This window comes from Thermobia domestica, chromosome 12 (assembly GCF_964235325.1).
Source record: "Thermobia domestica chromosome 12, izTheDome1.hap1.1, whole genome shotgun sequence".
Taxonomy (NCBI): Eukaryota; Metazoa; Arthropoda; class Insecta; order Zygentoma; family Lepismatidae; genus Thermobia; species Thermobia domestica.
Window position 1 is genome coordinate 56,099,979 of NC_137465.1, and position 288,358 is coordinate 56,388,336.

Here is a 288,358-nt window from a genome sequence, read left to right on the forward strand (position 1 = left end):
CGTCTTTGACCGCTTATTTAGGTCCTATAACAGGGATTTAAGCCATCTTTTTTATTAGTCAAGTCAAGGATGGACCAAAGAACACCCAGAGCGTTTTGGAACCGGATGGTCAACTTGGCGGCGAATGGGGGCGAAGGGGCGTGACTTTTTTTATCTTTTCTTAAGGCAAATTTGAAAATTTTTTCACGCTTTTAGTTTTCAAGATATCAGATTGGAAATCTGCATACAAATTGTATGCACCTTCGGATATTTCTCATTTTTTTCTGAGATCCCAATGTGGACCCGGGCCAGAGCGGTACAAAAAATTCGAAACATCTCCGTTTTTTTTCAATTTTCTTGTTTCTGGTGTATAATGCGGACAAAAGGGTAGTACCGTTTCAAACTATGATCTATCCTAAAAACAACAAGGTATGAATAATGATCTTATAATAAATAGTAAGGGAACAATAGCTGGTTAAGTGAAAGTCTAAAATTTACCTCAAAAAGTGGAACTCCTAAAAGAGATAATGATGATATAGACGCACAATGCAACACAAATGAACAATATTAATGCAGATATCGTGTACAGGGTGTCCAGAAAGTTCAGAACCACGATACAACATCTGGTCCTCATGGTACATATTAAATGGTTTATCAAATCTTGAGGAAAATAAAGTCACTTCTAAGAGGGTTTGCCGCAGTTCTGGAATTGTTCGTGATTGTGGATGCGCTGAGCTATTTTTCGCCTAATAGCATGCAAAACATGCTCTATTGGATTAAGGTTCGACAAGTATGCAGAACATTCAATATGGGTAATGTATTCTGTCTTTAGATAATCGGACGCAATATGTACACATTGTAGAGGTGCATGGTCATCCATAAAAGAAAAATCCGGAGCAAATATTCCAAGAAAATTGTGAATATTTTTTGGAAAATTCCATTCCAACAATGTTGTGTCTTCAAGTTCCAATATTCCATAATATGGAGTTCGTTTTCCCATTCAGTATTACATCACCCACATCACGATAAAACCACCTCCAATGACGACCTTTCAGCAATGAAATTAATGTGATATCGTGTTTCCGACATCTCCACACGAATATCAGACCGTAATCAGACAATAGACTGGCTGTACCGAGACTCATCAGAGAGCGTTACTTGTGCCTATTGGTTTTCTCCCTACTCAACATGTTCCTGACACCACGTTGTTTGTGTTTCTATTTTGCGCATGTTTTGCTTCTATTTCAATGACACACAAAACAGAATCCTGGCATAAAATTCTGGTTTAATAAACCGCATATGAACATGTTCACAACTAAAACGTTGTTCCATAGCATGATACATATGATGTGCCAGTTGAGAGCATGATGTTGCCAGTTGAGATTTGGACAGTTACGTCTGGCAGTGATTGTGAGAAAGCAATCGTCAGCCGCTGTTATCGTCCTCGGAGCGCCCCTCCTCATTACTTCTATTGATTGCAGGGCCTTTTTGGAAGCAAAGCCACAATCATGACACGACACTTCTATTCACATTGAATTTATGTGCCATTTCGACTTGTTACCGATCCATTTCCAGTCATACAGTTATTCGACCTTGGTAAACGTCACTCAAGTGCTGTCTACGATTCACTTCGAGATCTCTACAATTGATATCCAACGCACGAATCACCACTTCACTGCTTGCAGACTGGGTCAATTCTACGCTGTGGTTTGCGTTGGAAGGCACAGCTCTTGCCTTGGTTGCTAAGGTGAAGCTATATAGAGGTCACTCGCAATGCTTGTGCTTCTTTCTGTTCATACATGTCTTATACAAGTGTTAGATGGTCATTACACCTCATCTATATCACACTTTCCCGAGCTTCTTGAGTTATGTGAGCAATGTGTATTATAAAAATGTATAGATATACAAGAGAGAATTTAAATACAAAACTGTGTTACGAAGATATTATTACCTGGTACAAGTTTTCCCTACAACAAAATTATAGTTGCTGTAATGAAACTCCTGCAATTTGAACAAAGTCCAAAAATATGTATTTGCTCTTGTATGGAAGGTGTGGAGCTAAATGTGTGAAACTTTCTTAATAATTGTGTCCGTGTCTTAAGAATTTTTGTTTCGAGGCACAAGAGTTTCAAGCATGATGTCTGAGATGAGTAAAAGTATCGAACTGTGCTCTCCTCTTTTCAGAAACGGCAACGAGTTTATTGTACGTCTGAAATGTTGTCCCTCTACGTAACCAATGAAAATGAATTTTACGATCATCGTGTGATCATAGACGAATGTTGGGTCTTTACCATAATCCAGAAACAAAGGTTATGAATAAACAGTTACTAAAATATTTTCTCCACTCATAAAGACCGGTCTGCAACTTTCTACCAAGAGAGTTTTCAGTTTTCTAGGAGTAATCCTCACTGACCACCTAATCTATGGTCATTACAAGGATCCGCCCACATAAGTGTTGTAATGTTGTAAAGTTAAAGCGCCGTGGCACATCCAATAAGAACATTCGTCTGCTAGCTGAAAATGGTTCTGCTCACAAAGTCCAGGAAACATTAAATATTATGCAGAGCCAAGGTTACCAGTTAATTTCTCACCCGCCATATTCTATGACGTCCCTCCGTTAGACTTCTTTCCGCAAATTAAGAATGTGTTTTTTATGCTGCAGCAGTGAGGTCAGGTCAGGTGTTTTTAATGTTGATCAGTGGGGTGCAGTGAGATCATCTCCACTACTATGCAGTGGTTTCTAGTCAATGAGATACTTTTTACAAACCATATCACTAGAATTTAAAAAAAAAAGACCGTTTCAGAAGTATACCATATATAATTTCGCTCGATGACCTTGTGAAAAAGGACAAATAATATGGGTTGTAAACTTCTAACTTCACTCTTTTTATGCAAAGGCAAAAACTTATTTATAACCCTTGAATATGTGCAAATATTGACTTAGTGCTACTGTAACATCATAGTTTTCCACCTTCTATAATGCAACCAAAGATAAAAAGAGGTAATATGTATGATATTACTAATTACGTACATTTAAAAAAAACAGGCTAAGGTGCCCACACAGGCAAGAGGTACGGTGTTGTTGAACAGGGATGGTGAAAGTGTTGAATGGAGAACAAACAAGCGTGAATGATTTTCCTTTACGAGTTTAAAGTGGGACACCTTTTGCCCATCTAGACCCAAAACATATAAAGAGTGTGTTTGAGTCAAAAGTACTGAATGAACATACAGTACATTACGTTGGCTTATCAAATTTCATGCCGATTTCTCTGTAAAATTAAGGGGTCCCACTCAGACGCAGAAGGTAAATATATGAGGGTATTAAGACAAATTGCATTCAAATTATGCCAAATATTGTATATTCATTCATTCATTCATTCATTTATTTCGTCTTTTTAGTCATACATATTGCACGATTACGTGCGTATGAATAAGACTCGTCAAGGGTACAAATATATAAAACACGTAGTAATGACAAATACATACCTATTGAAATAAACTACTATGCTACATCTACGATATAAAAGCATTACATAACAATATATTTCCAAAACTATCAATAGACAATTGAATTAAACTACTATGCTACCCAAAACTATCAATAGACAAATTCACTTACATATCTAAAAATTCGTTTACAGAATAAAAACAGTGCTGCAACAGATAGGTTTTCATTAACCTCTTGAACTCTCCTTTTTGTTCTGTCCTTCGAATATTCTGAGGTAGTTTATTGTACAATATAGAACCCATAAACATTGGATTCCTTTCATATAACTTAGTGAAGTGCTGTTTGCTGGGGATTTTATCCTTGCGCCTGGTATCATATTTATGTGTTGATGGTGTGTTAAATAAGTCAATGTTTTTTTTGACGAAGAGCAGCAGTCGAAACATGTAAAGAGAGGGTAACGGCAAAATTTTAAATTCCTTATATATTGGCCTACATGGGTCGTTTATTTTGGCCCCTGCTATAGTTCTTAAAAGCCTTTTTTGTATTACAAACAACATATTACTTTTTCGAGAATTTCCCCAGAAGATTATGCCATATGTAAGTAAAGACTGAAAGAGACCGAAATATAAGTTACGAATCGTGTCAAATTGTAAAACATGTTTAATTGATTTTAATGCATAGAGCATTTTATTGAGTTTTTGGGCCAGTGAAAATAAGTGAGTTTCCCAGGAGAGGTTGTGATTTAGCCAGAGTCCCAAAAATTTGGTTGACTTTGAGTACATGATTTTATGATTATTTAGCATTATATCAATTTCTACGCACTGCTTATTTTGAATGTGATGGAAATTTAGAGCTGTAGATTTGTCTGTGTTTAATTTTAGTTTGTTTCGGGCAAACCAGTTTTCTAAACTACGAGTTGTCTCGTCAATTTTATCGCAGACAATATCATAGTTTGTACCTGTTATTGTTAGGCTTGTGTCATCTGCGTACATAGTTGTATTTGCTAATGATACGTCATGTGGCAAATCATTTACGTATAACAAAAATAATATGGGTCCTAGTATCGAACCCTGAGGGACGCCGGTAGAGATGCTTCTAAATTGAGATTTATAAGTTGCTGATTCAGCTGTGTCTGACGAAAAAGATATTTCAACAGCTTGAGTGCGATTTTGCAAATATGATTTAATCCATGAGTTAACGACTCCTCTTAGACCGTAACTGTTAAGTTTTTGGATAAGAATGTTATGAGGGACAGAATCAAAAGCTTTGGATAAATCTAGAAACAATCCTACGCATTTTTTGCCTTTGTCCAGGGCCTCCGTAACCTCATTGATATAATTATAGATAGCAATTTCAGTTGATTTGCATTTTTGAAACCCGAACTGTGAAGGTGAAATTACATTATGCTTAGATAGGAATGGTATAATTTGGTTGAGAAATGCTTTCTCTATAATTTTTGAAAAAGAAGACAACAAGGAAATTGGTCTGTAATTTTCGATTTTTGTATTGTCCCCCTTCTTATATAGCGGTTTAACTTTGGCATATTTTAATTTGTCAGGAAAGGTACCTGTCTGAAAGGACATATTTATGAGGTAGGACAATGGTTCCGAGATGTGAATGCTGCATTTTTTGATGATGGCAATTGGTATTTCATCCAGACCAGAAGACCACTTTGACTTCAGTGACATTATTATGTTATGTACCTCTCTTGCTGAGGTGGGGCGTAAAAACATGGTACCGATAGTTGTGTTTATCTTGCGAATGTTTGGGTGCGATTTATCATTAGGACCGTGCTGGTTATGTAAACCTGTGTAATAATTATTGAAGGCGTTTACAATATGGTCTGGGTATGTAACTTTGCTCCCGTTAACATCCAACTCAGTAATTTCATTTTTCGTTTTGATGCTATGTTTTAACTCTATATTTACTACCTTCCACATAGCTGCCTGTTTGTTTTTACAATTGTCTATATAATTTGAGTAATGTGATTTCTTGGCAAATTTAAGCAACTTTTTATAAACGGTTTTGTAGCGTTGATAATATTCCTGCATTTCTGGAGATAAATTCCCTTTTTTATACGCCATATTAAGAGACCTTAGTGTTTTGCTTGACGTTTTAATACCGGTGGTTACCCATGTTTTTTTATTACATGTCGATGTAGGAACAGAGTATATTTTTTTGGGACACGCTTCGTTGAAGTAATTTGCAAAGATATTGTGAAAGCTATCCCACGCTTGATTCATGTTATTAGCCCCATATACCTGCTCCCAAGTTTCGTTGAATAAACGACAGTTTAGATGTTGTATGCTCGAGTCATTAAAGTTTCTTTTCGTTAATAATCTAGTACCGCGTTTATGAACTGTACTGTTAGTAATCTCGTTACCTTTTAGCATTACTGTAAAAATCTGCGCCTCATGGTCTGAGAACCCACTGTTTAGTACTTGAACATTACAGGCAAGACGATCGGTATTGTGTAAAATTTGATCTATTGCACTGTTTTTGTTTTTAGATAACCTGGTTGGCACTCTGACTGCTGCAGTTAAGTTATATGCTTGCAACAGAATCTCGAGCTGGCCATTTATTTTGGGTTCCAAAAAGTCAATATTAATGTCACCTACTATGACAACTTGCTTACCCGTTTTAATATAAGATTCAAGGATAATTTCTAATTTTTTCAAGAAAATATTAATGTCGCTGTCTGGGGTTCTATATACACACAAAATAATTAACTTCATATACGGTATTTCTACTACACATGATTCAAAATCCTTTTCTATATTTAGATAATTAAATTTAGTTATGACCTTATTTCTAAACCTGTTTTGACATAAATACAAGACCCCCCTCTATTCCTAAATACAATAGGAGGGCCCACATGAGCTTTGGAGGCGGACCCTCCGCCCCCCCAGGATCGGCGCCTTTGGATGTCCCTCACGGCCACTGACCAGGATCATGGTCTGTTGATATACTCACAGTCAGAACATCGTGGATGTGAACCCTCGAAAAAAATTTTTGTCCAAATACATACGCCATGCGTCTGTCGTTCGCTGCACCGAGGAACAAGGGTTGTTTGTAGTTCGCTTACTTAACTCCTAAGGTTGATGAGTCGTTGTTGTCCTGTTAAGTTTCTGAGGTATTTTTTCTGATCTTTATTTTGATAAAATTATTTTCCTTGTCTTATAGTGAAAATAAATATCTGCCCAGTTTTGCGCTTCCTCCAAGCTCCATTTGCTGCCCCTTAGTTACGTCACTGCCCAGTTTCAGGGATACGCGTAGTGGATTCAGTGTTCTTTGAGTCAATAGTGGATAGTGATATTTATCGTGGCTTCCCAGAACACTTTTACGACGAACTGGCACCACAAGAAAGTCTATGCTCCTATTTTCTACTAGATGGCGTCACATCCACACTCCAACGAATCCCTGTCGTTGGTGCATGAAATGTTTACAGAAGAGTGCACAGTAAGCAAGGGGTTATGTCCCTACGTTCCCCGGATTTATGTTTTTAATGATTTTTATCTCCTAAATTAGGATGCCTATAGCAGAAGTTGTATGCCGATAAACTATATGTCCCAACTTAACTTCAGCCAAACTTTACCCACACCATCTGGAGTATCACTCGTGAAGAGCTATAGGCAGTGTTAGCCAAAGTGCTGCAAAGTGGACCGAAGTTTCTGGTAGTACTTTCAATATTTCTTGCATCACGTAGGTCAGACACGTAGCCAGGATTTCGTACTGGGGATCCATGACATGAAATACTATGGTTAATACACCAAGGGTTTGATCATTTTAAACTATTTTATTGGCAACATATATTAGTTCGTTTAGCCAGGATTTCGTAATAGGGAGGGGCGTGATATGAAATACTGTGGTTATCATACCAGAGGCTTGATCAATCTAAACTATTTTACTGGCAACATTATTGCTTTGTTAGAACAATAATATGAGGATATGTTAGTAAGTATTTCAATAAACAAACTATGAAGAAATCTCGAGTAAAAGAATATAAAAAGTATTGAAAAGTATTTTACAATATCTACATTCCTTCCTCTGTTAATTCAAATATAACAACTTTCCTTTCATTGTGTCTTCAACTATTATAAAAAGTACGTATCCACTATTATAAAAAGAAGTACATATCCAATAATGTATTTAAAACGTTCTACAATGTCTGCGTTCATTTCTTTGTTGAATCAAATGTTAACAGAACTTTCGTTCCACATAAATTTTTGCTTTTATTATTCCGTCAACTACTGTCTGTTCCAAATGATAGGTTAAAGGCGCAGTAGAAAACTGTTTCTGAAATAACATGTTTGATACTGCAGAGAAACGATGGCAAAAAAATATGATAAAAAATGTCTACACTATTACAGAACGGCACTATGTTATCGAAAGCTTGAAGTTTCCCTGGCTAGTAGCAGAATTTCTGAGAATTCCTTAACTTTCTAGAAATTTCAAATTCCCTTACTTTTCCAGGATATCCTGCTCATTCTCCAACCATGTATTGCAAGAAATTCGGCTAATGCATTCCTCGTAAGGCTGGAGTGGAGAGAAAACAATAAGAAGGGCACATGCCGACAACGCTTTGCGTATCATTGACTACTGCTTATTTAACTTGTCATTTGGAACAGACGAGTAAATGACCTGCTCATTTCTGAAAGCTTTTGGAGACTTGGAATTGCAGCAGCAGTTCTTTTGTCACAGTCATTCGAATTTGGCTCTTCTTGTCTTCTTTCTTCTTCTTTTTCTTATTTTCGTTTAATGCAGTAAAAGGATAATAACGAGATCTCTTTCGGCAGTAAAGATATCCTATAAAATGGATGAGTTTTTACGCGAAATTGAAACTTTCTTAACAAGCGTAACTGGAACGTACGTTGCCAGGCTCATGTTACTGGTCAGGGATAAAAATGGATCCGAAAAGGTAGGAGGACGCGTGAAGTCACGCCGTCTCTCGTGCATATTTTTGCCCATTGGAATTCTTAGAGAAAGTGGGGGAACGATACAGATATTTTCTGGAAGTGGGTGGACGACATTCTTCCGAGTTCCCCTCACTTTTACCACTAATTGTGGGCACTTCTTAAGTTCTACCTGAGAGTCTATCTTATAGAACCGGTTTATCGATAGTCATTTGTAGTCCATAGGATTAGCATGGAGCTAGATAGAATTCGGAATGCTCTGTTACAATAATAACACCGTTACAATAATATCCACTTTTAACTTGACGCCCCCCCTAGCGTTTCCTCCACACAATGCTCTTCTTCATAAGAAAAAGTAACCAAACGCTTGTTGTAGCGTTTTAACTCTGATTCTTCTTTCCTCCTTTCTTTTTTCATTCTTTCTTAATTTATTTTCATTTCTGATTTCGAAGGGGGTCCGGACCTCCCGGAACTCCCCTTGGTACGTGCCTGCATAGGTAAGCCAATATTTACATTTTCCTACTCTTTCGGTAGGTAGGAGGGGGCGCGGTGGCTCAGTGGTAGAGCGTTCACCTCTGGTGCTTGGGGTCCCGGGTTAGATCCCAGCCCCCGCCAAGTGAACTTTGTGGTGGACAAACACCGTGCTCGTGGGTTTTCTCGGGGTACTCCCGTTTCCTCCCACATTCTTCATTCCACCATTTCACTCATCTCTCATCATCACCGTCTCCTTTAGCCTAGCCGGATAACCGTGGGGGGTAAAACTATAGATTTCATTTTATTTCATTTTTTCTTTCGGTAGGTATCAGATACCACAAAGCTGTACTATTTTCATGTGGACCATCTTGTATTAATATAAACCAATATAGCTGTAATGCATTCTTAAGCAAAGGACTACATTGCCCCAACAAGGTGTCTATCTTTCACTTTCACTTTCCTAATTAAACAGAAATCTCGACTATAAAATTAAGAATAAGAATAAGAGAAACTTTGTTATGGGAAAAAAAGGCATTTTATTTTAAATTATTTTTCCATATTTAAAGAAAACCATTCGTTATTTTACATTTGTATCCATCGACTATCCTTGGATACCATTCATAAATAAGCCCTGACGTAAAGGCAATGCCAAGTGATATCGAAGAATAGGTATAGAAATATCAAGTCTTCGGTTCTCCGGCATCTTAAAACAAAAAAATCGCAGCATTATTTTACTTTGTCCTTACATTACTAAAGTTGTTTTAAACTATTATATAATTGTTAGTTACTATTACTTGGTAATAAAAATATTACAGTAATTATTCAGTATATAAAATAATACTAATTATAAATGTATTAATGTAAAACCATTATTTATATTTGAAAAACTACACAAGTTTTGAAATCAGCCTCTCTTTAATATTATTATACAGTGGTAATTGAAACAAGTACAACAGTCAAGAGTTTTAGCAAAGGTGTAGCATTGAAACGAATATAAGTCGGAAGCGGTACTCATTTTAACCCTTATCATACCAAGCGGGTTCTCTAGGGACCCCAGAGGGTGATATTTGGTGATAATGCTGCAACTATAAGAAGAAATTTCTTCTCGATTTTTATATGTGGCTGCATCCTTTTGGAATATCTGCTAATGATGAGAGCAAAAGTCTTGGTCTTGCAGTTTTTGCAAGAGTCTTGCATGCAAGACCAAGACCAAGACCAAGACTAGGCATCCCGATGTAAGACCAAGACCAAGGGGTGCAAGACCAAGACCAAGACCAAGACCAAGACTCTTGCGTAAGAGTCTTGCACAGGTACCGGCACTACTTGAATTCTTTAATAGAATGTAAAAAAGGGGTAAAGTCATTACATCTTTCACTTGAATTTCTTGGTGTCAGTAAAAATGCCATTGGAGTGAATGTGTTCCCAATAGTTATGCAATCCGTGTGAATCGAGCTGCTTCTGTACCATATTGCTGCAGTGTATCGTTTTCTGAATCGGTTGTTCGCGTTTTCTGTAGTTATTACTAGTTTTCAAGCCACACAGGTGTCATTCTAATCAAAGCATGTTACATACGAAGAAATGTGTCATTAGTGCTGGATTACGATGCATTTCTGCGTTTTTAAGCAATAAGGATTACTTACCGGGAAATCAGACACTATTCTACAGGTGCGTTATCTGGAGTCAACTTAAACCTTCGACCTTCGAGCTGATAAAGTTTGTCGGCTCGTCCCTGGATAAATATAGTAAAAGAAGGATGTGTTTTTCACCCTTCAATTTCTTTGCCTCAGGCAGTCTACTGACGAAACGCCACTGCAAAATTTAAAAAAACGCAAGTAGCGAGCTCAAAAAGGAAATTTCATGCGTACTTCGAAGTTGTTATGGGAAGTGGAGAGTATCCCTATGGGTTATGCAAACATGCAAAAATCAAAGAATAAAGTGGCAATAGAAATGAAAAACAGAAACCTTTCAGGACTGAAAACATCTTTTATGCGTAAGAACGAAACGCAGAAACTATTTCCATTAAAGCAGCAAAATACTTGAAATATTGCAGATTTCTTTAAACCTATTTAGCTTATAATCAATATTATTTTAATTCTTCTCTCCTTTCTTGGCCAATATTGCTAAACATATCACCATCATCATTATCATAGCTATTCTTCCATTATTGGTAGGTCACTTGCTGCATCTGAGAATCTTCGATGTACGGTGGCCCACAGCTATTCTCTTCGTCTTGAAAAAGCAATTTTCTGTTTTAATACCTTCCTTCAACTAGTCTTCTTCGCCTCTCCCTGTCTTTCCTTCCACAATAAATTCTAGCACGTCCCCTAATGCAGTTCCTCCTCAGGCAATGTCCCAATCAGTTCCTCTTCCTCCTTTTTAATTATATCTAAAATTCTATTTTTTCTCCCGTACTGCTACTATTTCTATGACTTCTCATTCGTTTTCCGTTCAATCCAGCTAATTCTCTCATTTTTTCTCCATACCCATGTTTCCAAAACCTCATTTTTCATTTTTTTTTAAAATTGCTTTCGCGTAATGTTCTTGTTTCTGTCCCATAGAGTACATATTGGAATCAATTAAACAAAATCTTAATGTTTAATTCGAACTTTGTTCAATACAAAGATTAGGTTTTAAAAATCTGACGCCTTTAGAGTGTAAAAATAATATTGGAATTTATGATATTTTAGTAATCTGTGCCGTCTTGATTTTCTTTTATGTGTCTCAGGGGTAGCCTTTCCCGTCTGGAAACAAGTGGAATATTGGATCTGTTTAAAAAAAATATATATAAAAGGATTACGAAGATTGTGATTTATCTTATAAGTAGTGAAGCGTTGGCACCCATTGAAAAAAATAATAAAGGTCATCGCCTATGTTGTGCACTACCATCATACTTACACGAAGGTAAACTATGTTACATTTAGAAACATACATTGTATTTACGTTCCCTTATATCCAGAGTAAAATTTACCTATGAAAAGCATAAGATTTCTTAAAAGCAAGACTTGCAAGACTCTTGCATGCAAGACCAAGACCATGGGTTCCAGTGCAAGACAAAGACCAAGATTGGATGTGCAAGACCAAGACCAAGATCAAGACCAAGACCACCCAGATCTTGGTCTTGGTCTTGCATTTGCTTATCACTAATATTTGCTACATAATTAGATCAATGATACGTTCGTTAAAAAAGTGCAAAAAAATAAGTTGAGAAATTAAAATAATACTTAGGGTCCCTAGTAGACCCCAGCTTGGTAAACAACGTTGACGATTTAGGTTTGGTGTGTTAAGGGTTAAACTGTTCTTTTTTTAAAGAGTTTTGTATTTATTACAATGCCGAAGTGGAATTTGCTGTTATGTGGAAGATTGATCGTTTTATATTAAACGGAATTGGAAAGTATTCACCTTAGAAGAAAGCTCGTTCCCACTACCGACGATATTCTCTTCGACAAACAATACTATCAATTATTGTCTGATATCGATGTTTACGTTGCAGAAAATTCCGGTGGTTCACGGACAATTGTATTTAATTCCCATTTCTATCTGCAAGCTTTTCAGAGGTCACGAGGGTGCGCGGACGCCGATGTTGAAGACGTATTTTTAGCACACCACAGCCAAAGAAATCTGTTGCACTGGAATCAGGGATTTTTTTAAGGGAAAGTATTGCAGCTGAATGACACGAATTCCTCATTTCCGTTCCATTTCCCGATAAAATGCAGATGTTCAGACAGCACGATTTCAAGACTGATATATATGGATCCGATACGTACAATTGTGGGATCCTGGAAGTATATTCCACTTACTTTCACGTTTTCCAATCTTAGTTATTAGCAACTTATCTATATAGTTGAATTCCAATAACCTAGGCAGAAATACTTCCTATCATTGGCGAACAAGTTGTATTGATCTATTATCGTCACGGTATACCTACATTTGAATCTGACAGTCGGCAACGAAATGAATGTAGTGTCTGCTATTTGGATTCTGCCTTGCACTTTTCAGTCTTTTGCAACGAATTTTTTGTTCTCCAGTGTGACACGGAAGCAGATATAGTCAGTGACACGCCGCGGGTGACACTATGTTCAGCCTGCTTCCGTAACTGCCGGAGACATGTACTTTAATATAGGTGAAGTAGTATGAAACTATATTTTTAGTATACGTAAAAACAGCTGACATTCTAATAAAAAGGCTCTACTCCTCCGCTTTCTCCCTTCACACAACATTTATACTGGTTTCGTCACTGGGTGTTGTATGTGCAACTTACAGACGTATCTCGGCCGGTGCTTACGGATAACTGTGTTCAGAATTGAAAATGCCATTGAATTGCTGATGTCCAGTGCACGTCAGGTTGGTGTATTTTTGGGTACGTCAATCGGTGTATCCTCTGTAGTACTGTGGGCATCACTTTCTTTAGAGCCTTTTTTCTGGTGATTTTCGTTGCTGAGTGTTTCACCACGGGCTTCTGCCTTGTGTAAAGAGCCTTAACAGCTTTCATCACACTCGCACGGGGTGTGAAATTCTGTCGATACTGTCCACTAGGTAAAACAAACATAGAAAACACCCATGACATAACCTTCCACGTAACGGTTTAATTTAAACACAATTTGACGACAATCACCCAGTTAACTTGAGATATACAACTGCTCACACCTTCTTTCCCCATTTTCGGTATTTTACAAATAAGCAAATGAATGGTATTTATTATAGTGTACATTAAAAATGGTAAAGTGATATAAGTAAACATAATAATATACAGTATATAAATATTACTATTATTTAAAATATTAGTGAAATAGTGATTTGAATTTCGGTGCGAGGGAATCACCTCGAATACAGATTTCTTTTAAATTTGAATTCAAAGTTTCATATTAGATATCGCTCCTTTGCTTTTGTGCTACTTAACATTCAAATTAATATTTTGAAGTGTATTTTTTTAAAAGTAGAATACTAAAAAAATATTGAAATAACTTTTATGACATTGCATTATTTTAAGAGTGAAACAAAGTTCTAAACTTCAATTCACATGTGGAATAATAAGTCTTCCTGCAGAATTCTCAATGTTACTTCTCTACTAAAACGATTTACTGAAGTTATCCATGCTCTCTTAATTCCTAATCTATATACTTTTTGAGACGGTTTCCGGCGGGAAACCTTAAACTATATTAAACCTAAAATCGGTGGGAAAACTTTAAACTATACGTATTAAATCTAAGATACTTTTAACTAGTAATTGAAAACATTACCCAACGGACAGATTTTTCACTCTATTGATGAGATAATCTTGAAAATTTTAAAGATATTCCGTGTTGATTTACACTAATGAATCCAATAGAAATCCACTGAACGTACTGTGCCTTTTTTCACAAAGTAAATTCTGAGTACTTTCAACAATGATTTTTGATAGCAACGATGTGTATAATGATCCAGGTCTACTTTAAGAGAACATAACCATGACAGATATAACTACCGTGTTTTCTTGACAAAATTCCATGAAAATCGCCTAAAATGCTATTATCCATCTTAAAAACACGCAACAATCTTTGATATGTGAAAAAACCAAATCCGTGCCATGTATTGATATAATTATAAATATAAATACCATATATTTTATCTCTTTAATGTTATGAACGCATTCTCAAAACAAAAACTGTACCTGGTCAAGAATTGGCTTTTTTTTTATCTTGTGGACGTTGGACATTTGACACATTGTAACTACGGCCTTACTAATTCTCACTGGAGTTGCAACATAAATTTGGTGTATTTGTAAAATAAAGTGTACATTTTTTTTAATTGGCGTGATTTTTTCTTGTGTGGCTACATTAAGGAAGAGATGTAAGTGCAAACCTCGCACACTGGAGGAGTTGGAGGTACAAATTTAAGAGGTTACTGCCAACCTCCAAATTGACTTCCTTTAGCAACAAATTGTTTGAAGAAGATGGTTAGCAACCCAGGTACCTCCATTGCAATTTAACATATCCTTTTGTTATCTTATTTAACGAAGGACTTGTACATGATTTTAGAATAAACAAGAATCAATATTACAGAATTGATAACACTTTTAAAAACGTAGTTATATTTCACCTATACTATATTAATGATGCATCTAGATTAATACGAGAAGATAAATATTTTTTTCTTTGAAATGAATTGAAATGTTTTTTGTTTGGTTTCACTGGTCTCTTCTCCCACTTCTATTAAAGGTTGCTGAGTTACATCGTTAATTTGACCCATGAATACTGCATTAATTATCAGAAAAAATTAAAGTTCGCGAAATGCGCGAAGACTGTGCTACTGATCATGAATGCTAGTTAAATTGAGTTTTAAAGAATAGCTTTGGTGCCGGATAGGAAATTTCTCTCATAGAGGAAAGATATATTCCTCACTTTGGAACAGGTAAATTCGAATGAGTAACACTAATATGCTTATAGGACCTCAATTTCTGTTATTAAAGAGTGAAATCCATCACAAAGTATCCAGCAGATAGTATACGTCGCCTACCTTCCAAGGATTCGAACCTAAAACATAGGATTCGATACTCAATCTCCCTACAGTTGACTTCACTACAAACCACACTTTAAATATCCTCGAAAAACACAAGAAAATCCAATATCGATAACAGGAGTAGGATTCAAATATATAATATCAAATTCTCTAAGTCGAAGAAAACCTCATCGGATATACCTACCAATGCCTATCCTAAAAGAAGTACAGGGTCCAATTTAGAGCACTGAAACACATAACATAGAATCACTCATCTGAGTTCGATCCATTCGTATACAGACTATAGGTAATCGGCCCAAGGGACGCTTTTATCCTCCCTGACAAAAATTATATAGCTAAAACCAAAGGAGAAAACCTTCCTGAACGGAAAGAGAGAAACTATCTACTCTCTCTATTCAAAAACTGGATGGCTATACACTGTAAAAAATAAAACACAATTGAAACCCTTTTAGTACAGATGTTGAGGGGAAAATTGATAAAGTAGTGTTTATAAAGTGTGCTTCGTGTGTCCAAAAGCTTTACTTCTCTAAAATGAGTATCTAGTATGACATATTTAAAACACTTCTCGGCAAACGGTTCGAAAACAAAATGATGACATACAGTTTGCACATTTTGTACATACATCTGGGACATACTTGGACAACACAGTATCTGCCAGTGTCCTACTGTGCCTAAAAGTAGTCTCTGTTTTGCATGGTATTTGAAAAATAAATTAGTTTACATAAAATAGCTAGAAGAAGGAGAGAAAGACTTTTTCGTTAACATGATCAGATGCACTAAATAAAAAAATGCATAGAATATACAGAATTATACACACAATAATAATAATGAACTTAACATACGAATACAAATTAATACTATAAAATAAATTTTACCCAGCCCTAGAGTTGATCCTAATTAGCTTATAATAATATATATTTGTATCTACATTTATTTTAATATAATACAAACACTTGGCACTTGCACCAGGTATCTCTATCATTCATTCTTTGTGACTAACTGATAAGCAATCTCATTTGGGAATCGAACTAACCTGATAACCCAATTTACCTCCTTTTCAGCTCTGATATACCTGATAAACAAGTTGCGTCGAGAAGGTGTTGTTGTCGATGGAGTAACGAATTGGGACGGCGACAGAATACGTGTGTGGACGAGGCCAATTAAGATTACACAATATGCTTTCACTCCTAATACCCAGGAACAAAACCACCCTGCGAAATACTGTGTTCAGAATCTGATCAAAAAACGGCATCAAATCAGGTAGCGAATGCGAGTGGGCGAAAACCAAATTCTGTCCGAACACCGAAAATTGTTTATGCAACCCACAAAAGTCTACCCAGAAATTATCTCAATAGGTCGGTATGTCACGAACATGTCACCCAATGCTGATGCCTTTTTAAAACTATGCAGAGAGACACATGTACAGCAACTGTAGGAAACGGACACAGGGGAACGGGTTGCGTACTGCAATTGGTATTGACGGATAGTTTATGTCTGACGAAGCGTTGTTCCATTTCTCAGGATACGCTAATATCCAAAATATGCAGCACTGATCTGCTGAGAATCCACACATCTTGGACAAAAGACCCCTTTATTATCAAAAAGTTCGTGTTTGGTACGGAGTTTCAGGGATATATACGTGTAGTGAGTCCAGTGTTCTTTCACTCAAAAGTGAACAGTGAAGTTTATCATGATTTCTTGGAACACTTTTGTCACGAACTGGCATCAAAGAAAGAATACAGTAACATTTACTACTAGATAAAGGCACATGCCACACTTTGAAAGAATCCTTGGCGTTGGTGCATCAACTGTTTGCAGAAAAGCGTACAGTAAGCAAGAGGTCATGGCCCCTTTGCTCCCCGGATTTATCTTTCTATGATTTTTATCTTTTGAATCGGGATGCTTAAAGCAAGAGGTGTATGCTAATAAACAGCACAATTTGACTGCAAAGCAGCAAAATATTACCTACACCGTCCAAAATAACACCCGTGAGAGTCACAGGCAGTGTCAACTAATATGTTGCGACTTGAGCTTAAGTTATTTGACCTTAATGGAGACTGCTCTCAGCGTCTCTTGTAACACACAAGCAAGCCGAAGTTTACATTTTCCTACTCTTTCGGTCCGTATCCGGTACTACCACGATGAGTTACCTTCTACTAACATAACCCAGTACAGCTGTAAGATATCATTAACTAAGGGACTATATTGTCCCACCAGTTCGCCAAGGTCTCTATTGTGGGCGCCCGCTCATTTAATTAAAAGAATCATGAAGTAATACTCGAAATTAAATGATCCGCGGACCAACAAACCCTCACAACCCCATTGTCGGCCAAGGTAGCTAACAGCAGGAATACGCTTCCTCATTACTCACTCAAAAACGTAGATAAAACCAATGCAAGGAAAGCTAATAGCTAATGGCATGTGACTATTAACCAGGTAGATGATCGAAAACAACTGAATTGAAATCATAATATTTATTAGGCTGAGGCCTAAATATTTAAATATACAATTAAAGTATTTTATAGTGCAAGAACAGATAAGTAAATAGTTGTTCAAAATATTCGTCCACTGTTCCTACAAACTGTGATACTTATAATTGTTTGTCGTGCAGCACGTGCTTTCCACTTCTTTCTTCACTTGGAGCTAGTGTTGTAAATAGAAAAAAAAAAACGTTCGTATTTTTTCAGAAATGTACGTTTTTTTTAGAAAAAAAACATTGCCTCTCGTTTTTTTTCTAAATTTCGTTTTTTTTCAAATAGTCATTTCTAATGCATCTTACGTCTATTTAAGTATTAAATATTTTTATGTAGGTATAATCACCGTAAAATGCAACATAAATTAAACGCTAGATACTGATACGCTACAAATATTTTACAATTTACATGAATGCCATACCTATTAACAATTCGGGTTTCAGCAGTTTTCATCAATATCAACTAAGAAATAAAAGTAGAAATGAAATTTTGTTTTTTCGTGAAAGCAGGCCTTTAATAAGTACGAAAATAATGTCACGAACAGTATAAAATTCAAATAACTTGTCTAAAGGTAAAAACTAATACTAATTTGCCTAATAGTATTTTTCTAAATGTCATGTATAAATAATTTGTCGACTAGATATATATGATATGCAGAGCCGGCTCTACAATATATGCAACACGTGCATTTGCGTGGAGCGGCAAGTTTGGATGGTCCGGTAAAATCTGTCATAAGTATATTATTTAAATTAAATATTTCTTGTTGGAAACAGACTTCATGATGATGGTAGTTACATTTACTAAGCTGACCTTCTATTTGAATACTACATTCATAAATTATGTTTAGTTTGCATTTGGTCAAGGCCACATGGAAAATGCTAAAGCAAATGGTTAAATAAATCCCAGCATAAATTGCTTGATTGTTGCCAAATGCAAAAATTCAGTTTTCGAATAGTAGTGAATATCTGTTCCAGTTAGTAAGTTATCACAGTTTTGATATGACAACTAGTTTGTTTTTGTCAGAAACAAGTTCCTTATCATTGAATATAGAAACAAGTTTTTTTTAAAAAAAATGTTAACAGATATTGAAGGGAAATTAAGAAATAAAGATAAAAGAGCTAGTTGCACTGGAATTGCAAACTGATACATTGAGATTGAAGCTCGATAGTGAATTCTAGAAAAAGAATTACCATCTTTCCTCTGCAGGTGTGTTTGCTTTATCATTCACTAACGTAATAGATTAATATTAAAAAAAAAGACACAACGGGATTGCATTTTTAGTAAGTATTTAAGCCTTTCTGAGTGCAACTGCACTTACCCTCACCTTTGTTGTTCATGCTGGAGTAGCATACTTAAAATCATTACTTTTAAGATTTGTTCTTTCTGGAGAATGGGGGAGGCGGCAAATTATGCCATTGCATGGGGCGACAAATTGACTAGGACCGGCCCTGATGACATGTATATAAAAGACATGAATATAGGATGACACAATTTGAAGTAATGCAGGGTGTTTCAAAATTAATATTTGGGTTTTGAAACTTTGTAGTATCTATTACAATTAACTTACAATTATAAATATTATATCAAATGAAAGAGCAACTCAAACAGTTTTGTACGCACGCATGTACATACATTGTTTCTTCGTCTGCCGTTAGAAAGAGCAAGCAGAAAAGATGTAGACTAGAGAGCAGAAAGTTTTTTTGTGTTTTAATACAGACTGAATCTGTACAGTGCAACGGTCTGTGTGAAGAATATTAAGGAGACGCTTGCAACTATGTCCTTATCGTTTGCAGTTGCTACAGGTCTAAAGCCTACAGACTACGGGTTACGTGCCAATTTCGCAAGTGAAATATTGCTGCATAACAATGAAGATTTTCTGGATCGTGTAGTCTTTAGTGATAAATAGACATTTCACCTAAGACATAATGTGAACACTCATAATGTTTGTATCTGGCCGTCAGCAAATCCTCAGGAGATGGTACACTTGAAATGAGACCCCTAAATTGAATGTGTTTTGTGCCATATGGCGGAAAGTTTATGGGCCTTTCTCGCCTATCGACTAGATGTGTACCGTGTGACAAATGAATCTCACATTGAACACTTGTAGCAAAGACTGTTTGAGGTGCTCTTTTACTTGATGCATTGCTTATAATTGTACGTAAAATGTAATAAGTACTACGAAGACTTAAAACCCCAAAATTCATTTTGAAACACCCTGCATTTCTCACCAACAGTGTTGGAACTAAGATGTAAAAATGAGAGATAATTTTCCTTATAAAGTTATTGTTTACAACGATATTATTATTAGTCGAGACTATAAAAACTACAACAACACGAGTTAGTAGTCCAAAAAAATTAATCAAATGTATACTCGGTCGCCCAGGTGGCCAAAGTGGCACACACAGGTGTGTCACTTGTTTAATCCGCTCCTGTGTGGACACTAATTAAGATATCCGGATATTATTCTTGCAAAACATGGTTGGACTATAGTTTATCATATTATTTTTTTTTTTCTTCTGGTGTCGAATTTCCTTCTCAAATTTCACCCGTCAAAAATTCGAGAATTTTCTAATTTCGAATTTCCTTTACTTCTTTTTTCCCTGTAGCTTCCTTCGTTGTAGAAAGACATCCTTAAGACTTGCCAGGTAGATACCTCGGATGGATACCTAACTGTTGACATCAATTAGACGGGCCTGCGCGCAGTGTTGCCAATTAGGGAAATTAAAATTTTCCTAAATTTGGAGAAAAAATTAGAAACTTTGTTTATAAATCCGTACCTATACGTCTGAGTGCAAGTCAACTTACGCCAATCGAACATTTGTCCTTACTTAACAAACGCAAGTACAGATCGTTACAATGGAATAATTAGGGAACGCACGAAAAATTCGTATTTAGGTTCTAACCCTTGATTTTTCTAGTTTTTCCCTACTTTTCTGTTTACAGTAATATATTTTTGGTAATTAGAAGTTTTGTTCCTTAAATATCGACGTGTACCAATATTTAATTTAAGATAGTTTGCGTCTGTCTGGTAGCAGTATTACCAGCTACAGAAATTTTTAATTCCAGATTTTAGGGGGAAATTTTGGAAAAAAATATATGTTTTGTCCCTATTATTTCCCTCTTGTTGGCTATATCGGACCAAACGTACCAGTATCTGGAAGTCTCGTCTTTGCTCTACACAACGCATTATAGAAAGTTTCAATAGGATAATTAGGGGAAGTACAGTAGACCTTGTTCTCTAATTGGGAAGATAACTGTGATTTTTTTAAAGGTAGAATGAGATATTTTTTATTGACATGCTTACTTTATTAGATATCGTCACAATACTTGTAGGATATATTAGAGGGATACCAAAGCTTATTTTAAGATAGTTTGTGTGTGTCTGATAGTAGTGTTGCCAGCTACAGAAAATTTTAATTCCAGATTTTAGGGCAAATTTTGGAAAAAAATCCCTTTTTTATTTCTATTATTTTCTTCTTGTTGGCTACATTCGAACAAACGTACCAGTGTCTAACAGCCTCATCCTTAGCCAACACGGCGCACTATAAAAAGTTTCACTAGAATAATTAGGGGAAAGTACAGTTGAGGTTTATAATAAACCATGTTCTGTAAGTGGTAAGAAAATGGTGAATTTCTGAGGTAAAATGAGATTTTTTAAAAAAATTCATGCTTACTTTGTTATATATCGCCATGATACTTGTAGGATATATTCTTGTAGTACTAAGGGCTATTTTCAGATAGTTTTCGTCTGTCTGATGGCAGTGTTTCCAGCCAAAACAATTAATTCCCGGTTTTAGGTTTAAAATTCGGAAAATTTCCCTTTTCCCCTCTATTATTACCCTCTTACTGACTACATTGAAACAAACGTACCACTACCTGAAAGCTTCATCTTTTCCCTACAGAACGCAACATAAAAAGTTTCAATAGGATAATTACAGAAGCTGTAGCACCGGCATATTTGATTTTTGCTTGTGAGGCGTCAAAATTTCATGTGTATGACAGATTTTTTTCTTTCCCTCTTTGGATGGAAGCAAGCGACTTCAGGATTTCACTTTACTTTGTCAACACACCAAAGATTTTTTTAGGCGACTTGAACCCATATAGCAGCAGTGGTACTAGATACAAAAAATTTTGAAATTCGGTTAGGGAATTTTTTGTAAATTTTCACCCCTACATTTCCCTCAATAATTTCCCACCCATTTGCAACACTGCAATGCAACTTACACCAAAAGATAGCCACATTCATTTTCTAAAAAACAAGGCCTTAACCACATCAATCGAATGAACAGTTTTTGAGCAATAAGTCACTAACTGGAAATGTAGGAAAACGCCAAAAATGACCTGGGGCCGAAAGGAATAATCACACAATTTTGCTAGTATATAGGTGCAAATAAACAAAAGATTTGTAAGTTACGAGGGCTTCGACTCAAGTTCTGTTGATTATTTCAATAATCTGCGACGTAAATCAATAAATAATAGTTACCAGAAAAAAAACAGACATTTGAAAAAAAAACATGAAAAAGAACGGTTTTTTATTGAAAAAAAACTTCACAGAAAAAAAACCGTTTTTTTACAACACTACTTGGAGCTCACTACTTGCTCCTCCAACAATGAATTCCCAGTTCCCACCTGCTCCTGCGGCCGTCGAGTACGAAGTGAACGAGTCTCTCCCACTGCTTGCCGAGAATAGCCGCTACGTAGGCTCGCCAACTGGACAGCAATGTTGCCAACCTCTAGAGTGACGTCACCTGGAGAGTTCTGTGGGAGGGGAGTACCATACTATCTTTCACTTTCACTTTCCCAATTAAAACGAAATCTCAATTATAAAATTAAGAATAAAAATAAGAGAGACCTTGTTACAAAAAAGTTGTTTTCCGTCCGTTGGACTTGACACTAAAACGTTCCATTTTAAGTTATTTTTTTCGTATTTAAAAGGAAACATTAATTAATTATTTACCTTAATACCCATCGTCACTCCTTGGATAAGTCATAAGTAAGGTCTGACATAAAGGCAATACCAACTGATCCGGTTAGATGATTGGAAGAATCCAGTTAGAAATGTCAAGTATTCAGTTCCTCTGCAATCTTAAAAAGAAAAAAAAAAAACTCACAGCATATGAGCAAATTATTTTACTTTTTGCTTCTACTAATAAAGTTGTTTAACACTACGATAAAATTGTTTATTATTACTACTTGGTGATGAAAACATTATACGGTCAATCTATGCAAAGTAATCGAGGAAAAAGAAAAAATTACCGCTCGAACTTTTAAAAAAAATATATTTTTTTCATGAATGTTTAACCTATATCAGGGTACTTCAAATCACAAATAATTATTTTTTACATCCCATGGCGACACAACGGCTGTAGTTCGGGACCTCAAGTTAGTACACGAAAATTTACAGACCTGTAGCTGCTCCCAAAGGCCTGAAAAAATCGTAAAGTTGGGGAATTATGCCAATTTGGCATATTTCACTGTTCATTATCTCCAATGGGCCTGGATGAAAAAATCTGAAATTTTGGGAATAGTTAGTATTTTAGTATACAATAACACACAACAAATTTATTTTTGTGTTTTTGAGCAGAAGGGGTTCAAAGTATTAGCTAATGACGTCATACTCTAGGAGGTGTTTTGTTCATAAATTCAACTGAAAGTTTGTTGTGAATAAAATAAAGTAGAATGAATGGTTAGTCTAGTCAAGGCTCTCAAGCTCGTTTCTTTCCTCTAGTTATAACACTTTCTTATCACACCCACAGCAGCACTGGTAAAGAAGCCGCTATTAACAGAAGGCGAGGAAAATCAAAATGCACACTTAACAAAAAGAAAGAAAAAAAAAAACAAAGTCCTTAAGTACTCCTTGCCCTTGCTGCTTGCTATATCAATGATATTCAATCATGTTTATTTTTGTATTAACTGTCAACTTATGCAGGAGACAGTTGTCCTTTCGTTTGATCTACTTTCCGAAGTCAGTGTTCAAAGCGAGTAAGTGTTCACTGTCTTGGGAATGTAGATCAAACGAAAGGACAATTGTACCCATAAAAATACACAATACCCATAAATTTAAAAAAAAAATACATATTACTACCTTTAATTATTATTATTATTATTATTATTATTATTATTATTATTATTATTATTATTATTATTATTATTATTATTATTATTATTGATGTTATCTAAAATATCAGTAATACGAACTTCTACCTCGATTTTAAAAATTAGAGTCTAATTTTAAATACAAAGTTTCATATTAGATGTCACTCTTTACTGTTTGTGCTGGTTACCATTCTAATTGATATTATGAATTAGATGTTTTTAAAGTACCATACCAGAAAATTGCAGCGAAATAACATTTTCTAAAATTTTTATTCTCTCACAGAGAAACAAATCTCTCATTTCAATTCTAATATGTAATAATAAGTCTTCCTGGATTATTCCAAAAGTCAGCTCTCTACTAAATTTATTCGTACAAACTTCAGATTAACACGCACCAATCCAATGCCTTCATTTAATATTTGAGAAGGTTTCTGGGCCGAAACCTTAAACTATATTTAACCTACGATCAGCTAAACACCTTTACGTATTCCATAAAGATTTAAACTGGTGAATTCATTAGAAATTCAGTACGCATTATGCCATTATTCACGAAATAATTTTTGAGTATTATAAACCATGTTTTTTGATAGCTGATGATACATACTATGACCCTGATTTACTTTGCGAGGGCTTTACCATTACCCTGCTTTACAACTACCATGTTTCCTTGAAATAATTCGATGAATATCACCTGGTAAGGTAATATCCATCTTGAACAAGTAACAATCTATAGTAACAATCTTTAGTAACTGGAACCAGCTGGCTGTACTATGCATTATTATAATTATAGAAATGAATAACATTTAATCTCTTTAATGTTATGAACGGTTTCTCAAAACAAAATCGCGTCCAGTCAAGGATTGGCCTCTGTATCTTGGTGTTGAACATTTGGCAGTCCAGCCACCCTGTACTTACGTCCTAACCCAGAATCACGAAATGCATTTGATGAAAATAAAAATAATTTTCCTAATAGATATCAGTCTCAAAATAAAGTTAAAAATCAGTAGCACTGTCAGTGAGTGGGTTTCGACCGTGGGCAGCGATATGCTACAACGCTGATGATAACGCGAATGTATACTGCATTTTGAATTAAAATTTAAGTCACTGTGAGCAGGAACAGCCTGAATATCGCTATTCCATTTCATAAGTATAGTCATAACAAACCACATAGGTATTTCCAATACTCTATAACAATTGTAACATTATTGATTTCATGTTGAAAGTAGTGCGATAGTACAATATAAGTATTTACTACACTTTTCAGAACCCACTTCACTTACCTCAAACGTTGACCGCTGGAAGCAGCACACGCAATATAAACAAACATGGTCGATTCCCGATGGGATCACTCGGTCGAAAAAGTGTAATCACTTTTTTAGGCTAGCCACCCTGAATGAGGTATTCCTGGGTTTTCCTCATTCACACCAGGCAAATGCCGGGGTGGTACCTAACTTATAGGTCCCAGGCCGCTTCCTTCCTCCTCCAATCCTTTCTTCCTTCCCTTTCTCCGGAGTGTGTGCTCGTCGAGGGACGTCCTCCCTCAAAAGTGAAGGACTAAATGGAATTAAATGCCGAAAGCCCAGAAATCTAAATCCTAAAATCCTAAAATCCTAAAAAAAAAAATAAACAAACATGCTGGATCGTCTAACTGTTTAAGAACGGACATATGTTGCGATTTAACTTATTATTATGTTTTCCTATTTAACGAAGGACATGTACACTCCTGTCGAAAATTATTGTCACATGTCTATAAATATGTTGTTGTAGGAATATAATTTGATAACGAATTTGCCCGGTATTTCTTATAATGTTAGTATCTATACAATCGGCAAAGACATGTATGTGAAAAATTTCGTGTCAAAAGAATAGTAAACAAGAACAATAAAACTAAAATAAAATTTTCTTGTCCATTTAGCAACATTTTGTTTTACTCTGTCCAGTTTTCGTATTTATAATTTTTTCCTATGAAATTTACCACAAATATATATTTCCCGTTATACACGTAGTATCAGTATTAAAAGTACCCTGCAAAATCTTACAAGAAGATAGTTATAGATATGCGACAATCATTTTGGACATGCGTGTACATGCTTTTCTAATAAACAAGAATCAATATTGCACAATTTATAACACTTTTTAGTACATAGTTATTTTTCAGCAACCGTATATCAAGGACATCTCTGGATTAATAGGCTACGAGAAGGTAATGTTTTCTTTTCTTTCAAGTGAACTGGAATTTTTATTGATTTCTTCTCCCACCTCTATTAAATGTTGTTTGCTTTGCCGATACTCATTTGCATTATGTCGTTGTTAATAATACTTCAATAAAATTTGACTAATGAATACTGTATTAATTATGATAAAAATAATTTTCACAAAGTTCGGACATTGAAATACCAGGTACAATATTGAAGAAGAAACCGGTTTACTGGAACTATTAATATTACATCTTATAATAGAAAAAAATATTTCGTACTAACAAAATGTATTTGTCCCTTTGATATTCTCCCGTTATAGATTGATGTGAGTGGTTAGCAAGGGTAACAACGGTGCTTCAAATCCAATTTTAAAGTTGTAAACTATGCCTTAGGAATACGGTTATTAATTCTATAATACTGGAGATAACATTTCAATTAATTTTATAATATTGTCAAATTGTATAAAAGTAATTGCGTTAAAATAAATATCGAGTTCCAGATTTAAATGCAATCAGAAAAACCACTTAATTAATATGTCTCAAATAATGTAAAATGAAATGCATCTCACATTTTTTAAGTTGTACATCGAATAGGTAGGCCTATATATATCATAATAAAATATCAATCATTATACGGCTGTGGATTCGATTCCCGGTGGGGGCACTCGGTAGAAGAAGTGTAAAACGCTTTTTCAGGTCAGCCACCCTGAATGAGGTCTTCTTGGGTTTTCCTCATTCACACCAGACAAATGCCGAACTTATAGGTCCCAGGGCGTTTCTTTCCTTTCCCTGGATAGTGTGCTGGGCGAGGGACGTCATCCCTCAAAACGTGATGGGCTAAATGGCCTTAGACGCCAAGAGCCCAGAAATCTAAAGTTCAAAAATCCTAAATCAATCATTATCTTGGCAATAAATTTAAAAAGAAACAAAGCAAAATAATTTGCTCCTGACTCTGTGGTAAGTATAAAATTACTTACTTTGTGAAATATTAAGCTTCCACCAGACGCAACACCTTCTTTGCTTCCAAATCTTTCGTTGTGAGTATCTGAAAAATATCATATTTAGAAATTTCCAAAATATATAGTGATGCTTGTACGCGTATTATAAAAATGTGTAAACATACTATAGAGAATTTAAATATAGAGTAGTGAATGAAATATTCGTACTAAATATATTCACATCTTCAGTTACAAATTTGAATGTTTTATGTTTCTTGATACAAGAGGTTTGAAGATATGTCTGAGATGAGTGAAAGTGTAAAACTTTTCTTATATCTTTTCAGAAACAGCAAAGAGTCGGTAGTGCGTCTGAATTATTGCCCCTCTGCGTAACCGATGAGAATGAATTTTGTGATTGTCTTCTGATCATCGATGAATATTGGCTACTTCAACATCACTCGCAGACTAAAGTTATGAATAAACAATTGAAACATTACACCCATCCATAAACGCATGTGCGCAGCGTTCTATCAAGAGGGTAATGTTTTCAGTTTTGTGGGAGTAATCCGCACTGATCATAAGATCAAAGCGCGACTAGGCTCTATTACAGGGGTTTGCTCATATAAACATCGTGATGCGATGAAGGTAAAGCATGGTGACATATCCAATAAAGTATCAGTTTGTTTCGTTTACAATGACATCACTCTTCTTCTTTCCAAATGTTCAGATTTCAATGAAAAGTAGGCATTTTATTCGGATGCTTACGACATTTACACTACCAAGCAATGGTTTTTCTAGTCAATGTGACACTTTCACCTAATAATGACTGTGAAATTTGAAAGACAACTTCAAAAGTAAGTTTGTGTAACTTTACACGATGACCGTGTGGAAAAGGGCAAATAATGTATCAAACTCCCAATTTCAGTCTTTTAATGTGAAGGCAAAAACTTATTGATAATTTTTCGAATATGTGCAAATATTGATTTCTACAGGGTGTCCAATATACAATGCAACCCTGAGTTTGGGATAGTATAACTTTTGAACCTGAAGTGATACACGAATAATGGTTATACCAAAATGAACCCTTGTTCATTCATATATTTTAAAATTAGAGAGCAACGATTGAAGTACGGTAGGAACCGCACAGTGTTGCCAGTTGCAACCGAAGGTGTAAATCATCTTTTTTTTTTTTTTTTTGCAAAACATGTAAATAGACTCATAACTCATTCGTATGGTGTTCTGTTGTTAATTTTCAGTTTGTTTAGTTGGAGTGGCTTGGAAACTATGGAGCAGAAAAAAGAATTTTTCATATCAACCAATAACTAATCGGATGAGGCCTCTGTAAGGGGAACTAGGGAAATCGCAGTTTTCATAAATTAATACTCTGAATTGGCAACTTTGTTGATGTTTCAGTGCATCAAAAGGTGTGTTAAGGATCTGTCTACATTATGCAATTCCTATAAACAACGAAAAAGAAACTTTGAAATTATCATGATAAAACATTTACTTACATGCACCCGGTAACACTGCTACTATCAGAAATGAGTTACCAGATCTACAGCGGATGCTGGGAGTGTCCCCTGTTTTGATTTAAACACTGGTTCACACGTTTCCTCAGGTTGGCAGTAGCTTCACGAAGATTAGAAGTGTTAATGTTCTCAATGGCACTTACTATTATTATTATTATTATTATTATTAGCATCTATTGGTCGCTTAACTAGGCTAAATTGAGAAAAAATAATAATATGCTCCGTTATTCAGTCACTTTTTAAAATTACTAAAGCGCTCTTTGATATTCGTCATTTTCGATGAGTTTTATATATCCCCTCCCTTTCCCATGTTGCGGAGCACGGCATCTTCAGTGTCATTGTCCATCTCAGCCATCCAGAAAACTATGAATTAGACAATGATATTGGTTATTTTGATCTCCATGTTGCGGGCTGAATTTCGATTTAAACGGTATTAGATGTGTCACTGTTCATCTCAGCGATTCAAAAAATTATAGATTCGATACTAATATCGGTCATTTTTCGTTCTCCTTTAAATGTTGCTATCCTTCACCCTTCCTTTAGTTACACCATCGAAATGATATGAAGAAAACCATCTCGGGTTCGAATTTGATATAGGTTGAAAATTTTATCGAGATTAATACGGTGCTTCAAGATATTAATTTTTATTTATGATTTTGGGGCCGCGGCGGCACGGTGTGAGAGCGTTAAACTCTGGTGCTTGGAGTCCCGGGTTCGATCCCAGTCCCCGCCAAGTAAACTTTGTGGTGGACAAACACCGTGTGCGTGGGTTTTCTTGGGGTTCTCCCGTTTTCTCCCACTTTCTTCATTCCACCATTTCATTCGTTACTCATTATCACTGTCTCCTTTAACCTAACCGTAAACGTGGGACGTAAAACTCAAAGATTTCATTTCATTTTTTATTTATGTTTATATACATCCTTTTCACATTCCCCTTCTCTAAGTTCTAGCATCAAAGTGAAATAATAAAAACCATATCAGACTCGAACCTCATCTATATTAAAAATGTGATCGAGATAGGTCGCGTGGTTCAAGAGTTTTTAAGTTCTATTTATTTTTATATATATTTCCCCTCCCCTCCACTTTCCTAAGTTTTACCGTCAAAGTGATATGATGAAAACCACTCCAGGCTCGAACTTCATCCATATTGAAGAATTGATGCAGATCTGTCCGATGGTTTAAGACTTATTAACTCATTAACAGAGTCACTTCTATTTTTGTTTACATTGATTTTTGTGTATCTCCCCGTCCTCCCCCTTCTGCACATTCCACCATCAAAGTGAAATGATTGAAAGCATTCCATACACAAACGTAATCTATGTTGAAAATTTAATCCAGATTGATCGTTTGATCCAAGACATATTAATTTTTTTATATATATATATTTTTTCCAGCCTCCCCCTCCCCTATGTAACACCATCAAAACGTATAGATAAAAGTACTCCCAGGTCCGAACATTATCAATGTTGAATATTTGATCGAGATCGGTCGGGTGGTCCAAGAGACCATAAATCACAATCACTTTCAATTTTATAATAAAGGTTATTATTATTATTCGCGTTCTTTTGAATTTGCACGGCGAAAATAACTGCATAATATGTTTTATTTCTGCATTTTTTCCTGGATGGAATGTGGTTTTCTTTATTTCTGGGTGTAACAGACTAATTTCTGATAAAACAATGAAAAACTGAATATTCAGTATTCTGGCTGATCTAAGCCAACTTTGTACTACACCTTTCTCTCATTACAAAAAGAAGAAAGAAAATTTAATCAATCCTAGCTGGTGTGGCCAATTTTGTAAGGTTCTTGCCCAGGAATGAGGAAAAAATCCCGAAATAAATCTAAATCCTGAATTGCATTGAAAAAAATATCAACGTATTTTAAAGATTCAGTAGCTTGGCTAACTTAACCCTATTTTGTATATTAAGTACTGATTTCTAATTTACACGCACAACGGAATTTTAAAAGCAATAGCAGATTCTTGCTCAAGCGGTAGACCAATAATGAGACTTTAGTCAGTGTGCCATCTAGCACATGTTCGACACAAACTTACAATGTACGTTACTATTAGCAGATAATCTAGATATTCAATTTGAATTTCTGGAATGGAATCATAGATTCAAAATTGAAATTATTATTTATTGGTTCAGTTAAAAAAAAACAAATTACAAATCAAAAAGATTGTTATAAAGCTTTTGAATTATCGTTTCAAAATAAATTTGATTTTAAATATCTTAACTTTGCACTGTTTCAGTTTTACCTTTGGTCATTACATAGATTCCAATAAATACATTATTATTGTAACAAGATTTACATATTCATAGTTTCCCGGTACAAAGAAGAAAAGGTGATCATATAAATGATTCATTACTAATCGTTTCTTTGGCAGGTCAAACAGGTCAATATAGGTTACTACTTTTTAATGAAACAATACTCATCAAAGTGCGATGTTTGTCTACTAATACTTCCTATAATTATACATTGATCCATTTATCCTTCATTTAAGACTCAGCAACGTACAAGAATAGATTAAAGGAAAAATGATGAAGAAAATGTTCCGTGCACTTCCGTCACATATTACATATGTGCCCATATTCATATACTACATTATTATTCCACTTTGGGAATCATTTCATAAATTTACATATATCTGTAGCATTTTAACAAAAGAGACACTGACCAAAGCTTAAAACTTTACTTTATTTTAAATTATAATTTGTAACTGTTTCGGATATCTAGCATATCCTTCTTCAGACACGATCGAAATTAATGAAAATAATTTAAAATAAAGTAAAGTTTTAAGCTTTGGTCAGTGTCTCTTTTGTTAAAACAATTAATCCAAAGCCATGAATAGTCTTACTATCTGTAGCATATTCTAAATTGGCTTATATGCCATGGAATCACATTTTACAACATACAACATCATGGATGATCAGTATAAATGAGCATGCAATATATACAAATGAATATGAATAAAAAAAAAAGAAAATCTACAATGTTTAACACTTTCCTGATTATACTATAAACATAATATTTTATTTCATGGATCAATACATCGCACTAATTAAAGGAAAAGCGACAAGTTGACCGCAGCTGATTTAACCTAACCTTTCAAGTTACATAAGGACATCAAGTCATTAAAAATCTGTACCGGAAACTAACGGAATTATAAAAGCATATGGATACTAAAATTTTATATTAATATTAACAGAAGTATCACGATGATTCTGTGAGATGCGAAGAATTTTACTGTTATCATGGTAATACAAACACATAATAGACTTTACGTAGAAAATTTAGAATGATTTGATATGATGTCAAAAATCATTTGTAATTGATATTAGTTATATGTGAATATAGTGTGCAGTTATAGAATAACCTCGCCATCTCGACTTGTATTAATAAGAAAGAAAACATTTCAATAATTAACATCAATAACTAACACGCAAAAACAAATCAAACGCATATTTGAACTCATCGCATGACTACAACAAACTGGGGCCACTTAAACAGCACACCGGAAACAACAACAACAATGTAAGGTACCGTAAAAGGGTACGATCATCCGACTGACACTATGTTCCGTTTGAGCTCTAGCGTGTTCATTCTATCTGTGCAAATTACAACGTTATATCCGCAAGAGATTAAAGTGATTTTGGATGTTCAGAACGGATAAATCTTCGGAAAAGACTAGAAAATGACAACCTCTTTGATTATTTGAAAACAAAATTTTATTTATACTAATTCGACACAAATTTGTTTCAATCTTATAATTCAATGTGATTTATTCACGTTGAAATTTGAAACATGCAAGGTCTGCTACATCTATAAGGAACATCCAAATATCCATTTGAACATTTGTAACTTTTCATTACGATACGGTTTGGACCTTTAATATAGGATATTTCTGATAAAAAATTACCAGTAAAATAGCACTCATTCAATTTTATCTTTCTTTCTTTCGCCCTTTTCCTTTTCGTTTTTTCTTTTTTCGTTCACATTGCATTGGCAGTTTGAAATGGAAGATATTACCTACGCTACCTACTGGGTTTATTATAATGTAGTTTGCATCAGTACGTCCAATGAACACTACCGAATTTACAAACGAAACACGCGGAAACAAAGCATGTGTTAAACTGTTGACAGTATCTCAGATGTGTCTGTGAGATCTACAGTTCTACTGGAAATTGAGTATGCTATCCTTTTTGAAAGTGACAATGTATGTTTCAAGCATCCTCTATATATTCGAAGAGTTCTGAAAACCAACGTTATTTCTATATTACTGTTGGATTTCTGGTAACGTAACTTTATAATGTTGGGTTCTTTTCTTACTAAGTTTAAAATTCCACATTTTTATCTGTTCTCTCTTTTCTTTTAGTTCTTCTCTCGCCTTCTCTCTCTCTGCCTCATTTCTGAACCTCTGTGTAATAGACATCTATCCGGTTTCTATTTTTCATTGTGTGTGTTTCAGTTTCTCCGTAAATTAACTTATGAATCTTATTTCGTCTCGGTTTTGTTATTTCATTTTATCGATACTAATACATGTGTAGTTTGAAATTAGAATTGCGAGGGGGTCCCTTTACCAGACACGATTATGGGATAAGAAGGTATATATTGAGTTGCCTACTTGCATGGCGTTAGCTGTTTTTTTTTTTTTTTTTTTTTTTTAAGATGCAGAGTGTACTAGGGTCACTATGAAAGTTTTGAGATGTAAAATAACTTACATACTTAAAATCAATTTTACACTTACATTTTCTCAAAGTATTCACCATTACACTGTACACATTTTTGCATCCCCGAAATCCACTTTTGGAAGCAGTGTTGCCAGTCTTTTTCTTCAAGTGTTGAAGTTCATTCTCGTAAGCCACTACAGCTTCTTCAGGGCTGCAAAATCTCTTCCCACGCATGCGATCTTTGATCCTGGGGAACAGAAAATAATCACACGGGGCCAGGTGAGGGCTATACGGCGGATGAATCATAAGTTTGACCTCCGTAGATTTTAAAAACTGAATTGTGATGTTGGCCGTCTGTGCGGACGCGTTGTCATGATGAAGCAGGATCCCACGGAATCCAGTTCTTGGACGCCGTTTCCGAAGCTTCTGGAACACTTTTGTTAGGCAAACAGTGGTGTATCACTGAGCAGTGACAGTCCTTTGTTCTCCAAGTGGAACAGTTGCAACATAGCCAGATTTGGAGAAGAAAGTTGCGACCATTTTTTCCTCACACTTCGCGGTCGCTTCACTTTCGTGGGTGGATTTTTGTCTGGAAAGATCCAAACTGTAGACTGGCGTTTATTTTCAGGGTCAAATTGATAGATCCAAGTCTCATCACCAGTATCAATGTCAGAGACGCGTCAAGAATTGCCTCCATCGAATCTTGCATGCATTTCTTCACACCATTCCACACGCATGCGCTTCTGCTGTTCAGTCAAAGTGTGAGGCACCCAACGAGACGAAACCTTCCTGAGCCAAGATGATCATGAAGAATTTTTGTTACTGCTGACGATCCAATGTTCACTGTAGATTCAATGTCTTCGAAAGTTGTTCGACGATTTTCTCGAATCATTTGTTCCACAGAGGCAATGTTTTCATCTGATACAGCTGTTGTCGGACGTCCAACTCTCTCTTCATCTTTAAGGATGTCCGGCCTCTTCTGATTTTCACCAAACCACCGAAAAATTGTAGCACGGGAAGGAGCAAGGTCCCCAAATGCCCTCTGCAAACAGTCAAGGCTTTGTGTCTCGTTCAAACCACTGTTGAAATCGTAAAGGATCATTACCCGAAAATGTTCCCTTTCGAGCTCCATTCTAGACAGCCGAATACTGCTCACATTAACAAACAAGTGAAGGCGATACGGCCACGCCGATAAGCGAGGCGATTTGAAACTTGGTTCGCTTCTTCGCCCTGGATACCATTACCGAACGCAATTGTTGGAATTCAAATACTATGCCACAACAATGCGTATCTCAAAACTTTCGTAGTGACCCTCGTACCAGAAGCATGTTATACTTTTGAATGATAATTGACACGAGACATTTTAAGAAAGAGGTTCTGCTGAAGCTGAAGAGACTGTTTAGAGAAGAACCTAATCCAACAATGTTCTGTTCAAAGTAAAGAGGTACCCTGAAATAGAAAAAAAACTACTTTTAACCATAAGATAGTCTACTCACCTTGTCTTTTTGGCTACATTTTGTTTCCAGTTTTTCATGCGTCTCGTACGTTCTCTAGACAATCTTGGTGTTGTCTGATAACAAAGTTATGATCATCGCTGCCTAGAGTATCGTTTTCTTTCGATTTTGCGTGCATTTGTCTAGTAATCATTAAAGAAAAGCAAGTAAGCACATAAAAGTTTTACGAATAGTTAGGTTAAGACGTATTGAGTCTCCATTTTCAGTCCAGGGTGCGCGGTGGCTCAGTAGTAGAGCGTTCACCTCCGGTGCTTGGAGTTCCTGGTTCGATCCCAGCTCGTGCCGTGTGGACTTTGTGGTGGACAAACACCGTGCTCGTGTGTTTTCTCGGGGTTCTCCCGTTTCCTACCAGTTTCTTCATTCCACCATTTCATTCATTTCTCATCATCACCGTCTCCTTTAGCCTAACCGGCGTATCCGTGGGACGTAAAATTAAAGATTTCGTTTTCGTTTCTTTTCAATTTTCAGTCCAAAAATAAAACAATAATGAAACCACACACTTCAAGTTCTACCAAATAAAATTTCGAATGATTTACGAAGAGTTGCAATAAATATTCAGATTACAAAACTAATCCTATATAAAATTGTTTGAAATATGGAATTAATCGGGTTTGATTCTGCTTTTCTCATGAAGTTATTTGCAGGTTTGGGATTTAACAGTTTATGAAACTGAATATGGTAGAGAGATTTAACTGGTTTTGCACCTGTTGCCATGATGGATTTAACAAGTTTTGGTAATTAGCACATATTTCAATCTCAATTTTTAACTAGTTAAAATGGCTTTTTCTACTGAATACTATTTGGAAATAAGTAATTTTTCCACAGCAGCCACTATCTCATTTTTTTTTAAAGTGAATTTAACGGGTTTTGCCATTGGCCCACTCATATATCATATATATATCGACACGTTCTCCAACGATCCAAACGATTTATGGTATGGATACCAAATCTTAAGAATAGATTTCATCTCAGCTTGAGTCTTCTATTAAAGTAAGAACTAGTACAACTTTCGGTTTCAATATTGATTCCTAAATATTAAAAATCGTAAGAGATAATGAGAAATCGTTTTTGATGTGAATTCAGCTTCCGATAAACAGGTTGCATGTCTCACACTATCACTCTGTTCCTGCCGTAAGTTATAGATATATTTCCGGTTTCAATATTGAATCTGCATAATTTGGAAATCTAGAGTAATTTAACAATGTAAAAAGCAACTCACATGTAAGAGAACAAGGTATAAATGTTTTCATAACTTTGCTTACTGCACCGAACACCAGTAAACCTCAGCCAAGACGGACACCCAACTGAATAAGGGGTTCAGCCGGGTAGTTAGTAGACAACGTTCGCTTCATCGTATGGACTTCAGAAGACCCACGAGGTTACTACTTGTCATTATATGTCACTACGGTTAATGTTTTACACTGGCAACAGAATGCCGTGACTGGACCATAAAAACGAGTAGCATGGTGCGATGCAGAATTTGCAAAAACCATGTTTAAAAAAAATAACAATAGACCCGTTTATTGTTTAAATCCGGTATTTTTTGGGTTTAAACCAGGTTTTTGTTTAAAAAAATTGCTTTATGTATTTATATCACATATGGAGAGAAATAAGTTTGTTTCATCTTGGTGTTATTATGCAACAACCGGGTTATGCTGGAAGATGTCACATAAGCTTAAATGGAATCAAACCGCTTCTCGGCTTACATCCGAGAGAATTGTCCTCCATTTGAACTCGAAACCGGGACTAATTGACCACAAATGCGATATGTCTGCCGATTCACTAATGAAGGACTCCTGGTAAAAATACGTTGTGCTGATCTTTAGGTACTTGTTAATGTAACTGTCAAGAGTCATTTTCAGAAGGACAAAAAGATAACCAGTTGCACAAGTGAAACCATTATACAGAATTACATATGGACAATTTCAAAATGCTGCAGAATACAGATGTACTAATTTAGTTCAAGTTAGTTCATTACGACTTTTATTAGTCCAAGTTAAAGAAATACATAGATAAGAAGAAATAGACTTAATTTGCATATGAGTAAGAAAAGTGAATAAAGATACGAATTATTTGAGTCCACTTTGGCTTTGACCCATTTATACATAAAAAAAAATACCAAAGATACTTCTGATTTCAATAAATGCCTCTCATGGGATTTGTATGAACCCTCCCCCCCAAAAAAACTACAGCATTTCGATGTATTTTATCAATAGTAAACATTATTAAAACGAAACAATATTTAGAGTTTTTCTTTGATTAAAATTTGATAACAGTAATAACAAACTATGAAAAAAATTACAAAAGAAGCATTCGTAAACTTATAAAAAAAAATACAAAAGTTGCTTTTGTAGTATAATCTTTTTGAGTAATGAATGGGAAATTTAGGTCTGAATATAATACGAATAATATACGGGAGTGAAACATGATAACCCATAAATGTGTGTTCATCAAGATTTTACGAACACTTACACTTTTACGAACATTTTCCGTGGTGCGATGAGTCTCAATGTCAATCTCTTCACGCCGATAATGATCTCTAATTTGGTGCCAGCCCAACGAAATCATGCAGTTGGAATTGTACAAGATAACGGAGAGCATGTTGATTTATAGAGTGTTTTTCTGTAAGCAATGCTTTGGACCTTTGGTACCTATTATTCACCCGTATTGTATCGAAGTAGGAAGATCACCAGAGTCAAATATATATTTATTTTTGTCATACGAGTGGAAATGGATTGTACCAGCAGGACAACCACCCTCGTAACAGATCCCGGTTGGCCACCATCTGTTTGGAGGAGCATTCAACTTCTTCCTGCTGAAACAACCACCGAGAAGCCCGGATTTCAATCTCATTGTGCATCTCAGAGATTTACGCTATGGACATTCCCGGTAGTATGTAAAACGAGTGGAAATTCAACTCAAAAGTTGTAGTTTCAAAAGTAATAATAAGAAATGAATAATACTTATCTTCTTTCTTTGTCAGTAACACATTGAGATGTTTGAATTATGGAATTATCCAAAGAGCAACTTGTCAGCGGAGCGATTTGTCACAAATCGCTCATTTCGATCACAGTTGTCCATTGTTAAGTTATGTGCAAATTCAGAGATCTTTTGACAGATCTAGCTCGAAATAGTTACAAATTTCATACGAATTGTATTTACAATAGAATCACAATATGATCCCCTATAATGCATTAACAGTTTCAAAAAAGCGTTGAAACTGGAATGAAATCGTCTGAAAGGTCAGCAAAGCCTACAATAAAATACCTTTTGCACCTAGATAAGAAGAAACACACAAACTATATTTTCTTTAACATACCGATTAGCAGTACCATTTGACAATATCAGATATTTGGAAACAAACTGCAAACTAAAATTTACTTTTGAACGGCACTCACCTTTAAACAAAATTAATAACAGGTGTAACTTTTTGTGTTTCTCTCATCTCAAATATAGTCACTATACACCCTGTGGGGGCATTAATATTCACAAATAACTGTACAATTATCAAAACATTTTTCCGAAAGCAAATAGTCCTATTACAAATTAGTTATGGGAAAACTAATTTGTATTTCTCAGTTCTTCACATAGTAGGGAATATTTTCTTTTTCGAAAAATATCCCTCCAGTTTTATCTCCACGATTTTTTATAGTCCACCATTTTAGGCAAAACGAGGATTAGGCCAAACGAGTATTCTTATTTCGCCTAAAATGGCGGACATAAAGCTTATCTTTTATCTGTCATAAAAGTGTCAGATAATTAGTTAGGCGAAACGAGTATTAGGCCAAACGATGCAAGATCGTTGGACTCGACACTAAAACGTTTTTATTTTAAGTTATTTTTTTCATATTTAAAGGAAAACATTAATTAATTATTTACCTTAATACCCATCGACACTCCTTGGATAAGTCATAAGTAAGGTCTGACATAAAGGCAATACCAACTGATCCGGTTAGATGATTGGAAGAATCCAGTTAGAGATATCAAGTATTCAGTTCCTCTGCAATCTTAAAAAGAAAAAAAAAAAAAACTCACAGCATATGAGCAAATTATTTTACTTTTTGCTTCTACTAATAAAGTTGTTTAACACTACGATAAAATTGTTTATATTACTACTTGGTGATGAAAACATTATACGGTCAATCCATGCAAAGTAATCGAGGAAAAAGAAAAAAATTACCGCTCGACCTTTTTAAAAAAATCTATTTTTTTCATGAATGTTTAACCTATATCAGGGTACTTCAAATCACAACTAATTATTTTTTACAACAACCCACGGCGACACAACGGCTGCCACCATATTCTTAATGTAGTTCGGGGTCTCAAGTTAATACACGAAAATTTACAGACCTGTAGCTGCTCCCAAAGGCCTGAAAAAATCGTAAAGTTGGGGAATTATGCCAATTTGGCATATTTCACTGTTCAATATCTCCAATGGGCCTGGATGAAAAAAATCTGAAATTTTGAGAATAGTTAGTCCTTTAGTATACAATAACACACAACAAAATTCGTTATGTGTTTTTGAGCAGAAGGGGTTCAAAGTATTAGGTAATGATATATTCTAGGAGGTGTTTTGTTCATAAATTCAACTGGAAATTTGTTGTTGTAAAGTAAAATAAAGTAGAATGAATGGTTAGTCCGAAGTCAGTGTTCATAGCAAGTAAGTGTTCACTGACTTGGAAATGTATATCAAACGAAAAGACAATTGTCTCCGGCATGAGTTGACAGTTAAAACAAAAATTAACATGATTGAATATCAGTCATGTAGCAAGCAGCAAGGGCAAGGAGTACTTATGGACTTCTTTTTTTGTTGTTAAGTGTGCATTTTGACTTTCCTCGCCTTCTGTTGAGAGTGGCTTCTTCACCAGTACTACTGTGGGTGTGTTAAAGCAGTGTTATAACTAGAGGAAAGAAACGAGCTTGAGAGCCTTGACTGGACTTACCATTCATTCTGCTTTATTTTACTTCAAAACAACAAATTCCCAGTTGAATTTATGAACAAAACACCTCTTAGAATATGACGTTATTACTTAATACTTTGAACCCCTTCTGCTCAAAAGCACGAAACCAACTTTCTTGTGTGTTATGGTATACTAAAGGACGAACTATTCCCAAAATTTCAGATTTTTTCATCCAGGCCCATTGGAGATATTGAACAGTGAAATATGCCAAATTGGCGTAATTACCCAACTTTATGATTTTTCAGGCCTACAGGTCTGTAAATTTTTGTGTATTAACTTGAGACCCCGAACTACATGCACACACTATTCAGACCTCTACATCAAGTGTCTCCTCTTCCCAAACATGTATTCAATGTCCAAGGATGTTGCTACTGAAGGCCCAGATCACCCCTTTCAAGTGGTTTTAGGCAAAATTGTTAAAAGATCAAAGTTTTAGCTCTGCATGAGTTGGAGACATCCAGCATTTTTCAATTTGTTAGGACAAATACATGCTGAGATATTCAAAACAGCATAAACGCCTAAAATCGAAAAAAAATTGGCGCCAGCCCCTGTGTCGCCATGGGATGTTGTAAAAATATAATTAATTGTGGTTTTGAAGTACCCTGACAAAGGATAAACATTCATGAAAGAATTAGATTTTTTGGATATGGTCGAACGGCTCATGCTTGATCACTTAGAATGGATTGACTCTATAGGAGTTATTATAAATTGTAATAAAATAATATTAATTATAAGTTTCTAAATGCTCAAGCATTACTAATATTTGAAAAACTACAAATTTTGAAACTAGCATTAATTTATTTTTATTATTCTACAGTTGTAATTGAAACTGAAGTATAACAGTCAAGTGTTTTAACGAAGCTGTGCTCTTGTGGCATTACAACAAATTTAATTCGGAAAGAAGCTATTTATTTCAAATTGTTTAAGTTTTGTGTTTCTTGAAATGCCGAAGCACAATGTGCTGTTATGCAGAAGGTTGTTTTCTTTATATTGAACGGAATTTGAATAGTATTAACTTTTCCAGGAACCTCATTGTCAGTACCGACGATATTCTCTTCGACCCACAATAATATCGACTGTCGCCCGCCATCGAAGTTTACGGTGGAGAAAATCTCCGGTGGTGCACGGGTAAGAGTATTTAGTTTCCATTTCTCTCTTAAAGTTTCTAAGAGGCCACGGGGGTGCACGCACGCAAATCATAAAGATGTATTTTCGGCAGACCAAAGAGGACTAGCTCAGGAGAGTAATGCTCCCGGAAGTAGGAACGAAAAACGGAGTTCTGATTGGTTGGCGTTATCTATGTCTTGCCACGTTGCCTTCAAATAGCAGAATTCAGACGATTGTTGTTGTCGGCTCTCGTGGCCGAGTGGCCTAGCGCTATATACTAATTACGAAAATCTCTTTTGGCGTGAGTTCAAACCCGGCCCGAGGAAAGTTTTTTTAACATTTTTATAACACTTTTTAAATTAAAATAATACTGAAAAATGTGATTTTCTTACTTTTGTGCAGATAAGTAGTAGTAGTAGTAGGAGCGGATTAGAAGCCCCGCAGGGCTCGTTTTGTTGTCCTTGTACTCCATGATATAAGGCTCGTTTTGTTCCCCTTGTACTAAATGATATAATTTTGTGACCAACTTAAAACAACTGACCAGGATAGTGCGTAAAACAGCTGGCTAGAGTAGCGCGCGAAAAAATGTACTTCCGGGAGTATTACTCTCCCGAGCGGGTCGTGACCAAAGCCACAGAAATCTGTTGCACTTGAATCATGAATTTTTACAGGAATCTCAAGTAGCAGAATGACCTAAGTTTAGATTTCCTGTTCCATTTGCTGATAAGGGCTCAAATGTTCTGACAGCATGACCTGAAATCTGATTTATATAGATTCGTAGCGCATAACTGAGGACGTTTTTTAGTCTTATATATTAGCAACTTTCCCACATAGCTGAATCCCGTTATAACATATGCGGAATTCTATTCTGGCATTGTCGAACAAAGCTGTATCGGCCTTTCGTATCGCTGTCACGATGTATCTGCGCCTGAATGTATAACCAGCAATGAGATATTTCTACGCTTCATCCATCGTGACAACTGTCTGCTATTTGGATCACGACATTTGCTCTTCAGCAGTAGTGGATCTAGGCGAGGGCCGGAGGGAGCCTAGCCCCCTTACTTTTTTCACTGACAACATAATTTAAGCTATTATTCATATATTTTTGAAAGTTTCTAGATACCTATTATAGTCTGGGTACTGGCTGCCCCTCCCCGTTTTTACCTTCTAGATCCGCCACTGGTCTTCAGAGAGTTTTCTGAAATTCGTACTTGTTCTACAGTGTGGCACGGAATATGTGTTATCAATGACGATGCTAGAAAAAGGAGAGCGGGCGGGTGGTGCCCAGAGGCGTACCCTGTCCCCAGAGCCAGATTGATATTTGAACTAGCCCTAGGCAATTGAAAATAACTGGGTATTTTGTACGTCCAGCTGTCCATTGTGAACTGAAATCTTACGGAGGAGGCTAGCACGAGGAGACCCATTATTTACATCATTGAAGCACATTATTGCCACATGTAATTTTATTATATTTCTTTACCTTATTTTTGGAAATGCATGAACATCCAGGTTTTTCCCTTAAATTTCTTAAAGGCCCTCAACAAAGGTGAGCCATTAGCTATACTTTTCTTAAGTTAGACTGAAATCTGACATTGCTTTACGCCCCTGTCTCCACCCCGGACATGTACTTTATTCTAGATGAAGTAATATAAAACTATGCTTTTTGGTACTAAAAAATAGATACCCCTCTGTTTCCTCCCTAATCCTAAACTTTAAGGTGGCATCGTAACTCAATATTTTACGTGAGACTTACGAACGCACCTCAGCCAGAGTGTTTACAAATAGCTGTGTTCATAGTTGAAGTTAGATTTCTTTTTATCATGTTCAGTATAATACAAATAAGCAAGCGAATGGTATTTATTATTACGTACAGTAAAAATGGTAAAGTGGAGATACATGTAGAAGATAAGAAATACACACATTTAAATGTATTATTATTATTATTATTATTATTATTATTATTATTATTATTATTATTATTATTATTATTATTATTATTATTATTATTATTATTATCTAAAATATCAGTGATACGAACTTCCACGTTGATTTTAAAAATTAGAGTCTAATTTTAAATACAATATTTCATATTAGATGTCACTCTTTTGCGCTTGGGCTGGTTACCATTCTAATTGATACTATGAATTAGATGTTTTTAAAGTACCATACCAGAAAATTGCAGTGAAATAACTTTTTCTAAAATTTTCATCCTCTCAGAGAGAAACAAAGCTCTAATTTCAATTGTCATATCCAATAATAAGTCTTTCTGCATTATTCCAAAAGTCAATTCTCTACTAAAATTATTCGTACAATCTTTAACACAACGCACCCATCTGATGAAACTAATAAATTTTTGAGAAGGTTTCCGTCCCCGAAAACTTAAATTATATTTAACCTACAATCGGCTCAAAACCTTTACTTATTCCATACGGATTTACACTGGTGAATCCATTAGAAATACAGTACGCATTATCGCATTATTCATGAAATAAATTCTGAGTACTATAAACAATGGTTTTTGATAGGAGATGATGCATACTATAATCCTGATTTACTTTAGGAGAGCTTTACAATTACCACGGCTTTACAACTACCATGTTTTCTTGAAATAATTCGATGAAAATCATTTTAAAAGGTAATATCCATCTTGAAGAGGTAACAGTTTTTATTAAGTGCAACAAGCTGGCTGTACCATGCATTACTATAATTATAAAAATAAATAACATATATTTAATCTCTTTAATGTTATGAACGGTTTCTCAAAACAAAATCGCGTCCAGTCAAGCATTGGCCTCTTTATCTTGTTAGTGCTGAAAATTTGGCAGTCAAGCTACCCTGTACTTACGCCCTTACCCAGAATCACGAAATAAATTTGATGAAAATAAAAATATTTTTCCTAATTGGTATCAGTCTCGAAATAAAGTTAAAAACAACTAGCACTGTCAGTGAGTGGTTTTCGACCGTGGGCAGCGATATGCTAGAACGCTGATGATAACACTCGTATATAGAGCATTTTGAATTAAATTTTAAGTCACTGTGAGCAGGAAAATCCTGAAAATCGCTATTCCATTTCATAAGAGTACTCATAACAAACCACATGGGTAGGTATTTCCAATACTCTATAACAATTGTAACATTACTGATTTCATGTTGAAAGTACTGCGATAGTACAGTATAAGTATTTACTAAACTTCTCAGAACCCACTTCACTTACCTCAAACGTTGACCGCTGAAAGCAGCACACGCAATATAAACAAACGTTCGATTCCCGGTGTGGGCACTCGGTCGAAAAAGAGTAAAACGCTTTTTCAGGCCAGCCACCCTGAATCAGGTTTTCCTCATTCACACCAGGCAAATGCCGGGGTGGTACCTAACTTATAGGTCCCAGGCCGTTTCCTTCCTCCCCCAATCTTTTCTTCCTAACTTTTCCCAGGATTGTCTGCTCGCCAAGGGACGTCATCCCTCAAAGGTGAACGGCTAAATGACCTTAGATACCGAAAGCCCAGAAATCTAAATCCTAAAATCCTAAAAAACAAACAAACATGGTGGATCGTCTATCTGTTTATGAACGATTCAAATCGCCGCGCTGGACCTCATAAACGGTCTGCAAGGAGTATAGATCTCAGTAGGTGTTACCATTTCTTCTGGCGCTATACTAAGAAGGAGGTGTACTACCATGAGCAAAATAAATGACGCGTCTCTTTATTTTGAAGTTTTTTGAAAATATCTCCGTTTTCTTTATATGTTCGAAATTTCGGAAGGTTTCCCCAGCAGGACAGGTTAATAACAAACCCGTTTTTAATATTTGTGTTAGATATTAGCTTAAAATAAAGAAATTAGAAGCAAAAAACATTAAATCGACAGAAATCTCGAGAATTGCCAACTCTGCTAAAGTGGGAAATTTTCAAGAACACGAGGGAATTCTGCATTTCAACACGAAGCAGCGACATCTATGTCATTGAGAGAAATGTGGATTAAATCTACAAACTAAACTTTTAACGAATATTTCTAGTATGTCTTATTATATGCATCATCTGCAAACTCCAAATATATGAATATATGCTAAGTATTAACATAAAGATAGAGCAAATAGTGGAAATTATCTATGTAAAAGGACGAATTGGTAGGACGATCGTAATGAAATATCGTCTTTACCGGAACAGGCTCAGTTCACGTAAAAAAATAAATAGCTCAGTTAGTTAAAGCAATGAGTCTGTATGCTGAAGGTAGCGGGTTCGATCCCATGGAAATGCCGTTGTCATTTTTATCTCTACACTACGGTTATTTTATTTATTTATTTATGTGGGAAAGAATTAAATTGTAACGTATGTGTAAAACTCATGACGATACCAAAAAAAGAAAAAATGCTGTTGTCGCACTTGCATTAGCGTCCCTAATTTTGTTTGCAAACAGTTTCGTAATTATTTCCCCTGTGCTCACTGCTCACCATATGCTCGCTGGCGCATAACGAATGTTTCCCAGTAAATGTTAATTCTAATTTGGAGAATTTTATAAAGTTTCACAATATTTCTCACTAGATACTCTTCTATCTACGTGTTTGGATATTTTGATAACAGATGTCCCTATTAAATGTTTAATTTTCCCTAGATGTTTAATTACGGAAAAGTTTTACAATGTATTTGTATTGAATTGAAATTGTTTTGAATTTACTACATAAGGTAAGTAGACCGAAGGAGGAGAACTCAAGTAATTGATATTCTACGTAAAAGCAACCTATTGTAGAATGATGATGCTTCTTACCTTCAGCACATAATCTTTACGTTAGAGTCAGACAGAGAAAAATCCTGGTTTTTCCTCCTCTATGACCACCCATCTTAAACCTCTACATATCATTGTTCGTCTCACAAAATTTCGGTGCTCCAAAAACATTCAAATAATAATAATAATAATAATAATAATAATAATAATAATAATAATAATCCTGAATATGCCATCCTTACATAATGTAAGGATATCTTAGTTTCCTAGTTTAAATCTTAAATATCTTAGTTTAAAATGCTTTCTTTAGTACTTATTTGAGCAACCATGTAGGAGGGGGTACGACTTTTTATTTTGCCCCTCTCATTTCAGTACCCTTCCAACAGAAAGTAATTTTTGATAAGCAGGACAGACAAAATGAATAAGAAATATATTTACAGCATCCTCTCCCCTTTCATGATTGGAATATCACGTAATATTTTTTATTCTACGAAAGATGGCCCTGTGCGGTTAGGGGTAGGTAACTAAAAAAATACCTAATATATAGCGCCCCTTGATTGTTATATTACCGTTTCTTTATTTGTACGAGGGAGCCCCTACACAATCAAGGGTGACAAAAAGAATAGGAAGAGTGTCTATTGATTCCAGTGGTGGATCCAGCACGAACTCCTGGGGGAGGGGAGTTGAAGTGAAACATTCTTTTGATGATGTGAAGCTGTCAGAAATTACCACTTAACTAAACTAAACAATAGTGGGGTAACCGGAACCCAGTCAGTTTAAATTGATGTAAAAGTTTAATTTTTGGCTTCATATTAAAAGTTGTGGTTTCAAATGAGAATTTCAGTCCAAGTGGTCAATCATCAAATCTCGTGGGGCTCTTCAGTATAGGCTAATACGGCCTCCTTATGAGAAAAGGCAAAATTATTAACATGTTTATAACTTTCGAATTTTTCGTCTATTTTAAAGAAATATTTTGCTTCGTTTTAAAGTGTTGGTTCCAAATGACAAATTCAGTCCGAGTGGACAATGATCAAATCTCCGGGGGGGCTCTTCAGTATAGGGGGCTACGGCTCCCTTATAAGAAAAGGCAAAAATATGAAAATGCTTATAACTTCCGAATTTTCCGTCTATTTTAAAGAAATTATTGGCTTCATATTAAAGCCTTGGCTTCAAATGACAATTTCAGTCCGTGTGGACAATGATCAAATCTCGGAGGGCTCTTCGGTGTAGGGGTTTCGGCTTCTTTATGGGACAAGATTCACGTAGTTGATATTGCAAAATTGTTTTGTATATATAAGTGGAAATTTGCACCATTTGGTTAATTTTACCTCTTATGTTTTGCAGATTCATATTCCAAGCAATAGTTACTTCGCAGAGCTAAAAGAAGGCACTTACTAGTTTCATTAAAATGAAATGTCTTTTATGAGAAGTTCTCATGGAGCCGACGAACGAATAGGCACCCAAACCAGGGGCGTCATTTAGGGGGGGCAGGGAGGGGCATTTGCCCCCCTCTGAGTTTGAGATGTATATAGATTTTATCAATAGAATAGTAGTAAATCAGAGAAAAATGCAGAATTTTACTTATATCAAGGGGTCTTGCCCCCCCAAGCAAAATCTGAAATGACGCTCCTGACCCAAACGTTGGTTAAGTCGAACGGTTGAAACCCGTTGAGCTCGCTACAATTATTATTATTATTATTATTATTATTAATAATAATAATAATAATAATAATAATAATAATAATAATAATAATAATAGAGCATTCACCTTTGGTGCATGGGGTCCGTGGCTCGATTCCACTTCGCGCCAAGTGAAATTTGAGGTGGACAAATACCGTGTGCATGGGTATGTGTTTTCTTGAGATTTTCCATTTTCCTCCCACTTTCTTCATTTCACCATTTCATTCATCATCATTCTCCCTTAGCGTAGGTGCACAATCGACCAACGTTAAACTAGATATTGCAATTTCAATAATAATAATAATAAAAATTAATTCAACTGAAAGGACTGTAATTTATGTGGACAGCAATTATCATAAATATGCAACCATTATAAAAACAATGCTTTGAGTAGAAAGATAATCCTTTCCAAGTGTTAACGAATGCGCACGAGATAAGACATGTCTCGAGAAAGAGACAAGACGCGCTTTGTGACATCCAAGATAATACGAAGCAAATGTTTTGGACACGAGATAGCTTGTAAAATGTCTCGTCTTGTCTGGAATGTCTCGAAAACAAAAGTCTAAGTTTTAATATTATCTTTCAAGATCTATTCTCTCAGAAGTAGTTCTCTGCCTTAAAATTAATAACGACATTTGTGATTTAAAAAAAGATAAACAATGCCTAAAGTTAATAGTTAACTTTTCGAAAAGAAGCTTCATTAAGGGTGAACCTGAAAGATGTCCACAAACTTCGGGAGGTGATTCGTGATATCAAAAGGAGACAAATGGTCCTCTTGCAGTTTTCGAATTCAGCTTCGTTGTCGAGATACAGGGTTGCCAACTTGTCGTGTTTGAGAAACTCACTGAGAATAAATTCAAGTCCAAGAATAAACTACTACTCATATATTTTTCAGGTCAATTGACTTATACCATGTTGTAAGGTCAAATATTTATTTATGAAGTGTGTACAAAATTCGCCAGGGTCTTTTCTGAGAAAATCGTCGAGAAAAAGTCACCTCCAAGAATAAACTACCCCTTGTAAATTTTTCTAAGAGAAATATCTGATACTGCAATATAGGGTTGTTAATTAAATATTGATTAATGAAAAATAAACAAAATTGTTAAAACCATTTTTGAGAAAATAGCGTTTTTCGATTTTCGGCTGTTTGTAAACCACACTTATTTTAGGTGGTAGGAAAAAATGGAAAAGCTCCTGTAAGAATACTAAGTAAACCCTAAGTTTAAAATTTGGTGTAGATAAGTTGAACGGTATGGCCTGTAGGCGAGTGCATATAAAAGTGTGCCGAACGGACGGACCGGAAGGACGGGTGTCGAAAAGTCACATTTTCGGTATGTAGACGCCATGAAACATGTAAATCCGTTGAAATCTGAATTTGATATTATTTTCACAATCACTATATTTTCTTCTCTCTTTTGTCGCTCGAAAAAGAAAAGCCTAAGTTTACCACAAAAAGCTAGGGAGTTTCTCAAAAAATATTCAATTACAGGGCCACCGGACTAAACTTTTTCAATTCAATTTCTTAACTGTGTTAGGAAGTAGTTGTTACTGAAGTGTGTATTTGGATAATACGAATAAAATTATCGTATTATTCAAATACATCGAATGTCAGATTATCGAATAAAAAACTTCGATTGAAGAAAATCCACACTACAAAACTAACTCACACTTTGAGCACATTTTCATTAGACATATAATAGACCAATTAATGCAATCATTGTTTATGAAATATGAAAAAAATCAAATGAGTCACTTTGGGAAAGTCGTTCAAAAAGAACACGTGAAGAGTAACCTACCTCTTGTGAATTGTTTCGAACAATGCGTTAAGATATACTTTTGGTTATTAATGAAATATTTATTTGCGAAATTTGAACAAAATCGCCTGTCGTTCGAGAAAATTGTCGGGGAAATAACCTTGACCCCAAAAATAAACTATCCGTTGTAATTGTTTTTCATAGAAATGACTTATACTAAAATATAGGGTTATTAATGAAATAGTTATTTATGAATTATCAATAAAATTGTCCGAGTAATTTTTTAGAAAATCGTGAGGGAAAAATAACTCCCCGAATAAACTATCTCTTGAGGATTCTTTCAGGGTAAGCGAGTTATTCCATATTACTAGGTTTTTAATGAAATATTTATTTCTGAGTACGAACAAAATTGCTTGACTCATTTTTGAGAAAACCGTGGAGGAAAAACACCCCCAAGAGTAAACTACCCCTCGCATATTTTTTCAGGACAAACGAGTTTTGCCATATTGTTCGGTTATTAACGAAATATTTATTTTTGAAATATGAATAAACTCTTTTGAGTCGTTTTTGAGAAAATCGCCCAGACAACACTCCACCAAGAATAAACTACCCCTCGCATTTTTTTAGGACAAACGAGTTATGCCATATTGATAAGTTATTAATGAAATCTTTATTTATGAAATATGAACGAAAACATTTGAGACCATTTTGAGAAAATCACTGAGAAAAAACTCACCCCCTTAGTATAAACTACCCCTTGTAGATTTTTCTCAGATAAATGCCTTATACCACAAAATAGGGTTGCTAATTAAATATTGATTTATAAAAAAAAGAAAGAAAACAAGATCGTTAGAGCCAGTTATGAGAAAATATCTTTTTTTTTATTTTCATCGTACAGGAAACTACCCTTGTTTTGGGAGTAGGAGGGAAATAAAAAAACTATAGGAAATACTATGAAAATCTTAAACTAAAATTTGGTGCAGATAAGTTGAACGGTATGGCCTCTAGGCGAGTGCACAGAAAAGTGTAGCGAACGGATGGACGAACAGATAGACATGTATCGAAAAATAACTTTTTCGGTGTTAGGGGCTATAATACGTGTAAATTCGTTGAAATCTCAAATTTGATTTTTTTTTCGAACACCATACTTTCTTCTCTCATTTGTCACTTCAAAGTAAAAGAAACTCAGAACTACAGATAAAAGACACCTACTTTTACACATAGACATAATTTATTGATTTAAAACTGTTTTAGTTTGTGTCATTTCACTTCCAATTGAAAGGTTTTACAATGATTAACGGTATACCAATGACGAGACGGAAGTTTTCAGGAAGTAAATGCATTCAGAAGTCTAGATTGCATTACAGCTATCAGCCTGTTTTTATTTCTGCAATTGTTAACAGCTGTAATTTCGTCCAAACGCTACATGAAATAATTTTTGGTTGACGTCATTGTGTTACTATTTTGTATTGTTCTCTTCAGACTTGGTTGAAGTTTTGTCTTAACGGTTATACATTTTTTTCTTATTTCATCGTTACATATAAGAATAAAATGTTGTGGTGACTGGATAGATTCGAACCTACGAACATTGAGTTTTTATTCTTCAAACAATTTACCAATGGACCAAGCTTTGTCCTCACGTTAACGTACGGTTACAGGGTTTATTACGATTTAAATAAAATGGCTGGCTGTTAGAGTTTCCTGCCCAAATATTTCGATAAAAAATTTTCATTGCTTCGTACATTGTTTAGATACACATTTTAGGAGAGTGAATTTTGGTGTATATAATAATTTCATGCCAGATAAAAGCTGGATAAGTTTTAATAACATGTTTCATATGTAGTTCTCAATAATAGACTTGTTGTTCGGGATGACGTTCCAAGGTTTAGCATTGACTAGCAGTTTTTGCTATTAATATCCCTTCTAGCAATATTGGCAGTAGACAAAAGTTAGCCCGTGTTAAAGCTTTTTGCTCCTAATTTAGTTATTTTACTTTATTATTTAACGAATATATTGAAAATTGTCAGAGACACGTATGCAGTAATTTATTTCGGGAGGGGTCCGACTTCAATATTAGGATAAATTATAATAAAATTTTAAAAGATAATCCCCAAAATTAGGCTAAATTTACAGAAAAGTTGGGGTTTCAGAGGGGGTCCGGACCCCCTAGACCCACCCCTAAATGCGTTCTTGTTTGTCAGTAACATTTCCTCATTTTGAAACCCTCAAAAACTTCGGATAGACTATATAAAGGAAAACGAGTTATTTTCGATGAAATATCACTTCAAGGAGACGCGTCAGTTTTATTGCACAGTGTGGAATCCCACGTTCACAATGGCAAGAGTTTCTTTCCTCTGATTCTCTGTCATTGTGCTCTATCGAAAGGTTAGGTTTGTAACATATTACTCCTACGAACAAGCATGACTGGCAGATAGGAATACTGAACACAACTCCAGAGAAATGCATGCTGGAACTTACGTTTATAGCTACGCTTTGGTGATTTGCCCTCAAGGTCAATCGAGTGGTAATTCAGTTCCGTCTCTGTTCTTAAGCCATGTTCGTATTACTTCGAACAGTTTTGATAATGAAAAGCATGCCTCTTAATATAACAGACTTCTTTTGCGTAAGAAATCGAAACTCAGTTGGTCAGAGCAACTAGTCTGTAAGAATTAGGTTGTTAGTTAGTTAGGAGCCCAGTACGAGTAAGGGTTTTTATTACTATTGTTTTTATCTTTTTTATGTGAGGAAAAATCAAATTGTGACATCGCGATATCAAATGTATTTGATTAGGTAGCTTTGTCTTACCTAAACTTTAAACATCAGTAACCGTCGAAATTATTTCACTAACCGATCACTTACTGAACATTTCAAACACGTCAAACCAGCGGCATAACATGAAGGTTAACCTCTCCTCCGCAGTCCTTAGTTATGCGTCCGTACTTTCAAGGGCGGACTAAGGGCCGGGCGACTGCCCGGGGTGCCAGAGAAAGAGGGGCACCAAAACGAGCCTCAAAAAGTAAATTTTACAATGTGCTTTCTACTGACGTTTTTGGTTTATATTCTTGTAAAGTAGTGGCAATTATATGATCTTTTTACTCACTATGGAAGAAGAGAGTTTCATAGTACTAAGGGGGCTGTATCGAAAAATTGAGAGATGGCATGTAGAATAAAGAGTGCCGGGAATTAAGTATTGTTTGTTTGTTTGCTTGAGTTTAGCGTTCCACGGTTATGCCTTAATGTGCAAGGGAGATGTGGATACTAATTATAGTGGAATCCGAACCACTTTTATCGTTCAACAGTAATCCACCGGGAATTGGACCCGGTACCACAGAGGGCAGGCGTGCTAGCCACTAGACCAGAGGGGGTGGAGTTGGTATTGTTTATAGCGGGCCATATTCTTTGTGAAGTTTTTCTAGGTAATGGATTTCTTTTTGAAAATGGGTTTAAAACAGGGGCGTCATTTAGGGAGGGCAGGGAGGGGCATTTGCCCCCCTGAGTTTGAGATGTATATAGATTTTATCATTAGAATAGTAGTAAATCAGTGAAAAACGCGAAATTTTACTTATATCAAGAGGTCTTGCCCCCCCCCCCCAAAGCAAAATCTGAAATGACGCTCCTGGTTTAAACTATTAAAAACACTATGATAAAATGTAAAATATAGGCTACTACTAGGGGAAGGGCGCCAAAAAGTCACTTTGCCCGTGTGAAAATTTGGCCTGCTCTGCCCCGGCGTACTTTCTGTATGTTTTTTGGCCTTGCAGCTTGTGCGGTCCCCACGCCACATTGTTGCGGGGGCGCTATTTACGCCTACCTTTCGAACGTAATTCAATAACTGTTTAAGAAATTCTACCATCAGCGTGGAAACAGGAATATATTTTTCTAATAGTCCCATAGAACTTTCACTCAGAACGCCAGATGCAATTTTTCAGAGTGGGCTCTGGCTCATATTCAGGAATAATAATAATAATAATAATAATAATAATAATAATAATAATAATAATAATAATAATAATAATAATAATAATAATAATAATAATAATAGTAATAATAATAATAATAATAATAATAATAATAATAGTAATAATAATAATAATAATAATAATAATAATAATAATAATAATAATAATAATAATAATAATAATAAATATGAATGTCTTTGGAGAGCCGAAATTATGTGACGCGAATCATTATAGATAGAGCTTTAAGATGAGTGGTCATAGGGGAGGAAAAACAGGATTTTTCTCTCTCTGACTCTCTAACGTTAAGATTATGTGCTGAAGGTAAGAAGCATCATCATTCTACAATAGGTTGCTTTTACGTAGAATATCTATTATTTGAGCTCTCCTCCTTCGGGCAACTTTGCTTATGTAGTAAATTCAAAACAATTTCAATTTAAGACAAATATTTATAGAGAAAATTAAACATTTAATAGGGAAATCTGTTATCAAAATATCCAAACTTTTTTTTTTTTTTGGTATCGTCATGAGTTTTACACATATGTTACATTTTGATTCTTTCCCAAATAAAAAATAAATAAAATAACCTTAGTGATAAAAATGACAACAGTACTTCCACGGGATTCGAACCGTCTACCTTCGGTATACAAACTCGTTGTTTTATCTAACTGAGCTATTTTTTTATTTTTTTTAAAAGATCAACCGATCATACCTCAGTTTCCTGAGCAACCCGGGTTTCCCCGTATACAAGGCCTCTTCGACCTTTACCATATGCGACAGGGACACGAACACATACATATCCAGGACAGTTAAAATTCCGACCTTGCTCTTCAGAGGGATTCGAACCCCCAGTGGATTGCGCCTCATGATCCGAAGCCGAACGCCCGAGACCACTCGGCTATTGCCACCGGCAGCTATTTGCTTTCTTACGTAAGCTGAACCTGTTCTACAGTAAAGACGATTTTTCATTACGATTGGGCTAACAATTCGTCTTTTTCCATAGGTAATTTCCACTATTTGCACTATCTATACGTTAATACTTAGCATAGATTCATATATTTGGAGTTCGCTGATAATGCATATAATAAGACATACTAGAAATATTTCGTTAAAATTTTCGTTTGTAGATCTAATCCACGCTTCTCTCAATGACATAGATGTCGCTGCTTCGTGTTGAACTGCAGAATTCCCTCGCGTTCTTGAAAATTTCCCACTTTAGCAGAGTTGATAATTCTCGAGATTTCTGTCGATTTAATGTTTTTTGCTTCTAATTTCTTTATTTTAAGCTAATATCTAACACAAATATTAAAAACGGGTTTGTTATTAACCTGCCCTGCTGGGGAAACCTTCCGAAATTTCGAACATATAAAGAAAACGGAGATATTTTCAAAAAACTTCAAAATAAAGAGACGCGTCATTTATTTTGCTCATAGTAGTACATATAGAAACCTCGCACAGTGGAGAAAGTGGGCGTATATGGATTTAATAGGTAACTGCCAACATGGAAATTGTCTTCCTTTAGAATAGTATTAACCCTTAACTAGTCGCGTGAAAAAAGTTACTTAATTAGTCGCGTGCGGACTTTTGTTCCGCATAATAACTACATAGTAAAACTCGTGTAATTTTTTTTAAATATTTAATTTTAGGTTAAAATATTTGTTTTAATAGGCGTCTTAATTTATTTTATGCTATGAAGACCTAAACTAATATAAAAATACGTTAGACATAAATACCTAAACAATGAAGGAACTATTCCGTTTTTTCTCAAATAACAAGAATAATAACATGTATAATTAGACCTGATAAGAAATATAGTTTTTTATGTATTTTGAAACGTTCATATAAACTATGGTTTTGCCTCTCGGTTTACATGTCCATACTACTTACATATCCTCGTCTTCAGGTTTTTTCACTCTATCTTGATGATTACATTGTTTGCAATATGTGACAGTTTCTTTATGCACACCGCACACAAATTTTTGACACTTGACACAACAATATTTGGTTTTCCTGTTGGTCTTCGCTTAATTGTTGTCGGCTAAAAACAATAAACTGAAAGAAAGCGTAAAATTTGTAGGAGAAAAAAAGGGTAACTTATTTAGTCGCGCGCGGAACTTTGCTCCGCAAAATGCATCACTCCAAAATAAATAACAAAATATTCACTAGTGGCTTGGGCAACAATTCAAATATGTATTGTTGTTTAATCATGAAACTTTAAAAGACAGCTAGACAAAAGTTCAAAAGCATACGATCGAAAGTAAGGAAAACAAAAACAAAAATGTAAAAGTGCGGAACAAAATTCCGCACGCGACTAATTAAGGGTTAACTTTTCTGGCAGTTTGATGAAACTAGTTAACAACCCAGGACATATGTTGCGATTTAACTTATTATTTTGTTTTCCTATTTAAGGAAGGACATGTATATACATGCTTTTCTAATAAACAAGAATCAATGTTGCACAATTTATAGCACTTTTTAGTACATAGTTATTTTTCAACAACAGTGTATCAAGGACATCTCTGGATTAATAGGCTACGAGAAGGTAATGTTTTCTTTTCTTTCAAGTGAACTGGAATTTTTATTGATTTCATTGATTTCTTCTCCCATTTCTATTAAATGTTGTTTACTTTGTCGAAACTCATTTGCATGATATAGTTGTTAATAATACTTGAGTAAAATTTGACTAATGAATAATATTATCATAAAAAATATTGTTCACAAAGTTCGGACATTGAAATAGAATTGAAGAAGAAACCGGTTTATTGGAACTATTAATATTATATCTTATAATAGAAAAAAAACTATTTCGTACTAGCGAAATAAATTTGTCCCTTTGCTATTCTCCAGTTATAGATAGATGTGAGTGGTTAGCAAGGGTAACAACGGTGCTTCAAATCCAATTTTAAAGTTGTAAACTATGCCTTGGGAATACGATTATTAATTCTATAATACTGGAGATAATATTTCAATTAACGTTATAATATTGTCAAATTGTATAAAAGTAATTGCGTTAAAATAAATATCGATTTGCAGCTTTAAATGCAATCAGAAAATTCACTTAATTAATATGTGTCAAATAATGTTTAATGAAATACATCTCACATTAAGTTGTACATCAAATAGGTGTATATCGAATAGGTAGGCCTAGATATATAATAAAATATCAATCATTATACGGTCCTGGATTCGATTCCCGGTGGGAGCGCTTTTTTTGGCCAGCCACCCAGAGTGAGATTTTCCTCATTTAAACGAGGCAAATGCCGAGGTGGTAACTAACTTATAGGTCCCAGACCACTTCCTTCCCTTTCCCCCATATAGTGTGCTCGCCGAAGGACGTCATCCCTCAAAACATGACGGGCTAAATGGCCTTAGATGCCGAGAGTCCAGAAATCTAAAGTGCTAAAATCCTAAATCAATCATTATATTGGCAATAAATTTAAAAAAGTAACAAAGCAAAATAATTTACTCCTGACTCTGTGGTAAGTATAAAATTACTTACTTTGTGAAATATTCAGCTTCCAACAGACGCAACATCATCTTTGCTTCCAAATCTTTCGTTGTGAGTATCTGAAAAATATCATACTTAGAAATTTCCAAAATATACCATAATGCTGCTTGTATGTGTATAATAAAAATGTATAAACATACTATATGAATTTAAATATAGAACTTCTGTTACAAATATAGTACAGTATTTTGCCCAATACAAGTTTTTGGTAAAATGAGTTTTTACTGTAATGAAATACCTGCAGTATATACAAAGGTTTAAAAATAAGCTTTTTCCTTCGTATGGAGAGTAGGGCGTTAAATGAATGAAATATTCGTACAAAATATGTTCACAACTTCAGTTACAAATTTGAACGTTTTATGTTTCTTAATACAAGAGGTGTGAAGATACAGGGGTTGGACAAAAAAAATCTAAAAGTTTCGTAAAAGTGTGAAATTCATACCTAGTATGGTGTGGGGCCTCCTTTTGCGTCCAAAAGAGCTTTGATCCGATAAGGAATAGACGTATACAGCTCCTGAATCGTGGTGTGTGGAATTTTGTACCATTGTTCCTCCAAAACATGCTCCAGTTCCTTAAGGGATGCTGGTGGAGGTAATGAGACCGAACACGCCTTTATAACTCACACCACAATGACTCAATGATGTTCAGATCTGGTAACTGTGGGACCCAGGGAAGGTGTGATAAATCCTGGTCATGTTCCCAAAACCATGATTTCACCGTTTTTGTAGCGTAACAGGGTACTAAATCATCTTGGTAGATGCCATCACCATCAAGGAACAATATTTGGGCCATGGGTAAAATTTGGTCCCCCAAAATGGCCTCATACGCCTTGTGATCCTTGCACCACTGGACACGCCTCTTCGCATTTACTGCTGTGATCAGGGGTTTTGCGATAGCGGCCCTGCCATGAATTTTCATTTTATGAAGTTCCCGTCGCACTGTTTTCGATGAAACCGGGTTCCATAGGCCGGAATTGAGTTCAGACGTAATTTTCATTGTAGTGGTCTTCGTTTTAGCTGCCACAATCCGTTTTAATGCCCTCCGGTCTCTATCTGACAGGATTGTCTTTCGACCACTGTTGTTTTTTGCAGACGTCGTTTGCCCATGAATTGTGTATGCCCTCGTGACATTGGACACAGTGCCTTTCGATACCCTCACAATGTTCGCCACTGATGCCATTGAAGCTCCAACCAAACGGGCACAAACGATCATATCATGCCTCTTTGCAAGTCTGTCAGGTCGCCCATTTTACCGCACCACTTTCATACCACGATACTCACAGGTGAAGTTGTTACTGCTGATGGAAGAGGAAGATCCACACGACACATTGAAAACAAAAAACTATCAGCAACCGCAACACGTGTTGTACAGTGGAGGGCCAAACTTACGTGTCTTGAACGAAGTGGTTTTTAGATTTTTTGTCTATCCCCGGTATGTCTGAGATGAGTGAAAGTGTAAAACTGTTCTTATCTCTTTTCAGAAACAGCAAAGAGTCAGTAGTGCGTCTGAAGTATTGCCCCTCTGCGTAACCGATGAGAATGAATTTTATGATCGTCTTCTGACCATCGATGAATACTGGCTACTTCAACATCACTCACAGACTAAAGTTATGAATAAACAGTTGAAACATTACACCCATCCATAAACGTATGTGCTCAGCGTTCTACCAAGACGGTAATGTTTTCAGTTTTTGTGCGAGTAATCCGCACTGATTATATGGTCAAAGCGCGACTAGGCTCTATTACAGGGGTTTGCTCATATAAACATCGTGATGCGATGAAGGTAAACATGGTGGCATATCCAATAAAAGTATCAGTTTGTTTAGTTTGCAATGTCATCAGTCTTCTTCTTTCCAAATGTTAAAATTTCCATGAAAAGTAGGCACTTTTATTCGGATGCTTACGACATTTACACTACCAAGCAATGGTTTTTCTAGTCAATGTGACCCTTCACCAAGTAATGACGGTGAAATTTGAAAGACAATTTCAAGAGTAACTTTGTGTAACTTTGCACGATGACCGTGTGGAAAAGAGCAAGTAATGTGAGTAGCAAACTTCCAACTTCACTCTTTTTACGCGAAAGCAAAAACTTATTGATAATTTTTCGAATATGTGCAAATATTGACTTCTATAACGCAATGAAAGAATAGTCGTAGGTCACGTGTATAATATTACAAATTACATAAATTTTCTAAACATAGGCTAAGGTGTTTAATCGGTCAAGAAGCAATGTGTTGTTGAAAAGGGTTTGGTGAAAGTACACCATGGAAAATAACCATGATTTCTTTTGAGTGATTTCCATTACGAGTTCCAACTGAGACATTTCGCACACATAACCCTAAAACGCATCAACAGTGCACTTGGGCTAGGAGCAGTGAAAGAACACACATTCTGTTTGTTTGGGAAATTTCATACCGATGACCCACGCAGCCACTGACTGAGATTATGTTCTGATGATATACTCAAAACATTGTGGATGCATACCATCGGAAAAGTGTTCGTGTAAATCTATACACCATAGATATGTCGCTCGCGGCACCGAGCAAGAAAGATCGTTGTCTGGATGTATGTACAGTAGTTCAGTTAGAGTAAGGAGTAACTTAGGTTTCCTGCCAAAAGTTGTGTCTTCTGATGAAAAGCACATCTCCTGCAACAATCGTAAGCGATCAGATAGGATCATGGTCAACCAAGGGATTGCAAAACTAATCCTACACCCGCAAAATCTAGTGTTCCTCATGATGCCTGTGATCTATGGTGTTGGTATTCCATCTTGTCTTGCTTCGTTTAGACCAGTGTTTTCCAATCTGTAGTCCATAAACTCTTGGAGGCCGCGAAAAATTGAAACTAAATCCGCAGACATTTTATTTTCATTAAACTTTCATAGCTTGTTGCTTACACCTGGGATATTCATAATGTTCAATGATTCAACTTAAGAATGTAGAAAGAGAAAATGGGTCCAAATTATATTTCGTTAAATTACTTCAATCTTAGATTGGTTTTGCAAGTAATATTTTCTTGGCTAGAAGACGGACTATTTAATACAGAAAGAAAATAAAAAAAGAAACTTGCATCGTGCTTTCTGGAAATAAAAGCAAGCTTTACTAGCAATAAGACATGCTGAAACTTGTTTTACTGCGTAATCGGGCAACAGCTATATTGTAAAAATTAGAAAAGCTTCGTTTAGTTTTCCTTTTGCACAATTACATTTTTAGGCAAGAGAAAGACTTTAAATGAAACAATTCTTGGATCAATTATAAAAGCGCGAGGAAATATTGGATCCCATTTTTTGGGAGTTTAACTTCCTTTAAAGCCTGTTTGTATAGTTGCTTCCTCCCTCATTTTCATGTTACTGAAGTGTCTGAGCAGTAAGAAATTTTGCGAATTGAAATTGGAAAATCTTGTTAATAATAATTTGCTCAATTAAGGAGGGATTTTCGAAACTTAAAGTTGGTTACTAATTGGATACAGTTAACCTTCGAAATTTTCATGTTTGCCGTTGTTGGTATAATCCTATTTTGTTGCTTTGTTAATAGTTGTTTATGTTCTATATGCTATATTTCAAATTTGTTACAACAAATTTATACCTGTTGTCTGTTATACCTGTTTATTTCCTTTGTCTTCACACGTAGCTTCAGAAAATTTCCTAGTATAGTTAGTAGAGGTGTATTTATATTTTGGAAATATATTTGTCCAGAGTTAAGCCTATTCCAGATACCTATGTATCATCTCACTGCGTCGTCAGTGACATTGATGATATAGAGTTTGCACATTTTGTACATACATCCCGGACATACTTGGACAACACAGTATCTGACAGTGTTCTACTGTGTCTAAAAGTAGTCTCTGTATCTTTTGCAGTGTACTTGAAAAATAAATTAGTTTACATAAAATAGCTAGAAGAAGGAGAGACAGACTTTTTCGTTAACATGATCAGATGCACTAAATAAAAAAATACATAGAATATACAGAATTATACACACAATAATAATAATGAACTTAACATAGGAATACAAATAAATACTATAAAATAAATTTTACCCAGCCCTGGAGATAATCCTAATTAACTTATAATAATTAATATATATTTGTATATACATTTATATTAATATAATACAAGCACGTGGCATTTGCACCAGGTATCTCTTTCATTCATTCTTTGTGACTAACTGGTAAGCATTCTCGCTTTGGGAATCAAATTCCCCTGAAAACCCAATTTACCGCCTTTACAGCTCTGATATACCTGATAAACAAGTTGCATCGAGAAGGTGATGTTGTCCATGGAGAAACGAATTGGGACGGCGACAGAATACGTGTGTGCACGATTCCAATTAAGATTATACAATATGCTTTCACTTCTAATACCCAGGAAAAAAACCACCTGCGAAATACTGTGTTCAGACTCTGGTCAAAAAATGGCGTCAAATCAGGTAGCGAATGCGAGTGGGCGAAAACCAAAGTCTGTCCGAACACCGAAAATTGTTCGTCATATTCTGCACCAGATAACAAGAAACCCACAAAAGTCTACTCAGAAATTATCTCAGTAGGTCGGTATGTCACGAAGAACATGTCAGCCAATGCTGATGCTTTTTTTAAAAACTATACCGAGAGACACATGTACAGGAACTGAAGGAAACAAACACAGAAGAACGGGTTACGTACTGTAATTGGTTATTGACGGATATTTGGAGCCTCTCCTATAGTTTATGTCCCACTAAGCGTTGTTCCGTTTCTCAGGATACGCTAATATCCCAAATACGCAGCACTAATCTGCTGAGAATCCACACATCTTGGACAAAAAAAAAAAACTTTATTATCAAAAAGTTCGTGTTTGGTACGGAGTTTCAGGGATATATACGTGTAGTGAGTCCAGTGTTCTTTCACTCAAAAGTGAACAGTGAAGTTTATCATGATTTCTTGGAACACTTTTGTCACGAACTGGCATCACAAGAAAGAATACAGTAACATTTACTACTAGATAAAGGCACATGCCACACTTTGAAAGAATCCTTGGCGTTGGTGCATCAACTGTTTGCAGAAAAGCGTAAAGTAAGCAAGAGGTCATGACCCTTTGCTCCCCGAATTTATCTTGCTATGATTTTTATCTTTTGAATCGGGATGCTTAAAGCAATAGGTGTATGCTAATAAACAGCACAATTTGACTGCAAAGCAGCAAAATATTACCTACACCATCCAGAATAACACCCGTGAGAGTCACAGGCAGTGTCAACTAATATGCTGTGACGTGAGCTGAAGTTCTTTGACCTTAATGGAGACTGCTCTCAGCGTCTCTTATAACACACAAGTAAGCCGAAGTTTACATTTTCCTACTCTTTCGGTCCGTATCGGGTACTACCACGATGAGTTATCTTCTACTAACATAACCCAGTACAACTGTACGATATAATTAAGTAAGGGCCTATATTGCCCCAGCAGTTCGCCAAGGTATTTATTGTGGGCGCTTGCCCACATTTAATTAAAAGAATCATGAAGTAATACTCGAAATTAAATGATCCGCGGACCAACAAACCCTCACAACCCCATTGTCGGCCAAGGTAGCTAACAGCAGGAATACGCTTCCTCGTTAATCACTCTGAAACGTAGATAGAACCCATGCAAGGAAAGCTAATAGCTAATGGCATGTGACTATTAACCAGGTAGATGATCGAAAACAACTGAATTGAAATCACAATATTTATTAGGCTGAGCACTAAATATTTAAATATACAATTAAAGTATTTTATAGTGCAAGAATAGATAAGTAAATAGTTGTTCAAAATATTCGTCCACTGTTCCTACAAACTGTGATATTTATAATTGTTTGCCGTGCAGCACGTGTTTTCTACTTCTTTCTTCACTTGGAGCTCACTACTTGCTCCTCCAACACTGAATTCCCAGTTCCCACCTGCTCCTGCGGCCGTAGAGTACGAAGTGAACAAGTCTCTCTCGCTACTTGCCGAGAATAGCCGCTACGTAGGCTCGCCAACTGGACAGCAATGTTGCCAACCTGTAGGGTGACGTCACCTGGAAAGTTCTGTGCAAGGAGAGTACCATACTATCTTTCACTTTCACTTTCCTAATTAAACCGAAATCTCAATTATAAAATTAAGAATAAAAATAAGATGGACCTTGTTACAAAAAAGTTGTTTTCCGTCCGTTGGACTCGACACTAAAACGTTCCATTTTAAGTTAAGAAAACATTAATTAATTATTTACCTTAATACTCATCGACACTCCTTGGATAACAGTCATAAGTAAGGTCTGACATAAAAGCAATACCAACTGATCCGGTCAGATGATTGGAAGAATCCAGTTAAAAATATCAAGTATTCAGTTCCTCTGGAATCTTAAAAAAAAAAAAAAAAAAAAAAAAAACTCACAGCATATTAACAAATTATTTTACTTTTTGCTTATACTAATAAAGTTGTCTCACACTACGACAGAATAATTTATTATTATTACTTGGTGATGAAAACATTATACGGTCAATCCATGCAAAGTCATCGAGAAAAAAAATGCCGCTCGACCTTTTCAAGATAAAATTAATTCTTTCATGAATATATAACTTTAGCATGTATTTGTCCTACCAAATTGAAAGTTGCCGGATGTCTCCAATTCGTGCACAGCTAAAACTTTGATCTTTTAACAATTTTGCCTAAAACCACTTGAAAGGGGTGAAGTAACATCTTTGGACATTGAAGACATGTTTGGGAAGAGGAAAAACTGCTGTGGAGGTCTGAATTAGTTTGTGCATGTAGTTCGGGGTCATAAGTTAATACACAAAAATTTAGACCTGTAGCTGCTCCCAAAGGCCTAAAAAGATCGTAAAGTTGGGGAATTATGCCAATTTGGCATGTTTCACTGTCCAATATCTCCAATGGTCTTGGACGAAAAAATCTGAAATTTTGGTATACCATAACACACAACAAAGCTCGTTTTATGTTTTTGAGCAGAAGGGGTTCAAAGTATTAAGTAATGACATCATACTCTAGGAGGTGTTTTGTTAATAAATTCAACTGGAAATTTGTTGTTGTGAAGTAAAACAAAGTGGAATGAATGGTTAGTCTAAACAAAGGATCTCAAGCTCGTTTTTTTCCTCTAGTTATAACACTGCCTTATCACACCCACCGCAGCACTGTTGAAGAAGCCGCTATGAACAGAAGGCGAGGAAAGTCACAATGCACACTTAACAAAAAAAAAAGTCCGTAAGTACTCCTTGCTCTTGCTGCTTGCTATATCAATGATATTCAATCATGTTTATTTTTGTATTAACTGTCAACTTATACAGGAGACAGTTGTCCTTTCGTTTGATAAGCATTCCGAAATCAGTGTTCACAGCGAGTAAGTGTTCACTGACGGGAATGTCGATCAAACGAAAGGACAATTGTACACATAAAAATACACAGTACACATATATTTAAAAAAATACACATTACTACATTTAATTATTATTATTATTATTATTATTATTATTATTATTATTATTATTATTATTATTATTATTATTATTATTATCTAAAATATCAGTGAAACGAACTTCGGTGCTAGCGTTCCACCTCCATTTTAAAAATTAGTCTAATTTTAAACACCAAGTTTCATATTAGATGTCACTCTTTTCCGTTTGTGCTGGCTACCATTCTACTTGATACTACGATTTAGATGCTTTTAAAGTACCATACCAGAAAATTGCAGTGATATAACTTTTTCTAAAATTCTTATTCTCTCAGAGAGGAACAAAGCTCTAATTTTAATCCACATATGGAAAAATAAGTCCATGCATTATTCCAAAAATCAGTTCTCTACTAAAATTATTCGTACAACCTTTAACTCAACGCACTCATCTGATGCCACTCTTTAATTTTTGAGAAGGTTTCCGTCCCCGAAACCTTAAACTATATTAAATCTACGATCCCCTGAAGACCTTTACGTATTCCGTAAGGATTTACACTGGTGAATCTATTAGAAATTCAGTACGCATTATCCCATTATTCATGAAATAAATTGTGAGTACTATAAGCAATGGTTTTTGATAGGAGATGATGCATACTATGATCCTGACTTACTTTGGGAGGGCTTTACCATTACCACTGCTTTACAACTAGGATGTTTTCTTGAAATAATTCGATGAAAATCATCTGAAAAGGTAATATCCATCTTGAAGCATAAAAATATTTTTCCGAAGGCCTATATATACAGGGTGTCCGAGAAGTCCTTCCCTGATTACAGAAATTGATCACAAACTGGTGTTGAATTGTTTACAAACTATAAAAGTTTTTGTCTGTGTTAGGTTTGTTCTGTTTTACCAAGTCTCAATTTTGTTTGTTTTAGGTTTGTAGTACGTAAGTAAGAAGCCATAGGACATTTCCTGGGCGATGGATTGGTCGTGATGGACCAACAGCTTGGCCTCCATGCTCTCCTGACATAACCCCATTAGACTTCTTTTTATGGGGTTATGTCAAGGATGAGGTCTACCGAACACGTGTACCAGATCTTAAAACCCTTCAGCAACGAATAACCACAGTCGTAGCATCGATCCCTCCAGTGATGTTGGCTAATGTGTGGATGGAAATTGAATATCACCTAGATGTGCTACGTGCTACCAAGGGTGCTCATGTGGAAGTGTACTGATGTGACCAAAACTTTTATAGTTTGTAAACAATTCAACACCAGTTTCATATTTCTATCTTATTTCTAGCCTGAGTTATCAATTTCTGTAATCAGGGAAGGACTTCTCGGACACCCTGTATAATAATAAAATATCAATAATTATACAGTTCTGGATGGTACCTAACTTATAGGTCCCAGGGGTGGTACCTAACTTATAGGTCCCAGGGCGTTCCTTTCCTTTCCCCGGATAGTGTGTCGTCGAGGGACGGCATCCCTCAAAACGTGATAGGCTAAATAGCCTTAGATGCCGAGAACCCAGAAATCTAAAGTGCTAAAATCCTAAATCAATCATTATATTGGTAATAAATTAAAGAAAGAAACAAAGCAAAATAATTTGTTCCTGACTCTGTGGTAAGTATAAAATTACTTACTTTATGAAATATTAAGCTTCCACCAGACGCAACAACTTCTTTGTTTCCAAATCTTTCGTTGTGAGTATCTGGAAAATATCATAGTTAGAAATTTCCAAAATATATAATGCTGCTAGTAGACGTTTTATAAAAATGTGTAAGTATACTTTAGAGAATTTAAATATAACTTCCGTTACAAATATAGTACAGTATTTTGCCCAATACAAGTTTTTGGTAAAATGAGTTTTTACTGTAATGAAATATCTGCAGTATATGCAAAGGCTTAACAATAAGCGTTTTCCTTCGTATCGAGAGTAGTGCGTTAGATGAATGAAATTTTCGTACAAAATAATGTTCACATCTTAAATTACAAATTTGAATGTTTTATGTTTCTTGATACAAGAGGTTTGAAGATATGTCTGAGATGAGTGAAAGTGTAAAACTGTTCTTATCTCTTTTCAGAAACAGCAAAGAGTCGGTAGTGCTGTTTTCAGTTTTGTGGGAGTAATCCGCACTGATTATATGGTCAAAGCGCGACTACGCTCTATTACAGAGGTTTCTCATATAAACATCGTGATGCGATGAAGATAAAGCATGGTGACATATCCAATAAAAGTATCAGTTTGTTTAGTTTGCAATGTCATCAGTCATCTTCTTTCCAAATATTAAGATTTCAATGAAAAGTAGGCACTTTTATTCGGATGCTTACGACATTTACACTACCAAGCAATAGTTTTTCTATTCAATGTGACACTTTCACCAACTAATGACTGTGAAATTTGAAAGACAACTTCAAAAGTAATTTTGTGTTACTTTACACGATGACCGTGTGTAAAAGAGCAAATAAGGTGAGTATCAAACTCCCAATTTCACTCTTTTAATGTCAAGGCAAAAATTTATTGATAATTGTTCCAATATGTGCAAATATTGACTTCTACAGGGTGCCCAATATACAATGGAACACAGAGTTTGGGATAGTAGAATTTTTGAACCTGAAGTGATACACGAATAATGGTTATACCAAAATGAAGACTTGTTCATTCATATATTTTTTAAACTAAGAAGCAACGATTGAAGTACACTAGGAACCGCACAGTGTTGCCAGATGCAACCGAAGGTATAAATATTTTTTTTTGCAAAACATGTAAATGGACTCATAACTCACACGTATAGTGTTCTGTCGTTAATTTTCAGTTTGTTTATTTGGAGTGGCTTGGAAACTATGGAACAGAAAAAAGAATTTTTCATATCTACCATTAACTAATCGGATGAGGCTTCTGTAAGGGGGAACTAGGGAAATCGTAGTTTTCATAAATTAATACACTGAATTGGCAACTTTGCTGATGTTTCAGTGCATCAAAAGATGTGTTAAGGATCTGTCTACATTATGTGTAAACAATGAAAAACAAACTTTAAAATTATCATGATAACACGTTTACTTCCATGCACCCGACAACACTGCTACTATCAGAAATGAGTTACCAGATCTACAGCGGAAGCTGGGAGTGTCCCCTGATTTGATTCAAACGCTGGTTCACACGTTTCATCAGGTTGACAGCAGCTTTACGAAGATTCGAATTGTTAATGTTCTCAATGGCACTTATTATTATTATTATTATTATTATTATTATTATTATTATTATTATTATTATTAGCATCTATTGGTCGCTTTGCTGGGCTAAATTGAGAAAAAATAATAATATGCTCCGTTATTCAGTCACTTTTTACTATTACTAAAGCACTCTTTGATATCGGTCATTTTCGATGAGTTTTATATATCCCCTCCCCTTCCCATGTTGCGGAGCACGGCATCTTCCGTGTCATTGTTCATCTCAGCCATCCGGAAAACTATGAATTAGACAATGATATTGGTCATTTTGATCTCCATGTTGCGGGCTGAATTTCGATTTAAACGGCATTAAATGTGTCACTGTTCATGTCAGCGATTCAAAAAATTATAGAGTCGATACTAATATCGGTCATTTTTCGTTCTCCTCTAAATGTTGCTATCCTTCACCCTTCCTTTAGTTAAACCATTAAAATGATATGAAGAAAACCATCTCGGGTTCGAACTTCATCTAGGTTGAAAATTTTATCGAGATTAGTACGGTGCTTCAAGATATTAAATTTTATTTATGTTTTGGGGGCCGCGGCGGCACGGTGTGAGAGCGTTAACCTCTGGTGCTTGGGGTCCCGGGTTTGATCCCAGTCCTCCCCAAGTGAACTTTGTGGTGGACAAACACCGTGTGCGTGGGTTTTCTCGAGGTTCTCCCGTTTTCTCCCACTTTCTTCATTCCACCATTTCATTCATTACTCATTATCACTGTCTCCTTTAGCCTAACCCGCATAAACGTGGGACGTAAAACTCAAAGATTTCATTTCATTTTTTTTATTTATGTTTATATATATCGCTTTCCCATTCCCCTTCTCTAAGTTCTAGCATCAAAGTGAAATAATAAAAACCATATCAGACCCGAACCTCATCTATATTAAAAATTTGATCGAGATAGGTCGCGTGGTTCAAGAGTTTTTAAGTTTTATTTATTTTTATATATCTTTCCCCTCCCCTCCACTCCCCTAAGTTTTACCGTCAAAGTGATATGATGAAAACCACTCCAGGCTCGAACTTCATCCATGTTCAAAAATTGATGCAGATCTGTCCGGTGGTTCAAGACTTATTAACTCATTAACATAGTCACTTTTATTTTTATTTACATTGATTTTAATATATATTCCCGTCCTCCTCCTTCCCTACATTCCAATATCAAAGTGAAATGAGTAAAAGCATTCCATGCACAAACGTAATCTATGTTGAAAATTTAATCCAGATTGGTCGTTTGATCCAAGACTTATTAAGTTTTCTTCTTTTATATATATTTTTCCACCCTCTCCCTCCCCTAAGTAACAACATCCAAACGAATAGATAAAAGTACTCCCAGGTCCAAACATTATCAATGTTGAATATTTGATCGAGATCGGTCGGGTGGTTCAAGAGACCATAAATCACAATCACTTTCAATTTTATAATAAAGGTTATTATTATTATTATTATTATTATTATTATTATTATTATTATTATTATTATTATTATTATTATTATTATTATTATTATTATTATTCGCGTAATTTTGAATTTGCACGGCGAAAATAACTGCATAATATGTTTTTATTTCTGCATTTTTTCCTGGATGGAATGTGGTTTTCTTTATTAGTGGGCACTAATTTCTCTCCAGGTCGCTGAATAAATGAAATTTGATGTTCACTTAAGTTCAAATAACCTTACAGAAAGAAGCTTGAGCGTTCCAATGATCAAGGCTAAAGTAAGTAATATTTCGGTTCTAGTTTCAGGTGGCATGATAGTGTAGCGGTAACGTAATGGATTTACGACTAATATAGCTGTCCAGCATAGGTTCAAATCCTGTTCACGCCAAAATTGCATTCTTCACAAAGTGATAATGAAGAATCGATTTCTCATATTAGACGTGCAATGCTTAATAATGTGCAAGCAAACACCTTTATCATGATAGAGACGATTTACGAATGTTGGTTGGGAAAGTGAAAGGGATTTACCAGGACATCCGAAACACTTCATTGATATGCAGTAAACACTTCGTATTATCGTATTCAGAAAGAAATATTACAGCATTTGTTGAACAAAGTTTGGGCAAAGCAATCTGTGGTGTAGTGGTTAAGTACCAGATTTCCAACCGCAAATCTCGGTTCGATTCCCCGTCAGGTAGTATAACTTTTTCGCGTAAAATAATGACTCCAAACAGATCTTTATCTTCTGTTGGGGAACTTACAAAGCATCACTGGTGAGAATTCGAATAAACAATGTGTGCGTTCTTCATCATACACTGTAATGGAAAGTATGTTTCATATTTATATTCGTCCTTCTCTCTCTCTCTCTCTTCTCTTTCTTCACGTTTCCCTATCCTGTCGTTGCATCTTTCACTTCTCCCCCCTCTCTCTCACGTAAACACGCACTTCATGTGCGTGTGTGTGTGCGTGTTCCAAAGTTAAAGCGGAGCAAGAGACCGATAAAGCTGGTCTGGAAAATGTAGTTAACTGGGAATTTCAGCGTCAAGTTTTTCGTGCTCTAGGCATAACATCTCCAGTCTTGGTCATCTCTGAAAGAAATACTGTTTAAACGCAACGGAATTTGCAAAATATATATTTTTTGTCATCTGGGTTACCGAGTCTCAGTCGAATTACCGGGACACTAGAGGTTTGAATCCTCGACCCGGTGGTGGTCCATAAGCTAACCAACATCATCCGATTGACACTATGATCCGTTTGAGCTCTAGCGTATTCATTCTATCTGTGCAAATTACGTTATATCAGCAAGAGATGAAAGTGATGCTGGATGTTCGGGACGGATAAATCTTCGGAAAAGACTAAAAAATGGTAACCTCTTTGATTATTTGAAAACAAAATTTTATTTATGCTAATTCGACACAAATTTGTTTCCATCTTATAATTCAATGTGATTTATTCACGTTGAAATTTGAAACATGCAAGGTCTGTTACATCTATAAGGAACATCCAATTTTCCATTTGAACATTTGTAACTTTTCATTATGATACGGTATGGACTTTTAATATAGAATATTTCTGATAAAAATTTACCAGTAAAATAGCACTCATTCAATTTTATCTTTCTTTCTTTCGTCCTTTTCCTTTTTGTTTTTTTCTTTTTTCGTTCACTTTGCATTAGCAGTCTGAAATGGAAGATATTACCTACGCTATCTACTGGGTTTATTAGAATGTAGTTTGCATCAGTGCGTCCAATGAACACTATCGAATTTACAACCGAACCACGCGGAAACAAAGCATGTGTTAAACTGTTGACATTATCTCAGATGTGTCTGTGAGATCTACAGTTCTACTGGAAATTGAGTATGCTATCCTTTTTAAAAGTGACTTAATGTATGTTTCAAGCATCCTCTATATATTTGAAGAGTCCTGAAAAACAAACGTTATTTCTATATTACTGTTGGATTTCTGGTAACGTAACTTTATAATGTCTGGCTCTTTTCTTACTAAGTTTAAAATTTCACATTTTTATCTGTTCTCTCTTTTCTTTTAGTTCTTCTCTCGCCTTCTCTCCCTCTGCCTCATTTCTGAACCTCTGTGTAATAGACATCCATTGGTTTCAATTTTTTATTGTGTGTGTTTCAGTTTCTCCGTAAATTAACTTATGAATCTTGTTTCGTCCCGGTTTTGTTATTTTATTTTATTGATATTAATACATGTGTCGTTTGAAATTAGAATTGCGTTCATGTTGTTAGCTAATTTTAGTATGGGAGAGAAGAAAGGAGGAGAGCGAGGGGGTCACACGACACGATTATGGGATAAGAAGGTGTTTATTGGGTTGCCTACTTGCACGGCGTTAGCTGTCGCTTTTTTTATGCGGAGTGTACCAGAAGCATGTATTGTCTGATAACAAAGTTATGATCATCGCTGCCTAGAGTATGGCTTTCTTTCGATTTTGCGTGCATTTGCCTAGTAATCATTAAAGAAAAGCAAATAAGCATATAAAAGTTTTACGAACAGTTAGGTTAAGACGTATAGTGTCTCCATTTTCAGTCCAGGGTGCGCGGTAGCTCAGTATTAGAGCGTTCACCTCCAGCACTTGGGGTCCCTGGTTCGATCCAAGCTCGCGCCGTGTGGACTTTGTGGTGGACCAACACCGTGCTCGTGTGTTTTCTCGCGGTTCTCCCGTTTCCTCCCACTTTCTTCATTCCACTATTTCATTCATTTCTCATCATCACCGTCTCCTTTAGCCTAACCGGCGTAACCGTGGGACGTAAAATTAAAGATTTCATTTTCATTTCTTTTCAATTTTCAGTCCAAAAATAAAAAATAATGAAAGCACACACTTCAAATTCTGTCAAATAAAATTTCGAATGATTTACGAAGAGTTGTAATAAATATTCAGATTACTAAACTAATCCTATACAGTACGAAACCTCAAATTGTTTGAAATATGGAATTAATCGGGTTTGATTCTGCTTTTCTCATGAGGTTATTTGCAGGTTTAATAGTTTATGAAACTGAATATGGTAGAGGGATTTAACTGGTTTTAGATCTGTTGCCATGATGGATTTAACAAGTTTTGATAATTGGCACATATTTCAATCTGAATTTTTAACTAGTTAAAATGGTTTTTCTACTGAATACTATTTGGAAATAAGTAATTTTTCCAGAGCAGCCACTATCTCATTTTTTTTTTTAAAAAAAGGTTAATTTAACGGGTTTTCCCATTGATCCACTCATATATCATATATATATCGACATGTTCTCCAACGATCCAAACGATTTATGGTATGGATACCAAATCTTAAGAATAGATTTCATCTCAGCTTGAGTCTTCTATTAAAGTAAGAACTAGTACAACTTTCGGTTTCAATATTGATTCCTAAATATTAAAAATCGTAAGAGATAATGAGAAATCGTTTTTGATGTGAATTCAGCTTCCGATAAGCAGGTTGCATGTCTCACACTATCACTCTGTTCCTGCCGTAAGTTATAGATATATTTCCCGTTTCAATATTGAATCTGCATACTTTGGAAATCTACAGTAATTTAACAATGTAAAAAGAAACTCACATGTAAGAGAACAAGGTATACATGTTTTCATAACTTTGCTTACTGCACCGAACACCAGTAAACCTCAGGCAAGACGGACACCCAACTGAATAAGGGGTTCAGCCGGATAGTTAGTAGACAACGTTCGCTTCATCGTATGGACTTCAGAAGCTGATAACCCACGAGGTTACTACTTGTCATTATATGTCACTACGGCTAATGTTTTACACTGGCAGCAGAATGCCGTGACTGGCCCATAAAAACGAGTAGCATGGTGTGATGCAGGGTTTGCAAACACCATGTTTTTTTTTTAAAAAAAAAACAATAAACCCGTCTTTTTTGTTTAAACTCGGTATTTTTTGGGTTTAAACCAGGTTTTTTAAAAATAATTTGCTGTATGAATTTATATCACATATGGAGAGAAATAAGTTTGTTTCATCTTGGTGTTATTAAGTAACAACTGGGTTATGCTGGAAAAGGTCACATAAGCTTAAAGCGGAATCAGATCCCTTGTCGGCTTGCATCCGACAGAAACTGTCCTCCATTTGAACTCGAAACCGGGACTATTTATAATTGACCACAAATGCGATATGTCTGCCGACTCACTCATGAAGGACTCCTGGTAAAAAAAATACGTTGTGCTGATCTTTAGGTACTTGTTAATGTAAGTGTCAAGAGTCATTTCAGAAGGACAAAAAGATAACCAGTTGCACAAGTGAAACCGTAATACAGAATTACATATGGACAATTTCAAAATGCTGCAGAATACAGAAGTACTAATTTAGTCCAAGTTAGTTCATTACGGCTTTTTTTAGTCCAAGTTAAAGAAATACGAGAAGAAGAAATAGACTTAATTTGCTTATCATTAAGAAAAGTAAATGAAGATACGAATTATTTGAGTCCACTTTGGCTCTTACCCATTTATACACAAATAAATACCAAAGATACTTCTGATTTCGATAAATGCCTCTCGTGAGATTTGTATGAACCCTCCTCCCCCCCCCAAAAAACTACAATATTTCGATGTATTTTATCGATAGTAAACATTATTAAGGCGAAACAATATTTATAATTTTTCTTTGATTGAAATTGCATAACAGTAATAACCAACTATAAAAAAATCACAAAAGAAGCATTCATAAACTTATAAAAATATGCAAAAGTTGTTTTTGTAGTATATTTTTTTCAGTAATGGATGGGAAATTTAGGTTTGAATATAATACGAATAATATACGGGAGTGAAACGTGATAACCCATAAATATGTTCATCAAGATTTTACGAACACTTACACTTTTACGAACATTTTTCGTGGTGCGATGAGTCTCGATTTCAATCTCTTCACGCCGATAATGATCTATAATTTGGTGCCAGCCCAACGAAATCATGCCAGGTTGGAATTGTACAAGATAACGGAGATCATGTTGATTTATAGAAGTTTTTCCGTAAGCAATGTTTTGGACCGTTGGTACCTACTATTCACCCGTATTGTATCGAAGTACAAAGATCACCAGAGTCAACTATATCTTTATTTCTGTCATACGAGTGAAAGTGGAGTGTACCAGCAGGACAACCACCCTCGTAACAGATCCCGGTTGGCCACCATCAGTTTGGAGGAGAATTCAATTTCTTCCTGCTGAAACAACCACCGAGAAGCCCGGATTTCAATCTCATTGTGCATCTCAGAGACTTACGCTATGGACATTCCCGGTAGTGTGTGAAACGAGTGGAAATTCAACTCAAAAGTTGTAATTTCAAAAGTAATAATAAGAAATGAATTATACTTTTCTTCTTTCTTTGTTAGTAACACATTCAGATGTTTGAATTGTGGAATTATCCAAAGAGCAATTTGTCAGCGGAGCAATTTGTCAGAAATCGCTCATTTCGATCAATGTTGTCCATTGTTAAGTTATGAGCAAATTTAGGGATCTTTTGGAAGATCTAGATCGAAATATTTACAAATTTTATACGGATTGTAATTACAATAGAATTACAATATGATCGCTTATAATGCATTAACTCTTTCAAAAAAGCGTTGAAACTGGAATGAAATCGTCTGAAAGATCAGCAAATCCTGCAATAAAATAAGTTTTACACCTACATAAGAAGAAACACACAAACTATATTTCCTTTAACATACCGATTAGCAATACCATTTGACACTATCAGATATTTGGAAACAAACTGCAAACTTAAAGCTACCTTTGAATAGTACTCACCTTTAAACAAAATTAATAACAGATGTAACTTTTTTTGTGTTTCTCTCATCTCAAATATAGTCACTATACACCCTGTGGGGGCATTAATATTCTCAAAATGGATCGGAAAAGTAACTATACAATTGTCGAAACATTTTTCTGAAAGGAAATAGTCCTATTACAAATTAGTTATGGGAAAACTAAATTGTATTTCTCAGTTCTTCACATAGTAGTGAATTTCCTTTTTCGAAAAATTTCCCTCCAGTTTTATCTCCACGATTCTTTTATAGTCCACCATTTTAGGCAAAACGAGGATTAGGCCAAACGAGTATCCTTATTTCGCCTAAAATGGCGGAATAAAGCTTATCTTTTATCTGTCATAAAAGTGTCAGATAATTGGTTAGTCGAAACGAGGATTAGGCCAAACGATGCAAGATCGTTGGACTGGACACTAAAATGTTTCAAGTTATTTTTTCATATTTAAAGGAAAACATTAATTAATTATTTACCTTAATACCCATCCACACTCCTTGGATAAGTCAGAAGTAAGGTCTGACATAAAGGCAATACCAACTGATCCGGTTAGATGATTGGAAGAATCCACTTAGAAATATCAAGTATTTAGTACTTCTGCAATCTTAAAAAGAAAAAAAAAACTCACAGCATATGAGCAAATTATTTTACTTTTTGCTAATACTAATAAAGTTGTTTAACACTACGATAAAATTGATTATTATTATTACTTGGTGATGAAAACATTATACAGTCAATTCATGCAAAGTAATCGAGAGAAAAGAAAAAATACCGCTCGATCTTTTTTAAAAAATCTAATTTTTTCATGAATGTTTAACCTATATCAGGGTACTTCAAATCACAAATAATTACTTTTTACAACATCCCATGGCGACACAACGGCTGTCGTCATTTTGTTTTTGTTTTTTTTTTTTTCAAATTTTAGGCGTTTACGTTGATTTTAATATCTCAGCATGTATTTGTCCTACCAAATTGAAAATTGCTGGACGTCTCCAATTTGTGCAGGGCTAAAACTTTGATCTTTTAACAATTTTGCCTAAAACCACTTTGAAAGGAATTAAATCAGGGCCTTCAGTAGCAACATCTTTGGACATTGAATACATGCTTGGGAAGAGGAGACAATTGATGTAGAGGTCTGAATTAGTGTGTGCATGTAGTTCGGGGTCTCAAGTTAATACACAAAAATTCACAGACCTGTAGCTGCTCCCAAAGGCATGAAAAAATCGTAAAGTTGGGGAATTATGCCAATTTGGCATATTTCACTGTTAAATATCTCCAATGGGCCTGGATGAAAAAATCTGAAATTTTGAGAATAGTTACTCCTTTAGTATACCATAACACACAACAAAGCTCGTTTTGTGTTTTTGAGCAGAAGGGGTAATGACGTCATATTCTAGGAGGTGTTTTGTTCATAAATTCAAAGTAAGTTGGAAATTTGGGTTGTAAAGTAAAATAAAGTAGAATGAATGATAAGTCCAGTCAAGGCTCTGAAGCTCGTTTCTTTCCTCTAGTTATAACACTGCCTTATCATACCCACAGCAGCACTGGCGAAGAAGCCGCTATGAACAGAAGGCGAGGAAAGTCAAAATGCACACTTAACAAAAAAAGTCCGTAAGTACTCATTGCCCTTGCTGCATGCTATATCACCGATATTCAATCATGTTAATTTTTGTTTTAACTGTCAACTCATGCAGGAGACAATTGTCCTTTCGTTTGATCTACATTCCCAAGTCAGTGAACACTTACTCGCTGTGAACACTGACTTCGGACTAACCATTCATTCTACTTTATTTTACTTCACAACAACAAATTTCCAGTTGAATTCATGAACAAAATACCTCCTAGAATATGACGTCATTACCCCTTCTGCTCAAAAACACAAAACGAACTTTGTTGTGTGTTATTGTATACTAAAGAACTAACGATTCCCAAAATTTCAGATTTTTTCATCCGGGCCCATTGGAGATATTGAACAGTGAAATATGCCAAATTGGCGTAATTACCCAACTTTACAATTTTTTCAGGCTTTTGGGAGCAGCTACAGGTCTGTAAATTTTTGTGTATTAACTTGAGACTCCGAACTACATGCACACACTAATTCAGACCTCTACATCAATTGTTTCCTCTTCCCAAACATGTATTCAATGACCAAAGATGTTGTTACTATAGGCCCTGATTTAACCCCTTTCATGTGGTTTTAGGCAAAATTGTTTAAAAAATCAAAGTTTTAGCTCTGGACAAATTGTGGTTTTGAAGTACCCAGACAAAGGATAAACATTTATGAAAAAATTAGATTTTTTGGATATGGTCGACCGGCTCATGCTTGATCACTTAGAATGGATTGACTCTATAGGAATTATTATAAATTGTAATAAAATAATATTAATTATAAGTTTCTAAATGCTCAAGCATTACTTATATTTGAAAAACTACAAATTTTGAAACTAGCATTAATTTATTTTTATTATTCTACAGTTATAATTGAAACTGAAATATAACAGTCAAGTGTTTTAACGAAGCTGCTCTCTTGTGGCATTACAACAAATTTAATTCGGAAAGAAGCTATTTATTTCAAATTGTTTTTTTTTTTAAGTTTTGTTTTTATTGCAATGCCGAAGCACAATGTGCTGTTATGCAGAAGGTTGTTTTCTTTATATTGAACGGAATTTGAATAGTATTAACTTTTCCAGGAATCTCATTGTCAGTACCGACGATATTCTCTTCGACCCACAATAATATCGACTGTCGCCCGCCATCGAAGTTTACGGTGGAGAAAATCTCCGGTGGTGAACGGGTAAGAGTATTTAGTTTTCATTTCTCTCTTCAATCTTCTAAGAGGCCACGGCGGTGCACGCACGCAAATCATAAAGATGTATTTTCGGCAGACCAAAGCCACAGAAACCTGTTGCACTTGAATCATGAATTTTTACAGGAATCCCAAGTAGCAGAATGACATCAGTTCAGATTTCCTGTTCCATTTGCTGATAAGGACTCAAATGCTCTGACAGCATGACCTGAAATCTGATTTATATAGATTCGTAGCGCATAATTGTGGATCTTGGAAGTATGATGCATTCACTTTCACGTTTTTCAGTCTTATGCATTAGCAACCTTCCCACATAGCTGAATCCCGTTATAACATATGCGGAAATCTATTCTGGCATTGTCGAACAAAGCTGTATCGGCCCTTCGTATCGCTGTCACGATGTATCTGCGCCTGAATGTATAACCAGCAATGAGATATTTCTATGCTTCATCCATCGTGACAACTATCTGCTATTTGGATCCCGACATTTGCTCTTCAGCAGTAGTGGATCTAGGCGAGGGCCGGAGGGGGCCTAGCCCCCCTTACTTTTTTCACTGACAACATAATTTAAGCTATTATTTATATATTTTTGAAAGTTTCTATATACCTATTATAGTCTCGGTACTGGCTGCCGCCCCCTTTTTACCTTCTAGATCCGCCACTGCTCTTCAGAGAGTTTTCTGGAATTCGTATTTGTTCTACAGTGTGGCACGGGATATATGTTATCAATGACGATGCTAGAAAAAGGAGAGCGGGCGGGTGGTGCCCAGAGGCGTACCCTGTCCCTAGAGCCAGATTGATGTTTGAACTAGCCCTAGGCAATTGAAAATAACTGGGTATTTTGTACGTCCAGCTGTCCATTGTGAACTAAAATCTTACGGAGCAGGCTAGCACGAGGAGACCCATTATTTACATCATTGAAGCACATTATTGCCACATGTAATTTTATTATATTTTTTATTTTATTTTTAAAAATGTATGAACATCCAGGTTTTTCCTTTAAATTTCTTAAAGGCCCTCAACAAAGTTGAGCCATTAGCTATACTTTTCTTAAGTTAGACTGAAATCTGACATTGCTTTACGCCCCTGTCTCCACCCCGGACATGTACTTTATTCTAGATGAAGTAATATAAAACTATGCTTTTTGGTACTAAAAAATAGATGCCCCTCTGTTTCCTCCCTACTCCTAAAATTTAAGGTGGCATCGTCACTCAATATTTTACGTGAGACTTACGAACGCACCTCACCCAGAGTGTTTACAAATAACTGTGTTCATAGTTGATGTTGGATTTCTTTTTATCACTTTCTGTATAATACAAATAAGCAGGCGAATGGTATTTATTATTACGTACAGTAAAAATGGTAAAGTGAAGATACATGTAGAAGATAAGAAATACACACATTTAAATGTATTATTATTATTATTATTATTATTATTATTATTATTATTATTATTATTATTATTATCTAAAATATCAGTGATACGAACTTCCACCTCGATTTTAAAAATTAGAGTCTAATTTTAAACACCAAGTTTCATATTAGATGTCACTCTTTTGCGTTTGTGCTGGTTACCATTCTAATTGATACTATGAATTAGATGTTTTTAAAGTACCATACCAGAAAATTGCAGTGAAATACCTTTTTCTAAAATTCCCAATCTCTCAGAGAGAAGCAAAGCTCTAATTTCAATCCTCATATGCAAAAATAAGTCTTTCTGCATTATTCCAAAAGTCAGTTCTCTACTAAAATTATTCGTACAATCTTTAACACAACGCACCCATCTGATGAAACTAATAAATTTTTGAGAAGGTTTCCGTCCCCGAAAACTTAAATTATATTTAACCTACAATCGGCTCAAAACCTTTACTTATTCCATACGGATTTACACTGGTGAATTCATTAGAAATACAGTACGCATTATCCCATTATTCATGAAATAAATTCTGAGTACTATAAACAATGGTTTTTGATAGGAGATGATGCATACTATAATCCTGATTTACTTTGCGAGGGCTTTACCATTACCGCTGCTTTACAACTACCATGTTTTCTTGAAATAGTTCGATGAAAATCATCTGAAAAGGTAATATCCATCTTGAAGAGGTAACAGTTTTTATTAAGTGCAACAAGCTGGCTGTACTATGCTTTACTATAATTAAAAAAATGAATAACATATATTTAATCTCTCTAATGTTATGAACGGTTTCTCAAAACAAAATCGCGTCCAGTCAGGGATTGGCCTCTTTATCTTGTTGGTGCTGAAAATTTGGCAGTCAAGCTACCCTGTACTTATGCCCTTACCCAGAAATGAATTTGATGAAAATAAAAATATTTTTCCTAATTGGTATCAGTCTTGAAATAAAGTTAAAAATCACTAGTACTGTCAGTGAGTGGTTTTCGATCGTGGGCAGCGATATGCTAGAACGCTGATGATAACACGAGTGTATAGAGCATTTTGAGTTAAATTTTAAGTCCCTGTGAGCTCGAAAAGCTTGAAAATCACTATTCCATTTTATAAGAATAGTCACAACAAACCACATGCTCCAATTAGTATTTCCAATTCTCTATAGCAATTGTAACATTACTGATTTCATGTTTAAAGTAGTGCGATAGTACAGTATAAGTATTTACTAAACTTCTCAGAACCCACTTCACTTACCTCAAAGGTTGACCGCTGGAAGCAGCACACGCAATATAAACAAACGTTCGATTCCTGGTGGGGGCACTCGGTCGAAAAAGAGTAAAACGCTTTTTCAGGCCAGCCACCTTGAATGAGGTTTTCCTGGGGTTTCCTCACTCACATCAGGCAAATGCTAGGGTGGTACCTAACTTATAGGTCCCAGGCCGTTACCTTCCTCCCCCAATCCTTTCTTCCTTACTTTTCCCCGGATTGTGTGCTCGCCGAAGGACGTCATTCCTCAAAGGTGAACGGCTAAATGACCTTAGATACCGAAAGCACAGAAACATAAATCCTAAAAAAAAATAATAAAAAAAAAATTAAAATGGTGGATCGTCAATCTGTTTGTGAACGAGATCAGATCGCCGCGCTTGACCTCATGAACGGTCAGTAATAAGTATAGATCTCAATAGGTGTTACCATTTCTTGTGGCTCTATACTAAGAAGGAGATGTACGTATCCAAACCTCGCACAGTGGAAGATGTGGGCGTAGGGATTTAATAGATAACTGCCAACATCCAAATTGACTACCTTTAGAATAGTATTAACTGTTTCTGGCAGTTTGATAAAACTGGTTACCAACACAGGACCTATGTTGCGATTTAACTTATTTTGTTTTCCTATTTAACTAAGGACATGCATGCTTTTCTAATAAACAAGAATCAATATTGCACAATTTATAACAATTTTTAATAGATGGTTATTTTTCAGCAACGGTGTATCAAGGACATCTCTGGATTAATAGGTTACGAGAAGATAATGTTTTATTTTCTTTCAAGTGAACTGGAATTTTTATTGATTTCACTGATTTCTTCTCCCATTTCTATTAAATGTTGCTTACTTTGTCGAAACTCATTTCCATTATGCCGTTGCTAATAATACTTGAGTAAAATTTGACTAAAGAATACTGTATTACTTATCATAAAAATAATGTTCACAAAGTTCGGACAGTGAGATAGAATTGAACAAGAAACCGGTTTACTGGAACTATTAATATTATATCTTATAATAGAAAAAACTATTTCGTACTAGGGAAATGTATTTGTCCCATTGCTATTCTCCAGTTACAGATTGATGTGAGTGGTTAGCAAAGGTAACAACGGGGCTTCAAATCCAATTTTAAATTTGTAAAGTATGCCTTAGGAATACGATTATTAATTCTATAGCACTGGAGGTAACATTTCAATTAATTTTATAATATTGTCAAATTGTATAAAAGTAATTGCGTTAAAATAAATATCGAGTTGCAGATTTAAAGGCAATCAGAAAAACCACTTAATTAATATCTTTCAAATAATGTTAAATAAAATTCATCTCAAATTTTTAAGTTGTACATCGAATAGGTAGGCCTATATATATAATAATAAAATATCAATAATTATACAGTTCTGGATTCGATTCCCGGTGGGGGCACTCGGTCGTAAAAGTGTAAAACGCGTTTTCAGGGCAGCCACCCTGAATGAGGTTTTCCTCATTCACACCAGGCAAATGCCAGGGTGGTACCTAACTTATAGGTCCCATGGCGTTCCTTTCCTTTCCCCGGATAGTGTGCTCGCCGAAGGACGGCATCCCTCAAAACATGATGGGCTAAATGGCCTTAGATGCCGAGAGCCCAGAAATCTAAACAGCTAAAATCCTAAATCAATCATTATATTGGCATTAAATTAAAGAAAGAAACAAAGCAAAATAATTTGTTCCTGACTCTGTGGTAAGTATAAAATTACTTACTTTGTGAAATATTAAGCTTCCACCAGACGCAACACCTTCTTTGCTTCCAAATCTTTCGTTGTGAGTATCTGAAAAATATCATAGTTAGAAATTTCCAAAATATATAATGCTGCTAGTAGGCGTATTATAAAAATGTGTAAACATACTTTAGAGAATTTAAATATAACTTCCGTTACAAATATAGTACAGTATTTTGCCAAATACAAGTTTTTGGTAAAATGAGTTTTTACTGTAATGAAATATCTGCAGTATATGCAAAGGCTTAACAATAAGCTTTTTCCTTCGTATGGAGAGTAGTGCGTTAGATGAATGAAATTTTCGTACAAAATAATGTTCACATCTTAAATTACAAATTTGAATGTTTTATGTTTCTTGATACAAGAGGTTTGAAGATATGTCTGAGATGAGTGAAAGTGTAAAACTGTTCTTACCTCTTTTTAGAAACAGCAAAGAGTCGGTAGTGCGTCTGAAGTACCGGTATTGCCCCTCTGCGTAACCGATGAGAATGAATTTTATGAACATCTTCTGACAATCGATGAATATTGGCTGCTTAAACATCACTCACAGACTAAAGTTATGAATAAGCAGTTGAAACATTAAACCCATCCATAAACGTATGTGCGCAGCGTTCTACCAAGACGGTAATGTTTTCAGTTTTGTGGGAGTAATCCGCACTGATTATATGGTCAAATCGCGACTACGCTCTATTACAGAGGTTTCTTATATAAACATCGTGATGCGATGAAGATAAAGCATGCTGACATATCCAATAAAAGTATCAGTTTGTTTAGTTTACAATGTCATCAGTCTTCTTCTTTACAAATGTTAAGATTTCAATGAAAAGTAGGCACTTTTATTCGATGCTGACGACATTTACACTACCAAGAAATGGTTTTTCTAGTCAATGTGACACTTTCACCAAATAATGGCTGTGAAATTTGAAAGACAACTTCAAAAGTAAGTTTGTGTAACTTTACACTATGACCATGTGGAAAAGAGCAAATAATGTATCAAACTCCCAATTTCACTCTTTTAATGTGAAGGCAAAAACTTATTGATAATTGTTCGAATATGTGCAAATATTGACTTCTACTGGGTGTCCAATACAATGGAACACAGAGTTTGGGATAGTAGAATTTTTGAACCTGAAGTGATACACGGATAATGGTTATACCAAAATGAAGCCTTGTTCATTCATATATTTTTAAACTAGGAAGCAACGATTGGAGTACACTAGGAACCGCACAATGTTGCCAGATGCAACCGAAGGTATAAATCAATTTTTTTGCAAAATATGTAAATGGACTCATAACTCACACGTATAGTGTTCTGTCGTTAATTTTCAGTTTGTTTATTTGGAGTGGCTTGGAAACTATGGAACAGAAAAAAGAATTTTTCATATCTACCATTAACTAATCGGATGAGGCTTCTGTAAGGGGGAACTAGGGAAATCGTAGTTTTCATAAATTAATACTCTGAATTGGCAACTTTGCTGATGTTTCAGTGCATCAACAGCTGTGTTTAGGATGTGTCTACATTATGTGTAAACAATGAAAAACAAACTTTAAAATTATCATGATAACACGTTTACTTGCATGCACCCGACAACACTGCTACTATCAGAAATGAGTTACCAGATCTACAGCGGAAGCTGGGAGTGTCCCTTATTTTGATTCAAACACTGGTTCACACGTTTCATTAGATTGGCAGCAACTTTATGAAGATTAGAAGTGTTAATGTTCTCAATGGCACTTATTATTATTATTATTATTATTATTATTATTATTATTATTATTATTATTATTATTATTATTATTATTATTATTATTATTATTAGCATCTATTGGCCGCTTAGCTGGACTAAATTGAGAAAAAATAATAATATGCTCCGTTATTCAGTCACTTTTTACTATTACTAAAGCGCTCTTTGATAGCGATCATTTTCGATGAGTTTTATATATCCCCTTCCCTTCCCATGTTGCGGAGCACGGCATCTTCAGTGTTATTGTTCATCTCAGTCACCTGGAAAACTACGAATTGGACAATGATATTAGTCATTTTGACTTCCATGTTGCGGACTGAATTTGGATTTAAACGGCATTAGATGTGTCACTGTTCATGTCAGCGATTCAAAAAATTATAGATTCAATACTAATATCGGTCGTTTTTCGTTCCTCTTTAAATGTTGCTATCCTTCACCCTTCCTTTAGTAACATCATCAAAATGATATGAAGAAAACCATCTTAGGTTCGAACTTTATCTAGGTTCAAAATTTTATCGAGATTAGTAAGGTGCTTCAAGATATTAAATTTTATTTATGTTTTTATATATCCCTTTCCCATTCCCCTTCTCTAAGTTCTAGCATCAAAGTGAAATAATAAAACCATATCAAACCCTAACATCATCTATATTAAAAATTTGATCGAGATAGGAAGCGTGGTTCAATAGTTTTTAAGTTTTATTTATTTTTATATAACTTTCCCCTACCCTCCACTCCCATAAGTTTTACCGTCAAAGTGATATGATGAAAACCACTCCAGACTCGAACTTCATCCATGTTTAAAAATTGATGCAGATCTGTCCGGTGGTTCAAGACTTATTAACTCATTAACATAGTCACTTTTATTTTTATTTACATTGATTTTAATATATCTTCCCGTCCTCCTCCTTCCCTACATTCCACCATCAAAGTGAAATGAGTAAAAACATTCCATACACAAACGTAATCTGTGTTGAAAATTTCATCCAGATTGGTCGTTTGATCCAAGACTTATTAAGTTTTCTTTTTTTCATATTTTTCCATCCTCCCCCTCCCCTAAGTAACACCATCAAAACAAATAGATAAAAATACTCCCAGGTCCGAACATTATCAATGTTGAATATTTGATCGAGATCGGTCGGGTGGTTCAAGAGACCATAAATCACAACCACGTTCAATTTTATAATATAGGTTATTATTATTATTATTATTATTATTATTATTATTATTATTATTATTATTATTATTATTATTATTCGCGTACTTTCAAATTTGCACGGCGAAAATAACTGCATAATATGTTTTATTTCTGTATTTTTTCCTGGATGGAATGTGGTTTCCTTTATTAGTGGGCGCTAATTTCTCTCTAGGTCGTCCGTACTCGCCTTTGGCGTGGGAGACCCGGGTTCGATTCCCGGCGGGAGCTCATGTGGTTCGGATTCCACGTTAATCAGTAGGTCCACGTCTCATATAGCCTCGCTGCTGAACGGGACGCTAAACTAAAATCAACTCAACTCAACTCTCTAGGTCGTCGAATAAATGAATTTCGTTGTGCACTTAGGTGCAAATAACCTTACAGAAAGAAGCTTGATCGTTCCAATGATCAAAGTTAAAGTAAGTAATACTTGGGTTCTACTTTCAGATGGCATGATAGTTGGCCGTAACTCCCCTGGGATTGACGGTCTGAGCTTTGCTTTTTATAAGCGTTACTGGTCCTTTCTTAGTCGTACACTGGTTTCCCTGTTTAACGCATGGTTATCTGGGGAGCCCTTTTTTCACAACGTAGCTATTGTGGTTCTCCTACCAAAGTCCTCCAACGCGCGAGTCGTGACCGATTATAGGCCGCTGTCCTTATTACCAGTGGATCTTAAATTATTTACAAAAGTTCTCGCTGCCAGACTTCGTCCCATTATTCGGAAATACATTAGCCCGTTTCAAGCTGCGCTGCATGACTCGCATAACATCCAATACACGCTCCGCTCCCTGCGGGACCTATTTGCGTATTATCACCTTCGTCATGTTCCTGCTGGCGCACTCGCAGTGGATTTAGCCAAAGCTTATGATTCAGTAGACCATCAGTTTCTCCATCAGACGCTTGAATCTTGGGGTTTTCCCACTGTTTTTCGCCGGGTGATTCATAATCTATATGCTAAAGCTCAGTTCCGCTTACAAATAAATGGACATCTATCCCCAACCATCCCTTTACAACGCGGACTACGCCAAGGGTGCTGTCTTAGCACCGTTCTTTTTGCTATGGTTTTAGACCCACTTCTCCATCGTTTGGCCATGTTGTCTTCGAATGGACCCTCCCTGTTCCGCAGTCAAAACATTTTTGGGTATGCTGACGATTTGACCATAACAGGAGTTGATCCTGTCTCACTACAGGGCGTGTTTCCTGTCCTGACCCGTTTTTCCCGATGCTCGGGTTTGCAGTATAACGACAACAAAACACAGGTATTGTCCTTTAACGGTTTTCAGCTCCCAGAGGACCCTTCAGTTTCTCCTGCCTTACCGCATGTCACCTCACTCACTATTTTAGGCATCCCCTTCACGTCTAACCCAACTCCCAACTATGATGAAGTATGGGCTCCCCTTTTAACGCAAATTCGTCAGTTGTTCTATTCACAGCACTTCCGTAGGCTTAATTTACTTCACCGTATTCATTTTATCAATATTTTTGTTGTGTCTAAACTGTGGTACAGAGCGCGTGTGTTTCCGTTCCCAGAAATTTATGCCAAACGATTTGAATCCTTATTCCTATGGCATATTTGGCGAGGTTTTTATTTTCGCATTCCCCGTCAAGCCCTTTATCTGCCTCGTTCCGCTGGTGGGCTGGGCTTAGTCAATATTCGTATCAAATGTCAAACGTTGTTTATGGCTGACACTTATGCAGCGCTCTCATCACACAGTTCTATCACTAACCATTGGGTAAGTTGTTTCTGGAAGGATTATAGTCAACCGCAAAACCCTCCTTATATTCAATTCGTTGATCAGTGCCCGGGCTATATCAAAACGTTTATCCGATATTGGAATTATTCCGGGATGGTTCTCCACCCTCAACAACACAATGCGCGCTCGTTATATAGGACACTCAACGCGCACTCTTTCTCTCACACTACTTTACGCGTACCTCAAAAGTATCCACACGTAGATTGGCCGCAGGTGTGGTCTAATATCTCAAACCCTGTCATACCTGAGTACATGCAGGTTTTGTGGTTTCAGGTAGTACATCAACTTTTCCCGACACGGGCGCGTCTTAATGAGATTCAACGAGCCCCAGATGCTTTGTGTGAGCACTGCCAGCAAGAGGACACATTAGCCCATCGATATACACAATGTGTCGGCTCGCCATTGATTTGGCACACCATGCAGGAGGTGTTGGGCCGCATTACCCGTCGCCCGCCTTCATATTTCACGGTGCAATTTATGTTATTCCCAGATTTTCACTTTTATCCCCCCACTAAACATCGAGCGGTGCTGTTTCTTGTTGCCAGCACTCTCCTATATTTTCAGCGCTTCACAACCTTGTTAGATGCACGCACGTATTTTGAATTTTTGAAACGTACACCCCAGACAGGGACCGGCAACTTTTTAGCCGGTTTTTGGAAGTGGTTTTGCAATAACGCACATCAGCCTCTTTCGGAATAGTTTGTTTTTTTTAATATCATAAGATATTTTATTGTAATGTTTAGTACAAGTATTATTATGTAATACAGTAAACAGGCTTCCGTCTCCTTTAGTACAATTTTCCCCTTTTTTTCTTTTATTATTATTATTATTATTATTATTTTTTCTTTTGTGATGAATAGTATATGTGTTATGATGTAATATAGTAAACAGGCTACAGCCTCCTTTTGTACTTAATCATGTTTGGCTCCTGTGGTTGTGTGCTTAGCTTGTAATTTCTGTACGGAAATAATAAAACTCATAGTGTAGCGGTAACGTAATTGAGTTACGACTAATATAGCTGTCCAGCATAGGTTCAAATCCTGTTCACGACAAAGTTGCATTTTTTACAGAGTGATAGTGAAGAATCGATTTCTCATATTAGACATGGAATGCTTAAGAATGTGGAAGCAAACACCTTTATCACGATAGAGGCCATTTACGAATGTTGGTTGGGAAAGGGAAAGGCATTTACCAGGTCATCCGAAACACTTCATTGATATGCAGTAAACACTTTTCGTGTTATCGTTCTCAGAAAGCAATATTACAGCATTTGTTGAACAAAGTTTGGGCAAAGCAATCTGTGGAGTAGTGGATAAGTACCAGACTTCCAACCGAAAAATCCCGGTTCAATTCCCTGTCAGGTAGTATAACTTTTTAGCGTAAAATAATGACTCCAAACACAGATTTATTTTCTGTTGGAGAACTTACGAAGCATCATTGGTGAGAATTCGAATAAACAATGTGTGCGTTCTTCATCATACACTGTAATGGTATGTATGTTTCATATTTATATTCGTCCTTCTCTCTCTTGCTTCACGTTTCCCTATCCTGTCGTTGCATCTTTCACTTCTCCCCACTCTTTCTCACGTAAACACGCACTTCATGTGCGTGTGCCTGTTCCAAAGTTAAAGCGGAGCAAGGGACCGATATAGCTGGTCTGGAAAATGTAATTAACTGGCAACTTCAGCGTTGAGTTTTTCGTGCTCTAGGCATAACATCTCCTGTCTTGATCATCTCTGAAAGAAATACTGTTTCAACGCAACGGAATATGAAAAATATCTTTTTTTGTCATCTGGGTTACCAAGTCTCAGTCGAATTATCGGATCACTACAGGTTTGAATCCTCGACCCAGTGGTGGTCCATAAGCTAACCAACATCATCCGACTGACACTATGATCCGTTTGAGCTCTAGCGTGTTCATTCTATCTATGCAAATTACAACGTTATATCCGCAAGAGATGAATGTGATGCTTTATGTTCGGAACAGATAAATCTTCGGAAAAGACTAGAAAATGGCAACATCTTTGGTTATTTGAAAACAAAATTTTATTTATACTAATTCGACACAAATTTGTTTCCAACTTATAATTCAATGTGATTTATTCACGTTGAAATTTGAAACATGCAAGGTCTGCTACATCTATAAGGAACAACCAATTTTCCATTTGAACATTTGTAACGTTTCATTATGATACGGTATGGACTTTTAATATAGGATATTTCTGATAAAAATTTACCTTTAAAATAGCACTCATTCAATTTTATCTTTCTTTCTTTCATCCTTTTTCTTTTCGTTTTTTTCTTTTTTCGTTCACTTTGCATCAATAGTCTGAAATGGAAGATATTACCTACGCTACCTACTGAGTTTATTAGAATGTAGTTTGTATCAGTACGTCCAATGAACACTACCGAATTTACAACCGAACCACGCGGAAACAAAGCATGTGTTAAACTGTTGACATTATCTCAGATGTGTCTGTGAGATCTACAATTCTACAGGAAATTGAGTATGCTATCCTGTTTGAAAGTGACTTAATGTATGTTTCAAGCATCCTCTACATATTCGAAGAGTCCTGAAAAAAATATAAAAACAAACGTTATTTCTATATTACTGTTGGATTTCTGGTAACGTAACTTTATAATGTTAGGTTATTTTCTTACTAAGTTTAAAATTCCACATTTTTATCTGTTGTCTCTTTTCTTTTTGTTCTTCTCTCGTCTCTCTCTCTCTCTCTCTGCCTCATTTCTGAACCTTTGCGAATAGACATCCATTGGTTTCAATTTTTCATTGTGTGTGTTTCAGTTTCTCCGTAAATTAACTTATGAATCTTGTTTCTTCTCGGTTTTATTATTTCATTTTATCGATACTAATACATGTGTAGTTTGAAATTAGAATTGCGTTCATGTTGTTATCTACTTTTAGTATGGGAGAGAAGAAAGGAGGAGAGAGAGGGGATCTCTTTACCAGACACGATTATGGGATAAGAAGGTGTATATTGGGTGGCCTACTTGCACGGCGTTAGCTGTCGCATTTTCTTGATGGGGAGTGTACCAGAAGCATGTTATACTTTTGAATAATAATTGACACGAGACATTTTAAGAAAGAGGTTCTGCTGAAGCTGAAGAGACTGTTTAGAGAAGAACCTAATCCAACAATGTTCTGTTCAAAGTAAAGAGTCACCCTGAAATACAAAACAAACGACTTTTAACCATAAGATAGTCCACTCACCTTGTCTTTTTGGCTACATTTCGTTTCCAGTTTTTCATGTGTCTTGTACGTTCTCTAGACAATTTTGGTGTTGTCTGACAACAAAGTTATGATCATCGCTGCCTAGAGTATCGTTTTCTTTCGATTTTGCGTGCATTTGTCTAGTAATCATTAAAGAAAAGCAAATAAGCACATAAAAGTGTCACGAACAGTTAGGTTAAGACGTATAGTGTTTCGATTTTTAGTCCAGGGTGCGCGGTGGCTCAGTAGTAGAGCGTTCACCTTCGGTGCTTGGGGTCCCTGGTTCGATCCCAGCTCATGCCGTGTGGACTTTGTGGTGGACAAACACCGTGCTCGTGTGTTTTCTCGCGGTTCTCCCGTTACCTTCCACTTTCTTCATTCCACCATTTCATTCATTTCTCATCATCACCGCCTCCTTTAGCCTAACCGGCATAAACGTGAGACGTAAAACTAAAGATTTTATTTTCATTTTTTTTCAATTTTCAGTCCAAAAATAAAAACATAATGAAATCCCACACTTCAAATTCTGTCAAATAAAATTTCGAATGATTTACGAATAGCTGCAATAAATATTCAGATTACTAAACTAATCCTATACAGTACGAAACCTCACATTGTTTGAAATATGGAATTAATCGGGTTTGTTTCTGCTTTTCTCATGAGGTTATTTGCAGGTTTGAGATTTAACAGTCTATGAACTGAATATGAGGGATTTAACTGGTTGTGCATCTGTTGCCATGATGGATTTAAGAAGTTTTCGTAATTGCCACATATTTCAATCTCAATTTTCAACTAGTTAAAATGGCTTTTTCTACCGAATACTATTTGGAAATAATAGCTTTCCAACTAAGGTTTCCAGAGCAACCACTATCTCATTTTTTTAAAGTGAATTTAACAGGTTTTGCCATTGGCCCACTCATATATCGTATATATATCGACACGTTCTCTAACGATCCAAACGATTTATGGTATGGATTCCAAGTCTTAAGAATAGATTTCATCTCAGCTTGAGTCTTCTATTAAAGTAAGAACTGGTACAAATTTCGGTTTCAATATTGATTCCTAAATATTAAAAATCATAAGAGATAATGAGAAATCGTTTTTGATGAGAATTCAGCTTCCGATAAACAGGTTGCATGTCTCACGCTATCACTCTGTTCCTGCCGTAAGTTATAGATATATTTCCGGTTTCAATATTGAATCTGCATAATTTGGAAATCTACAGTAATTTAACAATGTAAAAAGAAACTCACATGTAAGAGAACAAGGTATAAATGTTTTCATAACTTTGCTTACTGCACCGAACACCAGTAAAACTCAGCCAAGACGGACACCCAACTGAATAAGGGGTTCAACTGGATAGTTAGTAGACAACGTTCGCTTCATCGTATGGACTTCAGAAGCCGATAACCCACCAGGTTACTACTTCTCATTATATATCACTACGGTTAATGTTTTACATTGGCAACAGAATACCGTAACTGGACCTTAAAAATAGTAGCATGGTGTGATGCAGGGTTTGCAAACACCATGTTTTTTTTTTTTAAAAAAAAAAAGCAATAAACCCGTTTTTGTTTAAACCCGGTATTTTTTGGTTTAAACCTGGTTTTTTGTTTAAATAATTTGCTGTATGAATTTATATCACATATGGAGAGAAATAAGTTTGTTTCATCTTGGTGTTATTATGTAACAACCGGGTTATGCTGGAAGAGGTCACATAAGCTTAAAGCGGAATCAAACCGCTTGTCGGCTTACATCCGACAGAAATTGTCCTCCATTTGAACTCGAAACCGGGACTAATTGACCACAAATGCGATATGTCTGCCGACTCACTCATGAAGGACTCCTGGTAAAAATACGTTGTGCTGATCTTTGAGTCATTTCAGAAGGACAAAAAGATAACCAGTTGCACAAGTGAAACCATTATACAGAATTACATATGGACAATTTCAAAATGCTGCAGAGTACAGAAGTACTAATTTAGTCCAAGTTAGTTCATTACGGCTTTTTTTAGTCCAAGTTAAAGAAATACGAGAAGAAGAAATAGACTTAATTTGCTTATCATTAAGAAAAGTGAATAAAGATACGAATTATTTGCGTCCACTTTGGCTCTGACCCATTTATACACAAATAAATACCAAAGATACTTCTGATTTCAATAAATGCCTTTCGTGGGATTTGTATGAATTTTCCTCCCCCCCCCCAAAAAAAAACTACAGCATTTCGATGTATTTTATCGATAGTAAACATTATTAAGACGAAACAATATTTATAATTTTTCTTTGATTGAAATTGCATAACAGTAATAACCAACTATAAAAAAATCACAAAAGAAGCATTCATAAACTTATAAAAATATACAAAAGTTGTTTCTGTAGTATAATGTTTTTTGAGTAATGAATGGGAAATTTAGGTTTGAATATAATACGAATAACATACGGGAGTGAAACATGATAACCCATAAATGTGTGTTCATCAAGATTTTACGAACACTTACACTTTTACGAGCATTTTTCGTGGTGCGATGAGTCTCGATTTCAATCTCTTCACGCCGATAATGATCTATAATTTGGTGCCAGCCCAACGAAATCATGCCAGGTTCAAATTGTACAAGATAACGGAGACAATGTTGATTTATAGAGTGTTTTTCTGTAAGCAATGTTTTGGAACTTTGGTATCTACTATTCACCCGTATTGTATCGAAGTACAAAGATCACCAGAGTCAACTATATCTTCATTTCTGTCATACGCGTGAAAGTGGAGTGTACCAGCAGGACAACTACCCTCGTACACTGAGAAAAAAAGGACTAGGATTTCCGTGTGGATACATCGTATTTACGCGTGCGCACTTCTTAAGTAATGTAATTTCATGTATAAAAGTACAGCAGGTGGGACCACCATGGCAAGTCTGGAGTTCGGCGTCGAACTAGACTCGCTGTGATTGGATAATTTCATTCACATGATTGATTTCGTGTTAAAAACTATTACTCTCATAAGGTAGGGAGTCACAGATTTAGAAAGAACCAAGAGGGGACACTCGTAGGACGGTAGTAACAACATTATATACGTAAGTTACCACCGTCGGAATGGGTATGGCGTTAATTCTAGATTTGAAATGGTGGTCCCACAATACAAAATTTTCGCTGGACGGTGGTGTAGATCGTACTACTGATGAAACAACATTACTTAATGTGGTGACGCGCGTAACCTGGTAAAAGCAGCATTTACATGCCGACTGGATTATGCATTTTTCTCCGTGTAACAGATCCGGGTTGGCCACCATCAGTTTGGAGGAGAATTCAATTTCTTCCTGCTGAAACAACCACCGAGAAGCCCGGATTTCAATCTCATTGTGCATCTCAGAGACTTACGCTATGGACATTCCCGGTAGTGTGTGAAACAAGTAGAAATTCAACTCAAAAGTTGTAATTTCAAAAGTAATAATAAGAAATGAATTATACTTTTCTTCTTTCTTTGTCAGTAACACACTGAGATGTTTGAATTGTGGAATTATCCAAAGAGCAATTTGTCAGCGGAGCGATTTGTCAGAAATCGCTCATTTCGATCACAGTTGTCTATTGTTATGTGCAAATTTAGGGATCTTTTGTCAGATCTAGCTCGAAATAGTTACAAATTTCATACGAATTGAAATTACAATAGAATTACAATATGATCGCTTATAATGCATTAACAGTTGAAACTGGAATGAAATCGTCTGAAAGATCAGCAAAACCTACAATAAAATAACTTTTACACCTACATAAAAAGAAACACACAAACTATATTTCCTTACCATTTGACAATACCATATATTTTGAAACAAACTGCAAACTAAAAGTTACTTTTGAACAGCACTCACCTTTAAACAAAATTAATAACAGGTGTAACTTTTTGTGTTTCTCACATCTCAAATATAGTCACTATACACCCTGTGGGGGCATTAATATTCTCAAACGGAACGGAAAAGTAACTGCACAATTGTCGAAACATTTTTCCGAAAGCAAATAATCCTATTACAAATTAGTTATGGGAAAACTAATTTGTATTTCTCAATTCTTCACATAGTAGGGAGTATATATTTTCTCGAAAAATTTTCCTCCAGTTTTATCTCCACGATTTTTTTATAGTCCACCATTTTAGGCAAAACGAGGATTAGCCCAAACGAGTATCCTTATTTCGCCTAAAATGGCGGACATAAAGCTTATCTTTTATCTGTCATAAAAGTGTCAGATAATTGGTTAGGCGAAACGAGGATTAGGCCAAACGATGCAAGATCGTTAGACTCGACACTAAAACGTTTCATTTTAAGTTATTTTTTCATATTTAAAGGAAAACATTAATTAATTATTTACCTTAATACCCATCGACACTCCTTGGATAACAGTCATAAGTAAGGTCTGACATAAAGGCAATACCAACTGATCCGGTTAGATGATTGGAAGAATCCAGTTAGAAATATCAAGTATTCAGTTCCTCTGCAATCTTAAAAAGAAGAAAAAAAAACTCACAGCATATGAACAAATTATTTAACTTTTTGCTTATAATAATAAAGTTGTTTAACACTACGATAAAATTGTTTATTATGATGAAAATATTATACGGTCAATCCATGCAAAATCATCGAGGAAAAAGAAAAAAATTACCGCTCGACCTTTTAAAAAATTATAATTTTTTCATGAATGTTTAACCTATATCAGGGTACTTCAAATCACAAATAATTATTTTTTACAGCATTTCATGGCGACACAACGGCTGCCGCCATTTTTTTCATGTAGTTCGGGGTCTCAAGTTAATACACGAAAATTTACAGACCTGTAGCTGCTCCCAAAGGCCTGACAAAATCGTAAAGTTGGGGAATTATGCCAATTTGGCATATTTTACTGTTCAATATCTCCAATGGGCCTGGATGAAAAAATCTGAAATTTTGGGAATAGTTAGTCCTTTAGTATGCAATAACACACAACAAAGTTCGTTTTGTGTTTTTGAGCAGAAGGGGTTCAAAGTATTAGGTAATGACGTCATATTCTAGAACGTGTTTTGTTCATAAATTCAACTGGAAATGTGTTGTTGTAAAGTAAAATAAGGTAAATTTTTGTGTAAATTTTTGTGTATTAACTTGAGACCCCGAACTACATGCGCACACTAATTCAGACCTCTACATCAATTGTTTCCTCTTCCCAAACATGTATTCAATGTCCAAAGATGTTGCTACTGTAGGCCGTGATTGAACCCCTTTCAAGTAGTTTTAGGCATTTTAGCGCTGTAGTTTTAGCGCTGCACGAATTGGAGACGTCCAGCAATTTTCAGTTTGCTAGGACAAATACATGCTGAGATATTCAAAACAACGTAAACGCCTAAAATTGAAAAAAAAAAAAACGGCAGCCGTTGTGTCGCCATTCAATGTTGTAAAAAAAAATAATTAATTGTGGTTTTGAAGTATTCTGACAAAGGATAGACATTCATGAAAAAATTAGATTTTTTAGATATGGTCGAATGCTTCATGCTTGATCACTTAGAATGGATTGACTCTATAGTAAATATTACAAATTGCAATAAAATAATATTAATTATAAGTTTCTGAATGCTCAAGCATTACTTATATTTGAGAAACTACAAATTTTGAAACTAGCATTATTTTATTTCTATTAATCTACAGTTGTAATTGAAACTGAAATATAACAGTCAAGTGTTTTAACGAAGCTGTGCTCTTGTGGCATTACAACGAATTTAACTCGGAAAGAAACTATTTATTTCAAATTGTTTATTTAAAGTTTTGTTTTTCTTGAAATGCCGAAGCACAATGTGTTGTTATGCAGAAGGTTGTTTTCTTTATATTGAACGGAATTTGAATAGTATTCACCTTTCCAGGAACTTCATTGCCAGTACCGACGATATTCTCTTCGACCCACAATAATATCGACTGTCGCCCGCCATCGAAGTTTACGGTGGAGAAAATCTCCGGTGGTGCACGGGTAAGAGTATTTAGTTTTCATTTCTCTCTTCAATCTTCTAAGAGGCCACGGCGGTGCACGCACGCAAATCATAAAGATGTATTTTCGGCAGACCAAAGCCACAGAAATCTGTTGCACTTGAATTATGAATTTTTACAGGAATCTCAAGTAGCAGAATGACATCAGTTCAGATTTCCTGTTCCATTTGCTGATAAGGACTCAAATGTTCTGACAGCATGACCTGAAATCTGATTTATATAGATTCGTAGCGCATAATTGTGGATCTTGGAAGTATGATGCATTCACTTTCACGTTTTTCAGTCTTATGCATTAGCAACCTTCCCACATAGCTGAATCCCGTTATAACATATGCGGAAATCTATTCTGGCATTGGCGAACAAAGCTGTATCGGCCCTTCGTATCGCTATCACGATGTATCTGCGCCTGAAGGTATAACCAGCAATGAGATATTTCTATGCTTCATCCATCGTTACAACTGTCTGCTATTTGAATCCCGACATTTGCTCTTCAGCAGTGGCGGATCTAGGCGAGGGCCGGAGGGGGCCTAGCCCCTCTTAGTTTCTTCACTGACAACATAATTTAAGCTGTTACTTATATATTTTTGAAAGTTTCTACATACCTATTATATTCTGGGTACTGGCAGCCCCCCCCCAGTTTTTACCTTCTAAATCCGCCACTGATCTTCAGAGAGTTTTCTGCAATTCGTATTTGTTCTACAGTGTGGCACGGAATATATATTATCAATGACGATGCTAGAAAACGGAGAGCGGGGGGGGGGGAGTGCTGCTTGGACGTGTACCCTGTCCCCAGAGCCAGATTGATGTTTGAATTACCCCTAGCCAATTGAAAATAACTGGGTATTTTATACGCCCAGCTGTCCATTGTGAACTGAAATCTTACGGAGCAGGCTAGCACGAGGAGACCTATTATTTACATCATTCAAGCACATTATTGCTATATGTAATTTTATTATATTTTTTATTTTATTTTTGGAAATGTATGAACATCCAGGTTTTTCCTTTAAATTTCTTAAAGGCCCTCAACAAAGTTGAGCCATTAGCTATACTTTTCTTAAGTTAGACTGAAATCTGACATTGCTTTACGCCCCTGTCTCCACCCCGGACATGTACTTTATTCTAGATGAAGTAATATAAAACTATGCTTTTTGGTACTAAGAAATAGATGCCCCTCTGTTTCCTCCCTACACCTAAAATTTACAATAGCATCGTCACTCAATGTTTTACGTGAGACTTACGAACGCACCTCAGCCGGAGTGTTTACAAATAGCTGTGTTCATAGTTGAAGTTAGATTTCTTTTTATCATGTTCAGTATAATACAAGTAAGCAAGCGAATGGTATTTATTATTACGTACAGTAAAAATGGTAAAGTGGAGATACATGTAGAAGATAAGAAATACACACATTTAAATGTATTATTATTATTATTATTATTATTATTATTATTATTATTATTATTATTATTATTATTATTATTATTATTATTATTATTATTATTATTATCTAAAATATCAGTGATACGAACTTCCGCGTTGATTTTAAAAATTAGAGTCTAATTTTAAATACAATATTTCATATTAGATGTCACTCTTTTGCGCTTGGGCTGGTTACCATTCTAATTGATACTATGAATTAGATGTTTTTAAAGTACCATACCAGAAAATTGCAGTGAAATAACTTTTTCTAAAATTTTAATCCTCTCAGAGAGAAACAAAGCTCTAATTTCAATTCTCATATCCAATAATAAGTCTTTCTGCATTATTCCAAAAGTCAATTCTCTACTAAAATTATTCGTACAATCTTTAACACAACGCACCCATCTGATGAAACTAATAAATTTTTGAGAAGGTTTCCGTCCCCGAAAACTTAAATTATATTTAACCTACAATCGGCTCAAAACCTTTACTTATTCCATACGGATTTACACTGGTGAATTCATTAGAAATACAGTACGCATTATCCCATTATTCATGAAATAAATTCTGAGTACTATAAACAATGGTTTTTGATAGGAGATGATGCATACTATGATCCTGATTTACTTTAGAAGGGCTTTACAATTACCACGGCTTTACAACTACCATGTTTTCTTGAAATAATTCGATGAAAATCATCTGAAAAAGTAATATCCATCTTGAAGAGGTAACAATTTTTATTAAGTGGAACAGGCTGGCTGTACCATGCATTACTATAATTATAAAAATGAATAACATATATTTAATCTCTTTAATGTTATGAACGGTTTCTCAAAACAAAATCGCGTCCAGTCAAGGATTGGCCTCTTTATCTTGTTAGTGCTGAAAATTTGGCAGTCAAGCTACCCTGTACTTACGCCCTTACCCAGAATCACGAAATGAATTTGATGAAAATAAAAATATTTTTCCTAAGTGGTATCAGTCTCGAAATAAAGTTAAAAATCACTAGCACTGTCAGTGAGTGGTTTTCGACCGTGGGCAGCGATATGCTAGAACGCTGATGATAACGCGAATATATACTGCATTTGAATTAAAACTTAAGTCACTGTGAGCAGGAAAATCCTGAAAATCGCTATTCCATTTCATAAGAGTACTCATAACAAACCACATGGGTAGGTATTTCCAATACTCTATAACAATTGTAACATTACTGATTTCATGTTGAAAGTAGTGCGATAGTACAGTATAAGTATTTACTAAACTTCTCAGAACCCACTTCATTTACCTCAAACGTTGACCGCTGGAAGCAGCACACGCAATATAAACAAACATTCGATTCCCGGTGGGGGCACTCGGTCGAAAAAGAGTAAAACGCTTATTCAGGCCAGCCACCCTGAATCAGGTTTTCCTGGGTTCTCCTCACTCACATAAGGCAAATGCCGGGAGGTACCTAACTTATAGGTCCCAGGCCGCTTCCTTCCTTCCCAATCCTTTCTTCCTTCCTTTTCCTCGGATTGTGTGCTCGCCGAGGGACGTCATTCCTCAAATCGTGAAGGGCTAAATGGCCTTAGATACCGAAAGCCCAGAAATCTAAATCCTAAAATCCTAAAAAACAAACAAACTTGGTGGATCGTCTATCTGTTTATGAACGAGATCAAATCGCCGCGCTGGCCCTCATAAACGGTCTGCAAGGAGTATAGATCTCAGTAGGTGTTACCATTTCTTCTGGCGCTATACTAAGAAGGAGGTGTACATATACAAACCTCGCACAGTGGAGGAAGTGGGCGTAGGGATTTAATAGGTAACTGCCAACATGGAAATTGACTTCCTTTAGAATAGTATTAACTCTTTCTGGCAGTTTGATGAAACTAGTTAACAACCCAGGACATATGTTGCGATTTAACTTATTACTTTGTTTTCCTATTTAACGGAGGACATGTATATACATGCTTTTCTAATAAACAAGAATCAATATTGCACAGTTTATAACACTATTTAATACATAGCTATTTTTCAGCAACCGTGTATCAAGGACATCTCTGGATTAATAGGCTACGAGAAGGTAATGTTTTCTTTTCTTTCAAGTGAACTGGAATTTTTATTGATTTCACTGATTTCTTCTCCCATTTCTATTAAATGTTGTTTACTTTGTCGAAACTCATTTGCATGATATCGTTGTTAATAATACTGAAGTAAAATTTGACTAATGAATGCTATTAATTATCATAAAAATATTGTTCACAAAGTTCGGACATTGAAATAGAATTGAAGAAGAAACTGGTTTACTGGAACTATTAATATTATGTCTTATATTAGAAAAAACTATTTCATACTAGCGAAACGTATTTTTCCCTTTGCTATTCTCCAGTTATAGATTGATGTGAGTGGTTAGCAAAGGTAACAACGGTGCTTCAAATCCAATTTTAAAGTTGTAAACTATGCCTTGGGAATACGATTATTAATTCTATAATACTGGAGATAACATTTCAATTAATTTTATAATATTGTCAAATTGTATAAAAGTAATTGCGTTGAAATAAATATCGAGTTGCAGATTTAAAGGCAATCAGAAAATTCACTTAATTAATATGTCTCAAGTAATGTTTAATGAAATTCATCTCACATTAAGTTGTACATCAAATAGGTGTATATCGAATAGGTAGGCCTAGATATATAATAAAATATCAGTCATTATACAGTCCTGGATTCGATTCCCGGTGGGGGCACTCGGTCGAAAAATTGTAAAACGCTTTTTCAGGCCAGCCACCCTGAATCAGGTCTTCCTGGGTTTTCCTCATTCACACCAGACAAATGCCGAACTTATAGGTCCCAGGGCGCTCCTTTCTTTTCCCCAGATAGTGTGCTCGCCGAGGGACGGCATCCCTCAAAACGTGATGGGCTAAATGGCCTTAGACGCCGAGAGCCCAGAAATCTAAAGTCCTAAAATCCTAAATCAATCATTATATTGGCAATAAATTAAATAAAGAAACAAAGCAAAACAATTTGCTCCTGACTCTGTGGTAAGTATAAAATTACTTACTTTGTGAAATATTAAGCTTCCAACAGACGCAACATCATCTTTGCTTCCAAATCTTTCGTTGTGAGTATCTGAAAAATATCATACTTAGAAATTTCCAAAATATACCATAATGCTGCTTGTATGTGTATAATAAAAATGTATGAACATACTATATGAATTTAAATATAGAACTTCTGTTACAAATATAGTACAGTATTTTGCCCAATACAAGTTTTTGGTAAGATGAGTTTTTACTGTAATGAAATATCTGCAGAATATACAAAAGTTTAAAAATAAGCGTTTTGTTTAGTATAGAGAGTAGTGCGTTAAATGAATGAAATATTCGTACAAAATATGTTCACATCTTCATTTACAAATTTGAACGTTTTATGTTTCTTAATACAAGAGGTTTGAAGATACAGGTGTAGGACAAAAAAAATCTAAAAGTTTGTAAAAGTGTGAAATTCATACGTAGTATGTTGTGGGTCCTTCTTTCCGTCCAAAAGAGCTTGGATCCGACAAGGAATGGACGTATACAGCTCCTGAATCGTGGTGTGTGGAATTTTGTACCATTGTTCCTCCAAAACATGCTCCAGTTCCTTAAGGGTTGCTGGTGGAGGTAATGAGACCGAACACGCCTTTCTAACTCAGACCACAATGACTCAATGATGTTCAGATCTGGTGATTGTGGGACCCAGGGAAGGTGTGATAGCTCCTGGTCATGTTCCTCAAACCATGATTTCACCATTTTTGTAGCGTGACAGGGTGCCAAATCATCTTGGTAGATGCCATCACCATCAAGGAACAATATTTGGGCGATGGGTAAAATCTGGTCCCCCAAAATGGCCTCATACGCCTTGTGATCCTTGCACCACTGGACACGCCTCTTCGCATTTACTGCTGTGATAAGGGGTTTTGCGATAGTGGCCCTGCCATGAATTTTCATTTTATGAAGTTCCTGTCGCACTGTTTTCGATGAAACCGGGTTCCATAGGCCGGAATTGAGTTCAGACGTAATTTTCATTGCAGTGGTCTTCGTTTTAGCTGTCACAATCAATTTTAATGCCCTCCGGTCCCTATCTGACAGAATTGTCTTTCGATCACTGTTGTTATTTGCAGACGTCATTTGCCCATGAATTGTGTATGCCCTCGTGACATTGGACACAGTGCCTTTCGATACTCCCACAATTTTCGCCATTGTTGCCACTGAAGCTCCAACCAAACGGGCACCAACGATCATTCCTCTTTGGAAGTCTGTCAGGTCGCCCATTTTACCTCACCACTTCACACCACGATACTCACAGGTGAAGTTGTTACTGCTGATGGAAGAGGAAGGTCCACACGACACATTGAAAACAAAAAAACTATCAGCAACCGCAACACGTGTTGTACAGTGGAGGGCCAAACTTACGTGTCTTGTACGAAGTGATTTTTAGATTTTTAGTCTATCCCCGGTATGTCTGAGATGAGTGAAAGTGTAAAACTTTTCTTATATCTTTTCAGAAACAGCAAAGAGTCGGTAGTGCGTCTGAAGTATTGCCCCTCTGCGTAACCGATGAGAATGAATTTTATGATCGTCTTCTGACTATCGATGAATACTGGCTACTTCAACATCACTCACAGACTAAAGTTTTGAATAAACAGTTGAAACATTACACCCATCCATAAACGTATGTGCGCAGCGTTCTACCAAGAAGGTAATGTTTTCAGTTTTTGTGGGAGTAATCCGCACTGATTATATGGTCATAGCGCAACTAGGCTCTATTACAGGGGTTTGCTCATATAAACATCGTGATGCGATGAAGGTAAAGCATGGTGACATATCCAATAAAGTATCAGTTTGTTTCGTTTACAATGTCATCAGTCTTCTTCTTTACAAATGTTAAGATTTCAATGAAAAGTAGGCACTTTTATTCGGATGCTTACGACATTTACACTACCAAGGAATGGTTTTTCTAGTCAATGTGACCCTTCACCAAGTAATGACGGTGAAATTTGAAAGACAATTTCAAGAGTAAGTTTGAGTAGCTTTGCACGATGACCGTGTGGAAAAGAGCAAGTAATGTGAGTAGCAAACTTCCAACTTCACTCTTTTTATGCGAAAGCAAAAACTTATTGATAATTTTTCGAATATGTGCAAATATTGACTTCTATAACGCAATGAAAGAATAGTCGTAGGTCACGTGTATAATATTACAAATTACATAAATTTTCTAAACATAGGCTAAGGTGTTTAATCGGTCAAGAAGCAATGTGTTGTTGAAAAGGGTTTGGTGAAAGTACACCATGGAAAATACCATGATTTCTTTTGAGTGATTTCCATTACGAGTTCCAACTGAGACATTTCGCACACATAACCCTAAAACGCATCAACAGTGCACTTGGGCTAGGAGCAGTGAAAGAACACACATTCTGTTCGTTTGGGAAATTTCATACCGATGACCCACGCAGCCACTGACTGAGATAATGTTCTGATGATATACTCAGAAAATTGTGGATGCATACCATCGGAAAAGTGTTCGTGTAAATCTATACACCATAGATATGTCGCTCGCGGCACCGAGCAAGAAAGATCGTTGTCTGGATGTATGTAGTAGTTCAGTTAGAGTAAGGAGTAACTTAAGTTCCCTGCCAAAAGTTGTGACTAGTGCTCTCAACGGGTCAGGTCGGGTCGGGTTGAAGACCGACCCGACCCGACCCGTTACCCGAATTGACTGACCCGACCCGACCCGACTGACCCGAACCGTGATCCGATCTGATTGACCTGACCCGAAAACCCGACCCGAGCTGACCCGGATGACCCGACCTGACAACCCGACCCGAGCTGACCCGACTGACCCGACCCGACAACCCGACCCGAACAGACCCGACTGACCCGACCCGACAACCCAACCCGAGTTGACCCGACCCGACCCGTTTGAGAGCACTATGGTCACGACACTGGGTGAACGCCAAAATGCACTCACATTGGGAAACTAGTTTTAAAAGCATAATTTTGGAAAATAAAGCATAAAGCATAATTTAAAATATATAGCACAATTCTTGGAAAATTCTCTTTAACTGAAAGTTTAACATACTGTGTTAATATTTTTTAAAGCCAATATTTACAATGCAAAATCATTGAGAACATAACAATGCAACAATGAAAAGGTTATTTTCATTTCTGTAAACTTTTCGGTGTAATCCTTTGATGTGGAGAAAAGAAAGTAAAAGAAGAAATTTTTCCGCCAACAATGAATAGTATGCAAGAACTCCATACTATATTGTTACAGTGACGACGCCAGCTTTAAGTTCTTAGGGGGGCAAAGGAGGGGCAGATACATTTTTGGGGGGCGGCTATTTGCCATACCAAAAATGACATATTTATTACGTTTGACTTATTTTACATTACATTGTGTATTTCGTTGCTGTTTTTATGTTAGATCTATATGATTATAAATTAAACTTATTTCAAATAAAATTTGTAACTAACAAATAAGTAACGTCTGCACATGAAATATTTTTCAATGAAACTTTTGAAGCCTAAACATAAATTGAATTACTTTCGCGTATGCTACAAGTAACACATTCGTCTATATGTTACGTATCCCTCTCCCTCTCTCTCTCTCTCTCTCTCTCTCTCTCTCTCTATATATATATATATATATATATATATATATGTAGAGAGAGAGAGAGCCAGAGAGAGAATTTACGAGGAGCTGCTGAAAATGTAGTCCAATCCAGAAGGAGTGTAGGTACTAGGTAGAAAAATGAAACCGTAGTTTAGAAAAACATATCTCTGTATGTACAAATATAAATTTTCATATTAATAATGAAATTCTTATTGTTTCTTAGGCCTCTGAAGTAATTATTTATATTATTTGTTAATGATTTACCACCTGTAATAACATCCTCCCACAAACTATTGTTTGCTGACGATTTAAAAATCTATCGTAGTATCTCCACGGAGTTAGACGCTATTTCTTTGCAAAGCGATATAAATTCTATTTTCCAATTGTGTGAATCAAACAAATTGCTGTTAAATATTAAGAAATGTAAAGTAGTATCATACACCAGGAAAATGCACTATGTTCGCAATGTGTATACTATTAATCAAACACCAATTGAAAGAGTGGATTATATAACTGATCTTGGAGTCACTCTGCAGTCAAACCTATCATTTGATATTCATGTCAACAGAGTAGTTGGTGAGGCCTTTAGGAACCTTGGCTTTGTGATGAGATTAGGAAGTGATTTTTCTAACACCGATGTCCTCAAAACATTATACATTGCCTATGTAAGGTCTAAGGTGGAATATGCAGCGATAATATGGGGTTCTGATAGTAAGAAATATACAAGTAAAATCGAAAACATTCAAAATAAATTTGTGCGCTTTTTAACATATAAAGAAACAGGGATATATCCGAAATTTGAGAAGTATGAAGATCTTCGAAGCAAATATTCATTACAATCACTTGAAAGCAGGAGGACTCACTTCATTTTATCTTTCTTACATAAAATAATACATAGTACAGTAGATTCAGAATATTTACTATCAGAAACCAAACTTCACGTCCCACATAGAGCAACCAGACCCCATAATAGCATATTCCATCTCTCAGCGCAAAGGACTAATGCATTGGATGTATCGCCTGTCAGAAAAATGTGTTTATTGTATAATAAGGTGTTAGAAAAGCACCCAGAGATAGACATTTTTAGCTATAGACAGAATTTTACTCTAAATAAATAAGGTGTAGATCATGTTATATGTATTTTAAAGTATTTTGCAATCGTATTATTTTGTTATCATATGTGTATTTTAAATTATATTATCATGATGGAAAACTGTAATTAGGCATCCGCCTGTTGTTTTCTGAAATAAATAAATAAATTATGTGTGCCCAAACAGATAATTTCACGAACATCCAGATCCTTACTGTTATAACATTTTTGTTCCACCAAGGAAAGTCACCGAAGTAAATTAATTAGGAAATCAGTGAAACACCACGGGACTCTCCTCCGTTATATATAGTGGTGAAGAAGTAAGTGGCTTAGTATAAACGTAGCAATTTCTCAACAAATTATGCTTTACATCCAGGATGATTAAAAGCAATGACTCTTCCTGGAATCATGGATGCAATTTGTGACATTATTCTTGAAAATTGCAGCATTTCAGCCAGTGGTGGATATAGCCCGGGACCGGAGGGCCTAGGCCACCCCAGTTTTTGTGTGACAAAAATAATTTAAGCTATTTATATTTATTATAGTCTGAGGTCTGCACCCCGCTTTCTCAGTTTTTACCTTCTCAGCAAAACTTGTGTCAGGGATTCTGGGCATTTCTTTGGAACTCGTCGGTAGCATAATTCAGAATGGCTTGGGTATGCGCAAGTTCTCGGCATAATGGGTTCCCAAAATATATGTCAGGAGAATAAAAGGGTAACGGCATTAAGAGAAGTATTCTTCCAATTTGACCGTAATGCTGATCAATTTCGCTGACGAATAGTAACCATAGAGGAAATATGGTTGTACCACTATGATCCTGAATCGGAACAACAGTCAATGGAGTAATAGCACTCATTTCTTCATCGCCCCAAGAAGTTCAAGACACAGAAGTAGGTTGAGAAACTGTTTGCAACATTCTTCTGGGATAAGTATGGAGTCGTAGCGGTAGACTACCTCCGCCACGGTCAGATATTTAATCCAGAATCTCTGCATTACTTACAAAACTGAAAGAAAAATTCGAAGTTCAACGTCGTGGAAAATGAAAAGAATGGAATTCTGTTCCTGTAGGGGAAGACACCTGTCCATCAAGCCCCTGCGAACACAACTGACATTGCATAATCTAGGATTTCAATGTCTAGATCATCATTCTTATTCCGCAGATTTAGCTCCGTCTAACTATTACGTGTACTTGTTTCCCAAACTTAAATAACACTTGAAACACGCCATTTTAGATCTGATAGGGGTAGTGCTACGAACTGTGGTGCGAGGAAATCTAGATTTTTTTAACTTTTCTGCAAAAGCTGGAGCACTGTACAAGGTAGTATATTGACTCTCGGGGGAAGAGAAGAAGAAGTAAAACTTCACCAATCCACATGCACTCCTTCTGGGTTGGGCTACGAATTTTTCAGCAGTTCCTAGTCAATATGGTAGACGTCACGTCAGTACTTTGAAACAAAATAAGTAAAGGAGCACTAGTATAAACCAATTACTAACTAAAGATCAGCACTCTGACAATACATTTTATTGGGAATCAATTTCATTCCATAATTTTATTATTATCATTTGCAGGAAGGGAAAACACAACTCTTTTTTATCTCCTTCAAAATATTAAGCCCTGGTAGTTGCAAACTAAGCTGTTATAAGCACATTCTCTGAATATTGGAAGCCGAGAATAATGTTTCAGAAAAAAGAAGTTTTAAATAAATCAAAATATGAAACTGAAAACTTCAAACCTGGACAAATACAAACAAGTTACGTAACTGGTTTTACCTTTCTTTTGTTTCCAATCGAAGTTGATCCAATGAGAAGAAAAAAAGTCGACCAAATCTACTATTGTTCGCTAGGCACAATTATTAAAAATCATAAGAAAGAAGTATAACTAAAATTTGCCTCAAAAGGGGCTAAATTAGAAAACAGAAATATGCGTGCATACCCAGACGCTCAAAGAAGAAAGCTTGAGGATTAATCTGCCACATAGTAAATTCATGGAAAGTAGACTACAATTTGTCAATGAGATTGGTTATGATACTGATATATAATACTACATGAAGAATGTTTAAAGATTGTACGAGTCTGGGGGGGGCAGTCTAGGTGGCAGTCAGGGGGGCAGAAGTAGCTACTAGGGGGCGCTCGCCCCCCTTGCCCCCCTCTGGCGTCATCAGTGTATTGTTATGTTTACTTTTTGAACTTAAGCACTTTCTGTACTGTTTGGTGGCATCTTTTACTTTCCCTTTCTGTATATATGTACCTGTAAGGCGCACACAAATGATAGAAAAAATTTATTCGAGCAAAGCACATCTCTTTACAATGAATTAAGTAGAAAGTTCATTAAACATGAAAGAAACTAGTTGCAAAAAAAAAATCAATAAATAGATCAAGATATTTAGAATATTTGATGTATAATAAATATACATTATACACGATTAATGTAAAATAATCATTGAAATTAACAATAAAGCATAATTAAAAAAAGCATAATTAAACAAGAAATAAAGCATAAAGTGGGTTGCTCTAACAATTAAGTTGTATGAAGACGAGAAGAAAACGAAAGCTGATTCCTTAACGAATTTCGTTGATCTTCTTTGTGTCTACAAAAACGCATTCCTAGAAACCTACAAGCTAGGTATCATCTCTGTGATTATATCAGTTTCTAGTGCTACATGTGAAAGGTCATTCTCTTATTTGAAAAGATTAAAGACTTGTATACGCAAGTCAATGACTCATGATAGGTTGAAAAACTTAGTGTTACTTTATATTGAGAAGAAAATTGCTAAATCCTTAGATTTTTAACAAGTTGTGGATATGTTTGCTGCTGCCCACACGAATAGAAAGATCCTCTTCAAGTAGAGGCATGAACCTATAAGTTATTTTCTTTACCTGTAAAAGTGTATTTGCTTCCACTTAAGTCAACCAGCTACACATATTTTAAACGCCATGATTAAATAACTATTTACTTATATTAGAAATCAATTGCATTAATTAATCCTAGGTGTTTGAGGTACTAAATTCTTATATTTTCACTGTTTTCCAAAGAGTAAAATCATGAACAATAAAGATGGAAACATTCACCTTGAATACACCCACCCACCCACCCACCCACACACACACACAAATATATATATATATATATATATATATATATATATATATATATATATTGGAGATGTCCCCCTCAAAATCCTCTTGGGCCCTTCATTGGCCCCCCTTGAAAAAAACTCTAGCTACGCTACTGGACACCATGCACCAGAGATGAATTCTCTACCACTGAGCCACCGCGGCCCTGCTTGGGCTTGGTCGTTCATATCCAATCTCTCTTTTGGCGTTGCTTAAACAACTTCTAGTTTTGTTCTAAATCCAGACTCCATATTGGCGTAGATATTAATATTACAGTCGATTGGTAAAATCAATCTTCCACATTTAAAAATTAAAGTACACACAAATAGAAAAATAAGCATTTATCATAAAAACACTAGCTGCAAGTGTTCAAAATAGATTTATTGTTTCTATAAAATCAATTGAAAATTGCTATTTTTAATTAGGCAGCTAGTGAAAAACAGCAGCTTTCGACTCCAGCCGAGTTTAAACTCAACCTAAACTCAGTTGACCAAAGTGAACTGACCCGACTGACCCAACCCGACAACCCGACCCGAGCTGACCCGATTGGCTCGACCCGACAACCCGACCCGAGCTGACCCGATTGACCCAACCCGACCCGACAACCTGACCCGAGTTGACCCGATTGACCCGACCCGACAACCCGACCCGAGCTGACCCGACTGACCCGATCCGATAACCCGACCCGAGTTGACCTGACCCGACCCGACCCGTTTGAGAACACTAGTTGTGACTTCTAATGAAAAACACATCTCCTGCAACAATCGTAAGCGATCAGATAGGATCATGGTCAACCAAGAGATTCCAAAACTAACCCTACAAACGCAAAATCTAGTGTTCCTCATGATGTCCGTGATCTATGGTGTTGGTAATCCATCTTGTCTTACTTTGTCTAGACCAGTGTCTCCCAATCTGTAGTCCATAAACTCTTGGAGGCCGCGAGAGATTGAAACTAAATCCGCGGACATTTTATTTTCATTAAATTTTCATAGTTTGTTGCTTACACCTGGGATATTCGCAGGGGTGTAGCCAAGGGGGGCCCATCGGGGCCGGGCCCCCCCAAATTATTTCCTGGCCCCCCCAAATGACCAGCTTTTAAAACATCATAGTAAAATTATCTCGCTTCATTCATTTAAAAGTAACAAAGTTTACTGACAATTAATAATTTACCGTAAAATAGTAGGGAAAAATATTGTTTTTCCATACCGATCGAAAAATAGGATACTTTTTTTGTGACAGCAGATTACACAATTTACTACGATTTATATTTGACAGTGTGAAGACAAACTTTTTAACAAGGTACTATAAATACAGCCATAAAACAAAGGCACTAAACTGATTTGTAAGTACAGTATATTTTTTTATGCTTTAACAAGTATTTTAAAAGACATAGAGGATGGGAAATTTGGTGAGAAACAATGTTTCTATTCAATTTGGATTTCATTCTCTCTCTCTTTTATTTCTACTCAGTGTAATAAAATAATAATAATTTTTTTTTTAGTCACGAATAATAAATAAATATTTTTGTCAGGAAACCGTAAAGAAATTAAGTGAAATTTCAAAGAAAATCAATCTTGTGTAGAGAGGTTCTGTATACAAGGTCTTAAATTTAAATACAAAGGTAACCAAGAAAAGTTTTGTTGCTTTTTCACCCACCATCTTAGAACATCTATATGTCACCTACGAAGATCGAAAATAGTCCCCATCAGCATCGACGACCTTCTCCCAACATTCTGAAAGGCCATGGAATCCAACGCGGTAGAACATGGTGGGCCATGAAGCGAAGAAGGTATCAGGTGCATTTTGCACTTTTACTAGGGATTTGAACTGGCGTCCTCTAAGGTGATTGTCCAAAGAATGGAACAGGTGATAATCGGACGGTGCAATACCCGAGGAATATAGTGGTTGCAATATTGTTTCCCATCCAAGGCGTAGAATGGTGTCCTGAGCCATCCTAGCCACGTGGGACTTAGCGTTGTCTTGTAAACGAGGGCCCGTTTGCAATTCAGAAGTGATGGCTCGAGAGATTTGAGTTTTTCTTGAACACAGCTCAACTGCTGACACTACACAGTTACATTGATACTCTGACCAGCTGGTAGCAGTTCCCGATGCAAGATGCGCCAAACACACAGAAGTACCTTCTTCTGGTGCAGTGCTAGTTTCGGCTGTTTTGAAATCGGTTCATGGGATGCTAACCAATGATGACGGCGCCGTGAAGCTTCGTATAGGACCCACTTTTTATCACATGTCAACGCCCTGTCCAGAAATGGCTCCGAAACAGTAAATAAACACAGGCGACTGTTGCGTTCCCTTCTGGCCCGGAGTCAAAACAGTGGGACCCATCGACCCAACTTGTAGTGCTTCCCAAGTTGATGGATGTGCTGCCGAATGGTTTCTCCATTCACACTGATTTGTAGTCTCAGTTCCTCTTTGTACATGTGTTGGTCTTCCGGCACGTGGTGTTTCGGTTGTTTCATCATCGTCCTTAAACTTGTTAAACCATCGCTACACTGTCCGCGTCGTCACGACACCCTCACCAAATGCCTGGCATATCTTCTGTCCCACTGCAGCGGCGTTTGACCTCCATTTGAACTCGTTCAGCATACATGCGCTTATGACGCTCTGTGGATGTCCCATGATTTCTCTGTCCTTACGCAAGTTCACGGTGTATCTGAATTGCCACAACCAGGTAGTATGTTGGATATACCAACACCAACAACTGACCTTCGCCTTATTTCCACTCTCATTCAAGTCACGGTGTGAGGACCAATTTAACACAGACCTCCACGAAAAGTGACAGAACTTTCTTGGTTACCTTTATAGCTATGCACAAAAGTGGGTCCCGTTTGGTCCCGGGCAGTAGTTCTTGATTAAGCATAATAAAAACTACCTTAAATGTAATTTATGGAGAAAATAATAATAATAATAATAATAATAATAATAATAATAATAATAATAAGCTAAAATAGTGTTTTTAGTTTTCCAGAAGGAAACCAAAATTTTCCTTTTTTTCAGGCCTCAAAAACACTAGCAGCAACACATTTTTTTTGTTTTTGTACATTGTAGCTGGCCCCCTCTCAAAAACGGCGCCCCCCCCTACATAAACCTGCTGGCAACACCCCTGGATATTCGTAATGTTCAATGATCTAACTTAAGAATGTAGAAAGAGAAAATGGGTCCAAATTACGTTTCGTTAAATTACTTGAATCTTAGATTGGTTTTGTTAGTGATATTTTCTTGGCTAGAAGACGGACTATTTAATACAGAAAGAAAGAAAAAAAGAAACTTGCATCGTGCTTTCTGGAAATAAAAGCAAGCTTTAGTCTAGTAATAAGGCATGCTGAAACTTGTTTTACTGCGTAATCGGCCAACAGCTATATTGCAAAAATTAGAAAACCTTCGTTTAGTTTTCCATTTGCAGAATTACATTTTTAAACAAGAGAAAGACTTTAAATGAAACAATTCTTCGTTCTCGTTATAAAAGCGCGAGGAAATATTGAATCCCATTTTTTGAGAGTTTAACTTCCTTTAAAGTCGGTTTGTATAATTGCTTCCTCCCTGATTTTCATGCTACTGAAGTGTCTGAGCGGTAAGGAATCTTGCGAATTGAAATTGGCGAATCTTGTTAATAATAATTTGCTCAATTAAGGAGGGATTTTTGAAACTTAAAGTTTGTTACCAATTGGATACAGTTAACCTTCGAAATTTTCATGTTTGTCATTATTGGTATAATCCTATTTTGTTGTTTGGTTAATAGTTGTTTATGCTCTATATGCTATATTCCATATTTGTTACAATAAATTTATACCTGTTAAAATCTCTTTTGTCTTCACACGTAGCTTTTGAAAGTTTTCCTAGTATAGTTAGCAGAGGTATATTTTATATTTTGGAAAGATATTTATCCAGAGTTAAGCCTATTCCAGATACCTATGTATCATCTCACTGCGTCGTCATTATTCTCAGTCGTGAGGGAATGAAATTTTCCTTTCCTCTCCTTTTAAATTTTCTCATTCTAAAGGGGGAGAAGGGGGAGGTCTTTTCCCGCAAGGCTGTGGATAGTGGAGGAGGCAATTATGTGTGTTTCGTTTACACTTTACATGGTGCAACCATTTGAAAAAGGGAAAATACAATTCGTCTCACACACTGAGTAATTTCATTGATTTCAGTCAGGGATTTATTTGTAGCCAGGAAAGCCTGGTAATTTTCCCCTTGTAAGTTTTGACTTCCCTGTCTCTAGGTTTAATTTAGTCTTCCCAGCATTTTCCCCCTTTCTTAGACTATACAATCTGTTTTAAAGTACAATAATTCAACTTCATGTTTTAATAGCAATTCTTTATTTTTTTTATCTTTTTTAGTGTGTTTATTGTCGCGAACAATGTTGGTCTTGTTTATAGAATTGATTCCCAAAGAAAAAATCTTGCAGCTGGTACCACTGCTTATCATTCTTAATCTGAGTAGCACAATAATAAAAAACAACTTTTTCAGTCATCAGTGAGCAGTCACTGCAGTTGTGAATTGATAGTTTCTTCGTTAACAAGCGCGCTAAAAGGAGCAGAAGAAAATGGATTTTAGAGTATATTTTAATAAAAGAAAAGCTTCTGATGATGAAAAGACAAGTTCCGGTACACAAAGTAAGAGGCTTTCGACAGAAGATAGTGTAACGTCCGAAACCACATCACAGATATCTGATCAAAAAGAGACACGTGATTCGGGGCCTAGTGTTAATAATGTTGAGATTATTTCTGGTCCCAGTGGCTGGTTCCCTTCCATATGTGATCAAGAACAATTTACGAGCTGGAAAATTAAACGACCGTGGCTAGAGGCTAAACAAAATACTGATGATATTCGCGTTCTATGTACTATAATTGCTTCCGTTCATGAACTCGGTATTATGCAGAAAGAAGATTAGATACGACAAAGTGTATGGTGCAATGGTGTTACTGCAAAAACATCATAGAAACTTTTTGATAAAATCTATGACCACGAAAAGTCTATTGCACACAGCAAATGTGTGTCAATTTGTGAACAAAGGAATGGGGAAGAAATAAAGGTTTCAATGTCAAATGCAGAAGACAGGTGGAAAATTGTAAATGAAATTCGTGTTAAAAAGACAGCTGCGATATTTAGAACTGCCTCTGTTATTGCCCAAAATCGTCTGTCGTTTACCGTGCACCCACATCTTATTAAATTGCAAGAAATAAATGGAATGGACCTCGGACAAGTTCTCTCCTCCAATGTTACGTATGCAAATATTAACTTATTGACTTTGTAGCTACAGAAATGAAGCAAAAACTGGCCGAATATTTTGTGAATTTCAATGAACCCTTTGCGATAATGATGGACGAAACTTCCACTGTGTCTGCTAAATCTGTTCTCATTGTGTATATCCGTACTGTAGTTAATCAAGGGTGTAGCAATATATTTTTAGGTTTATTTGAATTACAGGCAACAACAGGCAGAGAAGTTTGTGATTCCGTGATTAAAATATGTGAAAGTATGAATCTGTCCAAAACGATATTACGGGAAATACAGCAGTTTGTACTGATGACGCAAGTAACATGCAAGGCGAAATAAATGGTGCTGTGTCCAGTGTTGCCAGACCAGTCAGTTGGAAAAGCAGGAGATTCGAAGATAAAAAACAGGAGAAAGCAGTAGACACATACAGTGGTGGCGTTTGAATGTAAATCCGGGGACGAGACAATAAAATTTGCCATTATTAAGGGGGCAGTAGTCAAAACAAGCAGTCCAGAATTCATTTCCGATGAACTACGTTGAGCAAATGAAAGGGAAAAGTCCCGATTTATATTAATATTATTTGATACACACGTGTGTGAAGTAAAACGTAGTGAAAGAGCAAAGTGGAGTGGGAAAATGTTTTTCATGCACGTAGCGATAACGTAGCTATATGATACTGTCACACGTAATCGTGGCGTAAGACGATTTCTTGCTGACGATCGTGGAGAAATGATCTAAGCCACTCTTCCAACCCAAGTCCCAATCTAAACAACACTTACTTGTAAAACGCTAACCATAATGCATATAGAAGATGACGTACAGTTGTATTCTTTGGATTCATATTATATACAGTAAAGCTCTTTAGCCATATGCTCTACAGAGCTTTGTGTATTATAATAGAGAAATTTCATCTTTTCATGTGAGGAAACATTGAAAATTCAATATTAATAATAATATATTTACTTAACTTCTCGAAGTAAGGAAAAAGCAGAAGATTGTTCACTTTTCATTTTCTTTCGCAGTAGATCAGTAGAACGTAGAAAAAGCAGGAGATCTCCTGCAAAATCAGTAGATCTGGCAACACTGGCTGTGTCTTTACTGCAGCGAGAATTAGACACCAATTTATTCGTGTTTCACGGCATGAGTCATAAGTTGGAACTGGTTGTTTAAATGTTTAGTAATGAGGGGGGCAACGCTAGCGAAGACGGAAAACAATGTGCCCTGCGGGGCTCTAACCCGCCTCACTCGCTGACGCTGGCTCGGCAATACTGTCTGAATTAAATGTTATTAACCTAAGCTAACCGAATGTGAATAGAATATCACAAAAAAGTCGGTTAAAAACCTGACCCCCCCAAAGATAAACAATAGCCCTAGTATGTTTTGTTGCCAAAAGGTTACTTTCAGCAGAACATTGATAGGTGCACACAACTCTGAATCTAATTTTATTAAGAACAAGGGGCAAAATGGTACTAAAATAACTTATGGTATGAGAAATGGCATTTAGTACCGTCTTCCCCTTCTATTTAATAAAATTAGGTTCAAGTGTATGTGCACTTATCACTGTTCCGTACAAAGTAAACTTTTACCTTTTGTCATATTTATTGTTCCGGAGAGGAATTTGGTCTTCAAAGACCAAATTAGAACGGACTAAAGTATTACTTGCAATAATAAAATCGTCTTACGTAGGCATTTGTTATGACATGTTGTGCAAGTTGTAATGTAACCATAAAGGTTTTACTGAATACTGCACACTTATTCTCAGCAGTAGAACGAAAATTAGCAAGCTAAGTAACACATATAATCTAATCTACCCATCAAATCTTATCTAATGAATCTACCCGTATTTATCATAAAATTATTTTTAAAAAGTGAAAAAATGAACTTGGGTACCGCCTATCAAACTAGTATCATTATTCCAAAGTAGGTAGGTTTAAAAACAACGTTGTCCCAACCCGACTTTAAAGTTGTTCTCTTATACGGAACACAATCTTGTATAAATATCCCCCTTTTACAAAATCCGCAAATAAATCACTGATTTCAGTGAACACAACCTCTCTAATAATGACTCTGTACAATGATTGAACATATGAAGCAATTGGTGTCCCATCTACGTCGTATTTTTCGATTTGTCCTTTTTAAAAAATCATTTGATAAAAACTTCTTTTATAGACTCGAAACTTGAACTTCCTTCTGTTGAAGAGGAAAGGCAACCACAATCAAACTGTTTTCAATTATTCAAATTTAAAAATGTTTCCTTCGTTATCGTTACTGCAGTTTTCTCTTCAGTCCACTGGCGCAAATCCCGGGGGGATGAGGGGGACATGTCCCCTCCAATCTTGGAACTGGGGGACTGTCTCCCTCAAAAATCCGATTTGAAATATATTTTTGGGCAGAAATGTGATGATTTATGTACGATTGACACAAAGGAAAGTGAGACGAATAGGGATGGGCATGAGTCGAGCTAAAACTCGACTCGACTCGAAACTCGAAGCGAATTCGAGTCGAGTCAAAGGTAATTTTCTTGAGTCGAGTTCCGAGCCGAGTCACTGTTTTGAGTTTGAGTTTCGAGTCGAATCGAGTTTGATAAACAGCTCGCTCGTTTTAACTCGTTTTGAAATCATGGTTTGATTAGACTGGAAAGCGAAATCTATGAGAAATGTAAGCAGTAATATGGAATATTTTTAGTGTTGCTCACAAGATGGGACACTGCATGCATCTCGTCTCGTCTCGATTAACAAGATGACGGATTTTTATTACGAAACACCCTCAAATGCCGTGAGCACCAATGTAAATACCGGTATATACTGTAGTTCTTACCACCAAGACTGAGACCTGCACGGTCCAACTTTTGAGCCGAAGTAGAAGCCCAACACAGGTAGTGATGTTAATTGGTTCAGTACGGTTCACCGAGCAACTCGAGCCGGCTAATTTGAGATGAGGCACCGACTCGGCTCAGGTGAGCCATAGGCTAGAGCCGGCTTTGTTGTGGTGAGCCATTAGCTCGGTTTGTTTCGGCTTGAACCGGCTTGGTTGGGTGAGCTGTTGGCACTGCTCGATAGTGAATGAGCTGTGAGCCGAGTCGTTGAGAAGCCCAAACCCGTGTCGAGCAGGTTTGAACATGTTTGGCCAGCGCTCTCTAACTTTTAACTATTTTTGGTTCGAGCCTGGATACTTGGTCCTCCGGAACTCAAACCCAAAACCCAAAAGCTGAAGTTTCAAACTAACAACGTAAGTAACACATAATTAATTTCTGTCAGTATTCCTCTTGTTCAGGCTCGAAAAATCCTGGATGCCAGGTAGTCAAGGCGATTGAAAATAGGAGTCTGACTCCTAAATAAGTTAAATCAAAAGTAAAATGAAGGCCCCATAGGCGTGCGCAACGTGGGTGCCTTGGCACCCCCATTAGACAAACTTTTTTTTAATGTAGAATTATTACAAACTGAGAAGAGATTACGTGTAAATTATTTCCCGTTTGCATGTGTGCCGTGCGTCGCCGACGCAACGTCGGGTGCAATGACGCTATCTTTCCTTAGGGGAAAGAGGGGGAGGCGACATTCCATATGGTGGTACTTTGGATCTGGCACCCACATTCCGAATGTCCTGCGGACGCTAGTGGAAGATCCATGTATGAAATTCTATTATTATGGTGCCTAGATTTGAGAACCGGCGCCTAGGTCACAAGAAAAATTTTCGAGCACTTATCTTGTTTATAATTGTCTTTCGGCAGCCTAATCATCTGTCTGCCTCTATTCGCTACAGCTTTCTTCAGCTTCAAACCACAGCGGTGAAAGCATTTCACAAAAGCATTTTTCGTGTAGAAATATAATAAGGAAGTAAAGCTCTATATAATACGATTCTTGTAGCATTAAGATAAGAATAGTTGTAGCAATGGTGTGGGGTGACCAATTGCTAATATGCAGAGTAAATAGTAGAAAAAATGAAAGGATGTAATAGGATATGAATATTTTAAAAGGGATTACGAACTTTTTGGTGCAGAAAGTGCTTATTTGTAACCATAGTACAATAGCATGGAGATTCACGACAAATCTTCAAAATAAAGAAAAGCTATAATACAATATGATGGCCTTAGATATTCTCAATCTATGCATGAACTGATATAGTGCTTAGACTCTAATATTTGTGATAAAGTATTTGTGATAATAGAACATTACAAATGACCATTAATGTATTTCAAACTAGAAAAATAGGTCTTATTAACACGTTACGTTTATATACAGTAAGTGCAGTACTTATTTTACCATTTTTCCTTGCACTATTCTACTAAATTTATTTATAGTTTGCAGTTAGAAACTGAAATATGATAAGATTTCCTGAAACTTCCAATGCGACTCACAGAGCAATACCGACTTGTGACGTCACCCCGAAACCCATGTCCGTGCTGCCGTGACGTAAGCAGCTCATTTGTCCATTGTTTGAAGCGTTGTATCTCCGTAACGAAAAAATATTTTTCTGAGAGTTTTGGTATGTGGTATATTGAAGACTAGTTCTACACGATGGTGTCTATAAATTACAACCTTTGGTCAAAAAAGAAATGTCCATTCCCTGCTCTTGGTCTCTTAGTATTGATCCTGAATACTTAAAAGTATCCACTTTATCGAAAATATTATTTGATATTTTGACGCATCCAAAATTTGCAGTATTACGATCCCAGTGAACTTCCATGCCTCTAGTTTTTTCTGCATTTACCTCTAAACCTGCAAGCATTTAATAATAATGCCTTTGCATTTCTTTCTATTTTTCTCCTTTCAGATTTACATAATCAACATACGCCATAACCTGGTGAATACCATTCAGCTCTAAACCCTGGTTGCTTTTTTTCTGATTTTCCTTATAGTGTACTCCAAGACAAAATTTAATAATAATGGAGATAACGCATCTCCTTGTTTCAGGCCATTCTCGACGTGAAAGCTTGTGGACAAGAATTTTCCTGCCCGGACTTTACTTTGGAATTCATTTAAACATATCTTAATCTAATTAGGTATTTCGATATTCCAAATTCTGCAAGAATGTTGTATAATATTTATCTCCTAATAGAATTGTAAGCCTTTCAAAAATCAATAAATAATTGATGTACCGAGGTATTGTATTCCCATTTCTTTTCGAGTATTTGTCGAATGGTAAATGTCTGGTCCATAGTTGATTGATTTCGTCTAAATCCACACTGGTAATCTCGAATAATTTCATCCGCGTGTGGGATCAATCTTACTAATAAAATGTTTGAGAGGATTTTATAGGATGTTGACACAAGATAAATGCCTGGATAAGTATTACAATCCGCTTTGTCGCCTTGTGAATTGGAATAATGATTAGAGATGCAAGGGCTCGGAAAAAAACGGCTTTTTTGAAAAAAAAACTCGGTTTTTTCTGCTTCGCTTTTTTGCTTGGGAAATTTTGGGCCTTTTTGAAAATTTTGCTTTAAACTGATAAAGCAGACTTTGTTTCGCTTCTCTACAACAACAACAACAAAAAACTGGTTTAATTAGTGGTTGATGTAAATAATAATATGAAACCTCGAAAATAAACCATGAATTACAAAAAGATTTTTTTTAAATTCTTAACATATTTACATAACCAATATATGTATAATATTTTAACCTCTTATATACAATAAGTACTTTAAAAATGATACACAAATTACCAAAATTTTATGTAGTATTTTTACTTCAAAATATCACACACCCTCTTTTTGAAGCAAAATAAAGAAAAACATGAGAGAAATCTGCACATTAAGAGCTTCGTTTCGGGTGGTTCTGTATATTCTTGAAATTTTTCAGTTAAGTTTTAATTTTCATATACATTGTATGAATATTTCGAACAAATTTTTCACTGATTGATCACATACGTAATAATCTGTTACCACCTATCAGGTGCTTCGGATCTGCAAAATCAGTAAAGCTCCAAATTCTGTAATGCACTGACTGTTCCTTAAGCTTGTTCAGAATCGGGAAAGTATCGAATTTTATGTTCATGGATCATATACGTCTGAGCGTATGGTTTCCTCGGCTGTAGAATATATAGCCACCATCACGGTTTACCCAGTCCTAAGGTTTCTGAATTTTTAACAAGAAAATTCAACATATCGTTACGAAACTTTTATTTATTTATTTATTTATTTATTTATTTTTACGAAAAAGAAAACTATGGAATATATTTAAAAAGAGTGGAAGAATCAGAAGAATCAGTCACTATTCCAGTTCACAAGAAAGACGAAAAATTGATTTTAATAATTATCGAGGCATTTCTCTTAACATTCTATTAATAAGATTGACCCCATACGCAGATGAAATTATTGGAGATTGTCAGTGTCCATTTAGTCGAAATCGACCAGATATTTACCATTCGACAAATACTCGAAAAGAAATGATAATATATTACCCAGTACATCAACTGTTTATTGATTTTAGCAAGGTTTACGACTGGGTTAGGAGGGAAACATTGTACAACATTCTTACAGAATTTCGAATACCAAAAAAGCTAGATTTATTAAGGATTTAAATAAATCCCAGAATAAAGTCCGAGTAGAAAAATGCGAGGTTCCACGTCGAGATTGGCCTGAAACAAGGATATGCGTTATCTCAGTTATTATTCAGCTTTGTTCCGGAGTGCGCTATAAGAAAAATAAAAGATAGGAACAAGGGCCTAGAGTTGACTGGTATTCACCAGGTTATGGTGTATGCTGATGATGTAAATCTGATAGAAGTACAATCGAAAGAAATGCAGAGGTCTTATTAAACGCTTGCAGGGACATGAGTAAATGCAGAGAAATCTAAATACAATGAAGTTCACAAGTATCGTAATACGGCGAATTATGAATGCGTTAAAATATCAATTAATACTTTCGACACAGTGGATACTTTCAAATATCTTGGATCAGTATTACCAGACCAAATCATACCCACAAAGAAATTAAATGTCGACTGAAATCAGGAAATTCAATGTTATTATTCAGTTCCAAATATTTTTTCGTCGCGAATTCTGTCAAGGAATTTAAAACTTAAAATATATAAAATGATAATCATGCCTGTTATGCTTTATGGTTGTGAAACATGATCGCTTACGGTGAGGGAAGAACGCAGACTGAAATTATTTGAGAATAAAATTCTGGGACGAATATTTGGACCCAAGAGGAACGGGAATGGAGAATGGCGGAAACTTCATAAGGAACAAATACATAATTTATACGGTTTACCAAACATCGTTAGAGTCATCAAGTCTAGGAGGCTCAGGTGGGTAGGTCAAGTAGCCAGAATGGAAGAAAGTAGGAACGCTTTCAAAGTTTTAACTGGAAATCCAATCGGGAAACGTCCATTAGGAAAACCTAGGCCCAGATGGGAGGACAATATTAAGATGGATCTAGCAGAAATAGAAATATAGAGTAGAAGCTGGATTGAATTGGATAAGGGGGATACGGACAAAATCTCGCGGCTGAAACCTCGCCGCCCAAAATCTCGTGGGCCAAAATCTCGCCTGCTCAAAACCTCGCGGACCAAAATCTCGCTTGGCCAAAACCTTTCGGAATGAAACCATTCCTTAAAATTTACCCATTGAGTTTGTTAATATGCAATTCTATATTATTATTATTATTCTTATTATTATTAATAATAATAATAATAATAATAATAATGTTAATAATAGTAAAAAGAAGAAGAAGATACAAAATATCGTGAGCGTGGGCTTTCTTGGGTTATTCCCGTTCTTCCTACTTTCTTCGTTCCATCATTTCCTTCATTCTGATCATCTAGGTCCCCTTTAAACTACAAAACATAATCGAGGAATGTAAAAATTCAGATATTATTTCATACTTTCATAAATATTATTAGATTTTGTTAGAATTTCCTAAAGTCAGCGTCAAAGTGAAGTAAAAACCATCCCAGGTTCAAACCCCATATATGTTGCAAATTTGATTGAGACCAATCGAGTGGTTCAAGAGTTATTAAGTCACAAACGCAGCCACTTTCATTTTTATGTATTTCTATATGTCTCCACCTTCCCCTCCCCCTTCCCGTCAAAGTGAAATGATAAAAACCATCCCAGGCTTTAATTTGATATTTGTGGCAAATTAGATCGAGATTGGTCTCGTGGTTCAAGAGTTATTAAGTTTTATTTATTTTTAAATATATCCCCCTCTTCTTTGTTGTGCCGCCAAAATGAAATACTAAAATACATCCCAGGCACAAACCTCATCTATGTTGAAAATTTCGTCGAGATCGGTCAAGTGGCTCAAGAGTAAAAAAAATAGTAATTTTCATTTTTATATAGTATAGATTTTCAAAGCACGCGTTAGAATTTTTCGTCTCATTATTTAAAATGCAATTATGTGTTATTGCAAAATATATACAAACAGCAATAGAGCATTCAACATCGAAGAAATCGTCGTGACGACGTTTTATACTGACCACATTTCCTCCAGGCGAGATTACGTCCTGCGTGGTTTAGACCAGGCGAGATTCTGTGTCCCGAGATCAGGACCGCGAGGTTTTGGCCAGGCGAGATTTTGCATAAGAATAGATTGTGGGACGCGAGGTTTTGGCCGGCGAGATTTTCACCCGCGGGTTTTGGATAGGCGAGGTTTTGGCCAGGCGAGGTTTCGGTCCGGCGAGATTTTGGGCAGCGAGGTTTTGTACCCAAACCTGGATAAGGACAGAAGTCAATGGAGAGCTTTTGTCCTAGAAAGAGAGAGAGAGAATACATTTAAGTTAAGCACAACTGCACAACAAACATGAGTGAATGGTTAGCTTTCGCGCTTCTATCGTGAAGTCTGGGATTCAACCCCGCATTGGACAATTTGACAAAAGTTTTTCTTAATTCCATCTGTGAATGTAGAGATAGTGCGTGTATTGTGAGTCCTGACCGACTTCCTTTCTAATCGTTTTTAAATCTTTGTTATTACTAATTACCAGCATAAATGAATTTGCGAGGAGGGTTAGGGTGGGAATAACTTTCGGATTGAAGCCTCTACCCCGAAATTACGGAATTTCTAAAACAAACTAAATATTAATTTTGCTTTTACTCATAAATTTCAAGCTGTCCTCAAATAAAAAATATTAAGAATTTTTAGAAAAAACTAAGCATTAATAAGAAAAGCCCCTCCCAAAATACTTTTCTAAATCTGATTATCAGTATAAAATGGTCTTCAAGGTTGTATCTGGAATATTGTAGCTGAATATACAAACGAAACGACATATTTGTTATGCCTGTACTCATAAACTTAAGCTCCTCTTAAATAAAAGTTAGGAATTTTTAGAAAAACGAAACATTATTCAGAAAAACCCCTCCCAAATATTTTTCTAAATCCGATACTGATTATTTCTATCAAATGGTATTCAAGCTTGTGTCAGGAAGAATATTGTTAAATCATTGCACAGCTACAGTATAACAGAAATGTGGAAGTACGCTTTTACAAATTGAAAAACGTTCGCTCTGACGGATATATTAAGAAACATAAGTTTAATTATGTGCTAGAAGCTAGAGTACTAAGCTCTAAGAAGTGAAACACGGATGACTAAAAAGTAATGATCTAGAGAAGAAAAAAATGTCGATAATTCAGAAGTTAAAATAAAGTTAAATAGCTTCTAAAATTGCACTCAAATACTACGTATTTTATTTTTACTTTAATTCATGAACCATGTGCTCCATCCATCATGATGGTGAATTCCAGAGCGAAATATGGCATTCAGGTCATGGAATCTTACTTAACTTTAGAGTATACTATAAGAAAGCTATTTAAACAGAAAAATCATGAAAATGAAAAAGGCCAAAATTTCCAAAATTCTCGTTTTTTCCAAAAAAGCCGGCTTTTATGTGCAAAAAACCATCGATTCAAAAAAGCCGGCTTTTTTGCATCTCTAATAATGATTCATTCTTTCCACTTTTGTGGTAATTCCTCCTTGTTCTAGATAAGGAGACTGAGTTTGTGTATCTTGTTCCACAATTTTCCCCTCTAGCTAAAATTAACTCAGCCGGAATTTCGTCTACACCCGGAGATTTGTGTTTATTTAATTTCTTTATAGCAATTTCTACTTCTGTTCGACTAGGCTTTGAAATATATGGTTCTGCTGTGCATTTTCCTTTCCTAATTTGAACCCAAGTATCCTCAACATTAGTGTTCTCAAAACCTTCTAAAAACTGAAATCTATTACACTTAAATCTGGTATTCCCCTTTCGCCTGGTTCTCCTCTAATTTCTTTAAACTTAACCCCTCCGTTTTTAGATGTTGAATACACTCTTTATTCAACGATAATATCTCTTGTTACCGCTGCTACCAGATAGTGAGTGATCAGTGTTACAGTCGTGTCCTCTGAATGAGCGAACATCAAATGCTGGACTGTCTTCTTCTATGTACTGAAACGTGATCAATTTGATTGTGTGTCGTTCCATCTGACGAGGTCCATGTCTATTTATGAACGTCGAAATGTGGGAATTTTGAACTTTACACGATAAGGTTTTTGAATATTCCAAAGTTCACGAAACTAACACCGTTGTCATTACTTACCCTTTGCGGACTTTCTTTCCATATAACCGGTTTGAAAATATTCTCTCGCCCTACCTTCACATTGAAATTCTCTAATAGAATTTTCATATTATATCGCAGTACTTGCTCGAATACCTGTAATACTTCTCCTTAAAAAAAGTGTCATTTATATCGTCCCCTTATCTTCTGTTAGAGCATGTACACCTTGTCTCAAAAAGGTTGAGCGCATTCTTTATTGGTGTTTTGAGGCAAAAATTTTCTAAGTCCAGCTTCGGGTATCTTCGGGAAAAAGTAAGCCAGGTTCGAACCTCCAAGCCAGCCTTTGCAAAAGGGTAAAAGTTTGCAGATGTGTTTTTCTTCTTTTAAATATAATAAGACTTGTTGCCAAGTGTTTAAAAAAGCAACATTGATTGAAATACTAAATGATACAATATTTCGAAACGTTTTTATTAATGTGAGCACATGCTTGTTTGTCATTTAGCTCTCTATACGTAATGGAACATTTAAATACGTTAAAGAATCTTTCCATATGTAAAAGAATGCTCAAAATTAAGAAATAGAACATAATTATCGCCTGAGTACTAAAATAAAAGTCAAAGTAGAACAGAAACTGCGTTTGTAATGGATATGAATGTCATAATCATCTTGAGATCTGTTATACGTTGCTAGAAGCTTAGTTCTAGAAGTCCTTGTGTTAGCTCATTGGTAAGCTGTCGGATTTCAAATCATATGGTTGAAAGTTCGATTCTCGTCTGGGCCAATACTTTTTTTAAAATTACATTTTCCTCAATGCATGAAAAATTATATAAAATAATTACATTAAAATACATAAGTTGTTTATATATAACACAATAATTGCAGAACATAGTAATTATTATGTTTAAAATATAACATCTGAGATAATTTTCACAGTAGGTCGGTATTATATATGAGGATGTAAATACAAGTTAAGAAACTCGTTCAATAGCAATAAATAAATCATGTAGTGTATTTATTTGCAGCTATTTGTCATATAGAGAGTAATTCTCAACATTCATAATACAGAATGTCATTTATGTTCTTGAAAAGTTATTCGATGCATAAACAGAGGGTATAAACAGAGAATCCAAAGTCGGAACGCTCGCAAAAAAATTCATGAACCCCAATGGTCACGTGAGCAGACTGGAATTGTGCTTATGAAGCATGCCACAGCAGAAAGTTTTTTCATAGATTTTCAATTCAATTCCTGATATATGCTTTTGCAATGTGGAAGTGGTGATGCCTTGAGTCGCCCTCTCTCGCTCGCTCGCTCGCTCACTCTATTTATACAAAATATAAAAGTGGATTTATGTGTGTGTTTCAACATAATTCTAATATATCTAGAGCAATTTTAACTATATTTCTTACAGTCTGGAAAAAGAGTACTGTCGGGATACATATCAAAAATGCTAGAAACGGGTCGATATTAGTATCGAATCCATAGTTTCGTGGTCGCTTAGGTGAATAGCTCTACTTTCAATTCAAGTCCAATTAAGCTCCCATTAGCACCCAGGGTGGTTACGTAGCGACATAAAGATATCGAAATCAACCGATATTAGAATCGAATCGTAAGTTTTCAGCGCCGCTAACAGTGTAGCATTTCCCATTAGTCCACATTAGTCCCATTGCCTAGAGGGCAACATATTTGCAGAGTGCAAATTTTAAAACTTGAATAATATTTTAATTTTTTCCGTATGAAAAAGTTAAAAATCATGAGCAAATATACTATTTCACGAACAATCCTCTTTTACTATTCTAATATGTTTAATAATTGCGTAAGAAATGTAATAGTAATTCAGAACATGTTTCACAGTTGTTATTTTTTGTTACATAGTTGTAGCTATAGCATGTAGTGAGTGGAATTTAACTGTAATAAATTCACTAATTAACCATATTCGAATTAAGTTTTATTTTTAAGTTCGGAATGAAGGGGCGGAGAAATATGTAGTTATTGGCGGCACCGAGCTTTTCTTCATTTTACTTTCAAGATCTCCATTTCTCTTTTGTCATTTGTTCCTAATAAAAAAAGTTCAGTCACTTTTGGATTGTCATAGGATAGTAGGAGTTGGATTTTGGGATGCAGCCTGTGAGATTCTAGAGGAGCTAACTGCTTGAAAAAATATTTTTGAATTATCTGTAACATATGAAATAAGGATATGTATCATAAAAAATTGATAGGAAAGTGCATGTGCACATGTGTAAAATAGAAGGAAAACGTAATAAAATGTGCTCAAAATTAAGGAAAGGTAGGGTTTATTTTGAAAATGTTATTGAGCTTCGTGCCAACCATGGTGGCGCTTCGTAGCTAGTCTGTCGACGTCACTCATATATACGGTGACATCGTACTATACTCTCGCTCCGGGCAATGATTTTCCATGGCACTGTTCACTATAAACAAAAAAATGGATTCTACTATTATAGAAATAGGTATGTTAAAAATCCCACACAAGCTTATTATAAAACAAATTATAAAAGGGTCGCTGGCAAGGGCGTGTGATAAAAGTGGATCGTGAAGCTGGTGTTTAATATATGGAGCGTTCCGAGCATAAGGCAATCAAGCCATAAAGTTAGAGAAAATGGCCATAAAATTTGTATTCTAAACGTAATTACATGGGCATTTTCAATTTTTTTTCTTTTTTTTTTCTTTTTTTTTTTTACGTTGGTCTACTTTTCCTTGATTCGAAACTTTTAAATTTCACCCTATTTTCTACTGAATGTGTCTGTAAGGCAACAAAGAAATAATTACATATGATAAATTTAAATTCATTTCAATTCGGAAAATGAGAAACACTTTGCCATTATATATCGTAAAGGTCAGACCCACCAGTATTGTAACAAAGAGGTGCTTGAGCCAATGACGGTAGAAATTCAAACTCCGATAAGTGATAATTTCACAGTCTTGTTTTATTACAAGTGTAATCTCTTTAGTCAATGGAGAGGAGGACGTGGGTCATCGGTCAGAGTTGATGTCGATGGGTTTTGGTGGGTCGGAGTTGGTCGCAATGGTTCAGAGTGGTTCATAGTTGGTGGTGGGTCAGAGTGGATCACGATGGTTGATGGGTCAGAGTGGGCCAATGGGTCATTTGGGTGGTGGGTGATAGTGGGTCATGGTGGGTCGTGGATCAAATTTTCATTGACCCACACCATCTCTGGTTAAAATTGTACTAAAGATAAGAGGCACCGAAGATGCATGTCGGCTATTATGCTCAAATTTTGCGCATGGATAGTACTCCACCAGAAAGCAATAAATCTGAAACGGTTCACGGTATCACCTCCTAGAACTCGAGATGTAGGGGTTTGTCTGATTGGCTAAATTAAGACGTCAATGATTTATCCTTCAACAACCAAGCTTTTTATGATCGTTTCCGTGGGGAAGTCAGCAGAACACGTGCCTAGTAATCGTAATATTGATAGTTCGCGTCCACCCCGGCGTATTTGTTTTGTGTTTTTTTGATTCACCTAAATATAAACAAATCACACATATAGGCATTTTAACATATTTTGGGAGAGTAATTTTTGTGGTTCGTTGGCGTTTCATCGCGTCTCTGCCGCTGGTAGTAAAGTTTTCAAAATTGAACTTGGGCCATCACGGATCGTCGCTGCGGGGCCACCAATTTCTGGCGAGAGGTTAATAGTTGACGATCTGTACTCCACCGACGCTTACAGCTTAGGGTAATGAACGATGTCCTTGCCTTGTAGACTTCATGACTACCGACGTCGGCAGTCAACTAGCTTTTAGTATTCCTTTATTAACCATCTATCGTTCATGTTTGTACACGGTGTTGTCATAATAATAATAATAATAATAATAATAATAATTATTATTATTATTATTATTATTTGTAGTAACAGTAGTATAATTGATGATAGAATAATTATTGTCTATGTATTGTCTAGGTAGGACTACACACAGGATTTGGCTCGTTTTGGTTCGACTTGACTCTAATCCGAGTCGAGTTGGAAGATATTTTTCGCGCCGAGTCCAAGAGTAGACCTCAAAGATGTCTGTTTCGAGTCGAGTCGAGTTTCAAAGAGAAGTCGTTCGTGCCCATCCCTACTAATGAGAGCTTAATCGGAGTTAAGCGAAATTGAAAGTCTCACTATTTATCTAAGCGACCCCGAAAACTATGAATCTAATATCGATCATTTTCTAGCAATCTTTTATATGTATCCCCCTCCCATTCACCATAGGTAACCCGACAGCACTCTTTTTGAAACTATAAGAAATGTGGTTAAAATTACTCTAGGCCAGTGGTTCTCAATCTAATTCCTATCACGATCCACTTTTATCACACGCTCTTGCCAGCGACCCTTTTATAATTTGTTTTATAATAAGCTTGTGTGGGATTTTTAACATACCTATTTCTATAATAGTAGAATCCATTTTTTTGTTTATAGTGAACAGTGCCATGGAAAATCATTGCCCGGGGCGAGAGTATAGTACGATGTCACCGTATATATGAGTGACGTCGACAGACTAGCTACGAAGCGCCACCATGGTTGGCACGAAGCTCAATAACATTTTCAAAATAAACCCTACCTTTCCTTAATTTTGAGCACATTTTATTACGTTTTCCTTCTATTTTACACATGTGCACATGCACTTTCCTAACATGAGTAACACACTTCCTCCGAAATGTGTGGCCCCTTTTTTAGGCGTCCGGCACTGACAGTGGATACAGTAACTGTAATATCTATATTCCCAACGACGAAGGTGCTGGTTCAAGATGGATGTTAAACTCCTTCATTGAAGAGGCCATTAACCTATCCGATCTAAGCCCACAACTTCTTGACCAAATAATAGAATGATCATGCGACAAGTCTTTGCAACTGGTTTTCTGTAACGAAGACTTGGACAAGTTCTGCCTGATGAGGAGAGAAGAATATCCTGGTCTGGTTATTGCTGCTTTAAAAGTAATAATTCCATTTGCTATATCGTACTTGTGCGAAAGTGTTTTTTTTTTATGGTAAACATTAAAACAAAGATAAGAAATCGCTTATCAGTTGAAAATGGCTTGATAATGTTCGTCATGAAGATTGAACCGGGCATTGCTGCACTAGTGAAATTACACCATGCTTAGGTATCTCATTAGGTTTTAATTTTAATTGTATTTCAATGTGCAGGTTTTGTTTCATGTGTATTTTTCTAGTATTTCTATATACAGTTCTCATTAGTTTTATATCATACCTCTTTGATTTAAATTCATTTTTAAACAACTCTACTAACTAACTAACTCTATGGCCTATGGAACCCGGAGGTTCAATGCCGCGTTCACAAAAGCTCTACACTGACTTCTATCCTTAGCCAATTGGATCCAGTTTCTAATTTGTATTCCTATCTCTGCGAGATCCATCTTAATATTGTCTTCCCATTTGCGCCTAGGTCTATCTAATGGTCGTTTTCCGATTGGTCTTCCAGTCAACACTTTGAAAGCGTTTCTACTTTCTTCCATTCTAGCTACATGACCTGCCCACCTAAGCCTCCTAGACTTCACGACCCTAACAATGTTGGGTAACCGTATAAATTATGTAGTTCCTCGTTATGAAGTTTCCGCCATTCCCCATTCCCGTTCCTCTTGGGTCCGAATATTCGTCTAAGGATCTTGTTCTCAAATACTTTCAGTCTATGTTCTTCCCTCAGAGTAAGTGACCATGTTTCGCAACCATACAGAACAGCAGGCATGATTATCGTTTTGTATATTTTAAGCTTCAAATTTCTCGACAGAATTCGCGACGACAAGAGACTTTGAACCGAATAGTAACACGAATTCTACACCCTTTGAAAATGTTCAGTAGGCTTATTTTTTATTGTTCTTTACAGTGTGTATAAAAAATAAAAGTATGCCTATCAGAACAAAATTAAAAATAATATTTAAAAATAATTTCTGGTATTAGATTCTAACTATATTTATCTCTTCCGCCTATCTTCGCGATCCCCTAGGAGCCGCGACTCCCAGGTTGAGAAACCCTGCTCTAGGCACACATGAGTTATGATGGAACATACATACATACACTTTTATATGTATAAATGCAGATAAGAGAGAGTTGAGAGAGAGCGATTAAGGAATTACCGCTCTCAATCTCTTCACTTTACTTTTGCGATTCGTGAATTTCTTACGTGACAGTTTGGGGCTAGCTAGTTTTTTTGTCTTGAACCACGATCCGATTTTCGATATGCTCGACCTAAATGCTGTAATGCGAATATTGAGAAGTTATCTGCGATGAAAGTAGCTGCAAATAAATACATTACATAACTTATTTATTGCTATTACACGATTTTTTAAATTTGTATTCAATATTCACACATAACACACCGACGTTCTGTGAATACCTCAGATGTTATATTTTAAAGATAAGAATTACTTATGTCGTGAAATGATATGAATATATATATTCAACTCATATATACAACTGATGGTATGAAAATATATATACAACTGATGAATTGTAATGTAACTATTTTACATAATTTTCATGCATTGAGGAAAGTAGAATATCATAAAAGAATCTCACCTGAACGGGTATCGAACTCACGATTTAAACACTCGGTGGTGTACCACTGAGCTAACATGACCGCTTTTCGGAATCTGCTTCTGAAATATAACTGAGCTCATACGTAAATGCTCTTTTCCGTATGGAAATCACAATGACGAAACGAGAGTGTGAATACATAGTCTCGAAATATTGTATCATTAAGTATTTCAATCAATGTTACTTTTTTCTACACTTAATACCATTTCAACATGTCTTATTATATTTAACAGAAGGAAAAACATATCTGTACATCTTTTCCCGATTACTAAGGTTGGCTTTGGAGGTTCGAACCAGCAGCTTTAGTTTACTGTTTTCCGAAGATACCCGAAGTTGGACTTCGAAAGTGTTCGTCTCAAAACAGCTATCATCATATCGCTCAATCTGTTTGGTATATGGTATATGTTTTTATACGTGTAAAGTCAGTATAACAATTCATTCTTTAAATAGCTTTTCGTATGTATTAATATTTCTTTATAAAAACTGTTTTTAATATTATTATTACGGCGCACCATTTTCAGATTTCTTTCGCGAGTCGTTGATCAAGTCGTTCGCCACCAGCGTTGCCAGACTCACAGCTCGGAATTATTCCAAAACCTGATCGAACTTATGCTAGATTCGGTCAAATTATGCTAGATCCTGATAATTACTAATTCAGGAGTTTTAAAAAAAGGAAGTTGAGATACGATAACGTAACTTAAAATACACAGAGAGCAAGAATGCATGGATAGAACTCAATACTTCACGCACCAAAATTTTAACTCAACTAAATTACTGCAGTCGTTGTCAGACTCAATGGCGTATATATCGTATAAATGAATGCAAAGTTTTTGTTTACATATTTTGAAAGAAAATTACTTCGCAGCATAAGCGGAGTTGGGAATCGTCTGCTGGGGGGGGGGGCAGATTTTTGGTCGGTCTCGGAGCTGTCATTTCAGGAATAAATATGATCATGAAGTCAGAAATAAAGATGGTGAAGTTGCCAAAAAGTTGGGGGGAGAATGGCCCCCACAGCTCCGCCCATGCCTCGGAGTTAAAGGATTAGAAAACCCTGGGTGGAGCCACAAAAAAAAGCCCAAAGCCGTTCCGAACTTACTTCGGAAAATAAGACTGCCTGTATGGTTTACCGAGTGTATGAATCAATGGAAGAGGATACATTTCTGCCGTTCTTTTTCTTCCCACGACCAACTTCTCCAGGTTTTACGGCTTTTTGATAACTTGCTGAAATTGTGCTAGATTTGGGCAGGATGCTAAAAGCAAGATGCTAGATGCTAGAGACATGCAAATTATGCTAGATCTAGCATCATTATGCTAGATCTGGCAACGCTGTTCCCCACAATAGGCGTGTCGTGCAAGTAACCAATCACACGCCAGGTACTAGCTTTTACCTATTGCTTCCTTCTCACAGCTCAGAACATTGGTAACTATGGATAGACGTACAGCAGTAATTACTTTATGGGAGTTGGAAGGTTATTCTGCAACTGCAGCTAGCAGGCGAGTAGGTGTCCCGGCCTCTACAGGAAGGCGATGGATTCGGAAATATGGTGCTACAGGTCAGACTGGTAATTTACGATCTCCTGGTCGTCCGCATGTGTCAACCGAAGCCCAAGATGCGGGATTAGTAAACGAAGCCCGGTTAGACCCACTAAGGACGTCTGGACAGCTAAGGGAAGCTTCTCTCTTTCCTGGTAGTAAGCATACAGCTCTGCGAAGGCTTCGTCATGCTGGGTTACGTGGCCGTGTTGCTGCCGTGAAGGAAAAACTCTCAGACGACCACAAAATTTACCGTCTCGCGTTTGCACAGGCGAATGTGGGTCTCAATTGGGAAAACGTAGTTTTCTCAGATGAATCCATATTCACAACATCAAAGGAGGGACGCCGTTTTGTGTATCGTCCGAGAGGCATCCGATATGACCATGGATATGTGGCTGCTTGCAATCGCAGTGGCCATGTATCTATTTTATGTTGGGGTTGGATTTCCAGTCGCGGAGCAGGACAGCTTCATAGAATTGAAGGACATCTGGACAATGCTCAGTACTTAGACATTATCAGTAATATCATGGTGCCATCTGTACGAGTATTTCAGCCTGATGGTGTAATTCAGTTCCAGCAATACCAGTCGCCAATACATACTTCCCGTGTGGTTCATGAATGGTTCGCAGGGCACCCTGAGATTGATTTAATCGACTGGTCGCCTCGTGGAGCAGACCTCAATCTCATGGAAAATATGTGGGCAGAAGTGAAGCGTACTCTAAGGGAAAGTTGGCCTGAGGCAGATCCACCAAGAACTCAGGATGACCTGTGGCATTTTGTTTCCGAAGCATGGCTGGAGGTAGGGGAAGGAGATAGATTTGTCACCCATGTAATAGATTTCATGCCCAGAAGAATGGGGCGTGTAATAAATTCAGAAGGGTCTTGGACACAATATTAATGTCCCCGCCTTAACTCCCGAAAAAAGCCCTTTTCAGGGCTACCTAAACGCCTCTGAAAATATTTCTAGAAGCAAACCACTCCTTGTATCCCATTTCTATGCAATCCTACTAGCAAAAGAATGATAATTAGCTGTAGGCTTTGAACTCAAGACCTCTTCAGTGGCAAGTCCGTACTCTACCAGTGAACTAACATGAACACGCAAACCTAACCTGAAGAAACACGATTTTCAATTTCTGGTATTCGATGACAATGATGCTCATATACTTTGCAAATGTTGTATTCAACTTGGGATATTCCGCAACACACACACACACATAAACAAAGCGAAAGAGAGAGAGAGAGAGAGAGAGAGAGAGAGAGAGAGATGAATACACAAAAGCATATTCAACGTATTCGAATGAGACTCTAAGTAACGACATTCCGTTCTAAAGAGAATTTGTGTTTCTTCCCGTGACGTTAAGGGGATCGGGAAAAGTTATGTGTCTTGAAGCAGGATACGACTTTGGATACTCTGTTTATACACTTTCTATATCCGTAGGAATATACTGTATTTCACGAATATAAATAACATACTGTAATGAGAATATTGAGAAGTTAAATCTGTATGACAAGTAGCTGCAAATAAATACACTACATAACTTATTTATTGCTATTCAACGATTTTCCTAACTTGTATTTAACATTCTCATATAATACCGACCTACTGTGAAAATTATCTCAGATGTTATATTTTAAACATAATACTTACTATGTTCTGCAATTATTATGTTATATATAAACAACTTATATATTTTAATGTAATTATTTTATATAATTTTTCATGCATTGCGGAAAATATAATTTAAAAAAAAAGTATTGGCCCAGACTAGAATCGAACTCTCAACCATATGATTTGAAATCCGACAGCTTACCAATGAGCTAACACAAGGACTTCTAGAACTAAGCTTCTAGCGATGTATAACGGATCTCATGATAATTATGACATTCACATCCATTACAAACGCAGTTTCTGTTCTACTTTGACTTTTATTTTAGTACTCAGGCGATAATTATGTTCTATTTCTTAATTTTGAGCATTCTTTTACATATGGAAAGATTCTTTAACGTATTTAAATGTTCCATTACGTATAGAGAGCTAAATGACAAACAAGCATGTGCTCACATTAATAAAAACGTTTCGAAATATTGTATCATTTAGTATTTCAATCAATGTTGCTTTTTTAAACACTTGGTAACAAGTCTTATTATATTTAAAAGAAGAAAAACACATCTGCAAACTTTTACCCTTTTGCAAAGGCTGGCTTGGAGGTTCGAACCTGGCTTACTTTTTCCCGAAGATACCCGAAGCTGGACTTAGAAAATTTTTGCCTCAAAACACCAATAAAGAATGCGCTCAACCTTTTTGAGACAAGGTGTACATTTAAAACAATAATATCACACCACCGACCCTTAGGAATAATAAAAAAATGTCTATCATTAACAAATTCGACCCGTTTAATTGCTGATATTGAAAGAATCGAAATTAAAATGCTATTTGTGTGGTCACATAAGAATAAAATTACAAAAGTTTACAATTATTACTGGAAATTAATGCTCTCACCCATTTCAAACGTTTTAAAAGCACATAGTTTCTAATATATTGATATTTCATTTCTTATCGATAGTATGGAATGTTACCAACAGTTGTGCTGTAAATTTCCGTAACTAATCTCCAAGTGGATCTGTATAACAACCAAAAGTAGTTTTTTCAAGTTAAACAGAAAGTCCAAAATAGGCCTCTTGAAAACAGCTCTTTTTTGTAAAAGAATACATAATGATCACTTCTGGCTGTTGCAATGGTCTGTGGAAGCAGTTTGATAAAAAAAATCGACATAATATAACAACCAAAACTGCTTCTGTTATATGCAAAAAAAAAAAAAAAAAAAAAAAAAGGAAGGAAAAGCTTTGTATGGTGAGTGTAGGGAGGCACCGAATTCTACGTCGCCCCGGACGCCGAAATCTCTAGCTACGGCTCTGCTTGAACCAAACGACCAATTTCGATCAAATTTTTAATATAAACGAGGTTCAAGCCTAGGGTATTTTCTATCATTTCACTCTGACGGAGCGACGTAGAGTTAGAGGAGGAGGGGGAGATATACAAAAATTAATATAAATAAAAATAAAAGTGACTATGTTTGTGACTTATTAACTCTTAAACCACCCAACCGATCTCAATCAAATTTTCAACATAGAGAGGTTCAGGCCTGGAAAGATTCTTATAGTTTTACTTTGATGGTAGAACCTATTGGGGGGGAGAGAGAGGGATATATATATATATATATATATATATATATATATATATATATATATATATATATATATATATATATATATATATATATATATATATATATATATATATATATATATATATATATATATTTGTGACTTCGTCACTCTTGAACAACCAGATGAATATCGATCAAATTTTCAACATCGATGAGGTTCGGACGTGAGATGGTTTTTGTCATATCACTTTGATGGTGTAACTTAGGGGGAGGGGGAAAGACATTTAAAAGTGATAGATAATGACCGATATTAGTGTGGAATCTATAGTTTTCGGGGGTCAGTGAAATGAACAGTAACACTTCCGATGCTGTTCAAATCCAAATTCCGCAAGTTGGAGGAGGGGGGATATATATATATATATATATATATATAATGATCGAATATGACAAATGTTAGGGTTTCGAATCGATAGTTTTCGGGGTCGCTGAGTTGAACACTGACACTTTTGATCACGTTTACATCCAAATTTAGCCCCGTAACTTGGCGGAGAGGGAGATGCATAAAAATGATCAAAAGTGATCAATGTTAATGTCAAATCCAAAATTTTCGGGGTCGCTGAAATGAACAGTGACACTTTCGATCCCGTTTAAATCCGAATTCAGCACCGCAACTTGAGGGAGCGGAAGGAAGAAGATATATAAAAATGATCGAAAATGATCATTATCAGTGTCTAATTCATAGTTTTCGGGGTCGCTGAGATGAACAATGACCCTTCCGATGCCGTGCCCAGCAACATGTTGGTAGAGGGGAAGATACATGAAAGTAATCGAAAATGAACGACATTAGTGCCGAATCCATAGTTTCCGGGGTCGCTATGATAAATAGTAACACCTCCGATGCCCTTTAAATCTAAATTCAGCCACGCAACGTGGATGGAGGAGGGGAGAGAAACATTTAAAAATAATCATCGAAAAAGTCCGATATCAGAGAGCAGTTTAGTAGCCTAATAGTAAAAAGAGACTGATTAACGGAATATATTACTATTTCTTTCTTACTTTAACCAAGTGAAGCGTGAAATTAATACCAGTTAAAAATAAAAATAAGAAAAATTTCGTTATACAAAAACTGAAATATTCATATCATTTTGATTTTTTTTTTTTTTTTTTTTTTTGAATTTAAAAGCAAAAAAATATTTTACCTTAACACCCATCGACAGTCCTTGGATAACATTCATATGTAAGCACTGACATAAAGGCGATATCAGAGTGATCTAGAGGATTCAGTGTGGAAATATCGTCTTCGATCTCCCGGGAATCTTAAAAAAAAAAAAAAAAAAAAAACTCACAGCATATGAACAAATTATTTTACTTTGTACTTACATTACTAAAGTTGTTTAAACTATGATATAATTGTTAATTAATATTACTTAATAATAAAAACATTGTAGTAATTATTCACAATTTAAAATAGTACTAATTGTAAGTTGTTTAATGTACAAGCATTGTTTATGTTTGAAAAACTACATACAGTAGAAAATCGATTAACCGTCACTCTCTGTTATCCGTCACTACTCCGGACAGTACTGTACTTTATTACAATGGAGAAGTGGAATGTGCTGTTCTGTAGAAAATTGACCAGTTTATATCGACCAGAATTTTGAAGGTATTCACCTTACAAGAAACTTCGTTGCGACCACCGAAAATATTCTCTTCAACCCACAATATTATCGACTATTGCCCACCATCGATGTTTAAGTTGGAGAAAACTACAATGATGCACGGGTAAGTGTGTTTAATTCCTACTTCTCTCTGCAAGCTGTTCAGACAGAAGCGACAATGGGCGGACGCCGATGGTGAAGACAAATTTTCAGCACCCTAAAGCCACAGAAATCTGTTGCACAGGATTTCTGTTGCAGAATATCATGAATTCCTAATTTCCGTTTCCATTTCCTCATAAAATGCAGGTGTTCTTTGATAGCGTACAATGTGGAGTCCAGGAAGTATGTTCCATTCATTTAACGTTTTTCAATCTTATCGTATTAACAACAATCACTTATGCGGAAATATTTCCTAACTTGGAAGAGCATAATTGTATCGGCCCTTGCTGTTGCTGCCACGGTATATTTGAACCTGAATGGGACAACCAGCAATGAGATGGATGTATGTTTCATCCAGTTTGAGGAATGTCTGCTATTTGGATCCGAAATGTGCTCTTCAGAGAGTTTTCCTCAATTCGTTTTTATTTTGATGCATGGAGTAGATGTTGTCAATGACGACGCTAGAAGAAGGAGGGGCAAATACCGTCCAAAAGCTTACCCAATCGCATCGACTGTACCCCAAACACTTATTGTAGGTAAATTAATAAAGAACTGTCCTTTGCGGTAGATATAAAAATAGCTCCCCTCTTGAAAGGTCCCTGCCCCTTATCCTATAATTTAAGGCGGCATCGTCACTGAATATTGTACGAGGGACTTAGGCCCACGCCTCAGCCGAAGTGTTTACAAAGGTCTGTGTACACAGTTAAAGATGCAAATTGTTTTGCCATTTTTACTATTAAACAAATAAGTAAAAGAAAGGCATTTATTATTATGTACTGTAAATATAGTAAAGAGGAGATACATACAGATGATAATACATTTAAATATGATTATTATTTAAAATATCTCTATTTAATTACCTTCGAGAACACCACCTCGAATACAAAGAAGGCACTCCAATTTTAAATAGAGAACTTCGTATTAAATGTATCTCTTATGTTTGTGCTCTTTACCATCCAAATTGATATATGGAGTGGAAATTTTCAACTACACTGAGAAAAATCCGTTATCCGGACAGCGGTATATCGTACAAATATACGCAATCCTTATCTTTACAACAGAAATCAGTACGGAGCATACGTTATCCGTGTGCTACAAAGGCACTGCCCTTAGATGTTACATCATGCCGTTGCGGGATGTCTGACATCTAACAGTTTTCCGTATATCACATGCATATACTTATATTACCTTTAGCAGCTATATGTTATATATGTCCATTTGTATGTGAGATCCTGACCGCCTGTATTGTTTCATACGGAAAGTACGTACACATGGAACACTTATACAGAAAGTATTATAAAACGTTTGTTTCCAGTTATATGTTTGCTGTACGTTAAGCCAAAAAAAAAAAAAAAAACTACAGGATTTACAAATGTAAAATAAGATTTTACGTATGCCACGTACATTTTTTCTTAGTGTACTACAGCTAAAAAGGAGCAATGAAATAACTTCCATAAAATTGTCTTTCTTAGAGGTAAACACAGGTCTAAACTTCAATTATCATTTGCAAGAAAAAGACCTTCTGCAGTATTCCCAAAGTCAGTTCTCTACTAAGATTATCCGTGCAGTCTTTACATTAAAACTATCCATCTATCCGATCCTATTTTTGAAAAGACTTCCGCCCCTGGAAACCTTAAAATTATATTAAACCTAAGTTCGGTAGGAAACCTTAAACTATACGCATTAAATGTAAATCATATTTTAAGTAGTGATTTGAAATTTGAACCAATGGAACAGATTTTTTACTCTAGTGATAAGTTAGTGGGAGAAATATTAAAGATATTCCCTGTATCTGTAATTCTCATTTGCAAGAATAAGACCTTTTGCAGTATTCCCAAAGTCAGTTCTCTCTACTAAGATTATCCGTGCAGTCTTTACATTAAAACTATGCATCTATCCGATCCTATTTTTGAAAAGACTTCCGCCCCTGGAAACCTTAAAATTATATTAAACCTAAGTTCGGTAGGAAACCTTAAACTATACGCATTAAATGTAAATCATATTTTAAGTAGTGATTTGAAATTTGAACCAATGGAACAGATTTTTTACTCTAGTGATGAGTTAGTGGGGGAAATATTAAAGATATTCCCTGTATCTGTAATTCCCATTTGCAAGAATAAGACCTTCTGCAGTATTCCCAAAGTCAGTTCTCTACTAAGATTATCCGTGTAGTCTTTACATTAAAACTATGCACCCATCCAATCCTATTTTTGAGAAGGTTTCTGCCCCTGGAAACCTTAAAACCATATTAAACCTAAGATCTTTAGGAAACACTTAGACTATACGCATTAAATGTAAAACATATTTTAAGTAGTGATTCGAAATTGGAACCAATGGAACAGATTTTTTACTCTAGTGATGAGTTAGTGGGGAAATATTAAAGATATTCCCTGTATCTGTAATTCTCATTTGCAAAAAAAAAGACCTTCTGCAGTATTCCCAAAATCAGTTCTCTACTAAGATTATCCGTGCAGTCTTTACATTAAAACCATGCATCTATCCGATCCTATTTTTGAAAAGACTTCCGCCCCTGGTAACCTTAAAATTATATTAAACATAAGTTCGGTAGGAAACCCTTAAACTATACGCATTAAATATAAAACATATTTTAAGTAGTGATTCGAAATTGGAACCAATGGAAGAGATTTTTACTCTAGTGATGAGTTAGTGGGAGAAATATTAAAGATATTCCCTGTATCTGTAATTCTCATTTGCAAGAATAAGACCTTCTGCAGTATTCCCAAATTCAGTTCTCTACTAAAATTATCCGTGCAGTCTTTACATTAAAACTATGCACCCATCCGATCCTACTTTTGAGAAGGTTTCTGCCCCTGGAAACCTTAAAACCATATTAAACCTAAGATCTTTAGGAAACACTTAAACTATACGCATTAAATGTAAAATATATTTTAAGAAGTGATTCGAAATTGGAACCAATGGAACAGACTTTTTACTCTAGTGATGAGTTAGTGGGAGAAATATTAAAGATGTTCCCTGTATCTGTAATTCTCATTTGCAAAAATAAGACCTTCTGCAGTATTCCCAAAATCAGTTCTCTACTAAGATTATCCGTGTAGTCTTTACATTAAAACTATGCACCCATCTGATCCTACTTTTCAGAAGGTTTCTGCCCCTGGAAACCTTATAACCATCTTAAACCTAAGATCTTTAGGAAACACATAGACTATACGCATTAAATGTAAAACATATTTTAAGTAGTGATTGGAAATTTGAACCAATGGAACAGATTTTTTACTCTAGTGATGAGTTAGTGGGGGAAATATTAAAGATGTTCCCTGTATCTGTAATTCTCATTTGCAAAAATAAGACCTTCTGCAGTATTCCCAAAATCAGTTCTCTACTAAGATTATCCGTGTAGTCTTTACATTAAAACTATGCACCCATCTGATCCTACTTTTCAGAAGGTTTCTGCCCCTGGAAACCTTATAACCATCTTAAACCTAAGATCTTTAGGAAACACATAGACTATACGCATTAAATGTAAAACATATTTTAAGTAGTGATTCGAAATTTGAACCAATGGAACAGATTTTTTACTCTAGTGATGAGTTAGTGGGGGAAATATTAAAGATATTCCCTGGACTGTAATTCTCATTTGCAAGAATAAGACCTTCTGCAGTATTCTCAAAATCAGTTCTCTACTAAGGTTATCCGTGTAGTCTTTACATTAAAACTATGCACCCATCTGATCCTACTTTTCAGAAGGTTTCTGCCCCTGGAAACCTTAAAATTATATTAAACCTAAGTTCGGTAGGAAACACTTAAACTATACGCATTAAATATAAATCATATTTTAAGTAGTGATTTGAAATTGGAACCAATGGAACAGATTTTTTACTCTAGTGGTGAGTTAGTGGGAGAAATATTAAAGATATTCCCTGTATCTGTAATTCTCATTTGCAAGAATAAGACCTTCTGCAGTATTCCCAAATTCAGTTCTCTACTAAAATTATCCGTGCAGTCTTTACATTAAAACTATGCACCCATCCGATCCTACTTTTGAGAAGGTTTCTGCCCCTGGAAACCTTAAAACCATATTAAACCTAAGATCTTTAGGAAACACTTAAACTATACGCATTAAATGTAAAATATATTTTAAGAAGTGATTCGAAATTGGAACCAATGGAACAGACTTTTTACTCTAGTGATGAGTTAGTGGGGGAAATATTAAAGATATTCCCTGGACTGTAATTCTCATTTGCAAGAATAAGACCTTCTGCAGTATTCTCAAAATCAGTTCTCTACTAAGGTTATCCGTGTAGTCTTTACATTAAAACTATGCACCCATCTGATCCTACTTTTCAGAAGGTTTCTGCCCCTGGAAACCTTATAACCATCTTAAACCTAAGATCTTTAGGAAACACTTAGACTATACGCATTAAATGAAAAACATATTTTAAGTAGTGATTCAAAATTGGAACCAATGGAACAGATTTTTTACTCTAGTGATGAGTTAGTGGGGGAAATATTAAAGATATTCCCTGTATCTGTAATTCTCATTTGTAAGAATAAGACCTTCTGCAGTATTTCCAAAGTCAGTTCTCTACTAAGATTATCCGTGCAGTCTTTACATTAAAACTATAAATCCATCCGATCCTATTTTTGAGAAGACTTCCGCCCCTGGAAACCTTAAAATTATACTAAACCTAAGTTCGGTAGGAAACCCTTAAACTATACGCATTAAATGTAAAATATATTTTAAGTAGTGATTCGAAATTGGAACCAACGGAACAGATTTTTTACTCTAGTGATGAGTTAGTGGGGGAAATATTAAAGTTATTCTTTGTATCTGTAATTCTCATTTGCAAGAATAAGACCTTCTGCAGTATTCCCAAAGTAAGTTCTCTACTAAGATTATCCGTGTAGTCTTTACATTAAAACTATGCACCCATCTGATCCTACTTTTGAGAAGGTTTCTGCCCCTGGAAACCTTATAACCATCTTAAACCTAAGACCTTTAGGAAACACTTAGACTATACGCATTAAATGTAAAATATATTTTAAGAAGTGATTCGAAATTGGAACCAATGGAACAGACTTTTTACTCTAGTGATGAGTTAGTGGGGGAAATATTAAAGATATTCCCTGTATCTGTAATTCTCATTTGCAAAAATAAGACCTTATGCAGTATTCCCAAAATCAGTTCTCTAGTAAGAGTATCCGTGCAGTCTTTACATTAAAACTATCCATCTATTCGATCCTATTTTTGAAAAGACTTCCGCCCCTGGAAACCTTAAAATTATATTAAACCTTAAGCCTCTTTCACATTATCCGGCGATTTGCCGGATCCGGTTCCGGCTGTTTGCCGGATCCAGTTTCGGACCCTTTTATATTATCCGGCGTTTTGCCCTGGATGAAAAATATGCGAGCAGGGTTGCTGTGCAACTGAAGAAACAAAACTCTGTGACTCTTGTCGTGTTGTGGTGGTTGTAATGGACAGACGCAAAATGTGTTTTCTACTTGCCTTGTTGAGACACAGGCAGAAAAAGAAAACGTCAGAGACACATATGGGTTCACCCTTTTTTAGAGAAGCGGTATCTTGAAGGAGATTTTTCTATACTGTTTCCACAATTAAGGGAAGACGAAGGAAAATTCTTTAATTACTTTCGCATGTCTATCGCGTCAACTATTGTCATTCATTAATTTTGTTAACGTGGCTGCAGTGGACAAATGCAAAATAATATGCATTTTATTCGCTTTCTTACCAGGCCCGTAGCCAGCCCAAAAATTTAGAGGGGACCCGGTAGAAGTTAGGGGGGCCCGACCCAATCATAGTATACTTCATCACCATACTATAGTTCATTTGCAAGCCTACCCTAAAACTTTTAGGGAGCCAGCCAAAGTTTAGGGGACCCGGCCCCCCTAGCCCCCCGTGGATACGGGTCTGTCTGTTACCGAAATGAGAGAACATGCCACATACAGAAAAGATGTGCACTTTTTATTAGAGAAGCGGTATTTTGAAAGATTTTTCTATACTGTTTCCACAATTGATAAACTTGGGCAAAATAGCGGCCCGGTTCTGGATATTTAAAATACCGTTCCGGTATTCAACTGTTGTGACTGAGAAAACCAGGCTAAAGTCCTCTCGGGATAGTCAACCGTTGAGGTCTATCCGAGAATCTCAAGCCAACATTCAACCAATGACCCCAAGACTGGTCTGTAGGCATTATTATTATTACTATTATTATTATTATTATTATTATTATTATTATTATTATTATTATTATTATTATTATTATTATTATTATTATTATTATTATTATTATTATTACTAGTTGTTATGCCCGTTCTTCGCACGGGTCAGATAAAATATCAATGTAAGCAAACTGAACAATGAGAGAAGAATTAAGAAACATTTCTAAAATTAGATACATTTTGTGTGAATATATATCCAACAACGTACGTGTTTTCATTTGGAAGGCCGATGAGGGCTGAATTTGAACGTAAACACTATCGGGAGTATCAATATACATCTGAGCGACCTCGACAAATATGAATTCGACACAAATATTGGTCATTTTCTACTACTTTTACATGTCCCGGTAAACGCCCCCTGAGACCCCTCCTTGGTTCGAATTGTGAAAAAATCGGCTCTGGCCTTCAGCCGATACCTCAAAAACTATGAATGTGACACTAACATCTGTCATTTTCTATTACTTTTACATAGAAAGCAAACGCCCCTGTGATCCTGTGGTTCCAATTTTGAAAAAAATTGGGAGTATCACCATTCATCTCAGCGACAGCGAAAACTATTGATTTGACACTAATATCGGTCATTTTTGATTATTTTTACATCTCTTGCAATTCTCCACCCCGGTGACTCCCGGCCCGCATACAATGGTGGTTGAATTTGAAAATCATCGCTAATGAAAGTATCACCATTTATCTCAGAGACCGCGAAAACTGTGAATTTCACACTAATATCGGTCATTGTGGATTATTTTTTACATGTCTCGGTGATCTCCTAGCCCAAGTTCCTTAGCTGATGGGGACTAAATGTGAAAGTAAACGCTATCTTGAGTTTCACCATTGAGCTCAGTGACCCCGAAAGCTATGGATTTGACAATATCGGTCATTTTCGATTATTTTTACATGTCTCGAAATTCCTCCCCCCCCCCTCTGGTGATCCCCGGCCCGCATACAAATGGTGGCTGAAGTCATCGCTAATAGTATGTTATCATTGATCTCAGCGACCGCGAAAACTATCGGTCATTTTCTACTACTTTTACATGTCCTGGTAAACGCCCCCCTGAGACCTCCTGGTTCGAATTTTGAAAAAAAAACGCATCGGTTTGATCTGGAGCCTCGACCACGGTATCCGTTACCAAATTTTGGTAACTTTCGGTCCACTCGTATGGTCCCTAGGCCGCACAAAGACAGACAGACACATAAACCCTTTATTTTATTTTATTTTATTATTATTATTATTATTATTATTATTATTATTATTATTATTATTATTATTATTATTATTATTATTATTATACTATTTCGGGTTTATTCTTTTGTTTTGAGCGTTCCGACTATTGACTCAAGTGTCTTTAAAGCATTGGTCTAGTCTCTGAATTCAGAGGACTATTCAAGAAATTACAGCCAGATAATTATAAAATATATAAAGTACGGTATATTTATCAAATATCACATCATGAATTCTCTCTTGCTTTGCGTAGCAAAATAGTACATAAAGATATAGCAAAAGATTGTATTGCTGAAATATTTGATAGTGTATATTTCAATTTTGGGTTACCACAAATTTATAGAAGGTCATTTGTCCAGTGCTACACGGACATCTCCCAATCTTCTATTACATAATAATTTATATTGATTTCGACACTTCGGTAGTATTGGTCGTTTTCAATTAATTTTACATGTCATATTTCCCCATATATTGTATATACAGGTTTGGTTAATTACTCCAGATGTACTGGGCTAGAACATAACCACATACACAAACACACTCCACATAACACACAAAACCACACGCTCCCATATTATAGCAGCCACTTTCTGCTCTTTCTTGGCAACACTTGCTTCCTCCCCCAACACCCATCCGGTAGTTTGCCGCGTATATGTGAAGAGCGTCATTGCTTGTAATGTTCCGCTTGGCTATACACGGCGATTTGCCGCGCCGGATTCTAGCAGGGAGATCCGGCTGTTTTTGCTCGCCGGACGAATGTCCGGTGACCGCCGCACATATGTGAAGAGCTTCATTGCTTGCAATGTCTTTCTACCTCGTCCGGCAATTCACCGGAACCGGATCCGGCAAACCGCCGGATAATGTGAAAGGGACATAAGTTCGGTAGGAAACCTTAAACTATACGCATTAAATGTAAATCATATTTTAAGTAGTGATTGGAAATTTGAACCAATGGAACAGATTTTTTACTCTAGTGGTGAGTTAGTGGGAGAAATATTAAAGATATTCCCTGTATCTGTAATTCTCATTTGCAAGAATAAGACCTTCTGCAGTATTCCCAAAGTCAGTTCTCTACTAAGATTATCCGTGCAGTCTTTACATTAAAACTATAAATCCATCCGATCCTATTTTTGAGAAGACTTCCGCCCCTGGAAACCTTAAAATTATATTAAACCTAAGTTCGGTAGGAAACCCTTAAACTATACGCATTAAATGTAAAACATATTTTAAGTAGTGATTCGAAATTTGAACCAATTGAACAGATTTTTTACTCTAGTGATGAGTTAGTAGGGGAAATATTAAAGATATTCCCTGTATCTGTAATTCTCATTTGTAAGAATAAGACCTGCAGTATTCCCCAAAGCAGTTCTCTACTAAGATTATCCGTGCAGTCTTTACATTAAAACTATGCACCCATCCGATCCTATTTTTGAGATGGTTTCTGCCCCTGGAAACCTTAAAACCTTATTAAACCTACGATCGGTGGGAATCACTTAGACTATACGCATTAAATGTAAAACATATTTTAAGTAGTGATTGGAAATTTGAACCAATGGAACAGATTTTTTACTCTAGTGATGAGTTAGTGGGGGAAATATTAAAGATATTCCCTGTATTTGTAATTCTCATTTGCAAGAATAAGACCTTCTGCAGTATTTCAAAAGTCAGTAATCTACTAAAATTATCCGTTCAGTCTTTACATTAAAACTATTTATCCATCCGATCCTATTTTTGAGAAGACTTCCGCCCCTGGAAACCTTAAAATTATATTAAACCTAAGTTCGGTAGGAAACCCTTAAACTATACACATTAAATGTAAAACATATTTTAAGTAGTGATTCGAAATTGGAACCAATGGAACAGATTTTTTACTCTAGTGATGAGTTAGTGGGGGAAATATTAAAGATATTCCCTGTATCTGTAATTCTCATTTGGAAGAATAAGACCTTCTGCAGTATTCCCAAAGTCAGTTCTCTACTAAGATTATCCGCGCAGTCTTTACATTAAAACTATCCATCCATCCGATCCTATTTTTGAGAAGACTTCCGCCCCTGGAAACCTTAAAACTATATTAAACCTAAGTTCGGTAGGAAACACTTAAACTATACGCATTAAATGTAAAACATATTTTAAGTAGTGATTCGAAATTTGAACCAATGGAACAGATTTTTCACTCCAGTGATGAGTTAGTCGGGGAAATATTATTAATTCACTACACGCACTGTACTTTTTTCACCAAATAAATTCTGAATACTTTCAACAATAGTTTTTGATAGGCTACGGTGCATAATATGATCCAGGTTAGGAGGACATAAGCATAACATGTACAGACTCCTAACTAGAGTGTTTTTTGGCGTACTTCGCCGAAAAGAATAATATCACCTTATACACGTAACAATCTTTGGTAAATGGAAGAATCGGATCCATGCGAGACATTAATGCAATAATTATAAAAATGAATACAATGTGTTTTATCTCTTTATTGTTATAAACAGTTTCTCAAAACAAAATCGTGTCCAGTCAAAGGTTGGCCTCTTTGGCTTGTTGGCCCTGGATATTTCCCAATCCGTGTACCGTGTACTCACGCCCTTACTCGGAATTACGACCTGAATTTGGTGAATATAATTTTTTTTCTCTAATTGATTTCTCTCTCGAAATACGGTTAAGCATCATTAGCATTCTCAGTGAGCGAATTTTTACCGTTAGCCGCTATATGTAACAAGGCTACGAAAACCCGTTGATTATCAGGAAAATTAGTAGTTCTAGTAAATAATAAACAATGCGAATGATCATGGAAACTTTTGAAACTTCTATGGTCTATGGAACACAAAGATTCTATACCGCGCTCACGAAAGCTCTCCACTGAGTTCCATCCTTAGCCAACTGGATCCAATTATTAATAATACTTAAATTAAATTTAACGCATGAATACTGTATTATATAAATTATTGTTCACAAATTCTTGAAATAGAATTGAAGAAGAAATCGTTCAGTGAAACTATTAATATTATATCTTCATTTAAAAAAAAATTATTGGATCAAAAGATCCAATATATTTCAGGCAAAAATTTTCTTGTAGGCCTTATATCTGGAGAACTACATATAGTGTAGTGAGCCCAAAACTACCACTTAACTCACTATGATGTCTTTATTCCGTAAAAAATAAGAAATCTCAATTTAGGGGCCATTCAAAATTTTTGTGGGCCCTGAACCAAAAAATCCAATGTTTTTCATTCAATTATAAAATTTCTTGTAGGCCTTTGATCTGGAGAACTACATATACTGTAGCCAAACCAAAACTACCACTTAGTATGATGAGCTTATTCCGTAAAAGATACGAAAACTTGATTTAGGGGCCATTCAAAAATTTTATGGTCCCTGACCCAACATCTAATTATTGGCCAATATCGCAATCTTTTGATCCATTTTTTGGATCATTCATAAAATTCTTGTTTTATTAAATAAATTAACAACTTGGAAAATCTGGATGGTGCTTCTACATAGCCTTAGCTTTTGGTATACAGGGGGAAATGGAAAACTTGTAGGTTTTATTTTCTATGAAATTTCAGCAACAATTTTGTTAGGGGTTTCTTCGGTAATTTTTTAATATATATAGGTAATATCAAGCTTACAATTATCTATAATTCTAGGGGGCAATAGAAAAAGAAAACTATTTCGTACTAGGGATATGTTATTGTCCCTATACTAATCCCCTAGTTAGAGATTGAGGTGGGTGGTTATCAGAAGTAACAACGGTGCTTCAAATATTACCAAACTGCATAGAAGCAATGATGTCAAAATAAATTCCGACTTGTAGATTTAAACGCAATTAAAAGAATTTAGTCACTTATTTAATATATCTCAAATAATGTTAATTAATATATTCATCTGCTTTCAAGTTATACACCGAACAGGTGTATAATAATTCTAATAAGATATCGGCCACAATATTGATCATAAATTTTAAAAAATGAAACAAAGCAAAACAATTTGCTCAATACTTTGTGGTAAGTATAATATTACTTACTTTGTGAAATATTGAGTTTCCACCAGATGTAACATCATCTTTGCTTCCGAAAATGTTTCGTAATGAGTATCTAAAAAAATATAAAAGAAGAATCATACTAGGAAAAGTTCGAAAATATATTGTAAAACTTTATCCCATATAGGTCATAGGTAGAGCCTTAATAAAAAATGTGTCCGGAATCGACTCCCACTACCGGCTTTTATTTTAAAATTTCCATTATAAAAAAGTATTTTGTTTTTTACAAAATACTATACAAATAATCTCTTCAAATTTACAAGCTAAGTTATAGGTAGTCTTTAACCGTAAGGTCTCAGACAGAATATCTGCAAAGCCCAGAAGCAGGCTAAGCAGAATGGAGTTAAGGGCCCAAAGCTCCGATGCAAGCAGTGGGTTGGTTAAGTGGCCAACAGAGGCCCGAAGCAGGCTAAGCGGCTGAGGTTAGGATTCCCAGTGAGAGCTCCGAAGCAGGGTAAGCCAGGAGAAAGGAAAGGCGTAGTCCCGCAGCAGACTAGAGGCTTGGGGTTAGGTTACTAATAATGTTCCGAAGCAAACAATAGGAGAGGCACCAGTGAACTGGTACAGAATTTCCGTCGTCCAGCCAATTTATAAGGTCCTTGGATGGCGGTGGCGCTGCTGCTCCGTTGATATCGTTTGCTCCATGGGAGAGGCCAGAAGCTCGTCGTCTGCAGGTGATAGTAGATCCATCTGGTGGTGTTTGTAAACACTAGCGTGTAGAATTGTTTATACACAACACCATGTGGGGAATTACAATATAATATTACTACTATTATATCAATTTACAGATATACAAGAAGCAATTTAAATATAGGACTTGTGTTACAAATACAACATTTTCTCCAATAAACATTTTTGTTGAAATAAATTTATAAATACTGTTATGAAACTCCCGCAGCATATACAAGGGCTAAACAATAAGTTTTTGCCTTCGTATGGAAAGTGATGAATTGAATGAATGAAATTTGCCTAGTAAAGTGTTCACATCTCAAGATAATGTACGAGAGAGAATCAGAAACTAAGGTTAAAAGGCCGATATTTCTGGATTTTTGTCTGTTATAGAGGAATGAGGTGTGCGGTAATTTTAATACATGGAGTTGGCAACTGTGCATAGTTTCAACCACCTACAGCGCTAGTTGAAAGTGAACACAAATGGCGATTCGTTTGGAAAACTAATCTTGCGAAGATGTCCGTTTAGTTACTCGATTTCTGCGGGCGAAATAGTGATTATTGGCCGATACTGTGAGGCCTTGACACGATTGCGTGAACCAATCAGGATGAAACGGCCAGGACTTCTCACCGAGGGCGTCATCTTCTTTCACGACAACGCGCGCCTGCATACAGTCCAGAAGACTACCATGCTGTTAAAGCAGTTTCGCTAGGACATCATCGACCACCCTCCATACAGCCCGGAACTAGCTCAAAGCGACTTTCACCTGTTCCCGCACTTAAAGGAACACAGGAGACCGTCGTTTGGCTTCATACGAGAAAGTGAAACACTTCGTGACAAGAGTCTGAGTGCGCAAGGACAGGATTTTTACTAGGAGGGAATCTTCAAACTCATCCCACGATGCAACAAGTGCCTCAATTAATATGGAGAGTATATCGAAAAATAACCTAATATATGTATTATCTGTTGGCTGTATAGGTTGTATGAAATAATATATACACATTTCACTGCAGGCTTTATAATGTTACTTTCTGCTCACCCTTTGTCTAACGTGATTTTTTTTTTTTTATGTTTTTGGATACAAGAGGCTTGAAACTATGATATCTTAGATGAGCAAAAGTATAGAACTATGCTCATATATTTTCAGAAACAGCAAGTTGATTGTGTATCTGAAGTGTTGCCCTTATGTATAGCAAATGAGAATAAATTTTACGATCGTCTTGTGACCATCGACGAATATTGGGAACAGAAATTAAAGTTATGAATAAAGAGTGCAAACGTTCCCACCATTTTTAAGAAAAGTGCTCAGCGTTGTACCAAAAGAGTCATGTTCTCAATTCTGCAAATAATCCTCACTGATTACCTAACCTGCCATCATAGCGTGACTGGAATTTATTACAGGGGTTCGTTCAGACAAACTTCGTGATGCTGTGAAGGTAGGAGCACTGTGGGATACCTAATAACAGTGTCCGTCTGTTAGTTGACAATGCTTCCGCCCACAAAGTCCAGGAAACATAAAATTATGCAATCCTTCGGTTATCAGTTAATTGCCCATCCACCACAATCCTATAACGTTGCTCTATCAGTCTTTTTGTTTTGAAAAATGAAGCTCCGATGAAAAGAAGGCGCTTTTATTTGGATCCTGAAGTCATTTCCACTATGAAACAGTGCTTTTTCTAGCCAATGTGACACTTTCTGCAAAAACCAAGTGTGGAATTTGATAGACAATTTTAAGAGTGTGTAACTTTGCACGATAACCGTGTGGAAAAGAACAAATAATATGGGTTGAAAACTTCTAACCAGTGTTTCTATACGAAGGCAAAACTTATTGATAACCCCTCGTGTATGTGCAAATGTTGACTTGGTGCTGCTGAAACGTTATATTTTCCCATCCTCTGTGACGTAACCAAAGGATGATTCGATGTCAGGTGTATGATATTACTAACTACGTATATTTTTAAAAACAGCCTAAGGTGCCCAAACGAGCAAGAGGTATTTTGTTGTTGAACAGGGATTGTGAAAGTGGTAATGGAGAACACACAAATCGTAAGTGATTCCACACATTCTGTGGAATTATTAAATTTCATGCCGGTGACTCGCAGCCACTGACCAAGATCATGTTTTAATGTTGTACTCAGAACATCATGGAGACTAAACCTCGGAAAAGTGTTCTCACAAATGCATACACTATGCTTCTGTCGTTCGCGGCACCTAGCAACAAGGATCGCTGTCTGGATGTTCGTAGTTCACTTAGAGTAAGAAGTAACTTAGGGTTAACAGACGTGGTGAACTGTTATACAACGATTCATGCCAACATGTCGAAGGACTGTAAAGCCTACTCACGACTGGCAGTTTTGCAGTAACTTTCCCCTATCTTCCGTATTCTTCAGATGTTCGTACCATTGACTTTTCTTCCTCCGGCAACACAATCACTTCTTGGCAAGGAAAAACTTCTCTGATTACCAGATGGTGTAAAGTGTGGTTCAGGACTTCTTCACACAATAGACCACTCCAGACTTCTTTCGTCACATGTTGGCTGAGCAATGGTCAAAGCGTGTGGTCGCAGCCGAGGACTGCTTCGGCTAACTAGGTATTGTGGTTTCCTTTGAAAGTAGCATGTGTCAGTTGGACTTTCATCAAACATCCCAACACTTAATGTTTTTAACTATTAAGACAAAGTCACTTAATGTTTAATCAAACATAAATCTTTCCCAGTTTGAACAAATTATTCTTCATGCATCATAATGGGATGACCAGTAGATCAAGGTAGCACATGATTTGCTAACTGTGTGACTTAATAAACCTAAAACTTTCTCTTATCAGATACAAGTTGGTCACTATAAAACATCTTTATCAATCCAATCCAGTGATGGTTACTTCCCGAAGGTCTAAACATAATAATGGTCGTCAGCCACATATCTCTTTTCCAGTGGCTTTCAAAACCACTTACGCAGGAATTTGTTTCGGGAGAAGTCCAAAGGTTTTGGAAGAGAGTCCAAAAGCAATGTAAAGGTAAATTACACAAAAATTTGTAAACTCGCCACAAAAATTAGATTAAATTTACAGAAAAGTTGGGATTTGGGGAGAGTAATTCCCCAAAAGATCCACTCCCTGCATACATGACTGATTTCCAGTTAAATCCTCAATGTGTTACGCATGATAGCGTTGTGACAAACACTACAAATTTTATGGTGTCGTTTCCAAAGGGGCGTGAGTCTCTGCTTTTTGTAATTTGAGTTAAGTATGGATAAGCCTAGCATATTTTCAGGGCACGAAATGGGGACATTTTTGTGATAAGAAGTAAAGAATACATGGCAATTATTGACCATTTTATCCATTAAATTATTCGTGTGAGCAATGGACATTTTAAGTTTTGAAAAATAAATAAACACATAACAATTACTGTGTGAAATAAAATAACTATTAATGAAAAGTAGCTTCATTTGAGTGTGCCGTCTTCAGTTAGAAGAAAGTCAGAAAGAAAACACTGTTCCGACTCCATTTGAACGTCTGGTAGCCTTAAGTACACAGTAAAAAATGGTTGTGTTAATTCAACTCAATTTTAACACAGGGCAGTGGTTCCAGCGTGACTACCACTATGCGATGTTAGTTCAACACATACCCCCGCGGTGTTGGCGTTTAACACAGGGAGTGTGATACGTCTTTAACACACAACCGGTGTTGAGCCGTGCCGTAAGCATTAATGAACCACAAAATTACTCCCTCAAAATATGTTAAATCGCCTATATGCGTAATGTGTTTACATTATGCTGATTCTAAAAAAATACTTTAAACAAGTAAAAAAATATACTCCAGTGGAGTGGGGGAGGGCACGAACCACCAACCTTCCAATTACTAACCACGTGCTCTTCCCACTTGGCGACGGGGGCGATGAAGAAAACGTCGCTTGTAGAAGGATTAATTGTCTTTTGAATTGGGTTAATCAGAGTGCTCTTTAAACCGCGTATATTCGACGATAACCGTTCGGGTAAGATAAAATCTGCTCGCCATGTAGACCTAATTTTATAACAAAATGACGACTGTCTATTTACTCTATTTTATAGTTCTTCTATATAGTTCTTCACTTTCAAATGATCGGCGACAGTTGCCATCTAATAAAGTTGATGCGTTTGTTACTTCTAGTACACAATCGCTTAGAAAAAGAAGCAATAAATACATCAAATGTGGAAGATGAATTTAGAACAACTAAATGGCACATGCCTAGCACATCTTGTGCTGTTAGGGTTTCTTCAGAAACATTATGTAAAACAATTGAAAACACATCGCGCGGTTTGCATTTTGAAATTTTGCGTATAGCTGGATTTGTTTAAGTATTTCTTTCTACTGTGTTTGTCTGTAGCTTCAATTCATAAGCCTTTATAATTAGATGCCCAACATATTTGGCAATCACGCAGAAAACAACACCGAAGATTTTACACTTGTGTTAATTTTAACACACAGGCTGTGTGTCATTTCAACTACCGGCATTCGACACACAACTTCAAATGGAGAGTGAGTTGTTCTAACCACTTGTTTGTGTTATATTTTAACACAATCGTGTTAACACATAGGCATGTCGTTGAAATAACACAACGATTTTTTACAGTGTATGAAGGTAGATTGTGTAGGTCTAAGACGAGAATATTTATACAGTGAAACCTGTATATGTTGCCCACCACAGTTCCATTTAACATTAGCCAACTTAGGTGGCCAAGTTACAGAAAATAAGTGTGATTGGTATATATTTAGAATATGATTTTTAGTATTACTTGATTGTAAAATTTTAATAAGCAATGACATGATAGCTACTTTTAAATAATGTATTTAGAGTAATCATAACAATACACAGTACTAGAAAAAGTTACTATAGTATGTTTAATATACATGTATAAAAAGTTTTCCTTCATTCTTTTTGGCATATATGCACATTCTAATTTTGCTACCTCTTGTTAATGAGCTACAAATGTTTTTCTCGGAATAAAAGATATTTTGAGAAAAATCTTGAGGGAATTCATATCTCAAAACCTCCACTGTCTTCCGACAAGCCGTCAAGTGCCAATAGTTGACAATTGAGATGGTTAGCTATAGCGAGAATTTTCCGGAATTACTAAAGCTCTCCACTGATGAAAGGAGCCGATATAGCTAATGGTTTTACCAAAACAGACAGGGTCAACAAATACGTACAACTATTTCCTGAATTCCTGTACGTGCCTTTTCTTATTCATATCTTCCTTCACCACCCATTTATCAGGATAGTGCTCTTACCTGATAGTGGGAATTCATGCTTCTTTGTCTTCAGTCACAGAACTTCTGTCTCTCATAAGGGAATACGAAAGAGTTAAGAAAAATAACAAACCGGTATTTTGCGTGGCCAAGATACACAGGTAAATTTATCATTATGATCATAGGGTAAACATTGCTTCAATGCGGCCAACTTCCAGGATAGACAGGTGGACAACTTACAGAGTAATAAAAAACAAATGTCTTTATAGAAAAATACAGGTTCAAGACGAACCAAGCCAATATGAGCAGGTGGCCAAGTTGACAGGTTTTACTGTACATAGTCTATGGCATCAATTGGAAGCACTGTGCTACTACTGTAAGCTACGAAATATGATTACAAAGGTGTAACAATGAGTAAGATGAATTTCTTTATTTAATGAAAAACGTGGAGAGACACATATCTGAAATTGTATCATGTTAACCACAGGAACCATTGAGGTCAAAACTGCATTCCAATGTAACACCTAATCGTCCATGCCCTTTGCAAAGAAATGTTGCTCCAGGTTTCCTAACTAGGTAACTGTTGTACCGTTTCCAGTGTATCGAAACTCAGCAAGTGGAGGCTTTTCTTCAGAGGTCTAAACAAGCGTTAGTCGGAAGATATTAAATCAGGGCTATATGGAGAATGGATAAGAATTTCCTAGCTGCTTTCAGCCTATCCACGTTTTGGCAGTATGTGTCTGCAGTAATGCTCATACCTTTTCCCAGAAATTCAATGTGAATAACATACTGACGGTTCCAAGACACATTAGCCACTGTTTTCTTGGTAGATGTTGTGGCCTTGAATTTCATGGTCAATGGTAACGACTAACGTTTCCATGTCATGCTTTGGGCTTTTAATCCAGGTGTCCGTAGGGGTATTGGAATTTCATCGCCCGTTATGATGTGATGAAAGAATTAATTTCTTTAGTGGGTATATCGTGTGAGGTGGGTCAGGAAAATGCCCATTCAAAGATATTTTTGGTCCTTACTCAGATATTTTTGGCATACAACACGCACACACTTTCCGGAAGCCAATTTGGTCACGGACTATGTGATACTCCTCACTGAACCATATGGGACCGATACTGCAACCTCACTCTTCTATCTTCACGAATGATAGTATCGACGTCACACACATTCCTGTCGGTGATGGAGGCTGCTGGTCTGCCACTTTTGTTATTATCTGTCACAATACTCCTACCACTTGTGAATGCTTTGCACCACATGTACACACTTGTTTCTGTGACATAAAACTCTCTCCATACACCTCCAACAATTCTCAATGAATTTCGTATGGTTTCTGTCCCTTAACCCTACACTATTAACACACGCGCATCTCTTCCTTGGAGTAATGTTCAAGTGGATGCCCCTTTAAACATTTCTAGGTACCAGACAGATTGATGTAAAAGTCTGTAATTACCATCAGACTTTCCTCTCCTTATTATCTATGATGTACAAAAAAAATAATTAGCTACACAAAACACTCAGATTTGAGAGACAAATTCGCCTTGTTTTTTGAAACACCTTTGGATGATTTTAAAAGCAATTCAGTTAAAGACTGTTAAAAGTTACTCTCCTGTTCTAAAAATTAGCTTTGATTGACTTATACTCTTATAGAAACCACTACCTTATAGTTGAGATAATGTTAAGAAATAGATATCGAATTTCTGGAAAGATTGAACTTGGCCTTCCAAAAGTTCTCAATAAAATCTAAGAATATTTGAAGAGAGGGATCAAATGTCGTTTGAAACAATAATGACTCATATTATTGTTTAATATTCTTAATTATGGAGAACCTCAATTGTGGTGTTGGAAATGGATCAGGGATATACATTTGTAACTATATTCCCTTTGATCAGCGTCGTAACTTAGATTCTTTTTGGGGGAGGCAAGCATTAATACGGCCCCCTAGAAAAGTTGTACTAATTCTTGGGCCCCCTCTTTCCATCCTTTCTCATACTCTTTATGAGCCTCCCGGATCCTGTGCATTCTTCCGTATGGCAAGGTCTGCGGGGCCTTTAGTTACATCCCAGGGCCCGTTCCGTACATGACAAATTAATTAAGGGGACAATATTGACAAAGCTCGAAGCCATACGAATAAATATTATTTCCAGGGCCCCTTAGAGTAGACATATTTTACTGAAATGGGCCCATGACTCATTTTTGTTTTATTTACATTTTATGTGCTGTTTTGTTTATGTAATTTAGTGAACTTCTTTCATGCTTCATTTATAATTTCATGTTCGTATCGTATACGAAGTAAGCAAAATTTTGTCTTAAAGTGGGCCCCACTAGAACGGCGGGGAGCTTCCCTGGGGGCAGTTGCCCCTCACGCCCCCTCCCACAAATTACGACCTTGCCTTTGATAACAAAAAAACTAGGTATATGAATTTCTCTAGATCTTAATTCTGAAAGAAACGAGATATTAATTTTAGATATTCCACTTACTAACTTAAAAATAAACATTTATTCAACTTACCTTAATATGTAGGTAACAAGTTGAAAAACCATGAGTATAGGCCAGGTTACTATAAATGAGCTTCACGTTTCTGATTTCGACGCAAATCCTCGAAAATTTCACACTCTAAGCATCCGTAGTTGCAAAATCATACTTCGTATCATCCTTCATTTATCTTCTCCATGGTAGCATCAGGTTTAATTTTTATTTTAATATTTGTATCTGTATTATTTTAGGTTCACCTCCGACCACTGCATTTGCAGAATATTCCAAAGAAATGCTGAATCCAGTGAAAGGAATTCTAATCCAATCATTGCCTGGTATTTAATATATCATAGTAGACCCCAAATGACAAAAGTGTTGATGTACCGGTATGTAACAACCGCATCAATATTGCAATATTGCTGTGAATTGGTATTTTTCCTGTCGAATGATTTATTTTCTTTCTCAAAGCCGGTATATTTTTTGGATCAATGTTTAATTCACAAATATGACAGTAAATAGCCATTATTTTATTTTAGGTATTTCAACTAGTTCAAGAATGCGTATAAGAATGACCAGTATAGCATAGCAACAGTGCATTCTTTTTAATGACTAGAAAATACTCATTGTTGCTATTTTACTAGATAATCTAATGTATTACTCACAGTACAACAATTGCCCAGATTCGAATTACTGGTACTTAAAGGAAGATATTTGTAAATTTCTAATTTTGTGTCCCATTCTCTGAACATAGTTTCTACAGTATTTATATAGATTATGTATAGCCGGTCTCGCAATAATAGAAACACTGGAAATTGGAAGCAAGTCACATATTTGGGTTGGCAACGGTCAGACGGCAACCACAAGGCCGGCTGTTATAGTAATATGTTAGGGAAAACTCTGTACTACATGAGGAGAAATAGAAAGCGCGATGTATAATGAATTAAGCAGACTGTGATAGTGGCACTCGATTATGTCGTGCGAGCCTGACGAAAATGCCAATTGTGTCACGGATGAGTGACAACGTGTGATATGGTCGAATGAGTTATCATTCAGCATATTTTAAACCACGAGCAGGTTTTATGTCTCCGCATAATCGTGAAACGTGGTGGCACCACTGTAATGCTGTGAGCAGCAATATCCTGGATTTCAGTGGATTTCGTACTGACGGTTACGATCTACGTTACTGTCTATGATTATGTCGCTATTTTAGGGGACGATGTGCATCATATATTCCAGATGTTATTTCCGGGTAATTACACCATATTCCGGGGTGATAATTTCCCATTCATACAGCTGGAGCTGTTAAGATGTGTGGTTTAAGGAACATCATGATACATGAAAGCATGTTCTGACTCACCCAGTTCTCGAACCTAAACGTAATTCGACGTCTATGGTTCGTTTTCGAGACAAGAATACGGCGGGCATTTGCGTCTTAATCCTTTATTACGGAACTGAATTTTTTTGCGCGCTACCCTAGCCAACCGTTTTAAGTTTTTTACAAGGAAGCGGGTGAGGGTAGATTTACGTCGAAGTTGTACATCCGAGTGTAACGTAATGTTACGTGGTATTATCATGGGTGTAAAGGTGGAGCAAAACGAGCCCTGCGGGACTTCTAACCCCATTCGCTCGCTAAAGCTCGCTCAGCAATGTTTCGTAACGTAAATAAATCACTTTTTATGCATTATATATTGTGTACAAGGGCAAATGAATACTATTATCTTATTTTAATGATAATAGTGTTATGAAAATTAAAACAAAAAATTAAAAAAAAACTTTCCCTGGGCCGGGTTTGAATCCACGTGAAAAACGATTTTCGTTACTACTGCGTCTTCTAGCACGCTCGGGCACAGGAACCGATAGCGGCTCTCGTTTGGTTTGTGCTATATGTATGCTACGTATCGAAATACGGATAACTTCAACCAATCAGGACCATGTATTTAGCTCGTCATTAAAGTATATGCCACGAAAGTAGGTGAAGCTCTGCACGCTAAATAGTACTTTTTACAATGTCTGTAACTCCATTTTACGTCCCATAAGAGCTGCTGTAGAGTGAAATGTGGTCCAATGTCATATTAATTCGGTAAGTTTTTTTTTTTTTTTTTTGTCATTTTAAATTGGTAAGTGAAGTAGGCCCATGTGTTTATTTGTTAAGAGACAACTCTTGTTACTTAATTTTCGCTCACTCGTCTATTAACTACTGTTTAAAGTTTTGTAAAATAAATAAATAAATAAAATAATAAACTCAATGACAATACAATATTGTCATATAGTTATCTCCCTACTTTATCGTTTTGCTCTAAAATTAAGTTACTACCGGTACTATATTATGTTTAGATTGCGTATATCTGTAGACAACGCCAGTTATTTAAAGATTATTTCAATAGGTGGCAGAGTAGTTCAGTACTGATTCGAGATCTTCCTGTAGCACCTTTAACGAAGAAATAACAACTATTGCCTTCCACAAGTATTCTTTCATTCTTTTCTTATTAACCTTTCTGCGAAAGGTTTGAGGGAAGTCTTGTAAAATATTCTTAGAAAATAAAATATGTAAGCTCACACTTCACACATTGAAAGCATGTGGTATTTTCAAGTAAGGAAGTTGGGAGGAAGTAAACAATAAGTGTATTTTTTTAATTCGTAAACAATTATTTTATAAAATGAATTTAACAAAAAAAACATAACTATTATACGAAATTAGGAATAAGACCTAAGCAGGGACGTAGTGTCCATTAAGGCTATAATGCTTAGCCTATCCATTTATTTACACATCAGCCTGAAATGTTGCTTTTGGACATTGATACAATTAATTTTATTAAAATGCATTTATTTTATAATACACTGTTTAAACGTCAAGCGAGTTGAAGCGAAGCTTCTGTAAAAACGCATTGAAGGCTATCGGCGGCTAGCCTTCCGCTTCTCTCATGGAATTAGAAGAATGGGGCGATGACAATCACTTTCCCGCTACCCTCAGCAGACATTCAACACGATACAACGAAAGTGGACGAATGCTGACGAAAGGCTAGTCTTTCGGGTGTTTGGCGAAACAAAAGCGACAGGACGCGGTCTTGTAAGAAAATATAGATAGAGCAGAGGCTATGAAAAATTTAGAAGCTCGCATTCAGTAAAAAGTTGTGACAAAAAATGTTATGTTATTATGAAAAGTATTAATATATCAAGGACCTTATTGCATACTGGTTTGCGTTATCACAGCGTAAAATTTACATTTAAGTTGGTGATATGATAATTGACATAGCAGTTATAATTGCTTGTATTTTTTGCGTTGCGTTGGGTTGCTATCCGCAAGTTTTTCGAAGATCGATACTGAAGGAGGCCTCAGATGAGGTATGTTTTTCTTTTTACTTTTCTCACACTAAATCTAAATTTTTTTTCTGTAAAAATCACCGATTGACTGTGAACTGCTGCTCCACTTTTTTCCATTAATACGCTGATATGTGTTGTTGTGGGTGAAGTGGTTAAGTTTGTGTGTATGATTTCGGGAATTTACAATTAATATAGTCATATATCCGTTTTTATTTGTTTCTTTGAAAGAGTATATGAAATTCTAATAACTTCGTTTGTTACATTCTTTAAATAATTGATTGGAATTTTTTAGTAATCTATCGACTGTCTAATAAATTGGAACCGCAAATGTACGAGTATTTTTCTAAGGGGAGTATGAAGCATAGCCACTCTTATACTATTTTTTGCATTATATGATAAACATATTGCATAAATTAGCATTTTTCTATCAAGCATTACAGCCAGGGTCGTAGTTAGAACAATAAGACGTGATCGTTTTAATAAGGGTGGGATTGTGCTTTTTTGGTGGAGAGAATGGGTATCTTGGATTCACTTTACACTGATTTATACATATAACAAACAATTATAAGTTGGAGGGAACTGGGCCTCTCTTAACCACCCTCTAGCTACGATTCTAATTTCAGCCTACCCATTTCAAAACTTCACGCTACGTTACTGGACCTAAGGCTAAACGCATTCACGGTGAATTATTGTTGAAGTGACGTTTTCGTTATCAACTAAAGCAGGGGGCCCACGGTGGTTCTGTGGTAGAGCACTTGCCTCTGGTGGGTGCGGTCCCTGGTTCGATCCCTGGAGAAATAAGTTGTAGTGGATAATATCGTGTCCGTGAATTTGCTCGTGGTACTCCCATTTCCTCCCACATTCTTACTCCACCAAATATTCCTTCATCATTCACGTGCCTTAATAATCCGTCTCCTTTAGCATAAAGAGTATAATCGCGGGGCATCAAACTGAAAAGATTTTCATTCAAGAAAAGAATCAAGAAACATGGGACACTAGTTAGAATAGATTACACTCAACGTACAAAAATTTTAGCTCGCAACTTTAGATATAGCACCAAATACTTTTAGTCCAGTCCCATTTCTTCATTTGAATAAACAGAAGTAGGACACTTGCATGTGTGCATGTGTTTAATTTATGCTACAAACTGGGCATTACGGTAGCAATGTTCTAGAATACACAAACAAGCTACGATACATGATACGTACGTTCATTGCATGAAAGGCTCCCTTCCAGCGTGTGTGGGCCCTGGTTTGAATCCCGAGGTTGATACGTTAGAGCATAGTTACTGTATATGCTACAAAGTATCTACAACATGATATGTGAGAGTGTACTTGCATGAAAAGACACTGTCGGAATACTGTCAGAAAAGTGTCCAGAAACATGTATAGTTCAGTTTGAACACGGATCGTCTGGTTGATAGTCACGTACGTATTTATTCCTTCTCCGCGCCTAGGAATGGCAATTCCTTGCTACTAGACACTAGTTTTGTCATCTGCTGTGAGATCTTGCCACTTTGTCATATTTTAACGGAGTCTATCGCTGAAACTAGCCCTCGTCACATTTTTGTTTATTTGTTTGTTTTACCTCTAGTATCACCCCCCGTTGAGTATGGGCGGAAGTTTTAGTACACCCAATCTAGATCTACCTCGGTATATAATAGAAACCCGTCTTTTTATACGACAACCCTAATGCTAAGTTAATGGCGTACCACTTGAACCTCAGCCATTTTATTACTAGCATGTACATCATTTTTCTTTATTTAGGAAAGCGCATTAAACGCGAATGACAGGTCAGAATTTAATGACTCTCTTACTGCCCCCCAAAAGCAATCCTATCTACGCCACTGCTTGTAAAATCGTCCTTTTCTGTATGTAAAATGTGGCAAAATTATTTTTTAATGTAAGCTGTAATTTAAGTTAACATTCGATTATCCCATTCTATATATTTTCACGCGAACTAGGTTACACGGATATAAAAGTAAGTTCTAGAAAATATCTATGTAGTCATTGTACACTCACTGGTATACTGATGTCGTGACACAAAATTACAGTTCAGTATATTCGGTTGCCCGAACAGAATTGAACATTTTCTGCATATGTTATGCGTAAACGCATTTGGATTTCTAAAACACGCCAAAATCGCACTTCCCCCTTCTCTAGTAGCTAACACGCTAGCTTTTTGTATACACGGACATGCGTTTGATTCTCAGTGTTCAGAACATGCTGCAAGAAGATAAATAAATGTTCTTACTTCATATTTCCTTTCGTTCTTTCTATCATTCATTCTGAATGTCCGAAAGTTAGTAGTAACAAGTAAAAGTAAGAAAGTTCAGAGCCATAACAATCAGTGACGCAAGAGACGCAACACACCAAGGCCCCCGAACAAAAGTGTCCTAGCCCGCCCACCACTGTTTGAAGCTCATTTACATATTTTCTGAATATCTAAATTGCTTTTGTTATTCAAAAAAGAAAAACATTTAAATATTAAAACAATTAACACGACTTATAGGTACAACACAATTTACGATATCTTGCAGGACCCTCAATCTGGGCTTTTGAAAGATGAATAGCAAAGGCATCACTGAAACAATGACAAAGCTGATCAACAAAATATTACAATAAATTATCACTAGATATATTACACATAAAGTGTAATATACATCTCGGTGAATTGAATGGCTCATCTTTCTTCGTTTTCAAGGGGAAAAATACTTGGACGGTGTATGTTATGATCCACTCATTAATTTGGAACTGTATTATAGCTTAGGATAGATTGAATATTAGATCCCTGGTAGATAGGACTAGATACACACTTGAAGATGACACGTGGTCCAAGATACCACTTCTCAAAAATTTAGGACCTAAACTCGGAAAATATGAATTTAGTATGTGTTTTTATTATAAAGGTAACCAAGAAAGTTCTGTTCCCCTCTATGGAGGTCTGTGTTCATTTAGCCCTCATACCGTAAGTTGAATGTGAATGGAGGCAGGTCAATGTTGGTGTTGGTAGGCCTATATCAAACACGCTATCTGATTGTAGCACCTCAGTTAGTACACCGTCCGTGAACTTGCGTAAGGACAGAGTGAGCATGGGGACATCCACAGAGCGTCATAAAGACGCTTACGCTGTACGAGTTCAAACTGGGGTCGAACGCCGCTGCAGCGGGGCGGAAGATATGCCAAGCCCTTGGTGAGGGTGTAATGACTACACGAGCAGTGCAGCGATGGTTTAACAAGTTTAAGGACTGTGACGAAACACTCAAAAATGCATCATGTGCCAGAAGACCAACACATTGTACAAAATGAATATTTTCAGGCAGCAGTTGAGGTGAACATTGGCCAGATATGTGAGGAACTGTGACTACAATTTAGTGTGAGTGAAGAAAATATTCGGTAGCATCTCCATCCATCAAATTGGGAAGCACTACAAGTTGGGTAGTGGGTCCCACATGATTTGACTCCGAACCAGAAGGCAACACGAGCAGACACCTGTGTTTCTTTGCTCTTTCGTCTGAAGAAGGAGCCATTACTGGACAGGATGTTAACATGTGATGAGAAGTGGATCCTGTATGAAGCTCTATGGCGCCGTCATCGTTAGGTAGCATCCCATGAACCGGTTCCAAAACAGCCGAAAGCAGCACTGCATCAGAAGAAGGTCCTCCTGTGTGTGTGGTGGACTGTTCGCGGCAACGTGCATCGGGAACTGCTACCAGCTGGTCAGAGCATCAGTGCAACTGTATACTGTCAGTAGTTGAGCCGTGTACAAGAAAAAGTCAAAACTCTGTAGCCAGCATTTTTGAATCACAAAGGGGTTCTCCTGTTACAGAACAACGCTAAGCCCTACTTGCCTAGGATGACCTGGGACACCATTCTACGCCTTGGATGGAAAACACTATTGCATCCGCCATATTCCTCGAACATTGCACCGTCCGATTATCACCTATTTCATTCCTTGGACAATCACCTTAGAGGACGCCATTCAAATCCCCAGTAAAGGTGCAAAATGCACTTGATACCCTTCTTCACTTCACGGCCTACCAAGTTCTACCGCGATGGAATCCAGAACGTTGGGAGAAGGTCATCGATGCTGAAGGGGACTATTTTTGTTCTTCCAGGTATGTCTTAGGTGACATATCGATGTTCGAAGGTACTGAGTGAAAGAACTTTCTTTGTTACCTTTATAATTTTAGGCGTCTTAGATGAAATCCTATGTGGTCCATAGGAGTATTTAAGCGGTGTCATCTGGTTCATATTATCTTCCCAAATTTTTGAAACAAAATTTGATAAAAGATACTTTTCTCAAGTTGAAACTATCTTAGATTACGTATATTAGGTCTGGATTCTGAACTAAGGTACTTCTTCTAAAAAATTTAGGAGCTAAATTTAGTACTAATACTAGTAGTATTGTAAATTTTTCCCAGTGAAGGAGTAGGTAGAGTTTGGTAGAGTAAAATTACATGTCCGGAATCGTTTTCCATTACCAGTTTATTATTTTAAAAATCTACTATAAACAGTATTCTACAAGAATAGTACAATAATGTAATTTCTTTGATATAAGGTAAAATAGGTATCCTTTCGACCTGATGGTCTCGGGAAGGATTTCTCAGTAGTGAAGTACGTGAGGCGGTGTAGGACACTCGCTGCTCCACTGCAAGCAGAGACGCGTTAAAGATCCCGACATAGCTCCACTGTAAGCTAGGCTGGATTGTTTTTTAGGAATCTCTCGCTGCTTCACTGCAAGCAGAAAGAGAGGTATAACCTTCCACAAGGCTGCACTGCAAACCAGGAGGAGAACGAACCGTTAGTTCCTCTGCAAGCTAAGGCTTTTAGTTAAGTGAGGTACTTCCTAGACTGCACTGCAAGCCAAGACAGGGGATTTGACAAGTCGAAACTGATGACTGTCCATGGAATCTATTCAGTTTACAGCACTCCAGATGAGGCGGTGGCTCTGCTGTTCCCTCGTCATGTGTTCCGTGGTTAACTGTAGTCACCGTCGTCTGCAACTTGTAGTACTCCAATGTAAGGCTTAGTACTCCATCGTAAAGTACACGTGGTTGTTTTTTTATGAATAGGAGCACGTGTAGAATGTTTTGTAAACACAATCACATGTTGGGTGTTCATAAACACAAGCACGTGGTATATTACAATATCAAGTAAAATAGCACCAACGTCTCCCACACCAGGGCCGCCCACAGGGGGAATGTATGGCGCAAGCTGCGCCATTGAGAAAAATTTTGGGGGGGATTTTACTCTACTTTCGAACTAGCAATTTTACTGTCGGAATAGCATTAAAACACGATTTTGAGAAGCTAATTTTCAAAAATTTTTCGGGGTGAACCCCCGTACCCCCTGCTTCGATACTCGATGAATGAAATACCGCGCAAGTAGCCGTATGAAAGGAAAGGTTGGTTCGTTTTAAGAGAGAAGGGCCGCCCACAGGAGGGATGAATGGCGCAAGTTGTGCCATTGAGAAAAAAAATTGGGGGGAATAAAAAATTGGGGAAGAATTTTACTCTAATGTCGAATAAGTAATTTTGCTGTTGTCAGAATAACATTGGAACACGATGCGATTTTTTTTTTTTTTAATTCTCGAGAATGAATCCCCCTACCTCCTGCTTAGAAACTCTATGAATGAAGTACCGCGCAAGTTTGATATATGAAAGGATGGCGCCAAGTTCTGGTGAACAACAGTTACAAACACTCAAGGAATCACTTTCAAATTTAGATTTGAAACTTGCCTATGTTGTCTGTTGAAAATTAAAAAGTAGTTTGACATAATTGTGAGCTAGTGGTAACCATACAGACAACAGCCAAGTTTTAAATCTAAATTTGAAGTGAGCCAGTGAGTGTTTGTAACTGTTGTCCACCAGAACTTGGCGCCTATTTTTGTGATTTCAATTCTTTTTAAGGCCACTCTTACTTGACTCTTTTACAGGAATGTTTTTTGTTTGATATCACTTCTTTTTGTAGGCTAATTTCGAGGATAACATTTTCTTTTGGTATCAAACTCAATAACTTGTAACTTGTGTCTTACTTTTCATGTACAAGGGAATTATATCAATATTTTGTAAAGAAAAAAATAATACTACTAATTGTAAAAAAAGAATACCTGTGCCATACACAGTGTGTAGTTTTCATAGCCTTCAATATCCTTATAGAACATATTTAGTATTGTACACTACCAAGACTTTAATAAAAGTAATGCCATTTTTATAATTACTACTGCCCCTACTACTATTACAAGCATTCTATAATACTACTACAGGAAATAAAAACAACAAAAATAACAATTACTAGTACTATAAAAACTACTGCTACACTGGGCAATTGTTTTTAGAGGACTTGAGCTTTGAGGAGGGAAAAGATTATTAGTTTTGGGGGGAGTGCGCCATCAGCTTTGGGGGGGATGGGCACCCCTGTCCCACACTGCTATGATATTTATATCTATTGAGCTTTTTTCTTCAGGGAAAACTTTCAATCCCTTGTTCCGAATTCTTCGAAATACGTCATAAAATAATCAAAATATTGGACACTAAGGTACACTCATGTCCAAAATGATTGTCGCATATCTATAACTGTCGTCTTGTAAGAATATAATTTGTTAATGAATTTGCAAGGTACTTTTGAAACTGATTGTATGTGTATAATCGAGAAATGTACATTTGTGGTGAATTTCAAAGGAAAAGAATTATAAATACGAAAATTAGAATAGTAAAACAAAATGCTGCTAAATGGACAAGAAAGTAATATTTTCATTTTATTGTTCTTATTTACTGCTCTTTTGACATGAAATTTGCCACATACATATCTCTGGCGATTATAATAAAACATTATAATAACATTATTCATAACATTATAATAACATTATAATAACATCATAACATTATAATAACATTATAATAATATTATATCTAACATTATAATAAAAACCGGGAGAATTCGTTATCAAATTATATTCCTACAACAACATATTTATAGACATGCGACAATAATTTTGGACATGAGTGTACTTTCGATGTGTATTAGTCTGTTTATCTCACGTTATTGAGTTGTAAAGCTATTGAAGTTCGGATGTTTGTGATACAATAACATTCTTAATTTGTAACACTGAATAATAAATGCGATATTACAAGTTTTCGTTTCACATTTTGTTTAGATTTGAAATATATATTAACTTGACTTAGTGCCGCTTAAAAAAAAAAAAGCTTATGTTGCTTTGTCAACACTTGCGAAACAAGTAAAACAATGTTTCTCTGCGGACATTTGTATGGTATAAAATTTCAGCGTTTTTTTAATGTTAGTTTAACAGTTACAAGGGTGTATCAAAATAATTGTCTTATCCTGTATATACTTACAGGACTTTTCATGTGACTCATTTAAAAAAAGACCAAACGCAGGACGTTGAGTTGGAATGCAGGATGAAAGAACTTCGTTGGAAAGTAAATATACAGTAGTATGTAGTTCGTTCTAATAATATATACCAACTGATTTTACCAAATGTTTTCAGTAGGTCGTTACGCCCAGAATATCATAGACATTCTCTGGTGCGTAGGGTCCCTGGTTCAATCCCAGCTCACACCAAATGGGTTCTGTGGTGGTTAAACCCTTGTTCGTGGGTTTTCTCGGAGTTCTCCCGTTTCCTCCCACTTCATTCATTCCACCATTGCTTTCATTCTCGTCAGCGCCTTCTCCTTTAACTTTTAGACGCGTGCATATCCGTGGGGCGTAAAACTGGAAGATTTCATTTCAATATCAAAGAAGCTTTTGGCGTGGGAGACCCGGCTTCGATTCCCGGCGGGAGCTCATGTGGTTCGGTTTCCACGTAAATCAGTAAGTCTTGTCTCCGATAGTCTAACTGCTGAAAGGGACGTTAAACTCAAAATCAACTCAATATCGTAGACATTGAGTTGATTTTCATATGAATGAATTACGTACCCTGATTTATTTATTCCTTTCGATTAGCGGAGATTAAATTTCAAATATTCAATATATCTATTTATGTTTACATGATAATAAATGCTATTAAAAGATAGAACGTTTATTTTTCTAATGGTAAATACTTTTTCCGTATATGACGGCTGGAGAGTAACATGAAATGATTACATTTTCTGTCAATTTAATGATTGTTGTTTTATCTGTTGGTTTTTTGCTCACACGGTGAAGTTCTCTTATTGCCTCTCTTGTTAGGTACTTTCCTGAACATTTTCTTTCAGTGATATGGTAGCCTATTCTGTGTGACTAGCTAAATACTAAATCATTTGTCTATCTTTCTTCATTCATTGCGGTCCAAGATGAATTGGATTTCGTTTGCTTGTTTCAATACTTCTCTTACTTTTCTTTTCTACTCCTTTATAGGGTTGATTCTTCTCCAGCATCACATGTCGAGTATCTTCAGTTTTTCACACTGATTTTTGAAAGTGTCTATACTTTTATGTCATACGTAACAAGCAGAGACCAAGATACATACATCAAATTCTGAGGTAGATGCAGGCTCAGTAATAGTGATAGCCACAGATGTGAGGGGTTCCTGGATCGGATCCATACCAGATCATGTTAGTTTATGGTGGACATTGCGTTCGTGTTTGTCTGTGTGTGTGTGTGTGTGGATTATACCGTTTCCTTTTACATTCTTCTGTTTCCGACAATTCTTTTACTAAAGGAAACACGTTTATTAATTATTTGTTTGTTTTAGCCTAAAGGACAAACAAACCGAATCAGAAGAAGAAAAAGAAGACTATGCAGGGTTGGCAGCCAAACAAGAATTTCCATAAAGGTAAAGAAAATTTAGAGTGAAACATAAGGAGAAAAAGTAAATATATTTCATTATTCTCTTGTTTTAGAACAGAGCAATAAGTTATGGTAGTTTATTAATTTAACTCAATATATACATTACATTCTTCAAGTTTCTCTTTTATTTTTTCTCTCCTAATGCTTTTTGCCTACCAAGCAGCAGACTACCTCTTCAACTTGTGACGTTAAGAGAAACAGAGAGGACAGCGCCACTCTTTCTCGACATTGCCCGAACTGGATTCGCTGTTGCTCGTACAGCCAATAGAATTTGAGTCTCATCCATGATCCTATAATTGATCAGTCGTGGAGGTAAGGTAGTATAGTGCGGGATAGCCTATATTGCAATGGTTGATTGATTTTGCATGGCGGTTTGTACATCCGAAAACTACACCTGATTCAAACCCGGTCGTGGTTTGAAGTTCACGTAAAGAGTAGTTCTGTCCTTCATAACCACGGTATTGCATAGGAAGCAAAATAAAACTTAAACACGAATTTCAATGGAGAATATAGAGAGAAGTACGTACCTACTTCCCTTATCTATGTAGCTACACTCTATACTTATATACTTCAATTGTATATTACCAACTTCTTATAATGCCAAAAAACTAATTCTGAAGTTATATTCTGAAGAGCAATGTTGTTATTGAAAATAATAGCATCGTATCAATTTACCTTTTAAATAAGTGTTAATATTTTATGTTTCCTTACCTTATTATATTCCTATTCTGATCTTCAGCTGGAGTAAACTTAGTTCACTTGTTTGCACTTGTGGAAAGAACAAGGTAGCTTAATATTCTGTACCATACTTCATTGTTTTGCAGTTTATATTAGAAATATAGAAAGATGCTATTAAAGCAACCTTTTTTTTACAGTACAAATTGTAACATTTCCATGAAAAACGTATTTTTGTACTTCACTAATTGTCTAAATAGCTACAAAATTTATAACGGTATGCGAATTTTAAAAGTTTCATTGTAGCATAATTTTCCCATATAATCACGCTTTTTATGTTGCGAGGTTATCAATAATAACAATTCAGATTGTTCGTAATACTTAGCTTAGCTCATTGTATCCCGAATCAAAAAACTCGTCTAACAATTCATTAATACATTTGAGTAAATGACGTACTGTTTATTTATTCCTGTCACGTAATACAAGAAGACGTAAAGTTATAAGGTGACTGCACATTTATTTTTCCTTTAAAAAAAGTCTTTCCCTAAATCGCCTTCTAGCAGATTATGCATATGATGCCTTGCAAAGTTGATTGCGTTTATTCATTCATTCTATTATAGCTTTGGAAATATTCAGCATGTATTATTAATACAAAACTGACCCCAAGGTGGATCACCACCCGGAAGTCAGTACATATTTTAGCTCATTGCCTTAACTATTGCGCGATGAAACGTTACATATTATAAATATTGTACTATAAGATAGAGTAATGTTTCAGCTACAGCATAAGACACTGACTCATTTGGTTGTGTCTCCTGATATCGAAAAATGTAACAAAAATAAAAGAAAATATTTGATACGTTTTACAATGAGCACACAAGATGGCACTTGCTGTAAGATCTCACAAGAAGTGCTCAGTTTTACGAAATGTTTATTTGTATGTGTAAAGTATTTTAAAGTGACGATCTGATTACGAAATAGATATATTGTTTGACCGTTTTTTGTGTTATGTTTCATATTTTATTTAAATATTAATTTACAATTAAGGAAATAGAATTTGAGACGAAACTTGCGCAGAACGCCATAATGCGTTGTTGCCAAATTTGTACGTTTACTTTAGTAGTCACAATAAGGAAATTCCTGGATTATAGCGTTGCAGTCGAGAAGCACAATTGCGGTAAGGATCGAAAACCAATTTCTCTAGTAAGTATCCAAGCAGAATTCCATGATTACTTCCTTTATTATCTGGCATCAGTAAACACTCGACACTATCTGGCAACGCACACTATTTAAGCAGCGTTTAGCATAGCACTGGGAACTCCTAGGGATCCGTGAAAAGAAGATACGCCCACTCTTCCCAGAGCCAATAAAATTTTCCCATCACTTCTTACATCCATATATAAAAAGTTCCAACAATTCACACGCTGTTCTGAATTTACACACCTGCCTATCTGTAGTAATGTATACTCTTTTAGTTCTTTCCTTTCTATTTTGTCCAGAACTGAATTTCACAACTCATGAATCGAAACCCCGCTCGTCTAATTCGTGAATACATCCTTCCCGTATTTTTTTTTAATATATTGAACTTCCGTATCATACTTCTCTTTCGCCTCTGCAGTCCTTATATTCTTTCCCAATCTATTTCATGTCATGTTTCTGTCACGTGTTTGTTACTCTATCTTCTTACTCGGACGTTATCTTTATATTGTCTTATTCTTTCTTGCGGATAAAATTTTCTTGATGGAAACCTCTACCGTGAGCACCAATTAACGGCTTGAAAAAACAAAACAAAATCATGTATAAGTTTGTACATCACAGCTTTTAAAAATAACCCAAAGAAATATTTAGATAGAGTATGCTATAAGCTTCAAACTCATTTTCCTAATCTGGAAAACGTGTGGAAAAATCTATCATTGTCCCAATTCACAGGATAGTCGACAAAATTGTAATAATTATATAGTCATCTCTCTTTTGACAATATCCTACAAAATCTCCTCAAGCATACTCTTAACAGGATTGACCCAATATGTAGATAAAATTATGGCAAATTACACAAGCGGATTTAGGCGAAATCGATCAAATATCGATCATATATTTATTTGTCAAATACACGAAAAGAAATAGGAATACAATACCCCAGGGGCCTACGAGTCTGTTAGGAGGAAAACATTGTATAACATTCTTACCGAATTTGGAATGCCGAAAAAGTTAGTTAGGTTAATTAAGATACATAAATCGCAAAGTAAACTTCGAGTAGGAAAATATTTGCCCAGGAGCTATCACGTCAAAAATTGCCTGACACAAGGAGATGCGTTGTTGCCATTATTAGTCAATTTTGTTCTAAAATACATTAAAAGGCAAATCAAAGATAGTAACCAGGGCCTAGAGCTGAATGGCATTCACCAGGTTATGGCGTATATTGATGTAAATCTGATAGGGGGTGATATGAGGGCAATAAAAAGGAATGCAGAAGTTTTACTAAACACTTGTAGGGACAGGTTTAGAAGTAAATGCAGGGAAAAATAAATACATGGAAGTTTGTAGTGGCCGTAATACTGCAAATTATGGATACTTGAAAATATCAAACAATACTTTCAACAAAGTGAATACTTTCAAATATCCAGGATAGATATTAACAGACCGAAACCATATCCATGAAGAAATTAGATGTCGACTGAAAGCGGAAAATTCGTGCTATTATTCAGTCCAAAACCTATTGTCTTCACGACACAAAATGATAATCATGTCTGTTGTAATGTACGGTTACAAAACATGGTCGCTTACTTTGAGGGGAGAATGCAGACAGAAAGTTTTTGGAAATATTCGGACCCAAGATAGACGAGAATGGGAAATGGTGGGAACTTCATAAAAAGGAACTGCATAATTTATACGGTTTAACATTGTTAGGATCATTAAGTATAGGAGGCTCAGATGGGTTGGCCGTGTTGCCAGAATGGAAAAAATAGAAATTCTTTCAATATTTTAACTGGAAATCAAACCACAAAAGGCCATTAGGAAGACCTAGGAGCAAATCGGAGGACAACATTAAGGTGGATCTCGTAGAAATAAGAATACAAAGTAGAAATTGGGTCCAATTGGAGAAGGATAAAAGTCAAAGGAAGCTTTTGTGAATCTGGCGTTGAACCTCCGGATTCCATAGGTAATACAGTTAGTTTAATTGGGTAATGCTGTAATGATCCTCTTTGATCGTTACACTTTCCCAAAGAGATTATTTGATATGATTACTTAATTACCTCTTAACTAAGTGTTATTTCTTCCTTTTTTTCCAATTCTCGATCCCTTTGATGGATTCAATATGGTCGACAATTGGGCTGGTTGTTTAGCTGAATTATGCTATTTTTCTTTGTTAGTCTATGGTCTGTATCCAGTCAGATTCTCGATTTCTGCGAGATGGCGCTAATGTCTAAACCGAAGTGTTTGCATTTTTTAAAATTTAGATTGAATATTTTGTTTGTGAATATATTAATTAAATGGTAACCTATATTCAATCTACTTTTATTCTGTTATATTAAATTCTATATAATAATTTCCGTTTAGTTTGTTATATGCTGCGCAATTAATAGCAGCCAATCAGGATGCAAGGAGGATTGTGTGAGCGCGTTATCTGTTCTCCTCCCCTGCACCGCAACGAAAATGGCTACTATGAAGTAGCTTAATGTCTATCTTCCGAATTGACAGAAAATAATAACTACATATTGAACGGAATTATGGGATTACTTGGAACTCGAGTAATGAGAGAGGAGAGGAGTGTTACGTTAGTATGAAGAGTCGAAGTAGCTCTTAAATTGACGAACTTATCAAATGATATTTTCGACTTGCTCGTTTTGGGAAAGTTTACTAGTCTAGCTCCAACTAAGTACCTATCCTTCTTCAGCATCTAAAGTGAAGACGAAGATGTTTACTGTAATCCCGCCTGTGGGGCCTGATATTCTCTGCGATGACACTAGGAACTGTCTTCCTTTTCGGTTTGAGTTTGACCCCGCTGCTTTTGAATTATCCGTCAATTCTGCCGATAGGACCTACCACATGGTGTAAGTGACTCCGTAATGTCATGGAAGTGAAGATGAAGATGCTCTCCCTGTGACTTTGTTAGTATGGTCGTTCTCTGTAGTGACCTTAGCAATTGTCGTCGACTTGTGTTTTGTTGCTGTAAGACTGAATGAGAACTCCTACTGCAGTCTGTCCTTCATCTACTTCTCCTGACTTGGTGCCTCCATAGTGATTCTGCGCCCTGATTTTGGAGTATTCTGCTGCGTCATGTTAAGTGAGGCCTGGAGGGAATTCGTGAAGCTTAATCCATCTATCACGTGTGCCACTGCGACTGTGCACTTTAGAGACTGGTTTCTGCAGTTTTAATCCTATTCTATTAATTGGAATTCCGTGCGTAGCTGCTGGACTAACCTTAATCATCAATATTCAGGTAACCTCTTTTAGTGTTGGAATTTCTGACGCAACTTTGTTTGAAGGATTAATATTCGTATTTGAACTATTCATTATTATTATTTTAAGTAATTAGAGTGCAATTGATACTGTCTCCGTTTATAAGGTTAATTGTTCACGAATTATCAATATCGTGTATTTCGTTTATTTTACATTCCTCTACGATGTCTAGATTATTGTTTAACACTATGCATTTCGTGTTTAACATGACTGTCTAAAGCAAAGGTGAGATTTCCATCCAGTAAGTCGATCTACACACCGGCGGGGTAGTCCGATGTCAATGTTATTTCTTTCTTGTATTAAGAAAAGTAATTTCATTAGTCAAACAGATGTACAATATAACATTTATTTTACTGCTAGATCCTATGTTCCACCCATTAGCGGGCACTCCGTATTGTTTACTTTACAGTTGCCATGATTTGGTAGAGTAGAAAGGTTTAGTTAGTGATAGCTAGCTCATGTTCAATCCATTAGTGGGCACTCCGTATTGTTTGCCATATAACAGTAATTTATGATCTGTAATTTGAATTTGCCACGCGATCGAAAGATTCACGTTAGTTCTCGAAGTATTTGTCTGTGCCTATAAACGTTAGTTAAGAAGCTACGTTCAAACGTCTAGTTGGACGCATCGAAGACGGTGGGTATTGCTACTGGAGTTCACGCCGAGATGTGGTGGTGTCAGGGGTGAAGTTTAGGTTGCTGGCTGGCATAGTACCTCTTGTAACTGTTTCTACTATTGATATATATATATATATATATATATATATATATATATATATATATATATATATATATCAATAAGCCGAGTTGAGGTGTGGCGCCCTCTTAATACAGTTGGATGCGGAGAGTGGAAACGTTATGTACTTTGGGAAGGAGGATGGTTGACTTAGCCGCATAACTACTCCCTCTGTAATGAGATTGTTCTTGTAAGTAGTAATACACCTCTCTGTATTTTCTTTCCATTTACTACAATGTAGCTTACTAAAGTACACTATTTCAAAGTGTCTATTCGAGAAATGTAAACAGCTGTCTAATGTACTATTAAGGATAACAACTATTATACTGTCGTTACTGGCTATTCCATTGCGTTGGGGTAAGAAGTTCTCTATGATTTTGAGAGACTGAGATACATATGTGCGATGATCTTTTCAAAGTTATGGTTATTCGAGTCTAGCTGAAGTCTTATAATTGCCAACATGATGTAATTTGTTGTGACCGTCTGCTGGTCACTAAAAGAGGTCAAATAAATATAATACGCATATTAGATGGTGTTATTTTGGCAACGGTTATGGATTTTTTCCTTCTTTCTTTCCTTCTCATGGTAGCGATGACACCATTGGTGTGCAAGAATCTGGGAATAAATAGCGTTGTGCTCACTGGCCCATAATCGTAGCATAAGAAAGAGAGTAGTATCGGCGACCCAATCCAATTGTTTTCTTCTTTCCTTTTCTTTTCTCTATGCGACATTAGCTACGAATGAAAGGAATTGACAACCTATACCGCTAATCTCAAGTTTGGAAACTTGTCAAAATAGGGTTGACTCAAGTTTGGCAACCCAGATGAAGATAAGTGGCTGGTTTAAGGAAGAAAACATATCAAACTAAATCTCAGTTGTAAGGCTAGACTTTTTCTCGACGGGGTGTATGTCCCTTAAACACGTTTTAAATCCTACAATCAGGAGGAAGACGCTATGTAGTTATCAACTTTATTTTTGTGCACTACAGAATAAAAATAGCAAGTTGTGACTCTGTCTCTACAAGGAAGTACATATGTATATACAATCACAAGAATACATCCCTGTTTAACAAGGAATGCAGCAGAGATCATTTTATTTAATTCCAGGTTGTACATTCAGATATCCAGTTCATCTCATCGTGGTCTCCGAAGGGTTTCATCTTTTTTTTTTTTTTTTTTTTTTTTTGCAAAGATTCAGCATGTACGTCACGTATACTTAACGCAAACCCACCTTAAATTAGTTCCAACACTTGCACTATGTAACGGGATGCTATAATCGTCTTCTAGTTTGAATATTTATAGACTTCTTCTAAACAGGTATATTAATAGAAGTACTTACCGTAATTCCTATGATCAGACTTTGGAAACAAACACATACAACTTGACAACATAATAGCATCCATTGGTATGCACACTTCGACACTACGTAAGATATCATATTCTCTTCAGATCAACAACGTCCAATAATTACGAGGATTTATTTAATATTATTTGAATTACTCTTATTGCTGTAAATAAAAGCATCTACGAAGTGCATTAACATGAGCTTTAACGAATTGAATTTACCCAGCTTAACATAGTCTCTCATTATAAAACATGCAAGTTTAGTAATCGTTAATTCTACGTTTGTGCTGGTAAGTGCCCGAAAATGAAGTTTCTCTCTTACAAATAACACTATTATAATAAAACAAAACAACCGGGGCATCTTGACGTCATGTCTGGCGGGAATTTTCAGATACAACTGAATTTAAAGAGTTTCTTTACGGCAATCATTTGTGCTGAAAAGTGCCTGAATATGATCGCCTTCCCATTAAAATTAACGCCGTTATATTAAAATAGAATGCCTTTGTCAATTTGATGTCAAATTGCCCGCAACATTTTCAAAAACGGACAAATCTAAAAATTTCTCTACGGCAATTGTTTGCGCTAGAATGTACCCGGTTATCAACTTTCGCTCGTGTAAAATAACAAGAGTTTGATGTCTCACCAACTAGCAATATCGTATCTGGTATATTCTAAATAATGAAATAAAAAACTTGGTTTCTTTCATGGGAAGGTTTCCGGTGTCCAAAGATTATTCCGTTGAAATTAACGCAGATGTTTTTTTGAAAAGCGTCATGTTTGCCGGTAAATTTTGAAAAAGAACAAATTTGAGTGTTTTAGTACGCCAATAGTTTATGTTATGGTACGTATATCTGCTTATTTTACATGTATCTGTAATATGAAATAAATAAGAAACACGTCGTGAATTGCAGCTTTTTGTTTTTCTGCGTCATTTTTATTATGAAAACACTTAACGTTATGCAGCGTTGCTAGAGTGTAAAAAAAAAAAAAAAAAAAAAAGTGTTCTACTGTGTCTAAAAGTAGTTTCTGTATTTTTTGCAGCGTACCTTTATGTTAATATAACTGATTATTCTGCAAAATCATAATGTATTGCAAATTTAAAATGGCGTTAAGCTGTAACAACAGCTATTGGGAGAAATCAATGTTTGTACGAAATACTCGTCTTAACCGATATGTGCCATAAGTGCGTAAACTCGACCCATACACTTAAAGCACTAACACTGGGGCTTGTGTCCTTTAGTTACTGCATTGCTTGTGAGCCAAAATCCTATTGTCTGTGCTTTATTAGCTCCGGACATATTGGCAGACATAAAAACTGGATTTATTATTTGTTTTGAGATTACTTTAAGTCATCCACATACGTTTTATTTTAAAACTCATTTATGGCTCAATGTGGCAACTCCATCTACTGTTTTTATAGTATAGGTTTTGGTCAACGTGACTTTATAAAAACTCAGTTCGAGCAAGGTACTATGTACAAAAATGTATGTCAATCGATTCACGACCGAGATGAAATCGCTATAAGCTCACAGACTTTTATCTTAATACAGATAAAGAGATGTCATATTAAGAAACTTTTTATTTCTTACTCAATGATCTGAGTCAGCCTCATTGGGTTTTTCACAAAATTAGAAGCGTACCGACATCTATCCTCTTCTAAAGATGACATTCATATACGTTATTTTGTGGTAGCATTGCATCTATAATTCGTATTCGTTTTTCTATATGTTACATAATAATAGTAGAAACGTAGTTTATTGAAAAATTCTATTTAACTAAACTGTTAGAAATTAAGTAACATATTATAGTGTCGAAAGAGTCAATTGCTCTATTTCAATGTAAGCGATTACTAACAAGGGAAGGTCCCATAAGTTGTCCCTCAAATCTGATTGCCACATAGCACACCTGATAGAGCATGATGAGAAATGAAAATGAACGAACTTTACGGTGCTATGGACCAGAAGGATAGGAACTACGGGGCTTCAACATTTGAATATCCAAAATACTGTATTATATAATGGAATTATGTATGTTTAAAGTATATATCTTGAAAACAATTAAAGCAATCAAACAGAAAGGTTTACAATATAATGTGAGCAAAATACTGTATCGAAAGCCACAAACAGTGTTCCCATAGTTGAAGCAATGCTGCCAACTCAGCATAAAAGTATTTTGTTTGAAATAACACCATATACAAATGTGCACAAATTTAAAATGCACTATTATCACTAAATATAAAAGCGAAGTGTGATGGCACAGTGTTGCACACTATTGGAGCTACGTGTGCTGAAAATGTACAATGGAGAAGTTTGATATGTGGCAACAGGGCAGTGTTGGGAAGTAACGTAACGCAAGTAACGCGTTACTTGTAACGCATTACATTTTTTCCAAAGTAACTGTAACGGTAACGCGTTACAAATTTTTAAGTAACGTACCTAGTTTGCGTTACTTTTTTCGCGTTACATTTCGGATGAGTAACTACAATATATGTATATTTTTTTCGGAAACATATGTTTCTTTCCTGTAAGTGAATTTCTCAGAATGAAACAATCGAGCATGAACTACGTATGCCAGTGACCGACAGCCACAGACACACAGAGAAACAGATAAATTTGTAGTGGAGGTGCTGTTTTTTGAAGATGAGGACAGCCTTTGAGAAATCACGTGTACTGATTGCAAGCACCTGGAAGATTTTGTCGTAGATTTTGACAGCTCAAAATCAATGCATTCAGTGGGTGAACTAGGAGTGCAATGATACCGGTAGTCTATTTTACTTTAATTGGTGTTGTTTTTATAAAGATGGAGAACGAAAATATTTTACTGTCCGAACATTTGAAAATATACTTTTTTCTTAAGAGCTGAGAGTGATGGTGGACAGAATTTAAAAGTAAAGTGTCTGAAGTGCCCCGGCGGAAAATATTTATCAACAACTAAGGTGCCATAATTAACGATTTACAGTAAGGGGTTAATATGAATAAAATGTTTTGATGAGCAGACCTACTTTATTACTAGACAATAGTTTGCTGATGATATGCTATATTGGAGTTCTTTCAGATCGGTTTGCTTATCCTAGAGTCCCAGTGTAATGTTTCTTTATATCCTTTATTTTTTATTTTACATAACAACATTGTTATTATTATATAATTAGTTTAGCAGAATAATTATAAGCAACCATTTTTTCTAACGCATAGGGATGAGCACAAGTCAAGCTAAAATTCGACTCGACTCGAATTCAAATCGAGTTTCGAGTCAAGTCAAGGGTAATATCCTCGAGTCGAATTCCGAGCCGATTCAGTTTTTTTGCGTCGAGTTTCGAGTCCAGTCGAGTTTGATAAATGGCTCGTTCGTTTTAAGTCGTCTTGAAATCATGGCCTGATTACACTTGAAAACGAAAGCCATGAGAAATGAAAGCTAAACAGTAATATGGAATACTTTTAGTGTTGCTCACGAGATGGCACACAACTTGCATCTCGTCTCGTCTCGATAATGAGACTACAAGAGATTTTTTTATAACAAGCTCAGCTCGGCTCGGCTCAACTGAGAAGATGGCTCGAGCTGGCTCGGCTTGGTAGGGATGAGCCATTTGCTCGGTTCGGTTGAATGAGCCGAGGGCTCTAGCCAAGTCGGTTAGGTGAGGTGTTGGCTCGGCTTACTTCTCGGTTCTGGTCGATAGTGAATGAGCTGTGAGCCGAGCTGCTCGAGTCGTTGACAATTCTAAACCCGGGCCGGGCAGTTTTGAAGATATTTGGCCAGTGCCCTATAACTTTTAACAGTGTTCGGCTCGAGTCCGAATACTCAACCTAGACCCTCAACCCAAATTCAGAAGCTTGTGAACAATGTCCTTGACTCCTAGACTTCACGACTACCGAGGCTGGCAATCAACTATCTTTTTAGTATTCAAATACAAACCGCCTACCTTGCTTTTTATATACAGTGTTATTATAATTAATAATAATATTAATAATAATAATAATAATAATAATAATAATAATAATAATAATAATAATAATAATAATAATAATAATAATAATAATAGCGGTAGTAACAGTAGTATGGAAAATTGAAGTCATAATTTTTTTCACATTTTTAAAGTTTCGGACCTAAAAGTAACGCGTTAGTAACGCGTTACTTTCAAAGTAAGGTAACAGTTACTTTTTGGGGGCAAGTAACGCGTTACATTTTAAGAGAAAGTAAAGTAACTTGTAACGCGTTACATTTTTACAAGTAACTTACCCAACACTGCAACAGGGGGTAGTAAAGGAAGCATTAGAAATAAAGTGAGAGATCTTCATTACACTTCCGTACCCCAGTGAATAAACAAACAACTCGGAAAACAAAATGTTGTACGCGAGGAAAGAAATCCATGTTTTCTAATTCTGTTAACTGCTTTTCCAGATTTACTTATCCAGATTTTGTACAGCACTTTCTTTCTTTATGTCTTTCATGTTAAGTGATTTATTCTTTTACTTCTTCTCCTACACATCATATAATTATGTTACTGTACACTGTAATATTACCATATTCACATTGAAAATATAATTATTGTATTACTACCTCATTTCGTTTCTAATCGGCCCTGATAACATGTGGTCTATACAAGGATAGACCACCTATTTACTAGGAATCGCGGGTTCCAATCTTGCCTCGGACATGGAGGTTTTTGTTGTGCTTTTTACTTTGCATTTCATGGTCATCTTTCATCTTTCATAGTGGTTCGGACCCCACTTTACGCTGTAAGTCCCGTCCTATATAGCTTCGGTGCTAACACAAGACGTAAAATTGCATCACTCAATTTCGTTTTTCAAATGCATCAATCTTTTGTGACACTGCTGACATTTTGCTATGTTATACAGGGTGTCTAATACACAATGCAACCCGGAGTTTGGGATAGTAGAACTTTTGAACCTGAAGTGATACACAAATAATGGTTATACCAAACTGAAGCGTTCTTCAGGCATATATTTTTAAACTAGGAAGCAACGATTGAAGTACACTAGGAACCACACAGTGTTGCCAGATGTAACCTAAAGTGTAAATCAATTTTTTGCAAAACACGTAAATTGACTCATAACTCATACGTTTGGATGTTCTGTCATAAATTTTCAGTTTGTTTAGTTGGAGTAGTTTGGAAACTATGGAGCAGAAAAAGAATTCTTCATTTTCACCGATAATCGAATGAGACCTCTGTAAGTAAGAACTAGGGAAATCGTAGTTTTCATAAATTAACACTTTGAATTGGCAACCCTGCTAATGTTTTAGTGCATCAAAAGATGTGTTAAGAATCTGTCTACATTATTCAATTCCTGAAAACAATGAAAAACAAACTTTGAAATTATCATGATAAAACTTTTACTTAATACACCCGGCAACGCTGCTACTATCAGAAATGAGTTACCTGATCTACAGCAGATGCTGGAAGTGTCCCTGTTTTGATTCAAACCCTGGTTCACACGTTTCCCCTGGTTGGCAGCAAGATTAGAAGTGTTTATGTTCAGAATGACACTGCGAATGTTCGTTTCCAGGCCTTGAATAGTTCGAGAATTGTTCTTGTATACCTCTTGCTGTAAGTAGCCCCATAGAAATAAATAGCAGTGTTGCTGGGTGCACGTAAGTAAAAATTTTATCATGATAATTTCAAAGTTTGTTTTGCATTGTTTTCAGGAATTGCATGATGTAGACAGATCCTTACACCTTTTCATGCACTGAAATGTCAGCAGGGCTGCCAATTCAGAGCGTGAATTTATGAAAACTACGATTTTCCTAGTTCCGCCTTACAGAGGCCTCATCCGATTAGTTTCGGTGGAAATAAAAACTTCTTTTTTCTGCTTCATAGTTTCCAAGCTACTCCAACTAAACAAACTGAAAATTAACGCCAGAACATCCATACATATGAGTTATGAGTCAATTTATATGTTTTGCAAAAAAAAATGATTTACACCTTCGGTTACATCTGGCAACACTGTGTGTTTCCTAGTGTACTTCAATCGTTGCTTCCTAGTTTAAAAATATATGCATGAATAAGGCTTCATTTTGGTATAACCATTATTTGTGTATCAATTCAGGTTCAAAGGTTCTACAATCCCAAATTCCGGGTTGCATTGTATATTGGACACCCTGTATTATCGGTGTTATTCTGCATTTCAATTAAATTCATAATATGAGACCCAGATTAATCTTTGGTGCCACATATCAGACTTCTCCATTGTACATTTTCAGCACATGTACTTCCAACAGTGTGCAACACTGTACCACTACACTTCGCGTGGTGATAATAGTGTATTTTAAATCTGTGCACATTTGTATATGGGGTTATTTGAAACAAAATATTTTTATGCTGAGTTGGCAACATTGCCTCATCTATGGCAACACTGTTTGCGGTTTTCGATACGTCATTTTGTTCTTACTATATTGTGCATCTTTTGTTTTGATTGCGTTGACAGTTTTCAAGATAATTACGTAAAATATATATATTTCCATGATATAATTTTTTGGATATTCAAATGTTGAAGCCCCGTAGTTCCTATCCTTCTGGTCCATAGCACCTTAAATTTTGTTCATTTTATTTTCTCATGATGCTCTATCAGGTGTTCTATGTGGCAATTAGATTTGAGGGACAACTTGTGGGACCTTCCCTTGTAAGAACAATCAACAGACTGAAGCAACAGTTACCAGCATGTTGCAATACTTTAATATAGGTAATAGATGGATAAGGAAACATGTAACAAACTTTTGATTACTACTGTCGTTAAACACCTTAAAGCAGTGGTTTTCAACTTAATTCCTATAACGACCCCTATTTTATCACATCCTCTTGGCAGCGAATCCCTTACAATTTCTGGTTTGTAATATGCTTGTATGGGATTTTTAATATACCTATTGCGGAGATCTCACGATATCCATCTATTTCTATAATAGTAGAATCCATTTCTTGAATATAATGGATACAGTAACTTCTCTAAAAGTGAATGAATTAAAGCTAAATTTGGTCAGTTCATTCATATTACAAATATCGAATCCGATCCGTCATACTGTTTCAAAATGGAAGCCGTTTGAAATTTTTAAAACTTCATAACTCCCGCAATTTTGTTTCATGTGATAAAATATAAAGTAATTTCTGATTTTGGATAACGAACTTGGACAGTTGTTAAAAAGTTACTGAGTATTTTAAATGACTTCACAGTGTGCGTCATGAAGGTTGAACCGGACATTGCCGCACTAGTGAAATTACACCATGCTCAGATATCTCATTAGCTTTCAATTTCAATTATATTTTAATATGCAGGTTTTGTTGCATTTGTATTTTTCTGGTATTTCATTATGCTATTCTCATTAGTTTCATATCGTACCTATTTCATTTAAATCGATGTTTAAACAACTCTGCACCTGTTGAAAATATTTAGTAGACCTATTATTTGTTGTTCTTAACAGTATGTATAAAAAAATATGCCTATCAGTACAAAATTCCAAAATAATATTTAAAAAATATTTTCCGGTATTAGATTCTAATTATATTTATCTCTTCCGCTTATCTTCGCGACCCCCATGAAACCCTCTTGCGACCTCCTAGGAGTCGCGATACCCAGGTTGAGAAACCCTGCTATAAAGTAAATATGTTAAATGTACTTCAGAAATGTGAGTAAACTTCAAAGCACGTCTCTATATTATAACACTTTATCTCATATGGCTATGTTCACTATCCACAATATGACGATAAAGTTAATTTCTGGGCACTGGAACATATGGTCAGATTAATTGGTTGTATAGCGAATAACAGCTAATTAAAATTTAATTTGACTAAGTTGTTATATTTGTTTACCTTATTCCTAGAATTGCAAAAAAATATTATTTTTTTAAAGATATTTCTAATACAACCCTTAAAAAATGAGAATGTTTCAAAATGAAACAATATAGGCGAGGGTAATTCCCCTTTACAGAATAAGAGCATCGATAATTGCATCATAGTTAAAAACATGTTCCGGTGGACTATAGATTATTTTTAAAAAATAACCAGATAAATAAGTTAATTTAAGCTGTGATTTTTGTACTGGAAACTACGATAGCCTAACAAATTTTCGGTGTTAAAGGAATTTTAAATTAATAATAAGCAATCCTTTACTCCAAACTGATTTCCGACCAGGCTTTAGTATTAATGATCAGTTACTTCGGCTCACCAACATGATCGCCAATCATTAAAGCTCTTCAAAGCCTTCATGTTTAGTTTTTATTCGATCTCGAAAAGGCATTTGATAAAATCAGGCACCTAGCACTTCTTCACAAACTTCTGTCTATCCGTCTTCCACCCACGTGTTTCTGCTTCATCTTTAACTTTCTAACCAACCATCTAGGATCTATCTAAACAAGGAATAGTTTCAGGCTTTGCATTGCCTCGACTTTTATGTCTGCTCTATGGTGTTGATATACTGTCCCTACCTCATAATGTCCATATATTTTTGTACGCATTCTGGTTATCTGTTGTTTTTTATCACATCGTGGGTAAACAGCTTACACATTTGAAATAAATTTTGGAGCATAGTTAATACCTACCTCAAGCTGAATTTTATCATAATAACTAACTAACTCTATAGTCTATGGAACCCTAAGGTTCAATGCCGCATTCACAAAAGCTTTCCATTGACTTCTGTCCTTAGCCAACTAGATCCAATTTCTACTTTGTATTCCTATTTCTGCGAGATCCATCTTAATATTGTCATCCCATCTGCGCCAAGGTCTTCCTAATGGTCATTTTCCGATTGGTCTTCCAGTTAAGACTTTAAAAGCGTTCCTACCTTCTTCCATCCTGGCTACATGACCTGCCCACCTGAGTCTCCTACATTTGATGATCCTAACAATGTTTGGTAAACCGTATAAAGTATAGTTCCTCGTTATGAAGTTTCCGCCTTTCCAAATTCCCGTTCCTCTCGGGTACGAATATTCGTCTCAGGCTTCTTCCCTAAGAGTAAGCGACCATGCTTAGCAATCAAACAGAACAACAGGCATGATTATTGTTTTATATATTTTAAGGCCGTGTCTAACGTTCTCAGCTGAGATCATCAATCCCTATGTAACAACATGGTGAATTTTTTCCAAAATATTATGAAAACTATTTGTCTTATGCGGTTCAAACTTTCTCCAGATGTCAACCTACCCCAATACTACATGTTCACTTTTTTATTTTTAAACTAGCTCTTATAGTTCAATAATATTACATTTTAAAAATAAATGTGACAACGCTGGAAATAATATAAAAATAAACACAAATTCAGGTATTGGAGAATCAACAGGGTTTCTTTTTCTGCTCGTGAAGTTCAGATACAATCTCTCCTGATTCATTCACACCATTGTTCCTCACTGATCTTCAAACAGTTGGTAGGGGAGGGAAACAAGTTACGAAATGAGATAAGATCGTTCATCTAATAATGTGGAGAATGTATATCTTGGAAGTTATTTTATGATAGTTGATAACTGATCATATGGTCGGAAGAAGCGAGCGTTGCGAGAGGCAAGACTGGCCGCTGTCAGAATTCAGACATTATCTACCTACACATCTTTTTACTTGTATTTTATAACAAGACTTGTCAAACAGGATAAAATTTCATTTTTCAATCATTTTTGATCCTAAATATTGATTTTTGCGAGGTGAAAAAAGGAGACACGACAGAAGGAACACACAATTATTGTAAAAGCATTATCATCAATATTTTGCATTCCAAAATAAGAAATGTTACTTTAAAAAATAAAGAAATATATGGGAAGATGAAAAAACAAATGATGGCATTTTAGGCGTGTGCGCAACAGTAATATACAAAATAAATAAATAAATATAACAATACTTTTGAGGGTCTAGGTCATTTGGACCAGATATTGGTATTCCAAAGGTAAACAAATGAAATATTTTCTTATTTGATTTTGATTGAAAACGTGATTTACAGAATTATATATATATATATATATATATATATATATATATATATATATATATATATATATATATATTGTTATGTTGTTTTCTGAGGTTGACATTATACTTGTAAACACTTTCTTTCGTGAAATCGTATTTGAGATCACTCCTCTACTCTCCACCCAGTATGACAAAGTTGGTTCTGAGTCCAACTCCCTTTAAGCCTCAGTATTGAAACGTCTTTGGCTTACTGGTTCGAAGATGATGAGAAAGTGCACTAAAAGTCTCAATAGTGGGGGGAGACTCGTAATTCAGAGGTAGAGCTTGTACTGGAAATCGAAACCCAGGTAACATATGAAGACTGTGAGCTGAATCTAGATAGGGAGGGATAGCTTGACTAAATTAAAGAGGCCATTTCATTGTACGGTTTATTTATAAGAATAAAAAAAATGAAAATGAAAATACAAAAGAATCTTACAAGTCGGTTACTTGGGATTACAACTTGAACTTATTACTACATCACATTTATGGGCACAACCCCTTCATTACCAAATGGGAGCTAGAAGGTTTTTAGGCTAAGCCGCGATTTATCGAAAATAGTGAATTTGATAATCCGTACTCGCAACTTGCATTGGCCCAAAAGGAAAAGTGTTAATTCTTGAAGAGGGAATTTGGTTTCATGTTGGAATTAAACTTCATATTTATCACTAAACAATCTCAAGGTGCTCATCCCGAATCGAGGGGGGACTTAGAAAATAATCACATACCTGATTTTACGACGAGCGTCCGGGTCAAAGGAGCGAAACACACTAGATGACTGCAGGGAAGAGAATCACCCGAGCTGGGCGACAGGCTTCGCTTATAAAGGCGACTTCGTCCCACGCATTTCTGCCAGTTCTGACGTCGCTCTAGAGCTACGTCACGAGCCTTGACGAGCTTGGAGAAGCTTCTTCACGCGCATGCTCAATAGTGGCTAAGACTTCTAGTTTTTCTATGATTTTTCCCCATCACGCCGGGCTGAAGTATCTATTTTACATTTACTAATATATTTTTATTTCACGCATAGCTCCAAATACATAATGTTTTCATGTACTTATCGCTTGCGTGGTGTTAACTAAATTTGCATCCGCGACCCGGCACTTGTGATTTGAGTAAATCAAAGCCAGGGTCATACCACCATTATTACATGCGTGTGGGTTGGTGTCAATGAGGCATCAGATTGCTAATACAATCAAAGCCTCACCTGACTCCGTTCTCCCTTTCTCTCTTTTCCTTGCTGCACACACAATTTGAAAAGCGCGGGCGTCTCGCCCCATAATTTGAGTCCGGTTAGGACTTCGAGGCATAACTGTGTAACAATATATATATATATATATAATATATATATATATGTGTGTGTGTGTGTGTGTGTGTGTGTGTGTGTGTGTAAATATTGTTCATTTTTTGCAACGGGGTTGGTTGGGAACTATCGAATAAACATTCCTCTCCAAACTCTTGTGACTAAACCTTTGAAGAAATTCGCTACTTTCTATGGTATTTTACAAACTCACAACAAGGCATAATAATACATTAACGCTGTTGAGGTCGGAAAAATGTTTCTGAAAAACTACTGGGAACCAGTGAAACCAGTCGAGAACCAAATCAACTCGTCAAGAATACAAGTAATCCTAAATCGCGTAAAACTGAAATTAATGTTGTAGAATGTGATATTCCTTGGAAGGCAAGGCATTGCTTTTCAAGGACACAGGGAAGATTCTTGTGCCGATAATTGGACCTCAGATGGTGACGGTGTAAAAACTAAGTTCAACGAGGGCAATTTTCGAGAATTGGGCAAATTTAGAATGATTTGTGGTAATGATGTCTTAAAGAATCCTGGAAGAAAGCATCCAAAAGGACAATTTTTGCCAATAAAACCACACAAAATGCCCTCATTGAGGGTTATGGATGAGAAATCACATCTATAATATTGTCAATCGAGTGCGGGAGGGTCAGTTTTATTCTATTATATTTGATGAGACTACGGACGTTTCGCACACATCTCACAAGTAAACCTTACGTTTGGGTGAATCGAGTTGCTGACTGAGACACATATGATAAAGTAGTACTAAGTGTGGTCAGTATTTCAGTGAAGTTGTAGGTGCGAAGCTCCAGGGGTTTAGGAGATACAGCTACCAGAACATCACATGGAAGTACAGAATAGTCTTCATACAGTTGGAGGTAAAAGCTCTGTAAGACCTCTTGTAACGACAAAAGGCGAATAACAAATATATGGGTACATATTAGGACTAGGGGGAAGTCATATAGTAAGGATATACCTGACGGCGGCCATCTTGAAATCCGCCATTTTGAATTAAGGTGAAGTTTTTAAAATAGGAATAGGGTCATGTGATACATGATTTAAGGCGCAAATTTAATCAGAAGAACAATTGTGACGTTAATTTTGATTTACGCGCAATTGGTAAAAGTTACAGGGAAATTAAATATTGTTGCAGCATATTCCTTTACCCCACCTTGTAAATTTTGTGTTAATGATAATAATTAAATAAAAAGCAGGTGGATAAATATTAGGTCTAAGGTAAGAGTTGCCTTGATGGCGGGTATGTTCAAATCCGCCATTTTGAATCAGACAAAAGTTTTAAACAAAACGCATAGCATTGACACCTTAATAGCACATTTTACCATAAATCCAACGGTATAACCATTTTTGCTTTATCATTAATCAGCATTTGTTATCGCATAAACAAGTGTCTAATTTAAGGAAAAATGACCAAAGTGGAATTGAGTCATAATTGAACTTGGGTCTTTCTTCCAGAAAAGTCCTCAATTAGTACAATCAATATGTAGTTCAGAAAAGAGTGCATGACTTGCGCAAATGCTCTGCTTACAGTGAGCACACCTGACAAAGGCAATCGAGTTACACTTCACACATTTGTCGTTAACAATTCCGTCAAAGCAGTAGTCGTAAGGAGCGATCCATTTAATTTTGTGCTGGTTAATGATAAAGCAAAAATGGTTATACCGTTGGAGTTATGGTAAAATTTGCTATTAACAAGGTGTCACTGTTATGTGTTTTGTTTAAAACTTTTGTCTGATTCAAAATGGCGGATTTGAACATACCCGCCATCAAGGCAACTCTTACCATAGACCTAATATTTATCCACCTGCTTTTTATTTAATTATTATCACTAACACAAAATTTACAAGGTGGGGTAAAGGAATATGCTGCAACAATATTTAATTTCCCTGTAACTTTTTACCAATTGCGCGTAAATCAAAATTAACGTTATCATTGTTCTTCTGATTAAATTTGCGCCTTAAATCATGTATCACATGACCCTATTCCTATTTTAAAAACTTCACCTTAATTCAAAATGGCGGATGTCAAGATGGCCGCCGTCAGGTATATCCTTACTATATAACTTCCCCCTAGTCCTAATATGTACCCATATATTTGTTATTCGCCTTTTGTCGTTACAAGAGGTCTTACAGAGCTTTTACCTCCAACTGTATGAAGACTATTCTGTACTTCCATGTGATGTTCTGGTAGCTGTATCTCCTAAACCCCTGGAGCTTCGCACCTACAACTTCACTGAAATACTGACCACATTTAGTACTACTTTATCATATGTGTCTCAGTCAGCAACTCGATTCACCCAAACGTAAGGTTTACTTGTCAGCTGTCTTTGATTCTAAGGTACGAACACATGGGTGAAATAAGAGAAGACTGCTTCAGTTTCATTGATCCTTGATCAGCAGAGCTGAAACGTGAGAACATTGGTTCGAGCTCGGAATCCGAAGACGCAGAATTTCCCGAACTCTCACTGACTGGAGGGAAAATTTGAGAAAATGTTCTATCTTTGCTACGAGACTTCTCACTCGACCCGAAAAACTGCGTTGGTATTGGTACAGATGGTTGCGCCGTCATGACCTTTCAAAGTAGCGGGGCAAGGCAGGAGATCCAGAAGGAGGCTTCAAACGTCTAGAATGGCTGCCAGTGTCGACGTGCAGATTCGAACTCCTCATCTCACCCAAAGACAAACACATCGTACTCACTTCAGGGCAGATGACACGACATCTTACTACTGAAGAGCTGTCTACATTCCGTTGATAGAGTCGGTTGTAGAAGACCTCAAAATGCGTCTTGCGCCGGAAGTTTTAAACGCATACGGACTCAACATTCTATTGCCAACACGTGCAACTGACAAAACTCTAAGCAACACCTCCACGTTCTAAAACTATCGGAACTGAAGAAAAAATGCTGTTTTCCCTCCTTAGTTCTGAATTTGCAATCTGTACTTCTAAATGAAAGAGAAATAAAGAGGAAGATGAAACTCTATCACGGACTGCGTTGGAAGCCTTGGCCACCAGTGACGAAGATCTTCACGTGACTATTCGAAAACTGCTGTGCATACTTGTAACTAGTGCTGTCGAAATCGGTTTTTGAAAAACCGAAAACCGGTTTTGAAAAAAGTGAAATTTCATAAAACCGAAATGTCGGTTTTGAAAACCCTTTTGCGGTTCCGGTTTTGAAAACCGCATTTCCAGTTTTCGGTTTTCAGAAAACCGGTTTTCTCAAAAACCGAAAACTGCAAAAGTCACAAAAAATTCGACAGCGCTAATATCAAGTAACGACGAGAAAACGGCAAAGAATCTTTCCCATCTTCGGCTCATAGTTGCCAGATGGAGGGAAATTTCCCTCGGCGTAGGGAAAAAATGTTCAAAATTTGCAGAGGGGAAAGAAGAAATTTTTTCTTAAAATGTCTTAATGTGTGGGGAAATTCTTGCTTAGTATACTTTTACAATTGGCAGAATAAAAAAAAAAAGTTGCAGTTTCTCACAAAGAGGCACGGCTATCGTTATTGAAAAGTAAAAAGATATAGAATAAAATATGATCGGTGTTCCCTTCACATATGTACTATTGCAGATGTCTGGGACTTGCGATAAGAAACTAGTCAACACATGCAAAACCACAACATTCACATTTATCGGAGTGGCAACAAATCAACGACAAAATTGTGTATTGCAATCTAAATTTTTTCTTTTCTTTTTTTGAGAAAGGGATGTGGTGTTTTTTGTTAACAAAACAAAGAGTGGCAGTACTATTTAAAAACAAGGTGAAAAAGTAATGATAATATAAAAGATCTCAGTCTAACTGGATGAGATTTCAAATTGGATTTCATGAGTTGCAGGTGTAGTGATCTTAAATAGGGATATACCTTATTTTCTATTTAGCTTAGTGTTGTCATATTACCCGATTTTTGCGGGTACCACCCGATTTTCAGGTTCTATATTCGTCCCTCGCTTAAACGTATTTTAATCACGAAAAACCACCCGCTTCTTGGGATTGAAGAAAAATCTAAGACGACTTAGTGGATAAAGTGTTGGTATATTCAACTTAAAACGCTACACCTCGGACAATCTTAATCGCGATTGAGTTAAATTTGGACTCGCGCTCAGGCTCAGGCTGTGAGCTATCTGAGCAGTGCGCGGGTGTAGGTCCATTTGCTAATAAGAGATCTGCTGTAATGCACAATGGTTTTCTTTGTGTAGTTCATGTGTTTTTAATGTAATGTATTGGAGGTTCTATACGAATGAATATTCGTTTGTAGATGTTGTGACAAACATACTTGAACTATTCATGCCTTCATAAGCTACAAGAATGCCAAACGACAATTTCAAGTGTAACTTTAACGACAGTAGTAGAAAAATGATCGATCTGGAACATATCTGGAACTTACTGGAACATATTAGAACAATCCAGGAGCCCATGGGAAATCGAACACCTTGAACCATCCAACCACGGTCTTTTACGACCTCCATTTTAGGGGTGTATTTGTTCCCTTTTATGAGCACTTTTTAGGAGGTGTACTCGTTCTCTTTTATGAGTATATTTTAAGGGGTGGACTCGTTCCCTTTTATGATCACTTTTTCCACTCCCTATTTTACCATAGCAGATTACGTAACATAGCAGGGATGTATTCGTTTTCAACCCCTATTTGAACATAGCAGATAATACATAAGACTACGTAACATAACAGGGATGTATTCGTTCCAACCCTTATTTTAACATAAGACTACGAACACCCTGAACCGTCCAGCCATGGTCTTTTACGACCTCCAGTTTAGGGGGTGTACTCGTTCTCTTCTATGAGAATATTTTTCACCCCTATTTTAACATAATAGAAATAGCAAAGACTACCAACATTATAAGGGGGTGTACTCGTTTCCAATCCTTTAAACATAGTAAGGGGTGTACTCGTTCCCAACCCTTTAATTAACATAAGACTATGTAACATAGCAGGGGTGTACTCGTTCCAACCCCTATTTTAACATAACAGAAATAGCAGACAATGAGCACATTATAGCAAAGATTACAATCTAACACCCTGAACCGTCCACAGGGGTGGACAGAGAAGTAGCATAGATAGTCATTTTAGAGGATGTATTCATTCATGGCATATTTTGCATCCCTATTTTAATAGAGCTGAGGGTTAATTAATTCGGAATGCAACATCTTTTTATACTAATTGAGATTGACATTTTTTCACGATTTTTTGGGGGGGCGAGTTTATCATTCCATGATTATGCTCCAAGGCTAAGGGAGATAGTGCTGATAATAAACGAAATGATAGAATGATAAAATGGAAGAAACGGAAAAAGAAAATAACCTTTGCACTAGCTGTTTACCAGAAAGCTCACCTGGCATGACCTGGGACCAGAGGTGAGCACTCTACCACTGGCCCACTCCAGCTTCATATTGTTTATGAAGTTAGAACAGCAGAATTCACTCTCAAGCAGGCATAAGTACTATATCCTGTCCTTGTCACGCTACGAAGCAAATGATGTAACCATTTTCAAGATCTCGATATGAACGTTCGAAGAGGTTGGGGCACTTTAATCAGCTTCTGATCTTCAAGAAACGAATTTACGTTAACTTCTTGCGTACTAGTGACATTCATGCGGATGTCATAAAATACTCCGTTGCAAAGTACCAGTGACAGCTATGGGGATGTTATGAAAACGTATCCTCTATTAAGGGTGGTGTTAATCCTGGAGATGAATCTTTTTAGTGGCTGCAAGGACGAGTTAATTTTACTATTTCTCCTCAGGTGACAGCACCTTATTGACAGAAAAACAAAAGTTTTCTCTCCATAAATGGCAGCAGGCCTAAGGAAGCATTCAATTACGACACATATGTGTTTATTTTGACGATAAACAAGTAGCAAATTCGAGATCATTATTTCGAGATCGAAAAGAAGGGGGCTATTGTCTTTGTTCTCCGGTCAGTGTTGCCAACCTGAAGCAACATAAAATTCCTCCAGAACATCAAAAGTTTCCCTTTTTCAGTCCAAATTTTTCACAATGAAAATTTCCTTTAAAAAAAAAAATCAGTAATATGAATGCTTTCCTCGCGCGTGCACAATAACCATGCCCTTTATAACGGTTTAGACAGCCCTTTAATAAATGAAAACCTTGTATTACAGCACGCACATAGGAAAATGACACCCGGAATTCAAAGGATTAATAAAGAAATGTATTACAGGAAAAGCACATTTTGAAATGTGTGTTTAAAATATCTTTCTAGAGATAAAGGAACTCCATCTAATACAACATATACTATTTACTATAGTGCTATATATAAATGCTCCGATTGTACAAAATCTGTACGTGATAGGACAAAACAACTAATGATTTTTTAATTAGAACATTAGAATTGACTTATCTGTCATAAAATATTTCATGTCGAAAAAAAATTATTTCGCAGGCCTGTGCTATAGTTAAACATATTTCATAGCTTAAACAATAAGTAACATTAAATATTCATGGTATACATTTTATTCTATACAGCACTTGAACGGATACGCCAAGTCAAATTTTAACTTATAATATCATTCGGCATACCACTTCGAAATTTTCTGTTTCTTATATTGGTAAGGATAGGGACGGCTAAGGGGCGGTGGAGGCCGTCCCGAACCACTAGTTTGAAGACAAATCCTGAAGAAATATGGAGAAGTTCTCAGATGACCAATGTGCATGTGAAGACCCGCCTTACTTTATAACATCATTTGGCAGACTACTTCGAAATTTTCTGTTTCTTATATTAGTAAGGATAGGGACGGCTAAGGGGCGGTGGAGGCCGTCCCGTACCACTAGTTTGAAGACAAATCCTGAAGAAATATGGAGAAGTTCTCAGATGACCAATGTGCATGTGAAGACCCGCCTTACTTCATAACATCATTTGGCAGACTACTTCGAAATTTTCTGTTTCTTATATTAGTAAGGATAGGGACGGCTAAGGGGCGGTGGAGGCCGTCCCGAATCACTAGTTTGAAGACAAATCCTGAAGAAATATGAAGAAGTTCTTAGATGACCAATATGCATGTGAAGGGCTGCCTTACTTTATAACATCATTTGGCAGACTACTTCGAAATCTTCTGTTTCTTATATTGGTGTGGATAGGGACGGCTAAGGGACGGTGGAGGCCGTCCCGAATCACTAGTTTGAAGACAAATCCTGAAGAGATATGAAGAAGTTCTTAGATGACCAATATGCATGTGAAGAGCTGCCTTACTTTATAACATCATTTGGCAGACTACTTCGAAATCTTCTGTTTCTTATATTGGTGTGGATAGGGACGGCTAAGGGACGGTGGAGGCCGTCCCGAATCACTAGTTTGAAGACAAATCCTGAAGAGATATGAAGACGTTCTTAGATGACCAATATGCATGTGAAGAGCTGCCTTACTTTATAACATCATTTGGCAGACTACTTCGAAATCTTCTGTTTCTTATATTGGTGTGGATAGGGACGGCTAAGGGACGGTGGAGGCCGTCCCGAATCACTAGTTTGAAGACAAATCCTGAAGAGATATGGAGAAGTTCTTACATGACCAATTGTACTTTCCTCTCTTTCTGGACTTCTTACATTTGTTGGCTGATGATATGTTAGATCACAAAGTGATTACTTTCATCAGCTGCAAGCATCGGACTGTAGACTGCAGATACGTTGCACCATAAAGGAAAGCCACACCAAGAGAAGAAAACAGAAAGCATTATAACATATCAGGAATACTTATGGTTGCAAATCTACTAAAGATGAAAAGAAAATACTTCAACCAACTTTTGACACAACGGATCCTCTTTATTTAGCTCCAATTAGGTTAAGGGGCAAGTGCAGTTACTGATGTGACATATGATTCCATAACAGGTGAGACGTTATAGGAACAACTCATGTTTACATTCTTCATTGGCTATCAATTGCCTAAGGAGAATCATCATTTACGTACTCAATATATAATTATCTAACAATATTATTTCATATCTTTATTCAATTATTCACTTCATCAAATATTTATATCAATTATAATTAATAATCTTCGTAGCAGAATATCTCATAGATGATCTCCGTTGACAACATAAAGCACATCAGATATCAATTTAAAGGCTCCGCATTATACTCGTACAATAGAATCTACACCTGAGAATCGATATTACAGACTGTTATCGCCATATGTTTGAGCTAATTCAGAATTTGGTATAAAGTTCCTGATATGACATGCATCAAACGTAATTATAAGAGGAAAGGAATATATTCCACTCACCGAATCCTTACGGATTCCGGACGTTTAGATTTAGCTGGACATTATTTAAGCTATATTACGTCCAGAAACAATATATATAAAATTACCACTTTAGAAGGAAACGTATGTGTATCACACATATCAACCACCTATTTCTTTATATGAAAACACTATATATTATCTTTAACATAAAAATATCAAACTTCAACTGTCATGCAAAGAAAAAGAATAAAAATAGGCATTAATTTCACTATCAATTTTGCCAACATTACAATGGTGCAGATAAATTTCATGTCATCTTTTACTTTGGAGATTAGTTTGATATAATGACTCAAATTCAACATTAACAATAATTAATAACATTTAAATTTGGTTAATATGAGGAAAACGGGTGCACACAGACAAATTCACACAAAATGCTGTAATGAATCAAACAGGTCCATTACACAATGTACATGTAAAAACCCGCCTTACTTCATAATATCATTTGGCAGACCACTTCGAAATCTTCTGTTTCTTATATTGGTGAGGATAGTGACGGTTAGGCCTAAGGGGCGGTGGAGGCCGTCCTGAATCCTGAAGAAATATGAAGAAGTTCTCAGATGAAAAATGTGCATGTGATACCCGCCTTAGTTTATAACATCATTTGGCAGACTACTTCGATTTTTTTTTTTTTTTTGTTTCTTTCTTGGTGAGGATAGGGACGGCTAAGGGGCGGTGGAGGCCATCCCGAAGCACTAGTTTGAAGACAAATTCTGAAGAAATAAAAGAAATTCATACATTACTACTATTGTTTATGTGAAGACCTTACTTAATGTTATATCTTTCGACCGTATTTCTAAATCTTCTGTTGCTTATGGTGGTGAGGACAGGATTGTTAAGTGGCGGAGGAGGGCATTCTGACGCTCTAGTTTAAAGACGAGCCACGACATTTGAAACAGTTTGTGTATGAGCACCTTTTGTTTGTAAATCGGTGATAATACGTCATTCCGGAGAGAACGTCAAAGTCTTTCGTCTCTTCATGAGGACAAATCATTAGCAATTATGGCTTTAAGATACAAATATTTTTCGTTCATTCGACAATGAAAGAAATAAAGGATCAGAGGGAAAGAAGTTTGAAAGGAACGTTAGTGTTTCCACATTGAAAAAGAGAGGACAGTTTTTCTTTGAAGGTACTATCAATGGACAATATACTGATGAGCCAAACTGAAATACATATTGGAACCTTATGTCATCGGAATTATTACAAGTGTTTGATTGCTATGAGATCTGAATTGATGTATTTGTTTCTGACAGACATATGCTTCAGGACATTGTAAATTTTAATCATTAATAAATCTGAACTCGACTAGAGACAAAACATATAGTATTGCTTTGTTCATTTTATTATATACTTTGTGAATATTTGATAATGTACTCCATTACGTTAACTTTGTATCGATAGTATAAATGATGATAAAGAGCAAAAGAGTCATCGTAGTAACCATCCATGCAAAATAACTTAGTTTCAGAGACATTGCAGCTTAAAACGTTAACAATTAATTAAAGTTTGTACATTTCGCCATAGTCGGAAATAAGCAACATTTGAATTGCCAAACTTGGATAATAATAATAATAATAATAATAATAATAATAATAATAATAATAATAATAATAATAATAATAATAATAATAATAATAATAATAATAATAATGACATTTTCTTCGGACTCCCAAACTGTGTCGGAAGTCCTACAGAACTGCTTTGCCTGTCTGTCCGTCTTGTCGACTGGTATAAAATCAAAAAATGGTAAGAAATATTTAAAATGTGGTTTTCTGGTATCGATTCAGCCCAAGAATAGGTTTCATCTTCACCGTTAACTGTATTGAAATCGGAAGTGATTCAAGTTATTCATTTCCGGTTTCAAAACTTTTTACTTTAGAAAAATGGTATTAGATAGCGACTAGCAGGTTTTCTACGAACGATTCAGTGTTTCAACCGAACGTACCATCACAAAACACGCAACACTTTAGGAAAACTGGAATTGATTGAAATTCACAGCTACTTTTGGTTTCAATTCGGATATCCGTAGAGCAAAAACGGTTAGAGATATATATAGATGCAGATTTATTTATTTTATTTTATTTTATTTTATTTATTTGCCAAAGTTCCAGATACAGCAAGGCAGCCATTTTACACTGAAACTATATAACATAGAATATAAAATTAACAATAACAAGTGTAAAGCTACGTACAAGTGTAATAACAAAGCTATATACAGATGGTGATCAGAAAAATGGAAACACCTGTAGTTGGCAACACGTCAGATGTATGGGTTGGCAGTGGTGTCGTGGCGCCCGCAGCGCCGAACCGCTGGTGGTTGTGTGTTACGTCGGTCTCCATACTACGTCAGGCGCAGTGGAACAGCAGTGTCCAGTGGCTGCAGCAGACGGAGGTAGTGTAAAATGGGAGACTTCTCAGATTTTCAAAGAGGGCAAATTGTTGGTGCGCGGTTATGTGGAGTGAGTGTGACGGCAGTGGCTACTGTGTTAGGTGTGTCGCGTGGGACAGTGTCGAAGGTAGTGCTCTCAAACGGGTCGGGTCAACTCGGGTCGGGTTACGGGTCGGGTCGGGTCAGGTCAGCTCGGGTCGGGTTGACGGGTCGGGTCAGTCGGGTTAGCTCGGGTCGGGTTATCGGGTCGGGTCACTCGGGTCGGGTTATCGGGTCGGGTTGTCGGGTCGGGTCAGCTCGGGTCGGGTTGTCGGGTCGGGTTATCGGGTCGGGTCAATCGGGTCAGGTCGGGTCGGGTTGTCGGGTCGGGTTATTCGGGTCGGGTCAATCGGGTCAACTCGGGTCGGGTTATCGGGTCGGGTCACTCAGGTCGGGTTATCGGGTCGGGTCAGTCGGGTCGGGTTGTCGGGTCAGTCGGGTCGGGTTGTCGGGTCGGGTCAGTCGGGTCAGTTCACTTTGGTCAACTAAGTTTAGGTTGAGCTTAAACTCGGCTGGAGTCGAAAACTGCTGTTTTACACTACCTGCGTAATTAAAAATAGCAATTTTCAATTGATTTTATAGAAGCCATAAATGTATTTTGAACACTTGCAGCTAGTGTTTTTATGGTAAATGCTTATTTTTGTAGTTGTATGTACTTTAATTTTTAAATGTGGAAGATTGATTTTACCAATCGACTGTAATATTAATATCTACGCCAATATGGAGTCTGGATTTAGAACAAAACTAGAAGTTGTTTAAGCAAGGTCAAAAGAAAGATTGGATATGGACGACCAAGCCCAAGCAGGGCCGCGGTAGCTCAGTGGTAGAGAATTCATTTCTGGTGCATGGTGTCCATGGTTCGATCCCAGCTTGTGTTAAGTAGGCTTTGTGGTGGAGAAACGCCGTGTAGTGGGTTTTCTCGGGGTTCTCCTGTTTACTCCCACTTTCTTCATTCCACCATTTCATTCATTTCTCATGGTCACCATACCCCTTAGCCTCGAAGCAGAAACGAGGGACCTTAAACTTAGGGGTGTAGCTAAGGGGGGGCCATCGGGTCCAGGCCCCCCAAATGGTTTCCTGCCCCCCCCAAATGACCAGCTTTAAAAACTTCATAGTAAAATTATCTCGCTTCCTTCATTTAAAAGTAACAAAGTTATTGACAATTAATAATATACGGTAAAATAGTATGGAGAAATATTGTTTTTCCATACCGATCGAAAAATAGGATACATTTTTGTGACAGCAGATTACACAATTTACTGCGATTTATATTTGACAGTTTAAAGACAAACATTTTAACAAGATATTATAAATACAGCCATAAAACAAAGGTACTAAACTGATTTGTAAGTACATTATATTTTTATATGCTTTAACAAGTATTTTAAAAGACAGAGAATGGAAAATTTGGTGAGAAACAATGTTTTTATTCAGTTTGGATTTCATTCGCTCTCTTTTATTTCTACTCAGTGCAATAAAATAATTGTTTTTTTTAGTCACGAATAATAAATAAATATTTTTGTCAGGAAACTATAAAGAAATTAAGTGAAATTTAAAGAAAATCAATCTTGTGTACATAGGTTCTGTATACAAGGTCTTAAATTTAAATAAAAAGGTAACCAAGAAAAGTTTTGTTGCTTTTTCACCCACCACCTTCGAACATCGATACGTCACCTAACCTGGAAGATCAAAAATAGTCCCCATCAACATCGACGACCTTCTGAAAACGTTCCTGAAGGCCATGGAATTCATCGCGGTAAAAGTTGGTGGGCCGTGAAACGAAGAAGGTATCAGGTGCATTTGGGACTTTTACTAGGGATTTGAATTGGCGGCCTCTAAGGTGATTGTCCAAAGAATGGAACAGATGATAATCGGACGGTGCAATACCCGGGGAATATAGTGGTTGCAATATTGTTTCTCATCCAAGGCGGAGAATGGTGTCCTGAGTCATCCTAGCCACGTGGGACTTAGCGTTGTCCCGTAAACGAGGACCCATTTGCAATTCAGAAGTGATGGCTCCAGAGTTTTGAGTTTTTGTTGAGCACAGCTCAACTGCTGACACTACACAGTTGCATTGATACTCTGACCAGCTGGTAGCAGTTCCCGATGCACGATGCACCAAACACACAGAAGGACCTTCTTCTGGTACAGTGCTGGTTTCGGCTGTTTTGAAATCGGTTCATGGGACGCTAACCAATGATGACGGCGCCGTGGAGCTTCATATAGGACCCACTTTTTATCACATGTCAACGCCCTGTCCAGAAATGGCTCCGAAACAGTAAATAAACGTTTCGGACTGCCGCGTTGCCTTCTGGCCCGGAGTCAAAACATGTGAGACCCAACTTGTAGTGCTTCCCAACTTGATGGATGTGCTGCCGAATGGTTTCTCCACACACTGAATTGTAGTCCCAGTTCCTCTTTGTACGTACATGTGTTGGTCTTCTGGCATGTGGTGTTTTCGGGTGTTTGGTCATCGTTCTTAAACTGGTTAAACCATCGCTGCACTGTCCGCGTCGTCACGACACCCTCAACAAAGGCCTGGCATATTTTCTGTCCCGCTACAGCGGCGTTTGACCTCCATTTGAACTCGTTCAGCATACATGCTCTTATGACGCTCTGTGGATGTCCCATGTTCCCTCTGTCTTTACGCAAGTTCACTGTGTATCTGAATTGCCACAACCAGGTAGTATGTTGGATATACCCACACCAACAACTGACGTTCGCCTTATCTCCACTCGCATTCAACTCACGGTGTGAGGTCCAATTGAACACAGACCTCCACGAAAAGGGACAGAACTTTCTGGTTATTTTTATAGTTATGCACAAAAGTATAGCGTTTGGTCCCGGGCAGTAGTTCTTGATTAAGCATAATAAAAACTATCTTGAATATGGACCTAATTTATGGATAATAATAATAATAATAATAATAATAATAATAATAATAGTAGTAGTAGTAGTAGTAGTAGTAATAATAGTAATAATAAATAAGATAAAATAGTGTTTTTAGTTTTCCAAAAGGAAACCAAAATTTTCCTTTCTTTTAGGCCTGAAAAACACTAGCAGCAACACATTTTTTGCTTTGTACATTGTAGCCGCCCCCCCTCAAAAACGACGGACCCTTCCTACACGAACCTGCTGGCTACACCCCTGCTTAAAGTGAATATTTCATTTTATTTCACCAAGCCCAAGGACATCGATACAAGAACAAGATAAAGATTGGATATGCAAGACGAATTGCATAGTAATCTTGCTCTTGGCCTTGTTTTGGTGATCACCAAGTAGCGATGAGCGTATTTTCTAGCTTTCCGTATAGTATGAAATACCATAATCAAAATCACACTTGGTCTTCATTTGTACCGATGAGGTGAGCATTCTTGGCTCTTGTATAGCATGAAAGATCACCAAGACTACGAAATGCAGGACCAAGACTTGACTGCAAGACAAAGAATAAGACGCAGTATTGATGACCAAGACCTAGGGAGCGAATTGTTTGAATTTCATTTGTTGGGCTGAAAGTGATGAAATAAAATTAGTGCTTTATAATTAAATATCAACCTGTATTTTTAAATTCATATTATGTATCTTCTTACGTGCAACTATATATACTGTAAAATACGTTTTAATTACCGAGAAAGAAAAATCAAAGTGGTACGGGTCCCGGAATCATAAGAACCTATTTTGGAATGAAAGTTGAAGGGTTGGAAAAAACCACAGCTGTTCTCCTGTTTCCTCAACCCTTATCATTGTAGTTAAATGATTTCCTTTTGTCTCCGCCAAGAGACTCTTGCTACTGCCTTCCGAGAAGACGCCCTGCCGTCCCAGCAGGAGAGAACACTGACCTTGAAGAAAAATTTCGTCACATAGAACTAAAGAAAAAAAATAAATAAAAATAAATAAATAAAATAAAAATAAAATTAAATTTCTCCCACGTCGGACATTGGTATCAGTTACAAAAAGAAATAACCAAACCTCAAAAGTGCCAAATATTCATTAAGATGCATATACAAATCCCCGCTTGATCTAGCTAGTGGTTAACGTGTAAGACTTCGGTACACGTGGTCCGGGTTCAATTCCCAATGGGAGTGCATTTTGGTGTTCACCCAGTGTTGTGACCATAGTGCTCTCAAATGGATCGGGTTGACCCGACCCGACCCGTGACCCGACCCGACTCGGATCGGGTCAGCTCGGGTCGGGTTACGGGTCGGGTCGGGTCAGGTCAACTCGGGTCGGGTTGTCGGGTCGGGTCAGTCGGGTCAGCTCGGGTCGGGTTATCGGGTCGGGTCAGTCGGGTCAGGTCGGGTCGGGTTGTCGGGTCGGGTTATTCGGGTCGGGTTGTCGGGTCGGGTCAGCTCGGGTCGGGTTATCGGGTCGGGTCACTCGGGTCGGGTTATCGGGTCGGGTCAGTCGGGTCAGGTCGGGTCGGGTTGTCGGGTCGGGTCAATCGGGTCAGCTCGGGTCGGGTTGTCGGGTCGGGTTATTCGGGTCGGGTTATCGGGTCGGGTCGGGTTATCGGGTCGGGTCACTCGGGTCGGGTCAGATCGAGTGGGGTTGTCGGGTCGGGTCATCGGGTCGGGTCAGTCAATTCGGGTCACGGGTCGGGTCGGGTCGGTCTTCAACCCGACCCGACCCGACCCGTTGAGAGCACTAGTCGAAGGTGATGACGGCCTACACAACACACGGGAAAACCACATCGGGGAAGCGGAACAGTGGGCGGAAGAAAATCATGAGTGACAGGTCACGCCGGGTATTAAAGCGCATTGTCACGCAGAACCGTCGTGCCACTGCGGAGCAAGTGACGGAGGAACTCAATCAGCACCTCCCTCACCCTGTTTCGACAATCACAGTCCGCCTCGAATTACATGACATGAACTTACGGGGTCGTGTTGCACGGGCCAAACCGCTCATCAGGGACCATAACGCTTTCGCACGCCGCAAATGGTGCCGCGACCATGCTACTTGGACCGTTGAGGACTGGAAACGTGTGATATGGTCGGATGAGTCATTCTTCACCCTATTCCCAACCACGGGCCGTGTTTATGTGTGGAGAACGCCCAAAGAAGCTTATGAACTGCAGTGTCTCCGCCCAACTGTGAAACATGGCGGCGGCTTGGTGATGCTGTGGGCCGCAATATCATGGTTTTCATTGGGATCTGTGGTCACACTAAGCGAACGAATCACTGCCAACGATTGTGTCGCAATTTTAGGAGACCACTTGCATCCTATGGTCTGGATGTTGTTCTAGGACAATAACGCCATCTTCCAGGATGATAATGCACCTATTCACACAGCTGGCGTTGTTGCAGCGTGGTTTGAGGAACATCGGGATGAAGTTCAACACCTCCCCTGGCCCGCCCAATCCCCAGATCTCAACATAATTGAACATCTGTGGTCCGTCTTGGAAACACGACTCCGGCGACGATTTCCACCTCTATCCTCTCTCACAGAACTGGCCGATGCCCTGCACGAGGAATGGTGTAAAATTCCAGTTGCTACCATTCACGACCTCTATGCCTCCATCCCACGTCGCATCAAGGCTGTTCTGAAGGCGAAAGATGGCCCGACACCGTATTAATCTAGTAAGTTGCAATTTCGTTCAGGTGTTTCCATTTTTCTGATCACCATCTGTAAGTGTAGCAATAACAAATTGAAATGAAACTTAGGTTCTATAAGTGTAGCAATAATTTCCCGTCGGAATACATTCTTAGATTTAAAACTATCCACGTCAGAAGCAATGGAGTTAGATTCAGAAGCCAGTCTATGGAACAAAGAACGCTGAATAATTGATAATCGAGGCGTGTTGCAATGAAGTAGTTCACTATTTCTAGTTCTTCTTGCAGGTACCCGAATATTAAATTTAGAGATTAGTTCTTCAGTTTCCCATTTAGAATTCTATGAAGAAACATCATATCAAGTAGCATGTGATACGAATGCCAAGAACAGTCAACAATTCAGGTTTACTTAAACAGCGTACAGAAGGTATTCTTTTCCTGACAATGGCAAGAAAGAAATTTAGAACTGGGTCAATGCGAGAGAGATTTGACACGCTAGCAATACTCGAAATGGTGGAACAGTACTCTATTTTGATTGAAATAAAGGTTTTATAGAATATACTTAAGATTGTAATATCCGTAATCTCTGTAAACCTGTACAGGAGACCTAGTAATCGCATAGCACCCTTGGTCATGGCAGCAACGTTATCAGTAAACAGAAGTCTTACGTCGAACACAACCCCGAGATCCTTCTGAGATAAGACTTTAGCAATAGGATAATCTCCAATGAAGTAGGTAGAAGGGATTTTGTTTTTCTTTAATGAAAATGTAATAGTAGAAGATTTTAAGGGATTTACTTTTAGATTCCACATGCTACACCAGTCCAGAAGATCTGAGAGGTTATTTTGCAGTTCAATCACATCCCCAGATAACACGTACGTGTACGACACATGTGCACTATCCATGCATAAGCCGTACATTTGCACATGTGCATTTGTGTGGATGATGAACACATACATAACCCGTGCATAAGCCGTACACGTGAATTTGCGTGGATGAAGCACACATACATAACTCGTGTATGTGCACATGTGCATTTACGTGGGTTATGCACACGTACATAACCAGCGATTAAGTCGTGCATGTGCACATGTGCATTTGCATGGATAAAGTACACATTTACATAACCCGTGCCTAAGCCGTTACACACACATGTGCATTTGCGTGGATGAAGCACAAGTACAGAACCCGTGCTTAAAGCCGCTATGTGCACATGTGCATTTGCATGGATGAAGTACACATTTATATAACCCGTGCTGTAGTCGTTATTATCACATGTGGATTTGTGTGGATGCAGGGCACGCACGTAACCCGTGCTTAAGCCATTATGTACACATGTGCATTTGCGTGGATGCAGCGCACGTACAGAACCCGTACTTAAGCCGTTATGTGCACATGTGCATTTGCATGGATGAAGCACACATTTATATAACCCGTGCTTAAGCCGTTATGTACACATGTGCATTTGCATGGATGCAGCGCACGTACGTAACCCGTGCTTAAGCCGTTATGTGCACATATGCATTTGCATGGATGAAGCACATATTTATATAACCCGTGCTTAAGTCGTTATGTACGCATGTGCATTTGCATGGATGCAGCGCACGTACGTAACCCGTGCTTAAGCCGTTATGTGCACATGTGCATTTGCATGGATGAAGCACACATTTATATAACCCGTGCTGTAGCCGTTATGTACACATGTGCTTTTGCGTGGATGCAGCGCATGTACATAACTCATGCTTGAGCCGTGCATGTGCACATGTGCATTTGCGTGGATGAAGCACATTTAAATTACCGGTGTTTAAGCCGTTGTGTGCACATGGGTATTTGCACGGCTACTGCACGTGTGTATGAGACATCCATAATACCGTGCAAGTGTATACTTTTACTTTCATTCTTTTACTCTCATTCTCATCAACAGAAAGTAACCTCCATTTTTGGTAGGTGTCGTTTTTCCTCCAGGCGGTGTTATAGAGACTTTTCGACGAATAACAGCTGAATGATTGTAAAAACTCCATAACGTCCACTGAGCTAGGATACAAAATCAACAGGTGGCAGCATTGTACTGATGTAACTACAGTCAGACAGTTCATAGGTTTACAAAATTATTTTCGTGATCTATTACAGCAGAATATGTTGCGTTATTTGTTACTTGGTAAACATGTCAAAGATACTACCTAAAGCTTAGCTCGTTGCAAATAATAAACTCCAAAACTAAAATTCTCACTGACAATTATTAGTTACTTGTTATATACGTTGAAGTTGATGTTTTTGCAGTTATAGATGGTGTTACTGCGAAAGACACCAAATATATAAACTCCTTTTTTTTCGTTGCATCTCGAATTTGCTTTTACATCACCTCTGTACTACGAGGAAATCACCTGTGCACTACATGTAAGTCATCTGGGTACTGCCTGTAAATCACCTGTGTGTTACGTGTAAATCATCTCTGTCCTACATGTAAATCATCTGGGTACTGCGTGTAAATCACCTATGTCCTACATGTAAATAACCTGGGTACTGCGTGTAAATCACCTGTGTGTTACGTGTAAATCATCTCTGTCCTACATGTAAATCACCTGGGTACTGCGTGTAAATCACCTGTTGTTACGTGTAAATCATCTCTGTCCTACATGTAAATCACTTGGTTACTGCGTGTAAATCACCTGTGTGCTACGTGTAAATCACCGCTGTCCTACATGTAAATCACCTCTGAACTACATGTAAATCGAATACGTGCTACTTGTAAATCACCTGCGCGGTAGGTGTAAATCACTTGTGCCGAACGTGTACGTGTGCATTGCACATGTTCTGTGTACGTGAAGATGTTGAATAGGACCTGGCATGTATATGTGCATCACATGTACAGGCGTCCATTTATACAGATGATGCACATGTTGCATCCGTGCAATTGTACATGTACTATACGGATACTGTACGTGCATTGTGCTGTCTGGGTCCTGAGCTGTCCTTACTTCCCGAAATAATTTGCAGTCGTCAGCAAAGAGAAGAATTTTGGGGTCAGATAACTTAAGATAAGACGGGAGATCATCTATGAAGAGAAGGAAAAGAAGTGGGCCCAGAATACTACCCTGGGGTAAACCAGAGAGAATAGGAACAAAATTCGAAGCAGATCCAGAGAGAACAACATGTTGTTCACGTTCAGTGAGATAGTCTCGTAACAATGAGAAGAAGTTGCCGTGAATATTAAATCTATGTGCTAGTTTATGAAGAAGAAGCTTAGTGTCAATGCAAAGCTTTAGTTAGGTCTAGATAGATTACATCAAGTTGTGTATTATTGGACTGAGATTTAATTGCTTCCGAAAGTAATAAAGATAAATTTTTGAGAGTAGAACTGCCAGGAAGAAAGCCATGTTGAGCAGGATCTAAGTAGAGTGAAAGAAATTTATGCAATCTATCTTTGATTATTTTCTCGCACACCACAGAAAGGATGGGCAAGAGGGAAATGGGTCTGTATGATGAAACATTGTTCGCGCTGCCAGATTTCAAAATAGGTACAATATTACAGGCAAAATGCAAAATTGTACCTATGTACAAAATAGGTACATTTTTGCATTATTGCAATCAATTCAGCTTTCAAGAGTAAGTTATATTTCTTCCTTTAAATCCATAAAATTTAAGCGCAAGATGGCGGGTCACAGTAGCGTCGGTGTTTCAGTTAGTGCGGAAATAATAAATAAAGCTACAACTTTATGTAACTAATGTCGTAAGAACAATGAAAATATACGCGAGTTATGTGAATCGTGTGTTCTGAGAGTTAGAAATACGTCAGAACATGTTACAAGATCCAAAACAAAGAAGCAAAAAATATCATGGTTAATGACCTCGCCATAGTTGATGATGAAATAGTAAAAGAAAAGTGTTCTAGCTGCATCCGGACAGAACAAGAGGTTTCATCCCTAAAAGAAATCATACATAATTTGTTTAGTGATGTGAAGTCACTAAGCAGTATGGTTGATGATCTTAAACAACAGCAACAAGGCAACGTGATTAATAGCAATGAAGTGCAAGTGCAAGGGGGAAACATACAGTCAGACATGGTAAGCATAAACCATTGTGATGTTAATGAAGACATTGACAGCGTTTTACAAATAATAAATGTGTTACAGGAGGACATGAGGACACTAAAATCAGAAAATGAAGTATTGCGACAAAAAGTGAAGTCAGTAGAACCATTTGTTGAAACTCAAAACATCTCCAACCAGTGGACAAAAATAAGTTACAGTAGGCCCAGACCCAAATATTCTAATGTGGTATCAGGTAAAACAATTGTATACGAAAAGAGATACAGTGTGTTGGAAAACGTCGGAAGTGAAGGAGACGTGAATTCAAATGAAAAACCGATAGAAAACTCACAAAAGAAGAATACCCAGAAAGTGCAAGGATACCCATGTACAAGGGAAAAACTACTATGCAACCAAACGTGCCGAAAGATACAAACAATAAAAATGACGCAAGAAGAAAGCCTAAGACAGACGCGCACGTGTACATATATGGTGATAGTCACGGTCGTGGACTGTCTGAAAAAGTGAATACTAATTCTAAACACAAGATGGCAGTGCAAGGAAATATCAAGCCTGGAGCTAAAAGCGTTGATGTGTTGTTTGGTATTAATTCCAACATTGTAAATAAGGAAGGTAATTATGTAGTAATATTAAGTGGAACAAATGATGTGGCCAAGAATGAAGGTAGTGAGGCTGTTAGTAGGTTTGCAAAACAACTGTCTATGTTGAATAACTGTAAAACAATTGTGGTAAATATCCCTTAACGCCATGATCTTACTGAAGACTCGTGTGTTAATAAAGCTGTACAAAGCACTAACTTAAAAACAATGTGCAATCACTTTAAAAATATTGTAATAGTGGATATCAGTAAGTTAGGTAGAGAAATGTACACTCAGCACGGTATGCATCTCAATCAAAAGGGTAAGGATGAATTAAGTACCAGGATCTGTGAAATAGTTGATAAGGACGTAGCCAGTAAATTTGAAAGTAAGGAAGCAATAGCGATGCCATGGGTAGCACAGGAAAACCAAATTCACCCGACTCCATGAATAAAATTGCATGGGGCCGGGTGAAAACCAAGTCTAACGATGTCTCTTCATTTTAGTGATATAAGTGGTATAATAGAGGCAAGAAATAATAATAAGAGCTTTTCTAAGAACTATGGTACTAACACAGCTCTGCAGAATGTACTAATACTCCACTTAAATTTACAATCGACGAGAAACAAGTTGGCTGAACTTGAAATTTTCTTAGATACATTTCTCTATGATATCTTATGCATCAATTAACACTGGCTTGCAAATGAAAAAATATATTTGTATGTTTCAACAGGATATAGGTTAGCCGCTATATTCTGTAGAGATTGAATACTCCATGGTGGTGTAGGTATATATCTGAGAAATTCGTTTAATATTGAATACACTGTTTTGAATTTAGAACGTTTTTGTATTGAACAGAGTTTTGAACTAGTTGAGTTATTACTAAAAAGCATAAAAGTAATAATTGTTTTCATATACCGAACCCCAAACTCAGATATCAATATTTCCATTGCTAATTGGGAAGAGATAAACATTTATCTTAATAAATACAAAAATTACAAAGTATTTTTTATTGGTGACGTGAACATTGACGTTCTAACTAATTCACCGGTGCGAAGTATATTCTGTGATACCCTTAGATCTCACAACTATTATTACGTTAATGGTCAACCAACTAGAAAATCTGCATTCCTAGATAATGTACTTACTAACGAAGATAAGACCAGAATGACCAGAATACAGCCTTTGCTATCTGATCATGAAGGTTTGTGTCTTCTGATTCCTGTGACAGTATGCATGGATTCTAACTATGTTAGAACTAAAAAGTTTCGAATAATGGGGGAAGCTAACATACAAACATTACGAAGTAATCTAAGGGAAACTAACAGGGAAAACGTAGTTTTAAACGGTAAAAATATTTCTGAAGTCTTTCATAATTTCATGTGGACTTTGACTAAATATCTAGATGAATGTTGTCCTGTAAAAGAAAGAACTACTTTCTGCAAGCGCGTTAAGAAATTGACCAGAGGAAATCCCAAATGGTTTACACCTCGCCTTCAACTGCTCCGGAATAAAGTAATGGCTCTTTATAACATAGCTAATGCGACAGGGTCAGCCAGTGACAAAGAGAAATATAAAATATCAAGAAAATTGTGTAGAAAAGAAATTAATATAGCGAAAATTGCTGCGAATGAGAATTTCATAAATAATTCAAAAAATAAGTGCTCTGTGGCCTGGGGCCTATTCCACCATTGAACTTTGCAACTTTTCACTTTGCGCTTTGCAATTTGCAGCAAGGTTTATGTTGCACGAAAAAGTATTTCTGCAAAGTGAAAAGTGAAAAGTGCAAAGCAAAAATTCGCAAAGATTTTGCAGAAATTTCTGACTTTTGTTCCACCATCATCTTAAAACTGAAAAGTGCAAAGCAAGAGTCTGCAAAGTTGTATCGTATTTTGCAAAGAATAGTTTAGATTTTCCTGGATGATCGACTAAGAGCCATTGTCATTTGGAAATGTTTCGGAGGTTATTATATTCAAGTGATGAATCAAGTGAGGATGAGATACCTAAGAAAATGTAAAAAAACAGAATCAACTTCCACGGCATGAATTTATTTAAGTTTAAAGAATGCTTTCGTTTGACAAGTGAGCAAGTAGAATTTGTATTAGAGCACATTGGACCGGCTTTGGAAAGAACGACAAAACGTAGTAAAGCCCTTACAGCAAAGCAACAAGTAGGTTAGGAAATGGTGCTCAAATGCACGGTGTATCAAAAGCAACTGTTTGTAGAACAGTACATGGTGTTGTGAATTCTATTATAAACATTATGTTTTCAGATATAGTAAAATGGCCAAATGACAGAAACAACATTGCACGAGATTTTTTTACGGAAAGGTGGTTTTCCATCTGTTTGTGGGTGCATAGATGGAACACTTATTAATATCGATGCTCCATCACAAAATGAAGAGGTGTTTGTAGATAGACATGGGAAGCACTCAATTAATGTTTTGATGATATGTGGTCCCGATTATGTGTTTTACAGTGCAAGTGCGAATTGGCCTGGAAGTGTACATGATAGTCATGTTCTACGTAATTCTGCGGTAAGCCGTCTATTTGAAGGAGGTTGAAGACCGTTTCCCGGTGCAGTTTTGCTTGGTGACAGTGCATATGGATTGAAGAATTGGCTTATACCACCTTTGCATAGGAATCCAGAAAATCCGGCTGAGCAACGTTTCAATAGAGCCCACAAAAGTACAAGAATTATTGAGAACAGTTATGGCATTTTAAAAGAGCGGTTCCCGTGTTTAAATCATATTCGAATGAGTCCACAAGAGGCTGGGAAGGTCATTCTAGCGTGTGCCACGTTGCATAATGTTGCATGTACTGTTGGTCAGCAGGAGTTTCAGGAGATGGGCAATGGCTTGGAAGAGAACGATGATGGGACCGTCGATGTCGAGGAAGAGAACGTAGCCCAACCGGCTGCAATTGAACGTTTAAATAACCTTCTGAGATATTTTTCCTGAATTATTGGATATATACACTCGTGTCCAAAATTATTGTCGCATGTCTATAAATATGTTGTTGTAGGAATATAATTTGATAACGAATTCACCCAGTATTTTTTATAAATGTTAGTATGTGTGTAATCGGTAAAGACATGTATGTGGAAAATTTCATGTCAAAAGAGCAGTAAATAAGAAAAATAAAACGAAAATAAAACTTTCTTGTCCATCTAGCAACATTTTGTTTTACTAATTGTAATTTTCGTATTTTTAATTATTTTCCTATGAAATTTACCAGAAATATAAATTTCCCGATTATACACATAGTGGCAGTATTAAAAGTATCCTGTAAGATTATTATCAAATTATATTCTTACAAGTAGATAGTTATAGATATGCGACAATCATTTTGGACATGAATGTACATATGACAGAACCATTATATTTTTTGTTCACATTATTTTGATATAACTTAACCTAGCTAACCTAAACTGCTTAATCTTCGATTTCACAGATTTTGTGTTTATTAAGTATATTTATTAAAGTATTGGGATAGGTTAACTATTTCTTGTTTTATTTTATTTGTGCTGCATCCTGAAGTTAAGATTTGTAGTTCTAAACCATGTATTTTTGCATAAGCACGGTGCAAGCACATAATGGAGCCGTTCCCAATGAACAATAAAATCATATTGGTTGGTTATAAGGTGCACAGCAGGCACGTAGCCAGGATTTCGTAATAGGGGGGGTCCGAGACATGAAATACTGTGGTTATCACACCAGAGTTTGATTATTCTAAACTAATTTACTAGTAACATATATTGGTTCGTTTAGTCAGGATTTCGTGATGGGGGGGGAGTATGATATGAAATATTGTGGTTATGACACCAAGGGCCTGATCAATTTAAACATTTTACTAGCAACATATGTTAGGACTTTAAAATTATGACATGTTAGTAAGGGCGCCGATTTCTCTGTAAATTGGGGGGGTCCATTCAGATGCAGAAGGCATATATGAATATTTTAAGACAAATTATATTCAAATTATGTCAATACATTGTATATTCATAAATACAACAAGGGGGCCCACATGACGTGTGGGGGACGGGACCCCTCGGCCCCCCAGGATCGGCGCCCATGCATGTTAGTAAGTACTTTAGTAACAAACTATGAAGAAATCTCGAATAAAAGAATATTTAAAAAAAATTACAATATCTACGTTCCCTCTTTTGTTCATCCAAATATAACAATTTTCCTTTCATTATGCTCTCAACTATTTAAAAAAGTACGTATCCAATAATGTCTTGTAAAATATTTTATAATATCTGCGTTCCTTTCTCTGTTGAATCAAATGTTAACAGGACTTGCTTTCCACATAGCTTTTTTGTTTTATTATTCCGTCAATTACTGTCTGTTTCAAATGACAAGTTAAAGGAGCAGTAGAAAACCTTTTCTGAAATAACATGTTTGATACTGCACGGATCCGATGACGAAAAATTATTTTTATTTTTAGCTTTATTTTTATCTTTATATTTTATCTTTATTTTTAATGCTGATTCTTCCTATTTCTTGTTTCTTTTTGTTTCGTTCATCCTTAATTTTTTTATTTCTGGTCTCGAAGGGGGGGTCCGGACCCCCCGGACCCGCCCCTTGGCTACGTGCCTGTGCACAGTCGTCCTTAGAACCTCCTTTAGCGACAATTGAGGCAGTAGTAAGTGCGTTTGTGTCCCGTTAATGGAACGGAATTCTCTAGAAGTTGACCCAGTGGATGTGCCGTTCACAATGAACCTAAATCTCGTACAGCTTATTCAAGAATTTTCCATATCCGGGGAAAGACAAGATTTGGTATCCTGACCTATTAGATTTTAGCTATTTCACTTTTCTTTATTACTTAGATAAATATAATTCGCTCTTCACTACACATAAATTTATTGCACGATTACTGGAAAAGAACTGCTGGTAAATCTCTCCACATATTAGTTGCATAAATAGCGCGTACATTTTGTTTTGGAAAGATGACAACCAACGGCGCCGATTTTCCAAAATTTATGTGGGTGCGTACGGGACGTGTTATATGTTTTCAGGTAAGTTTTGATATTTGATTGACTTATTTTTAGTTAAAATCTTATGAACACTGTCATAAAGGGCTATGCTGTGATGTGATAAAGCATATAAAATTGGGACTGCCCTAGCTCAGTCGGTAACACGGCTGTCTTAAACGCAATAGAAACGGGTTCAAACCCGGATCCAAACTATCTTGTGAGTGCGCCGCACCCACAAGATTATTTGTGTGGGCGCTGGAGCCCCGGAGCACCCACGTAATCGGTGTGCATGGTGACAACTCTATATTGTAATGACTTTGGTAGAGTCAATAATGGACCGAGATTTATCCCCTTCACCAATTTATTATAAAATTTGTTAAATATAAAACGTCTTTGATTACAAGTAGTAAAATAGTGTCTATCTTGTTATTATCCAGATGAGAGAAAAATAGGCGTTTGCACGGTGCCCCTTCTCTCAAGGCACCTGCCAGTTCTGGTGAGTCTTGAAGGATAGCCCCCTCAGCTCAAGGAAGCTTCGCGAGGCTTGGTTGTAGAAAGGACACCTAGTCCAGTGCGACCTCGGGAAGGATAGATGTACCCCTAGTCCAGTGCGACCTCAGGGCGGTGTAGGTGGTTTGATCAGTTGGATGACTGATGCTGGGTTCCTCGGTGGTCCGCCTTATATCCATCCTCTTCGGGTCCTTCCGTGAGGTCCGTCTTCTTTCGGCATCCCTCGGAGTTTTCCGTGTCGGTTTCTCGTCTGTTATGCTGTTTTCAAACAATACCACGTGTTGTGTTGTTATGTGCTCTTGTCATGATGTGGGGATACTTGCAATATTGTTATTGGTTTATTGAGTAATCTATCAAACAAAAGTACCACTATACACTAATTTGTGACTCTATACTATGTTCTTTACCTTTCAATTACATCATATCTAGAAACTTTTTTTCCCTGAGTAAGAAAAAACTTGCCTCTTACACATTGAGGTTTAATTCCTTTTCGTTTAAATCAGCCAACACTCCGTAACACATACAGAATGTTTCTAAAGGAGGATGTTGTATTACTTAATGACGTAATAGAATTCACATTAATGATAATAGAAGTAGAAATTTTTGTACTAACTGAAGTATCCAAATATTAAGACAGCGCACCGACGCTACATTTCAATGACTTCCTCGTCACCTTCATCTTGAGTGACTCTGTAGCCGCTGCATACCGATCTTCAAAATAAATGAGCCAATAGGAAGAGAGTGGACGATAACAAGAAAAGGAAGGGGGAAATCTAAAGCCCACGATTGATATTAAAACCAAAGATTGGCCCCTACTTCGGAATAATTAGTTGACATTGCAATAGACAACATTCTGAATAAGTGTAATTCCCCAATAGTAATGGGAAAAAATTGGAGGCAGAGATGTCTAAAAGACGTAACGACGTCATAGGAAATAATGTCTAACGTATCTGGCAAAAAATAAATTCAGGAACATGAATTAAATGAAAAATTACGTAACAAAAAGTATGAAAACCTCCTTAGACACTAGTAGAAGAGCCAGTGCTTCCATTATTCAGATGTATACTTGGCAAATACACAAGTGGAAACACTATCCAAGTCCAGAGCAGTGGTCACGCGTAGCGTAGTCGCTAACGCTCTCACTTTCGGTGCGAGCGGGTCCGGATTAGATTCCCAGTGGGGGCACTCGGTCGAAAAAGTGTAAAACGCTTTTCAGGCCAGCCACCCTGAATGAGGTTTTAGTGGGTTTTCCTCATTCACATCAGGTAAATGCCGGGGTGGTACCTAACTTATAGGTCTTAAGCCGCTTTCTTCCTATCCTTTCCCGGATAGTGTGTTCGCCAAAGGACGTCATCCCTCAAACGTGACGGGCTAAATGGCCTTAAGATGATGAGAGCTCAGAAATCTAAAGCCCCCAAGTCCAGAACACAGAACCAATCACTGAGACCCAAGTAAACTCATAATTTGTTTGTTGCAAGACACGGTAGTAACTACGGGTGTGTAAAATAAATATTGTATAAAATGCATTCAGTAAATATATCCTTTTTAAGTTATTCTGTGCTTGTTCATAATAAACTAACATGTGCGTCATGAGATCGATTGTGAAATATTCTATTTGCAGAAATACTTGATTAAGAAGAACACGATTCAAAACAAATAATATTCATGAAACTGATACCACAACATTTCATACTGACAATTACCACTAACTTGTTAAATACTGGACGCAAAAGAACTTAGTCTAAATGAAATAATAGGAACACATTTACTTACTGGAACGCATAAATTAACTCAATAATTACTACTTCATTAAATCGAGCACAGCGAAAATAAATTAAATAAAACGAAAACAGGAAATAAAATAATAAATTCACATCTGAAAGTTTTCAGTTACGTTAGCTGTTCTGTTGACTATTTACTATTTGGCAAAATTTAAAACAGAGTTTAGCAAACTTTAAAAAAAGAATTATCATAATTTTAGAAAGTACTTTATTCATGCAAAATCTAATAGGAATGTATGTAATACATAATTCACACAAACATACTGTATAATCTTTCTCATAACAGGAACATTAGTTATTCGTCACACATGGATTTTAACATAAGCATTTATGTCATGCTTGATGTTTATAAAAAATGTAATAATTCTTAAATTAAAATCACACTATACACTGCAATTTCTAAATCTATACTCTATTCTTCAACTTTCAATATATTTATATATCTAAGTTCTTTTTCTGTTCATGAATAAATAATAATAATAATAATAATAATAATAATAATAATAATAATAATAATAATAATAATAATAATAATAATAAATCTGCCTCAGACATGTTTCATTAAACGAAAACGAAATTCGTTCAAATTTGAATGCTGTCACACAATTAGGTTTAGTGACACAATTATTTTCGTTTAAACAGGTCAACCCTAAGTAACATATACAGGCTGTTTCTAAACAACACCAACAACACTTGGGAGATGATTCTTGACAGAAAGAAAAACAGTATAGACCAACCTGTGATCAGAAGTGCATAGTTCGGGAGGTATAGGCTGCCGAAAACGTAAAAAAGAGAACTTTATAGATAATTATCGTAGTCGGGTCAAGACATCACTTAGGAACTAGTGTTCTATCCAAAAATGCATCTTTCAGAATTATTCAGTACTTGCGCTACAATTTCTAGAGATACAGTTCGGGAATATTTCAAATTTTCTAAATACTCTTTAACTGGCTCTATGAGAATAGTTGTCCAAGTACCGGAAGATTCTGAAACTCTGATATTTCGATAGGGCACAATGATGCCTTGACCCGACTACGATGAGACACATCGTGGTGGAGCTGAGGATATTTAAAGTTCATATTTCCACATTTTCTGCAGCCTGTAACTCCGCACATTTGACCACAGATTGGTCTATTAGTTTTCTCTTATTTTGGTGTCAGGAATCACCTGCCGAACGTTGTCGCTATTGTTTTGAAACGCCCTGCGTATGAAAACAAGAATACTCCAATGTCTTTGCCAATATAACGAAAACAGGAATTCAAGGCAGCCGTCACAACAAGTTTTTACTTCTCATTTTCATTTGTTACAGGGTGCAGTTACAGTAGGTCCACATTTTCCGCATTTACAATTTGAAATGTTACTGATGCTTTCTGTGCCAATTCTTCCGTGAATTCTGAAGGGAGAAGACCCACCTCCCTTTCTAGTTTCAACGCTTTTAACTTCTTATGGTAAATTTCAACACGCAACAATTCGAGTTTCAACTTCTCTTTCTCGGATGCACTTCCTTCGACCTGTCTGGCATACTTTCTCTTCTTTAAAGGAATATTATTAGAAGTTGTAGGCACTGGATCACTCAGTTCAATTTCGGGCATCACAACTTCAGAAATGTGGAAATCTTCGTTTTCAATAGCAGGACTTTGTTCTGCCAGCCGCACTTCTGCATATGATTCTGGAAGGGGCAGCCCATCTATAACCTCATTGTCCTTCGCTAGTATAGTAAGAATAAATTCATCTACTGGATCCAGCTTTGTAGCTGCTCCGCCCTGATGTCCGGTCTTTCTGGCGTTGTCTCATTTTGCCTAGGAAAAAGAAATGTAAACAGTAAAAAGCTTTACTTGAGTAATAAAGAAAAATGCAAAAAATAGTACCACTACTTTATTAAAAATATATAATATCCGATTTTTGGGTAAACTGACTTTTTTTGTTTTCAGTCGAAATTAAAATATGGCACGGTTATGTGTGTATATATATGTGGCTTCAATCTAAACGAGTCAATGCAACTTTTTTTTGCCAAAAAATCGTATTTTTGTCAATTTTAAATGCATATTTTCCTGTGCCAGCATGGACTACGTAGTTTGAAATGATTTTCTGAATAATGTTTGAAATACATTGAAACAATACACTCAAAAAAAATTAAAACGCGTTTTACGAAAAAAAAAAAGTAATTTTGAACCTGGCCCTTTTACATCTGTCACAAATATATTATTATTTTAATAAAATAATTAATGTTAATATAAGACAAGAAACAGAACTGCTTTGTTTTTTTCTGTTTCTATTGCATGAAACTACCGACCATCACATCTGAATATACGAGATTATATACAATGGCGGAAAAAATGCCAGTTTTTTTTATTTAAATCGATTTTTTTTATTTAAACCAGCCGTTTTTCTTTTATAATACGTATCGCAAAATCATAAATAAAACTGGAAAGTAGAATTAAGTGTAAATGGCCCTCATTTAATTTGAGAACTATTAAATTGAGGTTGAATTTACACCTCATTATACTTGTGTGCTTTAATTTTTACTTAATTCATTAATTTAATTGTATACGTGTAACTTTTAGGAATCTTATTCAGGTCAGAATAGAAGGGGTAAAAAATGCACAAAGAAGACTTCCATAAACGCATTGGAAGGTACAGTGAAACCTGTCTCTGTTGGCCACCATCGATTCCATTGAAAATTGGCCAACTTAGACAGGTGGCCAACTTACAGAAAATAAGTGTGATTGGTGTATTTTTAAGATAGGATTTCTAGTATTACTTAATTGTAAAATTTTAAATAGCCATGCAGCATAGCTACTTTTAAATAATGTAGAGTAACCATAACAATGTACAGTACTAAAAAAAATTACTACAGTATGTTTAATATATATATACCTTTATCTTCCCGAAAACTAGTCTGGTACACTTAGTTGTTCGGATTGAAAGCGCAATAACACAAACAACCATATAATAGAAACATATTCACTCAGTTTATTGAAATTGATATTGGAGCATACTGAGTTATTTAGATTGAAAACAGAGGCCGCAGTGGTTCAGTGGTATAGCGTTCACTTCTGGGGCATGGGGTCTCTGGCTCGATCCAAGCTCGCGTCAAGCGAACTTTGTGGTGGACAGATACCTATGCGTGGGTTTCCTCGGGGTTCTCCCGTTTCCTCCCACTTTCTTCATTCCACCATTTTACTCATTTCTCATTATCACTGTCTCCTTTAGCCTACCCGGCATAAACGTGAGACGTCAAGATTTCATTTCAGATTGAAAACAAGAAAAGCAAAATTATAAATTGAACAATTTATGTACAGTTTATATGTCTTTTTTCGACAGTGACAAATATTTTCTGTAGATACCTGTCGGAAAAATAGCAAATCAGTTATACAAATTTATTCATCGTGGTTCATTCTAAACGTACTACTTGTATTCTTTTTAGCACATATACTCGTTCTTATTTTGTAATTAACTACTTCTTGTTAATGAACTACAAGTGTTTCCTCGGAGCAAATTATGTTTTAAGAAAATCTTATGGGAATTCATATCTCCAAACTGCCGCTACCTTTCGACAAGCCGTCAGGTGCCACTACTTGACAATTGACATGGTTAGCTTTAACCTTGAGAATTTTTTAGGAATCACTAAAGCTCCCCATTGATGAAAGAAGCTGATATAGCTAATGGTGTTTCCAAAACAGACAGGGTAAACATATACGTATAACCATTTTCTGAATTCATGTACGTGCATTTTCATATTCACATCTTCCTTCACCAGCCCTTTATGAGGGTAGTGTTCTGGCCATTGACCTCCTTGAACAAATCGTGCGAATCCATGTTTCTTTGTGTCCAGTCATAAATACAGAACATCTGCGTCTCATATGGGGATAAGAAAGACTTAAGAAAAAATAACAAAACGGTATTTTGCGTGGCCAAGTTACGCAGGTAAATTTATCATTATCAACATACGGCAAACATTGCTTCAATGTGGCCAACTTCCAAGATAGACAGGTGGCCAACTTACAGAGTAATAAGTAACAAATGTCTTATGGGAAAATGCAGGTTCAACACGAACCAGGCCAAGATAAGCAGGTGGCCAACTTAGAGAGGTGGCCGAGTTCACAGGTTTTACTGTATATGTTCAGCCATATGGTCATATTATTAGAAAATATAAAAATACCACCAAGCTAGTATCAACATGCACGGCAGTGCATGGCAGCCAAGTTCCGCGAAGAAAAAATGAACTGGCCTGCACTGCCGTAAGCATGTTATACACGAACAAGAGTTTTGGGTAAAATCGCCGATTTCGAGGCTCTGTTAAAACGATTCTATTAAGGGTAGAAACATGAGATTTAGAATTTGAAAATATATCAAACAGATGTGCTCACGCACCAAATCTCACACATTCCTAGCTTCAACCGTTTTTGAGTATTGGACTCCCAAAATATGTAGTTTTCAGGCTCACTGATTCACTGACTCACTCATCAAATTGATTAGGTACCCCCCAATGAGCTAAAGACGTGAAACTTTGCATAAATATACCTTATAATGTCTTAAGTATGGAAAAAGGTCCGAAATGTGAGGAATGCGTTATGGATTTTTTTTTACGGGGGGAAAACTGTCCTTAGCCAAGCGAGAAATCGATTCATTCACTAACTCATCAAATTGATCAGGTACTTCCCAATGAGGTAAAGACGTGAAACTTTGCATAAATATACCTTATAATGTCTTGAGTATGGAAAAAGTCCGAAATGTGAGGAATGTGTTATGGGAATTTTTTTATGGGGAAAACTGTCCTTAGCTAAGCGAGAAATCGATTCATTCATTCACTCATCAAATTGATTAGGTACTTTCCAATGAGGTAAAGACGTGAAACTTTGCATAAATATACCTTATAATGTCTTGAGTATCGAAAAAGTCCGAAATATGAGGAATGTGTTATGGAAAAATTTTTAATGGGGGAAAACTGTCCTTAGCCAAGCAGGAAATCGATTCATTCACTCACTCATCAAATTGATTAGGTACTTTCGAATGAGCTAAAGACGTGAAACTTTGCATAAATGTACCTTATAATGTCCTGAATATAGAAAAGGTCCGAAAACTGAGGAATATGCTATCGAGAATTTTTGCGGGCAAAAACTGCCCTTATCCAAGCAGAAGTCGGTTCATTCACTCACTCATCACATTGATTAGTTACTTTCTAATAAACTAGAGACGTGGAGCTCTGCATAGAGGTACATCATAATGAGTTGAATATGGAAAAAGGCCAAAATTTAAGGAATGTGTTATGGGAAATTTTTTATGAGCGAAAAACTGTCCTTAGCTAAGAATAAATAGTTTGATTCACTCAATTATCACATTTATTAGGTACTTTCAACGAAATAGAAACGTGAAGCTATGTATAAAGGTACCCTATAATGATCTGAGTATGGAAAAAGTCCACAATTTAATTAATGTGCTATGGGGAAGTTTCTATGGGCGAAAAAGTGTTCTTAGCTAAGCGGAAATCTTCCACTGACTCTCTCATCAAACTGATTAGGTATTTCCCAATGAGATAGAGACGTGAAACTCTGCATAAGGTGTAGTGACTTGAATATGGAAAAACTCCGAAATATGAGGAAAGTGCTATGGAAAATTTTTATGGGCGAAAGCTTGTCATTAGCCAAGCAGAAATCGGTTCATTCACTCACTCATCACATTGATTTGGCATTTCCCAATGAGCTAGAGACGTGAAACTCAAGACAGAGTTACCTTATAATCACTTGAGTATGAAAAAAGTCTGAAATGTGAGGAATGTGCTATGGGAATTTTTAGGGGCGAAAAATTCCCCTTAGCCAAACAGAATTCGGTTCATTCATTCACTCATCACATTACTTAGGTATTTCCCAATGAACTAGAGACATGAAACTGCATAAAGGTTCCTTATAGTGATGTGTGTATGGAAAAAGTGCGAAATTTAAGGACTGTGCTATGGGAAAACTTTTTTGGGCGAAAAACTGTCTCAGACACAAAATAAATGATAATAAAACTCATGCTAATCTAACCATAACTAGCGACACACCGAATCTGCAATAAAGTATTTCCTAGTCCAAGTCCTAGCAGGAGCTCTCCTGATAATAGTAATCATCCGTTTCTAATTCAGGGTGCCTATAAATGTAATAAACATAAATAAATATTTAGAGTGCCTATCACCTAATTTCCATCTCACTCCTTGTAATTTATTTGTTTTCTATTTCTTTTTGAGGGGCCATTAATTGTTGCGAGATATGTCATGGGTAGAGACCGGATGTTTAGGCACTAAAAACCTGGAAAATAGGCAGGCAAATAGGCACTTAAAATTTAAAAAATAGGCACTAAAATGTAACTCGAAACAATGAAGATAAATACTCAATACCATTAAAAAATAGATTCAAGTCATAGATAATGTTCAAAGAATATAGAAAGATACTTGTTTGTTAAATAATATCTTCTTTTACTGTATATACAAAAACGAGGCATGTTCTGCATTGCACATACTGGGTGAATCTGAAAGATGTGCACATACTTCGGGAAATGATCTGTGACATGAAAATAAGACAAAAAGTGCTGTTGCATGTTGTCGAATTCTGCGTCGTGTTCGAGTGACAGGGGCGCCAAATTGGAATCGAAATCGAATCCTGACAATTGGAACGGGACATAAAGGTGCGCACATACTTCAGATGATGATTCGTGAAATTCAAGAGGACTTTTATCTTTTCATGTCACGAATCACCTCCCGAAGTATGTGAACATCTTTGAAGTTCATCCTGTATATATATTGTAACGTACCACGAGCTTGTGTTTACAAACACATAATATAAGTAAATATGTGTGTATTATGTTACGTAAATTATATATTTTCCCAATGAAGGCTTATTTTGAAGAAAATGCATTGAATAGGCAATATTAGGCACTAAAGCAATTATTTAGACAGTAAAGGTCGAAATAGGCAAAATAGGCAAAATAAAATTGGCTTAAATCAAAACTATAACTCCCCATATAAACTTTAAAACGTTATTTTTAATCATATCTTTAATATTAAAGAATAGGCATTTTGCCTAACATCCGGTCTCTAGTCATGGGCTAGTAATGTTTTGAAATAATGCACATGCTTATGTTATTAGTTGTTAGGTTTATGCTGTGCAAATAATGTGTGTATAGAATTGGAAGCAGAACAACATGAAATATTATCATGGAATAATTATGGATGTATCTGTTAGATAATCGACTCTATTAATCGATGATGTTTAGTGGATTATCTGTGGCTTACTTACAGCTAATTATTTGTTGTAATTCAATATGGTATGGAAGCTATTAAGAAATAAACATTTAAAGTGCATTTGGATTATATGTTGATGGACTCTGTTGCAAAGACTACCACGGAACTTAGTAACGTGCTCTTGATGAAATTAACTCTGGCGCAGTTCCAGTTTAGACGTTCCCTTCTTCAATCATTGGAAAATTTTATTAAAAATAAATCTAACATTTGTCGCAGCAGTCGACTAAGAATCTGCACTTCAATATAACAAGAAGTCAGGCATTCCAAACTTTTTCAGTTATCATAAATCTTTCCTAAATCTATCGTAAATTCTTAGGTAGCCTACATATATGTATCGTATATAGTAGCTGTTTGAATTGATATTAATGTACCTCTTTCTTTAATAACGTACAATAGGTGTTCTGTGTATTTGAGGTTTTCCACTGGAAATAATATGTATATTGGAATTTCTTTTGTTTAGGCTATTTAAGCACGAATAGAGATGGAAATGATAAAATTACCCGATGGCTCCGAGTTGAAGGTCAAAATTATTAAAATTTTGGGCAATGGATCGTGTTTATTTCGCGCACTATCGTATTTATTGTTTGGTAATGAAGAACGTCATCTAGAATTAAGAATTCAGATAGTTGAATACATAGTGGAAAGATGGGAGGAATACAAAATGCGGACATGTGACGTTGTTGGAAATCCCTATCCCTCTTCCCGGGAATACGTGCAAACGATGATGAGGCATACGACTTACGAATCTGCATGTGAAGTCCAAGCGGCATCGGAAATATTTAATGGTCATCGTTTCGAAATCTATGTGGACGGGAAGCATATTTACAGTTTCGGGTTCGGAATCTCAAAAAGGCTTAGGTTTTCGGGAGACCTACAGAGTGGTCATTTTGATGCGTACGAGATGTTAGACGATTTAGACAGAATACAAGGAAATTAAGATTTCTCGAGTGTATTAAGTAAGGTTAGTAGAGGAAGTGAAATGCAGTCCGTTGTTAAGAAGTCACCTGAGATTCGAGTCTGTAAAGAAATCACATGGGATGCACAAACTAGTGTTGAATCGAGTGCATCTAAAAAGAAGTTTGGAAGACCAAGAAAAGTTAAACGTGGTGCCAAGAAACGTTCTCATCTTAGTAGGGCTGAACAAATCAGACGCAGTTCTGAGAAATATATGAGAAAAAAGCAAGATTCTAACGTAAAGGAGGTTGAGAAATACGAAGAAAAAATCTTTGATATTCAGGAGATGGAGATGATAAGATTACCTGATGGCTCCGAGTTGAAGGTCAAAATTATTAAAATTTTGGGCAATGGATCGTATTTATTTCGCGCACTATCGTATTTATTGTTTGGTAATGAAGAACGTCATCTAGAATTAAGAATTCAGATAGTTGAATTCATAGTGGGAAGATGGGAGGAATACAGAATACGGGCATGTGACGTTGTTGGAAATCCCTATCCCTCTTCCAGGGAATACGTGCAAACGATGATGAGGCATACAACTTACGGATCTGCATGCGAAGTCCAAGCGGCATCGGAAATATTTAATGGTCATCGTTTCGAAATCTATGTGGACGGGAAGCATATTTACAGTTTCGGGTCAGGAATCACAAAAAGACTTAGGTTTTCGGGAGACCTACAGACTGGTCATTTTGATGCGTACGAGATGTTAGACGATTTAGACAGAATACAAGGAAATGAAGATTTCTCGTGTGTATTAAGTAAGGTTAGTAGAGGAAGTGAAATGCAGTCCGTTGTTAAGAAGTCACCTGAGATTCGAGTCTGTAAAGAAAGACATGGGATGCACAAACTAGTGTTGAATCGAGTGCATCTAAAAAGAAGTTTGGAAGACCAAGAAAAGTTAAACGTGGTGCCAAGAAAAGTGCTCATCTTAGTAGGGGTGAACAAATTAGACGCAATTCTGAGAAATACGCGCGGAAAAAAACATGTTAACCGAAAAGCGGTCGATAAATACGCAAAAAGGAACCCTGATGTTCACCGTAAGGCGGTTAAGAAATACATGAGTAAAGAAAACATGTTAACCGAAAGGCTGTTGAGAAATATGCTGCAAAAAATCCTCATGTTCACCGAAAGGCAGTTGCAAATTACAGCGAACGTAATCCGGAGGTAAACCGAAGTGCAGTGAGGCGTTATACTGCCAAAAGAATAGCAAATATGAAGGATATTAGGGGCACTGTAAAACAATTAAAGAGAAAATACGAGTTACGGAATAGATCTTTGTTTAAATTTAAGGGAAATTTGGAGGCAGTTCTTTTAAAATTGGTCAAAAATGTTAGTGGAAAAGGTGCTGCAGAAAAACGCACGGAAGCAGAGGCATTGCTAAAGTGGACTCTTCTTGATAGATCAAAGGCTGTCCTGCAATACGTGAATGTTTGGGAAAGTGTAAAAAAAATAGTCAGTGTGTTTGTTGAAAGAATGCAGAATGCAGACGAGCAACTAGACGTATTTTCGAAATTCCTGTGGATATTCGGGCCTTCCATTCACACACCTTCCCAAGAGCCGTATTACTATGACGTATGTTATAGAGTCTTGGCAGGTAATGCTGAACCAATCAGCTTGGATAATGGAGGTCGGGCTACGAACGTTTTTCCTGAAGTAATTGAAGCGAAAGTTAAATATAGCGCTAAGGTTGTTTTTGCAATGCAGTTACTTAATATGTGACTTTACCTATGAGCAGCTAAAGACACTGGGATGTATCCTGACGTTGCTATATAATAGCAATCCCAAAAGGTTAGTAATGTGGAATTTTAGCAGGGATATGTTCTTATTCAAGCAAATCATGCCACATTTCCCTAAAGTTCGTACGTTGGTACGAAAACTGTATTTGTTGATTGAATGCGTGAAATATTTACACAGAATTGACTTCGCTATGGAGAAGGCCAATGCTGAGACTTTAAAAGAGATTTGTAAAAATACTCAACGCGGAAAATTTGTCCTGGAAAGTAATGGAAGGCAGTGTATTAGGGAGGATGATATAATTAGAAAATTTCAAACAGCGTTTAAGGCCCTGACAAAGAAATCTCTAGATACACCTATACACGATTGCATATCTTGTCAGAAGCTTTGCTTTCGTAGTGATGTAACTTGTCTCGAAAAGATGTGAAAACCACTAATGTGTGCAATGTGGAAAAAGCTTACAGATTATCTAGATGAGAAACAAATTTTGCGAAGTAGTTTCATTTGCAACTACTGTCTTAGCTTTTTTCACAAAAATGCTTTGCCTCCTACATGCATATTAAATGCAGTGGCGAAGGGTGGTAAGAGGCCCTGAGGCCCGGCCTACCCATTTACTTTCCGAAATTATAATTTATAATTAATTTATTTTCCTTCACAGAACGCATGATATTTTTTAAGTTGAAAAAAAAATTGTTCGATAAAAAAATCATGGTTGGCACCACTGCTGGGAGGCTCACCGAGCAGTGTCTCAGGCAGCAGTAGAACTACCGCCAAGCTACTCAGAAAATCCCGCGAGAGAACGTGTTGGAAATGACGTTTTCTTCACCAGCGTATAACCTGCGAAAGAGACCGGCCTCAGCGCTTATCGACTTTCGTTTCTACCTACTAGTTTCTCTCGAGACCTTCAATTTCGATTCGATATATCAAACAAATAAAGAGCAAGATAACGTGGGCTCCATTCCGTTCCAACTTTCCTTAATTTTGCGGACTCTAACGCAACGCAAAAACTGGAACAAAAAGTTCTAAAGGCGCTACGCCTATTATCGCAAACTAATGCCCCTTTATTCCGTTGCGTTGGCGCAAACCTGTACGAAATCAGACTCATTGAGTTCATTAGAAAGAGTGTATGTTTTTGAGATATTGTGATTTTTTTTCTTACATTTGCAAAAGTGAATGAGAGAAAATGTTAGTAAGTGGAGAATATGAATATACGTAATATACTGTAATTCCTATTTAAAAACCTTCTATGCCAGTGTTTGAAAATTAGTGTTATTAACGAACGAAGACTAACGCCTGTGTTGAAAATAGAACAAACAGAGGGCAAGAGAGTTCTGCATGCATTGGTACAAATATATATACACAAAATATCTTGACTGAATGCTTGTCATGTGTTTTGAACAATATAATTAAAGACAAAATTTTACAAGCAGAGTTTGTTTCAGTACATGTAGACTAAACAACATATGTTTCTTGTGAAGCGCAGACAATGTGATAGTCCATCTTCCCCACCCGATCACGCCAATTAAAACAAATTGCATTATGGCGAATTAAGATCATCTATGACTCACATACGTCAATTTCAGTTTGAAAATTGAGATCCGGATCGAATAAGTCATGCCTATGAACTACAATTGCATTAAATTTATGTGAATTCGTCTTCTTGTATTTCTGTAGTAAAATATTTATGTCTAATCTGTTTCATTTTACTACTACTACTATTATTATTATTATCGTTGTTATTATTATTATTAGTAGTAGTAGAACCTTGGGCCTACCCTCTTGAAACTATCACCCTTCGCCACTGATTAAATGGATTATTTGTAAGCGATCGTCCAGACGAAATACAACAGCTTAATGACTACGAAAAAATTCTAATTCAAAGAGCCAAAGCTTTTCAAGTTGTTGTAAACATGCAACCAGTTGGAAACAAAAACATTCCGAACAGGCAATTGGTGAAAAAGGTTAAAGGTAGGACTTTTCGTTTACCCTTGCCCCTGGAATGCATACTTGAGAAAATTTTTAAACCGGAAGAGCCCATAAATAATAACTCAGAGCTATTCGTAATGGTTCGTGGTGCTCCGACGAAAAGCAAAATCATCTGGGAGTCGCTCGTTTCGGTGGATAAGATTTATAGAGTTCTACAGTACCTACTGAAAGGTTGCAATCACCTGTACCGCTCCATTGTTTTACCGCAATGTCCAGCTGATTTGTTAGAAAACTTAGATCAGGTAGAGTACGATATACCGGAGGTTACAGATGACATACGAGAGGACAGGGAAGGTGCGACTCTTGTAACTCAGATAACGCTGGATGAAGACGTTGAAAATTACCACGCGTAATATACAATATATCCTATTCACGAGAACAGGAAAAACATCGAGGCAACTGCTCTTTATCAAATGCTCAGAATAAGGGCCGATTCCTTGGATTCCCGCGATAAGCTTTTAGATGTGAAGTGCTTTCCTGATCTTTACCCGGAGGGAAAATTTGGACAATTTCATGAGAGGGAAATAAAGTTAACTAGTTCGGAATTTATCAAGGCGAGGCTGAAGTCGAAGCACTCGCAATTTCGTCTGAACCAGCAATATCTTTTTTATTTGTTGAATGACGCGAATGTTCGACAACTTAGTGCTGGGATATTTTATAAGCTTAACTCCTTGAATACCAAGATGAAGGTGACTGCCGCGCAGTATCTTGATATGCTTTCTAAAGAGGAACTAGAAGGGGAGTTGACGGCAATTTTCTCTCGATTGCGTAACACTGAGCAATATTGGACCCACCCTCGAAATGATGTTCAGTGTATGACACAGTATTATGGTCCGACTACCTGGTTTTTGACTATTAGTCCTAGTGAGTGGCTTTGGGAGGACCTAGGCCACTATATTAAGAGTGTAAATGGCCCGGAGATGGTGACAAAACCGATTGCTGAGTTAGTGGCTATTGATCCAGTTTCCACATCTCGCTTTATAGATCATAAATTCAAGGCCATGTTAGATTTCCTTTTGTCCGATACTGCTCCTTTGGGAAAAATTGAACATTATTTCTGGAGACGAGAATACCAGTCACGTGGGCTGCAGCACTTTCATCTTATGCTATGGGTAAAGGATGCACCCGTTATAGGTTCTTCATCAGAGAAAGAAGTAAGGGAGTTTATTTTGAAATATGTAACCTGCGAAGTGCCTGATAGGAATCTGAACCCAACTTTGTTCCCGCGCGTCAAAAACTTCCAGAGGCATCGTCATAATAATTATTGCATGCGAAATAAGAAGACGAAGACTGGTTTCAAAAAGGTTTGTCGTTTTGGTTTCCCGAGGACTGAAAGTGATCAGTTTGTGCTTAGAAGTGTAACGGAATCTATAACTGGTCAGAAGACTCTGACCAGTAACAGTGGATTATATGCACTTCCAAGAAGCAAAGATGAGGTTTTCATAAACGATTACAATCCCGCAGTACTGTTAGCTTGGAACGGGAATATGGATTTGCAGTTTGTTGGAGAAAAATCGGCAATCTTGAACTACTATGTGACAAAGTACACAACGAAGAGCGAGAAAGGTCATGTAGTGGATACTTTCGAACAAATTAATTCTACCAAATCGCTTTGCAATAGACTACATAACATAGGATTACGGGCATTGAATCATAGGGACTGCGGTGCCCTTGAAGCAAGTGACACACTCCTTGGCATTCCGCTTTACGGAACAGATTCAAATACAACCAGTCGGTGGTTAGATGTTAGCATGACCAGAAAGCGAAGAGGGAAATCCCGTTCTGAAATATCTAAACTGCCATCCAAATTGACTGACCTTTTCTATGAGTCCTGGGTTGATGATTATTATCCTAATAGGCCGAAAGAATTCGAAGTCATGTGCTTGTATAATTTTGCTAGGTTATTTGATGTAGTTACATCAAAGCCTGCGAAAGTACCAAATTTCACAATATTAAATCCCCACGTTAAGCGGGTTTGCATATCCAGGCTCCTAACTATGAAAACATTTACGCTCAGTCCAACCTCAATCATTTCACAAATTCAAAATGTTTTACGTATGTTATTAGGACATAATATCGATTGTGATTTATTCTAAAAACACTTTTATACATTGCAAGAGCTGTAACGTCCAAATATTTACTGAGAACTCATAGTCGTATCGGAATAAACAAAAGCGAGTATGGAATAGTAAACTGCTTTCACAAAAGGCAAAAGAAGATGTGCAAAGGCATACAAAACGGTCGAGTGGTTTGGGCCGATACACTATCAATCACATGTTTGTGTGTTCAAACCCGGTAGCAAGTTGTTTCTTTTTTAAGTGTCTTCCTATTTTCATCCGGAGGCTGAAAATATTTCTTTGAGTAATTCATTGAAAACTTCTTTTGTTTCAAATTCGATTAGAACGAAACATTATATGAATTGCGAATCTTAAATCCATAGCTAAAAAAATGAAGTATACTCACTACTCTATTATCCTCTGATTTGTAACAAAAAACTATTTATAAACAGTGGTGACTTCAGAAAATTATCCTCAGGGGGAATTTCAATATGCGGGTGGAGGGCAAACATTGGTAGTCCACATTGAGCACGATCGAATATATGGTCCTGAAGGCGGAAATTTCTTAGCTCGAGAGGGGTCTCAAATTCTCCCTCAGATCACGTCCTGAAAGCATCATTGCTTAAAAGCTTTTCGTAACAAATATAATATTACACTTGTTTCTCGTTCGACATTTAGAATTGGTAAAACCATAACATACAGGATTATAATAAAAGCATAAAAATTACAATACCAATCATGTATAAATTATCCTGTAAGTTACCAACTTTGGGTCAGATTAAAACTCAAATATTTGTTTTCGGATTGCACTTAGAAGTAAGTCCTCTCTATATAATCCTGATTGGAAAGCCATGTTTAACACTAATTAATTAATCAATATTTATACGAATATTTTTTTATTTTACTATTTTTACTATTCAATAGTCCAAAATCAAAATCTCGAAAATGTATATTGTACGAGTGCAGACTCGCAAATAAATGATTATTTATCATATATATTGGTCTCTATTCGAAATTCTATTTAATCGAATCCGACAGGAACACAGACAGAAATATCGAGAACAGGTGAAAGAAAAGAGAGAAAAAGGCATTGCACCCGGCGGGGACTCGAAGTAAGTTCGAATGGTACTTCATAAGCCGAACGCCTTAGACCACTTTTTTTTTTTTTTTTTTTTTTTTTTTTTTTAAGAAAATTTATTGTAACTCAAGAATCAATTACATTGAAGTGGTTAGGCTTTTGGCACAAAGAAAGGAAGTTACTAGAACAATGAGTTGGCTATAAAATTTGCAAATAGCTTATTACGTACATCCTTTGCTAATTTGGAGTATTCTTTTTGTAAATACTGTACATAGAAGGCTCCCCCTGCTTCTAAGTTGGAATTAAAAATATATTTGACGGTCGTTCCTATATACCAATTGACACTATGTTGTTTACTAACGGGATAAAAACGATAATCAGGTCTTAAAACTATGCTAATATTTATATTGCGTTCCGAACTACGAGTAAGAATGGCTAAAAAGTGACGTAACTGAGACCAGATTTTTGTGGATTCCAGACATGTCGTGATTCTATGAATCAACGTATCTATATTGTTACATCTATTGCAAAGAGCATCAGGACTAAAACCATATTTGTTTCTCTTTTCTTTAGTATCAATAACATTATGGACAATCATAAACCAGATAGATTTGCTGGCAACACACAAGGTCAAGTCATTGATATTGGCCCAAATAGTGGACCAATTACACAAGTACTCATCTAACACAATTTTAGGTGGGACATATAATCTAGTCATTTTAAAAACATACAGCTGTTTACTACTTAAAGTTTTAAAATCAAAAAGCTGCGACAGATATATATAATCACACAAAACAGTTTCCAAGTACTTACAGCTTTGAGGGAAATCAGCCATACACAGGGGTAGACTCCTCTCTGTTCGTGCTAATACGTAAGTGAGCAGTTGTTGTGTTACACTATTCGCTTCGTCTGTGTACAAGGTCATTGAGCGAGTAACATACAAACTTGCAGCTTTTTCTTGCACATTGAACAGACCGATGCCACCTTGTGAATGTAAACAACACATTACATCATATTTAACACGAAAGACCTGATGTTTCCATAGAAACCAACCACATAAACTTTGAATTTGTTTTCCTATGAGTTGAGGCATAGGTAATACATTTGCCAAATACCAGATTTTGCTTAAGAGATAAACATTTATAAATTTAGCTCTAGAATATAAACATAGATTTCTGGATTGATTTACATAACCTGAATGACGCAGTGTGTTTACAATATTCGTATAGTTATGATCAATAGTGTGCATTATGTTTGAATAAAAGGTAATTCCTAAAATTTTGATACTGTCGGCCTGAGGGACGGTATCTATATCATTAAAATCAATACTATTGTTTATGTTTAACATATGCGATTTACAAACATTTAATCTAGCCCCAGATGCTACCTCATATTCACGAACACATTCCATCATGAGAGAATAATCTAGTTTTGAAGAGACAAAAACTGTTACATCATCTGCATAACTAGCCACTTTTATAGCAGGGGTAATAATATTTAGACCAGTTAGGCGGTCATTCATAGCATATAACAGGGGAGCAAGGCTAATAGCAAAACTCAACATTGAAAGGGGATCACCTTGTCTTATTGAACGTTTGATGGGAATGTTGTTGGATAGGTGACCGTTAACATTTAACTTCGTATGAGCATCTTTATAAAAATATTTCATCCATGTAACAAATTGTTCATTAAAACCGAATTTTCTGAAAACAGACCATAAGTACGAGTGTTCAATATTATCAAAGGCGTTTTTAAAATCTAAATTTATCAGAGCCGCTTTAAGAGCGCAATCATTACAAATAGTAATACTATCTCGAATAGTTAATAAAAGGTGATAGATGGTTTTCTGTTTAACAGCCACATATTGCAAATTTTGTAATAACTTATCCATGTAGTCCTGTAATCTGTTTTTAATACATCTACTAAAAATTTTGATATCTGTATTAAGAAGGGATATAGGTCTATAATGGCTAACATTAGATGGTTGAACAGTTTTAGGGATAAAGACCGTGACGGCTGGATTAGGGCGCTTGATAGTCTCTGAAGCAAAGAACCATTCATTTACAATCAATGTTAGTGTATCGCCCATTATATCCCAAAATTTAACATATAAACGGCCAGAGATAGAGTCGGGCCCAGGAGATTTTCCTTTTTTTGCAGCATTTACAGCTCTTTGTACTTCATTTTTAGTAAACGGAGCACATAAAATTTGATTGTCTTCATCATTTAGCACTGCAGGCACACTGTCAAGTAATTTATTTTCGCAGCCGGTAGCAGCAGCGACCCCAAATAACTGGTAGTAATAATCATACAGGGTGTTACGAATATTGTCCTGAGTAGTTTGAATGGAGCCTTGAGCATCTGTGAGTGACGTGATAAGTTTCCTCCGTCCACGTTTGGCTTCTGTTAACACATGTGTAAGAGAGCATTGTTCTTCTTCCGGAAACCCTGGAACTTTACTACGTAACCTAATCCCTTCCATTTTCTGTTTATGGAATTGTAATAATTTGGCTTTGTATTTACGTACAGAGATAAGGGCCGAGCGATTTGTCATCGCTTCAGTTTGTGCCTCTAATAGACATTTATAATAGAAATTATAAAGTTTTCGCTTATCAGCATAAATTTCAGAGGAATACCACCTACAAAAGCTTCGGATTTTGTCCTTACAGTATTGATTCCACCACTCAATATATGTTTTAAACCACTTCTTTTGTTTAAGCCAATAAGCCCACTTTTTAGAAAAGAGCTGACAAAATGACTCATCATTGAGCAGACTTTCATTCATGTGATAATATCCCCGTCCCCGAGCAATCTTCTGGTCATTAATTTTAATTTCCATTATTAAACAGAGATGATCAGTGAAACACGTGGGATATCGGTATACAGAAACAACCTTGGATTTGAAGTTATCATTTACATAAATCCTGTCTATCCTTGAGCTCGAAGTTTTTGTAATAAATGTGTCCCCCCTTAAATCTGGGTGTTTGAAGTCCCACACATCTACCAAAGACAAATTCTTTACCAATTCATTTAAGGTAGGGCAATAATGGTAAGTTGGTTCTGTTGTGTGAGTTATACTTGAATTATGATCTCCGCCAAAGATAACATTATTTGGGCCACTAAAAAACGGCGCTACCTCATTTGCATAAAAATTATTCCGTTCTTTTCTATTATGGCTTCCACTGGGCGCATAAACATTGATTAGAGTTATATCATTAACCTGACCTTTGATAATTCGACCATTAGGATGTAATTCTACATTTGTAAGCGGGATGCCTTCTTTAACCAAAATTGCAGTACCAAGGCTATTATATGTACAATTATTATATACATTATATGATGGATGTACGTTTACAATCTTTGGACCAACTTCTTGGAGAAAAGCTACATCTATTTCAGATTTAAGTAGAAAGTCATTGAGAGCTTCAAGTTTGACTGGCGATTGTATTCCGTTGATATTTATAGTTGCTAGTTTTAAGATAGTACACATAAATATTGTTATAGGAAGTTGTCTAATGTTAGCAACACACTTCATAATACCACACCACTATTTGGCTGCAAGCACTGTGTTTCTGAATGTTTAGGTAGGAGTAGAAACTGTTGGTGACTCACCTGAAGAAGGAACTGCGGTATCAGGTAGATATTCCGTACTCACTAATTTAGCTACAGACGACCGGGTGATCCTAGGTGATACTTCTAAGGGTCCTTGATCCGTCTTCTTAGGTTGTTTTACTTGAGCTATAGCCGTTCCTGCTTTCTTCCGTTTCTTGTCTTGGGAGGCTTCCTGGGAATTCCGGGCATCAGATCCTTTTTTCCCACTAGGACAACTCACAGGGGGGAAAGGATGATCTTTTTCCTTGGACTGAACTGGACAAATGGGACTTACAGAGGAAACTTCCGATACACTATAGATGCACTCAAGCTTCTGATCACCATCAACAACACTAGTGGAGGAGGAATCACTGTCTATCAAAAGCGTCTTTCTATCTTGTTCAGTGACAACTTGATGTTCCCGTGGAAAATCTGACTCAGCCAGTGAAGAAGTACCATGTAAAGCTGGAGGGGCTGCAGATGAGGTCCTGTCCTGACTATCACTAATATCCTTGGGAGAGACGTTTTCCTTAATTGCTCCGGAACATGGTCGGCTAGGAACACTGTCTTTTGGCACTATCGGAGTAGTGTTTAGAGAACGGCCCTGTATCACAGGGGTAGTAAGCTCAGTCATTAACTTTGGAAAGTCAACATCTGACGTTAAAGTAGGCAAATTAGCAGGTTTAACCACATTAATTTCTTGGGTTGGCGAAACCCGAGAGCGTTCCTTATCACTTTCAGTATGTTCCATGGTTGTTGTTGAAACAAAGGCCCGTTTTTGACGCTGAAAACATTGATCTTGTAAATGATCTCTAGATTGGCAGTAATAACAAGTACGGTCCTGACCGAAATAAGTTACTAGGAACTTCTGGTTACGAATATCCAGGAAGGACGGTATAGGTTTAAACAAATACATAGTCACGATCTTTCGTCCAGATCTAACTTTATAAATATGAGTATCGTCATAAATTTCGTCTTTTATACTTTTACATTCTCCATAGATAGACAAGGCACGCGTGACATCAGTATCACTATATTCCGTGGGAATAGCATGTATTCGCACGTAGGTTAAAGGTCGATCAGCTAATTCTAAAGTCACGGGGTATGTTCCACTATCATCTTGAAATTTAACACTATCACCATGATCTCTTAATAATTTGTCACACAACAAGTCAGACAATAACTTAATATACACACATTTACGATAAATATCTAACTCAATACTCAGTATTTGTTCTTCCTTTAACTTAAACGTAGTTTGAATAAACTCATGGATTTTTATTGTGGACGGACGGTTAGGAATCGCACGAAATCCTAATTTTAATGTATTGACACGTTTGATAGACATTTTATAATTCTAAATAAACTCACTAGTCACCACTAAACTGAAATATATTGTAATCAAGTCAGCGTAAATTCCAAGCAAACACAAAGTACACTGGGCGCATTCAATGCCTCTCGCACGATACGACACTGGACGGACGACCAGCGAAAGACGTGTTACCTCTTGGGCAGCTAACACGCGAGTCTGTCCACTCGGCTATGGTAACATCTAGTGTTTGTAGCAAAGGCTTCGAGTAGTAGTTCTTATTACAGAATAACATTTTTTATTGCCTAAAATTTAAACCTAATTTACTTTGATATAATATATATATTAATTTGTTTCATGAACATTTTCGTTACTTTGATGAATGATGTATGTCGTTGATATAGATTCTATTACACGTTCTTTCGTAAATATTATAGAAAGTATCAGGGTTATTCATGATCTTTTATGGAAATTGACTGGCGCATGCGCAGTACACAGACAGTTCAATTGGATGGCGAGGAAGGAAAAGCTAACACACTGTTATAATGTTTCCCTCGCAAGCAGTAGTTCCCAACCGAGGGACGGCGGGACGCACTTCGTTCTCCTGGGGTGGCGTGAAGGGTTTACGAAGTCCCTTCGTTGTCTTACATTTCTTGAATGATTATACACAATATCCAGTCACATCTACACATTTGGAAGTGATAAATCGTAGTATAAACAAACCGTCCTCCACACACAGTGATTGTTGCTTTTCCAAGATTATAAACTGAAACACTTTTTATTTCAATAGAATATAAAAGTTTCAATGGGAGGGGTTACAACCCCCTCAACCCCCTGGGTCTTCGATATGTCACCGCCTAAACTGTAACGTTAGAGTTAGAATCGAAAAATGGAGACATGTGACCTACTAAATATATTTTTAGTTCATTATACATTTTCATAAATAAAATATCCACAATTACAATGACAGTAAATGCTAAGTAATTATTGTAAATCTTTGTACTTTCATTTTCCCTCTTTCTTCTCAATTGAGCTTGAAAAATGTAAAAATGGGAGGTTAAGAACTTCAAATATTACGTATATTTTAGCGTATTACGGAATTATATTTAATAGAATCCGGCAGGATCACAAACAGAAACGTCAAGAGGAGGTAAAACCAAATTGTATTGTGGTGGGATTCGAACTACTCTTGAATGGTGTCTCAGAATCTCCAGCCGAACGCCTTAGTCCACTCGGCTAATGTGACAAGTTGAAAATATAGTAAGCGTGTTTCATGTTCAATCTTTTGTTACAGTATGAAATTTATTTTGTATTCTCTGAAGTTTAAGCCTATTTTGGCCTGATGTAATAGTCTGTTGAAATTGTTTTATGTTTACGGTATTCTTTACTTTGACGAATGATGTTGTTAATATAGATTCTATTACGTATTCGTTCATAAATATTACAGCAATTGTCAGGATTATTTATGATCTTTCATGAAAATTGACTGGTGCATGCGCAGTAGAAACAGAAAGATGCATTTTACCGACATTTGTCATACACGCCAGAACGCAAATTTCTAACAGGTTCTCAAAATGCCTCGTTCTAAAGGTTGTGGAGAACTGTCTATTGCTCTGTGAGGAGAAATCATAGGCCGAGCAAAAATGGGACAAACTGTGCCTCAGGTTGCTAGAGATCTGGGATGTGACAAGAAAACGGTCAAGAAATGGGTTCAGCGACATGAAGAATGTGGTGAATGGTTCAGGTCTCGGTCAAGAAGTGGAAGGCCAAAAGTGACAACTGCAGCTCAAGATCAAGCTTTAGTTACAGAAGTAATCAACAGACCGCTACGCCACACGTCAATCCTCTTAGACAAAGCCAGAGAATATAATTGTTCTCACGAAACAATAAGAAGGGGGGCTGGTCTACACTGTTCAAGACCCGCTAGGAAGACTCTCCTGACTGAAACTCACAAGGCCAGACGAATGGAATGGGCACAGAATAACATACCCCAACCTCAGTCATATTGGGACTTAGTCATCTGGACCGACGAGAAGGTTTTCAAGTCTAACCAACAAGGCAGAGTTATATTGTATAGACCGCGCGGAACCAGGTATGTTGAACAAAATATTATCAGAACTTCTTGTTCAGGACGAATATCAGCACACTTTTGGGGATACATGACGGCTGCTGGTCCTGGAGATTTGGTTGCGGTGCCTGAGAGAATGAACAGCAGTGTTTACATTAATATCCTCGAAAATACGTTGTTACCGTCCTTAGAAAGAAACTTCCCCGAACAGGAAGAATATATATTTATGCATGACAACAGTGCTGTTCACACTTCCCGGTAAACACGAGAGTGGCTAAGTGAACATCCAGAGTTAATTTGTATTGAGTGGCCCCCTCTATCCCCAGATTTGAACCCAATTGAACATCTGTGGGCCTACATGGTGCAAGAATGGAAAGAGAGACGTGAAGACAGAGACCAAACGTTTCTTCAAAATCATGTTATGGAACTGTGGCAACATTTTCGTGACACACCGTCGTATTGCTCGAGACTTGTATCTAGTATCCCCTCCAGACTTCAAGAAGTTACTGACTCTGGAGGTGACTACACTAAGTACTAGTGTGTTATTTTTTGTGTAAACATTTATTTAAGTTTAATTTGTTTATTATAATTTTTCAAGAACAATACTTTCGTTCTTCATTCTTTTCCTTTGCTTGTTTACTTATTAGTTCGTTAAAACGTAAAGGAAGAGTAGTATATCTTCAAAAAGTATTTGCGAATTTACTTTGAACGTTTCTAAGAATACATTTACTTTTTTTTTCTTACTCTATATCATGCCCAATATTACTTTCATTTTAGTTAATTAATAACTTTATTTCACATCTCGGATAAAAGTATTATTGTCTTTTTAACGATATTTTCCCTTTTGATTGTGTAATTTCTAGTTTCATTGAATTATCTCAATTCGAATGAATAAATCACATTTTGTTTATTATCCCTTCCTTAGCTAAGTTCGAATTCGAGAACAATGTGGTGTAAAATACGTTCTTTATTCTTCATATTGTGCAGTAATGACAATATTAATTATTTTTCATGAGTCCAGTTGATTAGTGAGAACTTGGACAAACATTAACCTGGTGATTCTTTACGCAATGACAGGCGTAAAATACATTTTAGCTGTTCTTTATACTTCACAGCGATGAAACATTCTAACAGTGTGCTAGCGTTTCCTTCGTAGAGTGCAGTAGCGTAGCCAGGATGTGTGTTTGGGGGGGGCAAGTGCTGTTATAGGTACACATAGAAAAATTACAAACAAAAAAATATATAAACATAAAAATATATTAAAAAAATTACAAACATCAAAGTACCAAAGTACATTGTCGGACCTCTTTGGGGGGTGGCCGGCCCCTCTGGGCCCCCCCTTCCCTACGCCACTGGTAGAGTGATTATTATCAGTGTTGGGCAAAATCAATTGAAATCAATTGCAATTGATCAATCAATTGAAAGTAATTGCTCTGAAAATCAATTGCAATTGATTTCAATTGAAATTGATTTCAATTTGTAATTGACAATTAATTTCAATTGCAATTGAATTCAATCATAAAATTTGCAATTAAATTTTCGTCAATTGTTAATTGTTAATTGGTCACCAGGCAATTGAAACTTTTAATTGTTAATTGTCAGTTGCAAAGGATGCAATTGAAACATTTAATTGTTAATTGCAATTGACAATTGAAACTTGTAATTGTTAATTGTAATGGTTAATTGCAATTGAAATCATCAATTAAAACTGAAGATAAGAAGATTTGTGTGTATTGTGTTGTCCACTTGTTACTGTTTTACATATTTCAAATAAGGTACTTATAAGAAATGCTGGATACCTACCATCCCTTCCCCCCCCCCCATGGGAAGAAAGCCGGGAAACTAAGTATTTTTAAAAATATATTATGTTTATGGTTCTATCCCCCTCGAAAGAACTCTATATGCCCGTCATGCATACAATAGGAATGGACACCAACGAGTTCGAGCGAGTTTTCTTTAAACTTCTTTAAAACTCGACTTCGAGTCTTCTTTAAAACTCGACTCGACTCGAAGCAGACATCTTTGAGCTCGACTTGAGATCTCGGCTCGAAAAATTTCCCCCAACTCGACTCGAATTCGGATCGAGTTTCCAGTCGAGTCGAGCCAATTCGAGCTAAATTCTTTGTGTAGTTCCAAGTACTACTATCTTCAAGTATCCTACATAGACTATATAATTATCAATGATACTACTACTACTACTATAATTAATTATCATTATAACACCGTGTACCTGTATAAACATGGAATATAGGCGGTTTGTATCGGAATACTAAAAATTAGTTGACTGTCGATCTCGGTCGTCAAGAAATCTTCAGGAGGCAAGGACATCGGTCACGAGGTTCTTGGTTTGAGTTCAGGAGGAGCAAGTATTCGGGCTCGAGCCAAAAATTATTAAAAGTTATGGGACTCCAGCCAAACATGTTCAAAACTGCTCGACCCGGGTTTAGGGTTGTCAACAGCTCAAGCGGCTCGCTCAAAGCTTATTCACTTATCGAGCCGAACCGAGAAGTGAGCCGAGCCAACAGCTCATCCAACCGAGCCAGCTCGAGCCGATGGCTCACACGAGCCGAGCCGAACCGAGCTGATTGCTTACCCCAACCGAGCCGGTTCGAGCCATCGGCTCAGTTAAGTTGACTCGAACCCAGCCTATGGACTCGTTTCAACGGAGCCGGTTCAAGCCATTGGCTCAATTGAGCCCAGTCGATGGGTAATCCCAACCAAGCCAGTTCAAGCTGTACGCTCAGTTGAACCGATCCGAGTCGGTTGACATCACTATTCCGGTTGGGCTTCTACTTTGGCTAAAACATTGGACCGTGCAGTTCTCAGCCTTGATGGTAAGAATTACAAAAAAAATATATGAAATCTTTAGTTTTACGTCCCACGATTATGCCGGTTAGGCTAAAGGAGACGGTGATGATAGGAAATGAATGAAATGAAGAAAGTGGGAGGAAACGGGAGAACCCCGAGAAAATCCACGAGCACGGTGTTTGTCCACCACAAAGTACAAACTGCGCGAGCTGGGATCGAACCAGGGACCTCAAGCATCGGAGGTGAACGCTCTACCACTGACCCACCGCGCCAACTGGTAAGAACTACAGTATATACTTATATTGGTGCTCACGGCGTCATTAACTTGTTCCGCCACCAACGAATTTCAAGGTACTTTGTTTGCATCTTTTGTGCTTGTTTTGTGTCGCTTTATGCGCCTATTCCCACATTTTGTGCATCACCGGAAGTGGGTCAAAATGGGCCTACAAATATGGCGGAACAAGTTATTGCTCTTCCGCCACCAATGAATTTCGAGATCGTTTCCTTCACATCGTTTTGTGCCGTTTTGTGCGTCTACTTCCGTTTTGTACGTCGTGGGATGTAGGTTAAAATGAGTCCCCAAGGTGGGACGGAAACGATTAACAGTTCCGCCACTATTAAATCTCGAGGTCGTTAATTTCATTTCGCGTACCCTTTTGTACGTCTATTTCGACGTTTTGTGCGTCACTGGAAGATGGTCAAAATGGGCCTCGAAGGTGGGACGAAAATGACCCACTGCTCCGCCACTACCGAATTTCAAGGTCCTTCCTTTCGTATCGACTACTGAATTTTCGTGTTGTTTCGTGCCCCCATTTCCACGTTTCGTCCGTCACCAGAAGTGGGTCAAAATGGGCTTCCAAGATAGGACGAAAATGACCCACTGTTCCGCCACTATCGAATTTCGAGGTCGTTAATTTCACATCGCGTACCCTTTTGTGCGCCTATTTCGACGTTTTGTGCGTCACTGGAAGACGGTCAAAATGGGCCTCGAAGGTGGGATGAAAATGACCAAGAGTTCCGCCACTACTGAATTTCGATATCCTTCCTTTTGCATCGACTAGTGGATTTTCGTGCCGTTTCGTGCCCTTATTTCCACGTTTTATGCGTCACCTGAAGTGGGTCAAAATGGGCTTCCAAGATGGGACGAAAATGACCAAGAGTTCCGCTACTATCGAATTTCGAGGTCGTTAATTTCACATTGCATACCCTTCTGTGCACGTATTTCGACGTTTTTTGCGTCACTGGAAGACGGTCAAAATGGGCCTCGAAGGTGGGACGAAAATGACCCACTGCTCCGCCACTATACCTACCGAATTTCGTGGTCCTTCCTTTCGCGTCGACTAGTGAATGTTTCGTGTTCTTATTTTCCCGTTTTGCGCGTTACCAGAAGTGTGTGAAAATGGACCTCCAAAGTGTGACCAAAATGACCCATTGTTCCGACACTGTCGAATCTCCTCTGGCCCCCACCAACCCCCAACTAATACCGCGAAAACTATGATTGTGACACTAACATCTGCCATTTTCTACTACTTTTTACATATGCCGGTAAAAGTCCCTATAATCCTCTGGTTCCAATTTTGAAAAAAAAAACAATGCCTCTGGCCCGCAGCCGATGGGGGCTGTATTTGGAAGTCAACGCCTGTGGAAGTATCACCATTCATCTCAGCGACAGCGAAAACTATGGATTTGACACTAATATCGGTCACTTTCCATTATTTTTACATGTCTCGCAATTCCCCACCCCCGGTGACTCCCGGCCTGCATACAATGGTGGCGAAATTTGAAAATCATCGCTAATGAAAGTATCACCATTGATCTCAGCCTCTGGGAAAACTACGGATTTGACATCGGTCATTGTGGATTATTTTTACATGTCTCGTGATCCCCGTTATAATGCCCCCGTTTCTTATCTGATGGGGGCTAAATGTGAAAGTAAACGCGGTCTTGAGTTTCACCAATGAGCTCAGCTACCCCGAAAACTATGAATTTGACATTAATATCGGTCATTTTCGAATATTTTTACATGTCTCGGAATTCCCCCCTCTGGTGACCCAAGGCCCGCATACAACGGTGGATGAATTTGAAAGTCATCGCTAATGGTAGTGTCACCATTGATATCAGCAACCGCGAAAACTATGGATTTGACACTAATATCGGCATTTTGGACTACTTGTACGTTTCGGCATTCCCCCCCCCCCCCCGTTGACCCACGGCCCGTAGCCGAATACGGTGAATTTGGAAGTTAATGCGATCGGAGTTTCACCATTGATCTCAGCGACCGCGAAAACTATGAAATCGACACTGATATCGGTCATTTTCTACTACTTTTACATGTCCCGGTAAACGCCCCCCTGAGACCCCCTGGTTCGAATTTTTTCGAAAAAGCTTTGCCTTGGTGTGGGACCTGGACCAAGGTATCTTTGACCAAAATTTGGTAACTCTCGGTCGACTTGTCTGGTCCCCAGGCCGGTACCGGTAAACGTCCCCTGGAGACCCCCTAGTAAGGAATTAAAAAAAAACTCTTCGTCTTGGTCTGGGGCTAGACCAAGCTACCCGTGACCAAATTTTGAAAAGTTTCGGTCCACTCGTCTCGTCCACAGGTCGCACAAAGATAGACAGATAGACACACGAACAAACTCTATTTTATTTATATTAGAAAGGTCAGATCCGCCGTTATTGTATTAGTGCGGTGCTTGAGCTATTGATCGTAAAAATTCAAACTCCGATGAGTGATAATTTTATAGGCTTGTTTTATTACAAGTTTAAACTCTTTAGTCAGTATAGAAGAGAGCGTGAATCATGGGTCAGAGTTAGGGACAATGGGTTTTGGTGGGTCTGTGGGTCACAGTGGGTAAGAGTGGTTTATGGTGGGTGGTGGGTCAGAGTGGGTCAGGGTGGGTCGTGGGTCACGACGGGTGGTGAGTCAATTGGTCGTGGCTAAAGTTTTCATTGTCCCACGCCCTCTCTGAACTACAGTGTTGAAAATTAATCAGTGAAAATCAATTCCAATTGATCAATCAATTGAAAGTAATTGCTGTGGAAATCAATTGCAATTGAATCAATTGCCAATTAATTTCAATTGCAATTGAATTACAGAATTCAATTGCAATTACTTTCCACTGCAATTACTTTCAATCAATTGATCAATTGCAATTGATTCTCCTTTTTTAATGGCCAACTGCAATTAACAATTAACCATTACTTATTTCAATTGTTAATTGCAATTAACAATTAAATTTACAGATTAATTGTTAATTGTTAATTCAATTGAAATTTGCCCAACACTGATTATTATAATAATCTCTCTATGGTTTCCTTCTTCGCCTTCCAATTGAACTGTCTGTGTATTGCGCATGCGCCAGTCAATTTCCATGAAAGATCATAAATAACCCCGATACTTTCTATAATATTTACGAAAGAAAGTGTAATAGAATCTATATCAACAACATACATCATTCATCAAAGTAACGAAAACGTTCATGAAACAAATTAATATATATATTATATCAAGGTAAATTAGGTTTAAATTTTAGGCAATAGAAAATGTTATTCTGTAATAAGAACTACTACTCGAAGCCTTTGCTATAAACACTAGTTGTTACCATAGCCGAGTGGTCTAAGACGTTCGGCTTATAAAGCACCATTCGAACTTACTTCGAGTCCCCGCCGGGTACAACGCCTTTCTCTCTCTTCTTTTTCACCTGTTCTCGACGTTTCTGTCTGTGTTCATGTCGGATTCGATTAAATAGAATTTCGAATAGAGACCAATATATATGATAAATATCATTTATTTGCGAGTCTGCACTCGTGCAATATACATTTTCGAGATTTTGATTTTGGAAATGACGTGTATATAATATTGAATAGTAAAAATAGTAAAATAAAAAAAAATATTCGTATAAATATTCATTAATTAATTAGTGTTAAACATGGCTTTTCAGTCAGGATTATATAGAGAAGACTTACTTCTAAGTGCAATCCGAAAACAAATATTTGAGTTTTAATCTGACCCAAAGTTGGTAACTTACAGGGTAATTTATACATGATTGGTATTGTAATTTTTATGCTTTTATTATAATCCTGTATGTTATGATTTTACCAATTCTAAATGTAGAACGAGAAACAAGTGTAATATTATATTTGTTACGAAAAACTTTTAAGCAATGATGCTTTCAGGACGTGATCTGAGGGAGAATTTGAGACCCCTCTCGAGCTAAGAAATTTCCGCCTTCAGGACCACATATTCGATCGTGCTCAATGTAGACTACCAATGTTTGCCCTCCACCCGCATATTGAAATTCCCCCTGAGGATAATTTTCTGAAGTCACCACTGTTTATAAATAGTTTTTTGTTACAAATCAGAGGATAATAGAGTAGTGAGTATACTTCATTTTTTTAGCTATGGATTTAAGATTCGCAATTCATATAATGTTCCGTTCTAATCGAATTTGAAACAAAAGAAGTTTTCAATGAATTACTCAAAGAAATATTTTCAGCCTCCGGATGAAAATAGGAAGACACTTAAAAAAGAAACAACTTGCTACCGGGTTTGAACACACAAACATGTGATTGATAGTGTATCGGCCCAAACCACTCGACCGTTTTGTATGCCTTTGCACATCTTCTTTTGCCTTTTGTGAAAGCAGTTTACTATTCCATACTCGCTTTTGTTTATTCCGATACGACTATGAGTTCTCAGTAAATATTTGGACGTTACAGCTCTTGCAATGTATAAAAGTGTTTTTAGAATAAATCACAATCGATATTATGTCCTAATAATATACGTAAAACATTTTGAATTCGTGAAATGATTGAGGTTGGACTGAGCGTAAATGTTTTCATAGTTAGGAGCCTGGATATGCAAACCCGCTTAACGTGGGGATTTAATTTTGTGAAATTTGGTACATGATGAAGATAGTGTTTACGAGGTTGATAAAAGCAAGTGGTTGGGAAAACAAAAACGTCCGTATTTAATCAACCATTACAAGTACAACCCCGAACAAAATCCGGAGCTGTATTTCCACTCCTTGTTGCTAATGTTCAAGCCATGGCGAAAGTTGGATGATCTTTTGAGTGGTTTCAGCACATACACCGAAGCTTTCCATGCTTGCAAAGACACCTTAAAGGAGGGCTTGAAATACGAAGAACTACAAAATGATCTACGCGAGAGAGTTGAACATGTGTTTGAATTAATAGAAACAAAGATTGCTGAGCTTGATGCTGGTGATGAGATTGAAGATTACGGACCTGATAACCCGGTGGATTTTCAGCCTAATGAGCTAATATCGGCTATGGAAGATTTAAAAGCTGAAAATGTTATGATAGATGAAGACTGTGGCGTAGAAGAAATGGTTAGACAGCTTAATGCAGATCAGAGACGAGTTTTTCAGTATGTTATGGACGGAATTTACAGCAGTGAAAGAGGAGGAAATCCCATTAGACAATTTGTAAGTGGAACAGGAGGAACTGGTAAAAACTTTCTTATTAATACGATAAGAGCTTTGGTTAGACAAAAACTTGGCAAAAATGTAGCAGTATGCGCTCCAACTGGAATTTCTGCCTTTCACGTAAATGGTGTCACTATATATCGGCTGTTTCAATTACCTGTTGAACATGGTAGTGCCGCGAAATTTAGGTTCTTGTCCGATGATGTTTTAAAGACAGTGCGCGCGGAAATGCAGAATACAGTTCTTTTTGTCATTGACGAGATTTCTATGTTTTCTAACGTTACGCTCGTTTACATTCATATGCGAATGGCAGAAATTTTTGGCACTGCTGACGAACAGGATGGTTAGTTTGGAAGGAAGCATATTCTATTATTTGGTGATCTGCTTCAGTTGCCGCCCGTGCATGGGCATCCTGCATATGAAACGCTTTCGAGACAACAAGTTGAAAACTACATCGGAGGTATTAACGTAATCAATCTGTGGAGAGAGTTGTTCACATATGACGAACTTACGATAAACATGCGCCAACAAAATGATCCACAATTTACTGATGCTCTGAAAAGGATTCGTGTAGGCGCACTGGCAGAATGCGATGTAAAATTGCTAAATTCTCGAAAGATCTCTTTCAGGAGTAGAAGCATGGGCGGTAGGCTGCGAGAAATTACGGAACTGTTTACAAGTCTTCATCCTGAAACTGTTTGCCTGCTTCCAACTAGAAACATGTGTAGCATACTTAACCAGGCTATGTTAGAAAATATACCATCCCCAGAAATAAAATTGCTTGCTCAGGACTCTAATGAATGTCCCAGGTATTTGCGAAAGAAAGTAGAAGCAGCATTGGAAAAGGCAGTAGATGACTGCTCGGTGACAGCCGGTCTTGAACATACGATTGTGATAAAGGTAGGTGTGAATGTGATGCTTCGACGTAATATTAACGTTACTCTAGGACTGGTGAATGGCGAAATTGGTGTGGTCGAATCTGTTGCTTGGGATGTTGATAATAAGGAAAGAGTAAAGTCAGTTCGCATCAGATTTGCTCATGGTTTAGTGCATGATTTGGAGCGGACAAAGGCTAAGTTTCACTTAATGAATAAGGCATACATACTTCGAGCTCAATTTCCAATCTCAATTGCTCATGGCATTACTGTTCATAAGAGTCAGGGTCTGAGCTTGAATAGCGTTGTCTTAGACATAGGAACGAGTGTATTTACGTGTGGACAATCCTATGTAGCACTATCACGTGTGAGGTTCCTTACCGGACTACACCTAACAAATTTTGATCCGAGTGAAATAAAAGCTTTGGAAAGTGCAGTGAGAGAAATCAACAGATTACGTATGAATTATAGACCGGATCTAAAGATCGTTGATGTGATTAAAACAAAGTACAAGCGTGTAAACGATAGAAAATGGACTTGGAATCCTTTGGCTGAAAAAGTCTAAGAAGAAGTTGAAAGTAACAGGTCAAGACGAACTACCAGATCTGTTACGAAGAGGAAAAGGAGTATGTCGCGGAGACACGATTAAGTGTTTTAAGGAGTTATAATGTAATGTGGCCAACATTGAACTTGGATTGGTGTGTGAAAACTAACTGATTGATTTGTTTCTAAAACAAGTACATTAGTGTTGATTATTGTTATGTAAGAGTCCATGGATTAGATTCCCGTTGATGTCAGCTCAAGGACTCATCGTTAATTTTATAGATTTTTAAAAACAAATCGTTGATGCATCCTAAAGCTCTGGGAATGCTTTTGTAATTTTTATTTTTTATTTTTTATTTTTTATTTATTATCTTTGTACAATAGACTCATATACATTATGCAGACTTCATTCTCAGTTCATTTCCACAAACTTTCCTCTTAAAGCTTTTCTTCATAATTTCCTTCCATTGCACCTCGTTGTTTGTATTTTGCTTCCCCGTGTCAGCTTGTAAGAAATATAATTGATTTCGATGTATGAGATTAAACTTCCTAGTTGCTTTGTAACGAGGAAACTAAACGTTCTGAGACCTTTGTCTTCCGCAATGTTGGCCTACCATGAGGAGTTTCCATTCGCTTTTCTGTAACATTAAAAGATTCTGCTGGGTTCAATGTCTTCAAATGTGGTTTAGAGGAGATGCATGTATCTGAGGTTCACAGCCTTCGTGTACAACACCCGAGATGACGACGACCTTTTTCATAATCGTGAGAGGTGTTACATCGTATCTAGTTGGAGAATATCTAAGCTGGGACCCGGAAGACTTTCCGAGAACAAAACTACCGACCGAGGAGAAAAAAGAGGATTGGAGAACTAAATTTCAACGGATTCACATCCAGAAGCCAGACCATGTATTTTCACCTACAAAGCAAGTCAAAGTACCAAGCAGACAATTGGGAATTCTTACGCAAACATTCCGAAAGTTCGTCCCCTACTCAATTCATATCTCTGTACCTTAATCTTTTTAGTTTACAGTACCTATTTCAAAATTAGTGTTCATCTTTTATTTAAAATTCTGTAACATCAACTTACATACCCTAGTTAAATAGTGCTTAACTATCTTCTTATAGCTATCAAGCCTGATAAATTTATCCATAGTTAGTTTAGTTTTGAACTTTTAACATACCATTTACGAAACGTTTCATTAGAGACATCACAATGTCAAATCTTGTATCACAAATTTGGCGATGGAGACAAAAGGCCGAGGACTGCCCTGCTTTCCACATTCGGCTAGCTACCATTGGATACGCATCAGATCAAACCAGACGGCAACGTTTACGAGTCTCAGCTACCGCAGCAGTGGCGTGTTGGAAAGAATTTAGGATATGTCCAGGAATCGAAATCATGCTACGTGGTACTTTACGTAATGGTATCCCCTTACTTGATGATAGCTCGGATGTGGGCTTGCTTGTAACCATAGTAGTCCCGAAATGGAAATTTGCTATATTAATGCAAAAATAATTATAACAAAAATGATTTGAATAAAAATATAAATTAGGATTTCTTGAAACAAGTATCAGATAATCTTCCATATGACACATTATGACTCCTTTGAAAATGTATAATCCTAAATTTCAGTGCAGCAATATGTTGCAATTAAAATTCCCAATATACGATATTAATAAGGTGTACTACAAAAAGAAGTGAAATATGAACAAAAACACCAGAGATGCAAAAAGTGCAGCCAAGTTCGTCAGCCTCAAAAAGTGTTGAGATGAGGATGGATGAGCCAAGTTCCTTAGCCATTGCATCTGAAAGGAACACTGGAACTTGGCGCGAGGTGTCTAACATATTCGAATACATTAAGATGTCTGTTCCTAGTTTCACGGCCAGGACATTTCAGCCTTAAGGCTAGTGGTGACCCCCAAATCCACCACACTCACAAACACCACCCCTAAGGCTCGTTAACATAATTTACTTTGACACTTCGTGGAGGAATATAAGTTTTCCTTGTCTGGGTTTCAAACCACCAATCTTATTGCAGTATACTGTATAAGTGCCTTAGCGCATTAGCAAAGTTGATATTCCAAAGGTTGATGGTGGTCCCAAACCCACCACGCCCACCACCACTATCCCTAAGGTTCCTTAACATCATTTTACTTGACACCTCGCGCCAAGTTCCAGTGTTCCTTTCAGGTGCAGTGGCCAAGGAACTTGGCTCATCCATCCTCATCTCAACACTTTTTGAGGCTGACGAACTTGGCTGCACTTTTTGCATCTCTGGTGTTCTTGTTCATATACTGCTATTTCAAGAATTTTCATTTTGAAAACATTAGCAATACTGACAGACTGGAGCTGGCTAGTGGTACCAACCACACTAAATTCGCTGTTGTGTCGAATCATGTTTATTCCAAGCTTTGTCCGTAGTATATGCATGCAATGGCCAGGCAACCTTTCCAGAAAATTTATTTTAGAATGTTTGGAAACACTGGCAATATGGATGCTTGTGGGTTTACACTAACATACTACAAATTAGTATGGGTCGCAGTCTAATTATGTCAGCCAATCCTGTAGACTTCATGTGAAAATCTTGAATCTTTCTATTGGTTGGCAATGGGAGACGGAGACATTGACCCTATGTTTTCCATTGTCCAATGCTGCTTCTGTTACATTTGTTCTATATTCGTTCAATGTCATGCATGCCATTTGCTACATTATGATATTTACACTTGATTGGCAACACTGACAAAATAGGATGGTTAGGAGACGATAACACCCAAACGTCTTTTTGCTATAGTGTGATGTTTCTGCCAAGCTTGGGGTATAAACGTCTCATCGTACAGAACGTGTTTTACAACTTCTCATTTTTACAATTGGTTGGCAACACTGACAAACTGAGGTACTTAGGAGAGGAATACGTCCACAGTATATTTTCTTCAATGCCGAATTATGTTTATGCCTCGTTTCATGGATATACATACAGTGGTACAGAAACCATCTTCCACATTGTATTTACAGTTCGTTGGAACATTGACCAAATGGGTACTTCAGGATGCAGAGGTGATATTGTCAAACCCTTGATCAAGTCACATTCTAGCAATGAGCCAAAAAAGAACATGATGGGCTAAGGCGCTTTCGTGTTATGCTTCGTAACAATCACTTTTATTCTGTTGAATATATAGCATATATAGGGTCACAAACACCAAGAAACCGGCCCCTTATAGGGTCAAGTTGCGGGTTTCCTGTGATTTGAAAACGGTTTCGTACTTCTCATGGTAAGAGCTTTCAGACGATATATATAGGTTTTTCCCAGGTACTTGGTCCTGGAATGGAATCATCCCTAATTCGTGCTTTGATTTAGTGCTTTTACCATGGCTTCTTAGGTCTTCTGATCTGAGAGTTTGTAATTCTTTTCTTTAGGAGCAAGTGAAAGATATAGTATATAGGCCTCCACTATCAACATTTCTGGACAAACGTCAGAACCGTATTACAATTGCATTTACGACCATTAGAAGGAATATGCTAGAGCGCGTGTAGGGCGAATTAGACTACCGCTTAGGTGTGTAATGAAAAGAAGCCACATCGAACATTTGTAAAAGTAAATAAAAAATTGGACAGCTTCTGTATATTTTCATGTATTATTTGTTATTGTATGTGTTATAAATTTTTAATATAGCTCTTTCAAACCCGATAGCTCATTCCTAAACTAAAATGCAGTAAATTAAATACTTTTTGTTAAAATCAAGACTTTCAAAGTGAATTATCTGCTCCAGATTATCTAAGTTGCTTCCGAAATCTGTTAAATCGAGATGTGTAAAACCAAAGGAAGAGTATTTACTGCTCTATTTACATAGTATTTGTTTAGGATGAAATCACATGCATACTTGATTTTAATAAAATCTTCCGTAAATGTTATATTGTTAATAATAATTAAAAATTACTACGACGTCCGCGTTTTTGTAACATTACCTGGGAAATTGCGATTTTTTATTTGCGGGGTTATTGTTAGAAGAGTTGTGAATACTGTTAAAAATGGGAAATAAAATATTTAAAAGAAGCGCTCCAGCTGTGGTTGAGGATGGCCAAAGCGAGAACAGTGTTGTATTAGGGGCCAGAAAGCCTAAAGTATCAAAATATAATGAGGCCATTCGCAAATTACGATTAAAAAAGAGATTAACAAAACGTAAAAAACTTTACGTCGGCGACGACAACGACAATGATGATGTTGAAGAAATGGAGTATATGTGGACTGGAGAACGATTTGTTAAATTAGAAGAGATTACAAAAACATCTCTTGTGTTCAAAACAGTGAAGGAAGGACGTATAAAGGAAGGACGTAAAAAAAAAAAAAGATCGAATGCAGAAGCCATTATATCAGGATAAAGAATTGCTACAAGAATATAGAGCTGATAGAAAGAAGTCATATATGAGAGATTATCAATTCATGAGGGAGCTCGGCACTGTAAAGGAAGCAAAATGGGAAGGAGAAGAAGATTTCCTGCAGTTAGACTTTTTCACAGTGTTCGTAATCGACAGGGACAACAAACAAATGCTCTTGAAAACAGTGTTAGAGAAATGCCCTTGGATAGATGACGACGTTCAAAAGGAAAGTTTTCAATGGAATGAACTAATAAATGCTTGCGAGGATAAATTTTCTCTCATTGCTATTCAACCAATTGAAATGCAAAATTATGTATCAAGTAAAATCAATATAGGTAATTATATTCATAGGCTTTCTCTAGTGTTTGCTTTGATGTCAATTCAAAGCAGCTTAGTATTGCGAGAGACCGTTCTTGGAGCGTTTTTTGGAATAGTGTGTCTAGTTCTGAACAACCAACACAAGAAGCACTGGGACGGTAGTTCCCTTGAACCCTACCAGTTGGAGGAAGATGAAAAGATATTGGAAGATGTCGCATGAAATGCTGAACAAGACGATTTACTAGTTATTAAAAGTCATAGTGCATTTAATGGAAAGCTGCGGAAACTGTGTGTGTCCTCTGCATTGTCTGTAATGCTGTAATGTGCGTTATGATACTGCGCAGGACAATGTAAAGTGTTTTTCAGTGATCATACAGCAAATGACATAGTTATTCAGACTAATATTGCTATTTTATGATTAGAGAGACGTTTCTAAACTTATTTGTTTTCATAAAGTATACCAAAATAGAATATTATACAGGTGCTTTCGTTTGTGGTGTTGTGGCTAATGAACTATTTAAATAGCTTGTTCCACTAGCATTTCAAACGCTACACATGACAATACGACACAAACAAGTAAATAACTACGAATGTTCTCTAATGGAATTTATGTGTGAAAAACTTGAAGAAAATAAGTGACTCAGAAAAACACACATACGTGGATCAATCAAAAGTCTGACATCAGATCAGCTTCAAGAAGCAGCTAAAACTGTTTGAACAACTACTTACCATTCGTCAGATCATAAGACAGCCAACAGCATTCTTCAAGTACACAAACTAGGATAATTTATAAAGCACTCTTATACGTGTAAACCGACGAGAGACCTCAAAAAGATGCAAGATATCTAATTTTTATTGGCAATTTTTGCTCCGGAACGTTTGAAAACTATGAATTCCAAAGGCCTATTATCAATTTAGGTAATTACTTGCAGTAAAAGCTATTGCAACAGATTTTGAGAAGAAACAGGAAACCAACAGTGTTCATTCTTTCGCTAGCATGTTCAACGTTAAATAGGTGCAACTCTTATCAAATACTATGTCGCCAAAAAAAATGCTTGATGACGTTAAGAAATAATATACAATCATCAATCTGACTAATTGGATATTATAGTCACAGGATTCTACTTTTTTGTTTAAAAACTGTTTGGATATTATGGTTTACATGAAGTTTCTTCAAGAACAAATGCATTAACTTCGTCTTTTGCTGAGCATTGGTTTAAGATGCGTTATAATACAACTCCAAATATTCTGTTTTTTTTTTTTTTTTTTTTTAATTTTTAAGAAAGAAGACAGTTTCGTATGTTTGGAGACGAAGAAAAACTAAACAGAAGAAACTGCTTTTATAAAGCATCTTTTATATACTCCGTACATCTCCATGTTTCAAGATGGTACAAGAGAGAAGTACATGGATTTGACAAATATAAACTATTCCGTAATACTTTCTTGCAACTCATTTTTTTAAAGGGTAGATACAATACTGCATCTGAAGGAAACGTTTCGTTTTAACGTGTCAGCTGAAGATAAACTGAAATAAATGTTTATATAAACTCAATTCGAACAAACAGCAATTTAAGTAAAACATATTGTAATATGAAAATAATGGCAAACATATATTTCTTTAGCAACATCTGCAGCTAGTCATCATCATCATCAAACAAATATTTAAGAGTACAAAGAAACATCAATTTTTTGACAGTAAAGAAGATGTATACAATGCAATATAGATTATACGAATCTAGACCATCGAAAGATTCGTACTGCTAATTTTTCACACTCAATTTGATGATTGGGGGTTAAAATATAATGATTGAAGTTTCATTTGAAAGTAATTAAGATACACCATAGAAAATCAAATCTACAGTAATTTAAGTTTTCGCAACCACAGAGATTTCAGGATGAATAGTTAGGAAGTTACATATAATAGCGTGAACATCTTTAGTCATCAAACAACACAAGAAAATTTCTGTTTATTTAGCTAAGTAGTGAGTAGATATCTTGTTCAATACTGAATCGTATGACACATATTACAGTTTTTGCATAGAAAAATACAGGAACAGTGATGGTGAATAATGGTCGTGGTATATCATGAATACTGGATATGTTTTTCTCTTTACGATTCCATTTGGAAGTGAAAATTGTTGTGTGATCTATCTTTATTTTCTCAATAAAACTAGTTCTAACAAAGAAAGGAGTTTGTTTATTCCTTTTTTATTTTCCTTATTTATATATTCCTTCCGTTATATTTAGTTTGATACGATAAAAATATTTTTAAATCTAATCTTTTAAACATGAAAAATTCAAAAATCTTAGAAAATGTTTAAAACATTAAATTACGAAGGTGAGTAAAATTTATCTACACTTTTCGTTCTACAATTCATTTACACAAAGGTAGTGGTTCAATATGCACATCTGTTTTCTACATAATCCCCTCATTGTCAATGTACTTTGTCCAGAGGTCCGTAAGCTTGCGTATTCCTTCCTAAAAAGATTTTCGGTTGGTCGCGAAGCCATTTTTGGGCTTCTTTCTGCACGTTTAAGTCTACGATTGATGGGAATATGACCGATGTTAAAAGAGGACGCTACCTCGTCGATGGTATCTCGCCTATTAGCAAGAACCATCTCTCGAACAGCAATGCCAGATTGAGAAAACGCGAAAACCATACGCAAGATAAGAATCGACCGTTTTATCCCCCAGGAGGACCTACACTAAAATTTCTTATGAAATTCATTTACTTTTGTAAATATATTTACTTCTTTTTATTGTATCATCATCTTTTTTTGTATTCCTTTGAAATTATGCATAATAAAGTAGTAAAAGTAGTAGTACATTAAGACAATTATTTTAAAATACAAAATTAATGTTACTTTGTAGCGTGGCAAAATAGCAGAAAAACTTACAGATTTGTCAATAATCAAACTTGAATTTATAATTTTCATCATCCAAAGGGATGCTGTCATTTTCTTTGATTGCAACTTTGTGTTCGAACTACGAGGATAAGTCAATAAGTATCTGCAACAAATTTTGATTATTTATTATCACAAGAGTTACCATTTTTCAACGTAGTCACCCTGCTTTTCAATGCACCTGGTCCACCGTTGCACACGATTTCTGATACCGTGTGTTTAAAAAAATGGTTGGGCAGCAAACCACGGATTCATCGCTTTTTTCACCTGGTGATAAGAGCTGAATCGGCAGCTCTGAGAGCATCTTCAAGTGGACCAAACAGATGGTAATCAGACGGGGCAAAATCGGAACGATATGCAGGATGCTCCAACACCTTGAAACTCTGCGTCTAAAGAGTTTGAGAGGAGTGGGCGGTAGTATGTGGACGCGCATTGTCATGCAACACAAGAACACCTTCCAACAATCGATCTCTGCGTTTATTACCAATTGCAGGCTTCGACTTGCTTACCAGCATATCACTGTAACTTTTCCTATTTATTGTTGACCCCTTTTCCAAATAATGTTCCAGAATTGGCTCTTGTGAGTCTCAAAACACTCTGAGCATCACTTTCCTTGCAGGGTCTTGAATTTCTTCTTGACGGGAGATTCAGAGTGCTTCCATTCCATGCTATGACGTTTGCTCTCTGCTTCAAAGTGATAAATCCACGTTCATCTCCACTGATGATTCGCCTGAGAAACGCTTCACCTTCCTTCGTTAGCATAAAGGTTCAGTAGGTGCTGACAGACTCTCACACGATTTCGCTTGTGCTCTTCATGGAGTTTTTTCGGAAACCATCTTAGAGACTGTAAAAGTTGAACATGTTATGCATGATGTTTTACGCAGAACCATGACTAATCTGTGTTTATCACACTCAAGGGAGGGGGAAATTACACCCTCCTATCTTGCCCAAATGACGCCCCTGGAACATCTTCTTACAATTACGAGGAAACAAAATGAAATTCATTGAATAACACTCATTTCTGTCATTAGCTTTTAGAGCTTTGCACCCTCATTATTTTTGCACAAAACCTACTGCCGTGATTGACGATTTCCATACATTTCACAAGGTGCATCTTTCTAGCTTGATGTGATATGCAGGTTTTGAAGAAACGAAATAATTCAAATAAAGATGTTTATGAAGCTATGGGAACGTTTTGTGAGATTTTTTTATTATTCCAGCTCAAAAAAGTTATTTCAGAACAAACGAATGAAAGAGACGATTTTAGAGCTATAAAGCTTGTAAACATGGTTCCTGTTTTCTCTGAATGGTAAGAGTGTAATACGAGGGGTGACTGAAAAATTTTGAGCCTAACATAGAAAATGAGAATCTAAAATAGAATAATTATATGTATTAGAATAGTACAACCTTTTATATTTAATGTGTATCAAGCTCTTGATTCTAGGTAATTTCTTTTGTCTTTTACAGGCTCTTGAAGTGAGTGAGATGGCAGAAGTTGGAAAAATGGAAAATCGAGTATAGGTCAGTCATAAAGTATCTGCAATTAAAAGGAATGTCGGCGTCTGAAGTCCACCAGGATATGTCAAAACCGTAGGTGAATCTGCCCCTTCATATGCGATCATCAAAAGATAGGTGCAGGAATTCAAACGTGGTAGGCAGAGTGTTGAAAATGAGCCGAGATCCGGGAGACCATCAAGTGCTACCACCACGGAAAACATTGGCCTGGTACTTGATATGATCATGGAAGATCTCCGATTGTCAACTCGACAGATAGCAGACAGGCTGGGTATATCACAGGAGCGAGCAGTTGGTATTCTGAAGAATGAGCTTGGTTTATCAAAAGTTTCTGCTCGATGTGTCCCACGTCTTCTGACTTCCGAACAAAAATGCACTCGGTACAGAAGCGAAGATATATACTTGTTCATGAAAGCGCTAAAGAGAAAAAAATGCACATCCAACCCTGTTCGAAGGTACATTGGCACGTATTGAATCAACTTGTTTGCTTTGCAATGTTTTGCCCTCAGGCGAACTACTGGCGATCGACTAGATAAGAGTCAAAATAGAAAGAAAGAAAGTAAGTAAAATATATGCTTATTTCATGGAGATATGTTTACTTCTTGGCATTAAGTGTTTGAAAACCAAAACTGTTTTGATCATCCATTTTCTAATTTCCATAATAAGAGTAAAAGGAAATGTAATTGTCATATATAGGAAGAAAGAAAGAAAAAAACATATTCACACAGATAAAAAAATCAAATATTCTACTTATCTACGCCTTGACGTTGAGTGTTTCAAAATTGTTCAGAATGTTTTTCTTAATTCCAATAGAAAAATAAAGGAATAAAAAGAATTGTTAATTTCCATAGACAGAAACATATAATAACACAATAAATATATATTAATATATTAAATAACACTTACAACAAGAACAACATAAAATATTTCAATCTGTCTTGGCACTTCCAAATACTTAGAACTTGTTTTCTTTTCTGCTCGTGAATACTTCATATCTTGAAACTAATATTAATCTTGAACAAAACACTTTACAATAAACACAAAAATTTTGTTATAACTTAAAATCTAATAGTGTGTCCACGCAACATGATTATCTATCACCACATTGCTTCGATGACGCATGGAATCAATTATTGATGAAGGACGAAAGGAATGGGACAGGAAGGAAATGGACTGGGACCTGTATGTTAGGTGCCATCCCGGCATTTGCCTGGTATGAATGAGAAAAACCGAAGAGAAACCTCACTCAGAATAGCTGGACTGAAAAAGCTGTTACACCTTTACGACCAAGTGTCGCCGTACATATTATTGTGTACCACAATGTGTAATCAAACAAAATATTTCAATTGAATTTTAAAATGTGTATAAAATAGGCAATGTATGAAGTGGAGGCAGTTTGAATATTATTTAGGATTCATAATCCAATGGAAAATTTAGAGTGCCTTGACTTCTACAATGCAAATGACCGGTTATGACTTCTAAAACTAGGAAGACGCAGAGAAAATATGCAAGAATGTTGACGGAAAAATCATATAAATACTACCGAATTCTCTTCCGGATAGGGGAAGTTCTATTTTAACGTCGAAACTCTGCAAGTCAAATTATTCATCACTAATTTTAATACTCCATCCTTCTATCAATCAGAGGTTCTGCTCATCATCGTTACCAAAAGTAAATACAGTGAAACCTGTTTATGTTGGCCAGCATCGGTTCTATTGAAAAGTGGCCAACTTAGACAGGTGGCCAACTTACAGAAAATAAGTATAATTGTAGTATTTTTAGAATAGGATTTCTAGTATTACTTGACTGTAAAATTTTAATAATCAATGCCACAACAGCTACTTTTTAATAATGTATATATAGAGAGTACTCATAACAATATACAGTACTAGAAAAAATTACTACAGTATGTTTAATATACGTACTAGTCTGGTACACTGAATATTCGTATTGAAAACACATTAACACAAACCATAAAATATAAACTGTATTCAGTTTATTGAAATTGATATTGTATCACACTGAGTTATTCAGGTTGAAAATAAGAAAAGCAAAATTATAAATTGAACAATTTATAAGGAGTTTATATGCCTTTTTTCGACAGTGACAATATTTTCTGTTGATACCTTTAGAAAAAATAGCAAATCATTTATTATACAACTTTCATTCATGGTGGTTCATTTTAAACGTATTTCTTTTATTCTTTTTGGCACTTACGCACATTCTTGTTAATGAGCTACAAGTGTTTTCCTCGGAGCAAAAGATGTTTTGGGAAACATGTTAAAGAAATTCATTCTCAAAACCACCGCTACATTTCGACAAGCCGTCAGGTGCCAACAGTTGACAATTGACATGGTTAGCTTTATCCTTGAAAATTTATCGGAATTACTAAAGCTCCCCGTTGATGAAAAAAGCCGATGGGTAAACAAATACATACACCATTTCCTGAATTCCTATACGTGCTTTTTCTTATTCACATCATGCAATTTATTATTATCATCATAGGATAAACATTGCTTCAATATGGCCAACTTCCAAGATAGACAGGTGGCCAACTTACAGAGGAATAAGTAACCAATGTCTTATGGGAAAATGCAGGTTCAAGACGAGCCAGGCCAAGATAAGCAGATGGCCAACTTAGAGAGGTGGCCAAGTTCACAGGTTTTACTGTATTATGTTGAATTCTGGTACTTATCTGACGAAACTGAGGAAAAAACAAAAATGACAGTAAATTGGGGCCAAATACAGTTGCTAGTACCTTTAATACTACTACTACAATAATAATACAGAGCAAACTTATTAGAAACTTGCATCTAAGGTTGCCAGAATGTGGCATTTTAAAGCAAGGCAGGTGGACAAGATCTTTCAAACAATACTGTACAAGACAAGATAAGGACAACCGCAATAACTTTCCCGTTCCCATTAATTAAATAAAATAATAATGTTAAAAATAATAAATGTTAATAATAATAAAATAATAAATGATATTACTAAAATATTTCTAAATAATGAGCAAGACTGCCTGTGTACTTTGAGATAATAGTATGAAAAATCCACCTCCAAGAGTAAATCCACTTTTGCAAAATTTTCAAGCAGAAACAGCTTACGCCATATTATAGAGCTGCTAGTGAAGTATTTGTTCATGAAATATGAACAAAACCGGCTCAGCAGTTTTCTAAAAACAATCTTTATAACAAATCATCTCGACATACACAAGAGTAAAAAATCTTTTGCAGAGTGTTTCTTTACAGACCGTTCATACCACATTATAGCTTTGCTAATAAAACATTTATGGAGGTATGCGCATAAACGAGGATAGTGGAAGAGCACGCTTACACATACAATACTTTTAGTGTCACTCAAAATTCGTTTGAATATGCTATGTTCTGACAGTAATTACTTATATTCACACTCTCATTCCTTCACAAAAAGTATTTCACATCGTACCTTACCTATAAATTTTCTATTTCGTAGAACCGCCTGCTCGAGTGAACAAAATGTCGAGTACTCATTCTATGCAATTACTTATGGACTACAAGGGTTATGTTTAGCAGAAGGGGTCTAGAAGCACGTAAATAACAAAATTTACAGCAGAAACTGATGATGCAAGTACTTAGGCCTAACATAACGTAACCAAATGTAACCTAACGTAAACTAACCTGGACTAACGTAAACTAACCTAATATTAGTGGAAATAAGCGAAATCCTATCGTTTTCTTAGAAATTATGCTGAACCCTTACACTAATATAGTCTAACATAAAATAACCTAAACACGCTGGGATAATTTTGGAACTGGGAGGCCAAAATCAGGTAAAATCACCATGTTTACAGGAGAAATGAGTTGATGTTACGTAAGTATAATTACTAAGCACTAACATAACATAACATAACCTAAACTAATCTAACCTAACCTAAAACCAAGCCGAAACCATCAGAAACAGAAAATATATGAAGAAAGTACGAATTTTAAGTAAAGAATTTTGGCCCATCAAATCCAAATATACCACCCTATTCTAAACTAAACTAACCCAAACTAACCTAATCTACCTACACAATCAAAAGATACAGAACATACAGCAAGAAATCACGAAATTTAAGTTAAATGATGTGTCGGACAGATAGAAGCCAGCAATTACAAAAATTTGTTACTTCCTGGTAAATTTTCAGTACTTTTTAAAACTAAGGTTACTTTTGGTTAGGTTACATTAGGATATGTCAGGTCAGGTTAGGTTAGGTTCATAATTGAAATATCGCACCCGATACAGGATCCCGCCTTAGGTTAGGTTAGGTTCATAATTGAAATATCGCATCCGATACAGGATCCCGCCATTGGTTAGTTTCGGTTATGTTAGGTTCAGAATTGAAGTGTCGCACCCGATACCTCAAAACGGTCAAACTTTAATTTGTGTATTCGTACACCCTTACGTATTATTCCGCGAAGAGCAAATAGTCTATCACATATTTTTCACCCCCCAATTACACACACTGATTTTCGATATCACTACGAACACACATTGCTCACACTTCAATTACCTTTTCGTAGCATGGAATAATTTCTCTCGTACACATTCTGTTTTTTTTAACCTAATTTTGGCCCCCATCAGTCCGACATAACCCGAAACAATTGCTGGATCCCTTCTGCTAAACATAAGCCTACTACTTACTAATGCTCGGCTTTTCCATAAACCGTATAAATTGTAAATTCAGCGCGTAAAGTCGCACTTGAACATTTAACTGTCACTTTACAAAGACTTTGCAACTTTGCGGTTGCAGAACATCAAATTGCAAAGTTCTACAAAAATAATAGTGGAACTCAAAAACCCTATAAATATTAGAACTGTACTGTCAGTGGTCAACAAATTAAAAGGTTAATAATTAATACTGAAGATATGTATGGGTTTTCTAACAACATGCTAAAGAAGATAATAGACATAATAGTTGAACCTTTGACCTATTTATTCAATTGCGTACTTCTCAAAGGTGGATTTCCAGAGTGACTTAAATTGACTGTTACAGTTCCTATTTACAAGAAAAATGATAAAACTGAGCTTAATAACTATCGTCCAATATATTTGGTACCAATAATATCTAAGGTTTTTGAGCAATGTATTAAGAATCAATTGTCAATATATTTTGAGGAAAATAAATTATTTCATAATATGCAATTTGAATTTAGACCTGAGTGTTCCACGACTAAAGCCATGGAAAATATAGTATCAGAAGTGTTAGAAAATTTGGAGAACAATCTTCATGTTGGGGTTACATTATTAGATTTGAGTAAGGCGTTCGATATCGTGTCACATAATATATTAATTGCGAAGTTACACTATTATGGTATTACTGGCTTGCAATTATCTTTAATTGCATCGTATCTTAGTAATAGAAAACAAGCTGTTCGCATTGGAAACGAAAAGTCAAGTTTCATGTGTGTAACAAATGGTGTTCCACAAGGTAGTGTATTGGGCCTCTTTCTTTTTCTTGTATATATCATATAAATGATTTTCCAAGTTTTTTTGCTGAATAGTTGTGTTTTATATGCTGACGATATTACTGTTGTAAATTCAGACAAAAATATAATTGATGTTCAAAGTAGGAATAGTCAAATGTTATTGTCTTCTATATGATTTACATGTAACGGACTTACAGTAAATCAGGATAAAACAGAAACTATGTACATTGATCTTAGTAATCCTACGAATCACTCAGATACACGCAAATCTGTAGAACTGTTAGGAATGCGCGTCGATTCAAAGTTAAATCGGAATGAACATACAGAAAATTTATGTAGAAAGTCATCCAGAGTATTGTTTTTATTGCGTAAATTAAAAACTGTAATTAGTAAGAAATCTCTTATAACATCGTACAATGCTTTTTTTTCATGCACATTTGGAGTATGGAATAATATTCTGGGGTAATTCTCCTGGTGCACAGAATGTCTTCAAATGGCCGAAAAAAAAGTAAGAATAATTGAGGGATTACCTAAAACAGCATCATGCAAGGAAGTGTTTAAGGAAATTCAAATTATGACAGTGCCTTCTTTATTTATTTATTTATCGATGTCTCATGTATATAAAAGAAAATTTAGATAATTTTAATCACCGAAGTGATGTTCATTCCTACAATGCTAGGCATAAAGACGACCTTAATAAGTTACAAGTTAGGTTAACCACTACTCAAAAGAGTTATAAGTATACAGGTATGAAATTATTTACTGTATTGCCACAAAATGTCGCACAATGCCTCACGACAACTTCAAAAACTTTTGTAAATCCTTCCTTATAAGCAATTCTGTATATCTCTGATTTTCAAATCTCTGAATTTCAAAAAATCTGTTATCAAGACAAGGATGTTATAAATAGAGGATCTGCCCATATGTATCTTCATCCTATTAAATCGATGAAGCCAAAAAACAAACCAGCATCGGCACGTGTGATTGGCTACTCTCGTCTCTGCCATCGTCTGATTGGCTACTTTCGTTTCCGCCATGATTGTTGGCTCAAAACATTGCGATCCTATTGAGCGGAGTGGGCAGAGTAGGGGTGGCGAAACTGTGACGTATGGCTTCAAGATTTTGTTGTAAGGGCATATCCTCTATTTTATAAGATCCTTGTATCAAGAGTTGAAAGCAAGAACAATGATATCTATATCTATCTATCTATCTATCTATCTATCTATATCTATATATATATATATATATATATATATATATATATATATATATATATATATATATATATATATATATATATATATATATATATATATAGTAAGACTATTCATGGCTTTGGATTGATTGTTTTAACAAAAGAGACACTGACCAAAGCTTAAAACCGACTTTATTTTAAATTACAATTTGTAACTGTTTCGGATATCTAGCATATCCTTCTTCAGACACTATCGAAATTAATGGAAATAGACATATATATAAATAGACATAGACAGACATATATATAAATGTTGTTATAACAAAGTTTAAATTCTTTAACCGTTATATAGTCATTGTTATAAAAAAGTTTAAATTCTTTTAACAGACATATATATATATATATAGTCATTGTTGTACTTTTTTATTTTTATTTATTTTTTCTTCTTTTTCTTATTTACTGAGGCCTTCAGCCAATCCTATGTCTTCGTGATCACTTTCCAATTAATCACGTTCCTTCATTTTTGGTACTTATAAGGGCCTTTTTTTATTTTCTTTTTCTCTATGCTATTCAAACTTCCTTGTCATAATTCATTAATTGGTAAGCCCCCTGTCCAGTTCATCAGTTTATCTCTTCCTACCTTCTTTATCCCATCCGCTTCTTTCCACTTCCTTATTATCATTCTTTTCTTTATCTCCAATACTTTTGTCTTATCCCAATTAATTGCGTGATACGTCTCCTTAACATGTTTGTATATAGCATTGGTATCTTTCTTCCTCCTATCATCATCTTCACGTTGTTTTATCCTTTCTTTCATTCTCTTTCCTGTCTCTCCTATATATGACATATCGCAGTCCTCACACCATACCCTGTAGATGACCCCTTCTTCCTCTTCATTAATATTTTTAGTTCCTTTTCTATTCTTCTTCTTTATTGATCTTGATAAAGTTTCTCCACTCTTTCTATAACTTCTGACCCCTTCTTTCCTCAATAAATACTTCACGGTTACAGCAAGAAAGAGTTAGAGAAGGAAAAAGAACGCAGGAAGTGGAAGAGAGGGAGAAAGAAGAATGAAGAGGATGAGAGTGGAAAATGGCATGGCATAGAAAGTATGGGAGAAGAAACGGAGAAACTGAAGAATTTATTATGTTCATCTTGAGGGACAAAGGAAAACCCTGGAAAGCCCTAGACATTTTTTCTCAGGATCATGACATCTACAACGTATCACAGTTTCATTTATTTGCACCGTAATCAAAAATATCGTTATACCCGGCTGTTTTCAAAAATCTGGACCTGTAGTGACCCTACGGTCAACAATTGATGGTCGTGTCCATTAAGACTTTCTCTCACGACGAGAAGATCTACAACATATCACAAAGTGACTCATTCTAATAGAAATTCAGAACATCGTTATACTTGGCTGTTTTCAAGAAAGTAACCCTATGGTGACAAAACGATTGGTGACTTGTGGTTGTGTCCATTGAGGCTTCTCCTCAGGATGACACTACAACATATCGCAGTTTCAAGCAATTCCACCGAAATCCAGAATACCGTTACCTTTTGCTGTTTTAAAAAATGTGACCCTGTAGTGGCCAAACGGTCAGTGATTGGTAGCTGTGCCTATTGAGTATCTTTTCTCAGGATCACAATATCTACAACATATCACAGTTTCAGTCATTTTCGTCGAAATCCAGAATATCACTATCTTCGGCTGGTTTCAAAAAAAGTGACCCTGTAGTGGCCAAACGGTCAGTGATTGGTGGTTATGTCCGTTAAGAATTTTTCTCAGGATCAAAATAGCTACAACATATCACGGTTTCAGTTATTTTTACCGAAATCCAGAATATCGTTATCTTCGGTTGTTTTCAAAAAAGTGGCACTGTAGTGGCCAAATGGTCAATGATTTTTGGTTGTGCCCATTAAAAGTTCCTCTCAGGTACACAATATCTACAACATATCGCGATTTCAAGCAATTCCACCGAAACCTAATTTCCGTAAGGATTGTGCGGGGCCTTTGTCATTTCGTAGGGAACCATTGTCCTCTGAAACTCTTTTCTCGCAAAAACAATAAAACCCGTATTTCCTACTTTGAAGTCAACTTTGCATCCGCAGAGTTTCGTTTCTGTAATGTGGCTCTTTTAGTCAAGGGGATTGTTTTTTTTAAAAAGAGGCCCTTTGTCTCCTTTAACCTATTTTCCGAAAGAAACAAAAAAAACGCGTCGATTTATTTTCGATCTAGTATATATGTGCCAAGTTTGAAGAAAATCGGACTACGAGAATCACTTGTGAAGCTATCTTCTTTAAATTTCCACTTTTTGGACTTAACGGATTTTTGCCCCAGTCTTCAATTATTATTATTATTATTGTTATAGTATAAATGTTCAAAACAAAGTTATATAAACAAGGTGGGATGGTGAAGTGGTCTAATACAGTAGACTGGCAATTTGAAGATCACTCTGAGGTGGGTTCGAGTAAATAGCGACATTTCAGGTTTTACTTGCTATGCGAGAGGAGGGACAAAACACACCAATGTATGTAAATATTCACGGTTTCTATTAATACATCATAATATTATTCATTAAAATGCATACATAACTCAAACTAGGGAAGAACTGACCTCTCTGAACGACCTCTCTGACCTCTCTGAACGATGCTAGTTGTTCGAACTCTTTCATGGGCGTTAGGTACTGTTCTTTCATCGTCCACTTCGAAACCATACAAGTTGATTTCTTATCGTTTCTTTTAGCCTATATACCAGTATGGTGTACAGTCACTCACATAAGTATCTGGACCCCTGACTGTTATAATTCCATTACTTGGGGTCCAGGTCATTTGCAGTTGTGTCAATAACATTCTAAGGTTATGATATTTGGGAAGTGCATGAGTATAATGATCCGTTCTCTAACACAAAGAAATTCAAGTAAATCAAATTTGTCTTAAATAAAATGTACACATGTTAGCTCGAACAATGACGAAATGAAATCTTTTAAGTTTTACGTCCCACGATTATGCCAGTTAGGCTAAAGGAGACAGTGATAATGAGAAATGAATGAAATGGTGGAATGAAGAAAGTAGGAGGTAACGGGAGAACCCCGAGAAAACCCATGAGCACGGTGTTTGTCCACAACAAAAGTTCACATGGCGCGAGCTGGGATCGAACCAGGGACACCAAGCACCGGAAGTGGACACTCTACCACTGAGCCACCCCATCCCGATCTCGAACAATGAGTGGCAAGTATATTGTACTGTGCTACGCTTAATTGTTAGTGCACATCAAATAATACAACGTAAACCATCTACTCTTCTTTGTAGTAGACGGTGCATAGATTTCATATATCAATAAAACACATTCTGTGTTATTTTCAAATGTTCAATGTAATTGGTGGTACGAAGATATTTCAGAATAATAACGTTACTTATCTACATGGTAGTTATTTTACAGATTGCATCTAACGCGACTATGTACAAATGTACGATAAACCAAGAAAAAAATCGAATTTAATAACATACCAAGCCCTCTATAGGTGCAAATTCAATGATATATAAAAGTTCGGGAAGCTGAATGACTAGAATTAAATAAAGTACTTACCTTTTTAATTAATTGAAGTTTACTAAGAACCCAGTTAGTATACAGTAATTTCAAGTTTTAATTATTAATTTGGATCTATGATCCCAGATCACCCAAGTGGGCTTCGTGGTGGACAAACACCGTACACGAGAATTTACCGTTCACTTTATGTTCTCTACTATATTCATTGCGCTATTTCATTCATTACCATCATCACAGTCTCCCTTTGTCTCGGAAGGCGCGGATCCAAGGTGAGGGCTATAGCCTTTCCCCCTTGATGCTCAGGTATACACTAGATAAAATGGGTTTCAATCCTATTTTCTTTACACTGGATAAAGTGGCAAACTATGGTTTAGACCCTCCTTTGATCATATCTATATATCTAGATAGATAGATAGATAGATAGATAGATAGATAGATAGATAGATAGATAGATAGATAGATAGATAGATAGATAGATAGATAGATAGATAATATAAAAGGAAAGAAGCTTTTGTTGTTATGCTACGCTGAATTTTTATTATTTTTTTTGGAAGACCATTGCAACAACTAAAAACGATCATTATGTATCCTTTTTCAAATAAGAGTTGTTTTCAAGAGTCTTATTTTGGACTTTTTGTTAAACTTGACATAACCACCTAAAGTTGTATACAAATGCACTAGGAGAACAGTTATGGAAAGTTACAACTGTTTATGTTTCATGCTATCGATAAGAAATGGAATTTCAATACATTAAAAACTATGTGCTTTTATATTGTTCGAGATGGGTGACAGCATTAATTTCCAAAAATGATTATAAAATTTTTAATTTTATTTTGTATGTGACCACATCAATAACATTTTAATTTAGATCTTTTTACGGTAAGAAATATTTTGTGAAATGTAATGGAAATTCAGAAGGAGCCTTCTTTGTGAATTTCTAAATATTGATCGATGGAGGTGAAGAGTATGTTCAATGTTTGTCAGTAGCGTAGGTGTGTGTTTGGGGGGGGGAAGTGCTGTTATAGGTACATATAGAAAAATTACAAACAAAAACATATAAACATAAAAATATATAAAAAAATTACATCAAAGTACATTGTCGGATATCTTTGAGGGGGCCGGCCCCTCCGGGTCTCCCCTTCCCTGCGCCACTGATATTTGTACTTAAAATCCAAAATATACTTTGGCTACTACATATGTCTGAAATTATAGTAATTACTTAACTTCTTAATGAATGAAAGTTCCGAATTTAAGGTACTTATTATTAATTAACATATTAAAATACACTAACACGTACATATATAGGTGTGTGTACTTACGTTTTGTATGTATGTAGATAGATAAAAGCATCACACACCTAGACACGTATGCACAAAATAATATGCTGGCGGTACAAAAAGTTGATGAAAAAATGATTCCAATAAATTCCTCCAAATTGGAAGCATTTGATATCATTGGTAGTTATTAGTGTCTGAAAAAGTCGAACTTCGTTGGGCTAAGTTCTGATCCCTTAAGCCCCTATTCTATAACTGCTTGAAGTTTGAAAATGTTATTGTTCCCTTCGTTTACCTTTATTTTTAATATTCCCGCGCAAGCAGCAGCTTGAATGTCTCTCTTCACTCTTCTCACTTTCATACCTTCATTCTCACCGTCGCACAGTGGGGCCAACCAGGCAATTATTAGCAAAAACTAGAAAAATGAAGTAAAAGATTGACTCGATATAATTTGTTATAATGAAACCTTAATAGTGTACACATAAGATAGTGTTCAGGAAAAGAAGTGATAGCAGTTTACAATGAAGTCATTGGACGTGTAAATTTGGTTATCCGCCGAAGTCGGAGAGGCGCTGCTTAGTGACAGAAGATAGGAAATTGACTTTGAATGCGACTATTCCTACATTGCGTGTACTGTAGATATTCAGTGGCTGGTGAACATGGTGACATGACCGACATGTATGTATCGTTTTGTATATTTAGAATGTTGATGTGATGTGTATAATCAATAATCATATTTGAATGATCCTAATATTATTGTGGTGAATACATTAATAATTGGCAGGTTAGATAGTATAAGTGTATAAGGACATCGACTTAAGAATCTCTTGAGTTGCTTAAAAACCAGACTTCCGTGTATACGCACATTGCTCTATAGACGTCGCAACCAGGAAATATGGTAAAACTTCAGAGTCAGATACAAGGAAGTCTTGCTACAAGGAAGTCACCTACGAGGTAATTGCATTGATAGGAATTCAGAGGATTGCAAGAAATACGGCAGGTAGTTTTCGACCTGCAGATAGAGCTCGAGGAGGACAGTCTCGACTAAACTCCCGTTTCGGAAAGATCCCGCGAGTCGACATCCAAGTCTGTATATTCTTAGTGATTATAATCTGGACACTTCCATACCAAGACCGAAGTACTTCAACAGCAACCAGGTTAGTAGTTTCTCTTGAGATGTCTAAGTTAAGCAATTAATAACAAAACCCAACGATCTTTAGCTTCAACTAAAGCCAAATAAATTAACTTAAACTTAAACTATAAATCCAACACTTTACGAATGAAATAGGAAGATAGATAGTAGCCACACTGCCCATACAAGCCCTAAGTTGTTTATTAATCTAATTGTCACGATAATCAAGAATAAACTATTTAATGATATATGCTAAGTGTATTTATTTAGCTGGTTGTCTGGTTCGCTATCATCGAACCCAGATTGACCGAATTACGGTAATGCTAGCATCAAATGATTAATTACGATCATAAATCATTAACACCGAACCAGACACCACATGGTGGCCAGTGAGGGGAACGAACCCACGACCTTCGCGTTATCAGCATACCTATGATAATCCCCTACTTAATATCATATTTGGAAAATGCTGTTGTACTGAAACCATATAAACTATGGTCAAACTATAGAATGGCATTTTAGTAGAAAATATGGCATAATATGTCTGTGAAATTTTAATATGTCTTAGCGGAAACATTGCTCTTACTATATGCAAAGAGAAACCTTTCACATATTTGCACTTTTGGGAAATATAACGCATGAAAATGCTTGAGGGAAACCGCATTCTGGATGCAATGCTGCTTTTGAATTGAGCTGGGATGAATGTGAGAACAAGTGTTAGGTTATTAGACGTGTGATCCCCATGCATGCAGTGACAAAGTTGAATATAGGTCGATTCTGGGAATTTTGTCCCCATGCCTCGTTGAGGGCTTCGTCCCCAGCACCCATCTCGTTTCCAATATCTAGTCATACTTCTTTGGCATTCACCAGAACTAAACTCTTGTCAAAAATATTTGATTAATGGTGGCGACATTTTGAAACGACAATGTTTGCTAAACAATCTATGGACCATAAGGTAGAACCATATAAAAATGGTGTTGATCAATTCAGTATTGTGTTTTTTGGGACACGTGCACAGAAGTGACTTTGGAATCAACTGTAATGAGCCTCCGCTCGCTCCGGCTCAGAGTGTTCCAATCAAGCCCTGAAATGAGCTCACGTAATGCACGATGCAATATATGAAACAACCTGAACAGGTTAATGATGCTTGTAAATCATAATATGTTTAATATATCTTATAATAGATTCATATCGAGAACTTGCGATGAGATAATTTTTATATTGAAGCGTCCTTGCTTCTTCATTGTCATAACGAATCCTCCACAACTTTGAAATAATTTTGAGAAGCAAAAACTTTTCTTCAATTTTATTACTCTTCAGTTGTAAAATGAATAAGTACACTTTTTCCTTTCATGTGTTAGAATGTAAGCCAATCGTAAATTGCCAAATCAAAGCATTTTGCCCACGCGTTTGTTTATGACAATCATGTAATCTGTTATATAATTTAGGCGCGAAAATAATCAATATTTCCTTTTATGATGTTTTTTATGAAATAATGTCGAAATAACATTATTGTAGCCACTGCACACATCGAACTAATTGATTTTCTTTCAATTTTCTGCTTCATAATGCGAATTGTTATTTTTGCCAAGAATTCAGTGCTTTGGCCCCACTGTGCGTCGTGATTAATCCGATTGGGTAGGAAAACGTTTCGAACTGAGCAAACTCATCACTGTCAAAACGCCGAACACGACTTTGCTCGTTTCTGATTTTGAAAATGCTCCTGCGTACACTACAAGTCATTATTCGGTACCTTGTATACCACATGTCATTAAGAAATCATCTATAATAACTCTTTAAGTAATAAGTAAAAACTAGTTGTGACTTATTTAAACTCTTGGATTGCAAGCGAAGCGAGCAAGAAAATTTTTAAGAAATCTACGTATTTCATCGATAACTGAAAGCAATATTGATGTAATAGGGCGCCAATACTTCCTGGAGGCGACTCATCTCTTACTCATGTAGAACACCGCTTTTTCTTTCTCCTTGCTCGTTGGGCGCCCCCTTGCTATCATCCTCCGGGGCGGGCGCCCCTCTGGCCCCCTCCTTAGCTACGGCTCTGATAATGGTAGATGAAATTGGAAAGAGTCAAAGAAACTGGTTGGGACATTAGCTGTATAGAAACTATGCCCTGGGAGTCATAATGGTAGATTAGGTGGAAGTAAACAGAGGGAAACCAAGAGATTATAATTAATAATAATAATAATAATAACAGAAAATCGAACAAAGTTCTATGGGAGGAACTCCATTGTTTAAATAATTTATTTTATCCTTTCTATATTCTTAAATAGTCCATATATACCAAATATAAATGTCATTAAGTCTGCTCTGCACATAATCGGAATAACAAAACATTACAAGAAGCTTTAAAAAGACTACTCTCTCCCTCTTCCCGTAAACACAAAACTGTAGAAACTTAATATTTTTAAAGTTAATCAAGTCAATTGAATTCCACATTATTTAGTCAACAAATTATCACACACACACACACAAATAACCGAAAAGAAAAAAGAAACACAAAAGATAATGAAAGATACAGCTTTCTACATTTGATCTCACTTTCCTTCTCGACTTCTCAATGCAACTCATATCGAAAAAAATAGTTAATCATGGATTCAAAATTACACATTTGAAACACCTACAAGATACTATCTGTCAAATAAATATAGAAAGAAGTTGGACTTTAACAATAGGAGCAATATTCCATTATTTTTTCAGTATATTGTTTGAGATTTAAAATAATGTTGTTGTCAGACAACCAGAAATGTGAATATTGTTGAACAACACACACGTTTTAGGAATATAATTTTTTAAGCTGACATTAGGAAACTGTGTTATCAGGTATTATCCTTTCCTAATTTATAAATTTAGCTTATATATGTAGTTATTTTGTTTGATGTCATTTTAACTTTTCAATAATATTAGTTCCTGATAGCCTACTTATAACTTAAAAGCTAAGACTCTGTAGTGTTTAGTCGTGTTCGAAACATCTGGGTAGCCATCTTTCTTTCAGAGATTATATTCTTGCAAATATTCGAGGGACAAATCAATGTTTGCGCTTGAAATAAATATAGTAAATAGGCAAATAAATCATCATTTACGTATTTCAATTTAAATTTGTCATGGACAAAATTAGAAGGCTTCATAGGAAAAGGTGACTGAATCAGCGATGACTCAGTTTTAGAGCGGCTCACCTTCGGTGCGTGGGGGGTCCTGATTCAATGCTAGGCTGTCATTAGGCTTTGTTATGGACAAACATCCTGTTTGTAAGTTTTATCTTTTTTCGTTTCTTCATTCTTTCGTTTCGTTTCGTTTCACTCTTTTCATCCCATTATTTCGTTCATTATCATCCATACCGTCTCCTTCGGGATTGGTGGTAAATCGAAGGACACTAAACAATATATATATATATAATTTAAAAAATAAATAGTTGGGCAGGATTCTCTTTGAAAAAAAATATTATGTTTTGAAATGATGTTAGTATGTTTTAATTGTAGGTTTTACTGCCTATGTATAATGTTTTAATGCCTATATATAAGCAAGCATTCTCTTATGGATTAATGGAAATGTCCTATCAAATGATGTTGCTTGCTTTCTCATACATTTATCACATAGATACAATATTGAAACTAGAGTGAGCACTAATGAGAATTTTGTAATAACAAGTCTCTTTGCTATGGATTGATCTGATTGTGATATATGGTCATTTCGAATTTAAAATTATATAAATTCATTGTAGTTATTCCAGGATTTCAGATTTTCATGAAACGTTAAATGTATTTCTGCATTAACTGAGAGCAATCTTTTAAAGATAACTGATTTTTATCGGTAGTGTACGCGGAATTTCGTCACGAGAGGTTAAATGATTTTTGTACGTATGTGGAAAGTTTTAAAATATTCTTCGAAAAATCAATTTGTTTACATAATATATTTTAAAATTTCTCAAAACAATCCTCACAAACATCGAGACATTATTGCATTCTTAAAAAAAACAAAACACGAGTCAAATATTTTTAAAAATTCATTCTTTTGCAATCATTTGAAAGCGGCGTCCTCGAAGCCTTTTCTTGGGTTTTGGTAAGAAGACAAAGTCACATGGAAATATATCTGAAGAATAAGCCGGGTGAGGTAACAATACGGACTCCGCTCTCCTGTGGAAACTCTAAATTTTTCGCTGCTGTGTCTGGCCGTGCATTGTTAGGTTGAAAAAGAAAGTGAGACAGTAGAGACTTTTCGGTGGGCAGATCTCCAAGCTTCAAAAACACTTGAAATGCAATAAGTAACGTACGACTCTGCTGCCACTGTACGTCAATCATCTAACTATATAGTTGCTACACAGTTGCCTAACCCCACTCAACCACCTCTGAGTACTTCACAGAAGACGTCAATCAGGGGTATGTTCCTATATGGGCTACTCCCTGACCGAATCTGTAAGATCCAATAGATCTTATCTCCAAGGCTTGCCAGAAGGTGCCAGACTACACAATTAACCGGAATAGAGTCAAAGTTCATTGTCATGCAATGAAGGACTACACCGCTACTGAAACCGTGCTGAAACAGAACAAAATGAAATACGCTACTGAACAAAATGAAATGAACAAGAATCCTACCACTCTCAAGGCGATGATAAAGAAATTGCCCATTGACGTTTGAAGAGATGGACTTCCTTGTCATCCCCATTCACCAGATGAAAAGGATAAACAAACAAATTACATAACAACATCCAAACAAATCTCTATTCCTTTGTTTATGGTGAGACTTCCACTAATGCTTCCTCCTCCTACAGCATTCCAAGCTTGCTACATTATCGTATAACTGTCGAATCTTGCCGTTCGGGTGAACTTCTTCAGTGTTCCTGCTGCCAGAGGCTGGGACACACTTACACTACCTGTTCTACAACACCCTGTTGTGTGAAGTGTCCACAAAATTGTCTCACACGGGAGTGCCCGAAGAAGAGCGCCAAGATACCAGATTACTGCGTAAATTGTGAAGGGGGTTACCCGGCAAATTTCAAAGGATGCCGTATATTTCAAGTTGAGAAGGAACGTCGTCAGTATCAGAAGACTCTTGTTCACACCATCTCTACTCCCACTGTGGAGGGTCGCCTCAACTTACGCTACATACCTTCGGGAGTCACCATCACCACAGCAGTCATCTCATCACCCACTCAAGAAGGGGGACTTACCACAATCTTGAGAGAGTTTACAGCCATTTTCCAATATCTTAAATTGTTTTCCATCATATAGATAAAATACACAAGAGGATATCGCAACTAAAACAGGGACAAAACCACATGGTCAAACTTGTGCTCTGCATTGAAATAATGGTCGATATTCTCGACAGTGGGACAGATTATTTGCCCTCAACTTGAATACAAATTCAGGTCAAGCAGTGCCTAATTCGGAACATCAACAGCATCTTCAACCAAGGACCGAGAGAACTTTGGGGATACTCATTCAGATGTGTGTTTGGTTGCAGACAAGGGTCTAAGAAGGCATGTATGAGAATTTGAAGACAAATTATATGCCAAATATTGTCTATTCATAAAAAGTACATATAACAATATGTACATATAACAATAAAATACATATGCATAAAAATACATGGGGTCTACATGAGCTTTGGGGATGCCGGGCCCCCAGCCCCCCAGGATCGGTGCGCTTAGCTTCAAACTACCACTAATCATAACATTATATGTGTCAAGGGTCAACCAACCAGCCATCGACAATTTGAACCCAGCGTTCGTGTTCCTGCTTCATTTGTTATAGGAGCTCATCTAGCCATGATGTTATTCCAGGGCCGCGACACTTACGATACCCTGTGCATTGAAATTTACGCATTCCATTATTTTTTTTAAACAAAAAGAAGGCAGGGGGATGTTTATCCTCGGAACGCCGTAGCAAAACTTGTCAATATGACCTTGATCTTGATCTACTTGTTTACCCACTCTGATTTAGAAGCACTTCAACTTAATGTTGTGATTTGACGCACTTTTCTAAACTTCCCCAATCCATCGGCTGCACGACTTTTGTTTATGCGTGAATGAAACCGAAATTTTGTCATTGTTAGTCTTAGTGTATTGTTATTGTTTAGGTTCAGATACTCGTGCTACCTTTCATCGTTCTACAGAACTTAATGCTTAAAAAAGAAAAAAGTACTGGTATGCAGTTGAAGAGCTGGGGAAACATTATTCATATTTCTTTGTTTACTAAATGTGGCAACAGCTGAGTGTTCTCAAGGACATGAACTCATCAGCAGGCAAGACAGATTCTGGTTTAAATGGTCGTGCTACGTGATTGGAGGAAGATTCATACAGCGACACGATTACAATGGATAGCATTAAACGGCGTGACAAACATCTTGGCATTTGAAGGCGGCGCTCCAAGTTCCCTTTAAATGCTGCTAGCAAATGAGAGGCCAGCGGTATTGCCACGTTTATTTTGCACACATCCACGTCTATTCCCTGTCACCTGATCGGCTGTAGTTTGTCAGCTTAGCCATAACCACACCCCTTTACCACTTGGCAATGTCGCATCAGAGCTTGAGTTTTATTCGTTTAGCTGAAATGCCAAGATGTTTGTCACCATGATACAGGCTTTAGATTCGTAGATCGTTCAGGCCCTAGTCGTTCTTCTAGTGGAAAGCTCGCTTACCTTTAGTTTACAAGGAGCGCGTACATTACCACCTTGGACGTTTACATTCATTCGGTGTATTCACGAAATAGTGTTACCTTGGGAGTATTTATTTACGTACGTCACGGTAGTTCTGATCCAGAGGTTGTAATTCGAAATGAGTTGGATTCAAATATGTACACAGACAACCAATATGGTACGGGTGAGCACGACACCAAATACAGGGTTTTCTGGAATTACACCAGATTTTAAAGCCTCATGTTTACGAAAATGAGAAATGTATCAACATGAAAAAAAAAAAAAAGAAAAAACGTATTTAGTGATTGAGAAAGTAATGCACACTTTTCAAATAAGTACACACATTTACAATCCATTCATTAGGAACACTTATATGAGAAGGCTGAACATTAGAAACAGTTTTAGTTTTATTCATTTAGTGTTAAGTTTTACATGATAATTTAGAAACGGTTAATAAACACTTCAACGGTTAATAAAAACAATTACAGGTCCAAATGTTTGTTTCTAAAAGAAAATTCTTAGTCAATTAACAGTTGAAAAAAGCCTTGAAACAATTAAACATTTTCCAAAATAAGGTTACGCTAATTAAAGGTGTACAAACAATTTTTACGGCTAAACATTTACCTCGGAACCTTCTCGGATGTATTAATATTTCATGTGTATTTATTTGTAGGTTGGGAAAGGGTGGCTCAGTGATAGAGCGTTCAACTCTGGCGTACGCGGGAGTCTCTGGTTCACTCACGCCAAGTGAACTTTGTGGTGGACAAACACCGTATCAGTGTTTTTTGGGGAGTTCTCCCGATTCCTCCCACTTTCTTCATTCCACCATTTCATTCATTTCTCATAATCACCGTCTCCTTTAGCCTAGCCAGCATAAGCATGGGACATAAAATTGAAAGATTTCATTTTTTTATTTGTAGGTTGAAGATGTACTCTTACCAACACTCAAGCCGTTGATTAACCTAATCTAGTGAAATGAGAACGTCCAACATTATGGTGTGCATCTACTGCTTTAACGGGAGACCATAGGGCGAAAAAACAGATGGTGTTGCCAGTGATGTGTTCACAACTTCAAGTCGGGGATTGGTCAGCTTGAGACCTTGGTAGTTCTGTCCCAGGAAATTTAATTTTAAAATATGAGCTGAGTCCCTTTCATTTAGTCTTCATATTTTTAACTAGCAATGACCTAGAAACTAGCAATATATTCCTTTTTCATAGGTACTAAAAAAACTGTCTGCCTCTAGCCTAGTTTTTATGAAAATATTAGCAATAATAATTAGTAATACATAGAAATAATCTAGGGTTACTGTTTGATAGATATAAAAATACTCTGTCTGCCTCTAGCCTAGTTTTTATCAAAATAGAAAAATCTAGATTTACTTTTAGATAGGTATAAAAAAAACACCCTATCTGCATTTAACCTAGTTTTTATCAAAATATTAGCACAAGAATGTGCTATATTATATGAAGGGTTGAGTGAGCCGAAAGAGAGGTGGCCATCTCAACTCGCGACGGAAATTACGGTAATTTTATTTCGTTGGTGCATTCTGACATTTTTATCACTTCCAGAAGCGTTGTATTGAAGTGGTTATTTTTTTTGTTGATACTAGAAATTAACACTAGAATTTCCTAGTACAAAACTAACACTAGACCATTTAATACTAGAATTTCGACTTATCGCAGTTTTCTCTTCTCATAAAAGAGAGGATATGGCTGAATTAGCTCTCAACTTTTCATGTTGGGAGGCATGAAGGAATGATTTATTACCTGCTTATAAAGAAAGGAAGAATTTATTTAATTTTCGAGCATTGTAATCGTTTACTGAGTAATCCTGAAGAGTTGCTGTGACGTAGTCGGTGAGGACTTTACCATGGGACAGCGGGGATTCAATACTCGCTGTGGGGACAACTTTATTTATCGCTATACCGTCATTGCACTCAGATGTTCACCTATTGGCTGTTAATTGAATATTAGGGAAACTGGGAGGAGAAAGCACCAGAGGGTGCTGCTGACATCACCTTAGAGTATGTATCAGTTGCAGACGGAGTTGCCAACTTCAGAGAACAAAATTATCTATATTCGTCTTTAAAATTATCGTATATTCGTTATACACGTGATAATTGTAGAATCAAGTATAATACTAGTAATAATAGCAATAATATGCAATAAATTTATCTAGTAATCTTCAGTTTCGAACTCCAACTCACTGTTCTCACCATTTTAAAAAAAAACTCCCTATTAACACTACTCGGAACAACAATATTTTTCCACTTTCGTAAACGTAATTGAATGTAAAGAATGGATACAAAGTTACTATTTACTAATTCTCAAATCGTTATTGATTTATTGTAGCGGGAATAACCGTTAAAAACTTCAGTGTGTGTGTTTTATAGTTATTTAATACACAACTACAACTTACTTGTACACTCAAAAACTATAAAAACGTATGCATTCTAAAATGATCGTATATCCAACTATTATTGTAAGGACATTATCGTGTATAACATTATCGTGTATATTACGATGAATTATCTTATGGCTGGCAAGAATGATTTAAGAACAACTGGAACTTTAGCTCCATATCATTCAAGTATCATTGGAATATCCAGAAAAGGAGTGATGGTATATTTGCTTACCTCATCTTATGATTTAAGAATTCCAAATGTTAGTCGCCTCAGAAACATATTCTCTCTAATTTCTTTTAAGTTATGGAAGCGAATTATTGCCATTTTACTAATAAGCCATGTTTTCTGTTTCATTCGTTGCGTCTTTCTCAATCGTTATTTATTTGAATTTCATGTTATCTACATGTATTTTCTATACGAAGGATATACAACTCTCATCTTAGATTACCATATACTATGGGTCCATTGTCAAATTCAACATTATGACGAGGCTTCATAAAATTTTGTATGTGAGAAGGCTGCAGTGGGACTCAACTTTCTAATTAAGTATCCTGTTCAAGAGTGACTCGTAACGGCAATATACTTTATATTACTCACTATGTATTATTCACAACAATTGTACACATATTATAGAATTTTAATTATGAACTCGTTATTGAAAGTTAATTCCATTGTGTATATCTTGTAGTGATCTTAACACTAATTAGCTGACATTCAGCATTTTAGTGGACAAACACCGTGCGCATAGGTTTTCTTGGGATTCTTCCGTCTCTTACTTTCTTCATAAAATCGTTACTATCCACCTTACCATTCCTGTTTTCAATATTCTCGCTGCATAACCATGGAACGTTAAACTAAATATAGGCTATAGGCCTATATATTCACTAGAACATAAACCTCCCGAAACTAAGATTGATGAGTTCAAAATACATGTTTTTCTTTATTTAAAAAAAAAAAAAGTTTTCTCTAAAATCCGTTATTGGAGCTGGCACTTATGTTTAGGCCTACCGAAAAGAGACATCAACTTACAAAGAACTTAAGATATTGGCGTATTGTGAGCATTTTTCAAACTCTGGTCTGTTTATTTGAAATTGGAATGCCAATATCATGGTTTGATCTCCCACTATGCTGTACCCTAAAGTCTCGTTCTTGTTTAACTGTAAATAGAGTTGCAAAAGGAAGTCTCATGATTGAATTGGCAGAAGGCGAAGAAAAAAAGAGGCGAGAGGAATTATTCGAGTGTGTCAAGTAGACAAATACCTGCCAAGTAAACAAATGTATGTAGTATTATCCATTCCACTTACGCGAGTCAACTCATTAAAAAAAAGTTTCTTTTATGTTCCACTATGTAGGCAGGGCATAAATCACCCTATCTGCCTTCCAAAAAGAAATAATTTTTACCATGAAAACACACATTTACAAATTGATGTAAAACTTTCTTGCTTAATGTATTAAGATTCAACATTTATATAAGTTAGTTTTATATCAATATCTGGATTCTGTAATATAAATTATCACCTACATTTTTATAGCTTTAACTTAAAACCAAGTTTTAGATAAAGTATAGTTAGCTCAAATTACTTTAATTTAGATGCAACTTGTAATAAAAATAGTTATGAATATGTTTGCAAATCTCAGCTGACATCTAGTAGCTTTGTTGCAATTGAACTTAGATTCAAAGATTCCTAGTTTATTATAATATATACAGTAGATCTAGTGTTGGACATTAAAACTTAAAAAATTAAGAAAACATCGGATTGACCCTACATTTGTTCAAAGTGTAGAGCTTGGAAGGTCAATGCAATGAGTAGCAGTCATAACCGCGACGTACCGCGTGAACCGTCTACGCCTCCTGAATACAGACACGTTAGCCAGGGCTATAACCACAGCTTCCAGTGACCTACTGTCGGTGCGGCATAAGTATACCTGGACGATCTAGTATCATAGTAAAACACAGAAACAATTCAAGTACATTTCCATTTTTGATCGAGGAAGTATTCTGAGATATCTTTCTCTCGACATTGGTGTCCATGTTGGTGGTAATGCAATTGCAGTAGGGTTCCTAACTACAGGTTGACCCATTCCGGAACAGATATTTGACAATAGGCCCATGTATACTCATTTATATCAGGATGATTGAAAAGCGAGGAACACATCAGTTACCAGACAGATTTGTTAAAAAAAAAAAAAAGTGCTAAAAGTTAAAGCTAAGTTCCTAAATATTACATTACTACTTTTACTGATATTGATATTCTTTTATATTTTTATACCTTCCAGTTTGTGATTTCCACTATTATAGCATATAATTGCATAATACACATACATTTACGAAAAATTAAATTCTCTACAAACGAATTTCTGCTTCCTGTGAGCCTCTGAAATTTAGTATTTTCCGTGAATGTAAAAGAGGACTTGCGCTATGCGCCTCACCTGAACAACTCTCAGTTGAATTATCTCGTCCAATGACGAATGGAATGATATATAATTTATTACAAGAGGATGATATACAAGAGAATATGATATTTCGTGCAATTGTTTAAGGTTATTTTAATAGTAGACAAGAGAGAGAGAGACTTCTTTATGTAACTTCTTTATGTATCTCACTATAAGCCGGTAGCAGAAAAGTGCAGGAAGGTGGAAAGCTCTAATCTGTTCAACGATTATTTCGTTTACAGAAGTGAGAAATTTAGAATCTTAACTAAATATTGTATTACGTATCTAAAGTTAGAATTCTAACTATAGTAATAGAAAATCAATGTGATAAGTTTACTTTATTATGACGCTAGTAATACGACTACAGTAAATACATTTTATGTATCTAGGTTTGAACGCTATTCTTTCAAAATGCAAAATTGCAGTGACGATTTAAGAGGGTGGTCCGGTGGAAAATTCATCCTGGAAGTTACCAAATTCGCTTCGGTAATGCTAGACTTTGATCGTTAGTATATTTGTAGTGCTTCTTTCATTCTCCGCGTGTTGAAAGTCCTCCGATGAAATTTCTGGAACCATCATCTTGCATGAACGCTTCCCAAAAAATCCCGCTACAAGGAGCGCCTTTGGCAAGCGTGAAACCCCTACCATCGAGTAGGTAATACATAATCAGACATGGTGAACACAAATATTTCTTTTTAAAACTAATTTTAGTATTCTTATGCTCTACCCAAATGTTCGTCAATAGTTTAGTTTGGTAGAAGTAGCAGTATTTTATTTCATTCAGATGTTATATTAAGTATTGTAAATGTTTAAACAATATGTGATATTACCATGTCTAATTATGGGGGACGGGTAGCCACACTGATTCTCATTCATGTGTTTCATCATAAAAATAAACGCCATTTTATTGAATGGCTCGTATTCTTTCGTACCGAAAATGAACTTTTCTATAGTTTAGTTAAATAACATTCGTGTGTGTGTGTGTGTTTTAATATATTTACTCAGCATGTAATACACGTTAACTAAGCCTAGGCATCCACAGCTTAACATGAGGTCCGAACTACATCAACTTCCAGTAGGAATCGAGTGACCTTTCTCGCAAATGGTTAACGTGCTGGCTTTCTATGCACATGGTCTCGGATTCAATCCTCAGTAGAAGTGTTTGCCTCGGTTACAGATCCATAAAGTAATTTGGATTCAAGTTTAAGCATTAGGTCCCACCTCATAAATGGCGACAAGGGACATTAAATTCAGATTTATTTTTCTGAAAAGGCTGACGTCTCAGAACAAATTTGTCTGTCACTAATTCAATGGCCATTAGAGATGGAAAGTTGAGGGTTGAGTCCCTGAGATAAATAAAGGAATAAGGCAAAAGTGGTCGGTGAGCAAAAGCCAGACTCTCTCTCTCACATGCACGCACACACACACACACACATTTATATATATATATGCATACACGATATGGGTATTCAGTAAATGGAAATGTGCATTCAAGATGCAGAGATACTTTATCTATACAAGCCGGCTACGAGTCTTTTGTTTTGGCCACGGGTGCAGTCCAAACTACCCTTTCCTCCTACGTCGTGGGATGGATTTTCAGAAATGAAGTATCTTTAATTTAGTTGGTCGTGTAATTCGTTGTGTGGTGTTGCAGACAAGAAAGCTGTAAATATTTTCATATTATGAAAATTTTAATTAAATCTTAAACGTACGTATAAAAGTGCAGTGTGTAGAGGAACGTCGAGTAGTTATCTCCAGATATGAAAAAAATATAGTCGCTTTTTTGAAATTACCAAGGACCATGTAAGTACATTTCTTATCCTATGAACCATGTTTTAAAATATTATGCCGCATTTTCGTAATTTACGTTGCTGTCTGGAATAGGCTATAAAACATAGATATTTCAACAGGGACGTACGCAGGGGGTGAAATTTGGGGGTCCGAAACCTCCGAAATCCTGATTTTTGTGCAAATTTAGTCTAATTAGAGGCAAGTTTACAAATTTTAATATAATTTATCCTCAAATTGAATTTGAACCTCCCCGAATACTTTGACCCTTCCGCAATAAATACGGAGCGCGGTGGCTCAGTGGTAGTGTTCACCTCCGGTGCTTGGGGTCCCTGGTTCGATCCCAGCTCGAACCGTGTGGACTTTGTGGTGGACAAACACCGCGCTCATGGGTTTTCTCGGGGTTCTCCAGTTTCCTTCCACTTTCTTCATCGTTTCATTCATTTCTCATTATCTCCGACTCCTTTAGCCTAACCGGCATAACTGTGGGACGTAAAACTTAAAGATTTCATTTCATTTTCCTTCCGAAATAAATTCCTGAGTACGTGCTTATACTTAAATTTTCTTTTATGAAAATGCTGTTCTACTCAAAAGTGTAGTGTTTGAAGTCTGAACTTGTTAGCTAATTGTGCTATATAGTGTGCTTATTATTATTATTATTATTATTATTATTATTATTATTATTATTATTATTATTATTATTATTATTACCCTGAAAGTTATGTAACCAACTTTTTAACCATTGTGAACGTGAGGTCCAGTGTACCGGCACCTGTATTATTCAAGCAACACTAGATAGATAGATAGATAGATAGATAGATAGATAGATAGATAGATAAATGGATAGATAGATAGATAGATAGATAGATAGATAGATAGATAGATAGATAGATAGATAGATAGATAGATAGATAGATAGATAGATAGATAGATAGGGTGTTTCAAAACATCACCGACGTTTGGAAGTTGATTCCTGACACCAAGATAAGACAAAAAGTATAGACCAACCTGGATGTACAAATGCTTCCTTCCGGAGTTATTGGCTGCCAAAAACATGAAAAAGTGAACTTTTAAGGTTCATAATTGCAAAACTATGGTACCTGCTTTAGTCGGGTCAAGACTTCACTTAGGAACTAATATGTGCTATCCAAAAATACATGTTTCAGAATCCTAAACAACAAATCAAGTTCAAATTCTGCCTAAGCTCAAAGAAAGGCTGTCAGGTATCTGCTTGTATGTGATTATAAGATTGCAGTGAGGGGGTGGAAGCAAAAACGATTAAAAATACGTTTACTAAATACAGTACTTGAACGTTTTTGGATGATGGGAAAGGGAAATTCTGAAGCTTGTGAAAGGAAAACGGCTCTGAAGGAATTGGCATCACTGCCTCAGTTTAGATGTGCGTCTTCTTAGTGTCGTTTGTGCTACCCCCCTTCCCCTTGTGTTCTCGTGTGGTTATGCGAAAATGAATAAAGTAAGCGTGTTGTAAGAAAGTATTACGCGCGTTTTCAATAATAAATCCTCAGAACTTTTCCACTTTTAAACATTCCTTCTCGGAAAATGACTTAACATTTGTATCCCGTTCCTGTCTGATGCTGAACAAAGAAAAGCTCAAATCCGAACTATCGGTCACACACAGCAATGATATTGTTTGCGCAATTAATAACTCCAGTGATCTACAAATTACTATTTCTGCGTGACAATAACTTAACAGATACATTTTCCGGTGTCAAAACTGGTGAATATAGTGTTGACAACATAGTGTGAACATAGTAGCTACAGCAGAATCAGAACGTTGTTTCAGTACATTAAAAAGAGTGAAGACTTGTCTAAGGAATTCGATGAGCCAAGTCAGATTCAATGCACTAACAATGTTGTCTACATACAAAGATTATATTACCACAATAAATGAATTAAACACAAAAGTAATCGAGAAATTCTCCAGCCTTAAGCATAGAAGAACAATATATATATATAGATAGTTAGGTGAGTACCATTTATTACAGAAAATATTTTATGTTACGTTATTGCCCTATGATTATACCTACTGTGTTAGTATGATAAGTTTTTCTGACTACAATTTCGACTTTTCACTTTCGCAATTCACTTAATAATCAAATAATAACAATAATATCATCTTAATATTGGTAGTAGTAGTAGTAGTGGTGGTAGTAGTAACCATAAAGTATATGTCTTGAGGCTTGGCTCACCCTACCTTTTATTCCACGAGCCGCCACTGTAAATATATACAGTATACTTTTCAGATTCTCGTCTGGAGACGCGAATTTCACTATGTGGCAACGTCGCAAATAAAGAACCATAAATTAAATCTACCAATCCATCAAATAATTACATCGATTCTGGCCAGATGACAGTTAAAGTCAATAGGCGTTCACACTAACACCACTTATTACCTTAACAATCGATGTAACTGTTTGATGGATTTGTAGACCAATGCTAATGGTTATAAGTTAATATGTGACGTTGCCATACAGTGAAATTTTGATTCCATAAAGCAGTTGAAGGGAGGCCCCAGAGGTAGAGGTCTGCATGAGCTAGGGATGCGCACGAGTTGAGTGGAGTCGAGATTTAAGCCTGTCTCGAGAAAATGTTGTCTCGACTCGAAAATATGTTGCTGTCTCGACTCGACAGTCTCTGTCTCGACTCGACTCGAATTCGAGTCGAGACAAAATATACGAGTTAAAATATACACACACATCAGCCAGACCATTATGACTACCTACCTAATTGTTAGTATGTCCACCTTTTGGCACGAATAACAACGGCAACGCGTCTTGGCATGGTCGCAATGTCCCTCGGTGGGTCGCTGGAGAGAGTTGGCACCACATATGCACACACAGGTCATCCAATTCCCGTAAATTCCGGGGAGAGGGTGATGCACCCTCGCGTCACGTTCAATCACATCCCAGATGTGATCGATTGGGTTCAGATCCGGAGAGTTTGGGGGCCAGCACATCACTTGGAACTCGCTCCTGTGTTCCTCGAACCACTCCATCACACTCCTGGCCTTGCGACATGGTGCATTATCTTGTCGAAAAATGCCAGTACCGATGGGAAACATGGCCGTCATGAAGGGGTGTAGTTGTCTGCAAGCAGCGTGCGATGCCTCAGCCGTCATGGTGCCTTACTCGAGCTCCACTAGACACATGAATGCTCACCAACGTTCCCCAGATAATAATTAAGCCGCACCCAGTTTGTCTCCGTCCCGCAGTACAGATGTCAAGGAGCTGTTCCCTTGGAACACGACGTATTCGCACCCTCACATCGTCATGATGAAGAAGATATCGGGATTCATCAGACAATGCAACGCTCTGCCATTGTGCCAAGGTCTAGTGGCGATGGTCACGTGTTTATTTCAGTTGTAGTTGCCGATGTCGTGGTGTTAACTTTCGCCATCGTTAGGAGTGTTCGGTACACTGTGTGTTCGCATTATTGTTGTGAAGGCCTGTGAAAAAACGGAAGTTTTGGGTAAAAAAATAGTTTTTTTTACGGTTTTCCCGAGCTGGGAAAAAACGGAAAATTTGGGTATTATCAGAATCATCATTTTTGTTAATCACAGAATCATTTTAGTTAATATGTTAAATCAAACATATATTTCATAGAGATATCTTCATTGTTCTATGTAAAATTCCGGAAATTTTCAAATCATTAGAAAAAATAATTTGTTCGGATATAATTGGCAAAAACAGGAAAGTATAGTTTAAAAACTATTTGTTTTCCTGATGCTAGTAATCTTACTTGCTGTAACATGTCTGCAACATATACAGTGGGAAGTCGAAAATCCGAACTAATTGGGACCACAGGAAGTTAGGATTTTCGAAAATGACCAAGAAAATGCCATTTAGGCTTACATATACTGTACGGTATGTTTCTCTATCGATACAGTGGTTATTCAGTACATACAGTAATTACAACAACGTACGTAAGGCTTAATGTTTATGAAGAACCTGCTTGTACAGTACTCTAAATAACACTGTTCTTGTAAGTCACACTTAAAACTTATAGGCCTAAGAAAAAATAAAAATAAAAATACATGATAAACAATTACATACATATGAACTTTTGTAAAAACACTGAATTCACAAAACGTCGATGGACACGCTATTGTTTGTTTATCGCTAGCGTTAAGACCAAATGTAAAAAGCTTCTAGGGACCGCGTTCGGATTTTTGACGTTAGGATTATCGACGTCCTACTGTATATACAATGTATTCGGTAACGGAAAAATACTTAAAGCAACAGGTTCTAATTCTACTTTACACACATATACCGCACAAGTGAGTAAATTTGAGCAGCGAGAAATATATTAGTGAAACTTCCGTTAGTTACTATTACAGACTAGCAGAATATCGTTCTTCGCACGGGGAGAATACTTTCATTTCGGACACAAAGGGCACCAAAACTGTCACCAATGAACTTGTGGAGTATCAAAACTATGAATTTGACATTAATATCGATAATTTTCAATTATCTTTACATGTCACCATCCCCCTTACAGTACTGATGGGGATGAATTTGTGGATTTAAACGGCATCTTCTGTTCATCTCAGCGTGTATGGATTCGAGGCTATTTTCGATCATATATATATACTGTATATATATACACACAGTAGAGCGTCGATTATCCGAACGTCGGTCAACCGAACGACCGCTTAACCGAACTGTGTACTCGCTCGCACCTGTTACTCTCCCACCCTACCGTCCATCATCCCCCTCACTCCCAAACCAAGTTTCCCACAGTAGTCGCCGCACTGAGTCACCGCTGGCGGAACATTGCTTCTAATGGGGCCTTCATAAGGCGCTGCTGACCGGCCAAGCCGCCAGTCGCTGTGTTTCAACAATCAGCACACTTCTGTCGGTTTGGCACTGGCTGTAGAAGTAGCGGCAGTATCAAAGCTGTTCACAGCAACAGCTGCGCCAGCGTAGACTTGAGGCAAATAAACATGTACAGTTCGATTATCCGAACAAACCAGTTTTCCGAACACCCATGTCCCCCAATTACTTCGGATAATCGACGCTCTACTGTATATATATACTGTATATAATGCTCAAAAAAATTAGGGGTTCAGCTGAAATATCACACAAGACCTTAAGATAGTGTATGAATAAGCTTGTGTTTGACATATATATCGTACAAGAAGGAATGCTTTAAGATACACTAGAAAAATGGGGCACATGCTGGTGTTGGGGCACGGAAAACCTTCTTCACATGGCTCATGACATAAGACGGTTATGTATGCACCTCTCGAACTGCTCACAAACAGGCAAGGCATCAACACTGATTGTTCCTTAATATGTCATATGATCATTTGGAATAGTCAACAGAGCCTCGCACACCTGCGTTGCATGGATTCAATCAGAGTATCGATGAGTTCTTGGAGGGTGTTGTGCCACTCATCCAGAAGAGCGACTTCCAGCTCTGGAATGGTTGTTGGATTTACTGGCCTAGCGACAATTCGTCTGGCAAGCATATCCCAGACATGCTCAATCAGAATGAGATCCGGAGAGCATGCTGGCCACTTCATCCGAGCGATACCCTCAGCATCCAGCATCTCATCCACTAACCGAGCTCTGTGAGGACGAGTATTGTCATCTATGAAAAGGAACGAATCACCAATGGCACCAGCATAAGGAAGAACAAGAGTTTTCATGATCTCATCTCTATATCTGAGAGCCGTCAAAGAGCCATTTCGGATGATGTGGAGTTCAGTACGCCCACCAATGCTGATTCCTGCCCACACCATCAGTCCACCACCATGATACTGGGATCTTTCTCGCACAAACATGGGATTGTGTTCCACACTCTCTCGAGATGAAAACACGTCGATTATCAGGCTCCACACTGAATCGAGACTCGTCAGAGAACAAAACATTGCCCCATTCATTGCGTCCCCACCCATGCTGTTCCTCCGCCTACGCTCTTCGATCAACACGGTGTCGTGCAGTTAATGGAACACACACTATAGGCCTACGTGAGTAGTGACCACCTTCTCGAAGGCAATTGCGGATCGTTTGAGCGCATATTGTGCGTCCTGTTGCTGTTCGGAAGGCTCGAGGGAGCAGAGTTGCATTCTGACGCCGGTTTCGACGGGCTGTTAACAAGAGATAACGATCGTCTCTGGCTTTGGTTGCTAGTGGACGGCCCTGTCCTTGTCTTCTTCGAACACTTCCAGTTGTTTGAAATCGATTCCACAATCGGGAAATCACACTTTGTGCCACTCCTATGGCATGTGTCACCTCCCGCTGTGACTGACCAGCTTCCAACCTGCCGATAGCTCGCCATGCCAACGATTCTGGCAAATCACGTTGTTGCGCAATTTCACTACGTAGATTTGTGACGCACTAAATACAATGAGAACAAAGGTATCCTGGAGCTGGAATGTGTTGGCAGCGCCACACTACAAAATGATATCTGGTAACGCCACGTCACTGATCACGTGCACAGATGTTCCAAACGGTTCGTTTGCACGTTGGGTCTTCATGATTTTAATCTGAACTAGACAAGATACAGTGTTCTCACATTATTCGTAAGAAGTTTTACATGTGTTTTCATCTGATTCCCTAATTTTTTTGATCAGTATATATATATTAGCTAAATATACCCATTCTT

General features: G+C 36.5%; 1 protein-coding gene and 1 long non-coding RNA gene across 3 annotated transcripts; one reads left to right on the forward strand and one right to left on the reverse strand.

The window, feature by feature from the left end:
* Nucleotides 1-9,388: 9,388 nt before the first annotated feature.
* LOC145665714 (uncharacterized) lies at nt 9,389-156,816 on the reverse strand. 2 transcript variants are annotated; one of them, XR_014127617.1, is made up of 14 exons: nt 156,326-156,816; nt 147,897-147,966; nt 135,814-135,930; nt 99,845-99,912; nt 93,752-93,881; nt 81,463-81,530; nt 74,725-74,852; nt 65,450-65,517; nt 62,628-62,757; nt 56,407-56,474; nt 38,610-38,737; nt 27,054-27,121; nt 22,741-22,868; nt 9,389-9,517 (listed from the first exon to the last, which is right to left on the reverse strand). It is a non-coding gene; the product is annotated as an uncharacterized LOC145665714 (long non-coding RNA). The 2 variants fall into 2 exon arrangements; XR_014127618.1 differs by lacking the exons at nt 65,450-65,517; nt 74,725-74,852.
* Nucleotides 156,817-245,840: 89,024 nt separating this feature from the next.
* On the forward strand, nt 245,841-246,761 carry LOC145665964 (ATP-dependent DNA helicase PIF1-like). The gene has a single exon (XM_081733070.1). It carries the CDS (start codon nt 245,841-245,843, stop codon nt 246,759-246,761), a length of 921 nt encoding a protein of 306 aa, XP_081589196.1.
* Nucleotides 246,762-288,358: the final 41,597 nt, after the last annotated feature.

Excerpts from the sequence above, each read along its gene's own strand:
- LOC145665964 (XM_081733070.1), top strand. The coding sequence starts at position 245,841 with ATGCGCCAACAAAATGATCCACAATTTACTGATGCTCTGAAAAGGATT.